General features: G+C 49.5%; 12 protein-coding genes and 1 pseudogene across 21 annotated transcripts in view; 7 read left to right on the top strand and 6 right to left on the bottom strand.

The window, feature by feature from the left end:
• The window catches only part of L1cam (L1 cell adhesion molecule), a 14,436-nt gene extending 9,993 nt beyond the window's left edge, over positions 1–4,443 (top strand). Inside the window, exons 18-26 of the mRNA XM_026412807.2 lie at positions 712–827; positions 1,034–1,235; positions 1,320–1,442; positions 1,531–1,704; positions 1,851–1,970; positions 2,077–2,232; positions 2,576–2,710; positions 2,983–3,055; positions 3,633–4,443. Coding sequence (XP_026268592.1) covers positions 712–827; positions 1,034–1,235; positions 1,320–1,442; positions 1,531–1,704; positions 1,851–1,970; positions 2,077–2,232; positions 2,576–2,710; positions 2,983–3,055; positions 3,633–3,864 — 1,331 coding nt within the window. The 3' untranslated portion in view covers positions 3,865–4,443. The remainder of the gene's footprint in view (positions 1–711; positions 828–1,033; positions 1,236–1,319; positions 1,443–1,530; positions 1,705–1,850; positions 1,971–2,076; positions 2,233–2,575; positions 2,711–2,982; positions 3,056–3,632) is intronic.
• A 33,857-nt stretch (positions 4,444–38,300) lies between these two features.
• Positions 38,301–63,990, top strand: Pdzd4 (PDZ domain containing 4). Of its 3 annotated transcripts, none has more exons than XM_026412802.2 (8): positions 38,301–38,360; positions 58,671–58,924; positions 59,895–59,985; positions 60,486–60,584; positions 61,330–61,392; positions 61,793–61,894; positions 62,170–62,280; positions 62,443–63,990. In XM_026412802.2, the coding sequence occupies exons 1-8, from the start codon at positions 38,301–38,303 to the stop codon at positions 63,988–63,990; spliced, it is 2,328 nt and encodes a 775-aa protein (XP_026268587.1). The 3 variants fall into 3 exon arrangements, with proteins under 3 accessions (XP_026268587.1, XP_026268588.1, XP_026268589.1); XM_026412803.2 differs by having other exon boundaries at positions 58,671–58,906; XM_026412804.2 differs by lacking the exons at positions 58,671–58,924; positions 59,895–59,985.
• Positions 63,991–67,388: 3,398 nt separating this feature from the next.
• On the bottom strand, positions 67,389–71,448 carry Ssr4 (signal sequence receptor subunit 4). Of its 3 annotated transcripts, none has more exons than XM_026412789.2 (6): positions 71,366–71,448; positions 69,052–69,170; positions 68,296–68,370; positions 68,059–68,148; positions 67,740–67,805; positions 67,389–67,539 (listed from the first exon to the last, which is right to left on the bottom strand). In XM_026412789.2, exons 1-6 carry the CDS (start codon positions 71,373–71,375, stop codon positions 67,435–67,437), a joined length of 465 nt encoding a protein of 154 aa, XP_026268574.1. In that variant the 5' UTR covers positions 71,376–71,448; the 3' UTR covers positions 67,389–67,434. The 3 variants fall into 3 exon arrangements, with proteins under 3 accessions (XP_026268574.1, XP_026268573.1, XP_026268575.1); XM_026412788.2 differs by lacking the exon at positions 71,366–71,448 and adding an exon at positions 70,951–71,257; XM_026412790.2 differs by lacking the exon at positions 71,366–71,448 and adding an exon at positions 70,951–71,274 and having other exon boundaries at positions 67,391–67,539; positions 67,740–67,819.
• On the top strand, positions 71,371–80,205 carry Idh3g (isocitrate dehydrogenase (NAD(+)) 3 non-catalytic subunit gamma). Of its 3 annotated transcripts, XM_026412787.2 has the most exons (13): positions 71,371–71,454; positions 75,295–75,336; positions 75,662–75,673; positions 75,938–76,035; positions 76,388–76,500; positions 77,661–77,721; positions 77,845–77,977; positions 78,393–78,526; positions 78,832–78,934; positions 79,015–79,161; positions 79,463–79,557; positions 79,645–79,705; positions 79,998–80,205. In XM_026412787.2, exons 1-13 carry the CDS (start codon positions 71,374–71,376, stop codon positions 80,097–80,099), a joined length of 1,182 nt encoding a protein of 393 aa, XP_026268572.1. In that variant the 5' UTR covers positions 71,371–71,373; the 3' UTR covers positions 80,100–80,205. The 3 variants fall into 3 exon arrangements, with proteins under 3 accessions (XP_026268572.1, XP_077650155.1, XP_077650156.1); XM_077794029.1 differs by lacking the exon at positions 75,662–75,673; XM_077794030.1 differs by lacking the exons at positions 75,662–75,673; positions 79,645–79,705.
• A 29-nt stretch (positions 80,206–80,234) lies between these two features.
• Srpk3 (SRSF protein kinase 3) lies at positions 80,235–85,023 on the bottom strand. 2 transcript variants are annotated; one of them, XM_026412784.2, is made up of 15 exons: positions 84,911–85,023; positions 84,709–84,839; positions 84,422–84,530; positions 84,226–84,313; positions 83,824–83,911; positions 83,189–83,295; positions 82,950–83,115; positions 82,823–82,848; positions 82,225–82,330; positions 81,895–82,134; positions 81,709–81,809; positions 81,187–81,294; positions 81,042–81,111; positions 80,862–80,954; positions 80,235–80,695 (listed from the first exon to the last, which is right to left on the bottom strand). In XM_026412784.2, exons 1-15 carry the CDS (start codon positions 84,967–84,969, stop codon positions 80,511–80,513), a joined length of 1,677 nt encoding a protein of 558 aa, XP_026268569.1. In that variant the 5' UTR covers positions 84,970–85,023; the 3' UTR covers positions 80,235–80,510. The 2 variants fall into 2 exon arrangements, with proteins under 2 accessions (XP_026268569.1, XP_026268568.2); XM_026412783.2 differs by having other exon boundaries at positions 82,225–82,354.
• A 1,645-nt stretch (positions 85,024–86,668) lies between these two features.
• Plxnb3 (plexin B3) lies at positions 86,669–100,954 on the bottom strand. Its single transcript, XM_026412805.1, has 35 exons — positions 100,910–100,954; positions 98,330–99,370; positions 97,795–97,974; positions 97,421–97,549; positions 97,235–97,335; positions 96,384–96,516; positions 95,857–96,013; positions 95,663–95,771; positions 95,465–95,579; positions 95,198–95,323; positions 95,002–95,118; positions 94,622–94,715; positions 94,369–94,538; positions 93,986–94,137; positions 93,644–93,749; positions 92,769–92,899; positions 92,301–92,477; positions 91,985–92,180; positions 91,598–91,837; positions 91,351–91,512; positions 91,125–91,276; positions 90,888–90,988; positions 90,589–90,812; positions 90,249–90,427; positions 90,025–90,091; positions 89,283–89,610; positions 89,058–89,161; positions 88,852–88,945; positions 88,368–88,546; positions 88,115–88,275; positions 87,649–87,796; positions 87,401–87,465; positions 87,251–87,326; positions 87,053–87,127; positions 86,669–86,773 (listed from the first exon to the last, which is right to left on the bottom strand). Exons 1-35 carry the CDS (start codon positions 100,952–100,954, stop codon positions 86,669–86,671), a joined length of 5,739 nt encoding a protein of 1,912 aa, XP_026268590.1.
• Positions 100,955–105,722: 4,768 nt separating this feature from the next.
• Positions 105,723–106,606, top strand: LOC113199764 (small ribosomal subunit protein uS5 pseudogene; annotated as a pseudogene).
• Positions 106,607–112,504: 5,898 nt separating this feature from the next.
• On the bottom strand, positions 112,505–132,536 carry Abcd1 (ATP binding cassette subfamily D member 1). The gene is made up of 10 exons (XM_077793718.1): positions 131,174–132,536; positions 128,070–128,250; positions 121,785–121,921; positions 121,546–121,714; positions 120,469–120,567; positions 117,570–117,711; positions 116,938–117,083; positions 114,272–114,356; positions 113,940–114,065; positions 112,505–113,835 (listed from the first exon to the last, which is right to left on the bottom strand). Exons 1-10 carry the CDS (start codon positions 132,071–132,073, stop codon positions 113,601–113,603), a joined length of 2,220 nt encoding a protein of 739 aa, XP_077649844.1. The 5' UTR covers positions 132,074–132,536; the 3' UTR covers positions 112,505–113,600.
• A 309-nt stretch (positions 132,537–132,845) lies between these two features.
• Bcap31 (B cell receptor associated protein 31) lies at positions 132,846–164,149 on the top strand. The gene is made up of 8 exons (XM_026412782.1): positions 132,846–132,950; positions 134,055–134,188; positions 136,063–136,163; positions 139,838–139,985; positions 160,527–160,662; positions 161,531–161,654; positions 162,590–162,690; positions 163,736–164,149. The coding sequence occupies exons 2-8, from the start codon at positions 134,097–134,099 to the stop codon at positions 163,772–163,774; spliced, it is 741 nt and encodes a 246-aa protein (XP_026268567.1). The 5' UTR covers positions 132,846–132,950; positions 134,055–134,096; the 3' UTR covers positions 163,775–164,149.
• A 2,336-nt stretch (positions 164,150–166,485) lies between these two features.
• On the bottom strand, positions 166,486–177,557 carry Slc6a8 (solute carrier family 6 member 8). The gene is made up of 13 exons (XM_077793710.1): positions 177,228–177,557; positions 175,494–175,625; positions 174,468–174,717; positions 173,925–174,057; positions 172,358–172,492; positions 172,164–172,267; positions 171,944–172,068; positions 171,236–171,348; positions 170,988–171,125; positions 170,788–170,890; positions 170,595–170,695; positions 170,350–170,520; positions 166,486–170,066 (listed from the first exon to the last, which is right to left on the bottom strand). Exons 1-13 carry the CDS (start codon positions 177,487–177,489, stop codon positions 169,926–169,928), a joined length of 1,908 nt encoding a protein of 635 aa, XP_077649836.1. The 5' UTR covers positions 177,490–177,557; the 3' UTR covers positions 166,486–169,925.
• Positions 177,558–190,130: 12,573 nt separating this feature from the next.
• Pnck (pregnancy up-regulated nonubiquitous CaM kinase) lies at positions 190,131–192,701 on the top strand. The gene is made up of 10 exons (XM_026412812.2): positions 190,131–190,204; positions 190,508–190,639; positions 191,041–191,115; positions 191,205–191,343; positions 191,528–191,651; positions 191,828–191,903; positions 191,999–192,111; positions 192,195–192,273; positions 192,352–192,439; positions 192,564–192,701. Exons 1-10 carry the CDS (start codon positions 190,137–190,139, stop codon positions 192,699–192,701), a joined length of 1,032 nt encoding a protein of 343 aa, XP_026268597.1. The 5' UTR covers positions 190,131–190,136.
• A 16,221-nt stretch (positions 192,702–208,922) lies between these two features.
• Positions 208,923–211,643, bottom strand: Dusp9 (dual specificity phosphatase 9). The gene is made up of 3 exons (XM_026412818.1): positions 211,274–211,643; positions 209,547–210,002; positions 208,923–209,248 (listed from the first exon to the last, which is right to left on the bottom strand). Exons 1-3 carry the CDS (start codon positions 211,641–211,643, stop codon positions 208,923–208,925), a joined length of 1,152 nt encoding a protein of 383 aa, XP_026268603.1.
• A 52,675-nt stretch (positions 211,644–264,318) lies between these two features.
• On the top strand, positions 264,319–275,057 carry Ccnq (cyclin Q). 3 transcript variants are annotated; one of them, XM_026412797.2, is made up of 5 exons: positions 264,319–264,524; positions 267,064–267,247; positions 268,822–268,954; positions 270,752–270,979; positions 274,546–275,057. In XM_026412797.2, exons 1-5 carry the CDS (start codon positions 264,407–264,409, stop codon positions 274,633–274,635), a joined length of 753 nt encoding a protein of 250 aa, XP_026268582.1. In that variant the 5' UTR covers positions 264,319–264,406; the 3' UTR covers positions 274,636–275,057. The 3 variants fall into 3 exon arrangements, with proteins under 3 accessions (XP_026268582.1, XP_026268583.1, XP_026268584.1); XM_026412798.2 differs by having other exon boundaries at positions 274,606–275,057; XM_026412799.2 differs by having other exon boundaries at positions 270,752–270,940; positions 274,606–275,057.
• The last annotated feature ends 3,984 nt before the right edge of the window (positions 275,058–279,041 follow it).

Here is a 279,041-nt window from a genome sequence, read left to right on the forward strand (position 1 = left end):
AGTTCAAACCAGCCTCAGCAACTTAGCAAGGCCCTAAGCAACTTAGCGAGACTGTGTCTCAAGGTAAAAAGGGTTGGGGATGTGACTCAGTGCTTAAGCACCTGTGGGTTCAATGTCTGATCCTAAGCAAGGAAAAAAAGATTTTTTTTTGAGTTCCATAAGAGGAAAAAGTGACCTCATGTGATGGATTACTCAAAACACAGACTCACTAAAAGTATTATAGAATAAAATTGCCTTCATTCTATGTGTATAAGGCAGCTCAGTGGTGGAGTGCTCATCTAACATGCACTAAGACCTCGGATTCCTTTCCCAGCACCACAAGAGAGCTTGTCCCGAAGTTATCCCATATCCCATGAGCTATATACAGATACTCCAGACTCTGAAAGGATACGAAATGCACAACACTTCTGGTCCCAGCATTTCAGATAAGGAATACTCAACCTGTACAAGTTGTCTTGCCTCTTATGTTCCCTTGAATCTGGAACTTGAGCAGAATTGAACTTTGATCACCTGGTCAATGCTTTTTTGAGTTTTTCTGTGTAACTAAACTATTTTCTCCTTGGAGCGACCTTGAGACCATGCAAACACTGCCCCTCATTGAACTGCCCCTCACATAGCATCCAAATCCATCTGCCCAGTGGGGGAAGGGCTCTAGGCTGGCCTCAGAGCCTGGGTGAGGGCCTGTGGCCTTCTCCAAGTCTCTGTTTTCAGACCCCCAGGTAAGCCCTGAGCTGGAAGGCATCAAGATCCTCAACTCAAGCACTGTGCTGGTCAGATGGTGGCCTGTGGACTTGGCCCAGGTCAAGGGTCACCTCCGGGGATACAATGTAAGGGTTCAAGGCACGGACACAGGGAGATCCCCAGGATGAAGTGACGGGATTGAGGGTGGGGTTCTGCCATCTGCCAGCAGCTCTCCTGAAAGTCCTTGGGTTGGGAGGAGAGGGTCCTGATGGAGGTGGTAGGGGGCATGCAGTGGCAGTCCCTGCCTGCCAGGTGCCTTCTGCCCTATGACGTCTCCTGTCCACCTGTGCAGGTGACATACTGGTGGGAGGGCAGCCAGAGGAAGCACAGCAAGAGGCATGTCCACAAAAGCCATGTGGTAGTACCCGCTAACACCACCAGTGCCATCCTCAGTGGCCTGCGGCCCTACAGCTCCTACCATCTAGAGGTGCAGGCCTTTAACGGGAGGGGATTGGGGCCTGCCAGTGAGATGACCTTCAGTACCCCGGAGGGAGGTGAGTCCGGCTCCTCAGACTTCCATCCTCTGCCTCTTCTCCCTGGATATGGGTGAGGATCTGCCACTCTTCTCTGCCCTATAGTACCTGGCCACCCTGAGGCACTGAACCTGGAGTGCCAGTCAGACACCAGCCTGCTGCTGCACTGGCAACCCCCGCTCAGCCACAATGGCGTGCTCACTGGCTATGTGCTCTCGTACCACCCCCGTACGTGCATTGTATCCAGCAGGGAGGCTGAGGGGACATGGGATGGGGCATATCTGGCAGCAAATCCAACCCTAATTTGTCCCTGCAGTGAATGCAGGAGACAAGGAGCAGCTGTCCTTTGACCTTCCGGACCCTGAGCTTCGGACACACAACCTGACCAACCTCAGCCCCGGCCTGCGGTACCACTTCCAGCTTCAGGCAACCACTAAAGAGGGCCCTGGCGAGGCCATCGAGCGGGAAGGAGGCACCATGACCTTGTCTGGTGAGCCAGAGGCAGGGCCTGCTGGGTGCTGGTCTTCATGGCAGCAGAGGGGTCTGATGAGGCCCTGGCTGGAAGCTGAGCCCAGAAGGGTGGACCTTTAGGCTACCTGGCAGGCTTCCCACTCTCTTCACTTTTGCACCCCACAGGGGTACCAGATTTTGGCAACATCTCGGCCACAGCAGGTGAAAACTACAGTGTCATCTCCTGGGTTCCCAAAGAAGGCCAGTGCAACTTCAGATTCCACATCCAGTTCAAAGCATTGAGAGGTAAACACAAGGACCCTTGGGTCAGGGGCAGGGGACAGGGCTCAGGGCCTAGAGGGGCCACCCAGCTCTGCTGCTTCCCCTGATGGAACGGTCTCTGTCTGTACAGAAGGAAAGGCTATCACTGATCCCCCACGGCAATATGTCAGCTACAACCAGAGCTCCTACACTCAGTGGGACTTGCAGCCTGACACCAAGTATGAGATCCACCTGCTGAAGGAGGAGGTGCTCCTGCGCCAGATGGCTGTGAAGACCAATGGCACCAGTAAGGCACCGGGTACCCACCACTGCCTGCCAGGGAGTCGCTGGTGCTGCTGCCCAGTTGGCTACATTTACCCTCTACCAGCTGGGCCCCACTCCATGGTTCCTCTTCCCTCTTCCCAGAATCCGGGTACCCTTGGGTCCATGCCCTTGTTAGTACTCTCTTCAGTGAGGGCCTCCTGCCTTCCTGCCTGCTTCCTGTCCCATCTCCTGGCCCTAGATGGCCTCCTGAAACTCCAGTGGGCCTGAGCACAAGGCCCTGGCTTGGAGGCTTGGCTTGGCCCCAGGGGCTGTACTGGCTTCCTGGAACCTCCAGCTCACCCCAGGCCTGGGCTCTGTTGTCTCAGGCCCCGTGAGATTCTCCTCCAATAACTTTGCCATGGAGGGCTGGTTCATCGGCTTCGTCTGTGCCATCATCCTCCTGCTCCTCATTTTGCTCATCCTCTGTTTCATCAAGCGCAGCAAGGGCGGCAAATACTCAGGTAATCCTGAAGCACACAGGTTGAGGGTGGGGGCGGTGAGAGGAGTCTTGGCCCACCTCGCCCCTTTGTACTTTCTACAAGCCCTCCCCGAGTCCCTGTGTCCCTCAGCTTCTGTCAGGTCAGCATGGGCATGGTGGGAGCAGGCCAGGGTGACCTTCCTCACAGGTTGGGGCTGAGAGGATCACCCTGAAGGCACTTGGCACAGAGAGGCATAGAGTCCAGGGTCAGTCTGGAGTGGGAGAGAAAGCTGGCCCCTCTCTGTGTGTCTTCAGTAAAGGACAAGGAGGACACCCAGGTGGACTCTGAGGCCCGGCCGATGAAAGATGAGACCTTTGGCGAATACAGGTGAGCCAGGGGCAGGACTGGGGCTGGCACCAACTCCATCTGCCTTTCGTATCTGATCTTCTCTCTCTCTCTTCTCTGTGCTGCTGGGTGACTTCAGGTCCCTGGAGAGGTAAGGTGGGGTGGTGAGGGTGGACTATCACACTGGAACAACAGGGAACCCTTTCCATGGACAGTGCATGCCTAGGAGTGCCATTGTCCCCTGGTAGCTTCTGATTTCCCAGCCCTCTGGCCTAGCAGTTCCCATTTCAAGGTGAGGCCAGAATGCCCAGGTGTTCCACCTCAAGCTAACATCCCAGCTGCTAGGCCTGGCTGTCACCTTCCCACCTGCCCCTCTCCTCAAGGGAGTCCCTGGCAGTGGGTACATACAAGCGAGGAACCAGGCCCTGGGAATCCCCCACCAGACTGTGTCCAGTGGCTCCTTCAGCCTCCAGGATCCTAGGAGTACCCAAGCCTGGCCCCTGGTATCGTGTATGCAACATGCCCTCCTGGGAGTGTGTCCAGCATGAGCTCCTGGAGCTGCCTGCTGGGTCAGGACCTCCCCAGCACTCTCACTTGCACCCTCCCTGCTTCCTTGCAGTGACAATGAGGAGAAGGCTTTTGGCAGCAGCCAGCCCTCTCTCAACGGAGACATCAAGCCCCTGGGCAGTGACGACAGCCTGGCTGATTATGGGGGCAGTGTGGACGTCCAGTTCAATGAGGATGGCTCCTTCATTGGCCAGTACAGTGGCAAGAAAGAGAAGGAAGCAGCCGGAGGCAATGACAGCTCAGGGGCCACCTCCCCCATCAACCCTGCTGTGGCCCTAGAATAGTGAGGCAAGGTGGGCCAGAGGTGCAGGAAAGCCAGTGGCCAAGACACCCAGCCCAATACCTGTGCTGTGCCACTGACATTGGGATCGAGGCCCCTTCCTTTCTATAGGCCTGTGGGAAGCTTGAGTTGGGGTTGAGGAACTCGCTGCCTCTAATCCCCTTCTTACCACCTGGTCCCCACTTTATTGCCAAAACTCAGCTGCACCCCTTCCTGGACACACGCTGCTTTGCTCCAGCTTGGGGGCAGATCACCCACATGTCAGGGACCTTTGGGTGCTCCCCTGCCAGCCTGTTTGGGCAGAGAGGCCATGGTTTTGGGGAGAGGAAGAAGGGGTGGCCTTGGAAAGGTCTCTGAGAAGCCATCCTTGTTGCTCCCTGATTGGGGGCAGGTGTAGTGGGGACTTCTCAAGAGCAGGGTTGGCACCTCCCCCTCCTCCAGCCATTCCCTGGCCACTTGACTGGGGACAGAACTCGGTGTCCCCACCATCTGTTCCCTTTTCTTTGCCATCTTTGCTCCAACTGGGACAGGAACTGGGCAAGCTGGCCATGGGTGCAGGGGAGGCCATCTGGAGAGCCCAGAGTCCCCGCCCCCCAATAGCACACTGGGTCCACATGCCCTCCTCCTGCCATCGCCGGCTTTCAGGAGCTCCATACACATGCTGCCTTCGGTACCCACCAGACAACATCCAAGTGGCCTCTGTCACTGCCGGGGCGGGCACACCTCCTCCCACTGCCCACCGGCCCAGCTTCTACCCCTAGCAGCCCTGCCCACCCCCAGTTCTCTTCCTCAGCCTACTCCCACCCTCCACCTTGGGAATGTACATACACCGTGACTTTGAAAGTTTGTACCCTTGCCCTCTCCCCATATGCCACTAGTGTGTAGGCAGATGTCTGAGTCTCTAGGTGGTTTCTAGGTTTTATAGCAATTAGCTTTGATGATCCCACCCCAGAAAAAATAAAAACAGACAAAAAAGAAAAAAAAGGAAAGATTGGTTCTCCTAGCACTGCTGTGCCCCTGCCCAGCAGCTACAGCCTCCCTGTATGCCTTGCTTGGTCTGTTGATGAGCCCTCTTCAAAAAAACAAAGTATATATATATATGTACATAAACATCAGAATTATAACAGGCAAATAAAACCTGGAAATGCAGAGAACCTTGTCATTTTACTGAGCACTTCCTTTCCTGTGTCTGTCTGCATCCCACACTTTGGAGGCCCCAGCAATCAGTTCAGATCTCCTGCCAGCTGGCCCATGTGGCTCAGGCATGTGACCCTGCACCTTCCAGAGACGGAAGTGCACCTAGGCTGACAGGCCTTGCTATCCACCCCTTGGGGCCCCAGAGACAAGCTTTGGTTCTTATCATGGTTGGGCCCCCATTCCCAAAGCCGGTAGACACAGGAGCAGAGTCCTAAAATTCTGGTCCCTTGACCTGCAGCTTATTGGCCAGTCAGTCTCTCTTTGCTATTCAACATGACACAGCTACCAAGGCCACCTAGAAGTATCAACCTGATTCCCTGGTTCAGGGAAGCAGCATGATGTGCCCTGGTGGAGTGACCTCCCTGAAGTGCCCAGCTCCCTAAATCAAAGCACTTTTAATGAGCCTGCAGGGAGACACAGCCTTCCCTGGGATTTTGGGGAGTCCATTTTGTCCCTGGCTCTCCAAGGTGTCACACCATTCACAACAACTCTAGTCCCTGCTCTCAGATGAGGACTTTTTCTTATCTTTAACTGAGCAGGTGGAAAGCATCAGAAGAAAATGTTTTCCATCTTGTTCCCTACTGCCCAATCTGTCTGCCCCAGCCCCAGGCCCCTCCCACTGGGCACCCCTCCAACCGCCATGACCCACTTGAGCGTTCTCTCCATCTGTATCTGATTTTCCATCCCCGCTGCATCACTCCTATTAGCCGAAAAAACTGTTGAAACAGGTTCAAACACCCCCTCCCAACACTGACTGTCCTTTAAACCCCCCAACTCTTGCCCACTTCTCTGCTCCTATTGACAGCAAAACCCCTTAGACTTGGCTACTCTTCTTTTCCCCACTTGATCTCCATGCATAATAGCCCAATAACTGCTTGCTTTTTTATAATAGTCTTTTAGCTTGGAAACATGGTGGCTCAGCCTCTTTTCCCAGACTTCTCTGTGCCTCAGTGGAATTGTGCTATGAAGTTCAGGTGGGTGGAGTGTGGAATGTGAACATGTGTGCAATCACTGGGCTCTGCCCTTACAGAAGTGGGACAGAAATGTGAGGATGGGCAAAGAGAAGCTGCTGGGAGCACCAAACAGAAATTGGACATTGAGGATGGCCGAGCCCATCACCAGGGACCCTCTGGGCCTGACGATCTGGAGCTGCCATATTGTCTCTGGTTTGCCTCCCTGGATCTTTTAAACACTTTTTTTTCCCTCTGCCCTGGAGATGGAACCCAGGTAAGCTATCTGAGCCCAACACACTCTATTTTTTTAGAACAGTTTCATGGTTTACACACCCCCTCACTCTACCCTCAATGGTTTAGTCATAAACACCTTGCGTTTGTCATAACTGATGAGCCGATAGTGACACCATTGTTAACTGAACTCCACAGCTGACGTTAGGGTTCTCTTGGGTGTGTATTTTATGGGTTTAAACAAATGCATGGCATGAATCTGCCATTACAGTACCATACACAGTAGTTTCACTGTCCTGAAAATCCACTAAGGATGTCTTTATCGAGGGCTAACATGCATCAAATAAAATACACACCTGCAGGGCACAGTAGTGCAAGCCTGTTACCCCAATGATGAAAAGAAGCTGAGGCAGGAGTATCGCAACTTGCAGGCTGACCTCAGCAACTTAGCAAGATCCTGTCTCAAAATAAAAAATTAAAAGGGCTGGGGATGTGGTTCAGTGGTAGATCACCCCTGGGTTCAATCCTCAGTACCAAAAAAAGAAAAAGAAAGAAAGAAAGAAAAAGAAACATACATGCCTGATATTTTTTACCTCTGTATCTCCCCATGAAATCACCAAAGTATAAGACTTATTTCTTTGGGTGCAGGATACTGGGGATTGAACCCAGGGGCACTTAACCACTGAGCCACATGCCCCAGCCCTTTTAATTATATATATATATATATATATATATATATATATATATATATATATATATATTTTTTTTTTTTTTTTTAATTTTGAGACAGAGTCCTACTAAGTTGCTTAGGACTCACTAAGTTGCTGAGACTGGCTTTGAACTCACAATCCTCCTGCCTCAGTCTCCCAAGCCACTAGGATTACATGCATGTGCCACCATGCCTAGCTAAATTATAGAACTTTTGAAAGCTCCTTGTGCCTCTGTCCAGCCAACACCCTGCTACAAATCAACTGTGCTCTGCTATGTCTGGTTATGGATGGAACTCATGCCACCTTCTTTCTCTTGCTGTAAGACTCATCATTGCTTTCTGTGTCCATTTTTCCCACTTTGACACTGCTGACCAGAGGCCATTGTATGGATGCAGCCCCACTTCCTCAGCCATGCTCCATCAGGATACAGTGGACATAGGCAATCCTTTCTCAGGGATCTATGCTCCAGAAGGGGAGTGGCTGGGTTGTACTGTGGCCATGCCAACTCACTTTCCTGTCCTCTGTGGTAATACCAGACCAGGGATCTTTTGTCTTCTGGCTTCGTCTTAGGCTCTGCTAGCAGGGAGTGTTCTCAGGAGACTACAAGGCTGAAGGAAGAAGGGACTTGCTCCTGTCTGCCAGGATTACCCTAGCAAGGCTTCTTCACTTGAGCAGCAAGCAGTGCATTTCCATGGCACCAGATGAATCCAATTTTCATATTTTCTAATACTTGTAAAACCAGCATCATTATCTCCTGCCTCTATGACAGCGATATCCCCCAGTGCCCTTGTTCAGAACTCTGAGCACTAGATGGCTCTTTGAACTCACAAACCCCAGTGCCACCAGCAGGCCCCTCCTCCTCAGAGATCTGGGTCCCAGCCCCAGGGGTCTCTTTTCTGAGGCAAGTGAACCCAGCTCTAGGTAGGCACCTCCCCCACATCAGACTCAGAGACTCAGCACTGGCTCTGGGACTCTTCCTCTAAGTTTCTAAATTTGAGGAGTTCCAGCTTTTTCCCCTTGATCCCCAGCCTTAGGTCTAGGTTAGTTTCCTAGAACTGTCATAAGAAAGCACCACAAACTGAGTGGCCCCAAGTCCTAGATCATAATGTTAGCAGGAGAGGGCTGGGGGTGCCATTCAGCCACTCAGTATTGGAGTGTGTGCTTAACATGCACAGGCCCTGGGCTCTATCCCCTGCACCGAAACCCCGCAAACAAAAAGATGTCAACAGGGCCCCATTCCCCTCCCCCCCAGCATGTTCCCCCAACACGCACTAGGGGAGCTGTGTCATTGTCTGTACTTCCTGGTTGGCTTCAGACTGACAAAGTGCTACCTGCACTAGCAGCAAAATGACAGTTGAATTTGCAGCCTTGCCATGAGTCTATGTGGAAGGTTGGGCAGTGGTTAGGAGGTGTAGGACCCTGAAACTTACTAGTGCTTTCAGAAGGAGATCAACAAAGCAAGCCCCAAACTCCATCTATCAGGATACAGATTCAACTCACATTGTGATTCTATAATCTGTAACACAACTAAACTTTGGGTTTGATTTTGGCACTATCAGCCCTGCAAGTACAAAGAGTAAAAAAATGTTGAAGGCTGTACCTGTACCATGGTCTCAAGGCCCACCTCAATTACCCCCATTGTCATTTGGCACACTATTAGTGTTCGATTTCAGCATGCTCCAGTGGGACAGGCACACTAAGACCCAGGAGTAAATAGCTTATACACAAACAACAACAACAAGAGTTTTGCTAATAAATATTTGTGAAAACCTTTGAGAATATGTGTGTGGGTGCATCCTAAAGACATTATACCAAAGAGAATGGAATATAACATTGGGTTGGGCACAATTTATTGAGCTGGGAGCATTTGCCACAGATTCTGTATTTCATGTTAGTCCATGCAGTTAGAAGTGGTTGATTTAAACTTGAACTCAACTGTGGCTTAATTTCAATGATACTTAAATAACAGAACAACCTTGGTCTGATAATAGAGGAAGGAAGTTGTAAGTCTTAGGGAAATGAGAGACATTAGTGCCTTGAACTTAAAAATTGCAGTTGTGCTATCTCTCCTATGCCTATTTGTCTATTTGTTCCTGTATGGAAAGTGGATGACTCAGATCATGACTGGAGATAAATCTAAATCTAATCACATGATGACTATAATTGTTCCAGACACATAGCATCACAACCTCTGCACCCGGTGTGCAGCTACTGCCCTGTCAAATACTTTTATTCCATACCATTTGCAAAGACCACCAGAATAATTTGTTGTTTTGACACCCAGGAGATTTCTACCACTGAGCTACATTCCTAACACTCTATTTTTTAATTTTGAGACAGTATCTCACCAAGTTGCCCAGGCCAACCTTGAACTTGCAATCCTGCTGTCTGGGCTAACTCAATAGTTGGGATTATAGGTGTAACCCATTGTGCTTGCCTTTGCTTTTGCTTTTTTTTGTTGTTGTTGTTTTTGATCTGGCTGGGCCACCATTACAACAGAGCCTAAGAGCTCCAATATGTCTCCTCCACTGTGACATGATATGGTACTTAGAAACTGTGTCTTGACATTCTTCACATCACACTGGTTCACTATATTGACAACATCATCTTGATTGGATCTGATAAACAAGAAGCAAAAAGCACTTTAGTTATCTTTGTGCTGGACATGGTGGTACATGCCTATAATCCCAGCACTCAGGAGACTGAGGCAGGAGGATCACAAGTTCAAGGCCAGTCTCAGCAATTTAGCAAGGCTCCATCTCAAAACATCAAAAGGACTGGGGATATAGCTCCATGGTTATTAAGTACCCCCAGCACCACAAAAAAAAAAAGCATGTAAAGACCAGGTGTGGCAGTGCACACCTATAATCCCACCTATTCATGAGGCTAAGGCAAGAGGATTGCAAATTCAAGGTCAGCCTCGGAAATTTAGTGAGACCCTATCTCAAAATCGCAAAGTTTTTTTTTTTTGACACTGGGAATTGAACTCAGGGGTACTTGACCACTGAGCCACATCTCTGGTGCTTTTTTGTATTTTATTAGAGACAGGGTCTCACTAGTTGCTTAGAGCCTCACTAAATTGCCGAGGCTGGCTTTGAACTTGTGATTCTCTTGTCTCAGCCTCCCAAGCCACTGGGATTACGTGCCTGCACCATTGCACCTGGCTCAAAATAAAAATTTTTAATACTGGGGATGTAGCTCAGTGGTAGAGCATTTGCGTAGCATCTGCAACATCTAGCATCACAAAATAATAAACAAAACAAAGAAGTGAAGATATCTTCTCAAGATGAAACAGTGCTTTACCTGGCACCACTTGCCTCTAAAAACAATCCTTGGTGGACTTTTTGGATTTTGGAATATGTATCACACCCAAGGGCTATTTTGGCCCATTTAATGTGTAATTGACAAGGCTGCCAGTCTTGCATAGGGACCAGAGCAAGAGACAGCTCTGCAGCAACCTCAGATTGGGCTTTATGGGGTTTCTAATTGGGTATTATGGGTTTTATTCTCAGCACTGAAACAAAAACAAACAACAACTATACAAAAAAAAAAAACCCTGCAATTATACAATTAGACCTTATGATCCAGCAGACTTAATAAATCTCAAAGTGGCTAGGTGTACTCCTGAAATCTGAGCTAAGGCAAGAGGATGGAAAGTTCAAAGCCAGACTCAGCAATTTAGGGAGACATTTTCTCAAACAATTTTTAAAAAGGGATTGGGGATTTGGATCAGTGGTTAAGCACCTCTGGGTTCAATCCCTGGTACCAAATAACAACAACAATAATACTCAAAGTGTCTACAGGAAATGGGGATACACGGAGCCCCTGGCACATACTAGTAGGGGAATCACTATGCAGAGCTCTAGAGTTTTGCAGAAAATCTGTGCCCTCTTCTTCCCATCACTATTCTTTTGAATAACAACAGATTTGACAAGCTGTCAGTCCTAGGTAGAGATTGTAAACTCTTTTTTTTTTCCAAGAATCAATCTTAGGACTATAGTGGCATCCTGATACTGTGGCACATGCCTATAATCCCAGTGACTTGGGAGGCTGAGGCAGGAAAATTGCAAATGGGGAGGCCAGCAACTTAGTGAGACCCAGTCTCAATGTAAATGGATATGTTTTTGTTTGTTTGTTTGTTTGTTTTCTGGTACTGGGTATCATACCCGGCCTCCTGAATGCTAGGCAAAAGCTCAACCACTGAGATACATCCCCAGTGCCATGAAGAGGCTTTGGAACAACTGAAAGTGTCTGTAGCCATTTCTTCAGTCTTGGGGATTCCAAATCTTGAAAATCTCAAATTGAATTTTCTGATATTCCTGTTCCTATTGCTTTTCCCTCCCTCCCAGTACTGGGAATTGAACCCAGGGGTGCTCTTCCACTGAGCTACACTTTTAGCCCTTGTTATTTTTTATTCTCAGACAGGGTTTTGCTAAGGTACTGAGGCTTTAAACTTGCCATCCTTCTGCTTCAGCCTCCTGAGTCTCTGGGATTATAGGCATGAGCCATCACAATTGGCCACATTGCGTATTTGATACTGTTTACCCATAGTGGTATGCTTAGATGAAAGTAGCCCACCTAAGGTTCCCTGTGCTGTGCAGAGTTATCATGAATCACCGGAAGCTTGCATTTGTATGGAGTTGAGTCTGTACAAGCAGTTTGGTTACTAGAGCTATAACTCTTGGTTCCAGATCTAACATGAATATACATGCTATTGATAACTTCGTTTGGTGCCTGTCATAGCACAGGAAAACTTTGGAAAAATTGTTGAACTCCATGGAAACTAAATTATCTAATGGGGAAATTCTCTAGCACCCTGCTCACATGTCACAACTTACTCTAGAGCATAAACGAGGCAGAAGTTTCTAGAGGCTTCTAGAGTAAGATGCTCTTCAGCTGGGATACAGCTCAATGGCAGAGCACTTTCCTACCATTCCCAAGGGCCTGGGTTCCATCCCCAGTACTGCAAAGAAAAAAAAGAAAATGGGAAAATGAATTGAAAAGGAACCTAAAAGAAACATGCATTATACCAGGCATGCTGGCACACACCTATAATCCCAGCAACTCAGGAGGCTGAGGCAGGAGGATCACAATTTCCAGGTCAGCCTCAGCAAGTCAGCAAGACCCTGCCTCAAATTTTTCAAAAAAGGGCTGGAGGTATATCTCAGTGGGAGAGCATCCCTGGGTTCAATCCATAGTATCAAAAATAAATGAAATGAAAAATCAAAAGGACTCGGCATGTGGTCCAGTGGTAGAGCATTCCTGGTTCAATCCCCAGTATCAATATAAATAAATAAATAACAAATCAAACACATTGGCTAAGACTCTGCAACCTACTATGTTAAGATAGCCTACAACTTTATCACTAGGCCTGTTACAGATAAAAGGGACCCTGAGAAGCAGGCATAGTCTAGCTCTTTGTGAACTTATGTCTGGGAGTTTCAATGTAATTTAGGTATGAGGTCAAATCCTGTTCTTGGATTAACTGAATCATTCTATAAACATACTCAATAATTAACAGGGCTTCTGTCTTCCCTAGAAACCATGAGACTTAAAGTCAGAAGGATCTGGAAAGATTCCTGCAATGATGCTAGTCATCTCAGTTGACTGCCGGGTTTCTATTCTCACAACTAAACTGGGCTAACTGGGCTGCACGAAATAACCACACAAGAGACACAAATACCTTTTTCTTTGGGGTCGCTGTAACGGCTCCTCTGACCTTAAGGGTCCGCAGAAAGAAAGAACGAGAGCACATGCTGACCCCTTTTATTGAGGAGAAGCTATTCAAATGAGGCAAGGGGTCAGGTTTCAGGGGGCTGAGTCCATCTTCATGATGGCCACTGTCAGCAGGTTGACTGACACCTGGGTAGGCCACACCCAAGGGCACAGTAAGAGGAGGGGACACACACAAGGCACTTCCGTAGGAGATTCTACCCTAAACAGGGCAAGGGGTTAGATTACAAAGGAACAGGTGAGCATAGCTCCACCCATGGGGCTGTAGCAAGACACACCCATTTCTGTGACTGAGCGCCTCAGCACCCAGCTGGGGAGTGTAACTCAGTCACCCATAGGTTGGCCTCCCACAGTTGACTGCCACAGGGCCATCAATAGACAGACCCAGCTGGATCCATGCTTCCCAAGTGAAGCCAGTCCCTTGGGGAAAAATAGACTGTGAATCTCACAGTCTATCCCAGAGTAGCTGACATTACAACTGAAGTCAATGGAGGGAGAAGGGATTGTAGTGAACTTATGACCCCATATGACTCTGCCCTTTTTATAGTGTTATTTGAATTACTGTAAGAATCACATTTTAAGTGGGGTACAATGGCACATGTCTCTACCACGCGGCCTGCGCAGTGGTTTCATTAATGAGGTTCTAGGCATAAAGTTAGTTAGACGAGATCGAAATAAAAACACAAGACTCAATTACCTTAATTCTATTGCTAGGTCCGAGACGGCTCCCCTCTCTGGTTCGCTCCTCTAGCCGCCCAGCAGGGCAGCAAGGATTACTCAGGGCTAGCAGGAGAGAGAGAGCGAGCACGCCGGGGAGTAGCCTTTTATTAGGGAACCAGAGATTCAGGGGAGAATTCCATCCAATGAAGGTTGAGGGGGGGCTGCACTCCAAGGTCAGGGTCAGCGGTCAGGCACACCCCCACACGGATGGGCTCTCTCATCAGGAGAGGGACGGGAAAAACTTCGACATTTGCCAAAGTGCCTCAGACCCTCAACGGGAGGCACCCGATCACGTGTGAGAATGGCGTCCCACATATTCCCCCTTTTTTGTCTTAAAAATGAGGCGGCGGTTCATTCTCTGGAGTTCCTGGATTCTTGATTGGAAGACTCTCCATCCTATAGTTACAATACAAAAGAGAATTAACAGCAAAGAGAATAATCCAATAATGTACCAAGCGGAGTGTTTAAGAATATTTCCAGGGTTGAATCCATTTAACTCCTTCAATATTTGGTTAGCCAAGGAAGAAGGATCTGAAAAATCAGCTTTATTATTTTGAATGTCTTGGATATGGTGATGAAGTTCCAGAATATCCAAGCTATTATTAATATTTTGCCAAATACCTAATAAATGGTTTTTAACCTTCTCCCAATCCCAGAGAGAAGCATTGTACTTGGCAGCTGTAACACATACATACTTATAATTAGCATGGCATTTAAGCCTCTCCTTAAATTTTAAGGCTGAAAGTTCATTACCTATGTCTATAACAGTCGCCTCTAAGGCATTTAATTTAGTCTCAATCCTTTCATCAATATTTATTTGATTACGCAGAGCCTTGGAAGTATTTTGAGCTAAATTATTAAGAAATTTTGCATGCTGAATATTTTGAGACAACGTTAGAGACGCAGAGACTGTTGAGGCAATAAATGAGACCAGTGCTAAGACACCAACAATTATGACTCCCATAGCACGTTTAGGTCTTGTTAGCTGAGCATGAATTTGCTGCAAGACTTGTAAACCAGCATCAGCATACCATGGCTCTGAAATATTAGCAGGTAATAAAACAAAAGAGGGCTGATGAAGTATCAGTACTCCTTTTCCTCCATTATACCTAGTAATACAATTGGTTAGGTTGCACTTATTACAAGCAATAACATATCTGTCACCCATCCATTTAACTTTTACATTTCCAATAATTAAAACATAAGGAGATTGGACACAAGCTCTTAAGCCATAGCAAGATCCCTCTTTACAGTTCTTGCCGACAAATTTTGGTAAAGGCTTATCTGTAAAATGTAAATACTCTGAGGCAGCAATTAAACGCCAAATATCTTTTTGAATACCTCCTTCACTATAAGTCAAAATATTACTGACAAATCCTGCAGGTGTCATAGCAGAATTTCTTCGTAATTGTCTTTTATCAATCTTTGGAGACCAGTCTAAAATATACCCACTATCTTTAGACACCTTATGTTGTACAGGAAAGGCATTTACACAATCCATCCATTTAGGAAAGGTGCCGATCTCAATTATAGAACTATTTGGACAGTGGGGTATCTGTGGAGGTTTTGCAGAAAAGACTGGCTTGTTATGGGAAAGTCCCATGTTAATTACTGATCTAGTATTAGGTTTTAAGTCCCCATAAATAGAATTATTTGTCAATCTAGGTTTACCAATCGCTGTCTTTTTTTTAAATGATACTTTCAGACAGCCAGCATGTTTATCATGTGACCAACACAAAGGTAATTGGGCACTGTAGCCAGAATAATTAAATCTAGTCACATGATTGGGAGTAATATGAGTATCTGTAAATCCTCCCATCATGAATGAGTCATTAGTAAATACTGGAATAGATTCTCCAGTCCACACAGCTGGGTGTACCAGGGGTGGATCTGGGAAATATGTCCAATAAGTGTCTATTTGATTCCCTTTTACCTGACAGCCCAGTAGGGCAATTACTGTCGCTACCATCAAGACTGGGGTCCTGTTCTTTCCTAGGCGTCGAAGTATTTGGGAAGCCTGGGTTGTTAGCTTCTTTATGTCTTTCCACGAAATCAGCTTTTCGACTGGTTCAATCTGGTCTTTCTTCATCCTTTTCCGAAATCTCCTCCTTCTGGGTAGTGGCTCCTCTGGGTCGATCCTCAGTCGCTTGAATCTGGGTTCTATCTCCTCCATGTCTGATAGCACGTTCAGGCACCCAAATAGGATGGAAAGAGCCTTCTGGGAAGATACAAGCATGGCCTTTTCCCCACATTATTACCGGATCTGGACCCTTCCACTGACCAGTCTGTAAGTCTTTCCACAGAACTCTGCCTAAAGGGCCTGTTACTGAAGGAGACATTTGTCTCTCAGCAGCAGTGTGACCTTCTGCATCACAGTTTAAAAAATTTAAAACAAACAAGGCATGATTAAGGCTATTTTGGGGAGTGACAATCCTATTCCCCCCTTTTAATTTTTGTAATTGAAGCTTAATAGATAAATGAGCTCGTTCCACAATGGCTTGACCTTGGGGGTTATAAGGAATTCCTGTTTTATGATTAATTTTAAATTCTTGGCAAAATTGTTGAAAAGAGCTTACGTAAGCTGGAGCATTATCTGTTTTAATCTGCATAGGGCACCCTAAAACGGAAAAAGCTGCTAAGCAATGAGAAATTACATGTTGAGCATTTTCCTTAGTACGTGCTGTGGCAAAAATAAATCTAGAATAAGTGTCCACTGTGACATGCACATAACATTGCTTACCAAATTGAGGAATATGAGTTACATCCATCTGCCATATCTGATTTGGTTTTAATCCACGGGGATTTACCCCTGATGGCAGAGATGGAGTGTGAATAACACACTTTGGGCATTGGCTTACAATCTGACGAGCTTGTTCTCTGGTAATACTAAATTTTTTACGTAAGCTAGAAGCATTTTGATGGTGCAAGGAATGGGAAGCTAGTGCACAGTCATATGAAGACATCTGTTGACAAAAAGCTACTAACTTATCAATTTTGTCATTACCTGAAACTAGAGGTCCAGGAAGATTAGTATGGGCTCGAATGTGTCCTATGAAACATGGGTACTTTCGCATTAGCACTGTCTTTTGTAAATTATGAAATAATTCAAATAACTCCTGTGATGAAGTAAACCCAATCATTGAAGTTTCAATATTTTTGGTAACTCCGACTGCATATAAGCTGTCAGAATAAATATTAATAGGCTCATTTGAAAAGTAATCTAAGGCACAGATCAGAGCTTGAAGCTCTGCTCTTTGGGCAGAAGTATAAGAAGTTTGTATCACCTCTGTGTGAACACGACTGAAAAAACCTGCCTTACCGGAGTTAGAACCATCTGTGAACACCGATAAAGCTCCCTCTATTGGATGAGCTCGTACAATTTTTGGAAAAATGAGTGATGTTAATTGTGCAAATTGTACAATCTTATCACGAGGATAATGGCTATCTATCTGTCCAGGGAAATCAGCAAAAGCTATCTGCCAATAGTTAGAAGTTTGAAAAAGCCAGTTAGTTTGTTGAGCAGAAAATGGAATAATTATGATATTAGGCTCAGATCCAATTAATTGTAAAATCCTAGTTCTACCTTTAATTACTAATTGAGCTATAGAATCATGAAAAGGAATTAATGTTTTTTGAGGAGAGTGGGATAAATAAATCCACTCAATAACTCCTAATCTTTGCCATATGGCTCCTGTTGGGGTATGTTTAGTTGGAAATATTAACAAATACACTATTTCTTTAGGATCTATTCTAGTAAGCTGTGCATTTTTAATTGCAACTTCAACCTTTTTCAAGGCTGCCTTAGCTTCCAAGGTTAGCTGACGTGGAGAGGTTGGAGAAGGATTACCTTGTAATATCTGAAATAAAGGACTTAACTCAGAAGTAGTTAGTTTTAAGGATGGCCTTAGCCAATTAATATCTCCCAATAATTTTTGAAAATCATTAAGGGTACGTAACTCCTTAACTCTTATCTGAAGATTTTGAGGACGGATTGTACGTCCTTGAATTATCTGGCCTAAATATTGAAAAGGAGACACCTTTTGAATTTTTTGAGGAGCTATACATAAACCCATTGCTGTAAGCGAAGCCTCTAACTGAGTAAAAATTTCCGAAAGTGTCTCTGGATTAGCATGAGCCAATAATATATCATCCATAAAATGAATAATATATGCATCAGGAAAGCTATTTCTTATGGGATCTATTGCCTGATCAACGTATTTTTGACACAGTGTAGGACTATTACGCATTCCCTGAGGAAGAACCTTCCAGCAATATCTCTTAACAGGTTCCTTAAAATTAATTGCTGGGACAGTGAAAGCAAACCTTTCACAATCTTCAGGATGCAACCTTATAGAGAAAAAGCAGTCTTTTAAATCTATTACCATCAAGCTATAATCTAAGGGAATGGCTGTGGGGGAGGGAAGTCCTGGCTGTAATGATCCCATAGGCTGAATTGCATGATTTATTGCCCTTAAATCCTGTAGTAATCTCCAATTTCCTGACTTTTTCCTAATAACAAAAATAGGTGTGTTCCAAGGACTAAGCGTTGGTTCAATATGACCAGCCTGAAATTGTTCCTCAACTAATCTATGAATTATTTTAAGCTTTTCCCCTGAGATGGGCCACTGAGAAATCCATATAGGCTCCTCTGTGAGCCAGGTGATTTTTTCAGCTGTCTTAGGGATTGGGGAAGTGCTCAGGGCCCCTAGTAAAAATTTTGGTTTGGAGCATTTACTAATCTTTGTCGTGGAGACTGGCTTGTAAACAGATACTCTTCCTGAAAGGTCTCCCTATCATCTCTAGGAAAATACCTCTGATTAACTTCCTCAACTGACCTTATAGAATTTGGAGTAACTAATAATAATCCCATTTTGGTTAAAATATCTCTTCCCCATAGGTTAGCTGGTAAAGACTCTAACACATAAGGCTTAAATACTCCACTGTTCCCATCAGAATCTTCCCAACGGAGATAGTTGGCACTTTGAGCAGGCTGTGAAACCTGTCCTATTCCCTCTAGGTTAGCTGGTGCTACATGCAAAGGCCAGTTTCTAGGCCAAAACCGACTAGACAATACCGAAATATCGGCTCCTGTGTCGATTATTCCTAGAAAATTTTTATTATTAATTCTAAGTTTTAATAAAGGGCGTTCTTGTCTTACTAACTGTGACCAATATACTCTGTCCGGCTGCTTAGAAACTGAATCTGCCGGCAGGTGCCTTTCAGAGACACAAGGCAATAATATTAATTGGGCAAAAGTATCCTTTGGGGTGAGTCTTAGGGGATAATTGGCTTTTACAGTAACATATAGCTGTTCTTTAAATCCTGAATCTATCACACCAGGTATTACCTCAATGGCTCCCTTCAAATTATTCCGTCCCAAAATTAAACCTACAGTATTATCAGGAAGCGGCCCGAAAATCCCAGTAGGAATTTGTTTTGGCCCCGTTTCAGGATTTAATTCAACTGTTCTTGAAGGTCCTAAGAAAACTGTCTGTGATTTTTGTCCCTGTCCCGGTAAAAATCTCGGACTGTTCTGGTCGGCGCCAGTGACGTCACACTGTGCGACCTTCCCTGGAATTCCCCATATTGTTGTTCGGCTCCCGCTAGGAGGGAATGATGGCGGCGAGAAGGCGGGCTCATCCGCGCCATCTGAATCCTCCGCATGGCGCTGCGAGTTTAAGTTCACATTTCTAACCTTTGGCTTGGTTCTTAGTGCCTTTGTTTTTAAATGGCTTAAGGGAAAGGGAATTAACTTAGCCTCAGGCTGATTCTCCATTTGAATAGACCTAACAGCTCCTTGAATGCCTTTTAAAAGGTCCTCAGGGGGCCACGAACTCTGGCCCATATATTCAAAAAGACAAACTTCTAGAGCTGTCCATGTTTTCTGTATATTTTCAATGCCTCCAGGTAATTCATTAGAAATACAAACTCTCTGTAACTTCCTTCTTAATTTCTCCCAAGTAAGTAAATTTGGAGATTCCTGTTCACAAAACCAAGGACAATATTCACCTACAATCTTTAAAAATTGTAATAACTGAGTTTTCTTAATCTGTTTCCCTTTCTGATTAATTATACTGTCTAAAATAGTCAGGTACATTTCCTTATCAGAAGAAGTTGAATTTCCCATTTTAATTAATTTAACGTCTCTTTCCTTCAATAACTCCAGGTACTTTTGTGACCCAATGTCACTTCTTCCTTTATCTTTATCTTTTTCCTTTATTTCTTTATTTCCTTTTTCCTTGTCCTTATATCTTTTTTCCTTATCTTTATAGCGCGCTCCCACTCAATCTAACTAATCTAGAATGCCCCCCTCGTGGGCGCCAAATCTACCACGCGGCCTGCGCAGTGGTTTCATTAATGAGGTTCTAGGCATAAAGTTAGTTAGACGAGATCGAAATAAAAACACAAGACTCAATTACCTTAATTCTATTGCTAGGTCCGAGACGGCTCCCCTCTCTGGTTCGCTCCTCTAGCCGCCCAGCAGGGCAGCAAGGATTACTCAGGGCTAGCAGGAGAGAGAGAGCGAGCACGCCGGGGAGTAGCCTTTTATTAGGGAACCAGAGATTCAGGGGAGAATTCCATCCAATGAAGGTTGAGGGGGGGCTGCACTCCAAGGTCAGGGTCAGCGGTCAGGCACACCCCCACACGGATGGGCTCTCTCATCAGGAGAGGGACGGGAAAAACTTCGACATATGCCAAAGTGCCTCAGACCCTCAACGGGAGGCACCCGATCACGTGTGAGAATGGCGTCCCACACATGTCTATAATCCCAGCAATTTGGGAGGTTGAGGCAGGAGGTGGCAAGTTCAAGGACAGCCCAGGCAACTTAGTAAGACCCTGTCTCAAAATGAAAAGGGCTGGGGATATAGCTCAGTGGTAGAGCAGCAGGTTCAATCTCCAGTTCCAAAACAAAGAAAACAACAACAAATAATATGCTTGAGAGTAAAATCTGATATATATATATATATATATATATATATATATATATATATATATATATATATATCTTGATACTGGGGATTGAATCTAAGGGTGCTCTTCCACTGAGCTATACCCTGTGAGAAATAGAAAGTCCAGCAGTCCATTTTCACAATGCAGTGTTTAGCCTTAAATGTAAAATTAGTGAGGATAAAAGAAAAACACTCACAGGGGCTACTCAGGTGCACAGACCTCAAATCTGCCATTTCTGCAGGTTATTGTGTGAGTTAACTGCTGGGGATTGAACCCCTTGACAAACAGGAGGTAGGGGAAGTGGTGGGTCCAAAACTTAGGTAAAGAAGTAAAAACTGTACATGCCAAAGTGCACTCACTTTGTGCCTTCCAGCCACAAGGGAACAGAGGCAAGTGGAGACAATGAAAGGTAGCTTTCTTTAAATTACTGAATAGGAGACAGTAAAAACTCTGTGACCTCCAGAAGATTGTACACCCCATAGTACTCATCCACTGACAAACCTGGGGAGGGATCTTGCACACTAGGGGATAAAATACTGATTGTAACTGCTCTGTGCCTGACCACCAGACATCAGATCTGGCAACATCACCACTGCACCCGAGTCTCCCAGTCCACTCTTTTGACTTTGGGCAGATGAGTTTATTTCTCACACACTCCCTTTTATTTTATTTTATTTTATTTTATTTGATACCGGGGATTAAACTCAGGAACACTCAACCCCTGAGCCCAGGTCCTCATCCCTATTTTGTGATTTATTTAGAGATGGGGTCTCCCTGAGTTGCTTAGGACCTTGCTAAGTTGCTGAGGCTGACTTTGAACTCATGATCCTCCTGCCTCAGCATTCTGGGCTGCTGGCATTACAGGCATGTGCCACTGTGCCTGGCTCTTGTTCTTGATTTAAAGAAAATGTTTATAACATTTCCCTGTTAATATATCAAGTTCCTTTTATTCCTGACTTATTAAGTGTTTTTGTTATGAATATGTGTTACAGTTTTATTAAATGCTTTTTCTGCACATAATGAGATAACTATTGTGTCACTCTTTAATCTGTGTTCAAAGACATTAATAGATATCCCAGTATTATGTCACCCTTGCATTACTGACATTTGCTAAACTCAGTCATTATTGGTTATTTTCCTTTATGCACTTTGTATTTGGTTTGTTACAATTTTTATTCAAGATTTTTTCTCTGTATTTAAGACTGAAATGGTTCTACAATTTTCCTTTCTTTTTCTGTCTTTGTCTAGTTAATATTATGGTTTTGTTAGCCTTATAGAATAAATAGGATAATAGTCCTTTTCAATTTTCTGGAAATGAGTAGAGTTGCTAGCGTTTGTCTATAAAATCATGCAGGCCTGGTGTTTTATCTATAAGTTCTTTTTTGGGGGGATATCAGGGATTGAAGTCAGGGGCACTGGACCACTGAGCCACATCCCCAAAATAATATTTTGTATTTTATTTAGAGACAGGGTCTTGCTGAGTTGTTTAGGGCCTAACTAAGTTGCTGAGGCTTCGAACTTGTGATCCTCCTGATTTAGCCTCCTGAGCTGCTGAAATTACAAATGTACACCACAGCTCTTGGCTATGGGAAGACTTTTAAATCATTGCTTCAACCTGTTTTAGGACTACTAGGACTTTCTTTTTTCAATCAGTTTTGGACTGGGATATAGCACACTGGTAGAGACCTTGCCTAGCATGCATGAAGACCTGGGTTCAATCCCCAATGTTGCAAAAAAAAAAAAAAAAAAAAGTTTTAATAAATAATGATTTTCATAGGAAGGCTGGGGTGTAGTTCCTCCAGCACCTCAAAACAACAAAATTGCATGGGAAGCAAGTGCTGTGATGTAATTGTGTAATCCATCAACCAGAGAGGCCAAGGCAAGAGGATTGCAAATAGGATGCCAGCCTCTCAAAATAAATTTTAAAAAATACATTAAAAGAAGGTAGGAGATGTGGTTCAGTGGGAGAGCAAATCTGAGCTCAATCCCTAGTACCTCCCCCTGAAAAAATAATTGCATGAGAATATTTCCATTTTGTCTGTTTTCTTTATTTATTTGGAGACAGGGTCTTGCTAAATTGCTTAGGGCATCGCTCAATTGCTGAGGCTTGCACCACTGTGCCCAACTGTTTCACACTTATTGTCACTAGTTGATAGTTTGTTTTTATTCCTTAAACTATAAATGTACAGTTTCTATATTTTTATGTAATTCACTCTTTTAAAATCCAAATATATGAAAAATTAACTCAATGAGTTTTTCCCTTTTTTTTTAGAGAGAGAGAACTTTAATATTTATTTATTTTTGTTTTTGGCGGACACAACATCTTTCTTTGTATGTGGTGCTGAGGATCGAACCTGCCAGGCGAGTGTGCTACCGCTTGAGCCACATCCCGAGCCACATCCCCAGCCCCATCCCTTCTTTAAATTTCAGGCTTGATTTGAAAAGAAGAGCTAGCCTGGGTGGATAAGCCAAAGCAGTAGAAGTCCCAGGGCAATGTCTGTTTTGTCCTCCTGCTGTGATCCCTGGGGGCTATGGAAAAGATACTACAGGCAAGATCAAAAAAATGTGATCCTAGAGCCAGCATGGGGCCAATCCAGCTGCAAGGAAGAGCTTCCTTTATGCAGAAAGTGGAGAGCAGTACTGCCCTTTCAGACCTGCCCAATACCAAATGGCAGGAGAAAGGGTGGATTGATCAGGAAGAAGCAGCCTCCAAGCTGCCTAGAAACTCTGGGCAGGGCTATTTGTGCTAATATCTGCATTTTTCTTTGGTCAGAAAGAAAATCTTTCATTGTTGTTGTGTTTTGCAGTGCTGGGGATCCAATCTTGAGGCTCTGGGTTGAATCCTTGGTTCAATCCTCTAATGCAAAACAATAATAAGAAAAAAAAAAAACAAGAAACCCCTAAACTATCATAAATTTTGTAGGGGATGTTCTCTGATTATAATCAGAATAATATACAAAACAAAAATATGAGATTTAGATACACAAAATAAAAAGATGATAGAAGTATCTTAATATTACTTAGAAATTAAGAGTCCTGGGATAGGGAGGTAATTCAATGGTATAGCACTTGCCTAGCATGTATGAGGCCCTGGGTTTAATCCCTAGTCCTGCAATAAATAAATAAATAAATGAATAAGGCAGGAGGATTCAAATTGTTAGAAACACCTTATAATTTTCCATTATAAAATGTATTTCCATATACAACTTTCTTTTGTCTTTTTTTGTGATGCCAGGGATTGAACCCAGGGCCTTGTGCATTTGAGGGAAGCACTCTACCAACTGAGCTATATCCCCAGCCCACAATGCTTTCTTAATTTATATTCTGAAACAATCCTTATGAATATACTCTGTGTATTTAATTTACACAACAAATTTCATCCCAGGAGGGGGTTGGACAGCATTTACAAAAACTTTGCCTTCATCTTTTTTTCTCCCAGGTTTCATTCAAGGGGTTGGAGCACAGGATGTTACTGAGTCTGATCTGTCTCCCTTATCTTTATCACAGTGCCATCTACCTTAAGTGAGTTCCCCACTGTCAATTGATCCCAGAGGCTCCTTTTGGGCCTTTTTCTTACAATAGACATATTGATATGCACCGGAGGAGGCCCTTTCCAACCTTTTCTTTAGGCTTCCTTGAAGATCCCTTTGCTGAGGCTGCCAACAAAACACAGGTTGCTTTTAGTTTCTGTGTTGTTCTTTTCTGGGTGTAGTTGTTTATCCTTCCAGTATCCCTAGGCATTTAGTTTGATGGGATACTATTACAGCAAGAATTTTGTCCTGTGATGGATATTTCCTAGCCAAATGGGGTGTTTTGTCAGATCTTAAAAGGAAGAATATTCCTGTCCCCAGATTATAAACTAACAATGCTGGAACCTACTGCCATGTCCTTCGTAGCCAGCAGCCACCCCCTGAACAAGATAGAATAGTTAATCCAGCTTTTTTGCAAATGTAAAGGCCACCCCTTGAAGTTAAACATTTCAGTCAACTTCTTTGTTCCAGAGGGGGTGGGATGGGGTGGATGGAAGTGGGGGCAGACCCAAATGGAAGTTACAGAAAAATTCAAACTCAAGGACTAACCGGGCATAGCCAGAATTTCATGGGCCAAGCCAATAACCTTGGCACCCCCCACCACAATGTCTGTACAACAGATTCCAACTATTAGCCTCAACCTTATTTTTTAAAATATCTGTTCATTGGGGTCTCTGATCAATGCCTTTATCTAGAAGCCACAAAATCTCTGTTAGGATCCCCTTGCATCACAGGAGCTCCGTCTTCTTTCACTCAAACAAATCTCACCCCTTTTTAATAAGATGAAACACTTTACTCTTGCTACAGTTAGTGACTTTAATTAAAATGCAGCTGAAACTTTTTGTACATATAGAATTACACATATTAGAATTTTAACTCTTAGTAATCTTGCTTTTAGGTTAAGACCCAGAAATGAGCAATCTTAAACCCTTTTTAATTTATCAGTTTATAAAAACACATTTAGGGGCTGGGGTTGGAACTCAGTGGTAGAGTGCTTGTCTAGCAAGTGTGAGTCACTGGGTTTGATTTCAGCAGCACATATAAATAAATAAAATAAAAGTACATTGACAATTAAAAAAATACATTGGGCTGGGGATACAGCTCAGTTGGTAGAGTGCTTGCCTTGCATGCACAAGGCCCTAGGTTCAATCCCCAGCACCACAAAACAAAACAAAACAAAACAAAAAAACCCACATTTAATAGACCCAAATATGTTACATTATGGAATTTAAAATGCCAAGAATACTTAAATTTATACTTAGTTGATATTTTAGTATTTTAATTTTGAAAATTAATAAGATGACTCCTCTAACAAAAACATTTCTGAAGATTAATCCTATTTATGTTAAAACTAATTTACTCCTGGGTGCAGTGGCACACACCTGAAATCCTAGCAGCTTGGGAGGCTGAGGCAGGAGAATTGGAAGTTCAAAGCCAGCTTCAGCAATGGTGAGGTGATAAGCAATCAGTGAGACCCTGTCTCTAAATAAAATACAAAACAGGACTGGGGATGAGGCTCAGTGGTTGAGTACCCCTGAGTTCAATCCCTAGTACCAAAAAAAAAAAAAAAACAATTTTCCCATTTCTAACTTATGTTACCCATAAAAACCAAGGTATCACACAAGTGTAGCTAATACTTTAAGTCAGTTATTCCTTCCTTAGAAGCAATGAACTTTTTTTTTTTTTGATACCAGGAATTGAACCCAGGGGCACTTAACCATTGAGTCACATCCCCAGCCTCTTTTTATATTTTATTAGAGACAGGGTGTCACTGAGTTGTTTAGGACCTAGCTAAGTTGCTGAGGCTGGCTTTGAACTTGTGATCTTCTTGCCTCAGTCTCCCAGAATCACAAAGTTGTGCAGCACAGCGTTCAGCTTGGACATTGTATTTCAAACATTTTATAAAAACCAACACTCTGATTGGTTAGCTACCTAGAAAAAATGTGTGGGTTAATAATTTCAAAGGCATCTTTATTCTTACCAATTTAGATTGACCCTTTTTGTTAAAGTTTTATTTAAATCATGGTTATTCATTTATCTAAATTTTGGTACCATGTACATGATATAGACCCAGCACATACATAGACATCCATACAATACACAGATTAAAATAGAGGCTGTCACAGATTTTTACAGTATAACCCAGACGTGAAAAGGGCCTGTGTGGTTTGGAGCATTAGGAATAATCTGTCAGCCATGGTGGATGTTGAAATCAAAGGTCCAGATGGCTACGCGTCCTCCATGGGAGCAGATTGACTCCCACCATCACCAGTTTATTTTCCCTACTTAGACTCTTCAAAGGAAAACAAAGAAGACTTGTACATATGGGATCTTTCCACTGTCCTTCCCTGACCCTGGGCCTAGTATTTTTCTTCCCCATTTTTCTTGTAGGTTTCTTTTTTTTTTTTTAAAGAAAGAGAGACAGTGAGGGAGAGGGAGAGAGAATTTTTAATATTTATTTTTTAGTTCTCGGCGGACACAACATCTTTGTATGTGGTGCTGAGGATCGAACCCGGGCTGCACGCATGCCAGGCGAGCGCGCTACCGCTTGAGCCACATCCCCAGCCCTCTTGTAGGTTTCTGTAATTAAATTTCCCCTGTTGGGCTGGGGATGTGGCTCAAGCAGTAGCATACTCGTGCGGCCCTGGTTCGATCCTCAGCACCACATACAAACAAAGATGTTGTGTCCGCCGTAAATATTTAAAAAATTCTCTCTCTCTCTCTCTCTCTCTCTCTCTTTTAAAAAAAAATTTCCCCTGTGAACTCAACCCTCCCTTTTTGGAGGTTTTCTGTACACCCCAGGGCCCCCCAATCCTGCTTTCCTGGATATGATCTCGTGTTTTTCAATAGTCTCAGTCACATTCACACAACCTCCAGGATGTCCTGACTATCAAGGAAGTACTGCTCTCAAGAGCTTGAGAATAAATTGGTTTGTGTCCAGAGTTACTTGGTCGCTGCAGTGCTTGCTTGGGTCCTTTCCGACATAATCAATCTACTTTTGATTTCGGGTCCATTGCTGACCTCAAGGATCACAGCTTCCTCCCCTGCTCCAAGGCCCCCACAACAAAGCAGTGGGACATGTCTCCTCTAAGAAGGGAGGCCCCAGAAACCCTATGTGACATATGGAACTCCATGCTGGGCATCAACCTTGTTAGAAATATGGAGGTGCTGGAAGAAATCAAACACATGGTCAGAAGTAGGATGACAAGGCAAACCTTACTTCTTCCAGAAGTGTGTGCTACCAACCACGGCTAGCAAGCACACCTGGGCAGGTAGTCCACCTGCTCTTATCCCTAATGCAGCGATGCCCTTTGCCCTGATAGGAGGAGCTCAGGGTTATAATCGACATGATTACAATGGTTACAATCTGCATAACTTTAAAATTGGGGTGGGCAAAGGGAAGGGCTATAATTAAATGGCTACAATTGGATCCAATTAAGGCTAAATACTATATTCTGAAAATGAACCACCAAACTTTCTATTTCCCGCCTGAGTTCCAGGCCAGCCTCAGCAACTTAGGGAGATCCTATCTCAAAATAAAAAGGACTGGGGATATAGCTCAGTGATATAGCACTTGAGTAGCATGTGCAAGGCACTGAGTTTAATCCCCAGTGCTACAAAAACAAAGTACAAAAGGAAACCTGTTGACAACTCTCATTTTTGAATATAAAAGCAAATATCCTAAATAAAAGATAAGCACATGGATTACAGCAATATAGCAAAAGAGTAAAATATGACATCAGACCAAGAAGCACCTCTTTCAGAAATATCAGAGTGATTCAACATTAGGAAGTCTTTCCACAGAATTCATTATTCAGCAATTGAAGGGGGGAAACTTGGATGTTCATATTAGCAGGTTAAGTGTAATACTGCTATATGAGTTCTAAGCTAGAGTCCTGACTCTGGGGATCCAACAATTCAGGTCCAGCCACTCACCCCCAAAACCAAGCAGAAAAGGTAATGATGAAAAACATGAAAGAAACCTTAATCACAGTAGATACACTGGGAAGACAGAGGGATCCTTGTCCTCAGCCCTGGGGCTGACAATGATTTGATGTTTTAGAGAAAGGGGAATGGGAGCAATGGTGCAGGTCCACATAGCCACAGGGAGATTGTGTACCTGCTAAAACAGGTGGTCTTGATCAGGTGGTGAGTCCACCATCATCTCAGATTTGATCAGGCAGGGCCGTACCCCCCCTCCCCCAGCTAAGAAAGTGACTGTTGCCTGGGGGTAGCTTCCACTCATCATGAGATGTTTATAGGATCAGACCTTGTTCCTGGAATCCAAGATGACTAGGAGCAAAGAAGAGGAATGCAAAATGGAAGCAGAGATGTCAAATTCTTTTTTTTTAAGAGAGAGAGAGAGAGAGAGAGAGAGAGAGAGAGAGAGAGAATTTTAATATTTATTTTTTAGTTCTCGGTGGACACAACATCTTTGTTTGTATGTGGTGCTGAGGATCGAACCCGGGCCGCACGCATGCCAGGCGAGCGCGCTACCGCTTGAGCCCACATCCCCAGCCCTCAAATTCTTAATCTTTCTTTTAGCCACCCACTGGACATTTATAGGCAAAAGTGAAGAGTCTAGGTCCTTGTTACTATATCAGCCACCAAGCATTGCTTGAAAGTACACTTGGAGAGAAGATGAGAAGGTAAAGCTGGGATGGCCTTTTCCCTCTTCTGCATGTTGCAAGTCGTCCCCCCCCCCACAAAGCACACACCCTAAAAGTAAACAGAAAGCAGCCCCAAACTGCCTCTCCCTGATACACCTGTGTCTGTCCTCTGTATCTGAGGAGTAGGTTTTGCATGCAATTAAGGGCAATAGGACCCGGGGAACCCCAGGAAGAGATGGAACAGAAGCAGGGTAGGAGATCCATGCAATTGAAATTCTAAAAGCATAGCAGAGTAACTGAGGGACAGCAAATCTCAGAAAACACCAGAAGCAAAGTCTACTTGGATAGGTGAGGGCTCACTCTGAAGTGCTAATCATGCATGCCTTGCATAAATCAGGAGCTTGATGTCTGGGGTCAAGTGAATGGAGACAGAGCAGAAGCCACACTGGGGCAGGGTGGGGGGAGGTGACTTGAAGACACAAAGAAGAGCAAATTGGCCAGGGGGGTGTAGGAGCTCAGAAAAGGCTAGTGAGCATTTTTTGGTCCTATTTAAGAAGTCTTAGCCCCCAAACCATGAAGACTCTCCAGGTGCCTTCTTTGAGCTTCATTGTGTCACCTGCCTTTTCCTTTAAGGTTTACAATATGCCTGGAATTGATTGTTATGCGTTGTGTCTGGTAGTTGTCAAGATTTTCCCCCCTAAAACAAAAGAGTCTTCCAGGTTGAAGGTACTCAGGAAGAATAAGTAGGGTCTTATTACTTGGTCCATGTTGGGCCTTGTTGTTTCAAAACAATGTCAGGAAGTTGCCCAAAGTACTTGTTTCCTTTTAAAGAAACAGCATATTCAGATGCAAGTCCTTCTGAGTGTGCTTTTATGTATTGGAACTTGTGGCTTATAAATTGTAAGGGAGCCATTGACAACCCTCAAAGGTGGCTCATAAATGAGAACAAGAGCCCAGTGTGGGTGGGGGAAGGGCATTGCCAATTTTGTCCCTTGCTCAATCTTAATCTTCCTCCTTTTCCTGGCATCCATCTTCTTTAGCAACTTTCAGACCCTCTTCAATTTCCCCCTCTCCAGCCATCTTTGCTGCAGCTGCACAGAGCATTGGCAAATGCACCTGAGCTTCAGGGGAACAAGTCGTCTTCTGTTTCTTCATTTCTGTTTCTTGGCTGTGTGGATACATTCACTTGTATGAGGGCTGGGATGTAGCTCTGTGGTAGAACTGGCTTAGTGTGTTCCTGGCCCTGGGTTGCATCCCCAATACTCCCACCTGCCAAATACTGATAGACCCAACCTGATCTTTTCTTAAAATTGGGAGCCATCTTGCCACAAAGCCATGAAAAGCTAATTTCGGCTTTACTATAAATTACTGCAAATTCTGAACCTGCTTGGAATGCCTGCCCATGCCTTGAACTCACCCATGCCTGGCTCTCTGACCAGACAGCAGCCCTCTCTGAAACTTTAGTGACACCTCACAAATCTTGGCCTTCCCTGGCCAGACAACGACCCTCTCTGAGGCTCTAATGGTCTTCATAAATTCTGATGTTGGGGCCAGCAAAAAAACAAAATGTAAACTACCATTAGTGTGATGCTCCTCAGAGTTCTGTTATCTGTAACCCCCCTTTGTGTAACTTTCTGGGCTATAAAGCTGGGCTTCAGGAAAACTGCAGCTGCTGTTTTGTTCCCGAGGTTTTGGGTGGGAGAGGCAGCCCGGCCGGTTGAAATAATAAGCTTGCTTTAATTTGATTTTAATTGGAGTCAGTGGTCTTTTCTTGCGTCCTGGACTAACAATACCTTGTACCTTCATGATTTGTGTTTTCCCTTTCTGATATACTTAAGTAAACTTCTACTTAAAAGACTTTTTTCTCCACATAGATATTCAATTGATATAGCTTCATGTATTGAAAAATTGTCCTTTCTCCATTGCTAGGAAGTATGCTGGGGAAATCCGATTAACAAATAAATGTCCCCCCAACCTGGAAAACCTCTCCACTAAAATAGAAGAGAAAGAAAACAGTTTCATTATTGAACAAGCATCAAGCCGGGAAGCAGTGCCACCGGAGGGACTTCCACACTCTAAGTGGCCACATGAAGGCACATTTGATACACTTGGCAATTTGGAGTCAGGTAGCAGCTGAAGTGAGGCCCAGCCCCTAGAGCTTAGACACCTTATCTTTCTGGATGGTTCTTTATTACATTTCAAGGAGCTAGTTCAAAGATCCCAGAGGACCGGAAACATTCCTGAATTGTGAGCTGCTTTGGCCATTAAAAAGATTTACATAGCTTGACAAGGACAGAGAAAGGAATTCCAAACAAAAAGGGAAGAGTGAGGAGAGCCTTGGCCTTCTCTTCAACAGAGAGAATTAAGCCTCTGCTTTTTAATTTGCATTTGCCCTTATGACACTCTCAACTATATATATATATATATATATATATATATATACACATATATATGTATATAGACAGACAGATAGATAGATTAAGCACCCCTGTGTTCAATTCCTAGTTTAAAAAAATAAAAAAAAAATAAAAAAGAAAATGGGAAGTGGCTAGGCAAGACAAAAAAAAAAAAAAAAAACTCTTCTACAGAAGTGTATACCCCCACAGGGAATCAGCAGAGCAAGCACACCTGGGCTGGCAGTCCATCTGCTTTTATCCCTAGGGAAGCACTGTCCCTTGCTCTGATAGGAAGAGTTCTGGTCCCCAATTAGCTAATTTAAAATTGTGGAAGGCATGGAAAAGGGCTACAGTTGTGATTGGATACCTGTAAGGGAATTTAAAAGTGGCTCCATTCTGACCACATTGTTCCTAACTTAAGGTGGCTCCATTATACATGTAAAATTTAAGTTACAGTACACATTTGTGTTGCATTACAGGTTTAACTTTGATAGAAAAGTAAATGTTAATCTTACACATACATGGCCATTATCTAGTAGGGAAATCTGTGATTCAAGAGTATAGACTGAACTTCCAATGTTAAGCATTCCTGGCTCTATTCCAAATTTATGGTTTCGTTATGAGGCATTTCTCAAAGACCTCATCTTAGGCAATGCAGGAATGTTCAGAAGTGAAATGAGTAGATTATGAGAGCTGTACCCTCACTAGTGGGTTAATATACTTGATGGGTTAATAATTTGAATGGACAACTGGGTGGAACTGTAGACAGGTAGGTCACTGGGGGAATGGCCTTGGACTATATCTTGTCCCTGGTTCCTCTTTCTCTCCCACAGTCTTTCCCTCTCCCTCCTGGCAGCAAAGAGCTGAGCAGATTTCCTCCGCCATACTCTTCCACCATAATATTCTGCTTCACTATGATCCCAGACCATGGAGTTGGCTGACCATGGGCTAAACCTCTGAAACTATGAGTTTAAAATAAACTTTTCTTCCTCTAAATTGTTCTTTTTTTTGGGGGAGAGCAACCAGGGATTGAACTCAGGGGTACTCAACCACTGAGCCACATCCCCACTCCTATTTCATATTTTATTAAGAGACAGAGTCTCACTGAGTTGCTTAGCACCTCACTTTTGCTGAGGCTGGCTTTGAACTCATGGTCCTCTTGTCTCAGCCTCCCAAGCCACTGGAATTACAGGCATGTGCCACCACACCTGGTTAAATTGTTCTTGTCAGGTCTTTTGGTCACAGCCACAAGAAGCTGGCTAACACATCTGCCCCCATACTACAGACTGAGTTTAGGGGTGTTTTACCACTGAGCTATATTCCTAGCCCTTTTCATTTTTTATTTTGAGACTTGGTCTTGCTAAATTGCCCAGGCTGGCCTAGAACTTGAAATCCTCCTAAGCAGTTGGGATTCCATGTGTGCACCCAGCTATATTCAGTTTTAATCTTGAAAATAAATCTACCCCACAGGCTACTCTTTATTACATCATCCCAAATTAATAGTTATATTATTACAACAGCTAATTAAACCTTCATGAATAACAAAAAATCTTTGTCTAACTACCCATGTTGGACTGGAGAGAAATTACCTCCTACAGTGAATCTGGTGACATTATATCTGTCCTCTGTGTGGGCTCTATCTGTAAATGCCATCTTTCCCTTCCTCCCTTCCTCTCTTCCTTCCTCTTCCCAGCATCTTTTGTACTGCAGATTGAGCCCAGAGGCTTCTACCACTGAGTGATAGAGTCAGGTATCTTGTTTGATCAGTCATTCATCAGTTTGGTGATCTCCCCAGCACTATGACAAGTAAATTCCTTTTCTTGTTACAAGCAGAGTCAGTTTCTTCTTGCAATCAGAAAAATCTAACAAATACAAAATCCTAGGAGAGTGTGGGGGAAGGAGAACATCAGGGATAATCAGCTGACCAAGCCCAGCAATGAGAAGGATGGTACAGGGACATCCCTGCATGGCTACCCTGGAGCACAGCATTGTGTTCAAAAGATAGATATGGCTATACCCGGCATAGCAGAGCATGCCTCTACTTCCAGACACTTGGGAGGCTGAAGCACGATGATCACAACTTGGGGATCAGCCTCAGCAATTTCGTGAGGCCCTAAGTAACTTACCCAGACCCTGTCTCAAAATAAAAATAAAAATGGTGGGGGATGTGGCTCAGTGGTTAAGGGTCCCTAGGATCAATCCCTGGTTCCCAGTAAGTAAGTAAGTAAGTAAATAAATAAATAGAGTAAAATAAAACAAAAGACATAGACATGTTCAGGCAGAGTAGCCAAGAATTGTAATCCCAGCTACTCAGCAGGCTGAAGCAGGAAAATCACAACTTGGAGGCTAGCCTGAGCAACTTAGCAAGACCCCCTTTTGAAAATTAGAAAAAAATTTAAAAGGCCTTGGGGATGTGGCTCAGTTGAACAGTGCTTCTGGGTTCAATCCCAAATACCATGGAAAGGAAAAGGAAAAAGAAGAGAGATGGCAATGTCATGACAGATCATGTCACCTCCATGATCCCCACTGCCAGTAGAGCCAGAATGCCCTGATTTTTACCTGAAGTGTCTCATCTTGATTCTGTGCTGATGAAGTTCCTATTCTCCATACCCTGAAGCTTGGAATAAGAATAGCATGACACCCCATAGAAGGATTTTGCTCTGACCTTGGCGAAAAAGCCATGGTTTACTTAGGAGCAGGATACACAGAATAGCCCATTCTTACAGTTTTTTTCCACTGGATATACAGTCCCTAGTCCTAGTCCCCACACCAGCTCTGTCAGATACATGACTGGGGACCTCTGTTTCCCAGGAATAGTTGGTGACCTTGCCTACTAGCCTCCCTTGAAAGGAACTCTCAGGAAAGCTGAGGCTATACCACCACCCAGAAATTCTGTCCAACTTCCTTCTCCAGGGAGTTTGGACCCTATAGGGACAGGGCTTCCTCTTCTTCATCATCTTCTTTTGAAATGTCATCATTTATTCTCTAAAATAATAATGAAGGGTTACCTTCAACAGACATCCTTGTTTTTTACAGATAGGCAGCAGGTATCTAGCCCTAGACACTATAGCAAGATAATATAGAAAACAATACTCAAATGTTGTCCCCAGTTCTATAAGGTCTTCAGAGCAGAAATCAGTAGTACAGTTTTATACTATAGGCAGAGTATCCCATATGCCAAGAAGGTAGGTCCCACTTGGGACCAGAAGTGTTTCAGACTTCATAGGTTTTTGAGATTTTGGAATATTTGCATAGATTTTATTGGTTAAGTATCCTTTTTTGTTTGTTTATTTTTTAGTTGTAGTTGGACACAATACTTTTATTTTTTAATATCTTTATTTTTTTTTTTTATTTTTATGTGGTGCTGAGAATGGAACCTAGCACCACACACATGCTAGGTGAGTGCTCTACTGGTGAGCCACAACCCTAGCCCAAGTATCCTTGTTTTGTTCTACCAAGTCTCTCTTTTTTTAAAATTTTATTTTTTAAATTTTTTCTAATTAAAGGCTTCCCCTTCTTTACTCAGTCATAAACTGTGTTTGCTTTTCTGTTTTTCATGGATCATGCTGTCAGTTATTTTAATATGAGAAGTCATTGCCAAATCCAAGGTCACTTAGATTCCCCTGTGTTATCTTCCAACATTTTACAGTTTTGTGTTTTACATTGAGGTCTGTGAGTTAATGTTTGTGAAGGGTCTGTATCTCAGTCTATTTAGGCAAAAATGTTTTAATGGGTAATTTATAAACAAACTTATTTCTCACAGTTCTGGGAGCTGGAAAGTCCAAAGTCATGGTGTCAGCATATTCTGTCTGTTGAGGGCCTGTTCCATTGATACTGTCATCTCATGGAGTCTCATTATGGTGGAAAAGTCAGAGAATCAAGGCAGCATTCTAGAGCATTTTTTTTTTTTTTGGTGCTCACGTGAAGCACCTTCTACTGAGCTACACCTTTCTTCATTGAATTGTCTTTGTTCCTTGCTTGTCCCAGAAACATGGCCTCATGTATGAGGACTGGACCCTTAAGGTGCTGTGAGACAGATTTAAGATTGCACAGTATGCAATTTGTTGAGGACTTACAAAAGCATTATCTTGGGCAGCAGCAAGACTAAATGGATCCCCACAATTTGGGTGGGAAGAAGTGGTGTATATCCTGGCTAGGATAGAGTGACAGAATGTACATAGTTTATCTTAAGCTAGTATCAGAGTCAGATATATTCCTGCCACCAAGGTCAGTTGTAAATCTCCACATATCAAGCTAATGATTTGATCTATTTATAGTTTTCTGGGAAACTATGCAGGAAAAACTGACTAGGGTTACTCTGGGGTAATCATGATTGTTACAACTTAAGATGGCTTCAGTCATGTCAAGATGAATCCTTACACTGGTCAAAAATCAATCTGGCACTGTGATGCATGCTTGTAAGTCCAGCAACTCACCTGTAATCTCAGCTACTGGGAGCCTGAGGCAGGATTACAAATTCTAGACCAGTCTGGGCAATTTAGATAGCCCCTGTCTCAAAATGAAATTTAAAGTGGGTGGGGGCAGGGAGGTAGATCAGTGGGAGAACATCCCTGGACTGATCAGCAGTAGAGCAATCCCCAGTACTGCTGAAAACCAAAAAAATCAATGTAGTTTATCTTCCTTCTTTCCTTGCTTTCTTCCTTTCTACTGGGGACTGAACTTGGGGGCTCTCTACCACTGGGTCACATCCCTAGCCATGTAAAAAAATCTTTTATTTTGAGACAGGATCTTGCTAAGTTACCCAGGCTGGCCTCCAACTTGTGATCCTTGTGCCTCATCCTCCAGAATCACTGGGATTACAGGTGTGTGCGGTCTTGCCTGGCATGGCCATGTGTATCTTTTGAACTCAATGCTGTGTTCCAGTGTGGCCATGCAGGAATGTCCCTGTACCATCGTCCTCATTGATGGGCTTGGTCAGCTGACTATCCCTGATGTCCTCCTTCCCCCACAGTCTCCTAGGGCTTTATATTTATTAGGATTTTCTGATTGCAGGAAGAAACTGACTCTGATTTTAGCAAGAAAGGGGATTGGGTAGATCACAGAATTGATTAATGTCTGATTAAGCAGGACTGAAGGATGTACAGGGGCAATCACTGAGGACCAGAGCAAAAATGGGCCTCGCAGAAGGTGTGGGCTGCAGTATGAGCTGCTCTGCAGCTAAGAGCCAGAGGACCAGGCCAACCTAAAATACCAATAGGATTTGTTCATGATTTGAAAGGTGCTGTGTGAAGTGCACTGTAAAGCCTCAAGAGAAGGGGGTCAATGCAGAGCCCTGAAGTCCTGAAGCAGCACTACACCTTATGTGGCACAGCTGGCCTGGGATAAGGGGTCCATGAACTCCTGGGAAGTGGCAAATGACTTGGCTGACTGGTCAGGACCCTGACTGATATGACTGGAAGGCAAGTGACAAAGTTTGGAGAAGAGGGGTACCTGATGGGGTGCTCTTGAAGTGTATGTATAAGATGGGTCTTATGCCCAGGCTATCAGGGAGCATGCGCTGCAGGAGAGAACAGGAAACCAATGGCAGAGGGAATGTCTGTCAGCAGTGGCCATTGTGGAAAGCCTGGGGCTCTGCCTGGGCCCAGCAGCAGGGGCCTCCTCTCCCCATGGCTGTTCTAGGTACTGCAGCGACTCCAAGTCCCAGACACCAGCCATAGGGACCAGTGCAGAGCTCTCAGTGAGAGACAGTCATCTAAGAGACCAACAGGACATTTGGTAGCAGGTTGCACACTGCATACCAGCTCTTTTCTCAAGTTCTGCTCTCTGGGAAACTCCTGATAAGCCGCTCACACCTGTTCTTCCTGATTCCTTTCTAAACCAGGAGTCTGGGTGGAAAGAAAGGGCCTTCAGGAAGCCTCCCCCAAGTGCTAATTAAACACCCTAGTGTCAAAGCCCAGAGATAAAGGAAATAAAGCTGCAGCAATTCAATGAAGGACTCTTCTGCAGCCAGGGGCCATGGGCTCAGACAGCTCTTCTAGTCTGGGACCCCAGGGGCACAAGTAATGGATGCAAATAGATAGGACCACAGTGTCTTCCTCTATCAATCAGGCATATATGTCTATACACCTGTGAGACCCAGCCCTCAATGTGCTGCTGCTTTGCAAAGGCCCTCTCCCTCCAGGCTTGTTCAAGAGGAGGGGTCAGGCTGTGGGGGAGAAGAAATGAAGGGATTGTTAAAGGGGGCGGGCCCGAGTGAGGGGCTGAGAAGCAGGTAGGCAACAGCCCCAGGCTCGCCAGTCCTGTGCATGCCGTAGTTCGAAGGCATCAGACGTTTCTCGGATTGCTGTCTCCACCTCCTACCGCGCTCCATGCTTTTCTTTTCTCTAAACAAAGGTGTCCATTTCAAAGACAGCAAGGGAATGGCTGAGTTGAAAGAGGAAAGCAGTTGTTAAGGCGAAGACAGAGGGAGGAGTAGAGGCATTCGGGCTGCTGAGTCCAGGACCTGGGAAAGGAGCTGAAATTGCGTGCCCCTTCCAAGGCCCATAACTCTCCCTAAGGGATCTGAGAGGCGTGTCCTCCAAACAGGACCCCTTCTCTCCCGGAGCGGCACAGCAAAGGCTACAGGTCCGCTAAGCGTTGCGGGACCGACACAGGGGTCACCAGGTGCTGGGGTGCTCCGCCTGCCTCCACCAAGGCCCCGCCCCCGGCTTCCCGCACCGACTCCGCGGCCCCCAGCCGCTCCCGCCCCCACCCAGCACCGCTCCCCTCCCCGCGCGCGTGCGCCGGGTCCCCGCACACATCCCCCGCTGCTGCTGCGGGCGCGCGCGCGTGCCCGTCGTCCCAGGCGGGAGCCAGAGACAGCCGGCCGGTTGCGGGCCAGAGAGCGGGCTCTGGGAGCGCGGAGAGCGCGGCAGGGCGAGGCGGGAGCGGGGGCGCGGGCCTGGCCGCGGGCGGGGGTCGCCTCGTGCCGCCGCCCCCCTGTCGGCGGGCCGGGCCGTGGCGCCGAGCGCGAAGGCCGGCTCCCGGGGCCGTCGGCCATGGGCAGGAGCCGGAGGCGGCAGCGGCAGCGGCAGTGGCGGGCCCCGCGGGCGGGGAGGCACTCGGCCCACGGCCCCTAACGGCCCCCGGCGGCCCGGCGCGCCCCCGCGCCTCCTGGGGGGCCGTAGCCAGGCAACGCCCGGCGCGCCCGCCCATCCCCCGCTGCCCTTTTTTTCCTGGCCGGGTGCGAAGGAGCATGCCGGCGCCTAGCCTCTGGCAGCGAAGAGTTAAGCAGAGGGGCGTGGAGCTGCCCCCTCCTTGGGGGCGTGCCCCCCTCCCCCGCTAGGTGGCCCGCCCCCCGCGCTAGGATATGGACCCCGGCCCCGGCCCGGGACCAGAGGTCCCGCGCATGGGCCAGTGAAAGGTGTGTTCCCGTTCCCGCTCTCTTCCTTCCCTCGCCTGCCAGCACCATGGGATGTAATATGTGCGTGGTTCAGAAACCGGAGGAGCAGTACAAAGTGATGCTTCAGGTAGGGCGGCTGGGCCTCAGGGGTGAGGGGCAAAGCCCCGCCAAGCGATTGAACAGACCCCGTAGGGAAGGACAGGTGGAGTCGGGGAGGCGGGCGTGGGAGGGCAGTAGGCATCGAAGAGGAAAAGGTAGGGAGCCAACCTCACCCTCAGATTCTGGGGTTGCTGGGTGTTGGCGCTCCGTGGGAACCAGCCACGGATGGGGGAGCTGGATGGGGGTGGGGGTGTGAGGCGCAAGACTTGGGTGCCTGAAGAAGATTGGAACACGAGCCCTGCGTCCAGATCAGCCCGAGATGAGAAGTTGGGTTTGCCCGGGGTAGGGTACGCTTTCGTCCCGGGACTTGTAGCCGGGAGGCACGGCTTGGCCGGCGCGGGATGGAGGTTGCATAGCAACGGGCTGGATTCCTGGCACAAGCTCTCCCAGCTGGACCCAGAGCCAAGGTAGAGGCCGGGCGCCTATCGTGCCTGGGGCTGCCGAATTCGGTCCCGACGGGCCAGGGACGCAGAAGCCCTAAGGCGCCGACGCCCGTCACTGTCCGGCCTGGTGGCTGGAAGGCCACTCCTGAGCTATTCCTGGGTTTGGCCCTGTCAGAATTGTGGGCTCCTGGGCCTTGGGCTTCTCGGGTGAGTGGGCGCCTCCAGGTTGGCTGTGCCTGGCCGACGCTCAGCACGTCGGCCCCGGCTCTGGCCTCCTGAGCCATGCAGGCTATGAACCTGGTGGTGAGCTGCGCGGAGCTGGAAACACCCGGCCGCGTGCTCACACAGCCCCGCAGCCCCGAGTGGGGCTTCTTTGCCTGTGCGTGGCGTGACTACGTGAGTGTGTGCCTGTGCCCCGTCTGTGTGTGCGCGGAGGTTCCCAGGCCCCGCGTTTGTGTACTTTCTGTGTGCACCCCGCCAGGTGTTTAGAGAAATGTATCCCTGATGGTGTGGACAGAGACTCTCTAGGGCTAAGTTCAGGGAGGTCAAGGTCAGAGGGAGTCGGGAACCAGGAACAGATGCAAGCGCAGACAGGTATGCATTTAGTAGCTCTGACCTGAACTTGTGGGTTTATTTGTCACACTGGGGAGCTAGTGCATGCAGGAGAAGGTTGACTAGAGAGAACCAGGAGGTTCCTAGACGAATAAGGGGGAACCCCAGTAGACATGGGCAGAATCGTGGTGGGAGCGTAGGGGGAGATTTGGAACGGATCAATGTATGGAGGTGGCTGCAGGGAGCTCAGCATTTGTGTTGGGAGCTTACTTAGTTCCTTTGGCCTCCAAGAATAGGAGGCGGGGGAGGGTGGAAGTAGGGGTGGCTTGCAAGCTTTGCCTCAGCCTGGTGGAGCTTCTGGTCCCCTCTCCTTGGCTCTTCCGTGGAACGTGCGTGGGGCCCTTGCTTCTCCCAATTGCTGCTTTCCACCTTCTTCCCTCTGCTACACTCCCCCCTCTGCTGTTACTCTTCTCTTGTTTCCAGTTTGGAACCCTTGCCAGGCCATTGCCATTTCCCCAGTGGGATAGGGGTCTGCAATGACCCAGATTGGGACCAAGAGGACATTCTGCAGAATCTTGTATTCCCGGACTCCAGATGGGAGGTGGGCCTGGCTGGTCGGTTGATGGGGACTTGGGATCCTCTCCTTATTGCTTCGTTTTCTGGAATCCCTCCGTTAAATGGCAAGCCATTCTAGCCCATCTGTCCTGACTTTTTTGGAGAAATTTTGGTGAAGCATTTGATGTAAGACTGGTCTCATGTAACCCCAGGCAGCACAATATTTATCAATTGATGGGCATTTGGGTTGCTTTCACCTTTTGGATGTTTTTTGGTTTTGGTCCTGAGGATTGAATCCAGGGGTGTTTTACCACAGAGCTACATTCCCACTCCTTTTATTTATTTATTTATAATTTTTTTTAAAATATAAAGGAAAAAGTAATCAATTCACCAATGATATGATCCTAATATATAGAAAATTCTAAGAAATCCACTAAAAATATTAAAACTAACGAGTTCAGCAAGGTTTCAGAATACAGGATCAGTGTACAAAAAGCAACTGTAGGAGCTGGGAGTGTGATGGCACATGCCTATAATCTCAGCAGTTCAGGAGGCTGAGATAGGAGGATCACAAGTTCAAGACCAGCCTCATCAATTTAGCAAGACCCTAAGCAACTTAGTGAGATCCTGCCTGTCTCAAAATAAAAAATAGAAAGGGCTGGGGATGTAGCTCAGTGATAAAGCACCCTTGGGTTCAGTACCCCATACCCCCTCCCCCCCCAAAATTTACAGCTTTGGCCTGGAATGTAGCTCAGTGGCATCCCCAGCACTGCAAAAAAAAAAAAAAATAATTGCAACTTTATTGATATACAATTCACATACCACACAATGCATCCTTTAAAAATGTGTAATTCAGTGTGTTTTAGTACATTCACATAGCTGTGAAACTGTCACTGCTATCTAATTCCAGAACTTTTTTGGGGGGGGATGTGGTACTGGGGATTAAACTCAGGGGCACTCAACCACTGAGCCACATCCCCAGCCCTATTTTGTATTTTATTTAGAGACATCGTCTCACTGAATTGCTTAGCACCTTGCTAAATTGCTGAGGTTGGCTTTGAACTTGCAATCCTCCTGCCTTAGCTTCCTGAGCTGCTGGGATTATAGACAAGGCATGTGCCACAACCCTGGCTTAATTCCAGAACATTTTTATCACCTTATAAAGAAATGTTGTACCCATTAGCAGTCACTGTCCCATTTCTTCCCCAAACCTCCCAGCCCCTGGCAACTATTCATCTCTTTCTCTTCCTGTGGATTTGACTATTCTGGGCATTTTATATAAATGAAACCACATAATATATGACCTTTTGGCCAGGCGCAGTGGCACATGCCTGTAATCCCAGCGGTTTGGGAGACTGAGACAGGAAGATCACAAGTTCAAAGCCAGCCTCAGCAACCACGAGGTGCTAAGCAACTCAGTGAGACCCTGTCTCTAAATAAAATACAAAATAGGGCTGGGGATGGGGCTCAGTGGTCTGGTGCACCTGGGTTCAATCCCTGGTACCCCCCCCCAAAAAAAAACCATACACACACACACATATATACACATACACACACACACACACACATACACACTTTTTGTGTCTGGCTACTTTCATTTATAATGTGTTCAAAGCTGGTACATGTTATATCACAGACCAGTGCTAAATTTCTTTTTATTGCCAAATATTTCATTGTAGAGTATGCAGCATAATAATATTTACCTCTTTATCAACTGATGAGTATTTGGGTTGTTTAAACCTTTTGGATGTTTTTTGCTTTTGGTCCTGGGGATTGAATCCAGGGGTGTTTTACCACAGAGCTACATCCCCAGTCCTTTGTATTTATTTATTTATAATTAAAAATATTTTTTTGATTATAGATAGATACAATACCTTTATTTATTTATTTATTTATTTGGTGCTGAGGATTAAACCTAGTGCTTCTCACATGCTAGGCAAATGCTCTGCCACTGAGCTACAACCCCAGACATTTATTTTTAATTTTTTTTAGTTGTGGATGGACACAATACCTTTGTTTTATTTATTTATTTTTGTGTGGTGCTGAAGATCAAACTCAGTGCTTCATACATGCTAGGTTAGGCATGCACTCTACCACTGAGCCACAACTCCAGCCCCCCTTTTTTATTTTTTATTTTGAGACAAGATAAGTTGCTGTTGCTGTCCTCAGACTTGTTATCCTCCTTCCTCAGCCTCTCAAGTCACTGGGAATATAGGAAGTATACCACCATAGCTGGTGACTTTCAGCTATTTTGAATAATGTTCCTGTGATTATTGGTGGACAAGTATCTGTATCCCTGCTTTCAATTCTTTTTTTAATATTTATTTTTTAGTTTTCAGTGGACACAACATCTTTATTTTATTTTTATGTGGTGCTAAGGATCGAACCCAATGCTCTGTGCATGCCAGCAAGCGCATTACCGCTTGAGCCACATCCCCAGCCCTCAATTCTTTTATATACCTAAAAATGGAATTGCTGGATCTTATGGTAATTCTTTGTCACTGTTTTCCACAATGACTATACCATTTTCCATTACTATCAGCAGTGCACGAGGGTTCTGATTTCTCCCGTGCTTGCCAGCCCTTGTGATTTTCTGGTTGTCTCTTGTAGCTATCCTACTGTGTGTGAAGCAGCATCTCATTGTGGATTTTTTGTTTTGCAGTCTGGTTTTTATTGTGCTGGGGATAGAACTCGGGATCTGCCCCTTGAGTGCTCTCCCTGAGCTACATCCCCAGCTCGAATTGTGGCTTTGATTTACATTTCTGGTTGGCAAAATAATGTGGAACATCTTTTCTTGTGATTATTGCTTTGGAGAAAGATCTGTCCTTATATCATTGCCACATTACTCTGGTTAGTGGAGGCTTGTGGGAAGTTTTGAAATTAGGAAGTGTGAGTAGTTCAACTTTATACTTCTTTTTTAAGATTGATTATGGTGGGTTCCTTGAGTTTTCATGTGAATTTTGGAATAATTTTGACAATTTCTGAAAATAAGCCTGAGATTTTGGTGGAGGTTATATTGAATGCAATCAATTTGGAAAGTGTTGCTCATATGAACATGGGGTGTCTATTTATTTGGGTCTTTAATTTCTTTCAGTGGTGCCTTGTACTTCCTATGTTAAATTTATTCAAGTTATTCTGGGCTGGGGATGTGGCTCAAGCGGTAGCACGCTCGCCTGGCATGCGTGCAGCCCGGGTTCGATCCTCAGCACCACATACAAACAAAGATGTTGTGTCTGCCGAGAACTAAGAAAAAAATAAATATTGAAATTCCCTCTCCCTCTCAAAAAAAAAAAAAGCTTCCTGAGAAAAATGTATTTAAAAAAATCATAATAGTTTTTGTTGTTTTTCGTAGAATTTTCTATATATTAGAATCACATCCTTGGCAAATAGAAATAGTTTTTAGTTTTTCCTTTCCCATCTGGGAGCATTTTCTTTCTTTTTTTTCTTGGTACTAGGAATTGAACTCAGAGGCTACATTGAATTCACTGAACTGCGTTCCCAGTCTTTTGTTGTTGTTGTTGTTCTGGCAAGAACCTCCAGTATAGTGTTGAAGAGAAGTGGCCAGAACAGACAGGTATCCTTGCTTTTTCCTGATCTAAAAGGGGAAAAATGTCCCTGGAAATTGAACCCAGGGGGCTGTATCCCTGAACTACACCCCAGTCCTTTTTATTCTTTATCTTTGATTTTGAGACATGTTCTTGTCAAGTTCGTGAGGCTGGCCTCAACCTTGGGATCCCCTTACCTCAGTGTCCCAAGTCACTGGGATGATAGGTGTGTGCCACTGTGACTGGCAGCTGTGGGTTTTTCATAAATGCCCTTTTTTTCAGGCTGAGGAAGTTCCCTCCTGTTCCTTGTTAAGTGTTTTTATCGTGAATGCTGCTTGATTTTGTCAGATGCTTTTTCTCTGCCTATTGAGATGATTGCATAGGTTTGTTCCAATAAGACTGTTGCCGGCCATAATGTTTTGTTTCAGAACTTAAAGGCCGTTTCTGTTATTCCAGTCATTTTCTTAGCACATTTAATCAATGGAGGCAGAACCACTTCTGAAAAGGAGGATGAGTGCATGTTGATTTAGGAAGAGGAAGTGGTTGGGTTGCCCAGGGTGGAAAGGTGGAAAACGGGGTACACCAGGCACCAAGCAATAAAGCCCTTCCCAGAGCCTTTCCTGTGCCACTGCTTGCCACCCTGTCTTTCCTCTCCCTCAGTGGATCTGACAACCTGTCTTGTTGTGAATCTAATCATGTCCCACACTCTACTGACCTTGTCTCTCTGCCTCTTTGTTGTCCCTGTCAGTTCAGTCTTCATAAACTTGGTAACCCCCTGACTCCACGACTTCAGGCATGTGAAGATACTCATGAAATAAATCCTGATGAGTGGAACCGTTCTGCAGCACATTGCGCTCATTCCTCATGGTGACTGTCCAGCAGAGCCTCGGGTGGACTGAACCAGGCCACCTGTCTTCTCCCCTCTTTCCACCTCAAGACAAGCATTGTTTTTCTTCAGCGCCTACTTGCTGAGCCCTTGCTCTGGCAGCCACCATCCCTGGTACTGGGGATCTGACAGGGGACACATTGCCCCCCCTCCCAGCGCAGATATTTGGATTTTTCTGTGCACTGCTGTATCCTTCCCTGGGGAAGTGTAGTCACTGAGGAGGGGAATGGAGAAGGGTCAGTGAATTTTGACAGCCATCTTCTGGACAGGGTCACCCTGCTTTGTACCAATGACTCAAGATTTAAAAATGCCCCTTTCCTTACTTTGGAGTTCTGAGGACTGTCTTATTCATTGAAATAAAATGCTGTGGTGACAGGAAGCACATCAGTGGTTTCAGGGACAGATAGAAGGCATATGGACACCTTTGGGAGTGATAGCAATGACCACTGTCTTGGTGGTGATGGTTTCACAGGTATATAGACAGATATACATGAAACATTTCCAATTTCGCACTCCAAATATGTGCAAAATAGGATACTTACACTGCATTGAAGTGTTAAAACCATGAACTGCATGTTCATGCGTGCACACCCCCAAAAGAGACTGATGTGTGAGCTCAGCTCAGCACTAGGGCCTGAGGGTGGCCTGGGTGGTCTTTGTTCTCACTTTCCTTCTACTTCAGTGCAGTGTGGTGATAGGAATGGAGGAGACACCCTAGGGCCAAACTGTGGCTCTGCCCCTGACTGAGCTGTGGGATCAGAAGCAAGCCAATGAATGGCCCACTGGCTTGGTGCCCCAGTTTCCTCCCCTGTTAAATGAGCATGAAGGGAGCATTTGCTTGGGGTGGTTGTGAGGAGGGAAGTGGAAGGCATTTGCCTGGCAACACCTACTACTCTGCTCTGGGTCCCCCTGGATCCCAGTGAGTAGAAGGTAGAGTTGCTGGCACCAGCACATGCAGTTGGCAATTAAGGATTGGGAATTATGTATAAACATGTCATAGTTAATTGTCCAGTGACAGAAGAATATCCAATATTATTCTGAGAGGTTGTCCAATATGAAAGAAAAGGGAGAAGTAATACAGGAAAAAGCTTCCAAGTTGTGAAGTGTAATGTGCAAGTTGGGAAAGAGACAAGTGTGACTGTGAGGCGCTATCCTCCTTGCAGTACAGGAGGATAGGATGAGAAGTCTCCAGCTCTGAGGCTTGCCAAGATGTCTTCCCTTTCCTGGTGCACTGTCTGTTCCTTAGTAAAGTACTTTGTAGATGATATCATTCTGATTATTGTTACACAGACCGCGCCCTTGGCCATTCAGGTTAGTTTGAGGTGGTATTCTCAGTGGCTGAGCCACATGTCTAGAACACCTGAGGTGCCCCTGCCCTGCCCCCAGGTGCTGAGGATTGGACCCAAGTCCTCGAACATGCTGGGCAAGCACTCTGCCACCAAAGATTGATCTCAATGATAGCTTCCGGCTTGGTTGGCCTTGTAGACGCGTACCTCGTGGGACATTCTTCCTTCCTCTATGCTACTGAGGCAAGACTGTGGAGTATAAAGAGCCAGCTGTTTCCAGGGAAGGGGGATCTCAGCTGACCCCTGGGCCACCACCATACACTCAGCACTTTGGGAAGCAGAGAGGGAGGAGAGATGCTTGGGAGCACCTGACTGGTTTCTGAGCTGCTGTGGGTGTACAAGTACGCATGTACCTAGGCTCCTCCAGGGTGCTCTCAGGACCAGGTTCCACCCTCTACCCTGAGACACATTCTGATTCAGCTGGCAGGGGGGCGCTGGAGTCCACATATCTCATAAGGTCTCAAGTGGAGTGAGGTGCATGTTGATGGCTGCTGATCCCAGACCTGGGATAGGAACTTTGGGTAAATTAGTGGAATCCCAAATTACATCAACATCACTGGGAAAGTGAATTTGTGTGTGTGTAGTGCTGGGGATTGAACCCAGAACCTTGTGCATGGGAGGCAAGCACTCTACCAACTGAGCTATATCCCTAGCCCAGAAAAGTGAATTTTTAACAAATAAGGGGCAAGGCCTCACAAGAGACCTTTTGAATCAGGAATTCAGGACTTCCAGAGGACATTGCCTAAGTGGGGCTTCAAGGGACATGACTCATTCTTCTGTACCATGTGCAGCTAACTGTCCCTCTTTTCCTACCACCCACACTCCTAGCAACACACAGGAGCTCTTTTGGGTACCCTACCCCAAATAACTAAACAGGCCTTGCAGGTACAGCCCCACCATCCTTCTCTCTCCTCTGGTCCTGGGCAGAAAGGGTGGGAACAGAGATGGATAGGGAGGAGGGTGATGATGTGGCTTGTCCAGGCAGCTGTAATTCGTGATTGGGGATGGGGAGCAGCTACACCTTTCTCTGGGCTGTCAGATGTGGGTGGAGTGTACAGCTGTGTTCCTGCTAAAATTCTTAGAAATGAAGGCATTTTGCAGCCACCAATGGAATGATTCATTCAGACAAGTATCATTGCTGAAGGTAAAACCATTAGATGTGAGGTGGGGAGAACAGGAGACTACAGACCTGACCAAATGGAATATGTATGCTCCTTGATTGGGTCCTGGATCAATAGAAAAGTTATAAGGTGTTAGTGGTATACTTGGAGAGATTTGGAAGTGGCTGTATCTGCTAAATAGCATGATAATGGTGCTGTGCCTCAAGGAGAGAGGGAGGAATGGCGTCTTAGTTTCAAATGCTTCTGCAAATGTGAGTAGAAAGCCCTAGAAGGGGCGTGCGAGAATGTGCGCTCTGGAGACATCTGGGTAAAGGGAACATGCAGATGTTCTAACATTTCTGTGGGTTGACAATTTTCAAAATGCAGAGATGGGAAAACATGAATGGGGACTTCTACTGGGCGCCACTGAAAGCGGGAGTGCCAGAGGTTGCCGTTTGCACAGGCTGCTCTTGCCTGGACTTTTCCTTCTGATGTTTGGCCGATTTGGAGATTCCCATAACAGCTGTCTGGGCTCAGGAAGCCTAGAGTCACAACCGCTTCCAGGACACTCCCTGCGCAGAGCTGAGAGCCAGCAGCTCTATTGGAGTTCATGGCTCCCCACCCGCTGCAGAGTGTAGATTCGGTTTCTTTATTCTCCAGCCTCAGTCTCCTAATCTGCAGAGTCGGGTAAGGAGAGTGGAACTGTGGCACTAGGAGGCCCCCTAGAAATGATGTAGCTTCACATGTTATCCTGTTACCAATGAGAATAAAAGAGACGGTTCTTCAGGCCACACAGGGAATCACATGCGTTGCAGGTACCTCAGAGCAGGACTCTTATTTTTTCTTGGCCTCTCCTCTCCTCTTATGTTCCAGAGGCTCAGGACCAATCCTGCCCTACAGCACTCAGCAGGAAGGTCCCTGGAGCTGGCCCTGGAATGGAACCCAGCAACGGGGCTGGGGTGGTGCTGGGGTCAGGTAGGATAGCACTCTTCCGCCACCTGTCTAACCAGACAGTACACCGGGGGACCAATGTGGTAGCTGTTCGGGCTACCGCTGCCTGGTAGCTGTTCCGGGCTACCGCTGCTTTAGCGCCATCGCTGCTGCCGCGCGCTCTTTGTCTGCGGCTCAGGGCCCAGGAGGCGGGGCCAGCGCGCCTGGGGTCCCGCCTTCCGTTTCTCACAGCGTAGTGGTGCCGCACCCCATTGGGGGTGTGCCCCACAGAGCCCCTGATCCTCAGACAGTCGCGACTCCGCCGCACCCATCTGCAGCCAGGGCCCATCTAGCCCTCATCGCTCCTGACCCAGATGGTCTCTTACCTGCCCCCATGTTCTCTTCACCTTCTCAAAGTCTTGGTGCCTACACTTTTCCCTGGCTGTCTTTGACTTTAGGGATTTTTTCCCCTCTCTACTGATCCCATCAGCATTTGGACACCATATCTCTGAGCTGTCCCCACCCCATTCTATGCACAAGCGTCCAAAAGCTCCGAAAGGCTGAGCCCCTCCAGGTCTTTCCCACCTGCTTTCATTCCCCATCCCAGGCAGCACCCCCAACACATCTAGAGGTCCATTATCCAACATCTTGCACCACCACACCCCATGCAGACTCTGTTTCTTACTGACTTCAGGCTGTGGTCTTCCCATCCTCAGGGGGCCCCAGGATCCTCCACGAACCTCTGCTTTTGCCAACACACCTTCTTTGGGTAATCTCATGATTTCAAGTCAAGAACAATTCTTAGCAGGGAGCAATGGCGCTGCCTATAATCCCACCAACTCAAGGAGGCTGAGACAGGAGGGGTACAAGTTCCAGGCCAGCTGCAACAACTTAATGAGACCCTGCCAACAAATAAATAAATAATAACAAACAATAAATAAATAAATAATACAAAATAAGGCTATGAACATAGCTCAGTAGTAGAGGGCCCCTGGGTTTGATTCCCCATACTGAAAAAAATCCTAGTTGAATTTCACAACAGTGGACACAGGATATTGGATTAGTGGCTTAGGTAGGTGGACTGGAGCACTGCACATGTCTACGGGTCTTGAGAACTTTAACCTGGACATAAAAATTTGCAATGAATAAAACATGCCCATTTCCCAATTGAGACAGAAACTTCTGACCCAATTCTGATGTTTTCCCTTCCTCAAACTTCCTCTGTCCTGTAACAACACCCCTGGTACCTGTGGACCTGGGCAGCAGGATTTTTTTTTGTGTGTGTCATTTTGCTGGTACCAGGGATGGAACCCAGGGGCCTCTGTTGCTGAGCTACATCCCATCCCTAGCCCTGGGTCTCTCTCAAGTGGCCAAGCAATTTGCAATTGTCTTGCCTCGGCCTCTGGAGCTGCTGGCATGACAGGCATGTACCACCACATCCACAGTTTATTTTATTTTATTTTATTGTGGTAAAACATGCATAATGAATTTTATTGGTGACATTTCATACATTCACAATGTTGTACAACCACTACTGTCTCCTTCCAGGACACATTCATCACTAGAAAAGGGAACCCAGACCCATTAAGCGGTCACTGCCTGCTCCCCCTTCTCCAACCCCTGGAAACCCTCATTCTGCTTTCTGTCCCTGTGGACTTGCTTGTTCTGAACATTTCATTTAAGTGGGATCATACAGCAAATGGCCCTTTGTGTCCACCTTCTTTCACTTGCATATAGATGGTTTGCAAGGTCCACCATTTGTAGCCTACATCAGAACTTCATCCCCTCTAGTGGCTGGCTGGTATTCCACTGTATGTATGGACCACATTGTGTTTATGCATTCATCTGTTGGTGGACATTTGTGTTGCTCCCAAGCCTTGGCTATTGTGGATACTGCTGCTTTGAACATTTGTGTACAATTTTCGTGTGAATGCCTGTTTTCAGTTCTTCAAGGATTGCTGGATCTCATACACACTCTGTTTAACCTTTTAAGGAACTGCCAGACCATATTCCACAGCGGGTGGCACCATTTTACCCTCCCACCAGCAATGTGTGCGGGCTCCAGTGTCTCCACATCCCCTCAGTGCTTGTTGTTTTCCTTTTGTTCATCTAACCATGCTAGTGGGTGTAAAGTGGTCTCATTTGGGTTTGGATTTGCATTTCCTCAGTGATGAATAATGGGAGCATTTTTTTCCTGTGCTTGTTTGGAGTCATTTTCTAGTCCTCTCTGTCCCTTGCCCCTAGCTAGCAACAGTCTGCTTTTTTTGGTACCAGAGGTTGAACTCAGAGGCACTTGACCACTGAGCCACATCCCCAACCCTATTTTGTATTTTATTTAGAGAAGGGTCTCACTCAGTTGCTTCATGCCTCGCTGTTGCTGAGGCTGGCTTTGAACTTATGATCCTCCTGTCTCAGCCTCCTGAGCCCCTGGGATTACAGGGGTACACCACTGTGCCTGGCAACACTCTGCTTTTAAAAGACAAACTGACTTTGACCATGTCCTGCCACCTCCATGTATCCCCCCCCCCCAGAGCCAAGCCATTATCATCTGTGCAGGATGCTACAGTCTGTTCTCCTGGGATAGTCCCTGCTTTTCCACCCTAGCAGTGCTGGCTCCTTGTCTCCATTAAGGTCTCTCTTCAGGTCTCCTCTCCCAGAGGCATCCCTGACCACCATCCACTCCAGCATTTTCCCTTTTTCTACTCCTTGAACTCTGAGCTCAGCCATCTGAAGTGCTTGCTTGTTTCTTGCTGGGTTCCACTGCAGACTGGCTTCCCCAAGTCCTGGGATGTCTGTCTTAATCATAGTTATTTCTAGTTATGCCAGTGTTTAGATGACCTTTAGCTCTGAGGTCAGGGGCCCACCATGTTCAAGAGCAGGCGCTCTCCTCCTTCTGGGATATCCCGGCTGATTAGAAACCTACGGGTCATTGTGTACCTCACTTCCTGGGCTCTCTGCCACCAGACTGAAATGCAGCTTTGCCTCTGTTCCCCTCCTACCTTCCATCTCTACTCCTGGGGATGTCTCTGTTATGTAGAGCTCAAGTTCCCTGCCCCCAGCCAGATGCATCTGTCTCCTCCCTTTAGCTGCTTTCAATTCTTTTCCTTTTAGGGGTGGAGTGGGGACAGGTTTTGTCCAGAAATCACTTGTCCTTGACTCCCTGTGGATATGGATTGTACTCTCAGAGCATGGGATTCCTAGCAGGTACCCAACTCCAGCTATAGGGGCCTAGGGCCCCACCCCTCCGCCCCTGGGGGCCTCCTGTCCCCTTATGCCCCACAGTGGGCTGAGGGAAGCCAGGGGCCACACCACCCTTGGCCACCCACAGTACCCTTTCTGCAAATCTCACAGGGACAGTGGGGGTGATGAGTAGAGGGGGGCAGGAGTGGCTCAGACCTGCTCCATGTTCAGGCCCTCCTCCAGCCTTCCAGAAAGAATGAGCTTCCCAGCCTTCTCTGGGGAAGGCATGGGGCTTGCTGGGCCACCTCTTCTGGGATAGAGTGAGAACTTTTTTGTTTTCCTTTTCTACACCTACAGCCCTTGGGGCCTCTATCCCCCACCTACCTCCCATACCTGTTCCCCAAATTGGGATCACATGGACCTAAGACAGCTCTTTGCTTAATATTATCATTGTTATCATGAGAATAGAATTTTCCTGGATGCTTTTTTTTTTAGTTTGTAAACATTTATATTTTCCTTTCTTTTTTCTTTTTGGTACTGGGGATTGAACCCAGGGACACCTAACCACTGAGCCACATCTGTAACCCTTTTAATTTTTTTCTTTTGAAACAGGGTCTCGCTAAGTTGCTGAGGCTGGCAAGTTTTTGAACTTGCCATCCTCTTGCCTCAGTCTCCCCAGCCACTGAGATTATAGGCATCTGCCACAGTGCCTGGCTAACATATTTTCAAAAATAATGTGGCCATGTTTATATAATATTTGGAAAATAGAAAAAATCTCCAATGTTTTTATTCCCCTTGCACATTGATTTAATATATCTGCTCCCAGCTTCTGTCTATACACATGTGCACTTGCACACACAGTGCTGGGAATGAACCCATGTCCTCTTAGATGCTAGACAAGTGCGCTCCCACTGAGCTACGAAACCTCATACAAGAATGTTCATAGCAACAGATGGAAAAAAACCAAATGTCCTATCATCTGATGAGTGCATAAACAGAGAGATCTGTCCATACAATGGGACTTTTTTTTTTCTTTTGGTACTAGGAATTGAACCCTGGGGCATTCTACCAGTAAGCTACATACCCAGCTTGTTTTATTTTTTTTTTTATTTTGAGACAGCGTCTCTCCAAGTTGTCAGGCTTGATGAGCATGTTTGAGGGCCTTTATAGTTACTGATGGATTACTCTCCAGAAAGTTGACTTTCTGGGGTAAGATTTTACTTTCTGGTGTAAGATTCTGACTGATAGTGTGCTGAGAAAGGGTGATGGGCTAGGCTGAAGAACACTAAGTGCCGTAGTATCTGTAGGTGACCACTTCTGTTGACCTGTGGAGACTGAGCTTGCAGAAGACCCAGGGCAATAAGGGCTCCCAGAGTGCAAACAGGAGGCAGCTGTCTGTCCCTAAGCAGAGTATGAATACCATTTGGGCCCTGATTCCTGCAGAGGATCTCTGCTGAGGATCAAGTCCCTATTCAGGGCAAGGTGATAACCAAGGACTCTGAACTGAACTGGACCCATCTGGGCAGCAAACCAGGAAGGAAACAGACCTGGATGCTGAAGAATCAATCACCAAGGTGATAACCAAGGACTCTGAACTGAACTGGACCCATCTGGGCAGCAAACCAGGAAGGAAACAGACCTGGATGCTGAAGAATCAATCACCCAGGGGAGACATGAAGTTCCCAGGCAGGATGGCGGTATGCTAACAGGTGGCCTCACTGTCTCTGCATGGTAATTGCCAGGGACTTGATCTTTGTGCTCCTCTATGTCCTTAGTGTGGTGTTTTGAGTATCATTATTTTTCGATACTGGAGACTATCAGATAGCAGGGGTGCTACTCTCCCATAGAGCTCCACCCCAAGCCCCCCCTTTTAATTTTAAGATGGTCTCACTAAGTTGCCCAGGCTTTTCCTTTTTGATTTTTTTAAATATTATTTTTTTTAGTTGTAGGTGGACACAATACCTTTATTTTTAAAATTTTGTTTATTGTTTTTATTTTTATGTGGTGGTGAGGATCGAACCCAGCACCTTTCACGTGCTAGGTGAGTGCTCTACCGCTGAGCCACAACTTCAGTACCCCCCCAGGCTATTCTTAAACTTAGGATCCTCCTTCTACCTCAGCCTCTCAAGTCACTGGGTTATAAGGGGTGCATCACTGTACCTGGCTTATTATTATTATTGTTATTTGCAGCCCTAGGAATGGAACCCAGTGCCTCACACATGCTAGGCAAGCGTAAGCACTCTACCGCTGAGAACCCCAGCCCCATCCATGAGTCTTTGGAAACATTTCTTTTCTTTTTATATATATATATATATATTTTTAGTTCTTGGCGGACACAACATCTTTGTATGTGGTGCTAAGGATTGAACCCGGGCCGCACGCATGCCAGGCAAGCACGCTACGGCTTGAGCCACATCTCCAGCCCCGGAAACATTTCTTTAATAGTTTTTTTTTTTTTTTATTGACAGTGTCCTTGATCAGCAAGTCCCACTCTCTCTGTGATAGAAAAAAAGTGGATTCCTTCTGTATTGTTCCAAAGGAGGTAGTTTTGCACTTGATGAAGGGATCCTTAGAGTTTATAGACATGAGCCACTCTCCCCACACTAGATGTGCCCCAGGGAAAGCTATGTGATTCTTTCTGCATATGAAAATAGCCAGGCTCTTGCCCTCAGGGAACCTTGGTCTTGTGACAAGGACTCCTTGGGACTTTGTCATAGGAGGCCTGGTGCTCTCCATGCTCATACCAAGCCCTTGGATGTTTACTTTGACTTAGTTTGGATACTCACAGGTCAGGAAGAGTAGTGTGGGCTGTCTATCCCTCTAGAGATGGCTCACATTCGGTCTTTTTTTTTTTTTTTTTTAAAGAAAGAGTGAGAGAGGAGAGAGAGAGATAGAGAGAGAGAATTTTTAATATTTATTTTTTAGTTCTCGGCGGACACAACATCTTTGTTGGTATGTGGTGCTGAGGATCGAACCCGGGCCGCACGCATGCCAGGCGAGCGCGCTACCGCTTGAGCCACATCCCCAGCCCTCACATTCGGTCTTGAATACCTATTCCTTGCTTTTACCCCAAAGGTGCCTCTCTTTTGAGATTGCCCCCACTCTCCCTTGAATGTGTATCTATTTAAATAAACCTCTGGCTATGCCAAAAAAAAAGCCAGTTGTGGTGGCATATACCTGTAAACCCAGTTGTCCAGGAGGCTGAGGCAAGAGGATGGCAAGTTAAAGGCTAGCCTCAGCAAGTTAGTGAGGCCCTGTCTCAAAATAAAAAGGGCTGGGGATATGGCTCAGCGATTGTATGCCCCTGGGTTCAATCGCTGGTGCCAAAAAAAAAAAAAAAAAAGCCTAGTGTGGCATGAATTGATTTGGATTTGGCCCTGTAGGCCACTTCCAGAGGGACAGAAGGTACCCATGGTGAGGTACACTGGGCACCAGGCACAGCATGGAGGGAGAAGATAGGAAAGTGACACAGGCTGTTGATGGTCTTAGCCTGGAAGCCAGGGGAAGAGGTGACATCCTGGAAGGAGAATAGCCATCCTCACTGCTGTACAGACTCACACTGTCACATGGCCCATTTATACCTAGACCTCACTCCCCACCCCCACTCACAGTCCTACCACCTATTCTTAGTCCCAGAGCTCCACAACCCATGGGGATATCCTCTTCCCACTTGTCCACAGCCCTCACTACAGTGAGGAGGGGGCTTCCCCAGTTGGCCTCTGGTAGCCTGAGATGCTGTGTCTTCATGTGGCTCATCTGTGAGACCCCTCCTGACAGAGAAGACAACTCCAACATGGGTGTCCTGAGGCCTCCTGGACTTGCTTCTGCAAGTACTGACCTCCAGACTTGTTTTGGACCCTGCTGGCCTCCTCACTGTTCTTTGAAGAAGGTGTTCAAGGTGGACCTGAAGCCCTTTGTTACACCATCCCTGCTGTTCCTCCCTCCCCTCCTGGGGGATGCCACATGGTTACTCCCATTCAGATTTTCTTCTCTTTATGCTATTACCTTAATAGTACATGTGGTTTCTCTAAACCGCATGTACAACTTTGCTGGCATGTTTTACCACTGTACTATTGAGCAGCCTTTGGGCTGCTACATCATTTGCTGTGACAGCGGAACACACATTGTTTTAGCCATGTGGCTAGTACCCAAGGATCCTGAAAGGCGCATCCCATCTCACTGCAGCACTGTAGAGCATGACTGATTTGGGATGCCTTTCACTGAATGCCTGTTGGCGTCCTTGGCCAAGGTTCCTATCAAGTTGTGTTTAATAAAACATGTTTTGTAGGAACTCTGATGAATTCTCCATAATCTGTCATCAATTCTATGCTCTGAGCCTGTGTTTCAGGTGTCTCTTCTTGTCCCAAAGTCTTAACAACTCCTCCATTATTGTTTATTTTCATCTTTGGAGTTTCTTTTCATATCCAGCCTAACACTATTCACTGTCTCCAATACAGATGTCTTGGCCTTGTCCATGAAAGTCTTTGATCCATTCGAAATTGCTAGGTGGGTCCTGCCCAGATAGCAGCAGGGGTGGTGTCCAGAATGCTTGGACATTAGCCTGTGGGGTGGCAGGAATGTCTGCGGTAAGCAGGCCTGGGTCTGGACACCTTTTTCTTTTTTACTGCTGGACACTCTACCTCTGAGCTCCACTCATGGCCTTGGATACCTTTTAGAGACCAGAGTGGTCCAGCAGACAGTCTGAAGAGCAGGAACATTTCAGAGCATGGCTTCACAACAGTTGGATCCATACAGGATAACAATACCTGCTACCATCAGCAAGTGAAGGAGCACACTGTGGCCCTCACTGCTACTGGACCCATGTGTCCTTGGTTGGTGTGGTGCATAGTCCCATCTGGTTGGTAGCCCTTCTCTTCCCCAGAGGGGCTTATTTCTTCACTGTTACAGCTTGTCTCCGCCCTACCCACCCTCATTAGCTCTTGAGGCCCACCATAACCTGAGGAGGAAGAGAGAGAGGAGGCTTCAGGCTGCCACCCCAGATCTGCCTATGCTTAGAGCCCACCTGGGCTAAGAAAAGCCTGTTGGGCTGTCACAAGCAATTCTCTCTGATGGCGCCTGATCTGAGGTGCTGAGACTGTATGTGCTCAGCCCCCTCCAGCCCGCCCTACATGCTGTTCCCAGTGCCTGGGTCCAGTTTCCATAGCAACACTGCTGCTGGGTAATGATTCCAGGGAGAAACCACATTCCTGCGGTTCTGTGTCACCTGAGCATCCCACAGTATGTTTGTTGCCCTGCCCTGGGAATTTCAGGGAGAAGCCTCCCCCGCGAAAACCCTGAGAACAGCTTTGAGCCCTTCTGCCATCATGTTTGCTTTCACTCAAGGGCAGTGATAAGCTAGCAAATGTTCCAAAACAAAAATAAAGCACCCAGTTAGGCCACTGGCCGATTTCCATGGTGTAAATGCTCCATTGTAGCCAATTTCAAGCCATCACCATGATGCCACTTAGCAGGAGTAAGAGGTGTGCAGCCGTACACACGCCATCATTTAACATTCACTTCCAGACACACTGGATGGAAATAATTCAGAGAGCAGAGATGACAGTAAGAGCAGTCAAGTAATTAGAAATTAGAAAGCCAGGAGGTCTCAGTCTTTAGTGCCTTTGTTTTTAATACCATTCATTTAGTGGTACATTTCTACAGTTGAAATGTTGCTAATGGCTCTCTTTAACAACTGGCACCAGCCACTGCTGGAGGGCTTCAAGGTCATTCCTACATCCCTGTCAAAGGCTCACTGTCCTGCATGTAGCCCCTTCTCCAGCCTGCCTGTCTACTGTAGGTCCTCCCGCAGGAACATCACGTTCTGTCCCACCTGACTTTCTGACACTTTCCCAACAAATACCTTCTTGGCTGGAAAGCTCTGTTTCTTTCCTTCACAGTCTTCAATTCAGTAATATAACTCTTCTTTTTTCTTTCTCTTTGGTTTTGGGGATTGAACCCAGGGGCACTTAACCACTAAGCTACATCCCCAGCCCTTTTCATTTTTTATTTTGAGACAGTCTTGCTAATTTGCTGAGGCTGTCCTCCAATTTATAATCTTCCTGCCTAAGCCTCTCTAATCAATGGAATTATAGGTGTAGACCACAGTGCCCAAATTTGCTAAATACTTTATAGCAAAACTAAAAAAAAATAATCCTAGTGATGTAAAGTATGGACCAAGCCAGTAGGGCTGGTGTGTAGGAGTTTTGAGAACCTGCACCTATCTAATGGTAGACATAAAGAAAAGACTAGAAAGAAGTATGTCCACAGGGCCACAGCATTTACATTCCTGAGATGATGGGCAGCTTTGGTTTTCTTCATTATGGTTTTCTTATTTTTAAAATATCTTTATATTTTTAATTTACTTTTATGTGGTACTGAGGATTGAACACTTTTCAGAACATAAATATTGGGGGGAGAAGGAAGACCTAGAAAACAAATTATCTACAAGGACATAATGAAATAGCAGAAAGATAATTGTTTGGGTTACATTGGCTCAGAAGTCAGGAGCCATCACTGAGGCTAGGAGTCCCTGGGACACCTGGGCTTCCACTAGACAGGCTACCTTCCAGGCTAGGGCTGTGATGTTGCAGCTACTAGCATGGGTGTGCACTCTGGGTAGGCATCTCTTTGAGAAAGGATAGAAGGGTTCTTGCATATAAAAGTTGCAGCACACCACCTCAGGATCCAGTGCACAGGGTTCTGCAGAAGCTGGCTGGCTGTGGCTGGCCTTCTGCCCATGGTGCTTTGCAGGCACTCCTCTTTCTCTGTTCAGCTGGGATGCCTGCCCTCCTAATGGCTTTTCTCCCTTTCTGGCTCTGCTTCCCAGTGCACCACCTTCTACCCCAGATTGCCCTGTTCTTCCTACTAAGCTGTTCCCGGTTCTACTTCTGTCTTGGGCCCCAGGCCTTGGCTTGGCATGGCCCCATCCTCCCCTATACCTCATTCTGGCTACTGACCTTCATACAAGTCCCTTCACCTGGCTGAGCCTCAGTTTCCTATCTGCAGAATGGAGGCAGTAACACTTAGGGGTCAAGACTCGGTGGGGGGAATCACATCGAGGACCCTGCCCAGAACCTGGCATGTAGCAGTTGCCTAAAAACCTGGTGGTGACTTTGTCAGGACCACTTTCTTGGCAGCTCTCTTAGGCCACCTTGCTATTCCAGGAGACTTCTAGTTTCAAAGACTTTTCTATTCAGCAAGTCAGTCACCACCATGAGGACATAGATTAAGTTCTAACATCTTCCAACTCCTCTCCCAGCAGACCCCGCCCAGCCTTAGCAAGTAGGCATCTGTTGATAAATCCCACCTATTGCCAGGGTTGTACTCCTGCCTTGATGGCTGAGGTGAACAGTGTAGCTGTTCATTAGGGTTGGCTGGTGTGCTTCTGTTGTTAAGGAGCTCTCTGGGGGTCTTCTAGGTGCTAGTTCTGGCTTCAGTGTTGCCTGAAGGAAAAGTAGGTCCGGTCCTAGTGGGAGGGAGGACAGGAGAGTTGTGGATGGCTCCTTATCAAGGAGAGACTGAAGGAGATTCTGGGGTGAGGACAGTCTACAGAACTAGTGCACAGACTCTAGGTCACCCTGGCTCTCAGCACAGCCTAGAAATCCCCAGACATCACTCATGGGGTAGAGGTTGAGAAGTGGGGTTTCCTGAGAATGAGGGCATCAAGGGTAACCAGGACCATGCATGCAGAGCACATTCCTCAGTTGAGCATATTGGGGTGCTCAGGGTCCTGCTGGTCTTCACCCCTAGAGGGGAGGAGCCAGCCCTCGAGGGTTCTCATGGAGACGTGTCTCTGCTGCAGGTAAACGGGAAGGAGCTCTCCAAGCTGTCTCAGGAGCAAACCCTGGAGGCCCTGAGAGCCTCCAAGGAGCCCCTGGTGATCCAGGTGCTGAGACGCAGCCCCCGCCTGCGGGGGGACAGCTCCTGCCACGACCTTCAACTGGTGGACAGTGGCACTCAGACCGACATCACCTTCGAACATATCATGGCGCTGGGCAAGCTGCGCCCGCCCACCCCACCTATGGGCATCCTGGAGCCGTACGTCCTCTCTGAGCTGTGAGTTGCCCTTAGGAGGGCCCTGGGCCCTGCCTCCAGAGAGGACATACCACCTGGGGCAACTGTCCCCATGATGCCCAAAGGCGTCATTGATACAGCTCTGGCAGTGGCTGGGAGACCCCCACCTCCGCCTGCCTCTCAGGCAGGAAGCAGGCTCCTTGGCTTCCAGAGCCGACTATGGCACCTGAGGGCTCAGAAACCTTCAGGCCTCTAGCTTTGGGCTCAGCAGCAGCTGGTGAAGGGGGCTGACCTGCCTGGACCTCGCTGCTCCTCCATCCTCTCTCCTCCTCTGCCGCCCCATTGTCTCTGCTCTTCACAGCATCACTCCTTGAATCTTCCTGCATCCCTTGTCTGTCCCATCCTTCTACCTGCTCTGAATTTCCTCCATCTCTTCGGCTTCTTTCTTTGGCCCGCTCAGAAGAAGGGCCTTTCATCCAGGCCTGGTGGCCCATGACCATGTGAGTGCTGACTCATTCTGCTAATCTTGGCCCAGGCTGCAGGGAGGTGGTCCTGGGATCCCTCCTCTGCAGAGAGGTAGGCCATAGGGCTGTGAGCAGCCAACCTTAGCTTTGGGGCAAGGAGGGCAGCCCTTAGAGGCAGAGGGGATGCCCATCTGCTCTGCAGGCCTCCTGGCTAACTCCTGGGGGTGCTGCATGAGTGTGGCCAGTACTGGGAGACAAATGGGGCACCTGGAGCTTTGGAGAAGTTTGTCCCTGTTCTGGGAGAAGAGGCAGGGAGAGCTAGGCATGCCTGGGTCCTCAGCATTGATCCCTGCTCACTCACAGTTGAGAAGCATTCTGATGTTTCCATGGATGCATACAGTTATAAGGAGGGGTTCTGGAGGAGGCTGTTGGGCTACCTGCCATGGAGAGTGTACCCAGCACAGGGCTCCCTGCTGGCCAGCTAGGAGCTGGGGTTAGGGTGCCAGAGGAACAGATGGCCTGCCTGACCCCCACCTTCTCCTGGGCAGCCCCCCCATCAGCCATGAGTATTATGACCCGGCGGAGTTCATGGAGGGCGGCCCACAGGAGCCAGACCGTATGGACGAGCTGGAGTATGAGGTGAGCCGGGCCGCCGGGCCAGGGCCCGCAGCCAGCCTCAGGAGGCGGCACAGGATGGCTGGCTGCAGCCCTGCTCAGACCTGGCTCCTGCTGCCCCCAGGCGGCTGGGCCTCCTGGCTCTTCCCACTGAGCCCTCCCTGGTGTGTCCTTCCTGGTGCGCGTCTGGCTGAGTCAGGGAGGGCCCGGGTGAGGTAGTAGTGCATTACGTCTGTGTTGGTGAGTCCATGTTCCACGCATGTGTGTGTCCCGTGCGTCCTGTGCATCCTGTCTGTCTTGGGCATTTCCTGGTAGGGAGACCACTGAACATGTGCACCATTTGGGATGGTAAGAGAAGGAAGCCCTCAAAGCCAGGGGCTGGACGCTCGGTTTAGGTGACTGGAGGGGAAGGCCAGGGGTGCTGGGGGAGACAGTCTGGGCTGAGGCTGTCACTGGCTGCAGGCTTCCTTGCTCACACTGTCTGGGTCTTTCTACTTCTGCTTCCTCCCGTACCCTTATGGCAGGAGGTGGAGCTGTACAAAAGCAGCCACCGGGACAAGCTGGGCTTGATGGTGTGCTACCGCACGGATGACGAGGAAGACCTAGGCATCTACGTTGGAGAGGTATGGAGGCGGGTGCCAAGGAAGTTCTGGCATAGGGAGGGCTCTGATGCCACATGATCCCTGTGGCCTCTCCACACATCCCACCCAGGGCTCAAACACTGTTCCCTGGGCATCTCAGTATGCTTCTGGGTGGTGAGGACAAGGCAGTTGATAGCTTCACTGGGCCAGTGAAGCAGTCCTCTGCAGGAGACCTGTGCCCAGGCTTTGTTCTCCCACATTGTGGGGCCAACTCCCTAGGACTTGACAGAGGACCACCTCCCTCCCTCCCTTTGCCAAGTTTCTGTGTGTCCACCAGAGGGAACATGGCTCCTCAGCTACCCTCTGTTAGCAGTATCATAATAAAGCTAGTCTTCTGGATGGAAAAGTTTCCACTGGCCATGGAGCCTCAGGGTGGATTTTTTTTTTCATTCTGAGAGTAACCAGCTGCTTTGCTTTGCCCAGCTCTTGGTAAATAAAATAACAGGCTTCCATGAAAAGGAGCACAGAGTGCTGGGGCACAGGCAAGGGTGTGGGAGTACTGGGCAGAAGCTAGGGAGCTTCTGGTCAGTGTATGCTCTCCCAGTCTGGGGAAGTGACTAACTTGGGGCCCACTGCCTCTGCCTCTGCTGCCTGGAGCTTGGAAGCTGCTGCTCTGAGCTGAAATTGGAGCTTCACTTTGCTTTGGGGACCTCCAAGGTGAGGCTGCCCCTTCTCACTGAAAAGGGCACTTTAGGCACTGAGTCCCCAAGATGCACGTGTCCTGCAGGTAAATCCCAACAGCATTGCAGCCAAAGATGGCCGGATCCGTGAGGGAGACCGCATCATCCAGGTGAGCATTTGCAGGCTTCCAGGTCTGACTGGAGGCCCTGCTGCACCCAGTGATGGCCCTGCTCCCTCTCTTTAGCCCATACCCAGCTCTCACTGAGAGCCAAGACTGAGGCCAGGCAGCCTACTGTGTTCAAAACCTGGGCTGTGCCTCCTCTCCTCTGCTCAACCTCCCTTCCAAATGCCATGGCATCTGCAGACAGCTCCCCAGCCTCCTTTCCCTACATTCTTGCTGTCTTGTCCTTGGCACACACATGTCCTCTTGCATGGGCCAGACCATTCTCTCCCTGGCACCTTCTGCTTATTTATACCCTCCCAGAACTCAAGTACGTGTCTTAGCCCAGCCAGGGCCCTGCCCCAAAGCCAGCCTTAGCATCCTTGTTGATTGTCCCCTGGCCTGCCAGATAAACGGCATGGATGTCCAGAACAGAGAAGAGGCAGTGGCTATACTGAGCCAGGAGGAGAACACCAACATCTCCCTGCTGGTTGCTCGGCCTGAGAGCCAGGTGTGTGTACCCATATTCAGGTGACCTGGGACTCTCAACATTGGGCTGGCTTTCTTGGAAGCTGCTGATCTGTGACAAGTGCACAGACATTTAACAGTCTGGAGCTGGAGGGTGGGTGGATAGAGCTGTCCCAGATCTTGTTTCCCCTTCCAGCCTCTGATAGCTGAATAGGCTGAGACTACCCCATTTCTTGGGTTATTTGACCTAGAAGGGACCTGATGGGCATCTGGGGGGAACCTTGAAGCAATGGGACTAGCTCGAGCCTGTCTCTGCAGCTAGCAAAGCGGTGGAAGGACAGTGACCGGGATGACTTCCTGGATGATTTTGGCTCTGAGAATGAGGGGGACCTGCGTGCTCGGAAGCTTAAGTCACCCCCTGCCCAACAGGTAAGGAAGAGCTATTACTGGGGAGAGCAAGAGGGAGAGAAGGAGGAAGGGACTGGGACTGGGAAGGGACTAGGGTCTTCTAGCCTGGGCCAGGAGAAGAAACAACCCTGAAGCCCCTTCAGGCCTTTGGGGCCCTGAGTGTGCTTGTCTTTTTTACTCTAGCCTGGGAATGAAGAGGAGAAGGGGGCTCCTGATGGGGGCCCAGGCCTGAGCAACAGCCAGGAGCTGGACAGTGGGGTGGGCCGGACTGATGAGAGTACCCGTAATGAAGAGAGTTCTGAGCACGACCTGCTGGGGGATGAGCCCCCCAGTACCACCAACACCCCTGGGAGCCTGCGCAAGTTTGGCCTGCAAGGGGATTCTCTGCAGAGCAGGGACTTCCACTTCAGCATGGACTCACTGCTGGCAGAGGGGGCAGGGCTTGGAGGTGGCGATGTGCCTGGCCTCACAGATGAAGAGTATGAGCGCTACCGGGAGTTACTGGAGATCAAGTGCCACCTGGAGAATGGCAACCAGCTGGGCATTGTCTTCTCCCGGGCCTCTGGTAGCAACAGTGCTCTGGATGTCAACCGCAATGAAAGCCTGGGCCACGAGATGGCCATGCTGGAGGAGGAGCTTCGCCACCTGGAGTTCAAGTGTCGCAACATCCTGCGGGCGCAGAAGATGCAACAACTGCGCGAGCGCTGCATGAAGGCCTGGCTGCTGGAGGAGGAGAGTCTCTATGACCTGGCGGCCAGTGAGCCCAAGAAGCATGAGCTGTCTGACATCTCTGAGCTGCCAGAGAAGTCTGACAAGGACAGCACCAGCGCCTACAACACCGGGGAGAGCTGCCGCAGCACCCCACTGCTCGTGGAGCCTCTTCCTGAGAGCCCTCTGAAGCGGGCCACTGCTGGCAACTCCAACTTGAACCGGACCCCTCCTGGTCCCCCTGTCGCCATCCCCTCCAAGGCTGCTCCTCTGCCTGGGAGCCCCGCCAAGTTCCGATCCCTCTCCCGGGATCCTGAGGTGGGCCGGAGACAGCATGCAGAGGAACGAGTCAGACGCAGCCCCAAGACAGGGGTGACCCTGGAGCGTGTGGGCCCTGAAGGCAGTCCTTACCTCTCTAGGCGCCACCGTAGCCAAGGCCAGGAGAGCGAGCACTACCATAGCTGTGTGCAGCTGGCCCCGACCCGTGGCCTGGAGGAGCTGGGCCACAGCCCCTTGAGTTTGGCTGGGGGCCCTCGGGTGGGTGGGGTGGTGGCTGCGGCAGCTGAAGCACCCCGCATGGAGTGGAAGGTGAAGGTACGCAGCGACGGGACACGCTACGTGGCCAAGCGGCCTGTGCGAGATCGGCTGCTGAAGGCCCGGGCCCTGAAGATCCGGGAGGAGCGCAGCGGCATGACTACTGATGACGACGCAGTGAGTGAGATGAAGATGGGCCGCTACTGGAGCAAGGAGGAGCGGAAGCAGCACCTGATCCGTGCGCGGGAGCAGAGGAAGCGGCGTGAGTTCATGATGCAGAGCCGGCTGGAGTGCTTGAGGGAGCAGCAGAATGGTGATAGCAAGCCCGAGCTCAACATCATCGCCCTGAGCCATCGCAAAACCATGAAGAAGCGGAACAAGAAGATCCTGGATAACTGGATCACTATCCAGGAGATGCTGGCCCATGGCGCACGCTCAGCTGATGGCAAGCGAATCTACAACCCTCTGCTCTCCGTCACCACTGTCTGAACCGCCTGGGCAGGAGCCCAGCCCAGGCCCCAGGGAGCCTCCCAGGCCTGGCCCTCACCCTCCCTTAGAATCTAGTGTGTGTCTGTGTGCGTGTGCACACTGTGCACGTACATACTCCTGTCTTTGTGTGTGCACAGGACTTTGTTGACAGAGAAGCCCCAAGGAGAAGGGACACTTCTTTTCTATCACCTACTTCCCTCTCCCCAAAAGACCATGTCAACAGCTGGCGTTGGGAGCATACCTATAATGGGCACCCCTTTGTGTGCATGACATATATGCAGTGCTCTTGACATGTATATTTGGAGACAGGGAAGTTAGTGCAAAGAGAAGTGAGGTAGACTGTCCTAAGCACAAGAGAATGTCCAGCTTCGCCGCTGAGCGCAGCCTCTCTCGACCCCTGGGAGCTGCAGTTATTTGTAGACAGAGGCAACCCTGATTTTTGTGGTTTTTCTCCCTTTCTGTGCTTGCCAATAGTTGTTTTTCTGTTTTGTGGACCTGCTCTGGGCGCTGGCAGCTCCTTGAGGCAGCCTGACCAAGGTGGAACCCCACCCAGTGTTGGTTGGGAAGGAGGTGGGGGGAGGAAGAGAGGGAGGGCTGGGGTGGGAAGGGAGGGGAGGGAATGGTGGGAGGAATGGGAAGCAGCTGTCCCAGTGGCCTCCACTCTGTGGTGGGGAAGAGGAGCCTCTGCTATGGCTTTTGAGGCTCACTCCTGGGGGCTGCATCCTTCCCCAGTGACTGGAGGAGAATGAGACTGCAGGGACTGAGTGGGCAGTGTCCATCCAAGAAGAATTAACTTGAGCCCACATTTGTGCCTGATGCCATCTGGAGCAGGGCCACTCTTTCTGAATGGTCTGAGGAGGGTGCTTAGATATCAAGGGGATTTTTGAAACCAAGCCCCATGAGCAACAAGTGGAAGACCCGTCTGGCCTGGAGAGGACTTGGTGGCAACCAGAAGCCTGGACCTAGTGACAGGCAGGTGGGCTGATCAGGAGAGATGCACATCTGGCCTTCACCTACTTCCAGGTGTTGCAGTTTGCAAGTAGTGCCCCTCAGGTTTGGAGAGCCCCAGATTGGAGGCAGGCAGGCTGTCCCACCCTGCCCCCACCTGCATCTCAAGAATAAAGCAAGCTGCCTTTCTACTTGGTTGAATCATGGCCTCCCTGTGTTCATTCTCATCATGCTATTTATCCTGGAGAAAGAGATAGCAGTTGGTTAAATTCTAAATGCAGAGATGCAGGCAGTAATTTGGTGATGGATATGATGCTCTGATGGGTGAGCGGGAAATCCAACGGCCCATTTCCAGAAGCCACATCCTCCTGCCAGGAAAGCAGGGACATAGGGGTGCAGCCTCATCTGTCTGCCACACTGAATGGCTCTGGGAAGGAAGGCCCAGCATGTCACATGGCAGTCCTGCCTAGGAATAACAATGAGCAGGGGAGTGGATGACAGGCTCATTGAAGCAGTGGAGGTGGGAATAGGGAAGGGGGTTAGACTAGTTCCCCCATTCCTCTTGGGCCTTCTTCAGCCAAGGGTGTGGTACACCAAAATCAGCCTCCTGCCCCTGGGAGGGAATATGTGGAAACCAAGGCCAACTGTTCCTACCTCTGGGGACTTACTTCCCCATTATTCTTATGGGGTATTCACAGGACATGGGCCAAGATGGGCCCAGAGCCTGGAGTCCTTTGGCCATCTCAAGGAGAAGTGGCGCCAGGAGGGCTGGTAGCACTTGGCTACTGATGCCCTGGAACAGTGTCTTCACATTTGGGTCCTACTACCATCAAACTGCCTGGTTGAGCCAGAACCAAGAAAAGCAACTGGGCTGCCTTCTTCCTGCATAGGCTAGGCTGCTGGCAGAACATAAAGAATAGTCATTCCTTAGCAGCCAGGGGAGCAGCTACTGCTCCCAGCACTGGGTTTTATCCCTGGACTCCAGAAAGCTCATCTGCCTGAGCTAGTATGTTCTGATCCCCTTGGGCCCAACTCTTTAGTTGTGCCCACCTCAACCCACTTTCCTATAGTCTGGAGGAGGCCCCCTAGCAGACCTGGGTAGGTGGACAAGCCCACCCTCACACCCTCCTACTCCTTCCAGCCCTCCCAGGCCTGTGGCAGAGCCTAGGCAGGGGAGGGAGCCTGGATACTGTCCTCCCAGCAGGCTCGGGGCCTTGCCTCCTTTTTCTGGAATGGCTATACCATTTTCTCTGTAATGGCCAATGGTGACTGTGTTCTCAGGTACCAGGACATTACCGACTAGTCTCAAGAATTCCCTGACACCCTGTAGTAGGCAGTCATGCAGCTGGAAAGGGTTCACAGAATTTGCACCCAGCCCCTTTGGACCCCAGGGTGCTTACTTAGTGCCACTGACCGTGCTTACTTAGTGCCACTGACCATGCAAGTGGCTGGTGCCTAGCACATTCCAAGCCTGGAAGGCTGAGCCGGAGCATTGTGCACAAGCACATGCATGGATTCCTGCCTGATGTGCTGAAGGCACTGGGTATTCATGAAGGATCACTAGGAGGAAGCAGTGGGCTTTCCAAGGTAGGGGAGTCCGTTTTCTAAATACCCATGCTAGGGGATGGGATTGTGGCTCAGTGGTAGAGCGCTTGCCTACCATGTATGAGGCACTGGGTTCGATCCTCAGCACCACATAAATGTAAAATAAAGATATTGTGTCCACCTAAAAACTAAATATATATATATATATATAATCAATAAGAAAGTGGCCAAGGTGTTGAGTTTGGAGGCAGCTTCTGCCTGGATAGCTGTGGGGTGTTGGGGTACATACCAGATTTAACTCCATCTGCAAGATGGGACCTCACTGCTCAGCAAAGCACTGCAAAGTACCTGTATGTGGCTCATGCCCCAGGCTCCAAATAGAAGCCATTGTGAAGATGACGCTGGCCATTTTACCACGAGTGTCCATGGCACACACTAAAGGATTATGGGGAAACTAGAAAAGTCTCTGCCTTCTCTGGCCAGGCTAGAGTACATGCCATTCCTAAAGGCACAGGTGCAGCAGAGCAGCACCCCATGCATGCTCCCCAGCCGGAGGCAGGATCAGAGGTCATAGGGACTTATCCCAGGCCAACCATGGGAAGAGGCCCCATTAGGAGGCCAGATGGAGGGCTGGCAGCTCTGCCACAGGGGACCAGGTAAGAACAGGAGAGAACAAAGCAGTCTTCACTGAGGGGGTCAGGTGCTGGAAAGGAAAGGGATGGATCCATGTCCAACATGCCAGCAACCAGGACAGACACAGAGAAGGTGGACATAGGACACTATGGGGAAGGTTTGACCTCTGCTGTTGAGGAGGGCAAAGGGCGCACTGGGTGCCCAGCTCTCCTAGTGTGAGGAAGGCATGGCAATGTCAGCCAGGAGCCCTGTGTTCCAAATGTACTCATGACAACCAGTGATTGTTTATTGAAAGAAGCAAAGCTGGGGGTGCCACCCTTAGGCCTGGATGTGGCTCTTCGCACTGAAGGCCAGGTAGTAGATCACTAGGCCAATTACTGCAGCCAGTACCTCGGTGGAGACCCAGGGCCCATTCCAGGCACCCTGAAAGAAAAAACACCAAAAGCTTAGCTCAGGGGAGTAGATCCAGTCACCTGCCCTCAGGGCACACAAGGCACACTGGTTAATGATGGCCCAACAGGTAGAGCTGGGGCTGCAAAGGAAGAGAACTTTCCCTCAACCCCCAACCCTCTAAAAAGAGGTGTGCCACATATTAAGTGTTCCCCTGGGAGTAGGACACTCACCCTATGGTCCACACTGACTGTGAACAGGGGTGGGATGATTGAAATGTCCTCATTATTTCTCTGAGCCTGCAAGGGAGGTACTGGGGTCAGGGAACACTTAATGGGTTGTCTAGGTGGGGTGAAGAGGGACAGGAAAGGCAGGAGCACAGAAGAACAAAGGAGAGAAAGGAGGAAGTAACAGGTGGGGCGAGTGGAGTAGGAGCACAGGAAGACACCCACCCAGCCCATCCTGCTCCACATGAGTGAGCTCCCTAGAGGGCTGAAGCTACAGGAGGGCAGGGCTTGCCCTCCCTCACTGGGGCCTCCAAGCAATACTTACCTTCCTTAGGAGGCTGTAAGACTCCTCATCGAAGAATCTGACCTCATAGGTGCCTGCATGGGCGCTCTTATGGTCTAAGCTCCAGGATACCTGGTTGAGTGTGTTTGGTAGGGGGTGGGCACAGTGGACACCTGAGGGGCCACCCTACCAATGCTGACATAGTATCAATACAAGCAGCCTTCAAGTCATGCTCGCGAGCAGGTAGCCTTCCCTGACCCTTGGCTCAGCATCCCTTACCTGATAACGGCCCACATCCTGGCCCCTGGTGACAGGGAACTGTTTTCCACTGACATCAGCATAAAGAGCCATGTTCTGGATGAGGAGACAAAGAGAGAGTCATCATCATCTTCTGTGGATGCAGGCAGAGACCCCATCGTGTTACCTACAGCAGTGTCAGGAATGTAGGCAGGGAGGCCAGGCCTGTCTGGGGGTTGCAGTGTGCTTGGTAGGGGCCACCATGTAAGAACCATAAGGACAGGCCTACCATAACCTGGAGCTGTATTAGGAACCCAACCACTGCCCTGTCACTGTCTTTTCTGTCTCTTCCTGGGGGAAAATAGGTCAGATCTGCAGTATGGCCTGGCCCAACTTGATCCCCCATAAGTCTGTTAATTGTGAACAGAAGACCCATGATGAAAACGTCCTTGTTATTTCTCAGCACCTAAAACGAAGATGCTAGGGTCAAGGAGTGCCTAAGAGGCATTTAACTCAAGGAGTGTTATAATTTAACAAAACACCCACAAGGACACACTCTTGCAAACCACCAGAAAAGAGAGGGAGGGGCCTGACCCCAGCCCTTTCTCATGTTCCAGACATTCATGTTTGAAACATGGGTATCTCTGTCCTTGCTGTGCCCTTATCTCTCCTGCACCCCCAAGAATTGGAATCCTTATTCTCCCTGTCAACATGGCCCTTGGGTCAGATTTTGTCAACTGCCAATGAGGAGAATCATTCCCACTTCACACCCTCCTGACTGAAGCCCCATTGTCTCACCTGAACCCTGTTCTTGCATGTCAGGGAGATCTCCACGATGAAGACAGTCTCGGTGGAAATGACGGCATCTGAAGTGGTATAGTAGGAAGGGGTGATCTGGGGCTCCACACAGGCCTCTGCTGCAGGGAGGAGACAAAGCTGGCTTATATGTGCTAGGCTGGTCTGCCCCAGCTCTGCCTTCCAGGTCCAGTCAGCTGAGGACACACAGGTCCTTCTGCCCCTGTCAGGTGTGGACTGGGGGACCAATCCCAGTGCTCATGCATAAGTACAGTAAGTACAGTGAAAAAGGGGAGTCTGATGGCTATGAAGGCAGGAAACAGTGGGGCAAGAAGACCTTCCTGGTCAGCCAGGTAAAGAGGCAGACCTCAATGTAATGGCAAGGGAAGAGAAAGTGCATGTATTTGAGGAGCATGAACAGGCTGGATTCACTGCACCACTCGTGTTAGTGCCTGGACCTACGAAGGGGAAGCCATATAACTAACCTACCTGGGTATGGTACACCCCAGCAGCTCAGGGAGCCAGGCTAGCCTCAATGTAGAGCCATGAACTGCCCAGACAACTTACTGAAAGCATCCTCAGCAGAGACACCAAGCAGAGTGGTGGCAAGGTACAGGAGCTTTCAAGATAAGGAAAAGAGTCTGGGTTCCCAGCTGGTTGACAGAAGGCCAAGAATAGCCTCAGTGGTTCCCAGGGTCAGCAAATGGGAGGGGCTCTGGATTCAGGCACACAACTTGTCCCTGTAAATTCAGCAGCCCAGAGAAAAAGGAGCCAACTGTAGCCATCTCCATACCCACAGACAGCCACAGGAAAAGAAGAGTGCTACCTATGTCAGAGGGCATGAAGCAAACACTACCCTAAGCGGGAAAAGTTCTCAACCAACTGCTCTCTGAATGTGATGACCTGGCAAAATGATGGCTTAAGTTAAGGAAGTCAAGAAAAGACTTTGGGTCTGGACAGCAGAAGGAAAATGCCTACAAATGGTAGTGAAGGATGGTTCTCAGGGGCCAGATACCATAGTGTTCTGTGTGCACACTGTGAAGCCTCTGAAAGGTTTTATAGTCAGGTTTATCCTTTTAAAAAATTCCTGGCTATGGCCTTGAGGAATTCCTGAGGGGTGGGTGGGAAAGGTATGGGCAGGGAGGCCAGTTAGGCTGATGCTGGCCTTGAAGTATTCAGGAAACTGTATGGTCAAAAGGCAGTTCCTGCCCAGTCTAGGCCCCCACACCTGATGCAGCTACTGCCAACAACTTCATAAATACACTGGACTCACCCCCCCACCACCACCGAGGTGTTAAGAGTCACTCACGGATGTAAATCAGTGAGACTGTGGCTCAGCTTAGCTGAGAACCCTAGGATGAACACACCAAGAGTGTCAGGGAAAGTCAACAGCTCCCTAATTTGCCTGGTGCTCTTGCTGTCCCTTGTCTGGACTGTCCTTGCTCCTTCTCACTTAGCTCTCACTTTCCTGGGGAAGCCTGGCTTGCACCGCACAGGCTCAGGTGGTTCCTCTCTGCCAGCCCTGTTTCTCACCGTTATTGCTCCGTGCTGTATAGCCTTGCTCCCGTCCCACTACCCTCTGAGACAGGGAGCAGGAGCAGGGACTTGTGTCACCTTCCCTGTTGGAACTGGTGGCCAAGAGAACGATGCTGGCATTGGGATTCTCCCATAAGCAGACGAGAAGGATGTCTGTTTCTTCCAGCAGCCCGGCTGCTAGGTAAACGTGTGTGTGGTACGTTGGTCCCTGCACCCCGAGGCCACCTGCCTCTCAGAGGAAGGCCCGGCCGGTAGCCATAAGCCTCGGGAAGGGCCAGACCCCTGCTTCTCCCATACCCCTTCACCCCCCAGCACCACCTGCCGTGGGACAGGCTCGCCAGAAACAAGCTCCGGCCAGGCCGCTACCTGAGCAGCAAGAGAGGCCGGACAGCAGGAGTAGCGCCAGGGCGCCGAGAGATGCCATCGCCGCCATCGCCTCTTCTCTGCCGAGAGAAAAAGAGAGCGAGCTCCCCTAACACGCGGGGCAGACGAGGAAGAGCGACGCGTAAGCGGCTGCGACAGCCAATCGCGCCAAGCAGGCCGGGTCGGGCCTCGTGACGTCGCTGGCGGCACTGACGTGTCCCCTCCCCGAGCCAGAGGCCCAGCCGGCCGCGCCCCCCACTCAAGATGGCGGCAGCGGTACTGAGGACACCGGAAGGGGGCGTGGGAACCGGCGCGGCCTCGCGCGTGCGCAATGCTGGACCGGTGCCCTCAGGATTCTCGCCCTGCAGATCTCTCGCGAGAACAGTGTCTTAACGTTGGAACCTGCTGCGGCTCTCACTTTCTGTCATGGCGCTGAAGGTGGCGACGGCCGCCGGTGGCGCTGCGAAGACAGTGCTCAGGCCAGCCCTCCTTTGTCGTCCTTGGGAGGTGAGTGGGGAACGGGACACCGGACAGCTGCAGCACTTGCTGGGGTCCTTGCACCCCTTTGGAGCCAGGACAGGGACAGCCGCTCTTTGAGCAGAATGGAGTTCGATTGGCTGCGGGTCTCGAGAGGGGCGGGGAAGAGCGCTGTGCGCCGGGGTTCATTGGCCACCTCTGTTGTCAGTGACGGGATTGGCCAAAGTTGGCCCTGGTCTGGCTCCGCCAGGGGTCTGTATTTCGTGGCGGGGGCTGTGGGTGGGCCGCGGCGGCTGGGTGTCACCTCCTTGGTGTGCTTGTGGGAGCCCTCCTGAGGTGGTCACGTGTCCCGGCCCCGCCTTGATCATGCCGCCTTGGCTATCCCGTTCTATACTCAATTCCTCCTCAGGTTCCCTAGTGGACCGCTTTGCCGCCTGCCCTAGTGCATGATAATTGGACTTAGCCAGTCACCCCTGATCCCTCCCACATTCTTAGAGTCCCAGACTCCTCTCTCCCCAAGCGCTAGTAATGAGAAGTCAGGGTTTCCGAAGATGCGGCAGGGGTTGGGGGTTGCTAGAGACTGCAAGGTCTTTGCTTCCTCAGTTCTGCATTTGGTATCTTGTTTATTCTGGTCCGATTCTTCCCTTCTCAAACATGTTTGAGATGAGGATAGCTTAGGTCCTGCTTAGCACTACATAGGGCTACAAGCAAATATTGCCCCTGGGGTATAAGAGGTATGACCTCCGGGCCTTGCTCCCCCACTGACCCACTGCTTGGCCTTAGGCCAGGCTCCTCCTCCTCCTTTGGGTTCCAAATTCCCTTCTGTCCAGTGAAGGGAGATGACTTCTTATTCTCAAAGGATCCTGCAAACTTTGACCTTCCAGAACTCCATGATTTTGTAAACACTTCCTGTGGATGCTTCCATTTGCCAAGGCTCTCCCCTCTGTCCTCTGGGGGAGACTGCTTATGCATTATGAAATTCTCTTTAAAATGCTGACTTCTTCCACATCACTAATGAAAGAACAGCAGCATGTAAAGGATTTCTAGAGTCCTCGATGGTACCTGCAGGCTGTTGGTGAAGACATTTCTCTCCTCCCTGACACCCCCCCCCCATGTGTAGGTGCTTATGGATGCCCTTGGGGTGGTAGTAAGGAACAGCGAACAGTTCATAGGCAGATGGAGCCTTGCCCTGAGACTGGTTGTCCTGGGCAAACCTTATAAAGGAACTCCAGATTTAGGGTCCCACTTGTTGGGACCTCCTTGGAAAACATGCAGCCACTATTGGCACTTGATCCAACAGAAAAGTGCCAAAGAGAAGCTATATAGTAAGATGTGGCATGTGGGAGCCCTTCAGCAGGAGCATGCAGCATCCTGGACCCTTGTTTCTGTGGAACTATCAAAAGATGTTGGATGATACATGCCTGTGTACATCCCAGCCTGCCTCATACTGGGCTCCTTTGGTAGTTTCATGGGGCAAGCCAGGTATGAGGCAGAACCTTTGTAACCTCCTGAAGGAAGATGCCTGCATCTATATTGAGCAAGGTCAGGGAAGTCTCTCTCTGAAGAGCTCTCTGGGACTTTGGCCAGAGCCCAGTGAAACATCTGGCATAAGAAGCAAGTGTGGGAGAGGTTCAGCCCTGGTGGCATACATAGGCAGGACTGCATAGACTTCAAGCCAGACCTGTAGGCCTTCAGGATACTGGCTCATTGCTACAGCTAAACAGGGCCCAGGAGGAATTAATTGCTGGGAGGTGCAGGGGTCAACCCTATATTCTCCAACAACAATAGCTTTGAACTCTGATCTGAGGGTCTGATAGGGTGAAGGGGCAGTTGTCCCTTAGCACAACCCCTGCTGCCCTATTGGGACCTGTGAACAGCTCATATACCTGCTTTCCAGCAGTCACATGAAATAGGGATTTCAGATGGGGCTATGAAGCCATCTTGAGAGTAGCAGATGGTGGATTTGGACTGAGATCTGCCTGGTTGCCATCTATCTCTTCATTTTCTGATGTGCTTGTTCAGTAAGGAAATGTCCCTTGTGTGACAACTCTGGATCAAGCACTTAGAGTGAGAAGAGTGACAGTGGGAGACAAGAGAGGCATGACCTCTGCTCTTAGAAGATGGGAAGAGAGCAATACATCAGTAAACTAGGGAGGTGTTCCTTAATGGTGGTTGGAAGGGAATAGGTAAAGCTTTGGGAGCCCAGCTTGGCAGCTTTTGGACATCAGGGAAAACTCTCTGGGGGTAGGCCATAAACTGCCTTCTCCAAGCTTGTATTGAGAGACTACAAATAAGATGAATCCAGATGTTGACAAGTGCTAGAAAGAAAACAAAGTCCCAAGTGTGTCTGTGGCTGCAAATTCATGTGCCACACAGATAACGAGGTGCCTTTGGGACTGTGGTCTCAGTTGGTCACCCCCTCCTAGCTTGGGCCAGTGACTGGCATACCTGCATTGCTAGCATTTGGGCAAGTGGATCCCTTGTTAATGCAAGTCAGGTGGACCCAGATGGAGAATGATTAGATTCTATGTGAGCCTTCGGGACTTCTAGTAGAAAGGCACAGCTCTTTAGAAGATGGCCACAGTGCCTCTGCCAATGGCTACAACACTCTGCTGCTGCCTAGTGGGCAAGTGGCAGGACTTCCCCAAATAACAAAGAGTACCTTGGCTCTGTACTACCTCCTTGGGTGTGTTCCCAGGTGGAGCACATCAGGGAAGGGAGGAAAGTTCTCCTGCAGCAGGGTCTGGGACACAGGCTTCTCCCTCGAAGACAGTGGGTCACTTTTCAGCACCTGGCCTGTTTGGCCTAGGCAGCTTTTGCTCTGAACTTGTCAGATGTGGCTCTGGCATGGCTAGACAGCTGTTTCCTACTTAGGGGGTTGGGGACATTCATCATCCAGGCCATGAAGCAGCTTGCAGTCCTTTACAAAAGCCTTCCTAGAAATTGGTTTCTGTCATGAGTCTTCCAGAAATGGCTGCATTTCCCTACACATTCATGTTTAAGTTTTCTTCTGAAGGGCCATTCCCTAGGGAGTGATAGTCCTTGTCACAGAGCAGCTGGTTGCTCTCTTCTCCTTATCTCCCGGTTCTGTTTTTACTGTAGTGACTGTGTGTTGCTTTTGTAATAAGGAAAAATGAGAAAATATATGATAACATTATTGTTATGGCCCTGTGATTTGTTGTAATGATTTCTGTTTTGCACCACATTTACTTTGCCAATTTTTCCTTGTTGTAGATGTCACTGGACAGCAATAATTGGCCAAAAAAGAATCAAAAGCAAAAAAGGGGGGGCAGGGGGACACAAAGCTTTTTTTTTTTTGAGAGAGAGAGAGAGATAATTTTAATATTTATTTTTTAGTTTTCGGTGGACACACATCTTTGTTTGCATGTGGTACTGAGGATCGAACCCGGGCCACACGCATGCCAGGCGAGCACGCTACCACTTGAGCCACATCCTCAGCCCACAAAGCTTTTTTTTAAAATATTTATTTTTAGTTGTAGTTGGACACAATACGTTTATTTATTTATTTTTATGTGGTGCTGAGGATCAAACCCAGGGCCTCACATGTGCTACATGAGTGCTCTACCGCTGAGCCATAATCCCAGCCTGGGACATAAAGCTTTTTAATAAACTGACCCAAGAGCCAAAGGAGGCGTGAAGCATTGGAACAATTTCGAGTGGTGCTCCAAGGGCCAGTCACTGGCAATGGGCTTTAGAGCCAACCTTCCTGGGCACATTGTGTGCTGGTGATGCACAGGTGGGGTTTGTTTGGGCACGTGGGGCTAATCCTTTCTCCCTGTCAAGAGACCTTGGCCAACTTGACTCTCAGGGCTGAACAACCAACACTTTGATTTGGGTTCTCTTTGGCAGGTTCTGGGTACCCATGAGGTCCCTCGGAGGAGTGTCTCCTCAGTAAGTACCTACCCCCCAGGGGCGTGTGTGCCTAAGTGTGAGTATAGTTGTCCATATGTTGGGGGGTGCACAAGTTTGTGTGTGCAGTTGTGTGCACATGCAGTGTGTGTATACACATATGCATGCACAAGTGCCCGTGCCTCTTTGCTCCCTGCCTTTGTGTCCTTCCCTCTGAGGCACAGTCTCCAGAGGTTACTCATACCTCACCCTTCCCTAAGTTGTGCTAGACATTGTCCCCAGAGAAAAGATCCCGGTTTCTCCGTCACAGCCTTGTTCTTCCAACCTTGGCTGATTCATGTCTTCTTCCTTTCTGTCTTTCTTCTAGCAACAAACAATTGTGAGTATTCTTCTTTTCCTCTGAGTTAGATTTGGGGGGGTGTTTTAGTTGCTTTGGGTGGGCCTGGGGGCTGCTGCTGACCAGGGACTCAGATGATCAGTCCTGTTTGGGATGGGGATACACCAAGCTAGAACCACGAGGTTGGCCAGTGTATGGAATCATTGCTGGTGGGAAGAAAGGAACTAGCTTGAGCCCCTGGGTTGCTGAGCCAGTGAGCATGTGGGAATATCCAAAGGCCGGTCTTTACCCTCTCCATCTTTCCAGCCTCCATCAGCTAAGTATGGTGGACGACACACAGTGACTATGATTCCAGGAGACGGCATTGGGCCAGAGCTCATGTTGCATGTTAAGTCTGTGTTCAGGTATGGAGACCTCAGGCCACTTTTTCTTGCCTTGACCCCTAGGGAAGGTCGTGCCCCAGCTCCAACAGAGGGCTCTGAGAACTTTGTCCCAGTAAGGGCAGTGAGCCCAGAAGCCACTAGCCAGGGCTTTTCCTGAGCATTTAGCAAGGTGGTGACAGGAAAGCTTCCATTCCCACCAGGCTGGCTTGATATGGGAGGGTGGCAGTCCTGCTCACTGCATTGTAGAGCTCAAGCATGTCCTTATCATTTGGCGTGGGTGGGCCTAGTCCCCTCTCAGCCAGAGCCTGGGCATGTTTCCTGGAAGAGGTATGGGAGGCCCTGAGCCAGCCACCCTGACCCAGCTCTGCCCCAGGCATGCATGTGTGCCAGTGGACTTTGAAGAAGTACATGTAAGCTCCAATGCTGATGAGGAGGACATTCGCAATGCCATCATGGCCATCCGTCGGAACCGTGTGGCCCTGAAGGGTAAGCTCAAGGGCCAGGTAGGGTTCTGCACTGAGTTCTTTTATGTCCAAACCTTTTTTTGGGGTGGGGGGTGTACCAGGGATTGAACCCAGAGGCACTTAACCACTAAGCCACATCCCCAACCCTTTTATTTTTTATTTTGAGACCAGGCCTTGCTAATTTGCTGAGGCTGGCCTCAAATTTGTGATCCTCCTGCCTCAGCCTCTCGAGTCACTGGGATTACAGGCCTGCACCACCATGCCCAGCCCAAGGTGACTCTTGTGGGGACCCATGGCTCCAATTTTGGGATTTTTCTGGCTAGAGAGGACTCTTGTGCTTAGAGTCTGAATAGAAACTTCTGCATGCCTGCTGATGCTGTGACTCTGATGAGGATTCTGGTAGCCCCTCCTGAGTTTGTCTTGGTTGGGCTCAGGTCCTCTGCGTTCTTCAGCTCATCATCTGCTCTGTAAGGAGATTGTGAGCAGTGATGAACCAGGTGGAGCCGTAGGTGCTGGTAGTCAAGTTGAAGAGTATACATGGCAGCTACAGAGTGCCCTAGGCACTCTGGGTGAAGGAAGTCTGGGTAGGGGCAGCTCAGAGAATCAGGTATTCCTGTTGGGCTGTCAAAAAGGCTTTTCTGCTGGTTAACCTCTGTCTACCTTCTCTTAGTGGCTGCTGGCTTCTGGGACTCACTGGGCCCCTGCTTCCATTCTCAGTGCCTGGGCCATGTGACAGAGCCTGGCGTTTTCCAGGCAGACCCTGACTGCCCCTGAGCCTAGGAGTAATCCCATTTAAAGTCACTTTGATGGTTTTGGCTTGGCCAGCCAGCCTGCTGATAAGCAGGAATGGTCACTTTCTATCAGGGCAGATCCTGGGCAGGGAGTGGTAGGGTCTCCTTGCCAGCTGCCAATTGGATTTATTCATTCATTTAGTAAATATTTACTGAATGCCTGCTATGAGCCAGATGCTTTTCTGGGTCTTCAGAATCCATTGGTAAAAAACCACACACGCATCTACCCTCATTGGAAGTTACATCCTAGTGTTCTGTGAAGTATTCTGATGCTGAAAGCCATCTTTTCCTCCAGTTGGAGCAGCCTTCAGTTCACATCCCCTGGGCCAAGCAAAGGGACTTGGGGCCAGGAGCCCCTCTCCAACTTGCCTGTCTTATTTTCGTTCTGTAGGTAACATCGAAACAAACCATAACCTGCCACCATCTCACAAATCCCGAAACAACATCCTTCGGTGAGAGCCAAGTACATGGGGTGGTGGCTCAACGAAGCCCAGGGTCGGCTGTGCCAGCAGAGTCATACCTCCAGCCAGCTGCCATTCAGGCCTAGCCTGCCTCTTTCTCTGTCCCCCTTGTAGCACAAGCCTGGACCTCTACGCTAACGTCATTCACTGTAAGAGCCTGCCAGGTGTGGTGACCCGTCACAAGGACATAGACATTCTCATTGTGCGGGAAAATACAGAGGGCGAGTACAGCAGCCTGGAGCATGAGGTGCGCAAAACCAAGTGACTGTGGCTGGGGCTGTAGCTCAGTGGTAGAGCACTTGCCTAGCATGTGTGAGCACTGGGTTCAATCCTCAGCACCACATAAAAATAGATAGATAGATAGATAGATAGATAGATAGATAGATAGATAGATAGATAAAATAAAGGGTATTGTGTCCAACTACAGCTAAAAAAAAATTTAAAAACAAAACAAAAAACAGATGACCCTGTTGGATTATGGAAATCTGGGGATATGCTCAGCCAGGGTCAGTGTTGAAGAGAGACCTTAAGGAACCAGGAAGAGGTGGTCCCCAAAGGACAAGGGTTGTACCTAAGGGAGAAACCAGAAGTACTCAGCAATAGGGCTATGTCCCATAGCACCCCCCATTGTGCTGTTCACTAATCTCCTGGCCCCTTCTCAGAGCGTGGCAGGAGTGGTGGAGAGCCTGAAGATTATCACCAAGGCCAAGTCCCTACGCATTGCCGAATATGCCTTCAAGCTAGCCCATGAGAGTGGGCGCAAGAAAGTGACAGCTGTACACAAGGCCAACATCATGTATGTAACCTGGTCCTCCTACCCACTCTTTAGTCATCCTTCAGGCAGTTGGAGTGGCCTGTTTTCAGGGACTCGGGATCTAGGACAATGTCTACCCTCCAAGGGTTCACACCCAAGAGTGTATCCTACTGTCCCTAAAGTCTTTGGCTTCACTACAGAACACACTTAGTGGGACAAAATTATGCACATTTTGCAAATGGAGGGGTAGGTTAGAATTTAACCTTCAGGCCCTCTGCATGCCCTGTTCCTCTGTCTGTGATGATGGATCAAGCTGGTGTCCTTTGTCCCTCCTCATCTCCCTCTAGGAAACTGGGTGATGGACTCTTCCTCCAGTGCTGCAGGGAGGTGGCTGCCCGCTACCCCCAGATCACCTTTGAGAACATGATTGTGGACAACACCACCATGCAGGTAGGGACCCACCTAACTCCACAACTTCCTGCCCTGGGCACCCTGAGCTTCTCACACTTAGCCCTCTCCTTGCTCCACAGCTAGTGTCCCGGCCCCAGCAGTTCGACGTTATGGTGATGCCCAATCTCTACGGCAACATTGTTAACAACGTCTGCGCAGGGCTGGTTGGAGGCCCAGGCCTGGTGGCTGGGGCCAACTATGGCCATGTGTATGCTGTATTTGAGACGGTAAGTGCCTGGATGCCACCATCTTTCTCTTACAGCAGCCTTGTTGGATTGTTAATTCACACCCCTCATGATGGTGTGTAAACATGAGCACTATTTAAATCCCAAATATTTCCAGCACCCCAAAAGAAAACACTTCATCCATGAGCAGTCTCTCCTCATTTCCTCTCCCCAGCCCCTGGCATCCCTTCATTTGCTTTCTATCTAGAGTTATGCCTCTGCTAGGCACGTCACATGAGTGTAATCATCTGTCCCTATGCCCTTGATGTTTTCCATCCACTCTACTTTGTCCTTCCTTTTCCAGGCCACAAGGAACACAGGCAAGAGTATTGCCAATAAGAATATTGCCAACCCCACAGCCACACTGCTAGCAAGTTGCATGATGCTAGACCACCTCAAGTAAGTAATGTCCCAGTACCCAGCCATGAGCCTTCTGGCCAGCCCTCTAGGCCATGACAACCAAAGTCTGGCTCTTCCCTCTCCTAGGCTTCATTCTTATGCCACCTCCATCCGCAAAGCTGTCTTAGCATCTATGGACAACGAAAATGTAAGGCTCCTCTTGTCCCTTCCTGGCCCCATGCTGTGGCCTTCCTTCCTCTAACCCATGTTGAGCTGCTGTGACCAGCCGGAGAGGCTGAAGTCAGTGACCAGCATTGACTGTGTTTCCCAAGGGGAGGGTGGTACCAGGTAGGCTTCTGGGCCTTAGCTGGTACCCCTACCCTCCTGGTGGCATTTCCAGGCCCTGCAAGCTACAGGAGACAGTGGGCAACCCTAATTCACCCTGAGATGGGGGCAGGTGTTGACATGCCTGATGTACCTAAACTTCCCATCTTCTACAGATGCACACCCCAGACATTGGGGGCCAGGGCACTACCTCCCAAGCCATCCAGGACATCATCCGCCGTATCCGCATCATCAACGGCCGGGCTGTGGAGGCCTAGGCTCTCCCTGGGGCTGTCAGCCCATTCCTAGATCTGCCTTCTCACTCCAGCACCCCCAGTCAGCTTGGTAGGCAGACCCCAAAATAAACCCACTTCTGCCCCAGAACTCAGCCAAGTGACTCCCTTACTCCAGGATACTGGTATTTCTGTTCACGCTTTATTAAGAAAGAAACACATACTTTCCCACCAGAGGATCTTCCAGGAGAATTGTGGGCAGAGAAGTTCTGAGACATGGGCCTGGCCCCAGCATTTGTCTCTCCTGCCATGGGTGGGTAAAAAAGCTGGCATTCAGCAGGGTAGGAGAGGGTAGCTCCTACAGGGTGGTGAGAGTCACCCCACTTTCCCTTAAGGCACTGAGAGCTAGGGGCAGAGCCAGGCCCAACCCCCTGCTGCCTACAGCTACAGTAGGACCTAGGGGTTGAGCCAGGGATGCTGGAGGCAGTCGGCGGCACTGGCCCGCTTTTCAGGGATGTACTCCATCATGGGCAGCAGGAAGGCGCTGAACTGTGTTGCCTGTTCCAGGGGCCATTCATACTTCTCCATGAGCACCTCATACAGACCCCAGTGCTTGAGATTGTGGATGTGTCGCAGCTCTCCTGGGGGGCCAGGCAGCATTAGGCTGCATCCCCAGGCCAGCTGGCACTTGGACTCTGCTAGGAAAGTCTCTGGCTTTCTGGGAACCAGTGTTCCTTCTATGTAAGAACCCAGGGTCCATGTCCCACCCTTTCCCCAGCCAGGTGGCCTGAGCCCACTGGTCCCCACCTCTTCGGTTGAAGAACTCTCGAGAGTAACGGCCTGACAGAGCAAAGGCTGGGGGGATGTCACCCAGAAGCTCCACGATATGAGCAATGTGGTCTGTGGGCAGAGAGGAAGTTGGCTAGTAGGCAGGTGGGCAGGAGGCCCCAAGGCCCCAAGGCTGAGCCCACAGCCTGCCTCCCCTACCCTCATCACGACTGTAGTCTTCTCCTGAATGAGGCTCAAACAGGTAGTCACCAGTGGCCAGCTCGAAGGCCTGGAATGAATGGGGAAGGTGAAGCTGCTGGCAGGTAGACTGGCCCTGGGCGTGAGGGCAGCCCAGTCAGCGTACCATGCATGCTGTGCTCCAGATGTCTGCTGGGGGCCCATACTCAGCACCGATCAGTACCTCCACAGCCCGGTACTGCCGAGTTTGGATGTCCTCAGTGAAGTGCTTGTGCTGGAGGCAAGGGGATCCCTGGGGACAGGAGCTGGGGCCCAGGATGGCCTGTCCCATAACCCCCAGTCCTGCCTTTGGTTCAGGCACCCAGGAATTCTGTGGAGCCTACTCTGATCCTTAGGGTCCCCAGGTATGCCGGAATATATATATATGTATGTACACACACACACACATCTATATTTTCATCCCCTCCTGGTGGGCTGAGGCTGGATCCCTTCCCAGTGACCTCTTGCCATGGGCCCAGTACTGCTGACTGCGCAGGACCCTGCTGGTTGGGGCCAGCAGCAGGAAGCAGCACTCAGCTCTGTTTGAGGGTACTGCTATGTGAGCCCATGGCTATACCAATGGGCCCTGTGCCCCACAGGCCCAGTTAGGGCTCCCCAAGAACAGCCTGCCTCCCCAAGGTGCTCATACCACCCAGCAGGCATTGCCCAGATCTGCAATCTTGATCTTGATCTTGTCTGCATTTTGGGGCTCCAGGGGGTTCACCAGGAGGTTTGAGGCACCAAATGGTGCTGGGAATGAAAAGGGAGAGAGAAATTGAATGGCTCAGCTCCTCCTGTCCCTGCCTGCCCACTGCCTCCTGTTCCCCACACTTACTGCTGGGTGACAAGAGTCCCCCTGTTTCACGCTGATTGGACGAGCCTGAAAGGATGGAGCAGGAGGCCGGCGAGAACAGGGAGCCTGAGAAGCCAGAGGTCTGCGAGCTGGGGCTGAGACTGCGGTCACCCCCAGGGGCAGGGGAGATGGAGGCTGGGGAGGGGCCAGCCCTGGTGCCCCCAGGATGGCAGCCTGAGGAAGAGGTAGAGCCGCTGCCCCCCTCTAGTCTCGATCCAGAATCTGGGGAGATGGGGCAGAGGTCCTCATGAGCAGACAGCCCATGGCCTGTGTACACACTTGGCAATCCAGTGCCCTCTCCAGGCCACTCACCCTCAGCCTGGGCTGCAGCCTCCATGGCCTCCAGCCTCTGCAGGTCTCGCAGCCGCTCCTCCAGCAGCCGCTTCTGCTGTTTCCGCTTGCGCCTCATCTTCTTCCTCTTATTTTTGGACAGCTTACCAGTCTGCCGCCAGAGTCAGGGTCATCCCCAGGGTTCCCATCCCCCAGCCAGTCTGACAGTGGAAGCTTCCCTGTCCAGCCCAGAACCCAGGAGTCCCCTGGATGGCAGAATATGGTGCCACTACCCTCTGCTCACCCCTCACCCATCTCCTTACCTCCCCTCCTGTCCCTGCACTTATTCCCTAAAGCTCTGTAGGTTGGAGTGGACATCATGGGCCTGCCCCTAGACTATTCTCTCTCCCCTTCCAGGCCGAGCAAGGGTGGCCTGAAGTAGCCAACAGAGGAAGATGCAGCATCTTTCCACTGAGGCAGTGTTGGGCCCAGTGGCCACAAAAGAAAGTTTGGAGTACATGACCCACCCTGTGTATCACTGGTACCTGGGCCACCCAGTGTTTTTGGCTGGCTCTGAGGAGTTGGCCTCCCCTGACATGGAGGGGAGAGGGCACAGGTAGAGAGGAGTGCCCCAACTTACCAAGACCTCCTGGGGGGCAGTGCTGACTGGGGAAGCAGGTGGGGTGGAAGGAGAAAAATAAGTGGAGATTCAGTCAGGGACTGAGTGCCTAGAGGCCTGGACCCAGCCCTGCACATGCTTGTGATACCTGTGGAGCGGGATGGGGGTGGGGCCCCTGACTGCTGCCACTCTGTGGCCTCTGCTGCCAGGCGCCTGATGTAGGCATCACCCACACACAGCAGGATGTTTTCAGGCTTGATGTCCGTGTGGATGATCTTACATTTGGTGTGGAGGTAGTCTAAGCCATGCAGCACCTGGGAAGAGCCACATCTGAACTCTAGCGTCCCCTCCCAGGCTAGGCCAGCCAGCTAGGGGGATAGCACTCACCTGCCTCACAATGCTCTTCACACAGGGCACAGGCAGACCCTGGTAGTTGGACTTGATGATCCATTTGAGGAGCTGGTGGCCCAGGACCTCCAGCACCATGCACACATCTGGGTACTGGAGTGAAGGGTGGCCAGCGAGCACACAGCTGGGGCACACGCCTTGCCCACCCTCAGCTGAGAGGGGAGAGCAACAAAGCTCAGGTTCCACAGAGGTGGAGGAGGCAGAGCTTGCCATGAGCAGTCTTGGTGGCCACCCCTGTCTTGGTGTTATTATTTATAGTGTCCCTGTCACCATTAGAAGTGTGCCAGTGGGATGGTATGTTTTATGGTCATCCTAGATATGGTACTGGAGGAGCAGATATGCAATCCTCAGGCTAACCCTACTCCTATGCAGAGTTAGGCCTTTTTGGGTAACCCCAGCTGTTTGGGGGTAATTCAACATTCACAGATCATCAGCAAGCTGGTTACCCGCTCTCGTGCCCTCCCATAGCAACACAAATGCCCAAAGGGGTGGGGCTATTTTGTAGTGTTCCTGGGAGAAATAAAGCCCTTTGGTGCAGATCAGCAACTGAGGCCCTGGTAGTTAGGAAGGCAGAAGCTGGCCCTTTGCTGCTCTGCTCATCCTACAAAGGATACGGACTCCATTCACCCCTGAGATCCTGAAGTCATCAATGAGCTGAACGATGGTTTCTCTTTTGGGGTCACTGGGGTCACTGTCCCGGACCTGGAACAAAAGCCAAGGGGCCATAGATGCCTTCAACCCCACCCCTCACCAGCTGCTCCCCTTGGCAGTCCCTGGTTAGAAGTACAGGGATAGTGTCTGGCCCCACTTTATGCCCTAGCTGGGTCCCACTGGAAGGAAGAAAAGACAACCCCTCCACCCCGTGTGATCTTCAAGGTTCTCCTACTGCAGAGCCAGCTGGAGCCTGTGCCTCTTGTTGTCCTGTCCCACTCAGCAGAGCCCCAGCAGGCCTTGCACCCACATTGCCAGGCCCAAGGCAGTTCCCAGGAAGCCAGAGCGGTAGGGAGGTGCCTCACACATTTCAGGAGCTTGATCTCATCCACAGCTGTCTCAGTGTAGTGCCCAGCACTCTTCACTACTTTCAGGGCTACGAAGCGCTTGCGCCTGCAATACCACGACCCTTGTCAGCTGCCGGCCATAGTGGTGGCCTCAACCAAGCCCAAAACAGGATCCCAGCAAGCACCGGGTCCTGGGGACGGAGGGCCCACTCACTGGATATCCCAGCAGAGCCAGACGGTAGAGAAGTGGCCCCAGCCCAGTTTTCGCACCACGTGGTACCGCCCATTGAACAGGTCACCAATCTTCACTGGGTAGTAGCCACCTGCCAAAGAGAGCCAGTAGATCATCGTGGGGGTGTCTCCCTTCCTGATCCCCAGGACAGCCATCCCTACCAGCCACCCAGCACACGTGGGCCCAGCCTTCAGGCACCCTTTTCCTTCCGGGTTGACCTGAGCTCCTGCATTGGCAATCTGGCCACATGTACCCAAGATCGGCCTCACCCTTGCAATAGTCCTTGGGGTCTTCCTGTTCCTCGTCATCAGAGCCCAGGAGTCCCTGAAGCATTGGAGGTGCTGGTGTAGCTGGGGCTAGTTCAGAGCCTGAGGACTCGGGCCCACAGGAGGCTTGTGAGCTGCGGGTGGAATGGGCGGGCAGTGAGTGCTTGAGGAGCCAGGGACCCTGGACGGCCGGGCTAAGCCATACCTGCTGCTGCTGCCGCCACTGTCGCCTCCGCCGCCACTGCCGCCCGCGCTGGCGCTCATCCCGGCCTTGTGGCCCACGGCTCCGGTGCCCTGGGCGGCTGCTCCTGTGGGGCCTGGCTCTGGCCCGTGCATTTATAACCTCGGCTGCTGATCTCACTCGCCTTTATAAATAGCCTCCCAGCTGCTCAGCTGTGGGCAAGGTATGTGGTGCAGGGAGGGGGCGGCCCGGCTGACGGTGGCCTGGAGAGCCCGGTCCCCAGGCCTGAGGCCCCCTGCTTCACCCACGCCCCAGGGGAAAAGGGGGCCGCTGTGCTGGGTACACATAGAGACTCAGTCCCTAAGCTGAGTCCCCATGCCCCAGGACCAGCTGAGGGGGGCCTTTACATGAAGACAAAGCAATCCAGAGCCCAGGCCAAGGTGCCTGCACTCCAGGGCTGGCTACTGGGGGCCCCCATGAAAGGATGTAGTTGACACGGTGACCAGGTCCTCAGGCTGAGCTCCACCCCTTCATACTGCAGGCCACCAGCAGTGCTTTTGGAACTTTTGGAGCATTCTGGGAGTCCTGGAGGTGACCTCTCCCAATCCTACTGGGAACCCATTCTCTGCCCACTCCTAGTCCTGTTTCCAGGTTTTTATTGGCCCCTAATACAGTGGGAGCCCAGATCTCCCCTGAGTGTTGTGTCTCTGGGGTCTCCCTGACCAAGGGAGTCAGGGGCGGGACCTGAGAGTGACTCATTCCTCCTCCAGAATTGTACCACTGTGGACTGCATGACCTCCCTTCCAGCTCCAGGGCTGGCTACCTGGCTTTCCTGTTTCTGCCAACATTTGTCAGGTGCCCACTGTGGGACAGCACTGACCTGTCTACCTTGGGGAACAAACAGCCCACAGCCACTGCCCAGGGGCTGGAAGGCAACAGAAGGAGTCTGTGGCCTTAAGGCTGCATCCTGAGAGACCAAGAGGAATTTGGTCCCCAGAAGTATCCAGGGCAGTACAGAGCACATCTATGGCTGAGGCCTGCAGACAGAATGTGCTGGAGACCTCCACATGCTGGCCATGCTTTAGCATGGCTAGGAGCTGGGGGGATAAGAGGCTTTGGTGGCTGAGGGGCCCTGCCTGGAATATGTGGGTGCCAGTGTAGGGTTCCAGTGAGGCTGACAAGCACTTTTGCTTTTAGAAAATGCACTGGATGCTTCTAGAAAAGAATAGAAGGGCTAGACTGGAGATAGGAGGCAAGTTTGGGACTGCTGGGGCTGTCCGCAAATGAAGTGGAGGGGGCTGGGCAGTGACAGTGCTTATTCTGAGATGAGAGACACTTGGTCCAGTGTCCTGTCAGGAAAGAACTGATATGGGCAAGACAGGCATAGATGGAGGGGGCAGCTTTCTTGTGGGCCCTGGGGAGGTTAGGAAGGGAATGGGGAAGGCAGAGCCCTCCTGGAAGGCCTAATAACTTCTTTCCCCTTGGGTAGCACTCACAGCTATAGGGCCATGGGGGTACCAGCCCAAGGAGCATGAAGTTAACTCTTGCAGCCACTGCTGGGGATTGGACTTTTTTTTTTTAAATACGTATTTCTGTTTTATTTCCAGATTCTCCAGTAAGCAAATAAATACAGTTGGAGAAGGGGTAGGGATTGTTATAAATTAGAAATAAGCCCTGTGGTGAGGCAGTGGGCACTCAACACCACCTAAGTTCTGCAGGCCCTCCTCAGTCAATGGCTCGGTTCAGGGACCATAAGGTACTGTGGTGATGTGTTCTCTAAGCTCACAGGTCAGTCACTTTATTTTCCACCAGGGCAGCAACCTGCTGCAGGCGGCAGGCTAGTTGCATCTTCTGGCCCACCGGGTCCTCCTCCAGGGCACTGATGATCTGCCAGGGCAGAGGAGGGTATCCACCTGAGGCCCCACCCCTGTGATCATTGACCCGAGGGCTGCCTAGGAGTTCAGGAAACACTGCTGGGGCCTCCCGGGAAATCCAGAGGAAAGTCAAGCCCATGACTCAACCTGGGCCCTTCCAGCCAAGGCTGGCACCCCTTCCTTCCCTCTGCCTGGATTAAGCCACCCCCAGGGACATTCTATGAGCCTCTGTCTTGGCTTCACTTCATTCCAGGTACCTGCCTCCTCCCCTCCATAGTGTTCTGGGCCTCACCTGGTCATAATACCTGTGGATGTGGTTGTAGAGTTCCTGTAGAGCCTCGAGACAGTGGGAAACAGAGGTGTAGTTCTGGGGACAGCATGTAGTGGGCAGTAAGGCCTCAGCCCTGGTCTGAAGCCCCAAGGCTCTCCCCTTGCTCTGCCAATGAATTCCCCAAGATATGGAGGGCAGTGCCCCTGGGCCATGCCTCACCCCAGAAAGCTCAGCCAGAGCAGAGTTCATCTCCTGGTAGCTCACCGGAGGGCTCTGGCGAATGTCTGCATAGTATCTGGAGAAGCGCACAGAGTTAGGGACGGGCACCTTCCAGTGCCTCCCCCCAGCCGTAACGGCTTCGACACTTACTTCTCCACCATCTGCTTATAGCGAGGGATCTCCCGGGCATAGAGCAGTTTGTTCACTGGGGAATCCTTTTCAAGACAGAGGAAGGGCTAGGAGTGAGCAGGCTTGGGGACCCAACAGCACCCCTGCCTCTGGACAGGGCTCACTGCTCCATTCCACCCGGCTCAGGCTCTGCACAGGGCACCGTGGCTTCCCCCACAGGGTTTTCCTCTGCAGTCCCTGCCAGCTGGCGCTGGCTACTGCAACCTCACCCGGCCCACTTTATGCTCCGAGAGGGTACAGGAGTCGATGAAAGTCTGTGCAATGACGGCCAGGATGGCATCCACGTTGTCCGACACCCGCACGTCAAAGAGCAGTTGTGGGTTCTTCAAGGCATTCACCCAGAACCGCAGCAGGAGGCTGGAGACACAGGCCAGGTGTGGGGATGAGACTGGGTCACTGTGGCCTCCTCCTCCATGCACTACAGCCCACCCTTTCCATGCAGATGTCACTGGAGCCATCCATGCAGGCAACCAGGGACCCCAGCCTTGCTCTTCTCTAGGAGCTGTCCTCATGGCCCAGGTGACCTTCCTGTGAGTCCATGCTGGGGGGTGAGGGGTTGTTTAAAATCTGGCTGGGTTCCTGTCTTGAACCTGCTGTCCTGTTCTGGGAATGTCCTTGTTCCTCTGGGATTCAATGGATCAGTAACAATAAGTAGGGGGTCGACAGGAAAGGCACCTATTTGTCTTCCAGATGTGCAGGGTCTCTGGGTCCTCAATGCCATGCTTTTCTGCCAGCTCATCCAGGAAGTCAAACAGGTACTTGACAGCAATGGGCACAGGCCGGTTCACGCTGAGAATGGCTTGGAAGGTGTCATCCACAAACTTCTGCAGTGTACCCTGTAAGCAGGACAAGAGGGCCCTTCTGCCTTTCTAGGACCATTCCTGCTCCCAAGCCTCCCCTATGGCCTGGCTCCCCTGGCTACACTAACCTTCATGGACAGCAGGCGGGTGAGGTAGATTTCTGGGATGGCCTTGGCCCGGGCCCGTTCCCGTTCCCGTTCCCGGAGGCTGCTACGCCGTGCCTTGGCCCCTTCTGGCTCCTCGGTGGCCTTCACTAGGTGCCAGAGGCGCACCCCGCCATCGTCACCATCCTCCAGCATGGGAATGTCTAAGGGCATGGGAACCTGGCCTCAGTCCCATGCCCCTTCCCCCATCCTGCACAGTGGCCTGGGAGGTGCCCCGTGCTCCCTGCTCAGCCTGACACCTCATGGCTCTAGAACCTCCAGGCCTTGGCTCAACCTCGAGCTTTGGCTTGCCTGCTGAGCAGGTGGAGCAGGCAACCCAGGCAAGGGAGCTGACATGACCAGGACTCCTTCCTGCCCAGCTTTGGGCTCTGTGAACCTAGCCTAGTGTGGACTCCAGTCCCCTGGTGCTTCTGGGGCAGATAGGTGTGTCTGGGCCTGAGGAACTCACCTTCTCCTGAGGGGCAATTCTGAGCCAGGCTCTGGGAAACAGCGCCACCATTGTGCAGCTGAGGGATGAGCCCCACTGTTGCTCCATCTGGAACCTGGTGGGGAACAGGGAAGCAGAGTTTGGTCCCTTTACTGCCATCTGATTCCTAAGGCAGGGACCTATCCCCTACTCCCAACCAACTTGCCCTGCCCCTGCCCACCCAGCACCTTGTAGTGCTGAAGAGTATTGAGTCTCTTCCAGTGGTTCTGAGTCACTGAGGTCAAGTCCTCGTCTGACAGGGTTAGGTGACCAGCCAGGCCTGAGCGCCACTCTGGGGAGACCCAGGGAAGCCCATCAGCCACAACATGTTTCCCATCTGTAGTAAGGCAGAGCTGAGTGGCTACATGTGGTGGAGGCAGTAGGGATGGGGGAGGTGGGGCTGTCTCTCTCACCAAGGTCTAGGGCATGCACTGAGGGCCTCTGGGAAAAGGGGGTGCCTTTGTAGACTTGGTCCAACACCTTCTCCTTGACTTGGGTGATGGTGTCTGTGTCAAGCACCCGGGCTGGCAAACGCTGCATCTCGCTGCTCCCTACTGCCGCGCCAGCCCCAGGGCCCACAAGCACCATCAGTGTCAAGGGCCGGAATTCCACATCCTCCCGCAACAGGTGGCTGTCATTCAGGGTCCGTTTCGCCTTGCCTGTCACAGCATCCACAGGGCCCTTGTCCACCTGGTACTGGATAGCGCGGAAGAGCATGTACAGTGGCTCACCAGCCACTTCCTGCAACCATCAAGGTGGACCAGCATTGGCCACAGGACCAGGATGCTCAGTGATGCCCAGCAGAGGGCATAGCAGGAATGAAAGGGGTCATCAGCACCCCAGAATAAGGATAGATGGACAGGTCGCTGCACTGGGGACCCGAGCCCTTTTCGCCTCTGCCTCTAATCTGGCCCTGGAAGGGGTTTGAGTCTTCCCCTTTCCAGAACTCCCTCTGGCTGGGCCTCACAGTAGGCCCACAGGACAGGGAGATAGCTCTCATGACCCTCATTTGATGGCCCATCCTGAGTCCTGCACAAGGCCCCTGGGGAAAGTTGGGCACTGGTCAGAGAGGCTATAGGCAGGCAGCATCCCCCAAGAGCTGGGGGGCAGGAGAGTGCCATCAGGGCTGGGGGCAGGTTGCATAGTGACCCTCACCCTCAGGAAGGCATAGAGACAGATGGACAGCCAGTTGGTGAGCAGCTTCTCCACCATGGTCTCTGTCCTGTGGGGAGAAAGCCCCAGGTCTCCTATGAGAATGTCCCTCAACTCCTCTTCTAAATCCCTCCTGGCTCCACCACCGCAGGGCAGAGCCTGCCCAGGGTGGGGACAGATCACTAGTGAGCTCCTGTCCCTGCCACTATGCCCAGGTCAAGACCCACCTGCGTAGCATGAGCTTGGGGTTCTTGTGTACATAATGAGCCGCCAGATCACCAAGCAGAGTCCTCATGATGTCGGTCAAGTATTCAAGCTTGCCATGCAGCACCAGGGACAGGAGCGAAGCTACATGGCAGCGATCCCTCTGGGAGAAGCCAGGCTGCTCCTCCAGGGTGTGGATGAGCTACGCAGGAAGCTGGTGTTCACTCTGGGAAGCCCCATGCATTCCTCCGCTTCTGTGCTCACACCCCTCTCCCAGCCTGGCCTGGACTGTCCCCAGCCCCACCTCTTTGCCCATAGAGGCCTTCTTCCCTGCCTGCCCCCAAGCACCCACGAGGCCCTCACTGTGAGGAGGAAGAGTTTGCTGTTGAGCAGGTTGGAGAGCTGCGTGAGGCCCTGGCGAACAGTGGCACGGCGGCCTTCTTCCTCAAGCCCCTCGAGTTCTGGAAGCAGTGGGCAGCCGCCATGGCCAGGAAAGAAGGCGCGCTCAGCGAATGTGTGGTAGTCCAGGAAGGGGATCCCACTGGCCTCAAGGTCGCTGCTGAGGTCTGTCATCTCAGTCATCAGGTCTGTAGGCCAGGAGTCACCAAGATGTGGGCTCAGGCCCAGTGGGCCTTCTGCCCCCCTTCCCTGCCCCCACACACCTGTGAACTCCTTGCGGCACTGGTCACCCACACCTGTCTCCAGGTTCTCCAGCTGCACCAGCACCTTCTGGTAGTCCCGCAGGGCCTGCTTGCTCTTGTGCCTGCAGCCAAGGGCCATGTGTCAACCACTGCCCTAGGCCAGGATAGCCATCTACCCAGGTCCTGCCACGGGGCATCCTTGCCATCAATGAAGAGGGAAGTTTGTGCAGGTTTGTACAGGGGGAGAGCCCTCCTCACCTGTACATGAGGGTGAGGAGGAGCACAGCAGCGATCAGCACGGCAGCACCCATGCCCAGGCCCACCTGGGCCTCCACAGGGAAGGTAGACACGGTGGGCTCTGCTTCATACTGGACGGGGCCCAGGGCCAGGCGCACGTTGCCCATCTGTACCTGAGGGTGTGGGGGCAGGGCTCCTGAGCACAGGTCTGCAGCCTGCAGCCCACCTGCCTGGGGCGCATACTCACCACAAACTGCGGCAGGGCACTGGAGCTGTTGGTGGGCTGAGGGGCGTGTGGGGGTGGCTCACAGTACAGGTGGGTGAGCGTGAGCGTCTTCACCAGGCACTCACCATCGCCAATGTGCACACGTACCTCCTCTTTGCTGATTCCCAGGTTGAGGCCCTCGCCCTGGGACACATGCCAGGAACTTGAGCTGGCTGCTTGTACTGGGGGCCCTGAGCGCCCTGGGAATGCACAGCTGGGAGACGCTCACCTCCACATCTAGGATGTGACCCGGCTTGAGGCGATAGGGGCGGGCGAGTCCCTCACGGCTGAGCGGGGCCAGGCGGGGGTTGGGCTGGTACAGAAAGCTCTGGCCCCCACTGGCACTAGCAAAGTCCACCTGCACATTGTCCAGGGTGAAGAATACCCGCTTTGGGTGGGCCCCATCTGGTACAGCAGGGCTACGGCACAGGAGGAGGCCAGACGAGTTGACAGAGCAGATGGTGGAACACTGCGCGGCAGTCAGGACCGGGAACACAGGAGGGTCAGTTAGGGTTCCCTTTTTCATTCCTATAGACATACTGTTTGGCCCTGCCCCCCCCAGCCCCCAAGCAGGCCTGGGGACAGCCCTGTCACCAGCTGGTGTGGAGGGGCTCACCTGTAGCAAGCCTCCCCCAAGCTGGATACAAGTCTGGGGTTCTGCAGCAGGGGCTTCACAGCTCCTCCTTGGGTTCAGGTCCTGGGGCTGAGCCCCCAAAGCCTTTACCTCTGCTTCAGCCTCCAACCACACGGACAGCAGGGGCTGCCACACCACGTCCAGGCCTGTGCCCCGGACATGGATCAGCCGCCCGCCCCTGGGCCAAGATGGAAGTCAGAGGGGTGGGAGGTTAGTGGGTAGCCCTGCACAGCCCCAGCTCCCCAGCTCCCCTGTGGCTCAGTCCACGGCTGCTCCATGGGCTGGCCAGGCTCCTCACCCCCGGAAGCTGACACTGGGCTCTGCTGCCACAAGCTGGGGGTTGGCAGTGTAGCGGAAGGGGCTGCTGAGTAGTTTGCGCTCAGCATGGCCAAAGACCACAAGGACCATTGCTTCTCCTGGTGTGGCCTGGGGCATGGTGCGGCACACAATGGTCTTAGGACACACCGGCTCCTGGCTGCAGGGAGTGCAGGAGGAATTGTTATCTTGGGCTCTCACTGTTACCTTTTATCCCCAGCCCTGACCCAGCTCCCAGTGATAGGCCCACTTTGCCTCGCATAACAAGGGCAGAGACCACCAAGGCAAAAATAGTACTGCTTCTCTTAGAATTTGATGGTGGCCTTGAATCCACTGCCCCCACTATATAGGAGGGGACACCCACAGGGCATATCCCCACTTGGCAGCAGCCAGGCCTGGGCCAGGAGGCAAGCAACCTCTAGACCTGGTGGGCAGCAGGGTAGATACTTACATAGGACAGGGTTGGCCACCCACAAAGGCGGTGATGTTGCCTCCTGTCTGGAGGTGCTGCCCATGGATGGTGAGCTGGGTGCCCCCTGCTTGAGGGCCCCACCGGGGACTCAGGCTCAGCAGGACAGGATCCTGGGGAACAGAGAAGACTGCAGTAGGCATGGCAGTCTGGCCTGGTGCTTCCTTACCTGGTGCCCATCCCTGAGGGCCTAGGGCTTTGTGGTACAGGCCCAATTCTTGGTTTCTCAAGTGTCAGGGGCTACAGCTAACCATGCCCTCCTTTCATAAGCACAGTTCTGGCTTCTGTAGCTCCTCATTTTCCAGATTTCCTTCAATTTGCTGCTGCCCCAAGTCTCTCTTCACCATCAGTATTTCCCCTTGGGACTAACTTGCATCCTGAGTTAAACCTCAAGATCCAATTGCCTTCTCGAGGTGCTTTGTGTGCCAAGCATAACTCCTGGTCCTGACCCACCCCTGCCTCCTACTGTTAGCATTCTGGGATACCTGACCCAGAAATGCCCTCCTAGATGCCCAGAGTTCAGGCTAGCACCTGAAGGTGTCCCCACAGTCCTCTGTCCTGTGCTCCTGCAGGGAGCCAGGCCCACAAGTTCTGATAGCTCTATGTCAACTCTGGCCCAGCTGTCCACCACACTTGCTCCAAAAGCCCAGTGCCCTCCTGGACAGCTGCCAATGGCTATGTCCTTGCTCTCTTGCCACTGTCCCCAGCTTCCTCTCCACTGAGATCATGTACTTTCCCTTCTGAACACACAGCAGTGCTTCTTGCGACCCTTGAATCCAGTTTGATGTCCCCACCTAGCTGTCTGGCCACCCTTCCCACTGTCTCCTACATTACACCACCCTGAGGTAGACACTGACCTGGTAGGTGAAGTGCTGGATTGAGATGCCTGGTGGCCGACTCTTAATGGCCACTTGGACCGGCCCAGTGGTGCCATTAGGGGCAGGAGATGTCACACACACAATCCTGATGAGCAAGGTCCAGTAGTGCCTCAGTGCCCCCCCGCGGAGCCTTGGGCAACTGCCAGCCACCTCCTGGAGCCCCCTTCTGCTCACTCTCCCTCACCCACTTGCTTTCCTTTTGTACACATACCCAGGACCCCCATTTCTTGATGGCAAGCCTCCCTTCTCTCTGGGTGGCTGGTTTCTGAGGGCCTACCCTGGGCGGCCTCCCCACCCACTTCTGCCTGCCAGGCGCCTCACCGGGTAGAGGTACGGTAGAGAGCGGGGTCGGGGCTGCAGGGCTGGCCGGCCACACTCACAGCATCTTGCACATCAGCAAAGGCCCGACCCAGGTTGGAGCCCAGAATGGTGAGGGCCAAGCCACCCTCTGTGGGGCCAGTCAGAGGCTCAATCTATATCAGGGGAGGATGGCAGATGGGGCACTCCAATCTCACAGCTCACTCTGCAGCAGGGGTGCCCAGCCAACCAGCTGGACTGTGGCTAGGCCCGGCTGTTAGGGATTGGGGGCCTGAGGCAGTCAATCTGAACTGAGGGGAGGTAGGACAGTGAGGGGCAGGGGAGAAGTGGGAGACTGGGTCATGGAGGAGGGTGGTGAGCAAGGGCCCTGATGGGGAGTGGCTCACCATATAAATGCTAGGCATGGGACACAGTAGCTCCACAGCTCCTGGTGGGCACAGGGGCCCATAACGACAAGTAGGCTGACCATCACCACACCACAGGCAGCCCAGGCTCCCGTTGGCTGCCTGGCAGTGGCTACAGTCAGGGTGGCCCACAGCACAGTCATACAGGATCACTAGGAAAGGCCAGGCATGCGCTGAGATAGCACTGTTGTGCTGCATCCCCTGCCTCCTCCTGCCCTGGTACCCCCGAGCTCACCATGAAGAGCATGGGCATTGTCCAGCCGCTGGACCTCGCCCCTAGTGACGTAGATGGGCACTGGGAGCTCCCGCTGGGACATGGAGGGGTGGAACTGTGGGTGGAGTGCAGGGTCAGAGTTGACCCCCACTTGGGGCAACCCTACCTCCCACCTCCCGTAGGGTACTCCCTAGAATGGGTGAGCCTGTTCCCTGCCTTTCCCACCAGGGTGCTCAGGGACAGACTACAAGCACTATGTTCCTGCCACATGCTCAGGGCCTGGCACAGAACAGACTGTTATGAGTGACAACAGGATGAAGAAGGACTTGGGAAACCGGGGGATGGGCAAGAGGGCTGCAAAAGGTGCCCAGCAATAGGTGAGGCTGGGGGGAGCCACCCACCTGCTGGGCCTGGCAGTGAATGAGGCCGGTGTCTGCAGCTGTCTCCTCCAGGGAGGCCGGCAGCCTCTGCAGTGCTCCAGGCAGCTCCAGCCAGCAGTGGTAGGTGGCAGATAGGCCCTGGGGGGCATGCTGTCAGCCCCCTGGACAGTGTCATAACCCCCCATAGTCTCCAGCCCCTGCCCACCTGACAACTTACTCGGAAATACTGAAGGTTCTGCACGTGCAGGGCCAAATGGCTCTCCCAGCCCACAGGTACCAAGTGGGGACCTGCCAGCCCTACCACCTGGGGGCAAGCCTCCGGTCCATGCCCCTGGATGTCCATCTGGGGAAAGGAGAACCCTCAGTCCTTCAGAGCTGCAGGAGCCCACCCCTGGGCAGCTCTGCCTCTGTTTGCAGTGCCCGCAGGGGTGGTCATAGAGGGCTGAGTATGTGAAGGGAGCCCTGGTCAGGTACACACACCCACCTCCTGGGCACTGTAGACTGTCCTCTCACCCTCTGGGCACTGTTCCCCGTGTACACAGTGGCTGCTCTGGGGGCACCAGTGGCACCGCCAAAGGCTGCTCACACAGGCGTGACACCTGCAGGGACAGGGGTCTGCTCAGGCTGGGTTCCATCTCAGGGTGCCACCCCTACCCAGCAGGAGCCAGGCCAAGGAACTCACGGGGCAGCCACCTCCAAGGCCTGGACAGCACTGCAGTCGTAGAAGGAGAAGTTGGTGGCAGCCACGGCCACATCTTCAAACATCAGGGCCAAGGGCAAGGTGATGTGGTCTAGAGGGATAGTGGTGGTAGAGCAGGGCACATGGCTCCTGTCCCCTTCAGTTCCCACTGGTCCCCTACCCAGGGGCCCCCTTACCTGTGCCTGGAGGGTTAAGAGGCACCTGGTCTTGGGGAGGGGTGACACAGGCCACATGGGGCCCTTCCACATGAGCCAAGCTATCATAGTCCCCAAAAGCACAATGGAAATATTCATCCACAGCCAGCGTGGGCAGCCGGGGGACAGACAATGTGACCTGGAACACATGAGAGGGAAACGGGGCAATGCGGCTGGCAAGGGGAGGGTGGTAAGCAGGTAAGATATGCTCTTTTTTTTTTTTTTTAAAGAGAGAGTGAGAGAGGAGAGAGAGAGAGAGAGAGAGAGAGAGAGAGAGAGAGAGAATTTTTAATATTTACTTTTTAGTTCTCGGCGGATACAACATCTTTGTTTGTATGTGGTGCTGAGGATCGAACCCGGGCCGCATGCATGCCAGGCGAGCACGCTACCGCTTGAGCCACATCCCCAGACCCAAGATATGCTCTTGAGGGCAGGAACAGAGGCTGCTAAATGGAGGCAGCCAGGGGCACCCCCTACACACAGGCAGTGGCAGTTGGTGGGAGCTTTACCTGGCCCTGCTCCTGGCGTGGGTGGTGGGCTGGCAGCAGGCTCTGGATGTGGAGGCAGTGGCTGTCCTCCTCGTAGCTCCATAGCCACTGGTTCGGCTGGGCTGCCCGACTGCACTGGCTCTTCCGGGTGCACCTGCCGGGCAGGGGCCCATCATCTCGTTGTGTGGGTTTCAGGCTCCCTGGGGGATTGGGAGGCTGGCCCAGCTGGAGCATTGTGAGCAGGGGTAGTGAGGGGACAGTGCTGAGAGGAGTGGGCCAACCTTGGAGGTTTCACAGACAAGGCGCGGGCTTTAGCTTTTTTTTGGGGGGGTGGGGATTGAACTCAGGGGCGCTTAACCACTGAGCCACATCCCCCACTTTTTTTAAATTTAGAGACAGGGTCTCACTGAGTTGCTTTGTGCCTTACTTTTGCTGAGGCAGGCTTTGAGCTCACAATCTTCCTGCCTCAGCCTCCTGAGTGGCTGGGATTAGAGGCATGTGCACCACCACACCTGTCAAGCTTTGGCTCTTGACTGTGAGAGAGGGACCTGCTGCTGGGTTGCTGTGTGAACTCGGGCTGGGGGGGGGGCTTGAAGTGGGTCAGGGGACACCATCAGCTGGGCAGGGGTCCTGGGAGTGGTGACAGATGCCTGGACCCAGGGTGGGGCTGCTAGAAGTGAGAAGTGGATAGGTTAGGCAATGTCAGGCAGCCAATGCCATGGAGATTCATAGCTTGGTGGGATGGGGCAGGATTGAGGAGCTCAGCAACAGCCAGGGTTGGTACTTGAGCAAGTAGGGCTGGACTCTTGGCACACCTAGAGCTGCTCTGCTTGTACATGTTGGTACAAGCCAGGGCACATGACCACACTCACCTGCCCTGTAGAATGCACCAGCCACATAGAGGGTCCCGGGCCTGGAGGCAGCTGGTGCAATTGGGGAACTGAGGGCAGGCTGCCACGGGTACCTTGTTAACCTAGATGAGCAGTGAGGGAGAAAAATGGTGGTTGTGGAGACGTGGGCCATGTGGACCTGGCCCCAGATCTTGCGACAGCCCTCACCTGTTGGGCGGTCAGGACATAGAGGTGGCCACCATTGCTGTCCACCAGCAGGTCTGGACTGATGGGTGAGCCAGGAGGCCCCACTTGCTGGGAGTGATACACCTGGCCTTGGGAGCTGTTGAGAAAGACCTGGGCAGGGGCACAAAGACAGGGCTGGGCCATCAGCTCTCCAGATGGCCATATGTTCACTGTTCGGGGTACATGCTCTCCTCCCAGCAGGGACTCCATTTCAGGAACATAAAGACTCAGAGGTGGAGGGTTCTGGAGGTTTCCCTGAGCCATTGGCAGAAGAGGCTCCCGGACAGGCCACAAGGCTAGACCCAGCCTGGCAGTGTGTGGGCTGCACTAGGGCACCCCCTTGGTCAGGCTCTCACCTTATGTAGCTGGCCTTGGGTGTCCCCCAGGAAGGCTATCATATGCCCATCTGCCTGGAGGGCTGCTATAGCGCTGATGGGATGTCCAAGCTGTAGCAGAGGCTGTGCCTCCAGGGGCTGGCGGCCAGCAATGGGGCTGGGGGTGTGCTCATCGCCACAGGGGTATGACTCAGGGGAGTCCTAGACAAGTAAGGAGTGGAAATCAGCTCCAAGGAGAGGCCCAGAAAGACAGTCAGCATATGATGCCCAGGCAGCCAGTGAGGGGAGCTGGGAGAGACCTGGGGACAGAGTGACCAGGGCTGGGGGGCTGGAAGGCTGAGTCACCAAGCCCGATGACATGACAAGCTTGCCCCACAGAGCCACACCCCTCCCTCTGTTGACATCCCCTCGCCAAGAGGTCAGCCAGCTGCTTCTCACTGGAGACACCCGGCCCCATGTCATGGAAGGAGGGCTGCCTGGTAGACAAGCAAGCAAGGTGCAGAGGAAGAAGGCAGGACATTCTGTCAGAATTTGGGGCCAGGCCCTGGCCACTCACAGCAGGCAGGGTGACACAGCGAGATGTGACACCATACTCCACGGTGGCTTCCTCCATGCCGCTGGGTCCTTGACCACTTGCCGTATAGCAAAGTCGCCGGGCCTGCTCCATGCTCCCATCCAGCTCAGCCAGGGGAAAGGCACACAAGGCCGCCTGGGCCCCCCTTGAGCCTGTGGCAAATGCCCCTAACAAGGTGCCCGGGGCGAGGAAGGCAGCCTGAATGAGGCCCTGGCCCCGGCATGCAAGGGGCACTTCCACGTAGGAGTAAAGGTTGGCATCCCCCAGGCAGATGCGGGCCACATAGGAGCGGTACTCGGCCTGGGCTCGGGCCCCACGGCGGCGAAAGATGAAGTAGGCAGAGTGGGTGTCAGCAAAGGCCCCCACGTAGCTGTTGTTGTAGTCAGAAAAGTCACCCACCACCAGGCGGCCCAGGCCCTCACTGGAGAAGGGCTGTGGCCCAGCCAGCTGGCGTACTGTCAGGGGTGGCACCCCGGCCGACAGTTTGCCTGCCAGGCCTCTAGCCACCAGCAGAAGGTCCCGGCCTGGCAAGGGCACCACCAGGCCCACTGTGGCCACTCCTGGAGTATTGGCAGCCACAAATTGCCCATCACCGGGGTCCTCAGCCTGGTACAGCACCTCGGTCACATCCCCAAGGCGCCGCTTCTCACATACACCCTGCCTCACCTGCCCACAGGCCACCAACTCCTGGGCCCTGCTGCTCACCAACAAGAGCTGGTTGGCATTATCAGTAAGCCGGGCCTGCGGACACTCAGCTGGGTCACGGAAAGGCACGCAGTCAGGACTGTCGATGACAGGGCCCGTGACAGCCACAGCCTCAAGCTGCAGTTCTAGGCTGAGCTGGAAGAGGCGGTTCACTGCGCCCACATAGAGCGAGCCCTGGCCAGGTGCCAGTGCCAGGTGGTTGAAGGTGGTGTTGGGTGCAGAGAAGTGATGGGCCCCTGTCAAGGGCCGTGGTGTTGGGGACAGTAGCAGCAGCAGGAGATGGAGGTAGTAGGAAGGCCAGGCAGCCATTCCAGGAACCTGGGGGAGAGCAAGGCAATATGAGAGCTGGTGGGAGGGAGTCCCTGATACCCCACTCCCCAACAGGCAAAAGCCAGGGCAGAAGGGGCAGGAGGAGATGAGGCAGAGATGGGACCAGAGAGGAAGGCAGGGTGGAAACTGGAGAAGAGAGAGGTTCACAAGCCTGGGAGCAGCCAGGAGGCAGAAAGGGACAACAGAGATAGAAAGGTGGAGAAGGGAGAGGAGAAAGAAAGAGAGACAGAGGGGGCACAGAGAAAGGAGCCAGAGAGAGGCCAGAAAGAGGGACAAAGAAAGTGTCCAAGAGCTGGAGAAAAAGACTGGGGCGGGGGCGGGGGCACATGCATGCACGTGCACATGCGCACAGGCAAGGGAAGAATTCTTTCGTCTTCTACTTTATATTCATCTATACTGTAGACTGGGGGCACATCCTGAGAAGCCACAAGAGCATGACCAGAGGGACTCTGAGTGACAGAGGGTGGAGGGGAAAAGAGGGGAGGAGCATGAGAGAAGGAAGACGGGTGGAAGCCACATAGCAGGGTGACCCTGCACCAGCCATCCAGACAAGAGAGTTGGCACAGGGACAAGAGCAGTGTCACCACATGACCAGGGGAGATACCCATGGTACAAGGAATAGGGAGTCCCTCATTAGCTGGGAGAGAGCGAGCCAGGAAAGATGGAGGAAGCCAGGCAGCCACCTGCTAAAACATGGCCAGACACGGCCCACCTGCCCCATGCCAGAGCTGTACCACAGAGGACGTTTGACCACCTCAGGGTAGTCAGAGCAGGGGTAGAGGAAAGCTTCAAGCCATCCAGGAAGGTGCAGGGTCACCAGGGTCAGGAAGAGGCAACACAGGATGGAGGGCTGGACGGAGGCCTGCCCCTGCAGTCAGGGTCTTTGTGGCCTGACAGCAGAAGGGTCCTCAGTGTGGGAGTGTTGATGAGGAAGACAGCCCCAGTGAGAAGGTGAGGCAGAAAGACAGCTGGACTGAAGGGGTGGAGGGAGAGGGAGGGGAGCCTTACCCAAGGTACCTCAGAGTCTGCCTGGAAGGGACCCTGAGTCTGAGCCCCTGAGGGCAAGGGTGGTGCCCCAACCCTCCAAAGGAGGCACTGGAGTGAAGCTCATGCCCACGAGCTTTTGGCAGCAGCCAGTGCCCAGCAGCCTCCAGCAGACTAGCCACGCCAAGCAGACCCCTGGGAAGGGGCCAGGAGCTGCCAGTAGACCCTGAATTGAACTGGGGTCTGCATGGCTGGACATGTGGGCACATGCCAGCCAGGAGCCACCCAATGCCACTCAGGCCTAGGGTCAAGCCTCAGGAAGGCCCTGGAGTCCCTTATCTCAGGAATACAGGCGGAAAGGGACAGACATTTCCTTTAGATCCTGGGTGTATCTGCGGTAACGTCTGGCGTGTGGAGGAGACACAGGACATTAGAGCCCCACGCCAAAGCTTCCCTGTGTCCTGAGCCCTGGCCTGGGCTATTTTACCTCACCCTGCGCCTTCAGGGACATCTTTGGGGATGTGGGGCCCAGGTACTTACCACCAGCAAGGAGCGAAGCAGTGGAGTCTCCTGAGCAGCGTGCCACATCTCTTCAGTTCAGCTGCCCTGGGGCATTGATGATGGGCACAAGATGGATGTGGAGGGCATTGTCCTGAGTGGGAGGGAGACAGTTGAGGCTCAGCCCCATTCATGCCGGCCCTGGGGAAGGAAGGGGGCGGGGGATGGGGGGGACCAAGGGCCTGGCGACCGGGCTCCACCACAGCTGGCAGCTTTGTCAATAGTGGCCGAGCTAAGGCAGCCCTGCCTCCACCCCAACAATGCCCCCTCTGTCCAGAGGGCCAGGCCAGGGACCCACTATCTGGTGCTTTTACCCCCACCCCGGCTGTTCTGGCCAGGGGGCTCCCTACCATTCCCCGCCTCCAGGGAGACACCCCCTTGAATCTGGGGACAAAGGGACAGGGTTTCCTCCAGCCAGCCCTTCCCATCTGACCCACAACTTTTCTGCCAGCCCAGGGTGCCCCACCTTGAGTTCCCCTGGATCCCTGTGAAGGGCATGAGGTGGACTGCAGAGCCCTCATGACAGAGTCAGAGGCACTGAACCCCTGTAAATGCCAGTCTTGGCCTCAGTAGCCTTGGTGCCTGGCTGAAGTGCCAGTCTGGGTCCTCAATGCCTGCCTTTGTTCAGGCTGGGGGCAGAGGAGACGCTGACAAAGGCATCCCATGCAGAGGACCTTCTCCCCCTCCCCCACTCAGCCCTGCCCCAGAGGCCTGGCAAAGTCGTGCCAGGTACAGCATGGTGGGGAGTACCAGCAGAGGATGCCGCATAAGAGGAGGCTGACGCAAAAAGGACCCACAGGAGGGGGCTGAGGCCCTCTGCCACAGGGAGCCAACCCTGACCTTCAGACAGGCAGCTGGCTACTGACTGCTCACTCCCCTCCAGGGAATCATCCTCTATGCATGGGGTGGGGAAGGGAGGGACAGCTGGCTCCCCTGTCACCCCAGAAGGGCACTCCAGGGCCATTAGTCTCACTGCCCATGGTGCAGGGCAGGTGCGCTTTGACTGGGGTCCCTGCCTCCTTCATAAGGCGCAGCACAGTAAGTGGCAGCAGCTTGCTGCCACCTGGCTGAACCAGTTGGGTGGCTGTGGGGGCAGGGAGCCAGGAAGGCACCTTTCTTACCCTGCGCTGTGCCCTGGGTTGGCGCCAGCTTTCCCACTTGGGGTCAACAGCCTTGGTCCCCCACCTCCTAGCTCCAGCACCCTCCATGTCCTCAGGCATCAGGAGGCGTCTTTGCTGGCTGGGCTACTGCTTAAAGGCCTTTGTCTGACCCCAGCTAGCCAGCCCTACACACTCTGGCTTCTCCCAGCCTTAGCATATCTCAAGGTGGTGTCCCTCAGCCCAGAGCCCTCTGTACCCCACACCCACCCACACCAACCCATTCTTCCCTACCTGTATAAGCCACCGGCAGGCTGAGGAGCAGCTGGCAGTACCAGGAGTGTGTCCTAGCAGAGTCCCAGCCTCCCTCCCCACAATGCAATCACACCCAGCATAACTCGTCCTGGCGGGCCCTGCCAGGCAGCCCAGCCTCTCCCTGCCCGCCCCTTTGCCTGATGGCACAGGGCAGGGCACTGCTACCCTTTGCTGGCCTCCACAGGTGCAGAGAAGGGGCCTGCTGCAGGCACCAGGCTGGAGCAGGTGAGAACAGTGGTGCTCTCCTACTGAGTCATATCCTCAGCCCTTTTTTGAATTTTTATCTTTAAACTTAGGTCTTGCTAAGATAGGGTCTTGCTAAATTGCCCAGGCTGCCTTGAACTTGTGATCTTCCTGCTTCAGCCTCCTGAGTTCTTGGGATTACAAACTTCAGCCACCATACCTGGCTTTCCTTCTTAATTTGTGGGCATTCTTCCCATATTCTAGATACCAATCCTTGAGCTGTATGTGCTGCTTCAGCCTCCTGAGCTACCGAGATTACAGGCTTTAATTCATTTAGAAGGAATATGTTTGTACATGGTGAGAGGTAGGCACGTAGCTTGATCTTTTCTCAAAGGGACAATTGTCCCACTTTGGAGTCACTTCTTTTTCTTCTCCCTTTCCTCCTCCTTGCTTGTTCTCTCTCCTTTTGTTGCCCTTCCCCATCTCTCAAAATCATCTTGCTTATTCTAGGCTTTTTAGAATGTTTTTGTTTCATTTTTTGGTTTTGTTTTGTTTTCGTACTGGGGAATCAAACCCAGAGTGTTCTATCACTGAGCTACATCCCCAGTCTTTTTATTTACTTTCATTTCAAGACAGGCCACCATTAAGTTGGTGAAGCTGGCCTCAAACTTGCCATCCTCCTGCCTCAACCTCCCAAGTAGCTGGGATTACAGGTGTGCACCACTGTGCCCACTCTGCTTTTAATCCACATTCTGACTGTATGTTGCCATATACCAGCTATTGTATAGTAGCAACTATTGTATATTCATTTCGTATTATATAGCCTTATAAACCTGTTATTAACTCTAAGAATTTTCTGGATTCCCTTTGTGGATTCTTCTTGGTTTTCTGCTTACATATCATATCATCTGCGAGGAATGACTATTTTCCTTCTTTTCCTCCAGTCCTTTTCATTTCTTTTTCTTGTCTTACTTCCTCATATAATACAATGTTGAATACAAGCAAAAAAATTATTGTCAATGTTTTATTATTCACTATGATGAGGGCTGGGGTTGTGGCTCAGCGGTAAAAGCACTCACCTAGCATGTGTGAGGCCCTGGGTTCCATCCTCAGCACCACATATAAATAAATAAAATAAAGTTAAAAAAGAATTTTTTAAAAAGTATGATGTTTGCAGGGGTGTTGGTAGATATCTTTATGAAACTTTTCATTTGATATATGTTGAATTTCTATAAACTCCTCATTTGATATATGTTGAATTTCTATAAACTCTCTTTTCTGAATACATTGAGAGGACCACAGGATTCCCCCTCTTATCTGTTAACATGATAAATTATAATAATTAATTTTCCATTTTTTGGCACTGGGGATTGAACCCAGGGGCGCTTAATTACTTCCCCAAATTAAAAACTACTTATTAATTTTGTGACAGGGTCTCACTAAGTTCTTAGGGTATTGCTAAGTGGCTGAGGCTGGCTTTGAACTTGAGATCTTCCTGCCTCAGTCTTTCTAGTGGCTGGGATTACAGGTGTGCATCACCACATCTGGCTGAGGAAAGTTTATAGCACTGAGTATCTACATAATCTGTTATACCTCAAGGCTCTAGAAAAGCAAAAACAAGCTAATTCCAAAACCTGTAGAAGACAAGAAATCAGAGCTGAATTAATAAAATTGAGGATAAAAAAGCAATACAAAGGATCAATGCAATAAAGAACCATCTTTAAAAAGATAAAAAATTGATAAATTGATAAATCTTTAGCCAAACTAGACCAAAAGAGACAGAAGGCTTAAATGAACAAAATTAGAGATGAAAAAGGGATATTTTATTTTTCCTACCATAGATTTTAAACTACTGATCTAGTTTCTTTCTTCCTCCTCTTCTTCTCCTTCTCCTTCTCCTTCTTTTTTTTCTGTCATACTGGGGATTGAAACCAAGGGCACTAAACCACTGAGCCATATCTGCATTGCTTTTATTTATTTATTTATTTATTTATTTACTTATTTATTTGAATTAGGGACTCATTAAATTGCTAAGGGCTTTGCTAAATTGCTGAGGCTGGCCTTGAACTTGCAGTCCTCCTGTTGGAACTTCCAAAGTAGCTGGGATCACTGGTGTGCGGCACCACACCCAGCCTGATGTAATTTACTTTAATAATTATGGGATAGGATAGTTCAGGTTTTCTATTCTTTATCAAGTCAAAATTTTTAATGTGGTAAAACCCACATAACATAACAATTACCATCTTCACCACTTTGAATTGTGTGGTTCAGTAATAAGTCAACTCACATTGCTGTGAAACAGATCTCCAGGACTTTTCATCAGTAAATATGTAACTCTATACCCACTAAATAATTCCCATGTTTCCCTTCCCCTCACTATTTTCCTTTCTGTCTTTATGAATCGCATCATTATATGTGCTTCATGTATGTGAAACCACACAATATTTGTCAATTTCTGTCTGACTTCTTTCCCTTAGTATAAAGTCCTCAAGTTCCAACCACGTCATAACATGTGACAGGATATTTAAGGAAGGATAACATTCAGTTGTACCTATGGACCACATTTTGTCATCCATCATCTGCCAACAGACATTTAAGTGCCTTCCACCATAATGCTGCTATGTTCGTGGATGTGCAAATATTCCTGCTTTTGGTTGTTTTGGATATCCACCCAGCAGTGGGGTTGCTGGACCATATGCTAGTTCTAGTTTTGATATTTTGAGGAAGCTCCATACTGTTTTCCATAGCAGTTGCACTACTTTCCAAACCCACCAATGGCATGCAGGTTTCAATTTCTCCCCATCCTCTCCAATACTTTTTTTTTTTTTTTTAAAGAGAGAGTGAGAGAGGAGAGAGAGAGAGAGAGAGGGAGAGAGAGAGAATTTTTAATATTTATTTTTTAGTTCTCGGCGGACACAACATCTTTGTTGGTATGTGGTGCTGAGGATCGATCCTGGGCCGCACGCATGCCAGGAGAGCGCGCTACCGCTTGAGCCACATCCCCAGCCCCCCAATACTTATTATTCGCTGTATTTTTACAACTACAAATTAGGGAAAAGACAGGTTTTTTTTTTTTTTTACAAGTGATATTGGAAAAACTGGATAGTTCCATCTAAAAGACTGAAGTTGGACCCTTACCTCACACTATAGACAAAACTTAACTCAAAATGAATAGAAGAGCTTCTTCTCTGGAAAAACACCAAATGGCGGATGACACCGGTGTAGCGAGAGGTCCCTGGGTCCCGGGGTCCCCGGAATGGGTGGCCGCGGCTTCCGCGGAGGCTTCGGCAGAGTTCTCCGAGGCCGTGGTCGAGGCCGTGGACAGGGCCGGGGCCGTGGCCGTGGCCGCGGGGCTCGTGGAGGCAAGGCGGAAGACAAGGAGTGGATCCCCGTCACCAAGCTGGGCCGCCTGGTCAAGGACATGAAGATCAAGTCCCTGGAGGAGATCTATCTCTTCTCTTTGCCCATCAAGGAGTCTGAGATCATTGACTTTTTCTTGGGGGCATCACTCAAGGATGAGGTTTTGAAGATCATGCCTGTACAGAAACAGACTCGTGCTGGCCAGCGGACCAGATTCAAGGCATTTGTAGCTATTGGGGACTACAATGGTCATATTGGAGTGGGAGTAAAATGCTCCAAGGAGGTACCAACTACTATCCGAGGGGCCATCATCCTGGCCAAGCTCTCCATCGTTCCTGTGCAGAGAGGCTATTGGGGGAACAAGATTGGCAAGCCTCACACTATCCCTTGCAAGGTGACAGGACGTTGTGGTTCTGTGCTGGTATGGCTCATCCCTGCCCCCAGAGGTACTAGCATTGTCTCAGCTCCTGTACCCAAGAAGCTACTGATGATGGCTGGTATTGATGACTGCTACACTTCTGCCAGGGGCTGCATTTCCACCTTGGATAATTTTGCCAAGGCCACCTTCGATGCCATCTCCAAGACATACAGCTATTTGACCCCTGATCTCTGGAAAGAGACTGTGTTCACCAAGTCTCCTTATCAGGAATTCACTGACCATCTTGTGAAAACCCATACCAGAGTCTCTGTACAGAGGACCCAGGCTCCAGCTGTGGCTATGACATAGGGTTTTTATACAGAAATAATAATAAAGTGAATGAACCCCCCCAAAAAATGAATAGAAGAGTTGGGTATGGTGGTGTACCCCTCTAATCTCAGCGGCTCAGGAGGCTGAGGCAGGAGGATTGCAAATTCAAGGTCAGCCTCAGCAACTTAGCAAGGCTCTCAGTAATTTAGTGAGACCCTGTCTCAAAATACATACATACATACATACACATGCACACAAAGGGACTGGGAATGTGGCTCAGTGGGAGAGCATTTCTGGATTCAGTTCCTGGTACCAAAGATAAAATAAAATAAAATACCTAAATGTAAGACCTAAAACTGTGAAATTCCTTGAAGAAAACAGGGGGACACTTTGTAACGTTGGACTTGGTAATACTTTCTTGGATGTGGTACCAAAATCATAGTTAACCAAAGCAAAAACAGATATGTGGGGCTACATCACACTTAAGAAATTTTCTGTGTCAAAGGACACATGAGAGCGAAAAGGTACAGAATAAGATATTTGCAGCTCATATATCCAAGAAGAGGTTAACATCTTAAATATATAAAGAACACCTACAACTCAACCTCAAAAACTCAAATAATTTGATTAAAGAACAAGTAAGGGACTTGGGTAGATATCCAAAGATGATATGCAAGTGGCAGACAAGCATGTGAAAAGATGTTTGACATTCTGGGAGTGGTGGTACACATCTGTAATCCAAACAATTAAGGAGGCTGAGAGAACAGTATAGCAAGTTGAGGCCAGCTCCAACAACTTAGTGATACTCTGTCTCAAAATAAAAAATAAAAAAAGGACTGGGAATGTAGCTCAATGGTAGGGTGTTTGCTAGCGTGGGTGAGGCACTGAGATCAACTTTAAAAATTATTATTAACTGTATTCACCATGCTGTCCAATAGATCTCTAGAATTTATTCAACTTGCCCCCTTTTATCTTTATCTTTTTATTCCCCAACCCACTCCAAGCCATGCCCCTAGTAACCACCATTCTACTCTACTTCTAGGAGTTTGCCTTTTTTTCAGTTCCACATGTAAGTGAGAATGTGTGGTATTGTCTTTCTGTGCCTGGCTTATTTCATTCAGTTAATGTCGTCCATGTTCTTGCAAATGGCAGGGTTTCCCCCTTTTAAGGCTAACTAGTATTCCATTGTGTATATATGCTACATTCCTCTATCCATTCATGTGTTAATGAACACTTAGGTTGATTCTATATCTTGGCTGTTGCAAATAATGCCTCATAATCTACATAGGATCATGTTATTTTTTTTTAAAGAGAGAGGAGAGAGAGAGAGAGAGAGAGAGAGAATTTTTAATATTTATTTTTTAGTTCTCGGCGGACACAACATCTTTGTTGGTATGTGGTGCTGAGGATCGAACCCGGGTCGCACGCATGCCAGGCGAGTGCGCTACCGCTTGAGCCACATCCCCAGCCCCAGGATCATGTTATCTCAAGTGGAGACAGTTGTATTTCTTTTTCTTGCTTAATTCCTCTAGGTAGAATTTCCAGAATTATGTTCAATAGACCTGGCAAGGGTGGATGTCCTTGCCTTGTTCCTGACCTTGGAGGTCACTATTTTCCCCATTGAGTATGATACTAGCATATGATGCCATATATGGCCTTTAATATGTTGAGGTATATTCTTTCTATATCCGATTTATTGAGATTTTAAATTTTTATCATGAAAGGATGTCAAATTTTATCAAAAGTCTCTTCTGCATTTATAGAGATATCATATGATTTTGGCCCTTCCTTCTGCTAATTTGACCTATCACATTTGTTGATTCACATATATTGAATCATTCTTACAATCCCAAGGATAAATTCAACTTTCAGTGTGCTGTTGAATCTGTTTTGTTAGAATTTTGTGGTGGATTTTTGCACCTATGTTCCTCAGGGATGTTGGCTTGTAATTGTTGGGAGCTGCTCTGGACGGGAGCTATGTACATACCTTTAAGTCCTGAGTAAAGAGGTACTGAACAGGTATTGCATTCTGCAATACAATTTGGACTTCGCCTCCGCTTGCATAAAGAGGTGCAGCTCCAGGAGTGGGCATCACACGATGGGGTTGGATTACACCCATTTGTTTGTTATAACCCTACCCCTTGCCTAATTTGAATGGCTTCTTCCCATTAAAACCCAGGTTCAAGGCGTGCTCCTTTTCTTTCTTGCCTGCCTTGCCCCCCTTGTGGGAGCTGTGGCTGAGGAGCAGTCACTGAACCCAAAGGAAAGGTACTTCCTGTGTCTGTGTCTTTATTTAGTCCCCAGATTCACTTGGAGTGACCTTGACTGGTTTAGTCGTGTGTTGCAACATGTAGTTTTCTTTCCTTGTTGTGTCCTATCTGGCTTTGGGTAATGCTGGTCTAATAAAATGAGTTTGGACATGTTCCCTCCTCTTCAGTTTTAAATGTCTGGCCAAGTCATGGACTTTTTTTTTTTTTTTTGCTAGGAAGTTTTGGGTTCAATCCCCTTTCTCATTATTGGTCTGTTCAGTCTGGGTGGGAATTTATCCATTTTGTCTAGGTTATTCAATTTGTGGGGGTATAATTGTTCATTGTAGTCTCTTGTGATCTTTATATTTCTGTGGTATCAGTTGTGCTGTCTCCCCTTTTATTTCCACCTTGCTTTAATTTTTTTCTGTGGGGGGGTGGGGAGATTGAACCCAGGGGCACTTAACCACTGAACCACATTCCTAGCCCCTTTTATTTTTTTATTTTGAGATAGGGTCTTGCTAAGTTGCTGAGGCTAGCTTTGAATTTGCCATCCTTCTGCCTCAGCCTCCCAAGTGGCTGAGATTATAGGCATGTGCCACTGTGCCTGGCTGCTGTGCATCTTTTCTTAGTCTAGCTAAAGGTTTTGCTGATTGTGTTTATCTTTTGGGGGGTATTTTTAATATTTATTTTTGTTTTAGTTTTCGGCGGACACAATATCTTTGTTTGTATGTGGTGCTGAGGATCGAACCCGGGCCGCATGCATGCCAGGCGAGCGCGCTACCGCTTGAGCCACATCCCCAGCCCGATTGTGTTTATCTTAAGAAAACTTTTTTAATTTTATTGATCCACTCTCTATTTCATTTACTTCTGCTCTGGTCTTTGTTCTTCTTTTTCTAGTTCCATAGATATGTTAGTTCATTTGAGTTCTTTCTTCTCCTTCTCCTTCATGCTAGGGATTGAACCCAGGGCCCCATGTGTACTAGGCCAGTTTTCTACCATTGAGTGGCATCCCCTACCCCCTTTCTTTCTGTTTTTTTCTTTTTGGTACTGGGTACTTTACCACTGACCTACATCCACAGCCCTTTTATTTTTAAATTTTGAGACAGGGTCTTGCTAAATTGCTGAGGCTGGCTTTGAACTTGTGATCCTCCTGCCTCAACTTCATGAGTCACTGGGATTAAAGACATGCACCACCAAGCCCAGCTGGTTTTATTATAATTTTTGACAGGGCCTTGCTATGTCTTCCATGTTAGCCTTGAATTCTTGGACTCTGGTGATCCTCTTGCCTCAGTCTCCCAAATAGCTGGAATTTTGCAGCTGTGCCTTCTGTGCCAAGCTCTATCTACCTTTCCTCTACCATTTATCAATCAATGATTTTTTGTATCATCTATCAATCCATTATCTTTTCTTTCTGATTTTTGGGAGGGTACTGGGGATTGAACCCAAGGGCATTTTTACCACTGAGCTACATGCTCAGCCCTTTTTATTTTTTATTTTGAGACAGGGTCTCACTAAGTTGTTTATGGCCTCACTATGAATCTGTTATCTTTTCATCAAACCATCATTACTCAATCAATTGATGTGTGTATGTGTATATCCATATATAATCCTATATCATTTTTTGTTGTTAGTTTTGGTACTGGGAATTGAATTGAGGGGCACTTAACCCTTTTTATTTATTTTGAGATAGGGTCTAAGTTGCTTAGGGCTTGCTCAATTGCTGAGACTTGTCTTGACCTTGTGATCCTCCTGCCTCAGTCTCCCAAGACTAGGATTACAGGGATATGCCACGATACCTGGCCCTAATCCTTTTCTTATTTTATATTTTGAGACAGAGTCTCACTAAGTTGTTGAGGCTGGCCTCAAACCTGGGATGCCACTGCTTCAGTCTCCTGAGTAGATGGGATTGCAACTGTGTACACTGTGCCAGGCTCTATCATTTATCTTCCCTCTCTATCATCTATTTATCAATTAATCATTTATTTTGTATCATCTATCAATCTATCACCTTCTCATAAATCCACAAGTTGACATATGCATGTATATATCTATCCACTGTAATTCCCTATCATATGTTTTTGAGGTGAAATTCACATGACATAAAATTAATTTCTTTAAAGTACACTATTTGAGATGGACATGGTGGTGTACATCTGTAATCCCAGTGGCTCAGGAGGCTGAGGCAAGAGGATTGCAAGTTCATAAACAGCCTCAGCAATTTAGCCAGGCCCTCAGCAATTTAGGAAGACCTTGTCTCAAAATAAAAAATAAAGCTGGGCGCAGTGGCATACGCCTGTAATCCCAGCAGCTTGGGAGGCTGCAGCAGGAGGATCATTAGTTCAAAGCCAGCCTCAGCAACTTAGTGAGACCCTGAGCAACCTAGCAAGATCCCGTCTCTAGATAAAAAATTTTAAAAAGGCTGAAAATATGACTCAGTGGGAAAGCATCCCTGAGTTCAATCCTCAGGACCTAAATAAATAAATAAGCAAGCAAGCAAGCAAGCAAGCTACGGATGTGCCCGAGTGGTTAAGTGCCTTTTGGTTCAATCCCCTGTACACCTCCCCAAATGGTACACCTTTGACCCATTTCCTTCCTATCCCCCCAGTTCTAACAATTACTGATCTGCTTTGTGTCTCCATGGATTTGCCTATTGTGAACATTTCATTAAAGTGGAATTATATAACACGCAGCCTTTGGTTGTCTTAGGAAGCATCACGTCTTCAAGATTCATGCTTTCAGGAGCGCACTAGCGTTTCCTTCCCTTTTATGGCTGAATGATATTGCATTGTGGATATGCCACATTTTGTCCACCCATCTGTCAGTGGACACTTGGTCTGCTATGGATATTCAGGTTTGCCTGCATGGCTGTTTTCGGTTCTCTTTGGTGCTAAGCCAGGGTGGGAGTGCTGGGCCAGCAGGAACTCTGCTCAGCTTCCACGGGCTGGCCACACTGCTCTCCTACCACCCCTTCCATTCCCAGCAACAGTGTGCTCTGGTCTTTCACTAACCCTCCAGATGAAGTCTTATGGCCTGCTTTAGGCAGAACCCCATGCTTGTTCCACCTTGGAGAGAACTCTTTGGTGGCTTCTTGCTGCCTCCAGGCAAACTCCAGGCTCCTTAGGAAGACCTACCAGTCAGCTCCTCCTTCCCCCCACAGGCCATCATATCCTGTATTTTGCCCCCATTCACTACTGCTGGGCCTTTGCACAAGAGGTGGTTCCCTCTTCCTAGAAGGTTTAGAAGCACAGCACCCCTGCCTTGTGACTCAGCCTTCCCTGCTGCTCAGGGCTGGCCAGGGTTGAGCCCTCCTGCTTCTTGGCAGCTTGCTGGCTTTCCACAGCATTCCTCTCCACAGCTCCTCCTGAGTGACTGGGGGTAATCCCCTCTCTCCAGCACCAGGCTAAGTCCTGCTTTGGCTCAGTCAATATTTTTGTGAAATGTCATTGTCAGTTCCCCTGCCCCAACACCATGTGAATGTAACCCAAGAACATTTCCATTCAGAGAGTCATTCAGAGAAAGCACTGAACCTGTCTTCAGGTTGGATACAGGTGGTGGCTAAGGCGATTTCTCCCTGAGGGGCTTGGGAAGCTAGGAACACTCCTTTCCCAAATTGTTCCACAGCCAACCTCTTGCCCTCCTCCCCCACAACAGGACACAGGCAGGGAGGCGAGACTGCATTTTCTGTAGGATATTTTTACTGAGGGGACTAAGGGGGCTGCCCCCGCCCACGGGCTGAGGGCCCAGGAAAGGCACACAGCGGTGGTGGGGTCTCTCTTGGCGAGGGCTGGCTTGGTAGAGACAGCGCCCCCTAGGACCCCTCTTTGGCACTGAGCAGGAAACACTGTGCCCTTACTCCCCCTGGCAGGCAGAGCACGCCCCCCAGTGGCGGCTGGCAGTATAGGCTGGTGGGGGGGCCAGGCTTGGCACCCGTGGGAACAGGGCCTGTGGCCTCAGAGGCTGGGCAGCTGGAGGGACTGCGCCTGGTGGCCTCCCCTGCTGGCAGGGTGCTCGCATTGGCAATTTAGATGGCTACAAACAGGGAATCCAATAAATTAGGCTGTAGAAGGAGAGAAAGCAAGGGAGTGAACCAGCCAGGCTACATTCTTGTGGCTGGGAGGAATGCTGAGCCATTCTTTCTCCCCAGGGCTCTCTTCGACCACCATGGGGGAGAAGATGCACGCATGGGACTGGCTGGCCCTGGGCCCCATCTGGTTGCTTCTATGGCAGGAAAGATGCTTCCCGGAACAGGGGCCTTGGCTGGCTACCCTGGAAGGTGGCAATAGAAGGAAGGACCAGGGGGTCTGCAAGGTATTGAAGAGGTAATAACAGGAACTTGATTTCAGGAGGCAGATGACACACAGTCACCAGGCTTGCCAGTCTCTGGCTGGTGGCAGTAAGCAGGGGCCTGAGGGGTCCCTGATTGCTTCCTGTGTATGGCTCAACCATACATAGGTGCAGGGTCAGGACTGTGGGCTCACCCCCTCCCAGAGAAAAGTAAAGGACTTGCTGCCCTGAACAGGACAGTTACTGTGGAGCAGCCCCCAGAGTGATAGACAGTTGGGAGCAGGAAGTAGGGTGCCACCCTCCATTCCTACTTGCCTGGGGGTGGTGGTATGGGGAAGAGGACAGGTTCCCTGGGGTCTTCTACAAAGGGCAGACCCACAGCAAGGAGGCCGGGAAGAGGTAAAGGCATGCAGGGACTGTGAGGACAGGGTGGGAGCTGCAGTTTCCTTCATGTGATCAGAGAGCCTGGGGAGGGGGAGGGGCAAGGGACTGGGTCCTCATCAAGTGGGGACACCAGGGCCTGGGAGGCTGGCTGCTGGGGGCTGCTGTGGTGCCATGGCCTCTCCCAGGATTTGGCAGAGCTCCTGGAGGCGCCGCTGCATCTTGGGAATGCCAGCCAGCTGCTGCTCCAGACGCTGTTTCTCCTCGGTCAGGCTCAGGCGGGCAGCTGAGTCCAGCTTCTCGAACTTCCAGCCCCCCTCCCCATCAAACTGCAGCAAATGTGTGTGGTACTTCCTGGCCGGGAGAAGGACAGGGATGTTTGCAGGTAGCTGCCCTCCCCTCCTTGGGTGGCAGCCCCATCCCCCTCCTCCAAGAGTAGACCTCTCTGAGGCACCTACCACAGGGAGGGACGGTGGGTAATGGAGAGCAGTGCGATGCCTGCATCCTTGGCCGCCTGGAAGATCTTGCCTTCCACGTCTATGCTTACAGCACTGGTGCACTCGTCCAAGAGGGCATACTTGGGCCTTGGTGGAAGACGGCCGACAGGGAGAGATTGTGACCCTCCATTGCCAACCCCTGACCAGGTTCCAACCCCACCCAGCTACGTTCAGGGTAGAATCAAGGCTCCTCCTGGAAGGTGCCTTTGTCTTGAGGAAGGCCCTAGGGAGCACCAATTTCTCTCTGTTGCTGGCTTGGACCACCCCAGATGGCCCGACCACCAGAGGCTTACCTGTGGTAGAACATGCGGGCCATGCCGATTCTTTGCTTCTCACCCCCTGACAGGACATCCTTCCAGTCACATATGGCCTCCCAACCTGGCCAGAGGGCAAGGAGCTCCACTCAATTCAATAGGACCCAGTGCATGTGTGTGAGGGGCAGGGGTGCTGGGGCTTATGCAGGGAGAGCAAGGGTAACAAGGATGATGGAAAGACAGCGCACATGTGAACTCCAAAGGAGCTTGTCCAGTTGCCTACTTCTGCTGTGTCCTTGTCTGTGATACTTCAATAACTGAAAGAGTTGGGACCAGAATTCTTCCTCCCCAAAAAGACATATTAGAGTCCTATTTCTGAGAATGCAACCTTATTCGGAAATAGGGTTAGTGCAGGTGTAATTAGTTAATATGAGACCATTAGGGTGGTTCTAATCCAATAGGACTGGTGTGTTTATGAAAAGGGGAAGTTTGGACTCAGAGACAAGCAGAGGTGGAAGACAGTATGAAGAGAAATGGAGAAGATGGCTTCCATTAGCCAAGAAGAGAGGTTTGGAGCAGATTCTTCCCTCACTGCCTCAGAAGGAATCAGCCCTGCCAACTCCTTGAACTTGGATGTCCAGCCTCCTGAACTGGGAGAAGATGCACTTCTGTTGTTGAGGCTCCCTATGTAGCCCCAGTGGAGTGCCAACGAAGAGCTTGCTAATACTTCCTTCAGTGGGCAGCAGATGCCCATGGCAGAGAGCCCCAGGGATGGACAGAGTGGTCTCCCCTGAATGGAGCTCCTTGCTGGAAGGACTAAGCTACATAGCATGATCTGGTGCCAGTGCCTTGGCAGGGCTTCCAGGTTGTCTGAGCAGGCAGATGAGTAGGGTGATTTGTCAGGATGGTTGTGCCTCCTCTCCTATCATCTATCTGTCTTCCCACAGGACTAGAAGTTTTGCCAGGGCACGTGGCAGCTCAGAATGAAAACATCAAGATTTTATTTTCCACTGGGTATGGTGGCATATGCCTGTAATCCCAGGGCCTTGGGAGGCTAAGGCAGGAAGATGACAAGTTCAAAGCCAGCCTTAGCAAAACCAAGATGCTAAGCAACTTAGTGAGACCCTGTCTCTAAATAAAATAAAAAATAGGGCTGAGGATGTGGCTCAGTGGCCAAGTGCCCTGAGTTCAATGCCCAGTACTCCTGCGTCCCCCAAAAGAGTACTTTCTAGCTTGCCCTGCAGTGAGGTATTACTGTGTGACTAAATTCTGTACAATGGGATAGGAATGTGTCACACATGTGGCAGCTGATGGAACCTTCTTTGAAAGATAGAAGGCAAGCCTCTCCCCTCTACTTCATCTCATAGCAGGGGACATGTATGTGATGGCTGCCCCAGCTGTCTTGGATCATGAAGTGACTTTGGGAATGGAGGCCATACATAATAGAATAGCCTGGATTCCCAGAGCCTGCACAGAGAGGGGCCACCCCCTCCAACTGTGGCCTACTTTTTTGGGGACTCAGCACAGTAGGCTAAACTTTTGAATCACTATGGGACAGCATAATTCTGTTATAGCTAAACTCAATCCTAATAGGTTGTGATGACTGGCCACAGGTCCTAGGCCTTCAGGGGCACCATAGAGGGCAGGAGCAGGGATGTCCATCCAGGTTGAAGGTGGCAGGAACAAAAGAAGTAAGGCCAGGCCAGGGGAAATATGGGGATGAAGCTCCGAAGTGAGCAGAGCTGCAGTGACCTCACCTCTTGTTCCCCTTTTCTGTATGGGCAGGTGACAATACCTGGGGAAAATCTTCCTGAATCCTCATACCCCCTGCCATTTTTTGAAAATGCACTAGTGCTCCTCACAGGAGTTATTGCATTTAATGCTGCAGGTGAAGAGTCAGAGAAGTGAGGTCTTTGTGCAAGGGCATCTTCTATCTAAGTGGGGGAGGCAGGAAACGGAACCCAGATGCTTAGACTTCATTAAGAAACTCAGCGATGGCCTCCATTTTGTGCTTGTAGTTGGGTAGCCCTCTCTTTCTTCCCCTGGGCACAGTGGACATTGCAGACAAGCACTGTCCCTCCATAAGCCTTTTCTTCTCTGAAACAACTTCTTTTGCCAGCTGTCCCTCCCTCCTAAGGACTCTTCCAAGAGTCCCCTCTGACTCTGCTCTCCCCATCCACATTTCAAGCCTCTGTATACACAGCCTGGCCAGGGCACTTGCCCATTGCCTGGAGGAGGGCCATCTTGTTGAAATGCAAAACTAACCTGTCACTTTCTCTGACTATACCCTTCTAAGGGCTTTTGGTGCCTCTCAGGGCAAGTCCAGGCTTCCATGGCCCACTGTTAGGCAGCATCTCCCTGCCACAGAGCCTATGCTATACTCTGCCCTGCTGTCCCTTGGTTCCCACGTTGGGTGACTTCTTAATGTTCCACAGTTCTTGGCTCAGGCCTCTCTTCTCTGAGAAAGGGTGTCCTGGGCTCCTATAGAGAGCCTTGTTGAAAGTCCCCTTGGGGTTACCTGTTTACTGCCTGTCCTTCCTGGTAGGTGGGGCTTGCAGCAAGCACTTTGGACTCTTAGTTGCTGAGATAATCCTCATCCCCCTGGGCTGGGGGTGGCAACAGGTTCCCCATCAGAGTCTTGGAACAAAGGGCAATTGATTGCTACCTGCAGTGGATGATAAACTGGATAGCAGCCCCACCCCTACCTCCTTCCCGCTGCAGGATATGGTGGAGGTGCACGATGTCCAGGATGGCTTCCAGCTGCTGTTCGGAGTAGCCCTTCCTCCGCATGTCCTCCACTGAGTCCGGGTAGATCACCTGGTCACGCAAGGAGCCCACGGACATGTAGGGCCTGTGGGAAAGCTGAGTGTTCACTGAGGGCAGCGTGGCCCTGTTTCTGTGAGGGTGTCTGTGCTTGAGTGGGCTCTATGGTGGCCCTGGCTGAACACAGAGCCTTCCAGGTGATACATGCCCACCATGCCCATACACCCACCCACACTAACATGCGCACCACACATACATTAACATGTGCAGACATACAGTGTGTGTGCACCCCCCCAACATCTGTGGGTACCCGTGCACCAACCCTCCCACCCAGATCTTAAATGGACAGAGTGGATGGGGGTGGGAAGGGAGGGCACAGGCCTCATAGCCCCTGACCAGCTCAGAGATAATGTCTTGTATATTTTCCTACGGGGCAGATTCTAACATTTCCCTGGACCTCTGTTGTAAGCCTCCAAGTGCACAGGTGGGAAAAGGTGGGGCACAGATATCTGGGAACAGGGCTCCATCTCCAGCAGCCTGCTGGGGAGGCCTCTCCTGTGGCTGGCCTCCTTACCTTTGTGGGATGTAGAACATACGCTGGGGTGGGGGCTTATAGAGTACACCATCGTACGTGGGCCAGAGCCCGCCCAAGATCCGGAAAAGAGAGCTCTTGCCACAGCCATTGGGGCCCGTGATGAGCAGGTGCATGCCTTCTTCTACCTGCAGAGGCAGCGAGGCAGCAGACTGTGACACCTAGGCATGGGCCTCCTTTACCACACCCTGTGGCTTCCTTCCTAGCCTCAGAAGGCTCCCTCTGTCCTAGGCTGGCAGACAGGCCATTCTCAATCTTTTGGTAAGGGATTTTAGGATCAGAGGGATGGGGTCCAGCATCCAGAGCCCTAAACTAACACCTGGCCCAACATGCAAGGAAATAGACAAGACCTGGTCCTGTCCCCTAAGGTCCCAGTATGCCCAGAAAGCACAGGCCAGCACAAGAGGAAGGGTGTGTTCCAAGACAGTCAATGTTACCCTCAATTCCACTTCACTGGGAGTCCAAGCACAGGATCAAGAGCCCCAATCCCTTTTAGGAGCTGCCCAGGGGGAGGCACTTTCTTTACAGTTCTCACTTACAATCCAAATCTCCACTGCCCATCTCCCTGCCCCCATAGTCCTCTTCACGTCCACAGGTGCCAGGGGGACACAAAATGCCTCTGTGGCCCGTGGGCTTAGCATCAAGCACATCAGAGTCCTCCAGGTTCCTGGTTAGCCTGCTGCGTTATCTGTGTGGACTTAGGGAAATGTGGTGCCTAGGAAGGAGGGGTCAGAGTGCAGCGAGGCTCTGTCCCAGCCTGCCAGATTCACAGTGAGCACCGGTGCTGGCCGGTGTTAGAGAGAGCCCAGGGCATGGAGTTAGGCACCGTGGAGCAGAGATTCCCTGGCCACCACCAGCACGGTCACACATTGTGTCTTCCCTCTCTCAGTGTGTGTTTCCTTATCTGTGAAAGCCACAGATAACAACACCATGCACAGGGCTTCTGAGAAGATTTAAGGTTCTAGCATTTGGTTTACTTTGGGCAGTGTAACGAGTCAAATTTTGTCCCCCAAATTCATGTGTTGGAATCCTCCCCCCCACTACCTCCGAGTGTGACCTTATTTGGAGATTGGGTTGTTGCAGATACAACTGGTTAAATTAACAGGCAGTCCTACTGGAGTTGTCTCTAATCCAACAAGGCTGGTGCCCTTACCAGAAGGGGAGATTTGCATACAGACACATGCAGAGGGAGGACGTCATGTGAAGACAGGTGGGGGTGGTGCAGCAGAAGCAAAGGAACCCCTAGGATTTGCTGCAAACCAGAAGCTGGGAGGGGCCCATGCCAGATTCTCCCACACAGCCCCCAGAGGGAACCCATCCTACCAGCACCTCAGCACCTTGATGTACACATCTGGCCTCCAGAACTGGGAAGAGTCCATTTCTGGTGTTAAAACCACCCAGTCTGTGGTAACTTTGTAGGCCAGCCCCAGAACATTCACACCATCATGTGACTCTTAACGCCAGAGGGCAAGAGGAGACAAGAGGGCTATAGGATCACTCAGGACTCTGCCCCTGCTCTTCCACCCACCACTTCCCCTTCTCCCCTGGCCTTGTTTTCTAACCAGCTGTGTCCCTTTTCACCTAGGATCTTTGCCTCCTTGGGCTTCTTCCAGGTTAGCCTGGAAACCACTCATCTTGGATCCACTAGCAACTGGCTGCTCCCCAGCCCCTAGAGTGACCAATACTAGGGGTAAAGTGGATCACATCACTGTGTTGTGCTACGTTGGGTAGTGACACATGCCTGCCTCCATCTGGCTCTCAGGGGTCTTCTCCCATCTTCGTCCCCTCCAGGCCTAGGCACTCCCCCCTCCTCTTGCCCTTCCCTGCAGGAACATGGCAGGCCCTGGTGCCTCCTCCCTCAGTCCTTTGTTCTAGTCATGCCTACCCATCCTCCTGTCTGTGACTCCTAAGTGAAGCTTCACTGGACCTCCACTCACCCCTAGGATGGTGACCATTATTTTTTCAGCCCCTGATATACTCTGGACAGCTGTCTAATTGGGGTCCTTTGTAACACTGTAGTGCCCCCCAGAGTGAGGACACCTTGAGGGCATGGGCCTCCTAATTTATCTCTGGTTTCCAGTACTCAGCCCAGAGTTCAGGGAACATTGGTCAAATGAATGAAGAAAGGAATGAATCCCTCTTTTCCTCCCCGTTCCCCTGCTCATTCTTCCTCTTACTCCATTGCTTCTTGCCCTTACCCAAAGCCCTGATTGGGCACAAAGGTGATCAGTAGATGGTTTAGCTCCCAGAAATTCCATTCCACAACCTCTCCAGGGCCTGGGAGCACTCCTCAGTGAATAGCTCTGTGCCCACCACATAGACCCTGTATAGGGAGCTTCTCAAAGCAGATGGGACAGGTACCTAGCCTGGAGAGCAGAGGGCCCCAGATGAAGAGAACAGCAATCTCCTCCCCTGCAGCTGGAGTGGAATGAGAGCCCCCAAATCTTGGCTCTTTCAGGATGTTTGGAAGCTGGCAACAATCAGACCAGAAACACTTGTGTAACTGTTGGCCAATCTTGGTGATAGGTAGTCTCTTTTATCAGCTCTGACTCTATTGCCTCAGAACACAGAGGCACGTTGGTCTCTCATCTTGACCTTGACCCATCTGCCATGTACATCTGGGGACAGTGGCTACTGCCAGCACAGTCAGATGGGAAGCCAAAGGCTTGGGCTTGCAGATGGCAGATGGCCAGGACCCAAAGCCATGTATCCTGGACCTGTCAACTAAGTCTACGTGATAAGCACTTCCTCATCAGGCACACTTTCCCTGCTCAACCTGTGATTTTTATTTATTTATTTACTTAATTATTTGTGCTGGAGATGGAACCCAGGGCCTTGCATAAGCTAGGCAAGTACTCTATCACCTTCCCAGCCCACTGACCTACCCTGATGTTGAGGCTGGCCACTACGACCTCTCCTGTGGGCGTGATGATGGGGATGTTCTCGCAGATAATCCCCTGCTCCACGTCTACTACTTTGCCTGCAGAGAGAGTGCAAGGAGGAAGGACAGGCAGCAGTGTTTTGGTGGGTTCTGTGTGCCCCTGGCTGACCTCCCTTGCTTCCCCAGTAGCAAACCAGTATATATTCAATTAGCATGGTGCAGTACTAGGTCCTTTGGTAAAACAGCCAGGCCTTCTGACAGGCAGATCTCCCCTTTCCCAGTGTCTAGTACTGTGTGTGGTCTTCTTGGAACCAGTAGCATTGAGTGTCTACTCCTGCTCTGTGGCCCTACCCTCCTGGCACCATGTCAAAGCCAACTCCAATGTCCAGGTCCCTCTTCCTATTGTATTATTATAATCTTACAGCTGGCTAAACTGTCGCTCCATTCTTACACACTGCCTTGAATTTTCTCTGGCTGCCCTTCATGGATGCATGATCTCCTACACTCAAGGACTACCTGCCTTTCTCTCCTCTCTTCTCTTCTTCTTCCTCCTCCTCCCCTTCTTCTTCTTTCCTTCCTCACTTCCTTCCTTTCTTTGATATTGGAGATTGAATCCACGGGTGCTCTACCACTAGTCATATCCCTAGCCATTTAAATTTTTAATTTCGAAATAGAATCTCTCTGAGTTGCTAAGGCTGTCCTGGAACTTGCAATCCTCCCCTGACTCAGCCTCCTGAGTACCTGGATTATGGGCATATGCCACCATGCCTGGCTACACCCCCTTGTCCCCACTTTCTTAACCAATAATTCATCCAGGGCACTCAGGAGGCTACATTAGCAGTCTGGCTGGCAGCAACGACTCTAAGAAGGCACGTTGCTGAACCAGCACCTCTCCTGGAGAAACCCTCCCTAGGGACCCCACTAAACCTGGTGAAAGTTTTCAATGACCCTGCTGGGAAGCCCTCTCTCCTGGATAGACTGGATAATCCCTGAGTGTCAGGATGGGAACAAAGCCCAGGCAGCAAGTAGTGAGGCAGGGATGAGAGAGGGTGCTCTGTGTCGGGGAGACCACCATACCTTGGATCTTCAAGGGCCCTTCCACACGAACACCAGATCGTACCATGGTCCCACACCATGCCTGACTGTCCTCTGTCTCGCCTGGTCTCTTGAAACGACAGTGCTGGACATCTTCAAATACCTGGAACATCTCATGAACCCGTGCAGTGTAGCCAGCTAGCTCTGTTACCTGGAAGAAGAGCAGCATGGACTTAGCCCTGGCCAGCTGTTTGCAGGGGTGGGGGCTGTGCTGTGGTTACCTCCTTGTAGGATGACATGATCCGCTCAGTGGCATCTGCAGCAGCTGTGAGGAGGTTGCGGGCAATAGTGAAGGCTTCTGTGCGCTCACTCACAAGCTCTTCCTTCTCCAAGGCTGCCTTCTTCATGTCTTCCGAGTCTGCCCACCAGTGGAAGAGGTGGAGGAGGAGAGACAGTGGAAAGTCAAAATGAGCCACCAGGGGAAAGAAAGCTGGATACATACATGCACATAAGAGTGATCCCTACCTCACACCAAATACCAAAACTAACTTCAAGGGGATCAGAGGTTGATGTGTATAAGAGCTAAATCTATAAAATCAGAAGAAAACAAAGATAAAACTTCATGTCTTTGGATATGGCAACAGTTCCTTAACTATGACATCAAAAGCACAAGTAACTAAAGAAAAACAGATTAATTGAACAGCACCAAAATCCAACACTTCTGGACACCAAAGAACATTGTCAAGAAAGTGAAAAGGGCCAGTATGGTGGTGAATGCCTGTAATCCCAGTGACTCAAGAGGCTGAGGCAAGAGGATTATAAGTTTGAGAGCAATCTCAACAACTTAGTGACACCCCAAAGAATTAGTGAGACCCTGACTCAAAACAAAACAAAAAAAGTTTTAAAAGGGCTGGGGTTGTGGCTCAGTGGTTAAGTGCCCCTGGGTTCAATCCCTGGTCCCCAACCCCCTTCCTCCAAAAAGGACTGAGGATGCAGCTTGGTGGTAGAGCACCCTGGGTTCAATTGTCAGTACTGCCAGGAAAAAAAAAAAAAAGAAAGAAAGAAAGAAAGAAAGAAAGAAAGAAAGAAAGAAAGAAAGAAAGAAAGAAAACATAGCACTGGGAGAAAACATTTGTAAGCCACATATCTAGTAAAGGTGTAGTATGCAGAATATATAAAGAACTTCCACAACTCAACCAAAGATAGACAACCCAATCAAACAACCAGCAAAAGATCTGAATAGATATTTGTCCAGAGAATGTATGCCAATGGCCATTAAGCTCATGAAAAAAAATGTTCAACATCATTAGTTGATGTTGCAAACGAATACTACCCAGAGATAGCACCTCATCCCCACAAGTGTGGCTATAAAATAGGGAAATAATAAGCACTTGCCAGGATGAGAGGTTGGACCCTCATCCACTGCACATGGGAGATAAAATGGTGCAGCTACTCTAGAAAACAGTATGGCACTTCCTCACAAGTTAAAACTAGAATTACCAGAGGACCCACCCAGGAATTTCATTCCTAGCTATATATCTACGAGAAACAAAACTGTATGCCCACATAAAAATGCTCACAGCAGAACTATCCAGTATAGCCAAAAGGTGCAAACAATCCAGATGTCCATTGGTGGATGAATGGATAAAGAAATTGTGGTACAAGCTGGCAATGGTGTCACATATCAGTAATCCCAGCAACTCAGGAGGCTGAAGCAGGAGGATTCCAAATTTGAGGCCAGCCTCAACAACTTAGTGAGATACTGTTTCATAATAAAATAAAATTTAAAAAGGGCTGGGGATGTAGCTTAGCAGTAGAATGCTCCTGGGTTCAATCCCCAGTACTGCAAAGAAAAACATACACACACACAATGGAATATTATTTGGCTATAAAAAGGAATGATGTACTGATTCATCTCATCACATAGATGAACCTTGAAATAATTATGCTCAGTGAAAGAAGCCAGTCACAAAAGGTCACATATCATATGATTTTATTTCTATGAAATGTTCAGAATGAGCAAATCCATAGATTGAATGTAAATTAGTGGGTGCCAGGGGCTGGGCAGGGAAGGATTAAGGAATGACTGATAGATAATGGGTCTGCAGTTTCTTTTTAGGGTGTAAAAATGTTCTGTATGTATATAGTGGTGATGGTTGCACAACTCTGTGGATATATTAAAAAAAAACACTTAATTGTCCATTTTTAAAGGCTGATTGATCCCAGTGCAGTGGTGCATGCCTGTAATCCCAGATATACAGGAGAGCAAGGCAAAAGGATCACAAGTTGGAGGCCACCTGGGCAACTTAGTGAGACCCTGTCTCAAAACAACAAATAGAAATGGCTGTGGATTAGGTCAGTGGTAGAGCACCCCTGGGTTCATTTCTCCAGTACCACAAAACAACAACAACAACAACCAACAAAAGGCTAAATTACATGGTCTGTTAATCACATCTCAATAACTTTAAGAAAATAAGTTACAGGAACATGACTTTGTTTCTTGACACAACTAGCTCCTCTCACCTGGACTGTCCCAGCCCCTCTGTACTGTACCATATCAGCCTCTGGATTTCCTCATCTAATGCCCAGGGCTGTCTTTGAAACATGAATATCTCACTTCCTGACCTCCCTGGGGCTCATTCTCCCTCATGGCCCTTTGAGCTATGATCTCTGACCTCTGTGGCAATGGCTATCTTGTTTGCTCCTAAGAACTGCTCCAGTCTGAACCTGCTTTTCTGTCTGTCTAGATCCCATTGTATGCCCTTCAACCATGCTTGACCTTGGGAGTCTCCAGAGGAGCAGGGTTTTTACACAAGGAATCTGGAAATCTGGCAGTGGGGAGTGTGGGTGGGTGAGTAGTGAGCAACTACCAGAGAAGCTCCAGGGCCCAGGGCCCCTGGGACTGAACTGGGAAGGAACACTATCCAAGGACATATGTGATCCTGAAGTGACAGCCTCAGAGATCAATGACAGGGAGGGGAGGAAAAGGGATAGTGCAAGGGGAAAAAATAGATGGACAGAGCACCTCACATTGCCTACTGGGGCCTGGCCCAGGAAACCAGGTATATAAACTGGGTGTGGGGTAAATATCAATCCTCCAAATCTAAGGTCCTGAGCCTTTCTTCCCACAGTGCCCTCTAGGAAGGGTAGGAATACAAGTCCTCTTCCTCAAGGTCCTGATAGAGTGGACAAAGGGAAGGGGTCCACAAGTCTGGCACCTTCCTGGAGACAGAACTCACACAACTAATTGCCCCCTGCAGGTCCCTTTTAGTACCTTAGGAAGCTGAAGGCCTGGCTGCAGCAGAGCAGGCCAGACCTTTGGGCTGGAGCGGGTGATAGGTTGTGTTCCTTTCCTGGGCCCTCCAGGCCTGTCACATAGGCTTATCTAAATCTTCCCTAGTAGTTAAGTGCCTGTCTTCTCCCACTGGCTCTCTTTGAAGCACCTGGAGCCCTCACTTGCCTCCAGGTACTAGGGGTACTGCAGGGATAAAACAGACAAACATCTCTACCCTTATACAGCTCTCAGTGGAAGGCGGGGAGAAAGGGAGGAATTCCACAAAGAAGTGACACATGCTGTTTGGGAGAGGGGAAAGGAAGGAGAGAGGGATGGTGGTCAAGGCAGGCCTTGCTTACCTGATACCTGAGAGCAAAGCTCTGGCAGAGAAAGGGACAGAGCCTGGGGGGGGGGGGGAGCAGAGGAAAGAACATTCCTGGCAGGGCACAGCAGGCGCAAGGACCCTGAGTCCATGAATGCGTGGTATTTAGGAAAATAACAAGGAGGCCCCTAAGACATAAGTGGGGCCAGCAAGGAGGATGGGAACATTCTTTGTATATTTTCTAAAGGTTACTAGCTATGAGGGCCAGGTGGCAGGGGAAGGAGCTCACTCTTTTTTTTTTTTTTGATACTGAGGCTTGATCCCAGGGGTGATTTACCACTTTATTTACTTACTTACTTACTTACTTTGGTGCCAGGGATTGAACTCAGGATCATTTGGCCACCGAGCTACATCCCTAGCCCTATTTTTAAAAAATTTTTTTAAATATTTATTTTTTAGTTGTTCTTGGACACAATACCTTTATTTCACTTATTTATTTTTATGTGGTGCTGAGGATCAAACCCAGGATCTTGCATGTGCAAGGTGAGCACTCTACTGCTGAGCCACAATCCCAGCCCCCTAATTTGTATTTTATTTAGAGACAAAGTCTCACTGAGTTGCTTATCACCTCACCATTACTGAGGCTGGCTTTGAACTTGCGGTTCTCCTACCTCAGCCTCCTGAGCCACTGGGATTACAGGGGTGTGCTACTGCGCCTGGCCCCTTTTATTTTTATTTGAAGACAGGGTCTTGCTAAACTACTGAGGCTGTCCTTAAACTTTCCATCCTCCTGCCTCCAATTCCTGAGTTGCTATAATTATAGATGTGTGCCACCACGCCTGGCAGTAGCTTGCCCGTCTTTGAATCTCCTACAAGCCTAGTTGGTTTCCTCATGGCTGGCTCCATGTGCCATGGGCCAGGTATGCTGGCTGTGGCAGGCACCCATGACTGAATCAAAGCGTCCCTTTGCATGTAGAACCCCCAGAGTTAGATTTCTTTTCTGGAAGGGAGGGTTGGGGGTGGTGTCACCAGTGAGGGACACAGAGCTGAAGGTATGCAAGCCCCAAAGTGAAAAAAAAAAAAAAAGAGGGAAAAAAATAAGAGAGACTTCGGTTTCTAAAACAAGTCAGGCTTAGATACATATATGTATAACTGAAAACCCTCTTATCAAACTAGCTAAACTAGAACACCTTTTAAAGCAGAACTGTGCTTGAAAGAAAGCAGATGGGAAGAAGACAGGGAGTCTCACCAACCTTGCCTGGGTTCTAGGTGCCCTGAGCAAAAGATCTTCTCTAAGAATTGGTAATTATATGTCTGGGCTTCAAATGAACATTGCCTCCAAGCCCTGGAACCACCCTCTTCCTGCCCAAGCTGAGAGCTTAACATGAACATACCTACAACTAGTTAATTACCCCTGGTGCACGTGCCCAAAAGAAAAGAAGAGAGGCACACAGGAATTACACCCTCCATGGATGCCACAGCTATTCCCACAAGGGAATGATCCACCATGAGTGAGGACCAGCAGGGAAGATGATGGTGGATTAGACCCCCAAGAACTTCAGATAATCAAGTCTTTGGATAGATACTGTGAAATAAGCATGACTAATATGATATGCAGCATAAAAAGAGCAGACAAAAGAGGAGCAAATAAGATACAAAAACAGTTTAAAATTTCAATCTGAAAAGTTCCATTTTCAAATTTCTATCTGAAGTAGAATCAAATAGAACTTATAGAAAATAGTCAATGAGAAGTAAAAAAAAATTCAACTTAGATGTGATTAAAAACTGGTGAGCTGGAGAATTAGTGAGCAGAAAGAACACTGAAAACCCTGAATTTTCGAAGGATACAGAAGTCTCCAGCAGGAGAAACAGAAATCTACACCTAAATGCAGAATGCTACAGGGAAAGAGAAAATTATAAAGGCACCCAGAGAGAAAACGCAGGTTACTAACAATTAAACCAATCACAGATTTTTTTTTTCCAACAGTAATGGAAGTGAGTCGACAATGGAATACCGACAAAGGGCTGAGAGAAATTAATTGTCCACCTAGATTTCTGTACCAACCTAAACTTAGCTCAGGAATAAAGACAATTGCAGACAACAAAATAATTGAGAATGTCCCAGGTTGAAATGCATCCTGAAAAAACTTTTTAAAAATGTCTACCTGGAAGAAGGAAATGGAACATGGAGAGGCAGACTGAGGTATAATGACTGAATGCCAAGCAGGTAAGTCTACACACACAAGGGACTTTGCTTCATTTTCCATTTAGCTGGTGGCAGCTAAAGCATAGCTAAGAACAAAAACCATGTGAAACCAAACTTCATGCCGGGCTGTGCAATGGGGATTGGTTCTCCAAGGTCCTATGTTCTAAAGTCTAGGAAGAAGGGAGATATTGATTAACCTGAGACTTAGAAACTTCTCAAGAGTAACTGCTGAAAGTCTGAAATTAAAATGAATGAGCTGCAAATCAGTAAAGGAACAAAATGGGAATAAAGACAACCTGACCAATAACAGGATGGGCTTACTGCTCCCCCAAAAGGCTTCAGGGAAGAGAGATAGATCTCTATCCTCTGAAACCTGCAAGAACTACTTTAGAGGTGGGAAAACCAAGGCTGGGCCCATGAAGGGGCTCACCCAAGGTACTCTCCAAATCCTCCCACCTCCAAGTTACAGTTGGGCTGAGGACAGGTGGGCAAGGGTGCACGTGCATGGTGGAGTGGCATGCAGTGTTCCTGGGTTGTGGTCCCAGGCTTGGTTGGGCAGTACAAGGAATGTGCTGGGTGAACGGCAACAAGGAGCTATGAAAAGAGCTTGACTTCTGGTAATCTTATGATGCCATCAGGGGCTCAACATCCCCAGTCAAATGGGGAGGCGGCCAGCTGAGCACTGGGTCCTTGCAAACCTAGCACCCAGTACTACAGGAAAAAACAGGGACCCTGTCTCATTTTCCCAGAGCCCCGGCTCTCACCTGACTCTGAGTAGCCAGTCGCAGTGATAATGGGGACGGCCACCATGAGCAGGCCCGAGGCACTCCACACATACTTCATGAGGAATTGCTCCAGCATGACGTACCACAGACGTTCCAAAAGGATGAGGTTGATCTGCGAAGCCAGGTTCTGGTAGGAGTGCTGCAGCTGTGCCAGCTCCACCTGCCAGGATGACACATACCAAGAGGCCCTGTGGCAACTCCTGTGGGGGTGATGGTGAGAATCTCCAAGTACTGCTCACACATACTTCACCGTTTAATGGCCATGACCAGGCTAAGAGCTGGGGGTTACAACTGGGGTGAGGCCATGTCCCAATGTGGGTAGTGGTGATGAGAAGGGACTGCCTGAAGTCATAGTGTAGTACCTGTCCCCTCTTCCCACTATCTCTCTAGCTAGGATACTCACCACTCCCCTCTCTGTACCCTGGGCGGCCTCTGCATGAGGGGCTCTGGACTCCCTCAGCACCACCCCCATCAGTACTAATTTTTCTTTCTTTTTTTGGTATTGGGGATTAAACTCAGGAGCACTTAACCACTGAGCCACATCCCCAGCCCTTTTTGATACATTATTTAGAGACAGGGTCTCACTGAGTTGCTTACAGCCTACCTAAGTTGCTGAGGCTGGCTTTGAACTTGAAATCTTCCTGCCTCAGCCTCCTGAGCCACTGGGATTACAGGTATGTGACACCGCACAGGCTAGCTCTAACTTTTCTACCCTAAACTAAGCAAAGAGCAGTACAAGAGAGCAAAAGGTAGTGTTCTTGGCTTTGACAACCTCCGGCTACTTTCCAGGGTTCCTCTCCATGAGAAACTTGCACTGCTTTTTCCCACCAAAACCAGGAGGGTGTGTTCCCCAGCGATCTGCATCCCAGCCTGGCTCTCCCTCCCTCAGAAATGGGTAGGCCCTTGTGCATTGGCTACTACTTCCTGCTAGGTCAGGATTGGGTAGGTGCCTCTGCAGGGAACTGAGTGCAGTCAGATAGGTAGGGGAGGACAGAGGTGTTGGAAAGTGCTCCTAGCAAGGTGGCTACTGGGTCCTATATTTTCTGGTTCAGTACAGGTACACATGCCTTGGCGCTGACTTCCATGCTTAACTGATGAGGGATGCCCAGCCTGGCACCATTTGCCAAGTGCTTTCACATCTATTTGATTTACACCCATATCACAGCACGTGTATTCTCATGTCCACTGTAGTGAGGCTCAGAGAGACAAAGTGCTCTGCCCAAGCTCACATTGCCTGAAGGAAGCAGGCAGTACAGGAATGTGGAACACACCGGCAGGGCTGTTAGGAGAACCAGATTCTTATAAATGGTGCTTTGACTTGTTAAGAAAGGTTTACTTTGTTCTCGAGCAAGAGGTTGTGTGCATGTGTGTGTATTTAAATGAGCGGCCTCATTGAAACCTTAGTAAAAGGAGAATACTCTGCTGTTCGGCCATTGGAGTAACCTTTCCCAGTCCGTCACTTCTGTCCTAACCTGTTGATCTGAACCCAGGCCCTTGTCCATGGGGACATCAGCCAGTGGGACTTGAGTGAGCCACATGCCTGAACAGCAAGGGCAATCAACCCACCTATGGGGGCCTGTCACCCCACACAGCTTTCCAGCTGAGGCCTATCCAGACTGGCCAAGAATGCACACAGGGCCCTCCACCCTGGCAAATGAATGACTTCCTGAAGCCAGGACCAGAGGAAGTCCTTCAAAGAACCTGCCCCTAGCACCTGGTGCTGCTCCCATAGCTAAGCTTTTCTCAGGCCCAATTTCCTGTTCCTGAAGTGACTGTGTCTCCTCTGAGCACCCTGATGATCCAGGCTCGTGCTGGGAGTTGGCAGGAGTGCCAGCCAAGGCTGATGATGTAGCTGCAGGTGATGTGCCAAGCACCTCACCCAAGGCCACAGCTGCCTGCCAAGGCCCTGCAGCCTGGCATGCAGGAGAAGAGGGAAGCGGGAGAGGGGATACCGAAGAAGGCCAGGCACTTTTCTCCTAATCTGAAACCTGATCCCACCTGGAATGTCTCTGAAGTTCAGAGTTTAGGGACAAGCCCTCTTTAAAAAAAAAAAAAAAAACAAAAAAACAGATGCAACCCTGTTTCTCTACTTGATGTGCAACCAATGAGACAGGGTCCAGGGGCAAGAGGCCACCTGACCTAGGGAATACACACTGGCCTTTAGGAGTTGGATGTTACTGCGCCCCTCCCCCCAAGGCATTCAGGAACCGAAAATGGAGTTGCAGAGAATAAGACCTGAGGCAGCTGCAACCCCAGGCACGAGGAAGGGGAGGGGCTGCAATGATAAAGGGAGCATTGGCCTGGAGTAACCTTTCCCAGTGCCTGCCCATCGGTGTAGGCCCACCAGGGAGCCTTGAGCCTGGGACCTAGGCGGAAGGGCGGCCACGCTGGGGGCAGGGCTGCTGCCGGGTGGGCAGGAAGTGTGTCCTGCCGCGGTGGCGGCTGGGGCTAGGCATACACAGCCCAGGGCAGCGGGGAGGAGGCTAGGTTGGTCTGTAACTCGGCAGGGCAGACCCACGGCCTTGGGCCTTGACCCTGACTGCTGCCACCGCCTACACCAAGTGGCCGCTGAGCTGGGCGATGCTCGTTAACCTCGGCTTGGGCTGAGTCATGCCCATAATGCCGGCCAGCTCTGGTGGACGCCAGCCTTCAAAGGGCCCAGGGAGAGGCTGGGCAGCAGGCTGCGTCCTACCGTCTCTGCTCCCAGATGGCAGGAGTCTCCTCCAGGCTGGCTGCAGCATTGGGGTGAGCCAGAATGCTAGCGTCTCAAACCGCTAGGATCTGCAGCTCCAAGTCCAGGGCAAGCTCACCAAGGTAGCAAAGCAAAGAAGCAGAAGTGGATCAGAGTTGCACAGGCAGCCGGCACAGGCCTGCTCCTACCTGGTTGTCCTGCTTTTCCTTTTCTGCACCTAAGACCACAGCCATCCAAGGCCTCACCCATCCCCAGGCCCCTTTCCATGGCCCACTGCACCTTTAGCATCAGCCCCAATCAGCCCTGGGCTTTCCCCACCATGCCCAGCTGCCTGCCCTGGGCCTCCCAGCTGCATGCTCTATTACATGCCCAGTGCCCCAAACTGCCCCACCTCATGGCCCCCATAGAAGGCGATTTCTTCCGAGTTGGCCACTACACGAGAGTGCATGTAGCGCAGCTCCCCCTTCCGACGTGCCTCCTCTGCCACCAACTCTCCAAACTTGGGTGAGAAGGCCCGTAGCACGTTTGCCGTGAGGAACACCACGAGGCCAGCAATGGCCGAGGGCCAAGCAGTACCAGCTCCACGCGAGCGGGCTGCACGAAGCAGCGTGTAGGAGGTCACAGCCACGTCCAGGAGTGGCTTGGTCAGGTTAGAATAGAGGTGGGCCACAGAGGCAGCGAAGGCCACCACATCCTCTGTCAGAGACTGGTCAGGATTGCGCAGCCGCCCGTCCATGTTGCTCACTCTATAGTAGGTCTGCTGGGAGAAGTAGAGGCTATAGGCGTGGGCCACCAGACGGCTGCGGAAAGACAGGGCCAGCTGACCCTCCAGGTAGCGGATGGCGCTGTTGATGAAGGTGGCAGGGAGAGCGATGAGGAGCCACTGTAGCAGCTGCCAGCTGAAGGCCCGTGGGTCCTTGCGCACAATGCAGCGGGCCAGCCGACCATCCAGGCGGGCCACATATACCGACAGGAAAGTCCGGCTCACCAGGGCAGCAGAGTGCAGTGCCAGCAGCGCCGTCTCCCGGCACAGGACTCGAGGGAACAGCAGCCGCAGAAGCACCAGGAGCCGCTGCAGAAATACTCGGTTCATGCCAGCCTTGGCCGCTGTGGCCCCCAGGGCCTCTTGCGTGGGGTCTCCAGTCGGCACCTGAGGGCCCCTGGAGGAAGCCAGGCACTGGCGCACCAGAGGGTAGATTTTGTGGACTCCGTAGGCTGTGAGGGCCAGGACCACAGCTGTGCGCCTCAGCATGGTCACCCGCGAGGGCCGTGGGGTGGAGAGCACCGGCATGTCACCTGGACTGGCAGGCACGCTTGGGGCTGGGAGTGATGCCTGAGGCAGGTGCTGGAAAGGGCTGTTGCTGACCCCTAGGTTCGCTGTCTAGGCAACTGGTAACCTTGCAGTGGTCCCTAAGACTGTCGCTTTAGGCCCTCGGGGTGGTCCTAGGGCCCCTGATGTGGGTGGGCTCAGGGCCCTCCAGGGTCGCGGCCTCTTCAGGCAGACCAGATAGAGGAACTTGGCTTCCCTCTCCTGTCAATCCCCTAGCCCCTGAGATGAGAGCCTCGAGAGATCTCGGGCAGAGGGTATCTCTTCCCCTCCTCCTCCTCCCCTGGTGGCGCCCCTTCCCGGGGCACGGGGTGCGTCCGTCCGCTTCGCAGCCTGGCTGAAGCGACAGTGACTCCGCCACCGGCCCAGAATCCCCACCCATCCAGCCCTCCCCTGGGGCGAGCCAGGGGAAGGAGAGGAGGCGGAGGAGGGGCGAGAGGCGGAGGCCAGGCGCGGGGCGCTCCACCCCGTTCTCGCTGCACGCCGGTCCCGCCCCCCACCACAGAGACGAGGGACGACCCGGCCGGCTAGAGCAGTTGCCCTTGTTTTCCCTCCAAGGCTCCGCCCCACCCCGCCCCCTGTGCATCCGGAGTGCCCAAGGCACCGCGGACAGCCGCCCGCTGCGAGGCGCCGCTTCCTCTCAAGCCCTTGGAGACAGGCCCTAAGCTGGCGAGCGAGGCGGGAAGAAGCCGTGGGCGGAGCCGCCGGGGCCTCGCGAGGGCTGGTGGGCGTGGCCCTGTAGGCAGTTCCGGTTTCCGGCCGCGGGAAAGGGGCGGGGCTGGGACTGTGGTGAGAGATTTTGGTGGTTGCGGCCCTGTGTGCGTGGATTGTGAGGAACTCGGTGAGTGGGGTCCATCCATCTGGCTGGGCTCCGGGATTGCGAAGGCTACCCCATCCCCTCGGCGAGGGAGAGGGACCAGCAGCGTGGAGACACCGAGGGGTCTGCGGAATCTAGGGATCTGGGGCCGACAAGGGAGTGTAGGAGAGGGCTGGGCTGAGAGAAATGGGACCGCGGCGACGGTTGGAGCGGGGCTTTCGGGGATTGAGGGCCAGGGGACGGTGGCGAACCCCACTCGTAGGAGCTCTGGGAGAGCCTTTGGGGAGAGTGCTGGGCCAGGGCTACTCCCAGGCCGCCTGATGCTGCGTGGGCGGCTCGTGAGCTGGGTGGCGTTGTGACCCACTAGGGCTTCGAGGAGACTCGCTTCTTCTGGAGCTTTCTTTGGATGAGGGCTTGGGATGCTCAGTCGAGACCTGAGTTTGCTCTTGGCCCTGACTCCTGCCCTCTAGGAGTCGCTGTCTTGGGCCTTTTCAAGGCACCTCGAGGCCTCCCGCCCCATGGAAGGCAGGAATAGTCGAAAGGCTTTTTTAGCTCCTGAAAATGGTTCCAGAAGGAGGCGCTGTGTTTTTATCTATGGGTCGGAAGGGTTGGGGACCGAAGGGACTCCCTGTTTCTGTGGGGGAGTAGGTGGTGGCCGCAGGGTGCAGTTATTAAAATACTGTGGTCCCGGAGCTGGCTGTAGCAGGGTTTTGAAAAATGCCCGGTCTCTGCAGCACGGTGCAGCTTGCCTGGGAAGGGAACCCAGTGGGTGCTGAGGATTTCCTCCTGCTCATGTACTGTTGTTTATGGAATACGTTTTCTTAGTTAAACAGGCCTAAGGAGTCTCTGGGACTCCCCGGGGAAAGGCATCGTCAACAAAGGTGGCTTTGGACGTGTTAACGCACATGCTGGAGGGCGGCAAGTAACTGTCCCTGTAAGCGGAAGTTTGTCAGGCGGTTGGGCGCCATTGGCCAATTGAATCCCGATTTAGCCGGTGATTTAAGGGCTCTGAAGCAGAGTGCTGGGGTCCAGGGTGATGAGTGGCAACCTTAGCCTCTCCAAATACCTAAACTCGAGGTCAGTGGTTGCCCAGTTCTCATAGCTTCTGTTCCTTCTGTTCCCTGCTAGGAAACAAGCTCACATCTCTGTTGGAAACCTGGTAACCACAGGATGAGTCTGCAGTGGACTGCAGTTGCCACCTTCCTCTATGCAGAGGTCTTTGCTGTGTTGCTTCTCTGCATTCCCTTCATTTCTCCCAAAAGGTATGGCCTGTGGAGTAAGCTGGAGGGTGCCTGCCACTGAGCCCTGTGGCTTGTGCATGTGCAGCATTGGTGGACCCTGGAATTGGGGCCAGATGAAAACAGGTAGAACCTGTCTGGGTTGGAGGTGGCATGGGTATGTTTTTTACCATTGTGCTTTGTCACATTTTGTTGAATTCCTTTCTTACGCACCCTATCTTCTGGTGTTCACAATGCTCCAAAAGGAGGATTTATCTCAAGTTTTAGAAACAAACTCCTACTGCCTACCCTTGGGCCCCAGGTTGCGGAGGAGGTTGGCTGTGTGTGGGATCCAGAATACTTGCACCACTGGGTCACGTTGTTGCTGATTTGCTGACTTTTGTCCTAACTAGCTTCACTGGCATTGCATAGTAGCCTCATGAGCATTACTCAGCCTGTGAAGGATGAAGCCATATTCCCTTTTAATGAGCAAAGGAACTGTTAAAAGTTAATTTGAAGTTAATTTTTAATTACACACAGAACACAAACACATTATCCTTGTCCACACTTGAATGTTAACAACTAAGGCTAAGTAGCCACAGATATCTTTTTTATCATTTTTTTTTAAATGAAAAATAGAGTCCTGATGTAAGGGCCTGAAGAAAAATGCAATATCACCTAAGGAATGCTTTTGTTTGCTACAAACCAAATCTGTGCACAGATTAGCAGGAAATGTAGAGCCCCTTGAAGCTGTAATCTGGGAAGCTTCCTAGGGCAAACTTCTTCCTTCCTATGCAGTGGTGATGGCAAATGCCTGAGGCAGGAGGATTACAAGTTCCAGGTTAGCCTGGCAACTTAAGACCCCTTTTCAAAATAAGAAGAGATGGGGTATAGCTCAAAGGTAGGGCTCTGCTTTGCATAGAGGAGGCCCTGACTTTAATCTCATATCAGAAACAAAAGGGGGGTGGATGGGTGGAACTTGCAGAGTAAGACAGACTTACCAGATGCCAAGTCAGAACCTTGTTGGCTCCTGATTGTAACAAAGCAACTGTTAAAACAATTGGGCTTTCAAATGCTGCCTCTGATAATGAGGGTGCCTTTCTAATTTTAACAATATGTAAACATTTCTGAAGATAATTCTCCACATCCCACAATATTCGTGGATGGACATGGTGGCAGCTCTGGAGTGTTTTTATAATCAGAGTGGGAAGAACTAGACAAACCAAAATTTATCACATAGAAAGTTTAAAGAAATACCAGTTGTGGGGCTGGGGATGTGGCTCAAGCGGTAGCGCGCTCGCCTGGCATGCGTGCGGCCCGGGTTCAATCCTCAGCACCACATACAAACAAAGATGTTGTGTCCGCCGAAAACTGAAAAATAAATATTGAAATTAAATAAAAAAGAAATACCAGTTGTATAGGGCAAACACTTAAATACTATGAAGCAGGATATGATGAAAATTGTTTCTCCTCACTAGAGAAGGTCTGTGTTTTAGATTTTTTTTTTGTATGTGGGCAGACATCTTTTTATTAACACCCTCCCCCTTCTTTTTTTTTTTTTTTTTTCGTACCAAGGATTGAACGCAGGGGCACTTAACCACTGAGACACATCCCTAGAACTTTTCTATGTTTTACTTTGAAACAGGGTCTCACTAAGTTGCTGGGGCTGGCTTTGAACTTGAGATCCTCCTGCCTGAGCCTCCCGAGCCCCTGGGATTACAGGCATGCAGCACCACTCCTGGCTTATTAAACACTCTAGAAGGGACATCATTAATTGGAGAATTACAGGCAGCTGAGGTTGACTTAGTATGGGCTGTTTGGCCACAGGAGAACAGCTGGTTTTCTGTTCTGCTTAGGGCCTACATCTCGTGTGTGTGTGTGTGTGATTTTAGTTCCTATGCTTTTTATTTCCTTTACAGATGGCAGAAGATTTTCAAGTCTCGTTTGGTGGAGTTAGTAGTGACCTATGGCAACACCTTCTTCGTAGTTCTCATTGTCATCCTTGTGCTGCTGGTTATTGGTGAGTGAGCTGGGTCTAGGGGCAACTGCCTGTCACACGCCTTGTGCCATGGCCTCTGCTGCAAAACCCTGTGCCACTTTGGACATATAGAGAACAGCTTTGGCTTCTCGGAGACAGAGACTGATATAAGTGCCCTGATCATTTGCTTGGCTCTGCTGCAGATAGCAGTCCCATTTGAGAGCTGTGACACTTGCTTAGGTACTGAGTACTTCTGTCCCTTGGTGCCCAGCATTTCTACCTTAGTGTGAGGGACATAGGTCAGAGGACTGTACAGAGCCCCACCCACTAGCTACATTATTGGGTATTTCTCTTTCCTGATGTCTTGGGGCCCATGGGATTTGTTCAGGCAAGACTGTTTCTGAACAGGCCAGGTGTGGCCTGCCAGTTCCCAGGCATATAGGGTAGGTGCCAGCTGCCCACATACCTCACTGTTCTTGAAATACTTGGCAAGCTGTCTAGAAGCAGCTCTTTTCAATCAGGGTTCTCTCCCTGAGCAGCCTCTGAGCCAGGAGTCAGTAGGGAATATTTGTGTCAATCTTGGTTCTGAGCTGCAAAGCCAGGCTACAGAGTTTTTGAATTGAGTAGACATAGACATAGACATGCTTGCTTTTAGTTTGGGGAGAGGGCAAGAACTGGAGGAAGGATGGACCATGTTGGGCTTATTCCCTCAGGGTCTTGCCCCTTCCCCAAACCAGAGCCATAGTGTCTGTTTTCTAGTGCAGCTTACCACTAGAAAAGCTAGCTTACCAGAGAGACCTTTTGGTAGTTGGCAAAGCATTCTTTTTGGGAATCATGGGTCTGCTGTGAGTTCTAGAGAGATGTATGACTATGATTTAGAGACATAATTTAGAGACATCTGCAGATCTTCTGCAGGTATAAGTGTTAATAGTAGAACTACTGAAAGATTATAGGTATAACTAGCATGAGCTACAGCGCTGGCCAGCACTATTCACCAGGAGTGGTCTATATCAGATGTGATTGGGAGAGTAGAGGTGATGAGGTAGGGTCCATCTACCTGGGCTGGGACCCAACCTGGGGATGGGGGCTGGGTTCTGCTGTGGGCCTTGGGTTGTAGTACTCAACCTCCCCCGAACTCCAGTCTCCTCTCGGCTGTTAGTCAATGTGGTCTTTAGGATGATGGCATTCTTGGATTGCAACAACAATGTGAGAATTGATATTTTTAATCTTGTTTTTCTGATTACAAAATAGTATAAAGTTATTATTAAGGATGCAGAAATTGCTGGGTATGGTGGCACTTGCCTATAAGCACAATGACTCAGGAGGATTGCAAGTTCAGGGCCAGGCTTGGCAACTTAGGGAGGCCCTAAACAACTTGGAGAGAGAACCTGTCTCAGAATAAATGAAAAGGACTATGAATGTAGCTCAGTGGTAAATTGCTCCTGGGTTAAATCTCAAGTATGCCCCCCCCCCCGAAAAGATGGAGAAATTAAAGATAGGGAAGTTGAAGTCCCCCATGATCCCATGTCCCATAGGTAACCATTATGAATATTTTGTGGTGCATTGGAATGTATACAGTGCTTGGGTCATATGCACATTGTTCTGGGTTGTGCTTTTTTTGTTTACCTTAGGAATCTTTTATAGCAATCTCATTGTTTTTAAAGATTGCATAGTGCCAGGTGTGTTATTGTGTGCCTGAAATCTTGGCACATTGAAGGCTGAGGCAGGAGGATCCCAAGTTGGAGACCAGCCTCAACAACTTAGGGAGGCCCTTAGCAACTTGGCCAGATCCTGTCTCAAAGGGGGGGGGATTCTGGGGGTGTGGCTTAGCAGTTAAGCACCCCCAGTTCATCCCCAGCATGAATCAATCAGTTGGGTTGGGGATGTAGCTCGGTGGTGAAGTGCCCCTGAGTTCAATCCTCAGTACTGCCCCCCCCCCAAAAAAAAAGTTAGATAAAAGATTGCATATTCATATGGTTGTGCTATAGTTTAATTCCCTTATAGGCATCCTTGTATTGTACATGCTTCTGTGGGATAAATTCATAAAGGTAGAGTTGCTGAACCTGAGGGTATGAACATTTTACATTTCTTAATGGATATGTTGTTGTACCAGCTTATACTCCTACTGGCAGTGTTTGAGAGTGCTTACATCATGACACAGATTTAACACACAGACACCAGGAAGGGCAGGTAGATTTTTGTAATGCAAGATCAACATGAAAACCAACCTGTCCAAACCAGAAATTACAAACCAAACAATACCTAGACATTAAAACTCCCCACCTTTTGGGGGCGGGGGTCATACTGGGGATGGTATCCATGGACTTGAACATGCAAGGCAAGCACTGTACCACTGAGCCAAACCCTCAGTACCAGATAGTGATCTCTTGCCCTCTTACATGGGGGTCTATTAAGAGTATTCTTCAGGTAGATTTTATGTACTTAAAAAGCTATCTCATGATAAGTGGGGAAAAGTAGTAGGTGTGCTCTAGTTCCATGTACATCTGAATGGAACCATAGAATTGTGCATCTGACAGTAGCTCTTTTGGAGGCAGAGTTATTCAATAATTATTTTGAATAATTTCAAAAATTATTCTTTTTGAATACTCTATACCCAGAGGTATGCTAGCTCTTGGGGGAAATGGTGGAAAAGGCTTCTGCTTCATAAATAAAGTCTACTTTGGGGAAGACAGACAAGAAACATGTTCTAATAATTTCAGAGTCAGATTTGTATTATAAAGCAGATAATAGGGTGATATGACTGATAGTGACTTTATATGAGGGGACCACATACTTATATATGTATCTTTTCATTTTTTCCTGGTACTAGATGTTGAACCCAGGGGTGCTCTATCACTGAACTACAGCCAGTTCTTATTTTGAGACAGGGTCTTGCTAAATTGCCCAGGCTGGCCCTAAGCTCGAAATCCTCCTGCCTTGGCCTCCCAAGTAGCTGGGATTACAAGAGTGCACCACCGTGTTGAACTTTTTTTGTTGTTGGGGGAGGGAGTCCTAGGGATTGAACTCGGGGACAGTTGGCCACTGAGCCACATCCCCAGCCTTATTTTGTATTTTATTTAGAGACAGGGTCTCACTGAGTTGCTTAGCACCTTGCTTTTGCTGAAGCTAGCTTTGAACTTGTGATCCTCCTGCCTCAGACTCCTGAGCTTCTGGGATTACAGACATGTGCCACTGGGTCCAGCATGTTTGAACTTTTGATGAGCATAAGTTCCTTTTCTATTCAAAATAAGACATAAATAATAAAGCCTTTTGTAAAATTTAAAAACAGAAACCCTTGATTCCAAGGCATCTCCATGCTTCTTAAGCAGGCATTTCCACAAATAGGATACCTGGCTTGCCAGTGGGGTAGTTGGCAGCCTGACTTAAAAGAAGGAGAACAAGCTGAGATTGGGGGCACAATAGGAAAGGGATGCTGCCACTGTTGTTAGCAATACCTAACCTGGGTTAGTGTCTTGAAGTATAGAGCAAGCTTGTGGTCTGGATAGAATGGAGCAGGTATTGATGTGCAAAAAGCCAGAGCAGAAAGGAGGCCTGAGGGAGGAAGCTTTTGATAAAGCCTCCCATGGGTGTGTGTGGAAGTAGAAGTAATTAGGGAGATGGATATGAGGGAAGTGAGGCCAGCCCATTTTATAGTACCTGTTTCCCTTTCCCAAGTGACAGCTAAATATTTCTGTCTTCTCGCTGCTTCACCATAGATGCCGTACGTGAAATTCGGAAGTATGATGATGTGACAGAAAAGGTGAACCTCCAGAACAATCCTGGGGCCATGGAACATTTCCACATGAAGCTTTTCCGTGCCCAGAGGAATCTCTACATTGCTGGCTTTTCGTTGCTGCTGTCCTTGTGAGTGGGGAGAGGCCAGGGGCTGTGAAGTGAACCCTAGCCTAGTCGGCGACATGGAGCTGTGTGGGCTCAGCCTCCTGTGGCTTCAACTATTCCTCAGGCTGTGGCCTGGACCCAGCGACCCTGTTTGTGTTTATGGAGCCACAAAGTTGACTCCTCATCTCCAGAGGCAGCATGGAGCATGGGAAGGGATTGACTGAATGTCAAAAGACCCTGACTCACTCTCTGGTCTCTGGGAAAAAAAAAAAAGTATTATCATCTTACAGTCTCTTTGCATGTAGATCAAAGTAAATGACAAAGCCCTTCCCTCATTTCCCTCCTCTGGAAGAAGACATGTGGAGCCCATCTCATAAGGGACTGACTGACCAAGGGCCTTTTCTGTATGGGGTGCTTGAGAAGAGTACACAAAAGTGACCCTTTCCCTAAAGCCTTTCCAGGTGTAAGTCTGTATTGGCTGCATGTTGTATTCCATGATGCCCTGAGTATTTTTGGTGTTTTGTTTGTTTTGTTTTGGACAATGCCAAGAGTCTTGGTCAGGGCCTGGGGTGGCTAATTAGGCAAGACTGGACTAGTAGGAAGTGCCAATTAGAGTCTTGGGCCCTGTTTGCTGCCTCCTGTTTCATACATGGGTTCTGATCAATGGGGCCTGGCAGGGAAGTATATAGAAGCTCAGATTAAGGGTGAATAAAGATATTAGAAAGATTTGCTGCTATGTGATTCAGGGCTAAAAAAGCCAAGTATCTCACTTATTCCATCTGTGCTGCTGTAACAGAATACCTGAGACTGGTAAGTTATAACAGAAAAATTATTTCTTACAGTTCTAGAAGCTGGGAATCTTAAGATCCAAGACACTGGCATGTTTGATGTCTGGTGAGGATTATTTTCTACTTCTAAGATGGCGCCTTATTGCTTCATCCTTTGGAAAGGAGGAAGACTGTCTTCATGTGACAACATGGCTAAAGAAAGCCTAAGCTGGTTCCCTCCAGGTCTTTTCACTACTGGAGATTGAACCCAGGGGTACTCTACCACTGAGCTACACACCCAGCCTGCCCCCCACCCCTTTTTTGAGGCAGGGTATTGCTAAGTTGCTGAGGCTTATCTTGAACTTGGGATCTTCCTGCCTCAGCCTCCCAAGTTGTTAACCTCCAGGCCTTTAAAAGGCACTAATCCATTTATGAGGACAGGGCTTTCAAGAGTCAGTCACTTCCAAATAGGCACCACCTCTTAATTCTACCACAATAGGAATTAAGTTTTTTTTTTTTTTAATATGTGGCCTTTTAAAAAAATCTTTGTTTATTTTTAATGCGGTGCTGGGAATCAAACCTAGTGCCTCACATGTGCGAGGCAAACACTGTACCATTAAGCTACAACCCTAGCTCTCTCTATTTAGTCTTTTAATGTGCTGAATCATTGTGTGTGTGTGTGTGTGTGTGTGTGTGTGTGTGTGTGTGTTTTGCTAAGGATTGAACCCAGGGCCTTGTGACTGCTAAACACATACGCTCCCATTGAGCTATACCCTCAGTTCTAACATCTTTTTAAGGTGATATATTTGATTGCAGATATAATCTTCAATTCCTCAGACTTAGGAAAGTCAGGAAATGAGAAGGCCAGGAGGAGTCAGACACATACTCTAAAGTTTTAGGAAGGTCCAAAAAAAGTATGATGTTGTGGTCTGAGAATGAAAGGGAAGCATACTCAGAGGACTGAGGCTCACAAACAAGGGTTCTGAGTATGACTATGATCTAAATGAGGAAGGAAAGAGACCAGAGAGGAAGCTGAGGGAGGATGCCTGCCAGCAGCACCTAGGTCTTTGGGGGGTTGGGGGTATAGCTTTAGATAGTGGTAGAGTACTTGCCTGATACGCAAAAGTCTGTGGGTTCCATCTCCAGCACTTGCTAGGGGAAAGGAATGGGAAGGGCAAAATCCTGCCATGGGCTCTGAATGGGGAAACAGGAAGAACTGGGGGGATAGCAGGTTGCTTTACATGATTGCTAAGTAAAGAGATGGGGGACAGAAGGAAACATGGTAAGAGAATTGAAATCCCTGGTGGACAAAGTTCTGCTAGATTGCCTAGCTTCTCCAAATGGTGTAATTTCTTAGACTTGGTGGAATTATGTACAGAAACTATTAAGGTTGGCTGCAGGTGGAATTGCTGCTGATCCTTAAAGAATTATAGGTTGGAAGAGATGCTGAAGGGCTGTAGATAGGCCAGCCTCCCAATTTTCAAAGGAAGGAGGTGGGTGAGGAAATGACCAAAATGGGAGGGTTTGATTGATCTCAAGCTGTACTCTAGAAAGAAAAGTTTATGTGCTTTTAGAAAAGATAGGGATTATTGGCAACTTCTATGAATTCCTGGAGAAGTTCATCAACCTTAGCCCTGCCTGTTGTAGATCAAGCATAGATGGAGTGTTCACTAAGCTCCAAATCTGTTCTCATAGACCAAATGCTGAGGTGTGGGCAGAGCGCCAGCCTAACATTGTACTTAGGCGTGGTCATAACTCACATGAGTGGCTGCTGTGTGGATCCATATAAACCAATTAGAGGCCTCAGGAGGTCTGCTGCCTTCTTCTGGCCTATTCCATGTTTATCTGCTTGAAGGCATGATGGGCAGATGTGAAGACAAGTGGAATGGTAGAAAGAATAGCAGGTAGGCTAGTGGCATGTCAGTGCTTCCCATCTTTCTAGCTTCTTTTCTCTTATGACTCTGTTTTGCTTCTGGAAGGACACATCCAGCTCAGGTGCCATAGGTATTGTCTGACCATGCCAGGGCATAGTGGTCACCTCTCTTCTGTACCTTTGGGTGGCCAGGCTACCAGAAGAATATGTGCCCAGTGTAGTCCTCTTTGTGCATTACTATTGGGCCAGGATATTCAGTTTACACTTATGTGCCATGTAATGACAGGACATGTTCTGAGAAATGTATTGTTAGACAATTTCTTTTTTTCGAAGGGTGCTGGGAATCAAAACCAGGGCCTCACACCTGCCAGACAAACACTCTACCTGTGAGCCACATCCCCAGCCCCCAGTAGGCAATTTCTTTGTGGTAACACAGAGCACATAAGCCTAGAGATATAGCTTATGCACCTAGACTATGTGTTCTAGCATGTTTCTTTTAAGCTAAATCCTGTACAGCATGCTACTTTCATGAGTACTGTATGTAGTTGTAACACAATAGGAAGTATTTGTGTATCTAAACTTAGAAAAGGTATAGGGCTTGGAATGTAGATCAGTGGTAGAGTGCTCACCTAGTACAAGGCCTTTGGTTCAGTCCTCAACACTGCAACTAAACAAAACCCCCAAAACAATGTTGATTAGAAAAGATACAAAAAGATGAAAGTTCGTATACCTCTGTGGGGCACATCCCATAAATGGAACAGCTGCTCTGGGTTAATTGGCTAATGAGTAGTGAGTGGATGTGAAGGCTTAGGATATTACTGTATACTGCTGTAGACTTTATAAACACTGTACACGTGGGCTACACTGTGAATTCATAATATGTTTTTCTTTAATAATAAACAAGTTTTAGCTTAATGTAAATTTTAAACTTTTTAATTTTAACTCTTGTAATACATGGGATAAACCAAAAACCTATTGTACAGTATAGCTGTACTAAAGTATTTACTTTTTTTATGTTCTTATTCCTATCTCTTTCCTCTTAAAATTTTTATTATTACTTTTCAAATGTTTTAAATAATGACAAACACAATCAGCCTAGGCCTATACAAGGTCAGGATCTTCAGGATCACTCTTCTACCTCCACATCTTGTCCTACCATTAGGTCTTCAGGGGCAATAACATGCATAGTGCTGTCACCTCCTTGATGACAATGCCACCTTCTGCATCTCTAGAATGACATAGCCTAAGGCTCTCTTTGAGGATGTGTTACTCCTTTTAGAAATATGTCCATGGTGGTTTGCTTGATTTTATTTTTTTATCATAGGTTTGCTTGTAAGCAGATTATGTGTGAAAATTCCACTCTCTTAATGAAAACTCTTAGGGATTGTGATCCATATCTTCAAACTTTTTTTAAAAAAATATAGTGTTGGAGATGGAACCCAGGGTCTTGCACATGGTAGGTAAGTGTTCTACCACTGAGCTACAACCCCAGTCCCATGTTTTCAAACTTTTCAAGGAGCTTGTTGAGGTCTACAAAAGCTTCTGCTAAATGCTTCACTGTGAATTTTCTTAGGGAGTTTTCTTCTCCTACAGTTTGCTTTTCTTTTGTCTTTTGCTATGCGTTCACTATAGGCAGCCTTTTCAATACATGTGGTCCATTGTTGCCTGAAATGTTATTATATGGCACATGACTGTGTAGCAAAATTTGCCATTTTTGACATACAGTTCTTTGAGGTTTTAGGTTTTATTTATTTATTTATTTGCCATGTTGTGTATCCATCCTTGAGCCTTGCTTATGCCAGGCAAACACTGTATCATAGAGCTATATCCCGAGCCCTGAAAGCTTTTGGACAAATATGCATTTGTCCATCACAATCATGATGCAGAACAGTTTGAGATTTTCTTTCTAACTTAAATGCTTCAAATAAAGGCAGCCCACATTTACCCCATAAAATATTCCCAAAGTGATGCATGGGGGTGGAAGAATGGAGTTCAGTTTGATTGTGCTATTCACAGTCTGTTCTTATGGTCCTAATCCTTTCTCTGTTGTGTTGGCAACCTATTCCACTCCACTGTCATCTCTTCCATTGACAAGCATCTAAGGCTTTACCTAATTTCCTTTTAAATGTGTCAGACAAGATAAATAGCTGATTTCCCTTCTTGTTCAGATTGTTCAAGCAGCCACACATCTCACCTCTCCATCTTTTTTAATATTTTTTAGTTGTCAGTGGGCTTTAATTATTTATATGTGGTGCTGAGAATCAAACCCAGTACCTCACACATGCTAGGCAAGCGCTCTACCACTGAGCCACAACCCCAGCCCTTACCTCTCTATCTTAGCTGTGGAAACTCATGTCAGCTATCTTGTTGTTCCTGCAGCACCCTTCTGTGGCTCCATTCAGTCACAAGGTGGGTCTTGTGGGACATCTACTTAGAAAAAGGCACAGTGATCTCGGGAATCACTGTGGGTTCATCAGTTGCACACAAATGATCTATTTAGTCATTTCTAGAATTTTTCCAGAAATATATACTCCCTAGTCTAAGGGTCAGAGCCTATGATGATGGCTATTGCGCATAAGGAATTTATCGTTTTTAATTTTTAATTCTTTTTAAAAAAGAGCTGGACATGGTAGCACATGCCTGTAATCCCAGTGACTCTGGAGGCTGAGGCAGGAGGATCACAAGTTCAAGATCAGCCTTAGCAACTTAGTAAGGCCCTAAGCAACTTGGTGAAACTCTGTCTTAAAATAAAAAGGGTCCACATCTTATATCTCTGCAACCTATATGTGACTTGCAGGAAACACCTAAAGATACAAAGCCATCCTCTATTATTTTGTTCCAATTACAAACATTGTACCTGGTCATAAACAGGTATAAATAAATGAAGCTCTCCTCAAATATACTACAAATAATGCAAAACTTTAAAACTATAGGTAGTAATAGTGATGTTTCTGGACTTTTAAACCATTTTTACACATGTGCAACACTTTCCTTATAAGTGCCATGTTTTTTAACTCAACCATGTCTCTTAGCGGTTTTTCCAGATGACTCACACAGACCTCCCTCATTCTTGACAGCTGTGTAGTGTTGTTTGTGAGAGGAGCATCATTGGTTTAATGAATTCCCTGCTTAGGTATGTGAGCTAGCTTGAAATTTAGGGGAAAAAAAATTCACATGCAGTGTCATGATGTTGTCCAGACTGGTCTTGTTGAACTTCTGGGCTCAAGTATCCTAAGCTTTATCTTTCTGAGTAGTTGGGACTAGGGCTGGGGATGTAGCACAGTAGTAAAGTGTTTTCCTGGCATGCATTAGGCCCTGGGTTCGATCCCCAGTACTGCAAACAACAACAAAGTTGTTGCCAAGTAGCTTGGACTACAGGTGTGTGCCACTGTATCCTGCCAACATTTTTACTACTGAAAATCCAGCATTCCATTCTGTGGTTTCCAGTTTACCCTCTGCATGTTAGGTTCCCACTTTCCTTTTTTTCTAATCATTGGAAATGGGCCACTGCCACTTGGTGCCTTAGCACCTTGCTACTGTAAGTGTGGCGTGGAGCCCAGTAGCCTTGGGAGGACCTGAACTTGCTGGGAGTGCAGCATCTTGAGCCTGCTGGTGAGCACCTATGAGTGGATGAGTTTCCTGGTTAATCAGAGCACTTCACAGCTTGTATGGTGCTGTCCTGTACCTTGTATGTCTGTGACCGGTAGGCCACCTCAGAGCTTCCTGGCTGCATTATGAAGTTTCGCTGTCTGAGGTATACTTTATCTAGGCCTGGTCTCCTTCGGATTCATCACAGTACTTACCTCCTCACACACCTGGGCTGCTCCTTTCAGAAACCCAGTTACTGGCTACTGTTTATGTGTTAAAAGCATGCCTCGCACATCTGTCAACACATGCTGTCAGCCCTGGGTAAATAGTAAATAAATAGGCTAATCCTTTGTTTTTGTTTTGTGTCCGTGTGTGTGCCTCTCCAGATTTTATACTCACTCTTTTAAAAATGATCCACTGTTATAGCTGGGTGTAGTGGCACACACCTGAAGTCCCAGGCTGAGGCAGGAGGATCACGAGTTCAAAGCCAGCCTCAGCAACAGTGAGTTGCTAAACAACTCAATGACCCTGTCTGTAAATAAAATACAAAACAGGGCTAGGGATGTGACTCAGTGGTTCAGTGCCTCTGGGTTCAATTCCTGGTCCAAAAAAAAAAAATGACCCACTGTTGGCCATCTGTGTGCCCATGTGGAAGATGGAGAGTGATCTCTGTCTTTGTTGGGGCTAGTTTGGTTGTATTATGAGAATTGTTTGGGGAGCAAACCTTCGAGCATTATAATGTATAAGATATGGCTGGTTCTCACAGAAAGGTGGGTAAGGTAGTATAGTTAGGAGACCAGCACTTGATTAGCTTTTAGCACATTGTGTTGGAATCAAGGCAGAGGGATACCCAGCTGCTTTGGGAGCACAGCTGGATAGCACACACTTCATACTGTCCAGGTGTGTGCACTTGGTAGGTCATTGGCATGGGAATCAGAAGTCAGGAAACTTGTGTTCCTGTATAAATGGTACCCCTTCAGCAGCTGTTTGGCCTTAGATAAGCAACTTACTCCTCAAAAACAAGGGCTTTTCTAGCATTGGTCTACCACAAGGCTTCACCGTGTGTGTGAGCTCTTACATGGTATGTTTTGGGTCTGGTTGAAACTAATTAGGAGGACTTTAATAACCCTTTGTATTAGGTGGGATTGTGTGTGTATTTTTGTTTGTTTTATACTAGGGATTGAACCCAAGGGTGCTTAACCATTAAACCACATCCCTAGGCCTTTTTATATTTTGAGACAGGGCCTCCCTAAGATACTTAGGGACTTGCTAAATTGTTGAGGCTGGTTTTGAACTTGTGATTCTCTTGCTTCAGCCTCCTGAGTTGCTGGGATTATAGGCATATGCCACTGTGCCCAGTATGTGTGTGTGTGTGTGTGTGTGTGTGTGTGGTACTGGGGTTGAACTCAGGGGCACTCAAGACTACTGAGCCACATCCCCAGCCCTGTTTTGTATTTTATTTGGAGACAGGCTCTCACTGAGTTGCTTAGTGCCTTGATTTTGCTGAAGTTTGCTTTGAACTCACAATCTTCCTGCCTCGGCCTCCTGAGCCACTGGGATTATAGATGTGTGCCACTGTGCCCAGCCCGTGTGTGTTTTGATTGAAACCAGAGGCCTTCTACCACCAGCCACGTCCCTAGCTCTTGTTTTTATTCTTTGTTTTAAGAAAGTATCTAAGTTGCTGAGGCTGGCCTTGAACTTGATCTTCCTGCCTCAGCCTCCTGAGTCACTGGGATTATAGATGTGAGTCACCACACCTGGCTAGATGGGACTTTGTGAACAGAGTAGGGCATCCAGGAGAGATGGTCAAACATTGTGCCCAAGAATGGATCTCAGCCAGGGTTCAGATGCCAGGTTCTTTGCATTGGTGGATGCTTTAGTTCTGAATGGGTGTTTTCAGCTCACTTCTGGCTAGATCACATAGTGGGCTGCTCTTTTTCCTGGCCTGACTTTTGGTAGGGAGATGTCTGTCTGCACAATCTGTGTGCTAAATTTGACCTCTCTGAATGTCTTCCTTTTTAGTCTTGGTTTTAAGAATGTTAATGACCGCAGTGCCTTTCATATGTTAGATGATCAGGAGGTCATCTGGTAGTACCTATTCATTGGAGAAACATGAGACTTAAATTTTTTTTTTCTCTTTTTGTTGTGCTGAGGGTAGAACCCAGGATCTTTATTTATTTATTTTTTGTTGTTGTAGGACACAATACCTTTATTTCACTTGTTTATTTTTATGTGGTGCTGAGGATTGAACCCTGGGCCCCGCATGTGCTAGGCGAGTGCTCTACTGCTATGCCACAACCCCAGCCCAGATCCTAGGATTTTGAATATGCTAAACAAGTGCTCTACCACTAGACTACATCCCCAGTCTACATGAGGCTCTAAATAAGCAAAAATAGGAAAGTAAGTTCTTCTAAGTTGCAACTATAACTGCTCTGGATATATACCTTTGCTATGTACCTTTCCAGACCTTTGTACACATAATAGCAGCTAGTACTTTTAAAGCATTTTATTTACCAAGCATATATTGAATTTATATAATTCTGCTACAAAGAAACTCGGTATCAGAGAAGTTCAGAAACTTCTCTGAGTTCCTGGAGTTAGTTATCAGCAAAGCTGAGGTTTCAATGCTCTGACCTGAGCACCTGGATTTTTCCCTATAGAATCCACATGCTTCTTAAACACAAGATCAAGGTTTAACTGTCACATGTAGTGACTTGCATTTGCCACTGAGTTTAGCATGAATATTTTTTTCCTGGACTACTGATCTGTCTCTAGCATTCTTGTTTGCTGCCTCCCGATTCCTCATTGGTGGACATTGAGCCTGTTGCTCAATGGGTTTTTTTTCCCCCCAACATACAAAGAGTTGAAAACAACCATCAATTGTCATTTTTCCTGCACTTTGGCTAGTCCCACTTTCTTTGGGCATCCTGTCCAGTTTATTCTTTCTTTGGGTGCCACCTCACTAGGAATAGCTGGCTCAGGATTTGAACATATGCAGGCCCCAGCCTGTAGAGCAGGGTAGATGGGTCAGAAGAGGTGGGGGACAGGGCAGAGGGTTTCAGAGTGAATTTGTTTGAAACTTCTATGGGTGGTAGAGAGAAAAGTGGGTTTTCCACTAGTGATGTGGCCTGGTCAGTGTCCTGGATTAAAATTTGTAAGGATGTGTGGGATAGAATGGAACAGGAGGTCATTACGAAAGATTCTGTTGTCCTCAGTCAGGGCACTCGTAGCTAGAGGGAAGGAGGGAACAGGTCTAAGAGGCACTGGTGGCTGGGAGGTTCTTTTCTCAGCACGTTGAATGTGAAAGATCTGTCACCTTCTGGAAAGGGAATTCTCCACTGGTAGCTTCATAAGTACATGGTGAGATGAAGCCACTGAGAGGGAGCTGCCCACAGACCCAGAGATGTCAAGGGAAGGAGGCCAGCAGAACCCACTAAGAGGACATGCTGGGAAGAACAGGGAAAGAAAGGTTGAACACAGGCAGGTCAAATAGATCAATAGGAAAGGGTATGTTGAGGAATGGATGAAAGGACCAGGAGTCACAAAAGGGAAATGGAGAAGAAAGATGCAAGTTGGAGTGCCCATGGTAGGGGAGAGAACCACGTAGAGGAGAAAGCCTGGGTGGCCACTGGCTCCTAGCAGGCCAGGGTCAGGACACGTGGGGATTAGCCTGTATTCCTGTCCTTGTCACAGTTGCTGCTATTGTTGGGGGTAGGGGGGGGAGTGGGAAGTTCGGACCTCAGAACCAAGGTGTTCTGAAATTTTACCTGGCTCAGCTGCCTGTTCACATGAGGCTTGGGGAAAGTACCTTGTTACCTCTTAAGTTCTTGGGTTCCTTTTCCTGCCACAAAGTTTGAGAACCACTGCTTCAGCCCTATCCCTTGACTCAGGAACTAGGAGTGCTCTGCCCCATCTCCCTGTCCCACATTACCCCCTGGTCCTGTGGGGGTTTTTAATGGGAAATACACAACCAAAGACTTCTCATGGTCACCATCTCTTAGGGTACAGTTCAGCAGCATTACAGACCTTCTATTCCTATGCAGTGGCCTCCAGAACTCTTCTCCTGCAAAACCAAAACTTTGTATCTGGTATATAGCCTATGGTTCTTGCCTTGCCCAAGCTTCTCTTCCTCTGTACCCTCGGAACCATCGCCATAGCAGGACCACCAGTACTTTTTGTAGATCCCAATAGGACCCTCCATACTAGGCTTCCTGCTACCAGCCTTGTTCCGTCTAACCTGTCCACCGTGCCCCAGCCAAGTGACCTTCCTTCCAGTGGCCTCAAGGCTCAACACACAGATCCTTGGTGATGTGACCCTAACATTCTCTGCTTTAGAGGCTTTTTCCTGTTTGGAGCCAGCAACATGGGTGTACTTGGAGAACCTTGAGTGATACACACCTTTCTCTGAGCATTTCTGACGCATTTGCCTTGCACATGCTCTGTGAGCGCTTGCACAGCCAGTGCCATCAGTTCAGGATGCTTTGAGGTTTCCCTCTGGAGGCTACTCTGAGGCCTCCCCATGCTTGCTGGCCTGTAGAACTGTCCTCAGGTCCCAGGGTAGCTGACACATTGGGCTGTGGGAGTAGTACTTGGCACATTGGTCCCACACAGGGAACCTAGACTTTTCCCCTTTGGACTGGTTAGCTTGTGCCAAGGGCCTGGCACCCAAGAGGAGCAGCCAGAACATTGTTGACTGACTGGGTTGTCATGGGTTGATGGTAACAGCTGTAGGTGCATGTCTGATTTGAACTTGTCAGGCTGCCAGGCCAGGCAGTTTCAATTTGAAGCCCAGTCTTTCATGTCTTAGGAGTGATGACTTTGTGAAGATGTGCGCATCTGGGCCCCTCCAGGGGACCACACTGGGGGATCCCACTGGCTATAGATTCGGTCTTTTTTTGGGGGGGGGTGCTGGGGATTGAACCCAGGACCTTGTGCATGCAAGGCAAGCACTCTACCAACTGAGCTGTATCCCCAGCCCCAGGTTCTGTCTTTTTTTTTTTTTAAAGAGAGAGTGAGAGAGGGAGAGAGAGAGGAGAGAGAGAGAGAATTTTAATATTTATTTATTTATTTTTTAATTTTATCGGCGGACACAACATCTTTGTTGGTATGTGGTGCTGAGGATCGAACCCGGGCTGCACGCACGCCAGGCGAGTGCGCTACCGCTTGAGCCACATCCCCAGCCCCGGTTCTGTCTTTTATATCATTGTTCCTGTTACCTTGCTGCCTGCTTTGGTACCTTGGGAACACAGGTGCCAGGGGTCCTTTTTTGTGAGAGGATCTGATTTATTCCAATTTCTGTGCTTTCCTGTGAAACAGATCTGTTTCATAGAAATAGAACAGTACTGCCAATAGAACTTTGATGATGGAAAACTCCTAGAGCTGCAGTGTCATAGGCATTGGTGGTTCAGTGGTAGAATTCTCATCGCCACGCAGGAGGCCTGGGTTCGATTCCCAGCCAATGCAAGCTTTTCCTCTTAAACCTTGTTCCAGACTCCTAGAGCTACAAGTGTCTCCTCATGTGATTGTTTGAGCACTTGAAATGTGACTATTTGATCAAGAAACCAGACTTTTTAATCTTAGTTTCAGTTTCGCCACATGCATCTATTGACTAATGTATTGAACAGTGCAGGTCTAAACCAGTGGTTCTCAGGGGTGGTTTTGCTCCCATAAGGGACATTTGTATCTGGGGACATTTTTTGGTCATCACAATTGAAAAGGGGTCTATTGGCATCTAGTAGACAGAGAGATGTTGCTAAACAAACTAATACACAGGACAGTTCCCAGAGCAAAGAATATTCTGTCCCCAGATGTCAGTAGTGCCAAAGTTGAGAATTCCTGGGCTTAACCATCTAGTACCTGCCCTGTGACTTAGTAGACCTCCAGCATAGGCCAGGAACTGGGATTGTTCACAAGACAGAGGGGCCCAGAACGCCTCAGGAAACTCCTTAAGCCCTTGCCCCCATCAGGCAAGTAACAGGCATTTACTAAGCATTGGCTTGGCACATATTGATGTGCTGAGCCATGCCTGAGTTGTAGGACAGAATGGAACTGGACCTCGTCCTCAGTGTGGGACATGGGGTGTCAGTGCAGGGAGTATCAAAGCTATTGGCTATTCCTAAGTCTGTCTGTCTTTGGCTGCTTCCTCTCACAGGAGATGACAATCCTTCATCCTCTCACAGCTTGTCACTGGCATCTGATCCATGCGGGGCTATAGCCCCTGCCAGCTCCAGGAACTAGGGAGTGAATGTGGCTGTTGAGGGAGGGGCTCAGGCTGAGTGGTCTGAATCTGAGAAAGAATTCACCTGGGATGGAACTGGCACACTTATTTGCACGCTCCTCTCAGCAGCTCCAGCTGGAGCTATGGATCAGGTCCAAAGCTCTAGGATTGTTTGGTGGCTTATAGGCAGGTTGGGGTCAGAGCTAAACTCCTTCTGTGTGTCGGAGGCGGGGGGGGGGCTACTAGTTACTAGTGATTGAATCCAGGGCTTGTGTATGCTAGGCAAGTACTGTACCACTAAGCTACATCTCCAGCCCTTTTAATTTTAGAGAGGACAGGGTCTTGCCAAACTGCTCAGGATTACCTCAAAGTTGTGATCCTCTTGCCTCAGGCATATGCCATGGCACTGGGCTTAAATCTCTTCTTCTTAACTGTGAGGCTGAAGAGTTCCCCTGTGGGGGCCTGGGTTATTTGTTGGAAGGCAGTGGAGCCTTTTTAATCCACAGGATGTAGTTCACTCAGACCCTTGAGTGAGCTGCTCTGCTTTCCTTTGGGTCAGTCCTGCTCATCAATAGCATTTTGTCCATGCAGATAATTAGCACTCCTATGATTACCAGGGCTTGTGCTCAGTGGTGAGAGGAGGTAGAGCTGCCATGTAAGCTGGCACAGCATGTGCCAGCCACGAGGGTAGAAGGCCAATATTCATTCTGGCCTTTGCTGCTGATGTGCCTTGGCCATGGGGTGCTTCCTGTTTGCCCAGGGACCATAGTGGCCCCTGGTGGCTCTGTTACGCAGGTTGACATGATGAGAGTAGAGCTTAAAATCATATCTGGGTTTGAATTCTGGTTGTTACTGGTTAGCTGTATGATTTCAGGCCAGTTACTTCCCCTCCCTGAGCCTTTTTCCTAAACCCTAAAGCAGAGATGAGGATATAGGTGATTCATGTTAACATTCTCAGCTATGCCTGCAGGTAGGAGGTGTTTGATGCCTGATAGCTGTTATCATCAGTCTCATTCCTGCTGGTGATGGAGTTTGGTGGGATATTTTTCCTTATGATTGGTAGATTGGCAGGTCCAGAGAGAGTTAAAGAGAAAGTTCATTCTTTTTTTTTAATATTTTTTATTTGTAGTTGGACACTATACCTTTATTTTATTTATTTTTATGTAGTGCTGAGGATTGAACCCAGGGCCTCACACATGCTAGGCGAATGCTCTACCACTGAGCCACAACCCGAGCCCGAGAAAGTTCATTCTTGACCTTTGGTAGGAGGCAGAGTCCAGCAGAACCATTAAGACAGGTACTGTAGCCAAAGCAAGGGCTAATGTTGTTCTGCCTACTCAAAGAGCAGAGGTTTAGGGAAAGGACCTCCTTGCAGTAGAAGTTGAAGATGAACCAGTCTACGTATCTTCAGGGAGCTCCAGACATCTAGATGGGTAATGTCCTGGTCACATTAGAACCACGCAGGGTGAGCTCCACTTTATTGACTTGGGAAAGCAGGTATGTATATAATCAGAATAGTAAGCACAGGTCCACTTTTAGCACTGGGCATCTCACATCTCCCAAATGATTCCCCACTCTGGATTATTTTGAAGCAAATCCCAGACAATATGTTGCTGACACCTTATGTACAAGATGTTTGTAATAGTTTTTTTACATAAAGTCTTTAGTGTCTATCCACATTCCCTTGATTGTCTTTACAATTTGGGTATCTAAATCCATATCTAGATAAGGTAACTAGGAATTAAAAAAAATACAGGTGCTGGGCCCACCCTAAGATGGTGATTAAATTGGTGACTTCTGCCTTGCAGCCAGAACTGAGGGCCACTGCTATTGAAGGCCAGCAGAGGAATTTTTATAACTTAAGTTCCACTTGATGTTCTCTCTCTCTCTCCCTTTGTCCATCTGTCCCTCCCTCCATCAGTCCATCCACTGGTTGTCACCTTTTCTTAACCCACTAACTTCTAAGTTTTCAATTTTGTGAACATATTTAGTATTCAAATATTTTAAGTTAGCGTAAGTGGTGTATTTCTTGCTCAGTTTAAGTTTTTATAGGTGTTCCACATCTGGAATGATGGGACAAAATGGGTTAAGAGTACAAACACTGGAATAGCATTTCCCTATATAATATGGAAGAGCCTTTTTGAGAACCCCTTGATTCCTAGTGCCTCCCCTCAAGTCAAAATCATCTAACTGTGCTGTGTCCTTTGGTGCTGGGTCTTGGGGATTCTTACAAAGAGATTCCCTATGAGTGGCCTGCAAGGGACTGCTTGACAAGCATCCAACTGAACAACCACCACCTGCTTTCAAAATAATAAATACTGTTTAGTCTCTTAAATTTAGGCCAAAGTAGTCTTTCTCTCACACACTCTTAAAAGCAAATGGTGGGAATGGGGTGGTGGCTCAGTGGTAGAGTGCTTGCCTAGTGTGTGTGAGGCACTGGATTTAATTCTCAGCATTACATAAAAATAAGTAAAATAAAGGTCCATCTGCAACTAAAAACAATTTTTTTAAAGGGTGGAACCAGGTACCATGGCACATGCCTATAATCCCAGTGTTGGAAGGCTAAGGCAGGAGGATCATGAGTTAAAAACCAGCTTTAGCAAAAAGCAAGGTGCTAAGCAACTCAGTGAGACCCTGTCTCTAAATAAAATACAGAATAGGGCTGGGGAAGTGGCTCAGTGGTTGAGATCCCAAGTTCAATCCCCAGTATTCCCTCCCACCAAAAAATTGTGAATGAACTCCTTTGGGGCAGGATGCTGAACAAGCAGGGGCCCTTCTCTGTTTGAAGGTCCTTGGAAATTTATTTTCCTAGGAGATCCCCTTTGAGTACCTCTGTGGTCTGGTCACACAAGCAGGGTGTGTGGGGGGAGGACAAGACTCAAGGTTCCTTTCAGCAGTGTCTGTAGACACATGTGTGGTTCACTGCTCCTCATTGGCAGGAAACTTGAGCTTCGTATGTCCCTTGTGTACAGAGCATTTCAACAAGAGTACCATACAGTCGAGCTCATACTTGTCCACTGTGCTGGTTCTCCCTGGGCTCTGAGCACCATCTTCAACCTACTGGAGGCCCTTAGCTGTGACAGGCACCAGTGCCAGGCACATCTGGGGGGTGACAACTTCGTGACTCACACCATCATGGAGATTACTTCTCCAGAAACAAGGCAGGCCACCAGCATCTTTTAGTTTGAGTGAACTAATTACAGAATGTCTTTATCAAAGTTGTCTGGCATTCTGCCTCCTCCCATGTCACCCCAAAGTCCTCAACTGGTTTCAAGAAAGAAGCATGAGAAAACCTCTGAAGTAGCTCATTCACATCATTTGTTCTCTTTACCTTTTTTTTTTTTTTTTTTTGATAATGGGGATTTAACTTTAACTACTGAGCCACATCCTCAGCCTGTTTTTAATTTTGAGACATGGCCTCACTAAGTAGCTGAGGCCAGAAGGGTCTTGGCAGCGCTTTGGGGTGACCTTCCTTGGATCTTTCCTAGGGAAATTCTGTTTCTTTTTTTGGTACTGGTGAATTGAACCCACGGATGCTCTACCTCTGAGCTACACCCGCCCCCAGCCCTTTTATTTACTTTTTATTTTGAGACAGTCTCATGAAGTTTCTCATGCTGGCCTCAAACTTGCCATCCTCCTGCCTCGGCCTCCCAAGTAGCTGGGATTGCAAAACTTTCCTAGTCTTAATTGACCCTCCTGTTCGAAGCTTCCTTAGTTTCAAGACTGCAGGCTCTTGAGAGAGAGAGAGTCCTGGAGCAGCAGAAGCCCTGGTATTATCACTACTGCACCGAAGCCTTTCCTGGGCGTCACCTGGTTTTGGTTCCTTGCCAGGGAGGCTGCCTCATTTTTTTCTTATAACAGCTAAGGTATGTTTCACCCAATGTCTTCTGGCCACACTGCCAGGCTCTAATGGGCTATGACAGCGTGGAGTCAGCAGGTGGCGCTGTGACACCGGGGCCACACTTGTGGGGAGCAGAGCAGAGCTTGTGTGCATAACCTATGCCTGCAGGGGTGTTGTCTCACCTGACACCCCTGGGGCCTCACTGAAGGACCTTTCATGAAGGCTTGCTCCTTTCCCACTTCCTGTTAAGCCCCTATCTTCCTCCTCCTGTTTGTTCACAGGGGAGACAGGATTGGTGAAAAGTGCCTATGAGCCATGTCTCTCCCCACTTGATATGCTTGGCCCTGTTTCTCTAGAGTCCAGAGAGAGATTGTATTTCTCCTGCCTTCTCTTGTTTACTCAACCTTTTATAAAAGCATGATAGCCCTGCTCAGCATCCAAGAACATTTTACCAAGAAAGCCAAGCCGAGTTCAGGTATTTGGGGTTGACATTTGTTTGCCAAGGACACATCTGGATTCGATTAAGTTCACTGGCTTTTCCTACTGTCATTAGATGCAGTTAATCTGGATCCTGGGTTGTTTTGTTGGTGACTACTGTATTCCTTTAGGAAATTTCTTTAGCTCTCAGGTTCTCATCTATTCTCCTTAAATGAATAGCGAAGAACAGCTATCTGGGTGACAGCTCTCAGGAGATAAAGTAGAGAGCTGGAAGAGAACGTGGCAGGAGAGAGAGGCAGTATGGTGGTCAGCAGGCTGGTGTGTCTTGGGGCCTTTGAAGCCTGGAAATTCTGAAGGTTACCCCTGCTCACTGTGCTGTACTTAGTCCCGGGGCCCTGGCAAATCTCATAGAGAACAGTGTGGAGGAGTGCCAGGGTGAGGATGTGGGAGGTGGAGGGTCATTGAGGGAACTGTTGAGTGGGATCTGGATGAATGACCCAGTGGGTGAAGGAGCAGCAAAATGTTCTAGAAGGCCGACTCCCAAGCTGGCAAATGCTGATGAGCCCGCTGGGAAGGGCCTGACATGCCTTGCTGAGTCCTCAAGGGAACAGACTGGGGACAGAAGCCAGAGCTCAGGTCTGCCCCAGCTCATGGCAAATTGCTTGTCTTATGTGCTTTCTCTGCTGCCACCGAGGCTCCAAGCCTGATTTGCTCACCAACAGGGTCTGAGCTGATACTTTCCCACTACTGTCTCTTCTGTTGTGGGACAGATTGGTGAGCACTCTCTGTGCCTTCCTTAGTGCCAGGCCTGTAGGTGGACATGGGTGTAGCAAGGTGAAAGGGCAGGCTTAGGCCTGATGAGCAGCCTCAAACATGTCCCCTCACTCATCAGGGAGTGTTTCCTATTACAGGAGTGAGTTAGGGTCACCTGGAAGGCCCCTTTTCATTGTGCCAGCTACAGGAGCATAAAGATGAAAGGAACAGTGCTGGCTCGAAGGTGTTCATAGCCTGGTAAGGCAGCCACATGAAGTGAGAAGGATGCAGAAGATTGAGAAAGAACCATTCAGCCCTGTGGATAAGTAGGGGGCCACTGGGAACACCTAAAGGGCAGGCAGTGGGCTGAGAAAAGCCTTCTCTAGTTGAGCTGGGTAGGAGACACTGCAGCCTGGAGGACTCACATGCAGAACCAGATGTGTTCTGGGGGTGGTGAAGGCTCCATATTACTCAAGCAATGGCTTGACAGGAGGAGTAGTAGGTGATCTGGGGTAGATGGGAATGCTGGACTGCTGTTGATAGGGAGATAGTACTGGTGGTAGGGATGACTGGTAGGTGACCTAAGAGTTGACAGGGAAGGCCCTGGATGGTGGCCTGGGCTGAGGAGCAAGGAGGGTGGATCCTAAGATGGCTTATGTGTCCACCACCATGGCATGGATTCATGAAATGATTGGCTCAGATTAGGTAAGGAAAGGATTGTTTTGGAAAGACTGAGTTTGGAGGTCTCTAGGGACATCCAAGAGCTGATGTTTAATGGGCAGCTGAATATGAGTCTGAGTGGTATATAAAACCTTTCAGGTATAAGATTGGTCAGAAGGAAGTTCGAGGTACAGAGCAGACCCCCAAGGAGCAGAGTACTGGGTGGTAGGAGAGGAGCTATGGAAATTGGGGGGACATCATGAGGGTGACTTGTCAGCAGTGCTATATGCTGCAGAATGTGAGTGCTGTGAGGTCTTCAGGGTGGTCACAGGATCTGGCAGTTAGGGGAACACTGGCCCTGCTGGTAGCCTTGACTGGAGTGGGGACTGGTGGGAGAGAGGGAGGAGATGGGCTTGAGCTTGATAACTGCAGGAAGGAGATTGAGGGGTAGATTCCCAGGGGGAAGACAGATCACAGCAGGGAGAATTATCCAGAATCACAGTTGAATCAATGGATATTATGGAAGAGAACTATCCTGGCTGGAGTGGACAATGGGGGTATCTGCCCTGAGGTGAACCAGGGTGCTCAGCATGTGGGGAGCGTCTGTGATAGTCTCCCAGAGGAAAGGGAACCAGGGCCTGTGGTGGGAACATTCACTGTTTACTGCTGCAAGCCGAAGGCCTTGTTGGGGCTCAGTAGAGCTGGGATTATGAGTGAATACTGCACAGGTCTTGTGCTGGATTCTGTGGGTGCTGTAGCCCAACCAGGAAACTTTCTCAATAGCTAGAGAAGGCCTGAGACAGCACAGAGAAGAGCCTGGGCCCCTGCTGCACTGCCACTGTCATCTCAGTCTGCTGGCTTCCCTGGGTAACTGAGGCAACAGCCATGGGCATTCCCAGTGGCCACCTGCACTGCCTGAGTGGGGGTTGGAGAGGTAACCCGTAGTCCTGCCTGCCTGTCTATGCTGGGTCCCCACAGGCTCCATCTCTACCACCAGGTGGCACACATGCCCCCTCCCCCCATTTCTAGCTGGGAGGAGGGGCCTCTTCCTCATTAGCACAGGGACCTGCTCAGGAGCCAGGGAGGTCTGTGCTGGGGGTTGGGGCTAGTCACACTTGCCTTTCTTTCTGGCCTCTCCATGACTTCTGGCCATGCTGCTGTGAGTCAGATGCGTGGCTTCTCCCTGGCTCCCGGGGCACTCTGTAGCTCCCTCCACCTTCAGGGCTCCAACCCAGTGGGGGGCAGGCTGGTGGGCAGCTGGGGGCTGAGGCAGGGAAACCTGAGCCCTAGGCCACGAGGTCCAGATGCTAATTTTAGAGAGCACATGTCACTGGAAACTCTCCTCTCCTGCCAGGAATCAATGGCCTGGCTCTCCCTGTGCTGCCAGGGGCCCCTGGGAGCCTCTCCCCAAACCAGGAACCATGGGCCTCTCCATCCCATTTGTGCATTCCTGAAAGGGGCTCTGCCAGGGCCCTGGAGAACCCTGGGTCAGGCCAGAGAGAGAGCTCACCTCTGCTTTCCTGTTTTTGCCCACCTGTGCTGCAGGTGGGGATTGACAGAGCATGCCAAGACCTGGCAGGGCCAGAGAGGACAGTGTAGGAGCAGACTGCTGAGGTTTTGAGCAAGAGCGTTTCGTTGGAGTGCCCTGAGGGAAGCAACTTTTCTTCCTTTTTCCCTGGGCCTCTACGCGCCTTGCCTGTGTCTGGACTTGGCCCCTTTGCATGACATGGGGAAAGCACCCCTGCCCCCATCTTTTTTCTTCCTTTCCCTGCCAGCCCATTCCTACTACTTGGAAAGGGGTCTGCCACCAGTTGCCACCTGTTTTCCTCTCTGCTTTAGATAGGCAGTGGGCACCTGTGCCCATCTTTTATGTAACAGATGCCTGGATGGTGGGTTTGCAAAAGGGGTTGAGGGGAGAAAAGTCCTTTCTGCCTCATGTCAGGACCCAAGAGTAAAGAAAGTATGGTGGTTTCGATTGCAGGCTTTGGAGTAACACAGATGTAAGCTGAAATTCCAGCCATGTCCATTTTTCACTCTTGACCCTGTGCACATTACTCTGCTGTACCTCAGTTTCCTCTTCTGTAAAGTAGGAGCAGTCGTAGTAACTACCTTATAAGGTAGATAGAGGATTGGGTGTGGTGTGTTGGCTGTTGTTCTTTTACAGAGGCAAGCCTGGCCTTGTGGGGAAGAGAACTGTGCTGAGGCTTGTCTAGCATGTCCAAGCCCTGACCTGGGACCTTGTGCTGTAGATAGGCTGTGCCCTGGATGTCCCCAGGCTCCTACTTTGAACCTCTCTGAGACACCTCTAAGAGGCCAGCCAGGTCCAGCCCGGAAGCAGGCTGGGGCGGCGGGCAGCCAAGAGGAATTCTTGCCAGCCAATTTGCTCTCTTATTTTTTCTCACTTCTCCCTTTTTGTAAACAATTGCAGCCTGCTTAGGCGCTTGGTGACACTCATCTCCCAGCAGGCCACACTGCTGGCCTCTAATGAAGCCTTTAAAAAACAGGCAGAGAGTGCAAGTGAGGCAGCAAAGAAGTATATGGAAGAAAATGACCAGCTCAAGAAGGTGAGTCCTGCCTTTGCCACCCACTGTGGGATGCCTGGGGTCATGGCCACATTCCCACTGTTAGTAGGCTGGGAATTCTGTGAGACTGCTGCTACCTGAGAAGCTGAAGAGTTGGGCAGACGCGCAAAGGAGAAGTTGTCAGTGGGGAGGGTGTGCCTGCTAGAAGGACCCGGGGTGACTCTGACATCCTCCTCTAGCTCCCAGGGATGAGGTAGAGAATGGGGCATTGCTGCCACTGTCTCCTTTCCATTCTCCAGAAGATGGCTATCAGCCATGACCCTTCAGGAACTCAGGGGCCAGTAACATTCTTCAGTGCTAGGAAAGAGGCAGGGACAGGGTTGTTGGCCAAGTCCTCGAAGGCTTGTTAGGAGGTGAGGTGTGAGCCAAGCTCAGGAGTCACCAGTGGGATGCAGCTGGATGGGCAGGGGTGAATTTGGGGTCATTGGCTATAGTGAGCTGCTAGAGCCTGGAGAAAGGAAGGGATGATAAGTGGTTAGTTGGGGGTGACTAGCAGAGATTTCCAGATGACAGCAAGTTGAGACATTGGAGGGACCAGTTAACCCCGTGAAGCTGCTGAGTCTTGCTGGTGAGGAAGGAAGCGGGGCCAGGGGCCAGGGCAGGCAGGGCATGTGGCCTGTGAGCCTGTAGCAGGTGGCTCCACTGACCCTTCTCTGTTCCTCGGCAGCCAGCCACACCCTGGCCTTTGCCTGGAAGCTGGGAGCAAGTGGTGGCCCAGTTCTGTGTTGACATTTCTGAAGGGACAAGTGCCCAGGGCAGCTTGAGGAACTGTGGCTTGGTGGGGAGGATCGAGCTGGAACCTCACCCTCCCTTCCTCCCAAGTAACCTGGGCCCTCCATACTTTTTCCAGGGAGCTGCTATGGATGTAGGCAAGTTGGATCTTGAGGATGCTGAGGCAAAGCTAAAGGAAGAAAACAAGAACCTGAAGGCTGACCTGAAGAAGCTAAAGGATGAGTTGGCCAGCACCAAGCAAAGTGAGGGTTGTCTTCTGAGTTCTCTACCCCTTAGAGGCCTGGAAGCTGTGTTGTTCGCTGCTGCCTGTTTTATACCAAAGTATTCATAACAAACCTCACATGCAACCTCAAGATCTGGGTGGAAACACACATAGCACCCTTATGTCTGCCAAACCAAATGCAGCCGAGCTTGGCCCCCAGCTAGGTGGGGCTCAGTGATTTGAGCTGGCCCTGGAGAAGCTCTGGCAGCTGCCCCACATGCCATAGCAGTATCTGCTGGGGGTTTTCCCATCAAGAAAGGCAGGCAGGGGGAACCCAAAGTTGTTTTGGAGCTGAGAACGAAAGGAATGTCAAGGAATGGACAGGAATTCATGGTGGTTTTTTTTTTTTTTTTTTTTAACTAAACTGGCTTTTTTTCTTTATTCTTTTTAGATATGCTTGACGGTAGAGTGTATTTTGATGTATTATGCATACATAGAGTATAACTGATTCTAATTTAGATCTCATTCTTGTGGTTGTACATGATTTAGACTAAGTCAGCTCTTAACTGGCATGTCCCCCTTCATACCCTCCAACTCAGTCCAGAGTGCCTGTACTTCACATGCTTTTGGCTGTGTCTTCATGCTGAGGTGTCATCATCATTAGGGGTTCTTTCTTTGAGTCTAGGATTTTTCTCACTCTCAGGTGTCCCTGAAGGTCACCCCTGCTGAGAGGCTCTGGGGTTCTCTTCTTTAAAAGAACCAAGGAGTTTCTTTGTATTTTTTTTCCCTTCATCTAGCTGTTTTCTTCATCTATGCTCTGGGGGCTGTAAAGGCAGAAAGAGGGGTTTTATTTAGAAACAGAAGTAATTGCCCAAGAGACTGTCGGCAGTGTCCTCTGTCTTCAGCAAGTAGGTTTTTCCTCCCTGGTCCCAGTCCTTAATTTCTTTCTGTCTTCCTCATTTCTATCATTTTCAGAACTAGAGAAAGCTGAAAATGAGGCTCTGGCCATGCGCAAACAGTCTGAGGGCCTTACCAAGGAGTATGACCGCCTGCTGGAGGAGCATGCCAAGCTGCAGGTCAGTGTCTGTGCCTATGCCTGCCAGATATGGGTTAGAGTTAGGGCCTTGTAGCAGAGTCCCTCTATGTATGGAGGAGTCTGTTGCCTCTGCCCAAAAAGTCCTGCTAGGAGTCTAGGGGACCAGCCAGTGGTATGCTTCCTCTTCCTGCTTCCTTTACTGCTAAGTCTGGGCCCAGAGCAGACCCAGCAGCTAGAACCCTTCATGGTGGGGTGTGGCCTGGCAGTGAATGGTGGACCTCTGTGGTAGGTTGGCTCTCTGCTGTGGGCCTTCCTCTTGAGCCCAACCTCAGGGCTCTCAAGAGGGGCTACTCCTTACCTTTCAGACCACCGCAGCCCATGATATGGGGCCCCATCCAGAATAGCTAATGCAGGTCAAACCGTGGGACCTGCTGCTGGCTACCTTTCCCTTGAGGTTGGGGAGAAAGTCTCGAAGGCCACTAATTAGGTACTAGTTGCTGCCATTGCCTGCCACTGCAGGCCTGGGCTAAGTCCTCAGGCTAGCTTGGGATCTTAGATGGTTTGGAAGTTGGACTATAGGGCCAGGTAAACACCCTAGTGTTCAAACAGCTTGCCTTGGTGCTTGGCAGTCCAAGCTTAGGCACCACAGTGGGCAAGGAAAGGGGGCTCAGCTCCATAGTGGGGATCCATACCCTCAGTGTAGGACAGGCTCTCTGGGAAGGACTTGGGTTTTGAGAGGATCTATGGAAGGTATGCAGAATTGGGAACAGCCTGAATCAGGACCTGAAACAAACAGCTTGCTGTTTGAGAGAGAGGAGATCCTGGTTCTGATCCAGCTGCTGTAAAAACCATAATGGAGGCCTCCAGCTGCTCTCCCAGCTGGAGAACCTCAGTAGTCCTGGCAGTCCTCCACCCTGGCAAGCCTTTGGGTGCTGTCAAGGGTGGGGCACCTTGCTTGCCTGGATACCTGTCATTTATGGGAGAAGGGAACCAGGCTGAGCCTCTGGGCATATGTAGGGCTAGAGGCTGAAGGGGAGGAATGGGCACTGCCAACCTACTGCTTTGGGGTTTCTGTTTCTTTTCAGGCCTCAGTAGATGGTCCCACGGATAAGAAGGAGGAGTGAGGGCCTGCCTCCTTCTCTGCCTGCAGCTGGCTTCCACCTGGCCTGTGTGCTGCTTCCTGGGAGCCCAGCCTCTCCTCTGGTACTTCGGTTCTCTCCCTCTGCTTGCCTCATTGCCTTCCACAACCAATAGCTCATTTAGGCCCCTTTCACCTTGCCAGCATACCACAGGGGCCTTGATTGTCGCTCATTCAAGATTGAGTTTCGTGTTGTCCTGCCCTGCTGGGCTGTTTCCACTCTTAGGAGTGTAGAGGGCACTTGTGTCTAGCCCAAGTTGAGCCCCTTTTGTTTTGCTATGTTTGTGTGCTCTGTAGTCCTGTAGGAGTTCTGTGAAGCAGGCCATCTAGTTCTCCTGAGGCAATAAAGGTTATTATCATGTGTGTGTGGTACTTGTGTGTAACTGGGGCTGCCGGGAGGACTGCTACCTCCCCTTGCTACTCCAGAGCTGCCAGGAAGGCATGTTATAGTCTCTGTACAGCACCCTTCATTTCCTTCAGTTGCTTCCAGCCCCAAAGGTCAGGCTCACACTTGCCCTTAAAGGTCCTGCCCTCTCTGCCCTTCCCCCTTCTCCCCCAGGCCTAGACAGGCCTCACTTTATGGCTCTTGGGGAGTGTCTGTCCTGCCAGTCTCCCTGGGGGTTGGCAGCCATCCTAGGAGCTTGGGACGCTCAGTAAACCGGCAGGACTTCCTGATGGCAAACTTGCCTGCCTTCTCTGGGTTCCTGTTCATCACAGTTGGGACAGATACAACGTGGCAGAATGCCACCAGTCACTCCCTGCCCTACCCCCTCCTGAAGGTTTGCAGCATGACCTCTGACTAATGCAGACTGGGAGAGGAGACTTGTCCTTGGTAGTGACCTAGAGCTGGCCCAGGGCAGAGTGAGGCAGTAGAGATGGGCTGTGAATGGGTTGGGGCCTCTGTGCTAACCCCAGCCTTGAGGACACGCTGGGCACAGGCTTGACACTGTGCATTGGCTTGCTGGTGGTTCCCCCATGGCTTTCCCAGAGCAGACCCTAGTGCAGGGTCAGCCTGCAGCTGAACTTCTCTCCAGGAGGGCACAAGAAAGAGCCTATGTCCAATGAGGTGCTTGTCCTCTGTCCCCAACCTCCCTCCTTTGCAGGGTGCCTGCCATGCCTGATATCTGTGAGGATTGGGTGGAGGGGTCGATGTGCAGGTTGGAGGTATGTGTCTTGGAATCAGGGTGATCCCTATAGATGTTGACACTGGCAGGATGGCTGATGGCCAGCTGTGTGTTCCCACTCCTGCCTGCCCAGTTTGGGGCCCAGGCCAGCGGCTACTTTTTCCCTCACCCTTCCCTATGCTCAGAGTGTGGCTGCCTTGGGAAGAGCCCCAGCCCTTTCTCAGCAGTCTAAGAGGTGGTAGCCATGGGGAGAGGGCATTCAAGTGACACCCTCTGATTGATATGCCAAGGCTTAGTTAGGGCTAGTCCACTTTTCCAGGAAGTGTTCCTGGACTCCTTTGGGCCTCCCCAAGCTTGCCTGTCTGTGTTTCAACAGGCTGAAGTCCAGACAGCTTCTTCCTGCTATTCCACCCTGGCCCTGGCACAGCCCCTCTCTGTCCTAGCTTCTGAGGCATGTCATCTAATGGGACAGAAGGTGCTGTAGCACTCCATTTTCCCACCCATGTCTCCCACTATACTTCAAGAGACTTGAGAACTAAGAGTTCTTGTTGATTTCCATGTCCTGACCCCTAGGGAGGGAGCAGATTCCTGAGTAAATGGCATACCTCTGTGAAATTGCCTTTTTGTGATGTCACTGTTTTCTGTGTCTTTGGCATTGTGGCATGTGGCTTGGAGGGCATTTGGCCTGAAGGCAAGAACAGCAGACCAGGATTCTTACCCAGGCAAAAAACCTGGCTGAGAGCTGTTCAGAAGTTGATGTAAGCCTGGCAGGGGTTGGGTGGGGCCCTGAGGGTGACACTGGCTGTTGGCTCCTTCTGATGGGTGGAGTTGGTTAGGCACAGTATATAGGGCCTAGGACACCCTGGGAGAGATCTAACGCACACTTAGGGCCTTTGCAGCTGTGGAAGAAAAGGTGGCAATTGGGGAGCAGTGAGCAGGCAGGGGTTCTGTGGAGAGGGAAACTGGGAAACTGCTGAAGAGAAAGATGGCAGGGAGGCTGTGCAGGCTCCCACTTGCCTACCTGAAGACTGTGCTTTCCATTCTGCACATGACAAAACGGGCTTCCTGGCATCCCTCCTGCCCATGGTGCCACACGCTCATTGAAGGCTGCCTTCTGCATGGGTTGAATGTCCCATCCCTCTGAGGACCTGTCTGAACTGATTATTCTCTGCCTCCCTTTGCTTTTTTTTTTGGCAGGGGGTGGGGGGGCGTTGTACTGGAGAGTAAACCCACGGCCTCATGCATACTAGGAAAGCACTGTGCCACTGAGCTACACCCCTATCCATTTTTAAATTTTAGTTTTGATACAGAGTCACCAAGTTGCCCAGGCTGTCCCCTGAACTTGTGATTCTCCTGCCTCAGCCTCCTGAGTCACTAGGATTATAGGTGTGTGCCACTGTGCCCAGTGGAATGTTATTCATATATAACAGAAAACATTATCATCTCCATCTTTTTGTTTTGTTTTTTATTGTTAGTTGTTCAAAACATTACAAAGCTCTTGACATATCATATTTCATACATTTGATTCAAGTGGATTATGAACTCCCATTTTTACCCCGTATACAGATTGCAGAATCACATCGGTTACACATCTACTGTTTTACATATTGCCATACTAGTGACTGTTGTATTCTGCTGCCTTTCCTATCCTCTACTATCCCCCCTCCCCTCTTCTCTCTCTACCCCATCTACTGAAATTCATTTCTCTCTTGTTTTTTTCCCCCTTTCCCCTCACTTCCTCTTATATGTAATTTTGTATAACAATGAGGGTCTCCTTCCATTTCCATGCAATTTCACTTCTCTCTCCCTTTCCCTCCCACTTGTCTTCCCTGCTTAGTGGTAATCATCTTATGCTCTTCCTCCCTGCTCTGTTCTTAGTTGCCCTCCTTATATCAAAGAAGACATTTGGCATTTGTTTTTTAGGGATTGGCTAGCTTCACTTAGCATAATCTGCTCTGATGCCATCCATTTCCCTGCAAATGCCATGATTTTGTCATTTTTTAGTGCCGAGTAATACTCCATTGTGTATAAATGCCACATTTTTTTATCCATTCATCTATTGAAGGGCATCTAGGTTGGTTCCACTATCATCTCCATTTTTAATTGTACACATAGTCCAGTGGTATTAAACACATCCACATTCTGCTTCTATTGCCACCATCTGTCTCCAGAATTGCTCATCTTCCTGCATTGAAACCTTGTCCCTGTTAGACACTAACATTACCCTCCCCCCAGCCTCTGGCACCTACCATTCTACTCTGTCTCTATGGATTTGGCTGCTGTAGGGACCTCCTATGAGAGGAATCATGCAGTGTTTGCCCTTTTGTGACTGGCTCATTTCACAGAGCATCATGTTCTCAAGGGTCATCCATGTTGAAGCATGTGTCAGAATTTTCTTTTTTGGGGGGTAGGGGGTGGGTACTGGGGAGTGAACTCAGAGGCACTCGACCTCTGAGCCACATCCCCAGCCCTATTTTGTATTTTATTTAGAGACAGGGTCTCGCTGAGTAGCTTAGCGCCTCACCATTGCTGAGGCTGGCTTTGAACTCAGGATCCTCCTGCCTCAGCCTCCCGAGCTGCTGAGATTACAGGTGCATACCATACACCCAGCCAGAATTTTCTTACTCTTTGAGGTGAAATAATATTCTATTTTATGGACATGCCAAACTTTATCCATTCATATGTCTCCGGACGCTTTGGTTCCTTCCACCCCCTTGTTAATCGCACTGCAGTCAGGCTCCTCCCCCAAACCTCTTGTCCAGGTCTCCATGATCTCACTGCCAGAACCAGCAAGTGCTTTAGCACTGTATTCCTTGACCAGGAGCAGTAGCCAGCAGAACAGGCCATTTTCTCCTCTATGACCCTTGCAGGGTGGCCTAGGACCCTGTGCTTGGGCCCTGTCTCCCTCTATACCTATCCACCTCACCCCCTACTGTGAACCCATGGATATTGAGGCAGGGCTTTCAGCACCATGTGTGGTGAGAACTTCCAAAGTTCTAGCTCCAGGCCAGACTTTCCATAACTGCACATTCTGGTGTCCAGCTGCCAACTAGACATCTCCACTTGGATGACACTTCCTGGATGACATACCCAAAGCCAACTCCCAATCATCCCCATTGCAGGACCTGGCAATGCCAGTCTTCCTGTGGCTCAGAATATCTGGTGTTCTCCTCGACTATTCAATTCTGCATCCCAGAATTGCCGGCCCTGCCTCAAAGTAGACCCTAATCTGAAGATGTTATACCCTTCCATGACTACTACCACTTGGGTCCAAGTACCACCCCTCACTTTCTTCAGATCTTAGGTCACCTGCTCTGTGACACATTCTTGGGCAACCTCTTGAATTCAAAATTCCAGTGGCATGGTTACACACCCATCCTCTACTGGATATGCTCCTGAGATGACCATTACCCTCTTCCCTTGTGTACACTGGATCCAGGGGGCTGAGGCTTTCTGCAGCTTCCTTTCTTGCTCTATTCCCAGCTCCTGGAATGGTGCTGGTTGCAAAACCTTCAGAACAGGTCCTTGCGAAAGGCAGCAGCTAGAGCTGGAGGGAAGCCCCCTATACCTCTTGCATCCCAAGCCAGACCCCTTTTCAGAGAAGCAGAGGCAGAAGCAGAAGCCAGCTTTGGAAAATGACGTGTTTTTATTGCTATGTTTGCAGTGGCTTTTTAGCACAGTAAGAACGTCCCTGCAGCCCTGTGCCCTCACTCAGCCCCACTCCTCCAGCCTAGGTCTCTGGGTGGGGTAAGCCTTTCTAGGGGCCACTAAGCCATTTTGGGCTTGACGGGACACAGAGGTGGGTTAAAGCTGCTACACGGAAGACTCAAGATGTGGAAAGTGCATCAGCCTTAAGCTTGGAGGTGGGAGCTGTGCCCGGGATCCCTTCCCTGGGCTGTGCCCATGGATGATCCCTGCAATGGAGCCCAGCCCAGGGAGCAGGGTGTGGGCAAGCCTGAGCATGCCAGGTGAGCAGCCCCAGATCCTGGGACAGGGTGCTGCAGCCTCCCCCTCCCACAGACTTGGGGACAAAGGAGCAGTGTGGGGACACCTTTGAGGCCCCCACCATGCACTTTCCCACCCCAGTGTGGGGCTGGGGGCCACACACGCACATCCACTCAACAGACTCACACGCTCAAACAGCTTGAAGCTTTTGTTTTGCCTATGAAAATTAGATCTATAAATTCACACTCCTTGGCTAGGGGCAAGAGGAAGGATGGGTTGAGAGGGAAGGGAGTGGTAAGGAGAGGGGACGGTTAGGGCTCTCTTTTTAGAAATATACAAGCAGAAATCTCACTCCTCAAGTTTTTATAAAATGTGCAAAATACAAGCCTCCGTTGCCCAGAGGCACAGTTAACATCTGGTATTCGCCTTCGCTAAGAGAGATCTACACATCCTCTACACTCACACGTGCACTCGGACCCAAGCTCACACAATTGATATTGGTGGCAATTGGCGCAGGAACCAGAAGGTTCCATTGCTGGCTGGCTCTCTAAGCTTCTAGAACAGGGATAGGGGTGGGGAGAGGGGTGCAGTCCAGCTTAAACATTCACCTAGGATCCCCTGCACACCCCTCCCCCCCATCCTGCCTCCCCCTTCCCTCCTGTTCCCCAAGCTACCACTGCTGCTTCTGGGGGTGAGGGGCCACCCAAGGATATTTAACAGAGCAGAGCCTAGGGATGGGGGCAGGATGGGCCTAGCAGGGGTAGGAGATGGGTCCTGGAGAGGAGAGTTGGGAGGCAGGGCCTGGGAGCAACGCATGGACCAGCTTGGCTAGGGCCCAGAGGTTGGGGGGAGAGGCATCTATTTTTGGTGGGTTGTGATATTTTTGGCGTTTTATTAAAAATGGAAAAAAGTTATTTTAGCACTCAAGGTGCTTCCTCCCCTCCCCCCAGGCAGACCCCAAAACTTGTCAGGGAAAGGCAAGCCCCCTGGAGGGGTGGGGTGGGGGCTAAAGCAGGGGCTGCTATGGCTACCAGAGGATGAGCTGGTGATGTGAGCTGGGGTTGCCCGTCACATGACACTCTCCACCACGACAACTTTGCTGCTCTCGGACACTGGAGTCAGGGTGGTCAGGCCCCTGACATCTGCATCCTGAGCTCTGTACTCCAAATGGTGGAGGCCCCAGATAGGCTGGGTCAGGTGCTGCCAGCGCTGTGGAGAAGAAGACATATTGAGCACCCCCAAGGGTCACTACTCCCCATGGCAATGGTTTCTGCCTCTCTCCAATTTCTACCATCTGCCACTAAATTAGGGCTGCTCCTCCAAGGGTACCCTTCAAAGCTTCAGTCCCTGCACCAGAAAACAGGGATGGGTGGGTATTTTCCTCAGAGGGAAGGAAGCTAGATGTGGGCCCTGTTCCCCTGCCACCACCCCTAGCCCAAAGTGGCCAGTCTTCAGGTTGATCACCTGGAGGGAGGGTTGGAATGGGTCTTACCTCTGCCATGGTTCCCTTGGCCCTGAGGAGGCAGCCCAGCAGGTAGAGGGGCACACACAGCATGGAGGAGAGTGCAAAGGCCCAGCCCATGGCCTCGCCCCACCACGGGTACACGTAGGTATTGTTGTAGACCAGCGGCTCATAGTACACAACATTGAAAATGAAGATACCCTGTGGACATGAACACCTGCAGTCAGCGTGGCTCTCCACACTGCCTTACCTGCCCAGCCTTTCCCAGCCCTTACCATGCAGACCAGCGGGGTAAAGAAGGACCAGCACCATTTCATCCAGGGGCAAGGTCGGTACCCAATCATACAGGCAATGTCATCCATGAAGCGATCAGCTCCTGGGGTTGGGCAAAGCAACAGGGCCCAGAGCTGGAGACCACCTGCCCCCACCTTACCTCATATCCCAGCCCGGCCCTTGGCCCAGACTTACCATACACCCAGGCTACCACCACACACTCCCAGAAGGCCTGCCAGAGCAGGGTGGTGCCACTGGCTGAGTAGTAGTCAAACAGCTGGAAGACATACATCCCACCCTGGGGGATGGAGACAGGTTAGGGAAGATGGTGGCCATTGGGAAGATGGTGGCCATTGGCTGAAGACCACTGGCAGCCCCACCTGGCCCCCACTCACATCTGTCACCATGGAGAGGTCGATGACAAAGCAGAGGGCGCAGCAGAGGGCCACGGAGATCTCCCTTTGGAAACGGAAGTAGTAGGAAGCCGGGAGGAGGTCGAGGAGGCCGGTGATGAAGCCCTCCACACCTACAAACTGTGGCCAGGGCAGCTCAGGCCCAGCCCTCTCCCTACCAGCACTTCTTGCCCAGTTTGCCAGGCCCCTGCCCACCAGCCCCAGCTCCTGTCCTGGAGCACCCCGCAAACCTGGCTGTCCAGGCCGAGCAGCAGCAGCATGAAGAAGAACAGAGCAGCCCAGAGTGGGGCCACAGGCATCAGCGTGACAGCCCGGGGGTAGGCGATGAAGGCCAGGCCTGGCCCTGAGGAGTAAAGGTGCAGGGTGAGCTGGCACCCCCCTGAGCTGTGCATACCCTGAACCTATCTTGACGTTCTTGCTTACATGGCCTTCAGAGACACCAGAGGCACAGGCAAAGCCTGGGCACCTAGGGGCCAAGAGCTACACCCTCCAATTCCATTTGTTTCTAGGCATGGCCAGGCACACTCAGGCCCCTGCAGGCACCTCACACTGTCTGAAGGCTCAGCAGGACCCCACCACCATGTAAGTGGGGCATCTGACTCATGCTTTTCCCTGGGTTCCAGCAGCCATCACTGTCACAGGTCTCTGGTTCCCCTATGTGAACCAGCAGGGCTGCAGGAGACCCTTTTTCCCTCCTGAAGCTCTGGGACTACAAAGACACACCCTATGGCCCTTTTTGAAGGGTGGAAGGGGGTTTCTTGAGCTGCCAAAACAGCTGTGCCTCACAGTGGCTCTGCCTGCTGCCCTCTGGCACAGAGCAATCTGACAAGCTCAGCTGAACTTGTCTGTCACTTTTCAGAACTGGTTTGCATGGGTTTGCATGTCATACATCAGGACAGTGTTGCCGCTCTGAAGGAGGGCAGAAGCTGAGGCTTTACCTGATTCAGCCACTTTGGAGATATGCACGCCCTGCTCTGTGGCCATAAAGCCCAGGATGGAGAAGACCACAAAGCCAGCAAAGAAGCTGGTCCCGCTGTTGATGAGTGCCAGGATGATGGCATCCCTGGGTGGTGGAGAGGGGGATGGAGTAGACTGGTTAGATCTCCTGGTGCTCCCAGGCAAGGGAGGACAGAGGTGGGCCTGGGCTGTGGTGCTTACTTGTAACAGTTGTTGTTGAAGCGGTTGTAGCTGCCCAGGGCTGTGAGGGCCCCCAGGCCGATGGCGTAAGAGAAGAAAATCTGGGTCCCAGCATCTATCCATACCTGGAGATGGGTCAGGAAAGAATGGGCATGAGGGCCCCAGCCCAGCAGCACCATCTCCCACTCCTATTGCTTCACAGGTCCTCCCCTCACCTGAGGTGACCCCAGCTTTGACCAGTCAGGCTTGAGATAATAGATGATGCCATCCAAGGCCCCAGGCAGTAGCACTCCACGCACCAGCAGCACGACGAGGACCACATAGGGGAATGTAGCAGTGAAGTACACGATCTGAAGGGGTGGGATGTTCAGAAGGGCCTGTGCCCCTACCTCCCCCTGAGCCTGGCATCTGACCAGGGGAGCCATGGTGTGCCCTTATGCTCAGAGGGAGGGCGAGCACTGGTGCCCCATTCTTCTCAGAGCTAGGGCTCCCCTGAGGGAAGATAGAGGCCTGGGCAGCTCTACAGCAAGCACAGGCCAGCTGCAGAGGGAGGGGAGAGACTAGACCGTGGCTCTTACAGAGGAGGATCCCTAGGCACATCTAATGTCTTGCAGGGAAGGGCGCTCACAGGGAGTGAGTGAGCCCATGTGAACTCAGTCCTGAGGATCAGAATTGAGGCAGCTTCTGGGGTTTGTCCATGCACGATTGGGAAGGTGTTGGGGTGTGGGGATGAAGGTGTGGGGTGTGGGGATGAATGAACAAGGACTCTAATGCTGGCAGTGTAGCATGGGGTGACAAGCCATGTCCCTCTCAGAGCCCTGTGGGGCCTCAAACTCCAGGTCATCCTCTGTACAGAGGTAGGGTCCTTACTAGTTGAGGATTCTAACTGGGCCACACAGAAAGGAAAGGGAAAGGGGAAAAGGTGTGGCTCAGAGGTAAAGCACTTGCCTATTAAATATAAAGAACCTGGGTTTCACCCCCTGTACTTTTTAGAGAAAGGGACAGCAAAGGCCTCTGCTTCCTTGCCCAGTATCCAAGCTCTGGGGACCCTACTGTGAATGCATCCAGTCCTACCCTCCAGGGACTGACCTGGCCATTTCCCACAGTGACACACTGTCCTATTATGTATCTGTTCATGCATTGGTCTCCATGACCTGACAACCCCTGAAGGAGGAAGTGTGTGAAGATTTCCCTCCGGGCCCTCAGCACTGGAAACCATAGACCAGGTCCACCCAGACCATAGAAACAGGCTGAGGCAGTGAGGAAGGAATAAAGGAACTAAAGAGGGAAAAAGTGTGAGGGTGGGGACAGAGGATGGGCACAGGGAAGGAAGGAGCAGCTACTGCATGGGTCTTTCCCCTCTGGAATGAAGGCTGCTGCTCCCTGGATTGGGAGGGTAGGATGGAATATCCTGTGATGGGGTGTGATAAAGTGGTCTGGATTTAAGGACCTCTCTATTCCTTAGTCCTTAGTTCCAGTCTGGACACCCCCCTTTTTTTTTTGGTACTGGGAATTGAACTCGGGCACTCAACCACTGAGCCACACCCCCAGCCCTATTTTGTATTTTATTTTGAGACAGCGTCTTACTGAGTTACTTAGTGCCTTGTTAAGTTGCTGAGGCTGCCTGTGAACTCACGACCCTCCTGTCTCAGCCTCCTGAGCCACTGGGATTACAGGCATTCACCACTGTGCCTGGCTGGACACCCCATTTTGTAATGTCCTTGCAGGGACACACCTCTCCCAGGGCAATGCTGGCCCCACCCTGCCCACATCCAGCTGTACCTTTCCTGTTGACTTGACTCCCTTCCACACACAGAAGTAGACCAGGACCCAGCAGGCCAGCAGACATAGGGTCACCTCCCAGTTGAGGGCCCCTGGCACCTCCAGCCCTGCAGAGAGCCTCAAGACTTTGTTCCTAGGGGGAGAGAAGGAGGACACCTGTGGGCCCTGCCAGCAGAGGGCATAGTGGATGGGATATGCCCCCAGGAATGGTGGCTCCTCTGTCCCACCTACAGACCCTGGTCCAGGTCTTGTAATGTGCCTGGAGCTTGGCAGGCCCCGGCTTGTGTGCTGCCAGCTGACCCCACCCACACCCCCTGCATACACGCAACCCCAGCTCCCTCACCAAGCGGGTCTGGTGAAAGAACAGTGACAAGTGTCACTGAAGAAGCAAGCCCCACCACCCCCCAGTAGCAGGCCTGGATACTCCTCTAGAACAGGGAGAGGCAGGACCTGGAGTGGCTGTTCCTGCATCCCTGGCTATGTTTCCTCAGGACTGGACTACCTGTGGGGGACTGTAGGGATGGGATGGGGAACCAGACTCACTCCCAGAACTCGATGACAGGGGACCGACGATCAGCAAGCTGGTCACATGTGAGATTGGCCAGGCTGGCATTGGCACAGTCTTCATGGCGAAATATCTCCACACAGTCAGGAGTGTTCCAGGTATGGCCACACGTGGCCCAGGGCAGAGTGGTGGTGAAGGACTTTACCAGGTAATAGAAGCCCCAGGCCAGCACCATGATGTAGTAGGTGTTGCAGTAGAAGACGATCACCATGGAGGCATAGCCCAGGCCTGAGGGTGAGCCAGGGCTTCCTTTACATGTGGGTTCTTTTCTGGCTACCTCCTGGCACCCCCATTCGCTCTGCTCCCCTTCCAGGGCTGCTGAGCCCCTAAGAACCGCTCCCTGTGCCCACATCCTCCCCCTCCCTTATCCTCCCAGGGCCTGTGCTATTGTGCTCCACAGACTTCTCCGAGCACCCGGAGCACCCCTGTGTGTCCCAACAGTGTGCCACCTCCCCAGTCTGTCCCCCATCAACACTCCCCCTGCTCCTTGTCCACCTTCTGTTCTTCATCTCCTCCATCCACTCCAGAGCCAAGGTGGAACCCTCCCCTCCTGCCCCATCTGGTCACTAGTCTGTCAATTCTCCAGCTTCGGGTACCTGGCCCCTCTCCTAGGTCCCACTGCCACCACTGTGGTCACTGGAGGCAAGCCTCCACCTGGCCCCCCCAGCAGCCTCCAGTACGTAGCAGCTGGGGGAGATTTTTAGTAACCTGAGGCAACATGGGAGATAGTCATCCTCCCTCAGTGGACAACCGGGCAAGTTACTTCCCCTCTCCATGCCCTGCTTCCTCAATAACAATAGTAACACCTCCCTAATAAGCCAAGCATGTTCAGCAGGTCCTATCCCCAGTCTCCCCAAGTTTGCTATATGGTCTGCACATCCTTCATATTGTCCCTTGAGACTGGGGGCCATCACCTGTCCCCAGGCCAGGACAGAACAAGATCTCAAGTGGGAAAGGGGAGTAGTCCCTGGGGGGAGGATAGGAACTGGCCCAGGGCTGCTCACCTTTGAATAAAGGACAGATGTTCCAGACGTTGATGCTGCCGGCCTTCATGAACTGGCCCAGTGAGATCTCCAGGAAGAAAATGGGGATTCCTCCGACCAGGGCAATGAGGACATAGGGAATAAGGAACACACCTGGGGAAAGAGCCATGGGAGGGGGTTCAGAAGACAGACCACAACAACACCTCTCAGTACCCCTCGAAGACCATGGGCACTGGCACAGGGTAGCCCCAAGCCAGAAACAGATCAAAATTTGTCAGCCAGCCTGTCCAGGCCCAGCTGGCTAACCCAGACTTCAGAAGCCCTAGGAGATCCAGGTGGAGCCCCAGCTCTGGCCTCTACTCTGGTCCCATAACTTCCCGCTGGGTGAATCAGTGCACGGATGGTCGCTGACTCAGAAGCCCAAAGTGAACAGTCTTTGGGGGTGGGTTCTGGATCTGTTGACAGGAGGGACTATAGCTTCCCCTGGCCATTATAGCCCAGTCCCTGTGTGGGCCATGCCCATGGAGGTTCCATCCCCCTGGACACCTAGAGTGACCTAATGGGCTCGGAGGACATGCACTCATGCATGCAGGCCATCCCTTGTGCCAGTTTTGCTTGCCGGGCAGCAGCTGGAGGAATGGCGAAGACACATGGTCAGGCCTGGGGGCTTGTCAAAAGACAAGGAGGGGGTGAGTGGGTGACGGTCCTTTGCTGTTGGGGGGTGTCTGAGTACAAGGACAGAGGAGGACAGGTGGAGGAAAGGGACCAAGTTAAGCACAGCAAGCTCCAGTGAGCCAGGCTCTGGAGGAGGCAGGCAGGATATAGTCGGAGATAGGCTATCAGTAGGCTGGGTAGGTGACAGAAGGGGAGCTGGGTACCAGCAGTCCCTGCCCACTCCCCCCTACTTCTCTCTACTACACTTGCCCCTGGCTCAGCTTTCTCCACTATTCACTGGCCAAGTTAACTACAGCCTGCCAGGCTCCTAGTCCCAGCATCCTTCTTGTGTGTGACCTTGGGCAAAGGCCTTCCCTCTGGGCCTCAGTTTCCCACCCATCACATAGTTGCTCCACTTCCCAGCGACCCAGTGCTGCTTTGCAGTCACAGGACACATGCGTGTCCATCACTGTTGCTAAGCTGGGCTTCGGCGGATGGGCATGGGGTGTGCATGCCGTGTGTCCAGCGGCGGCGCCAGGCGGGCCAGGCCGCAGGCTTCCCAAGCCTGGCTCAGGCACCCAGTGTTCCAGGCCCAGGCCAGAGGAGAGGGGAGGGAATGGAAGAGAAGAGAAGGGAGGGGAGGGGAGGACATGGGGGAGGGACAGAGTGGCCCATTGTGTGTGTGTGTTCGTGTGTGCACACGTGGGGGGCCCACACAATGTGCCATTTGTGTCTGATCCGTGGGGGCAGCCAGGACTCCTCACCTCTTGGAGCCCCTCTAGTGGGCAGGCTTCCCCTTCCCATCTCAGTGACCAATCGCTCTGGGCCTCAGCTGGGAGTCTGGGGGTCAGCTCCTCAGTTAGGCAGGAGGCTTGCCGGCCGCCTCCCCCCACAGTGCCAGGCACATGACTGGTGAGGGGGGTGGAGGCCACCGAGCTGTGCCACCCAGCGGCCCAGCCGGCGAGGGGCACCTCGGCCTCCGTGCACCCTGGGGGGCCTCCCCACCCCCTGGACTTCGCCCCTCCGCTCCGATGGGCCGGCGGCAGGCTGGGGGAGGGGCCACGGCCAGGAGCGGGGATGCAGCGGGGCGGGGGCGCTTACCTCCGCCGTTCTTGTAGCACAGGTAGGGGAAGCGCCACACGTTGCCCAGGCCCACGGCGAAGCCCACGCACGACATGATGAAGTCCATCTGGCGCGTCCAAGTCTCTCGTGGTGGTACAGCCAGGCGGCCGCCAGGCGCCCCCAGGCCGGCGGGGCCATCGCCCTTGGCCGGGGCCCCGTCGGGCCCGGGCACGATGAGGGGGCCCTTCTTCTCGTCGCCGGACACGCTGTAGATGCCGTTCTCGGCACTCTTCTTCGCCATGGCCCAGAAGGGCCGCGCTGCCGGGCCGGGGGTCGCGGCGCCTCGCGGGGGCGGGCGGGCAAGGGGCGCCGGCGGCACCCGGGGGAAGGGCCCCGAAGGCGCGGGCCCGCCCGGGGGCCTCGGGAGCTGCCGGGCCGGGGGGACGGGGCGGCGGGCGGGCGGGCGGGGTGCGGGACGGCGGGGGCGGCGCAGTCAGAAGCAGTCCACGAAGCACTTGAAAGTGAGCCTGAAGAATCTCATGTGTGTCGGGGGCCCGGGGGCGCGCGGGCGGCGGCGGGGCTCGGCCGGGCGGCGGCGGCGGCGGCGGCTCCCGAGGCTCCTGCCCGCGGCTCCGGCGGCGGCGGCGGCAGCGGCTGCTCGCCCGGCGTGAGGCTCAGCCTAGCGGGGCGCGGGCGGCATCGGGCGCCCACTGTTTGCAAGTGGCGGCCGGAGCAGGGGCCTGTGGCCCGCGCCCCCCGCCCCGGCCCTGGCCGGCAGCGGCTGCACTCCTCGTCCGCGGCTCTCGCGGCTCTGGCGGCTCCGGCGGCTCCAGCGGCCCGGGCGCGCCTCGCCCCCTCCTTCCCGGCAGCGGCTCAAGCCGCTCTCGGGGCCGCGGCGGGCTCAGCGACTCGCCACCGCACTCCCACCGTCCCTCTCTTCCCCGATGCGACCGGCCGCAGCTTAAGAACCGACTCCCGGGTGATGTCACTGTCGCCCCACCCCCACGACCGGGCTGGTCCCCCTCCCCCCTCCATCCCTCGCTCCCGCCCTCCCCGTCACTCCGCCCACCTCCTCCCGCCCTCCTCCCAGAAGAAGACGCGGCTCCAACCACGGGCCGGATGGCTGCTACCTGGGGTGCCGTCCAGCACCGCCTTTCCCTGGGGCTGAACCGCCCCTCTCCCTGGGCTCACCTGGCCCCGGCCCGGCCCACTTCTCCCCTCTGTCTTCTTACTGGCCCTTCCCAGCTCTGGGAAGACGGCTCCCCTGGCCCGCTTCCAGCCATCCTTGGCTCTCCCTCTCCCCCCTCTATGTTCCTTCCAGACTGGAGTCTTTTCCTCCTGCTCGAGATCGGTCCTGATCGCCCCATCTCCAGCCCTTTTCTGGCTCCCAGCTGGGATTTGGACAGTGTTGGATACCCAAGTCTAAAGCTCGCCAACTCCCTGCCCGAAAAGGGGTCCAGGGTGCTTTGAACTTCCGAAGGGCTGGGCTCCCAGCTGGCCTGGAGGGATAGAGTTGGAGGTGTATCTACATCCACGTGAGCTGCTGAGCGGTCAGTCCTCCCCAAGGGTATAGCTCTGGAAGCTGGAAGTGGGATCTGAACTTGGGCTAACCGATTTTTGTGAGTCTCCAAGGTGGGCAAAGAGGAACCTGTTTGACAAGTAAAGGTACACTTTGTCTCCAAGATAGGTGGACTGCATGATGATCCCTGCCACCCCACCCCTCCCTGGAGTGGGCCGCTAAGGGCGTGTGACCTGCCAGACTGGGGCAGGAATAGGATAAGGCTGCCCCCTGGTGCCTGGCCGGTGCACAGACCCTCCCCCAAAAGCCTCTGCTTGGAGGACCCAGCTCCCCATGCCTGTGCTCCTGTCCACAGGGACCTGCAGGCCTCCCCAGTAAAGGCAAGGTTGTTGTGAATTTTCCTAGGGCCAAGACTACACTGAGAGTGGGTGGGGAAGGAAGGAGTGGTTATTGTCCTGTCTGGGAAAATAAGGTGTGCCATGCTCAATCCCAGGCTCCCTGATGTGATCTCAGTCACTGGAGTCACCAGATGGCTCATCCGGTTAAGCTAAGCCTGCAGTCATCCGGTCAGCTTTACGAAGAAAAGCAATTCTGGCCTGAGCCAGATTGTGCCTGTAGGTGAGGGAGGGGCAGCATCTCCACCCCTCTAGCAGGAGGAGCCTCAAGAGGTGTGCCTTGTCCCTTGTGCTTAGGCTAGGGGGAGGGTAGAGATAGCAGGGTGACATTGCTCATCAGAGGACTCTAACTTGGGTCTTCTTTGGCTCAGCCTGGAACTGAATCCTGTCTGGAGACAAAAAGATTTTAAGGAAGTGACCCACAGATGGGATGAAAGAGTTGTGGCCAGCTGGGTATGGTGACACTTGCCTGTAATCCCAGCGACTTGGGAGGCTGAGGCAAGAGGATCACGAGTTTAAAGCCAGTCTCAGTAAAAATGAGGCACTAAGCAACTTAGTAAGACCCAGTCTCTAAAAAAAAAATACAGAATGGGCTGGGGATGTGGCTCAGTGGCCGAGTGCCCCTGAGTTCAATCCCTGGTATCCCCCCTAAAAAAAAAAAAAAAAAAAAAAAAGAGCTGAGGCCATCCAGAGATCCAGGACAGAGAACGTTTCGGAGACACAAGAAGAGGATCCCATGAAGTAGACAGCAAGAGGACAGAGTGGGGGTGTGATGTCCACAAAAGAGGACAGTGGCTGCAGCAGTGACCTGGGTGAAGCTGCTTGAAGGAAGCACTGTGGGCAGTGCCAGGAGAACCAGGTGAAGAAGTGAGAAGTGGAGGGGTGTGTGCAACTCTCAAAAACTGCTTGTCCAGAGAGCAGGGGTGGGAGGGAGAGAACATGGTGAGCTGGTGACACTTTTGGGAAATGACCACTGCTGTAGGGAGGGCAGAAGGTGAAGAGAGCAAGGCCAGGAGCCAAAGGTGGGCACATTCCTCTGCCCTATGACAGCCAGCTGGCTAGGGAGGCATGTGCTAAGGCCAGTGGCAGGAACATGAGGGAGCTGCCACTTGGGACTGCCATTGTCTCTGTGGGGGACTGGCTGAAGGTTGCTGGAAACAGAATGATTTTTGTGACCCCTGAGACTTCCACCTTCATGGGGGTGGCATGTCCAACAGGCCCCCCAGACCCGATTCAACAGGGACACACCCTTCCAGCTCTCTACCAACCTAAGAGACACCCAGGCCTCTTTGTGGGCCTGTTATAGCCAGCCCCTCTCACATTCATTGCCAACCCCCCATTGTCAATAGGGCCTGCAGAGCCCTCTCCAAACCCTTCTGCATTCCAGTCACTTCTGTGGACCCCACTGGCAGCCAATGACTAGGAGCCCCATGGCTCTCTGGAACCCTGCAGTGGCCCCCCTCCACATGGCCTAGTACAACCCCACACTACATTCTTCTCTCAGCAGCCAGAGGGACCCTGTGGAAGAATGAATCCAACCAGTCCCTCCTCAGTCTGATCTCCTTCTCTGGGCTTTTCTGGAAATAAAACTAAATTCCAGACTGGGGGTGTAGCTCAGTGGTGTGTTTGTCTAGCCTGGGCAAGGTCCTGGGTTCCATTCCCAGTGCTGCAAAGCAAAAACAAAACAAACATGCTCCCCAAAAGCCAACCAAATGCACACACAAAAGAACTAAATTTGGGCTGGAGTTGTTGGTCAGTGGTAGAGCACTTGCCTAGCACGTGTGAGGCACTGGGTTGGATCCTCAGCACCACATATAAATAAATAAAATAAAGGTCCATCGACAACTAAAAAATATTGAAAACATTGAAAAAAAAATACACAAACAACTAAATTATTCTCCAAGGCATTCAAGATCAAGTATGACCCAAACCATGGCTTCCCCAGTCTGGGGTGGCAGAGGAGCACTTAAGCTTCCCTCCAGGCTGGGCCTCAGTCCCCAGCTCCCAATTGTCTTTCTTTGCTGACCTCCTGCTGATGCTCAAGACTGGGCTCCTGGAGGACTTGGGAGCCCTCCCCCACTCCCATCAGCCACCTGTGAGCTTCCTATACCAGCGCTCTGCCTCCTCCCTCCCAGGGGACTGGCTAGGCAATTTCCCAAGAGGAGCCAAGGTGGTGCTCCGACATGAGCAGTGTGGGGTGGGGGTGTGTGAGTGTACCTTGGAGGGGTGGGGAGAGTACAGCTCCCTGAGGTGCTGACTGCCTGAGGAACAAAGGCACAGGGATTTCAAGCCGTGGGTGGATTGTCTCCAAGGTGCTTTCAGGGCTTTGCCAGGAAGGAGCAGGGTGGACTCTCCAGGATTCCAGCTGATGGCCAGAAACTGTTCCCGGCCAGCCCTGTCCAAGCCTCCCCCTGTGCTGCCAGGTGTTACTCACCAAAGGGGTCCTGAGCATGCACAGAATGGGTTGCAGGGACCTGCAACCTATGCCCAGCCCAGAGCCCCTGCTGCAGCTCCTAGGAGAAGAAGCCAACTCTACCCTAGAACAGAAGTGATAGAGGGACAGCTGTGTCCTCCCCCGGTAGTGTTGCAGGGAACTGGGCCTTGTTTAGACCCCAACTAGGGCTGGAGGTAGGGTAGGAGCTGATGATGGGGAGGGGCCCAGAGGGGTGAGGTGGAGGAAGGACCTATGGGAAAGCCTGAGAAGTGGGGCTGGAAGTTGGATTCAGTGCCCACCCAGGCCTAAGGCAGCCTTGGACTGGGAGTGAGTTGGGTTGAGGCAGTCCTGTCCCGGGGTAACTGTTTATCCCAGAGGCAGGATCTTGGCAGCTGGAGACTGGATAGGGACGCCTCCTCTTCTGGAGGCAGTGGCCAGATGAGCTTTGGAATTACAATGAGCTGGGAACAAAGAAGAAGCTGGGATCCACCTGGTGGGGCTTTATACTTCCAGTTCCTGAGCCCAGCGGGTGAGGGAGACCAATGGGGCTGGGGTCTTGGGCCCTGGGGCTGAGGGTGCAAACTGAGAGGCCTGGCCCCTCTCTAGCACAGCACCCTCTGTCCACAAGCTGTAATCATTCATGGAAACCTTCTGAAAGGATTTTTAAATGTTTTATGTAAATGTTTCATATTAGATTACTTTGGATGTACAGAAAAATCGCAGAGATCGCAGCAAGAGTTCCCACAGCACCCACAGTCAACTTCCCTGTTATTGATCTCTTAACACAAGCATAGTGGTTTGTTGCAGTTAATGAATCAATCAATCGTGGTCCATTATTATTAAGTAAAGCCTGGCTGTCCCAGGATCCCATCCAGGAATCCCACATTGCACTTCCTTGTCATATCTCTGACTGTGACTGTTTCTCAGATTACAGGTGTGTGCCACCATGCCCAACTATTGTTTGTTCTTGATGACCAAAACACTGACTTTTTTTTTTTTTTTGTACTGGGGATTGAGCCTGAGGGGCATTTGACCTCTGAGCTATATCCCCAACCCTTTTTATTATTTTATTATTTTTTTTATTTTGAGACAGGGTCTGGCTAAATTGCTGAAGCTGGCCTCCAATTTTCAATTCTCCTGCCTTAGCCTCCCAAATTACTGGACTTACAGGTGTGCACCACCATGTCCAGTGACCCTGGCTGTTTTGAGGAGAGCTGATCTTGTGTAGAATGCCTCTCTGCTGAGAATACTGATTTCCCTTAATATTAGACTAGGCTTATTCAGAGAAAGATCACTGAAGTAAACTACCATGCTTATCAGTCCTATCAGGGGGTCTGTGCTGTCCACGTGACTGATGACTATTGATGTTGACCTTGATCACCTGGCTGAGGTGTGTGTTTCAGGTGTCTCTCTACTGTAAACTGACTCTTTGTTTCACTTTCCATACTGTACTCTTTGAAGGAAATCACTATGAGCAGCCCACAGTTAAGGGGTACGGGTGATGTCCCACCTTTGAGGATGTGTTAGGCAACTGTTATTGTAACAAATATCTGGAATAATCAGTTTATAAGAAGGAAAGGTTTATTTTGGCTTGCAATTTCAGAAGTTTCAGTCCATAGTCACTTGGCCCTGTTATCTTTGGGCCTGTGGCAAGGCAGAACACCTCTCACTTTATTGTGACTGGGAAACAAAAAGAAAGGAAGGGGCTGGGGGTCCCAGGATCCTCTTAAAGGGCTGCCCCCAGTTGATACTGATAATGAAAGTCAATCAGCGCCGAGTTCTGTTTTGAAACAAGCATAGAAAGCAAGTTTTATTTAAAGGATAGAACAGAGACAGACTTCTGTGCAGAAAAGGAGCCCCAGAGCAGGATGGCAGAGGAAGTGGGGGTGTCCTGCCCCTTTTATACTTCTTAAGTTTCCTTAAGTTCTCATGTTCTCTCCTCCCCCATCCTGCCTACGTGATGTGACTTTGACTTGTGATGACTCGTGACCAAAGTGACCAAAGTGACTCGTGACCAAAAGGTGGGCCAAAGGTGGAGTGATCCTGGGCTGAGAAAGGAAGGGAGTGGCTCAGGAGACATTCATTCATTAACAATCCCTGGAGACAGGTCAGCTTGGCCACAGGTGGAGGAGGGGGAATTGGGAAGCAAAAAAAGTCGAAGGTGCTGGGGGTCTCAAGATCCTCTTCAAGGGAAGCCCCCAATGATTTAACTTCCTTCCATCAGACCCCACTGCTTGAAGGTTCTATCACCTCCTAATAGTGCCACAGGCTGGAGAATAAACCTCTAATACATGGGTCTTTGGGGGTCACCTAGCATACAAACCATGGGGGGACAGCCACATAATTTATTTGGAATTTTTCTGCACAGGAGTTTATTCTTCTACATTTATTGATTTATTAGTCATTTATGGACTCATGGATATTTCCTTTATACTTTTGGTTACAATGTAATACTATTATTTTGTTCGAATTTTCTTTATCTAACCATTGGGAACTCTTTCAGTTGGCTCCTGTGTTCCTTTTCTTTAAAAAAAAAAAATCAATACTAGGGATACAACACAGGGCCTTGCACATGTTAGGCACATACTACCACTGAGCTACTGAGCCAGCTCCTGTGTTCCCTTGACACCTCCCACCACTGTGTGTGTGTGTGTGTGTGTGTGTGTGTGTGTGTGTGGTGGGGGGGTGTACACTTCTTGACCTTCTGGCTCCAGGTTTGGCTTATGTATCTCATACTCTAGTCCTAGAATCAGCCATTTCTTCAAGGAGCCATTTATTTGAGAATAGTATAGCACTGTTGTTTCTAGGCCCAGTTGTAACAGGGGTTCACTTGATGCTTTGACTATATCCTTTGTGGCTTTGATTTGAAACTTACATTTTTTTTTTCTTTTTCCCCCGTCTTTTTCCCCCTAAACTGCTCTCTGATCTCTTTTTCCTGGATCTTCTCCTTCCTGATCCCGCCTCCCTAATCTCATTTTCTCTGAATCACCTCTATGAAAGCCCCCTTTTCCTGCAGTTGGGCAGAATGACAGCCTTCGGGACAGGAGTTCCCTGTGTTTCTCCTTTGCTAGCAAAACAATAAATCTTCTTTTTCCTTTGTCTCAAAACATGTCCTCGTTATTCGATTGGCATCTGGGACAAAGACCAAGCTTTCAACAACACTCTTAGCTGACAGAACAAGGAAATTGATGTAGGCACTCACCTGTGTAGATACTTGTGTATGAACACACAGATGCATTGAGGTGTGGATAACACTAATGTCTGCGCCAACACAGGGATCATTCTAGCCTCTTCCCTTTGCTTCTTTGTAAAGGAAACTGGGCTCCCCCCATCAGCCACCATTTGCATTGTTGTAATGTCCACCAATTCCTTAACAATTATCTTTAAATCTTTATGTATCCTTTCACTCTTCTTCTGTGACCTTCTATAGCATACCCAAGTGGCAGGGGTCTGCCATCACAATATCAGAATAGTTTCACTACCCTCAAATGTTTTTGTGGTCCCTAAGTTGAACACCATCTTCTCTGGTGACAACTGATCTGTACACTGTTTCTATGGTTTCATTCTGGAATGTCACATACATGCAATCATAAAATATGTAACTTTTCAGATTGGCTTATTTAACTTAGCATCATGAGTGGAAGGTTCATCCATTTCTCTGCAGTTTCTTAGCTCTGTCCTCTTTACCACCAAGTAGTATTTCTCATCTGGATGTGCCACTTTATCTGCCAGCCACAGAAGGACATCCTTGGTCACTTCCAGTTTTTGCCAATTATTAGTAAAGCTGCTGTAAATATTTCCGTGCTGGTTTTTGTGTGCTCATACTTTTTCAAATCTGTATGGTAAATGCCAGACTATCACTGCTGCATCATGTGGTAAGAATATGTTTAGCTTCATTAGGAACTGCCAACTGTCTTCCCCAGGGGCTACACCATTTTGTATTCCCATCAGTAATGAATAAGTGTTCCTGTTGCTTCACATTCTTGCTGGCATTAGGTATTGTCCGGTTTTTAAATTTCAGTCATTTTAATAGGGCAGGTACATAGTAGTATATTGTTGTAGTTACAGTTTGCAATTTCCTAATCAGGTATGTGTTGGTTTTTCATTGCTGTGACAAAATACTTCAGAAAATCAACCTAGAGGAGAAAAGACTGATTTGGACTCATGGATTCAGAGGTTTTAGCCCATGGTTGGCTAGTTCTATTCTTTCTGGGCCTGAGGTAAATGGACACAATATCTTTCTTTTACTTTTATGTGGTGCTGAGGATCCAACCCAGTGCCTTCCACATGTGAGGCAAGTGCTCTACTACTGAGCCCCAACCTCAGCCCCATAAAAGTTTCTATGACAGCAATTTCATACATTTATGGCTGAACTATTATTTTGCAGTACAGGGAACTGAAGCCGGAGGCACTCTTCCACACCCCTAGTCCTTTTTATGTTTGGAGACAAGGTCTCATTAAGTTGCTGAGGCTGGCTTTGAACTTATGATCCTCCTGCCTTAGCCTCCAGAATTGCTGGGATTACAGGAATGCACCGAGCACCTGGCCTTGTGCGGGCCTGCTTGCTGAGTCATGCATCACTTGGGTAAACTTTGATGCTAAGTATCTTCTTTTTTTTTTTTTTGGTGTTGATGGGCCTTTATTTACTTATGTTTATGTGGTGCTGAGGATTGAACCCAGTGCCTCACACATGCTAGGCAAGTGCTCCACCACTGAGCCCCAGCCCCAGCCCACTAAGTATCTTTCCATATGCTTATTTGCGTTTTGTATTTTCTTCTTTCATGAGGTATCTTTCAGATCTTTTGCTCATATTTAAAATCGGGTTGTTTGTTTTCTTATTGTTGAGTTCAAAGAGTTCTTTGTACATTTTGGATAACCAGTCTTTTGTCAGATAATCACATTGCAAAGATTTTTTTTCCCCCGAGCCTATGATTTGTTCCCTTATTCTTTCAATGGTGTTATTTGCAGGATACATGTGTTTAGTTTTGTTACAATGGGATTTATCATTTTTCTTTCATGGGTCATGTTTTTCAAATTGTACTTAAGGAATCATCGACAAACCTGAAGTAACCTAGATTGTCTTCTGTGTTTTCTTGTAGAAGTTTATAGTTTGGCATCTTACATTTGGGTTTATGACCCATTTTTGAGTTAAGTTTTGTATAAACCTCCTGAAAGCATTTTGAAAAGCTGTTTATCCATCACACACATGTATGTTGAAATTGACATTTATAGTATTTCAACAATTGTGTAAACAGTTGCAAATAGTGTACTTTCTGTTCCATCATGAATACTGATGTAAAACAAACTTTTTTTTTTTTTTTTTTTTTTTAGATGGATGCTTGTTATGTTGGCCAGCTGGCCTCAAACCCCTGGGCTCAAGTGATCCTCCTGCCTCATCCTCCCCACTGACTGGGATTACAGTCACCTCACCTTGCATGTGGAAGCATTTTCTGTGTGTGTGTCTGATACTAGGGATTGAATCCAGGGGTGCTGAAACACTGAGCTACATCTCCAGTCCTTTTTAAATTTTGTTTGGAGACAGGGTCTCACTAAGTTGCTGAGGCTGGCCTCAAACTCATGATCCCCCTGTGTCAGCCTCCTGAGTTACTGGGATTACAGGTGTACACCACTGTGCCTGGCTTGTGATATCATTTTTTATACAGGGTGTAAACCCTGAAGACTCCATTGGCATAGTTGAGTAATTGGGATTAGGGCCCATACTCCTGATTGGGAAACTTCTGCAGCCTTCTGAGGTGAGCTGGGAGGGAGATCTTGGGAAAGGTCAGGGTCAGAAGCTGGTAGGAGCCTTCTCAGATTTCTTTTTCTGTACTGGGGATTGAACCCAGAAGTGCTCCATCACTGAGTTACATTCCCCTGTCTTGTCTTATCTTGCCCTTGCTTTTCCCTCCCTCCCTTCCTCTCTCCCTCTTTCTTTCTCTCCTTCCCAGTTTATTTTGTTTCTTTCTTTCTTTTCTTCCTTCCTTCCTCCCTCCCTCCCTTCCTTTCTTATACTGGGGATTGAACCTAGAGGCTTGATCTGAGCTACACCTCAGCCCTTTCTGTCTCTCTTTCTTTCCTCTTTTTTTTTTTTCTTTTTTTTGTACCAGGGATTGAACCCAGAGGCACTTAACCCCTGAGCCACACCCCCAGCCCTTTTGTATTTTATTTAGAGACAGGGTCTCACTGAGGTGCTTAGGGCCTTGCTTTGAACTCACCATCTTCCTGCCTCAGCTTCCCAAGTCACTGGAATTACTGGTGTATGCCCCCACACCAGCTAGATTTCTCATTTTTTCTACAAAATACGTTTGGGAGGTGAGGTTTGGAAAGATGATGTTTTAAAAAACTTCTCCCGCTCTGAGGACACTGTTGAAGACTTCGTATTATGCTATAAACCCATGGACTGCTCTTAAGACTGGATTAAGTAAACCACTCCTGGCCCCTGTGACTTGGCAGGGTCCTTGTGACACAGGCCACTGTACATGTGCTCCTGATACAACCAGGGCACCCATCCCCCATTCCTGGTGGGGCACAGATCCCAGTGAAGCCAGATTTACAGATAGGTAGTTAGTGTAGTTAGGTAAATCTGGGTCTAATATTGAGTATGAAGAAAATGGAGACCATGATTGAGAATGGAGTCCAGGAAACCAGAGCTGCACGTGGGGAAATTGAAATGTTAATGTCCCCAAGGCCCAGGACCCATCCTAAGGAACTGTTAAGGAAGTAGCTCCCAGTAAACAGGGAGGTGCTAATCAAAAACCACCCCAGGCCCTTCCTCCCCAGATTCCTCCAACCTGCCTCATCAGCCCATGTATCCCCCACCTTTGGGGGCTTCCCACCTGCATTCTAGCACTGAACATAAAGGGAAACAAAAGACACAAATGCGGGAAAGCTGAAAGAAGACCTTAGCTGTAAAAAAGGGAAGACCTCCCCCTTCCATGGATTCTGCCTTTAGGGTCCCCTTCTTCCTTCGGGGGAGAAGTCTTTTCTGCTCTCCTTTAATAAAGCTTCCACTTTGCACTCTACACTTGTCTTGCGTGCTTCTCCGGTAAACAGTGGTAACACTGGGATTGGGGTGAGGATGGGGAGGTGTGGTGGTAACCTACTGATGAAGGGTGGACCCCCCACCTTTTGGTGAGGAAGAGTAGACAAAGAAGATGATTTTTGCAGTGATGGATTTTCTAAAGAGCCCGCAGAGTTCTGTTCCAGTTCTGGCAGGGTTGGGGGAGGGGAGGCCTTTTTAGGAGGCAGAGGAAGAACCTCCAGAGCAGACCTCAGGCCATTCAAGGGCTCATGCTTTGACTAGCAGTGACATGCCGGGGCCTGGAGAATTCCCAGCACCAGGGTGACATGATCTTAAAGAAGAGAATGCTCAGGCTGCTGGTTAAGAAAAGAAGGAGGGTGAAAGGTTAAGGGTGGAGGTAGAAAGAACCCAATGAGTGCTGATGGGGCTTCAGGCCAGGGCAGCAGAGTGGTGGTGGCAGGTCAGTAGGGAAGAAGCTTGTTATAGACCAAATGGCCTGGAGGGCCTGTCTGAGGAGAGGCCATAAAAGCAGAGACCGCAACGCAGAGAGCCATGCCACTATGTGGGTGAAGAAATTTGTGGACAGAAGACACCGGTGGTGCAAAGGCCCTGTGGCCACCTATTCAGACCAGAGCCTCAGGATACTGGAGAGCATAACTGAGGAACAAGGATCAGGGCAGTGGCAGCAGTGGAGCCCAGGGGATTGCCTTACAAGGCGCCCTGCCGCGTTGCAGCCGGCCGTACTCATCCACCGAGTGCTTGGCTGGCAGCGGCCGGCGGGGGCGCGCAGAGGGGGCGGGGCCGGCGGGGCGCGGGCGGGGGGCTCGGCGCGGCGGCCACTGCGCGAGGTGACGCTGCTGCATCCGCTCCAGGTCCGCACCTGCCAGGTCCGTTCGGGCCAGGGGCACACAGGGTCCAGGCCCGCAGCCGCTGAAGACTCTAAAAACCCTCGCACACACCTGTCACGCCCGGCGCGCCCCCTGCCCGCACACGCGGCCCACGCAGCTCGGGACTCTGAGGGCCCACGCTGCGGAGTCCCCTTACTCCGTGGCACCAAGGGCTGAGTTGTAGCAACGCGGCCGCGTGGGTGGCCGTGGTCGTGACAGGTGGTTGTGAGCGGGGTCGCAGATGCATTCGGGTGGGTGGGTGGGTGGTCTGGGTGGCGCGTGCATGTGGGCGCTGTGTCTTGGTGGTAGGTCTGGTGGGGGAGGGGTCTGGGCCCTGTAGATGGAGGTGGGCTAGAGGGGCCAGAGTAGGGGTGCACAGAGCCTTCTAGAAAGCGGCTGCTCATGTAGGTTCCAATACGTGGAAGCAGAGAGGGGATGCCTAGGGATGTTGAGGTGGGGAAGCACTGGATGTCAGCAGCGGCCCCGGGATGGGGAATTGTCCATGTGGGAGTGGGCGCGGGGGAGGGGCAAGATGTACCTCGGCTGTGGGGTGGCTCTGACGGAGGTGGGGGCGGGGGGGCGATGATGGATTGGCAGTGGGATGAAGGTGGCTATCTCTGAGGACACCGATGGCGATGGCGGGAGGAGGGAGCTGCCATGCCCAGGGTCCTTCTCCACCTCCCACTGCAGACATGCTGCTGCTCAAGAAACAGACGGAGGACATCAGCAGCGTCTATGACATCCGGGAGAAGCTTGGCTCGTGAGTGTGATGCAGTGTGAATATGTGTGTGGACATGCGTGTGCATGTGTGCGTGAACATGTGAGTGTGGGGAGCAGTATGTGGGACATGTAAGCATGTGATGCGGAATAGATGTGTGTGACTGTGTAGGTAAATTGTGACGCGTTTGCACATCTGAGTGTGTGAATACGTGTGCGTGTGTGAATACGTGTGCGTGTGTGCATAAGTGCCGGGGAGGGGGGCAAGGGCCTCCCCATCTCCCTCAGCCCTCTCCTTCCCCTCCCTTCCCCCTCATTGGTCTCCCACCGTCTGGCTCTGTGGCAGGGGTGCCTTCTCCGAGGTAGTGCTGGCCCAGGAGCGGGGCTCTGCACACCTTGTGGCCCTCAAGTGCATCCCCAAGAAGGCGCTGCGGGGCAAGGAAGCCCTGGTGGAGAATGAGATTGCGGTACTCCGCAGGTGCGCCCATGCCTGGCCTGGGACCTAGAAGTTAGTGGGGATGGTCAGAGCCCCTTGGTCTGGGACCCCTGCTGGTCTAGCCTGAGCTTTGTTGCTAACCTGCTGGAGGGCCTGGGGCAGTTCTCTTTCCCTGCCTGGGCCTGAATGTCTCCAACAAGAAAGGGTCAATATTGATCTGTGCTTTTCAGACAGGATTTAGAATTGTGTGTCCTAGGAAGGCCTGGGCTGGGGTAGGCCAGGGTGGTCCGTGGTTAGGAATGGGGAGTCCATGCGGGAGCAAGAGAGGAAGAAGGTGGCTCAGGACGAAGCTCTCCCAGACCCTGCTGTGCTCCCCAAGGAGGCTGCTGCAGCCTGGACTTGTGCAATACAAGGAATACAAGGGCTACTTCTTCCTGTTCCAGGGTCAGCCACCCCAACATTGTGGCGCTGGAGGATGTCCACGAGAGCCCTTCCCACCTGTATCTCGCTATGGAGCTGTGAGGAGGGCCAGTGGGGGCTGGATAGGCGTGGGGGCTGAAGCTTGGGCTCAGGGGCCTGGGTTGGCTGAACTCCGGACTCCCCTCAGGGTGACGGGTGGCGAGTTGTTTGACCGCATCATGGAGCGAGGCTCCTACACGGAGAAGGATGCCAGCCACCTGGTGGCTCAGGTCCTCGGCGCTGTTTCCTACCTGCACAGCCTGGGCATTGTGCACCGGGACCTCAAGGTGCCTGGCTGGGAGCCCTCACACCTTGCCCACCTGGCCCTTCGTGTGTTTCCCCAGGCGCATGACTGGGGCCTTTCCCAGCATCCCTCTCCACTGAGGGTCTGGGGAATTTGAGAGTGCTGAGGCCCACCCTGTTCCAGTGCCGGTGCCATGCCGAGCCTGACCTGGCCCCCATGTGTCACAGCCTGAAAACCTCCTCTATGCCACGCCCTTTGAGGACTCCAAGATCATGGTCTCTGACTTTGGCCTCTCCAAAATCCAGGCTGGCAACATGTTAGGCACTGCTTGTGGAACCCCGGGATATGTTGGTAAGAGGGGGGAAACTCTGGGCCTCGCAGGCTGGAAGGAGGGGGCGGGGACCCTGGGGGAGCCAAGGTGCTAGGACCTGGGGTGACTGTTGCTGCAGCTGGGTTATTCCTGGGGCTGAATCACACATGCATGTGGTGTGCGTGCACAGTAGAATGTGTCTGTTTGTGACCTCCAGCTCCAGAGCTTTTGGAGCAGAAACCGTATGGGAAAGCTGTAGATGTGTGGGCCCTGGGTGTCATCTCCTACATCTTGTGAGTGACCAGTGGGAAGCCTCAACTCCTGCCTGCCTGCCCCCTGCTGGGTTGGGGAGGGGAAAACAGCTGGGTGATTCATCTGTGGGTGCCAGGCTGTGTGGGTACCCGCCCTTCTACGACGAGAGCGACCCTGAACTCTTCAGCCAGATCCTGAGAGCCAGCTACGAGTTTGACTCTCCCTTTTGGGATGACATCTCGGAATCAGGTGAGCTTGATGCTGACCCTCTGCTTGGTAGTGACCAGGGGTAGTAGGGACTGGGCAGGCTGACCTGGTCCCCCCTGCTCCAGCCAAAGACTTCATCCGGCACCTTCTGGAGCGAGATCCCCAGAAGAGGTTCACCTGCCAGCAGGCCTTACAGCATCTTTGGTGAGTGGGACCCCTGGCAAGTTGTCCCAGGCCAGAGAGACAATCTTCCATACACCACTGACCTCAGGCTTCCTTCAGGATCTCTGGGGATGCGGCTTTGGACAAGGATATCCTGGGCTCAGTCAGTGAGCAGATTCAAAAGAATTTTGCCAGAACCCACTGGAAGGTCAGCACTATTCTCCTGCTTCAGGGCATAGCCTCCACTGCCTACAGGTCACTATAGTCCTTGCAGTCTTGGGGCTGGGGCCCAGGCATGGCCTGACACACACCACCCACACTTCTTCCCACAGAGAGCTTTCAATGCTACCTCCTTCCTGCGCCATATCCGGAAGCTGGGGCAGAGTCCAGAGGGGGAGGAGGCCTCCAGGCAGAGTATGGCCCGACACAGCCACCCAGGCCTCCCAACTGGCCAGCCCCCCAAGTGGTGACGCCCAGGTGTGTGTGCCTTTCATCCCCAGAGCTTATAGGCTGGTGGTGTTCCATTTGGCCAAGAGCTAAGGGGGTGGGCCCTACAGAGTTTGCCTGGCCCTTCCTGTCCCCATTCTGCATGGCCTAGGGCTCCATGGTCCTGCCTCACTGGTCCCCAGTCTCTCCTGGTCCCTCTCAGCCTTCCTCCTGGATTCATCAGGGAAAGACCCCCAGGACCACTCCTTGGCCCCTGAGGGCTGAGGGCACAGAGTGCAGGAGGAGGAGATGGGTAGGGGCACAGGGAGGCCAGTGTGGCTCCTGACTGCCCCCTTCCTCTGCCTCTCTCTCCTCCCCTCCACCCCAGGCAGATGCTGAGGCCAAGTGGACAGACCCTGATTTCCTTCCTTTGAGTCCTTTCAGTCCCCTTCCCCCACCCCTTATGCCCCTGGCTGGTCTCTGTGAGTCGTGCACGTGGCGCATGGCTGGGGCAGGGATGGGGCACTCCTTGTCACTGCCTCCAGAAGCCTGGGAGGTGTTGGCAGGTGGGCTCCAGGGGCCGTCCTTCCTGCACTGTTCTGTGCTTTGCTGACTGTGGGTGGTTCTGCTTGTGTTGTGGCCCTCCAGCCCCCTTGTTTTCTCCAAACCAATAAAGACAGACAGAGCAATGGGCCAGTGGTGAGCTGGGGGGAGACATGTGTGGGGTTGGGGATCGCCTGGGGGAAGGGAATGAAGAAGGAAGAATGGACCCCATTGCCGCCTGAACCCCTGCTCTCTGGGATCATGGCAGACAAGGTCCCAATTGCCCAAGAATTTCCTGTTCCTACCCTCTAAGTACCAGCAAGAGGCCACCTGGCAGCAAGAGGCCACCTCTGCTACCCTACAGATCTGACTGCCTGGGACCCTCGGTCTCTGGGCAGCAGCAGAGGCACGCTGGGCTGCCAGCAGGGGGCAATGGCGGGAAGCCAAATCCCTCTCCCCAATGCGAAGAACAGCACTGTCTCTGGGCCTCTAGTGCAGGGCTGCAGTGTCCATGCTCTGCATATGCCGGGCCTTCTCCCACCTCTTCCTACCTCCTTCCCCTTCCAGTGGGCAGCTTGTGTGAAATCCTAGGAACCTCAGTGTCAGAGGATGAAAAGGAGCCCCTCAACCAGGAGAGGGTACCACAGGGGCCTCTACCCCCTGTACTGTGCTGGGGCTTTGGAACTATGGGCATCACGCCTGAGCGGACCCAGGCTAGCAGCTGGAACACAAGGAGCTGTGATGGATGGCATGAAGAACTGTGGTCTTTGTTCTGGTGTAGCGGCTCCCAGGTCTTCCATCACCACCTATGATGGATCAGGGCTTCAATGGCTGGCCTTGCTGGTTCCATCAGGGAAGACCCCCAGGGCTACTCCTTGGCCTCAGCCAGAATTCCAGGCTAGCAGGCCACCCCTTCCCCTTGGAGAATCCTTCCCCTGAGCCCCCAGGGGATGAGCTAAATGGCCAGGGTGCATGTTAAAGAAGATTCCTCTCCTTTTCAAAGTTTGGGATCAAAAGGAGGCCATGAGGCCCAATCCGAGGCTGGACTGGTCTTGGATATGATGGGGTTTGGCGTTGTTTCCAGGGAGGAGAGCAGTCATGGCACCTGTGCTCTGGGTATATGATAGTGCAGACAGCTGCTCTTCTGTCCTAACATTCTGCCATCCCCTCCCAAGACCAGGGGGAATTCTGGAAGCTGGTGGGCAGCTCCTCCCTCCTCACATCTACCCACATGCCATCCTACACTTCAGGCTTTGAGTCACACAACTCAGAGGGGAACCTCAGCTAACCAGTATCACAGCCAGGTCTCAGCACCTTGGCCTCCTTTCCTCCAAAGGCCTCTCCTGCCACCCCTCTGCCCCTACCTGGGGCCTTGTCATTATTTGGACATCTTTACCAGCATCTTGCTGGCTGGCTTGCTGTGTTTCCCATCTTCTCACTCACTCATACAGGACACTTATTTGTTCTCCTTTGGTTTGCAAAGTATTGGTTGGGCCTGTACTGTATGCCAGATGCTGGAAATGCGGTGGGCTCCTCAGACGAGTGCAGGGGATAGTTTTACTGGGATGCTAAGAATGATCTGTGTGGGGAAAGCACCATGCTTGCCGCTCCAGGAGCCCTGAGCATGAGTACTAGAGCCAACTTTCCAGAAAGAATAAACCCTCGTTCAGAGTGGCCAGCTCTTCCAAGTCAGGCGTGGGGCCAGATCCCTTCTGCAGAGTTGGGACCCAGCCCAGCAGCCCTGTCATATGGTGCAATTTGGCCTCCTGACAGCAGGGGGCGCCACGGTTACGTCTTTAGACATCCATTAGCCACCTCTGGTTCCTTCAGTACCTGGAGCAGTGGCTCAAATCTGTATTCCCCTCCACATCTCCCAAAATCCTGCCCTGGAGAAGTCCTCATTCAACAAAGAGGTCCTGTCAATCTGGGGGCGGGTGATAGGGGAGACTCCTAAGTTAGGTAGAGTGGCACCCCTACTTCATCTCTCCCAGACTTTCTCATCTGAGTCCAGTTCCGGAGAGGAAAGTTTTGGGTCACTTGGGCAGAAGGAGAGAGGAAGGGCTCCTTTACTAGAAGGCAAAGGGTGGTGTGAGGTAGGTGGAGAGGGAGCTGGGTGGAGGTACTGGGGAACATTCCAGCTTGTGTCTGGAGGAAAGGGCCCTAGCAATCCTGGCAAGGTAAGGGGTTCAGGCCTTAGTCTATGAGCATGGGGAGCTATTGAAGGGGTTTGGACCAAAGCATGCCTTTGTCCAGTTTGGGAGAAGCTTGAACTGGCTGTAAAGCTCAGGTGCTGTGAAGCTGGTGGAGTGCAGCCCCTCAGAGCAGGTTGATCTTCCCGGGTGTCAGCAGATCTGACCAGAATTGAGCAGGGGAACCCTTGTGGAGGATACAAGAAGAAACTGTCTCCCCAGATCTGGGCCAAACAGGGTAGATGACATGCTGTGTCTTGGAGCAAAAGTGTGGGTGGCAGAGGTTTCAAGGAGGCTCAACCTGTACAGTGTCATTGGGGACAGGGAGACCCAGAGGTTATCCTAGAAGCTCTTTAGGAATTGATGGTGGATTTGGGGTGGGGAATGAAGGAGGTAGGGTGAATAGCCTGTGTGTCTCTAGGTGGACATGGAACCATTCATAAAGAAGGGTTCAACTGGGGTGATTTTGGGGGAGACATAATGACATTGGTTTGGGATATGGTGAGTTTGAGGGGCCTGAGGGACATAAAAGTAGAGAAAAATTGACTTATTCCTCATACGTCTCTTTGCAAATATGTGTCTAGCTTTATACTTATTATTTTTAAGAAATATTTATTTCTTAGTTGTAGTTGGACACAATGCATTTATTTTATTTATTTATTTTTATGTGGTGCTGAGGATCAAACCCAGGGACTTGCACGTGCTAGGTGAGTGCTCTACCACTGAGCCACAACCCCCAACCCCTATACTTATTATTAATGAAGGTTTCTTCTTTCTAATTGTTTTATTTTGTTTACTTTGTTTTTGTAGTGTTGGGGATTGAACCTAGGGCCTTGTGCATGCAAGGCAAGCACTCTACCAACTGAGCTATATCCCCAGCCCCTCGGAATCTTTCTTCTTTCTAATAAAAAAGATGCTAATACTGACTCTTGATTGCACACTTAGTCTGTGCCAGAGACTGTTCTGGAGAACTTCACATATATTGACTTGAATCTCACATGTGAATGAGGTAGCTGACATTGTTATTATCTCCCCTACTTTCCATTTGGGGAAACTGAGGCTGAGTAACTGAGCCAAAGCTATGTCACTTGTAACAGTGAGCATTGAACTCACACTCTCTTACTACGTCTTCCTACTTGCCTCCATATAAATTATGTCTTGTTTGGGTCTTAATGACTGGGGAATTGAGGTAAGCAAGAGCACTTCTTTCCACCCATCTTTTCGTGAATGCTAAGAGTGTGCTAAGGAAGAGAGAACTCTGGGAAGGGAAAACCCACTGTGGATTTCAGTTTGGTCCTTGCAGGTGGCTAGTGTTGTCTTTACTGTTCTCTGTGCCTCAGTTGCAGATCTCACTTAATGGCAACCAGGCAGGTTTTCCCTGCAGTGGCAGGGATGGGATGTGGGACCTGGGCCCTCTGAAGTTCTCTTTGGAGTTCAGTATGAGGTGTGGTCCGGAAGTGGAGCAGGGTTGGTGACTGGGAGACACATCTGGGTCTGTGAAAGGAATAAGGCAAGAGATGTAGAGGGCCTTTGCCAAAGCAGCTGAAGTGGGACTGACACTGGAAGGATGGAGCTCAGTTGAAGCGGGTTGACCAGGGCAGGCCCGGTGGGTTGTGAAGGAGAACACAGGAGAGAGGCTGAAGACAAAGGGGCCAAGCCATGTCAGGTGCTGACTGACTTGGCTCCATAAACTGTGCATTCCTCCCGGCCAGACACTGTGTTTAGGTGCATGACAATCATTCTCCACCCAACCCCAGCTTCCTCCAGGCATTCCTGTCTCCATCCCTAACCACAGGTGGGCAAGATAAAAAGTACTGGGTGTCAAGAAATAACAAACTAATTTGGTTGATTGAGGAGACTTGTGAGAGGAAGTGGCTAGGGAACAGCTTGCGAAGTGAACTTTCTGAAGAGGACACTAGGGAGCCACTGAAGGTTTAAGCAGGACAGTGACAAGATGCGAGTTTTGTTTTAAAGATGTTTTCCCAACATTTTCCAATCCTATCTGGTCCCTCTTGATAATCATGAAAACCTTACATCCATTCCTCCAGTTCTTTCCCCTCACACCTCACTGAGATTTTGATAGATCTTCGAGCCCCAGGGAGCCAAGTCTTGCCTCACATGATGCTCTGAGTAGGTCCCAACTTCTTTATGCCAATTTCTCCTTGTAGTTGTTTCATTTATTGCTTACTGAATTTTTGAAGTTATGTTATTAAGTGCATATGAATTCACATTTGCTATATATTTCAAGTAAGTTAAACATTTTATCAAAATTTAATGAAGAATACAAGCTAACACGTGTATTAGTTTCAGCATTGCTTTTTGCCTTTATTATACTTTACTTTATCTGATATTAATATAGCAGCTATGCCTTTTTATTTATATTAGCTTGCTATGTCTTTTTTAATCCTTTACTTTTCAAGCTTAAAATTTGTCTTCTTTTTTAAAAATATTTTTTAGTTGTCAATGGATTTTTATCTATCTATCTATCTATTTATATATGGTGGTGAGAATCAAACCCAGATTCTCACATATGCTAGGCAAGTGCTCTACCACTGAGCTACAACCCAGCCCTAAAATTTGTTTTCTTATTAATATATAATTCATGTACTATAAATTTCACCCTTTAAAATATATAATTTAATGAATTTTAGTATATTTAAAAAGTTTCGTAACCAACCCTATGATATAATTCCAGAAACTTTTCATTATCCCAAATGGAAATCCCATTACCCCATAACTCTTCCCTCAGCCTCTGACAACCACTAATCTACTTTCTGTCTTTGTGGATTTGTTTATTCTAATATTTCAAATAAATGTAATCATACCATATGGGAACTTTTGTGTTTGACCTCTTACCCTTAGCATATGTTTTTAGGGTTCATCACATTGTAGCATCTATGGTAAATGTACCAATTATTCCTTTTTGCAGATGAATAGTATTCCATGGTATTGATAGGCTACATATTATCTATCCATTTATGGACATTTGAATTGCTTCCACCTTTTAGCTATCCTAAATAATAGTGCTGTGAAATTTTTGTATGGATATATATTTTCAGTTTTCTTGAGTATATACCTAGAAGAGGAATTGCTGGATCCTATTGTAACTCCATGTTTACTTTTTGAAGGAAATTTCAATGATTTAGTTGCTGTTTTCCAAAGCAACTAAACCATTTTGCATTGCACAGGGTTTCCTATTTCACTACATCCTTGTTAACACATTTCTTTTGCAGTACTGAAGTTGGGACTCAGGGCCTCATACATGCTAGGCAAGTGCTCTACCGCTCAGCTACATCCCCCCTCGATAACACTTGTTATTGTCTTTTTTTGTGTGGGGGTGGTACCAGGGATTGAACTCAGGGGCACTTGACCACTGACCTCATCCTCAGCTCTACTTTGTATTTTATTTAGAGACAGGGTCTCACTGAGTTGCTTCGGGCTTCACCAAGTTGCTGAGGCTGGCTTTGAACTTGTGATTCTCCTGTCTCAGTATCCTGAGCTGCTGAGATTACAGGCATGCCACCTCACCTAGCAGATTTTTGTTTATAGCCATTCTAGGGTATTCTGTGGTTTTGATTGGCATTGCTCCAATGACCAATGATATTAAGCATCTTTTCACATAGGTATTTTAGATATTTGCATATTTTCTTTGGAGAGACATATATACAAAACTTTTTTTTTGTAGTGTTGAGGATTAAATCTAGGGCCTTATGTATGCTGGGCAAGTGCCCTACCACTGAGCTTCATGCGTAGTCCTTGTTCATGTTTTAATTGGTTAATTTTTTAGCTATTAAAGTTTAGCTATTAAAGTTTTTTATATATTTTGGTTACTAGGTCCTTATCAGATGTATGATTTGTAAATGTTTTCTCCCATTCCACAGGTTGTCTTTTTGTTCTTTCATAGAGTCCTTTGATGCACTAGATATATATATATATATTTTTTGTCTTTGTACTAAGGATTAAACCCAGGGTTGGTTGCTTTATCGCTGAACTTCATCCACAGCCCTTTTTATTCTTATTTAGAGACAGGGTCTCACTGAGTTGCTTAGGGCCTAGCTAAGTTTCTGAGGCTAGCTTTGAACTTGTGATCCTCCTGCCTCAGCCTCCCAAGCTGCTGGGATTATAGGCATGCACCACTGTGCTGGGCTGCACAAAAAGTTTTTTTTTTTTTTTTTTTTTAAGAAAATTTGCTCTAATTAGTTGTATATAACAGTAGAATACATTTTGACACATTGTACACAAATGGAGCGTAACTTCTCCTTCCTCTGGCTGTACGTGGGGCAGAGTCACTCCAGTAGTGTGATCATACATGTATATAGGGTGATAGTGTCTGTCTCTTTGCACCATCCTTTTCATCCCCACTGCACAAAAGTCTTAAAACTGTGAAATGCAATAAGTTTCTTTGGCTGCTTTTACTGTTGTAGCCAAACAAAACAAAACAAAACAAAAAAAAACAATTGTTTAATCCTGACTACAAATATTTACATCTCTATTTTCTTCTAAATTGTTGAACTCTTTCGTTTAACTTTTTGATCCATTTCAAGTTGATTTTTGTATGTGGTGTGAGGTTAGGGTCCCACTTCATTCTTGTTTTCATGGTTGTCCAAAACCATTTGAGAAGCCCATTGTTTTCCTGTGGATTTATCTTGACTCCCTTGTTGAAAATCGATTGAACATCATACTAAGTTTTTATTTTCTGCACTTTCAATTTTGTTCCATTTATCTGAATATCTATCCTTATGCCAGTACCACACTGCCTTTGTGTGTGTGTGTGTGTGGGGGGGCACTAGGCATTGACCCCAGGGGCACTTATTCCTGAGACACTCAGGAAATTGTCCATTTTATCTGAGTTTATCCAATTTTTTGGCATAAGATTCTTCAAAACATCCTCTCATAATCCTTTTAATTTCTATAGGTCAGTAGTGGTGTTCTGTTTTCTTTCTAGATCTTGGAAATTTTTTTTTTAAAGAGAGTGAGAGACAGTGAGAGAGAGGGAGAGAGAGAGAGAATTTTAATATTTATTTTTTAGTTTTTGGAGGACACAATATTTTTGTTGGTATGTGGTGCTGAGGATCGAACCCGGGCCGCACGCATGCCAGACAAGCACGCTACCGCTTGAACCACATCCCCAGCCCTAGATCTTGGAAATTTGATTCTCTTTTTTCTTGGTTAGTCTAGCTAAGATCAACTTTGTTGATTTTTGCAAAGAACCAACTTTTTCAAAATTGATTTTCTCTATTGTTTCCTGGTTTGGGTTTCATTTCTTTCTTTGCTAATATTAATTTTTTCTTCTGTTTCTTTGGATTCAGTCTGCTCATTTTTTTTTTCGTTTAAGGTAGATACTTAGGTTATTGATTTGAGACCTTTCCTTGTTATACATTTTCTTCTAAGACCTACCTTAGCTGTGCTCCATAAATTTTGATAAATCATGTTTTTATTTCCATTCTGTTAAAAGCCTTTTCTAATTTTCCTTGTTTTTTTTAAACCTGTAAGTTATTTAAAAGTATGTTGTTTACTTTTCAAAATTTTTGTAGTTTTCTAGTTTCCTCCCTTTTTTGACTTCTACTTTATTTCTGTTGTGGTCAGTGAGGATATTTTGTATTATTCAGTCTCTTTAAATGTATTGAGACTTATTTTATGACCTAAGTTATTTTTTATCCTGGAGGATGTTCCATATGTATTTGAAAATAATATGTATTCTGTGGTTGTTGAATGGTATGTTCTATAGGTATCAGTTTGGTCAATTTTGTTGATAATTTTGTTCAAATATTCTACATCCTTGCTAGTTTTCTGTGTAGTTCTATTGACTATTGAAAATGAGCATTGAAATATTCAACTACTATAGTTGAATTTTCTCTTTCTTCCTTCAGTTTCATGTGTTCTTGCTTCAGGTATTATGTATTTTGGGGTTGTGTTGTTAGAGACATATATGTTTATATCTTTCTGAAGAAATGACCTTTTATCATTAGGAAATGAATTTTTTCTTTAATTATATAGCTACTCCAGCTTGATGGTTACAGTTTGCAAGGCATTTCTTTTTCTTTTTTTCTTTTTTTTGTGTGCGTGTGTGTGGTACTGGGGATTAAACCCAGGGTGCTTTACCACTGAGCTACATTCTCAATTCCTTTTTTTTTTTTTTTTTTTTGAGATAGGGTCTCGAAAAGCTGTTGAGACTGGCCTCAGCCTCTTGAGTAGCCGGTATTACAGGCATGTACCAGCACACCCAGATTTTTTCTGATGTTTTTTTTCCTTTGAACATAAGATCTGACCCTTGGAAGCAATCTGTAGTATGCAGTTAGTTGAATCTTCCTTTTTTGAATCTTTGATTTTTTGTTGGAGGATTTAGATCACTCACACTTATTGTAATGACTGATATGGTTGGATTTACATTTGACATTTTGCTATTTATTTTCCTTGTCTCTTTGCTCTTGTCTTGGTTCTTGGCCACCTTCTTTTTATTAAAAATTTTTACTGCACTATTTTATTTTCTTTGTTGGTTCTGTATTTTAGGGTTATTTTCCTAGTGTTTTCCCTAGTGTTTATGTTATGAATCTTAACTAATCACAATGTAGTTCAGGTTAATATTACTTAATTTTGGTAAAATACACAGCCATTATTACAATATATGCTACCATTTTTCCCTTCTACTCTGTGCTAACAATGTCATATATAGTACATTTTTATAGGTTATAAGTCAGATAATACAGTGTTATAGCTATTGCTTTATGCAATCTTGTGTTTTTTAAAAGAAATGAATACAAGAAGTGAAGAAATAATGTAATAAAAGATTTTTTTGTGCAGTGCTTGAGATGGAGCCTAGGACTTCATGCATACCAGGCAAGCACTCTCCCACTGAGCTACATCCCAGTTCAAGAGAGACTTTTATATGAACTCATATGTTAACCACTTATCCTGGTCTTCATGTCTTACTTTGAATTCAAGTTGCTAGCTGATGTCATTTCCTTTCAGCCCAAAGATCCTCCTTGTGTAGTTCTTGTGAAGAGTTATGCTAATAGTGAATATTCTCTCAGCCTTTATTTATCTGGGAATGATTTTTTTAGCTTTAAACTTTTAAAGCATAGTTTTGCTACATATAGAATTTTTGTTTGGTAGCATGTTTTCCTTTTGGTTTGGAATACATTATCCCACTGCCTTCTGGCCTCAGGAGAAGGTAGGGCCTACTGAGGGGTTCATAGGTCACTGGGATATGCTCTTGGAAGGGAGTTCTTCAGTGACCCAAGAACTTTTGAGAGGGTTGTTATAAGGGGGAAAGCCTGGCCCTTCTCTTTCTCTCTGTTCTTGGTATGATATGTAATCACCTACTTGCTCCCAGATGCACTCTTTCATTGAATCCCAGATCCAAAACATTGTTTTTGTAAATTCCCTACAACTTTATAGTTGCTTTTGGGGGAGATTATTTGCTAATACATTCATTTGCCCACAGCTGGAATCCTCCCTTTAAACCTTCATTTGACACATTCTGTGGGTGACTCTTTTTTTTTTTTGGCAGAAGGTGTACCAGGGATTGCACTCAGGGGTAGTCAACCATTGAGTCATATCCCAAGCCCTTTTTATCTATCTATCTATCTATCTATCTAAATATATTTTTTAGATGTAGATGGACACAATACCTTTATTTTATTTATTTATTTATTTTTTAATATTTATTTTTTAGTTTTCAGCAGACACAACATCTTTTTTTTTTTTTTTTTTGTATGTGGTGCTGAGGATAGAACCCGGGCTGTATGCATGCCAGGTGAGCGCGCTACCGCTTGAGCCACATCCCCAGCCCCTATTTATTTATTTTTTATGTGGTGCTGAGGATTGAACCTAGTGACTCCTACATGTGAGGCAAGTGTTCCACCACTGAGCTACAGCCCCAGCCCTCTCAGCCCTTTTTAATATTTTTTTAGAGACAGGGTCTCACTGAGTTGCTTAGGACCTCAATAAATTGCTGAGGCTGGCTTTGAACTCATGATCCTCCTGTGTCAGCCTCCTGGGCCATTGAGATTACAGTCATGTAGCACCACACTGGGCTGAAAACTATTGATTCATGTTTTGCCAGTTTTCTAGTTGTTTATGGTAGGGGATGTAATCTGGACCCTGTTACTCCCTCATGGTCATATTGATATCGAATAACTTTAAGCTTTGTTAAAGTTCAATTCCTGGGCTGGGGATGTGGCTCAGTGGTAGCGCGCTCGCCTGGCATGCGTGCGGCCCGGGTTCGATCCTCAGCACCACATACCAACAAAGACGTTGTGTCCGCCGAGAACTAAAAAATAAATATTAAAAATTCTCTCTCTCTCTCTCTCCTCTCTCACTCTCTCTTTAAAAAAAAAAGTTCAATTCCTGGTATCAAAATAATAATAATAACAAAAATAACAACAACAACAATAATAACAACAACAATAGTTTTCAGCTAATGAATAGCAGTCAGTAAAGGCCTGTGGTCTGCAAGGGAGTGAAACCAAACTATGTGAGCTCTCCCAGCCAGGCTTTCTGGCCCAGGTAGAAGCAGCAACAAATGTGACCCATAATGGGAAGAAAAGTCAACCTATAAAAGTTTGGGTTTCCAGTCTGGTGTGGAAGAAGCTGACAAGTCCTCACACCGTCCTAAACAAATGAGAAGCTGAACAAACTGAAAATGAACTACCCCTCTTAGTTCCATCAGACAATTGAGGTCACAGAGCAAACTGCTGCCTCTCAGGTGAAGTGACACAGGTGCACACAGAGATGCCAGACACCCAGAGCAGAAACCCACAAGCACAAACCAATGCCAGGGCACAGAAACCTGCACTGTAATTGCTGGGTTGCTGGAGACTCAGTAAGAACAAGTCAGAGTTCTGCTGTGGGAGGGTAGTCTCAGGGCATCCCATGCTTTAGGGAGTTTTCTCTCCAGAAGTGCCATCAGATTCTCACAGGGAAGGATCTCATGCTTCTGGCAGGAGAAGGGGAGAAATAAACCATTTTGAAATATATCCTGAGCATTCTCTTCTTAATAAGGCCTGTTCTCAAGAGAAACTAGTTAATAGGAACCTGTCCTTCTAGGCTTTTACTGAAGGCTCACCGAGCTGGGGGAATGGGCAAGCTCAGCTCCAGCCTGCCATAGCCATCCTATCCTATGTACAGGGACAGAGTCTGAGAAGCATTGGTGAAGGTCATGGGTCAGGGACACAGGCTTACCCAAGGTGGAGACTTAGTCATTGAGTTGGACACTGCGTCCCCTCACCATCCCGTCACCACCACATCTCTAAAGACCCATTTACAGCAGTTCCTTTCACCCAGATCCAGCTCTCAAGAACAACAACAAACTTCAATGGCAAAAAACAGTTTGAAGAGACAAAGCGCCAGAACCAGAGTTAGATATGATAGGAATGTTGAATTGTCAGGCCGGGAATTTAAAGTGACTGTGATTAAAATGCTAAGAGTACTAGTGGAAAAAGCAGATGATGTGCAAGAACAGAGTCACCATTAGCAGTGATTTTATTTAGAAATAAAATTTCCAAAAGGGAGAAGGAGAAGATGGAGATTGGGGGACACTAAGCATCTCTTCTAGCATCTTTTCCAAAACTGATCCTTTACCACTTTTGGAAAATTCCATCTTTTAAAAGAAAAAAAATTATTCTCTCTATTCTGTCCTTTACTGATCAATAGTTGTATCTTCAATTTCTAGAAATTCTATTTGGTCTTTTTTAAGAGTACCTGGTCATTTTATAGTTATTTTTCCTTTGTCACACTTTAAATACTTCCTTTGACTTCTTTTTCACCTTTTTTTTTCTGTCATTCCTTCTCTCTCTCTCTCTCTCTCTCTCTCTCTCTCTCTCTCTCTCTCTCTCTCTCTCGTACTGGGGATTAAACCCAGGGGCAGTCTACTACTGGGATGCATCCCCAGCCCTTTTCATTTTATTTTGAGATAGGCTCTCACTAAGTTCACCAGTCTGGCCTCAAATTTGGGATCCTCTTGTCTCAGCCTCCCAAGTGGCTGATATACCACTACCTCTGGATTTTTATTTATTTAAACATATTAATCATATACTGTGACATACAAGTTTTAAATCTGTTATCTTAGAATTGATAGTTAAGTTTTCTTTTTTTTTTCTTTTTGTGATAGTTAAGTTTTTATATTTGTATGTTTCTGTCACTCATGGTAGCTTGATTCCTTACACATTTTTCATTATATATATTTAAAATTCCTGGGGCTGGGGATGTGGCTCAAGTGGTAGCGTGCTCGCCTGGCATGAGTGCGGCCCGGGTTGGATCCTCAGCACCACATACAAACAAAGATGTTGTGTCCGCCAAAAACTAAAAAATAAATATTAAAAAATTCTCTCTCTCTTTCTAAAAAAAAAAAAAAATAAAAAATAAAATTCCTATAGGAATTCTTTGTGGCCTGTGGTTAAAGGTCATCCCTTCAAAGAGTCAGTCTGCAGCCATTCTACCTCTGGACCATTTCACCTAGAACTTCCAATCTATTTTATTTTATTTTGGGTACCAGGGATTGAACCCAGGGGCACTTAACCACTGAGCCACATCCCCAGCCCTTTTTATATTTTATTTTGAGACAAGGTCTCACCGAGTTGCTGAGGCTACCTTTTAACTTGCCATCCTCCTGCTTCAGCCTCCTGAGCTGCTGGGATTACTAAACAGTGTATTTTATTAATGTTTTAAGCTTTCCTATTTTTATTAAGCTATGACAATCTAAGTGAAATCTGGGTATAAGAGAGTTAAATGCAGTTTGAAGACCAATCCTGCAGCTTCCCACTGACGCTATCACTGTGTCTCTCCAAGAGACATTCTGGAACATCCATTACTCTGAATAGGCCCCTCTAATTGAGAATTTCCACTTGTGGCAATGAATTCTCAGGAGTGTCATTTTTCTTTTATTCTACTTTCACCCAATTCCAAGGTCAAGATAAACACACATCCTCACCTCTTTTTGTGGGGGTATTTTTTCAAGGTCATCTATTGTGTTTGTTTTCTATTGCTGCTGTCACAAGTTACACAAGGTAGTAGCTTAAATTTTATCAAACAAAATTTTATCCTCTAACAGTTCTGGAGGTCAGCAAGGCTGTGTCCCTTGTGAAGGCTTCTGGCTCCTGGGCTAGGAGATGCCCTGTTGTCCCCTGGAGCAGCCCCTTTACTGGACTCCAGGATCCTCACTGTTCCTTACCTGAGAGCCTTTCTCTTATTTTCTCATCAGCTCAGCCATACAGTCACATGGTTTTAGATTTCATCCCAATTCCAGGGCCTGTGGAGCAGAAGGGCTGCCCGCATTTCTGTTCCATGTTACTCACAAGTCTTTGGCTGTGGTTGGGACCCTGAATGTCTCCAAACGGCTTGGCCCAGAGTGGTGCTATTTGGAAGTCGTGGGAACTCTGGGAGGTGGCGCTTGGTACGCAGTCCCTAGGTCCATTGGGGACATGCTCTTTTCCTTCCTGGCCATGGAGTGATCAGTTTTGCTCTGACACATTCTCTCACTGTGATGTGTGGCCTCACCATGAGTGTAAAGCAACAGCACCAAGTGATCCCAGACTGGAGTCTCAGAAACTGGGAACCAAAATAACCCCTCTCTCTCCTGAGTTGATTAGCCCAGGTATTTGTTGTAGTGACACAGAGCTGTTTTCTCAAGCTACACTTGTTCCCCACCCACCCTCCAGCTGCCCTTCCGCTCTGCCATCTCTGTGGTGCAGAATTGCAGTATTACCAGCACCTCCAGCCTGCTGTGGAGAAGGCATTGGCAGTGTTCTGATGGAGAGGCAGGCCCCATCTGTCACTTCAGATAGCCCAAAGACCCCCCCAGGGCCCTCTCTGCCCTGTCTAGGCCTTCGAAGTCCAAATTCCACATTATGTCAGCGAGAGTGCCTGTCCTCCCACTGCTTGGGCCACCCTACAGCTCCCGTCAACCTCATGATGGTGTCTAACCAGGGCTGCTGGGAGCTTGCCTTGAGGCAGGGTTTGGGTCTGATTCACATTGTGTTTTGGGGATTGGTTGCCAAACTTCATGGCTGAATCTGGGTGCTCTCTTCCCTGCTGTCTGAGGCAATGGATACATACTGTGTGACTCACTCACACTGAGTCGTCTTCCCCTCCAGGCAGCTCTAAGCAGCCAACCTCTTCTGTTTGGCTTGCTGATGGGTCCTGGTCTTTAGCAGGTGTGGCAGGGGGGAGCTCAGATGTGTGGTGAGGGGATGGGGGCTCAGAGATTGGGAAATGACATGGAGGATGTGAAGTGGCACTTGAGTCCCTGGCCAGCACAGCATGCCCTCCTAGGAGCAGGCAAAAAGGTTCTTCCCCACCTTCCCCCAGAACTCCTAAGGAGCTCATGAAGAAGCTTTCCTCTCTATTCAGTATCTTAAATAAACTGTTTATTCAGGAGGAACAATTAAAGAAAGCAATCATGATGTGGATTACAAAAACAAACAAGCATAGCCCCTCTTCCAGATTTGAGGGGGCGATGGGACTGCCAGCCCCAGGCGAGCATGTAAGTGGAGGCTAGTGTGCATGTATGAACTTGGATGTGCACGTGCGCGCACACGTACACTTCCTACAAGGGGTGCGGCCTGCAATGAATGACCGTGTGTGTCTGCAGCTTGGCCCCTTCCCCCCCCCCCACAGCGGCTGTGGGACCCGCAGCAGCAAAATCAAGGCCTTCATCCTTCCCTCCCTCCCCTCCCAGCTCTTGCTCTGAGACCCCATCTCCTCCGGTGGCAGTTTGACCACCCTCAGTCACAAAGAGCCCTAGTGATCCTGTCAAGACATCTGGGGGAGGAGGAAGGAAACAGTCAGGGTGCCAGATGTGTGGCCGGGAACCCGCCCAGTGGCTCCCAGGCGCAGTAAGAAGCCACCCAGAGAGACTGTCCCCGTGGAGGCCTCCAGAGAGACTGTCCCTGTGGAGGCCGGGCAGTTGTTGATCTCTGGGTCCACATCTCCTGGGAGGCTCTCAGCCCTAAGAGACCCAAGCCCTTGACAGACAAGCAGGGAGATGACTACCCTGGTGGTGGTGGTGGTGACTCTCTCCTCACAAGTGGCCATTTGGGACAGGGAAGGGTCTGGGAGCAGGTTCCTGTGGCAAAGGAAGTGGCACACGACTTTCCTGAAGGGGGAAATAGCAGGGAGGCCCAGGGCCTAGCAGAGCTGGCGAGCACCCAGGGCCCCAGGGAACAGGCAGCCACCTGCAATGGTTCTTCGATAGGGAACCCCACCCCACCCCCAAAAGAGTAAAGTAACAGTCGCAGAAGAGGCAGATTCTGGAGCGTGGTCCCACCCGAAAGCGCACGGGTAAGGCCGATGGCCCTGGGGCCGGCCCTTAGGCACGTTTAATAGGCTGAGAGTGGGTAGGGCAGGTCTTTGCTCTGGCCCCTGCCTTGCTCCACCGCCCCCGAGTGAGGTATTGAGCTTTCCCTCCCCCCCACCCCCACCCCCCTGCTTATGGCTGAGTCCCCTCCCCCCTTCTCCCCTACTATATGGGTGGTTAGAGCACCCACTGGGTGTGGGGTCATGGGTGGGGACCAGCCCTGCCAGCCCCACATGGTCTTATGTGGGGTCCAGCTCAAAGACCCCATCGCTGGTGGGGGTGGTAAAAAAGGAGGGGGGGTCAGAGGTGGCAGACTCCTGGCCCCCACTGCCCTGCCCCTGGGAGCGCCTCTCCTCCAAGCGCAGACTGCGCTCAAAGTCCAACAGCTGCCCCATGAAGTTGAAGTTGGGCGAGATGTTAGACTTCTTCCTCTTGACCAGGTCGTAGGCATCGTTGAGTGAGAGGTGGAGCTTCTGCATGAGGTAGGCCACGGTGACGGTGACAGAGCGGCTGACCCCTGCCAGGCAGTGGACGAGCACCCCGCAGTTCTGGGACAAGGCCTCGTCTAGGGGGGGAGTGCAGAGCCACGGTGACCCAAGGACCAGTGTGAGACCATAGCCAGGTGGCCTTCCAGAGGGGCCCTTGCAGCCCACCCCTCGCCCTCAAGAGTCCTGGAGGTTTTGCTAGCAGGCTCTGGAGCTGGCTTGAGCCCTGTCCACCCCCACCCTAGAAGGGTTATCCCCGCTCTGGGAATGGCAGGTAAGCCTGGGAAGAATTCTCTTAAGGGAGAGGGAGAAGAAATGGGAGAGGCTGGAGGTGAGGTGCAGTGGAGAGGAAGGAAGGAGAGGGCAAGGTAGACTCACCAATGAATGCAATGGCCTCTGGAAAGAACTGGGACAAGTTCTGGCTCCAGTGGTCAGAGATGGGGATCTGCTTGTAGTGAAAGTCACCATTCTTCTCAAAGAGGTTAGGGAGGTTGGGGGTGACATTGAGGATGTAGCGGATGCCCAACTTGGCCAGGCTCTCTAAGTTGGCCGAATCCCGGGCACTGCCCAGGTAGAGGTTGGGCAAGATCTGGACCGGGAAGGATGGCAGCAGCCCCACTGGGGGAGGCGTGGTGCCTTCTGAATCCAGGCCACAGCTCATAGAGTCGCGGTCAGCCTCAGATTCCGCGTCAGAGCAGTCGGAGCTCAGGCACAGGCCACCCAGTCCCACCACGGGCACTGGGCTGGGCACTGGGGCCATGCTTGAGCCAGCACCACCATTGAGGCTGGTCTCACACAGGTGAGGGCACTCGGCCTGAAATCTGGCGAAGCCACCTGTGGAGGGAGAAGCAAAGGGTCCTGCTGACCTGGCTTCCTGAGCAGCCAAGTGCCCCTGGTAGGGGTTAGGGAGCTGGCCCTATACAACCTAGGGGGTTTGCAGATCTCCCCAAACGGAACAAAAGCGCCAAGGGGCGTTTCATTTACACAGGGGGGGCCATGTGTGGTACGCTGTGGGCGCCCTAGCAATCCTCATGCAGCACTGGATGACAAGTGCCCACTGTGGCCACTGGAGATGCAAGAAGCTGAGTCCTGACAGAGCCACCCAAGAGGATCTTAGAGCTCCAGGGCTGAGAGCTAAGGCAGATGTGAGGGCTCAACTGAGGACAGCAATCATCAGTTAAAGAAGAAGAAAGGTTTGGGTGTCAGTTCTCTACCTGGGCATCTCCTGATCAGGTGTGGCCTGGAGAACGCTAAGGGATGAAATGGGACCCCAAGAAATGGGGAGCTTGGGAGAGAGTATGACATTCCATCTGAATGATTCCAAAGTCTTGAGAAGCCAGCAACTCTTTTGTCTACAGATTCGATCATTTCCCTGAGCTGGGGGTGGGGACCTGGAAATCTGACACTTTCTATATTTATATATTCTCATTACAGCCCAACTGACCTTTCTTGGTGACCAACTGATCAGGAGGTGGGGACAGCTGCCTCTATAGCTTCACAGGAACCTTGCCCCTGCACTGGGCCTCTGGGGAGGGGGTATCTGGCTTGAACAGGGCCAACAGACCTGTATCAACTTGCCTCCACTTTGTACATCCAGGGCCCTGCCCTGACTACAGGGGAGGCTGGTCCCTTGTCCTCATGCCTTCTCCTGCCTGCACACCTTCTCCAGGATTTTCCCCCACCATCTCAGGGCCTGGGATTTTCCCTCCTGCTGTCTGGCCTCTGCCCCCTTTGAGGTACAGGGGAGCAGGGAGCACCAGGAAGGTGGGGAAGCTGTTGGCCAGACACAGGGATCCCAAACGTAGGACTTTGTTCTTGAGCATCCTGTTAACTAGGTCAGTTCGGCCCAGTTCTCCCCATTTTCTAGACTAAGAACTGGGGCTTCTCAAGGGTGAAGGACCTGCCCAAGGTCATGATCAGGCTCCCCTCCCCTGAAAGCAGCCTAGCAGCTGTTGGGAGAGGGAGTCTCACCTCCACTTTAGACAAAATAGACGGGGCTTACCCAAGGTCAAATTAATTATGAATCCCCTTGGAAGGCAAGGTGTTGCTTCCCTAGGCAGGGGTCCTCCCCTGGCAGGTGCCCACCAAGTCCACTCTATACCTACCTTGCAGGTAGTATGCCAGGTAGCCTTCCTCCCGCAGCTTCTGGAGCAGGGTGCCCAGCACCGACTCAGCCTCCCACTCCTCAGCCTCGGCCTCGCCCTCGCGCCGTCGCCTGCCCCCGCCTTGGTCGTACAGGAGCACCGGGGCAGGGGGAGGCGGCTGCAGCGGCGGCCCGGGCAGGAGCGCGCGCACCGACAGGCTCCCCCTCCGCAGGCGGCGCAGCAGCAGCGCAGGCAGGGCCACGCTCAGCGCCCCGCCGATGCGCGCGGACTCGTACAGCTCGCGGCTGCGGCAGTCCAGGAGCAGCAGCCGCGGCCGCGAGGGCGACAGCTCCCGGCGAAGCCACAGGCACGAGCGACCGAGGCTCTCCATGGGCGCGCGGTTCTCTGCACGTCGGGCAGGCGCTGCGGAGACAGGGAAGGCGCGCGGTGTGAGCTCGGGTCCCCGCGGACCGCCGCTCCGGGGCTGAGATGTAAAGCTAGCCCCAAGTCCTGAAGGCGGGCGCCGAATCTCGCAGGGACACTCGTACACCTCCCGTTCCTCTCCTCGCGCCCCACCAGCAGCGAGAACACAGAAAGAGGCGCCCCCAGAAAAGCACCGCGGCAGCCACTCGGGCGCCGGGGCGCTGCTCCCTGCCCGGGTTGGGGAGGCGCGAGGGTCTCCCAGAAGACAAGCGGGTGTCTAACAGCCCCTTCCAGGCTCCTCCCGGGGCGTCCCAGCCCTAGCCACCTCCTTCACACCTCCTTTCTGGCTCCTTCGTTGGGCCTGCCCGCTATCACGCCCCAAGTTCGAGCTTACGACTTTGGGGGGTGTGTGCGTGCGAAAGAATGGGGTTCAAAGCCTCGATCTCCCCCAAGGCCAGACGCGCCCAGGGAAAAGGGGCGACGAGGTGACCGGCTTCGGCAAACCCTCTAGTAGCTGTTCCGGCCCCAGTCCTCCCCCCTAGGAGAGAACAAAAGGAGAGAGACCTGGATCTGGCGGCAGGCTGCCACGCGTGGATGTCCCGGCCAGGGTTACTGCAATGGCAGGGCGCGGGGCGCCGTCCCAGAGCAGGGAGTCCCCAGGCCCGGCGGCCAGGAGGAGGCGGGGTGGCGGAGCAGGCTCGCACGTGGAAGCCAAGCCTCGCGCGCAGCTCGCGCGCCGGCAGCTTCCTGGCAGCAAGACTGAGCTTCCACCTAGGAAGGCTCAGCCTCGGGACGTGGAGTAGCAGCTCAGAGGGGCGGGCCGGGGCGGGGCAGCGGGGCGGGCCCAGAGGGGTCGACGAGCCAACGAGTGCAAGAGAAAGGAGTCGGGTGGGACTCGCGAGTGGCAGGCTGAGCTGGGGCTTCCACCGAAGCGGGACAGGGTCAGGGCAGAGGCCAAGGGCAGGTCAGGGGCCCAGCAGGGAACCAGTTAGAGCTCCCCTGGCCGGCGCCAGCCTGGCCCCTGGAGGCAGGGGGAGGGGTGGGGACAAAAGCCCCATGCTCCTGCTCCAGAAGCTGCTTCCAACAACTCACTCAGTGGTCCTGGACCACCGTATTTCCCACCGGGACCTCAGTGGCCCCATCCGTATAATGGGCTCATCAGAGCCACCACCTTGGGCCGCTGTGGGGTTGTCCCTGAATTCATGGAGGAGAGGAAGAAGCAGGACTAGAAAACCTGCTGCTATCTTGGGTCCAAAGCTCTGCCCAAGACTCCTTGGTGGGATAGGCAGGCACAGGGAAGCTCCTCAGCACCCTATCCCCATACCACCTTCATTTGCCCAGGCCTGAGTAAAGTGCCCAGGAGCTCTGAGCACCCAGCCTTAAACTGAGGCACTACATCCATATCACACTAAGCCTAGGAGTCACCCCTGGCTCCTCCACCTGCCTCCTTTCCTTAACCTCCTGGACAGATCCATCTGGAGGGAAGTACTTTCTACCAAAATCTCTATCCACCCACATCCCTCTGTTTGCACCACTAGCTGTGGGCTCATATTCACCATCTCTTGGCCAAGTCACTGTCATAGATTCCAAAATGGTCTCCCTGCCTCCTGCATCAACTTGTCCTTCACCCTGCCTTGTCCTGTGCCAGAATGCCATTCATTCTACAAAGGCTGTCCGCCTCCATCCTTTCCATGGACACAGGTGATGAACAGGCTTGACACACAAGGTTCCTGCATGCCTGGTGCTCCCTCCCAGACCAGCAGGACAGATCAACGATAAGCTAAGAGACTGAACAAAATATCAGGGATGATAAGTGCTGAGACAATGAAAGGAGGGCTGGAAGAGGTTTCTAAAATGCCCCATCTGGCTATGTGTCCTTTCTCTGCTTAAAGCCCAACAAAAGCAAATAACAGTGTTGAAGGAAAACATACAACAGATAAGATAAAGCTCATACAAAATAATCAAAAGGTTAAGACCCTGGTAGATAAATCTATAAGGAACTTAAAAAGACTGCAAACTGCATGAAGGAAGGAATGTGATGGGGTAAAAAATATTTGGAGGATGATTTAATCTCAGTCATGGAAGGAAAGCCAATTCAAAAAACAAGGTAACAACAGCAAAACAAGGTAACACTTCCCATTTGCTACATTAGTAGAATGTTCTCAAAATGAGAACACCCAGCATTGGCAAGGCTGCAGAGAAACTGCATGCTGTTCTCTTGCTGGGTGATTTTGGTCCTTTTGGAAATTAATCTGGCAATGTACGTTAAGAGCTAGACAAAAAATCCATACCTTTGGCCACTTCTGGGAATCTACCATAAGGAACTAAATAAAAGCAAGCAGACCTATTCACACAGGATGGGTACCACAAAACATTTTTCTAAGACGTAAAAAACGCAAAGCCACCGAGAAGCCCAACACTTAGAATTACTGCATGCCTGTTGAAAAGCCTCCTTCATGAACCACATGGTAAGATGAGACATCATGTGAAGTGATGCTAAGGGAAGCAGCAGGCTATGGAAAGCTAGGTCACCTCTATGGGACCTAGGCCTGCCTTCTCCCTCCCTTCCTGCCCTGGGCTGTCAGCTTCAGACTCCTAGGCCATAGGTGGTGGGCTCATCTTTGGCCACACCCACCATGTCCCTTCCTCTACAGTACCAACACCTGCATGCAGGGGATCTGGGTGACTGGGCCATGCCCCTCTAGTCCTATGGGCAGGGGTCCCAGCCCAGGCCTCTCTCCTACATATAGGCTGCCTGCCCAGATTCTGCATTTTCTCCAGCCCCCTTCCTTGGGCCAGCCTGTAGGGTCCTTTTTTGGTGCTCCTTGGTCTCATGGGTTTAGGCTGTGGCATGGCCCATTTCCCCTTTTCACAGTGCACTCCTGGAAGAGGGACTCTGCCTTCTACCTTCTCCATCTCTCACATTGTAGCTCCACTGACAGACGCAGGCACTAGTTGCCACCTGGCCATGGGCACCCAGCCTATGTGCTGCTTCCAGACCCCACTGCAGCTGTGGGTGGGACCTTGGGATGGACAGAAGTTGAAGGCACCACGGAAGTTCTGCAATGTCCTGGCCTGGCAAGCAGGGTTGGGGTTTAGTCACATTGTGGATGGGGTAGCAGCAGCATGGGGGTCTGGAGAGGCACGTGCCCCATCCACCCTGTCATGGGGGCTCAGTGTGCTCAGAGAGAATCGCCAACCCGAAGGAAATTGACACTCCTGAGGTGCCCAGGCATTGCTGTCTGGAGAGGGCTTCCTGGAGGAGGTGACTGTAGCTGGAGGGGGAGGGAGATGAGGACGAGGAGGAAAGCAACCTCTGCAATGGCGAAGGAAAGGGAAGTCTGGACTCCAACAATCCTGCGTCTCCTAACACCTGAAGAGTGGTTGCCCTACACCTTGTTCCAGATTCCTGCTGGTGAGGCCTCCTACCGGGGAAACGGGAGGGAGTGAAGGGGGTGAGGGGCTCTCAATCACGAAAGTCAGTGCAGTGCTCTGTGCCCGGCGCCTGCAGCGCGCGCAACGCCAGCAACAGGACAAATGGGAACCTGTTGCCACCTCCGCACTGCAGGGCTGAGTGCAGCCAAGCCCCGGCCCCCTTCCCCCCCACCCTCGCCCGGCCCGCCCCTACTCAGGCCCCCTGCAGCGCCTGCTCCGGGCGCTAGCCCCGCCCCGCGACTGCTCCCCTGGCGGGCTGTGATACGGGAGACAGCCGCGCGCCCGGGCCTCGCCTAGCCCCCTCTGGCGGGCGGAGCCAGGCGGCGCGTTCGCAGCTCGCCGCAGGATGGGCGCTGCGCCCACCGCCGCCCCCGCTGGGTACCCCTGGCCTTCGCTTGGCCGAGGCCAACGCCCCCTGGAGGCCGCCCGGACGCCGTCGCCCGCAGGCCCAGCGCGTGCCGCGTGCGCTCTCGGGTCCGGGTAGCCTCCCAGGAGCAGCGCCCCGCCTCCCCCGCCCCCCCCACTCCAGCCAATTGCACCGTTCCCGCCGGGCCGAGTGGCAGGATTTCGGCTGTCGCGGCCCGGTCACATGGCTAGGAGCACAACTCCCAGCGACAGCATTCCTGCCAAATCCAGTGTCTTTTCCACCAAATCCACTTTCCGCTGGGGATGGCTTTCTGCTTTTCCTGGTCGGGTTCCTCGCGGGACTGGGAGTTCCTCCAAGGCAGGAACGGGTGTGTGCCCGGCCCCAAGCTGGCCCCAGCCCCCAGTGCAGGGCCTGGCACGCGCCCGGAGCTCACCGAAGAAATGCTCGTTAACAAAGAAGGCATGAATGAATGAAACCAATTGTTGCCTGGGGGAGCCCAGGAGGGTGCTGCTCCTGCTTTTTCCTTCTGCCGATCACACACTCCTCCCAGACACGCACAAGCACACGTGCACACACAGCCCTCCCCCCAGCACACACGCAGACAGGGACACAAACAGTGCACGAGGACTCCAGCCCTCGTGAAACCAACCCACTACGTGCGGGCCGGGCAATTGGCACTCCTTTGGGCCCAGCTGGGCCTCCTCCATTTCAGTGCCTGCCTCTCTCTACACCCCCATCCCCGCAGCCCCTCGCCTCCACATCTAAGTACCATACCTTGGGCCCCAAGTGCCTTCTTTATCTTTTAGGGAAGAGGTCGTGCCAGTCACTAGGGAGTCTCAAGGTCTGCTTAGGGAGGCACCTGGCAGGGTGAGGAGTGCCTAGGCTGGTGAGCCGCTGCTGAAGGAGAGCCAGAGGTGCCTGGCAGAGATGCCACCAAATGCTGCAGCCTCTAGAGCCCTCTGCCAGGTGTTGGGGAGGAGTGGTGGGAGGAACTCAGCGATGTGGTGGGGGAGTGTTGAGGGCTATTTGCGATGGGGGCGGGGCATGATGCTGGAGAGCATGCAATCAAGCAAGTGTGCGTGCATGTTGGGGTGTATGAGAGTGCTTGCTGGGGATGCTGGAAGTGCCTGCCTGGGGAGTGGGGAGTGTCAGCCACTGGGGTGTGGGTTTGTGTTGGGACTTCGCTCTCGGGTGGGTGGATTGCAGTGTTTCTGGGCTGGGAACGTGGGTGGGGTGTCTGTAATGGGCATATGGGGAGTTTAAGATGGTGAGGGCATGGTGGGGGGAGCTGTGTTAGTGCAGATATAGCAGGGATGTGTTGGCAGTGTCTGCGCGCCTGGGTGTGTACTGGGGCGTGGCAAGGTCTGGGATGGGTGTTGGCGTGAGTTGGGGACAGTGGGTGAGTGGTGGGCCAGGGGCTACTGGTGTGTGCACTACAGGGACTTGGGTTCATGGTGCGTGGTTTGTGCACGCGTGATTGTGCATCTGGTGGTTGAACTGGCAGGGGACATGGGAGGTGCACTGGCAAGGTACGGGGTATGTGGTGGCAGAACCGAATGGGTCTTGCAAGGGTGAATGCGTCGCCCCGGCTGGACTGTGCACTGACAGGACTTTGGGGGTGCAGGGTGGAGGAACGCACGTCGGGGGGCAGCCAGGACGGGTGGGGGTGGGGTGGGGGGCCTGGGGTGCCGCGTGCTCCGCTCACCTCCTCTAGGCTCGGATCCCTGCACCCGCTCCGTGCGTCGCGGCTGGGAAGTTTCCGAAGCTCGGGCGGCGGGAAGCGCCACTGCCACTGCTGAACGCCACCAGAGCCCCGGGCGGCGGCCTCGCCTGGAGCCTAGGGGCCGCCGCCGCCGCTGCTGCGGAGGGAAACTCCAAATCCCGCCTCCGCCTCCACCGCCTCCTCCCCTCCCGTCGCGGTCTTCTCCGCCCCCTGCCCAGGAGGGGCAATGTCGCCGCCGGCGCGCAGGGAGGGATCGGGGAGGGGCCGCGGCCTGCCCAGCGTCTCCCTCCGCCTCCCAAGCCCCCATCCGCCTTCCTCCCACCTGCAAGCCTCTGCCGGTTCCGCGCGTCCTGCCCGACGCGCCCAGCGGCCCTCAGCTCCTAGCCCCCAGCCCCCAACAGCGGTGCCGCACGGGGGCCCCCTGATCTCAGGCACCAAAGTGGGGTGGGGGTGGCCCTGACCTACGCTGGGCCTGAGTTAGGGGAGGTTGCTCTACAGAGTCTACACTGGCATCCCTGCTTCCTGCAGGAGAGGTGAAGGGGCCTGTGACAGACCGGGCATAGGTTGGTCTCCAGGGCCACCCCTGGCTTTCACAGTGGAGAGGGTGTAAGTTCTGGCCGACCGCGCTGCAAGTGCCCCCACCCCAAGTCCTGCGGTATCTTTTCTTATTCTCATGTGTCAGATTTTGGCTAATAGGAATACCATGTGAACCTCAGTGCCTGGAAGGGGTGGAGCCAGAACGTTGGGGGAGGGGAGGGGAGCTAGTGGGGAAGGGGTCCTTGGCACCAGGTCCTATTGCTTTTCTCAGCACCAATGTTCACAAACATTCTCATCAAGGACCTCATTTTATCCTTAGGTCAGTTCTGTGAGTTCAGAGCAGACTGTTCCCATGCTACACTAGGGAAACTGAGGCAGTGGTTCCATGCCGTGGTCTAGTAATGTAATGGCAGAGCCACACAGGGCTCAGGCTGAGTTCAGAAGCCTAGAGCCTCAACCCAGTGTGGGTACAGGAGACCCACAGGGTTCCAAGCCTTTGGCTCTGGCTGTAGGGGAGCAGAAGGCAGGGGCATAAGCCCAGTCTTTCCTCTGCTTTCAGGCCAGTTGTGGGTCAGCAGGGGCTCAGACCTGCACTGGGGAGATGCTGAGAACCAGTCTGTGACTCGGGGCTATCAAGGGATGGCTTCTCTGCCCGGAGATAGCAGAGTAGGGTGAGACAGGAAGGGCTGGGATGCCAGCATCTCCATGGATGAGGGGCAGCCAAGGGAGGCCTGGCTGCCTGGCTCCTGTCTGCAGCACTGCTGAATTCCCCTGAGTCATTACCCCTGGAAAAGAGAGGAAGCCAGCAGCTTTGCCTTTGGTGCTCAAGTCCCTGTTCCATCTCTGGGCCTCAGTTTCCTGGTCTGTACATTTGGGGAGAGATGGGATCCCATGATCTCAAAAGGCCCCCCTGACTTTGCTCCAGTTTCAGGCCACTATATGCAAGTCTAGGCAGAGTCTGGCCACCACCAGCTTGGCATGTCCACCCTGCCTGTGTGCCCTGACTGCCCCTCTTCACTTCTTCAGCTTCAGCAGCAGCTCCGCCCTCCCAGGTAGAGGACCGAAGCCCTACAACTTCTTTCTGCTCTGGAGCCCTAGGCCTTTGGGCCTACTCTCTGGAATATGGCCTGCCCGACTCTTCTCCCTCAACATCAGGCAGCTGAAGTGCTCAGGACTTGGGCTTGCACCTGCCAAAATGACATCACATGGGCAAGTGTCTGTGTAGGCTCCCTGCCACTGGACCCAGTATTCTTTTGACAGCCTGTACTGCCAGTTGTTCCAAAGTTATGGGACCTTTTCTAAGAAATCAACCACAGTGAGACCCTTCCCTTTTATCTGTGGACATATGATAAATATGTATATACCAAGACAAAAATGATGGGGCTGGCTAACCCCCATCCCATGCTCCTCCCATATGCAGAGGACATATGGCAGCTGTGTATATGACCTGGACACTCAGTTGGGCCCTGATGAAGGCTTGGTGAGCTGACTCAGAGGAGTTTCTAGGTAGTTTGGCTACCCCCTCCCCATATTGCACATTAGTGACTCAGGGCAGAAAGGCTGGGGGGGGGGGCATTTGGATTGAATAGTGCTGATCCCCTACCCCTGCAAAGCTCCTACCGCAGTCCTCCCACAGTGTCTCTGCTCTCCAAGCAACAAGAGCCACTACTGTTGGAGGAGAAAAAAGTCTAGGGCTGGGCTGGTCTGAAGACACTTGGGAACTTGAAAGACATTGGCCTCTTCAGTCTTGGAAAATAGGGCCCCTCTTCTCATCTACATCACCTTCTTGGCTAGAAAGCCCAAGCCTTCACCCTCTTGGGGGCTGGGAGACTTGAAGGAGACTTGAGTGAGTGCAGGTTCCTATCACTGAATCAAGGGCCTAGCTGGGTCCCCAGCTCTGAAGCAACCAGGTCTACAGCTCGGGTCCTGCATGCTCCTGAAAGAAACCTGAGAGTGAGCTGGCTGGTCAGTTCCAGTCCTCATCCTTTTTATTTAAAAAATATTTTTACTCAACTTTTTATAACTGTATTTTTATGTGGTGTGGAGGAGCAAACCCAGCTCCTCACATGTGCTAGACAAGAGCTCTACCACTGAGCCACAACACCAGCTCCAGCTCTCATCCTTTCTGTGACACTGCCCCTCAATCCATTCCATGGTCCCCTTTCCACCCTGAAGACCCAGGCACTCAGTGTTAATTCAGGGATATCAGTAGGTCACTCCCTTCCCTTCTCTTCCTTGGGGTTGGCCTTTGGAAAGGGGCCATCTCACTTCTTACTGACCCCGTACCCTCCTGAATCTCTCAGATACTCACCAAAGGCCCTGAAGTAGCCCCAGGAACTGCCAGCCCTGGGAAAGTTGAAGGGTCATGAAGGTGGGCCTTGCTTGGAGTGGAGAGGTCTTCAGTCTGGCAGTGTCACTGGTGTCTGGCCCAGTTCTGACTCTCTCTGATGTGGTGGCCCTTTGGCTGAGGCATCTGAACCTGTTAAGGCACACTTCTTTAGGTCCCAACTCTAGGCCACATTTCTGGTAAGTGAGACTTTGGAGAAAGGCAGTGGCCACCAAAGTCTTGGGCCTGGCACGTTCCCCATGTTGGTTAGCCATGAAGGCTTCTGTCTGCCCTTGGGGCTCTGCCCATTCCATTTCCCTATGGGACAAATTTACCCTCCTCCTGGTTCAATAAAGTTTCCTCAGTGCGAGGTGGTGCTGTGATCTGAACCCTGGGCCCAGTCCTCTTGCTTCCTCTGTAGAACCTTGCTCTCATCTGGGAATTTGGCACTTGGGTGCACACACACCCAAAGCTTTATTTCTGGGTAACCATTGGGTCTTACAGAGAGCAACATCTGTAGCTGAATCCATCTGCTAATCTGACAACTGCTCTTGGCTACCATTGCTCCACCATTGTGCCCAGTTCAACTCCTCCCTTGGCATCCTTTCCTGGTCTGCAGTGCTTCAGCTAGAATCTTCTAGATGTGTCTTGCTACCAGTTGCTATGCCTTCAGGAACATATTCTAGCCCTGTTAAGAAGTACTCCATCTGCCCCTGGTGGCTTGCAAAATGACCACACCTAGACATTTTAAACAAAATGGCCCTGTGGCAGCTCCCAAAGCTGCACTTGCAGATGGGGTCAAAGGCAGGCCAACCAGGCAGCTGAGCCCCAAGGGTGAAGGCACCAAGCAGGGACAGCAGGAAGGCAAGACGAGAGAAAGGAGGGGAGGGCAGGACAGAGAGAGCCAGGCTGTGCAGTGATTGCTTTCTGGGGGCCAGGACCTCAAGAGCCATTAACACCCCCATTCCAGGAGGCTCAGGTTCAGGTTCAATAACCTGGTTATAAAGCCCCTCTGGCCAGCTGCACAGCTCCCTCTCCTTGTCTTGTCCTCCCGAGACGCAGCGCGTGTGTCTGGATATACATTACAGATGATATAATCCTTTTACCAGGAGAGAGCCAGCCGCCCATGCCCATTGGCTGGACAGGCAAGGGGAGGTGAGGGAAGATGAGGAGCTTGCAGCCACACAAGGTGCAAGGAGAGGACAAGGAAGCCAGTGACTTTCTGGCTTATCCAAGAGAAGTGGAGGGCTGCATGGGGCCAGGAGAAAGGGGAACCACCAGGGGCAGAAGGACAGGGCTGGAGAGACTGGGGGCTCTGAGGGCTGCGTGGTACCCAGTCCCCCTGTTGAGATACCCCATTGCTCTGCTTGGCCCAAGAGGTAGGCCTCTGTGAGTGGCCTGCTGGCCTCTGGCCACATATCTCCATGTCCCCCACCCCCTACTCTCACCAGCAATGTGCCTCGCTGGTCAAGCTGAGGAAACAAGATAACATGAAGCAAGCAGCCAAGAGTGGGCCAGGCAGGAGCTTACTGCAAGCTCTCTTCCTGGCTGTGATGTCTATGGGGGTGGGTGGGGAAGGGGCTCCTGGGGAGGTCGTCTCATCTCCGTCCTCAAGGGCTTTTGCCTCTGAACCCTTCTGTCACAGTGCTGAGCACCTGCAAATGTCCTTCCTACTGGCTCATCTGGCTGTCTCACTGCCACTGTCCCTTCTCCTCCCAGCACTGTTTCCTGCCCCCAGACCAAGGTTGAGCTCTCAGGCTGGCTGCTCTGGGGTCAAGGAATCCCCCAGCTCCAGTCCTGCCCATCCTGAAACTTGCCCAAAACCTTGCAGCGAGCAGTGGCAAAGGGGTCAGAAGGAGGGCTTCGGGTGCCAGGAGTCCCCAGGGAGACTTGGAGTGAGGGGATACCACCTCATTGTTATGCATGCTGCCCAGCTGCCCTTTGAAGCACTACTGTCTCCAAACTTTCCAACTGGAAGCTCACAAACTTCAGGAGGAGCCCTCCTTGCATGCTGGGAAGACTCTTTTGCAGGTCCCTTGTATAATGCTGGAAGCAGGTAGCTTGGGGGATGGAAGAGAGCTTCCTGTTTTGTGGTGCTGTGACCATTGGCTAGTGGTGCACAGGGTGTCTACGCTTTCACTGAATCCTCCAGGAAGCTCCTGATGCACTTTATGGATGAGGAAACTGAGGCACAGACAGAGGTGAGGCACTCAGAGCCCCACAATTAGCAGGCAATGAGCCGAGACCAGAGCAACAGTCTCCACCAGCTGGGGCACAGCCTGTAGCCTCAGGCCATTCTTTCCCACAGATGTGGGCCCAGGCAGGAAGGGAGCTTCTGGCCCAGACCTCAAGCCCCTGGCATCCCACCCAGTCAGCTCTAGCAAGGAAGGAGGCTGCCATTGGCTGCAGGTGGGCTCTGGAGAGCTGTGAACGCAATCCAAATTGACAGAAGAGCCTGAGGGGGCCTGAGTCTCCCCGACAGGATGGAGCCCCAGGCTAAAGCTGCAGATGGACAGGGACTGGCCCCTGGAGTAGGTGCACCCCCACCCAGCAGGCCTACTCCTCTGTTACCCTGGGCCCTGCTGCCCCCTCTCCACAGGAAGGCTCAGGATATTTCTGCCAACTCTGTGGGGATTTTTCCCATCTAAATTTAGAGAGCAGCTATTACCCCTCAGTACCTGCTTCCCACATCACTAACTGATTTGCATCCCGAGAGCACCCTGCAAGGAGAGTGAGGAGAGTGCAGATGTGCCACCATATGACCTGCCTGCCCCTGGGGCCAGCTCCTAGGCAGCGAGAAGGTGGGGAGAGAGAGGCAGGTCAGGACGGGGTAGCAGTGAAACCAGGGAGATCTGTCACATCCTTGGGAGATCAGGGTCAGAGACCTGCCCTCAGCAGGGACAGCTGAAGCCCACTGCTCAGGGACAGGCCTTTCCAGTCACAGAACTCCTTCCAGGATCCTTGCTGTCCTGCCTGCAGGTCACAAGGTAACTATCTTCAGCACTCCTCCCTTCTGTCCCTGTGTACTTTGTGCCCAAATGCCATTTCATTATGGAGAGAAACAGAGGGCATGGTGGTTCTAGGAGTAGCTTGGGGGATGGAGGAGGGTCTCCATCTACTGGTTACTCTGCTGTTACCACCTGCAGAAGTGGCCTGAGACTCATTCTAGCAATGGAGGGAGGGAGGAGAGCTGCTGTGGTTGATATGGGATGGGACCATGAGGGCAACACAGGGTCCTGTTTGTCCTAGGGACACAGAGAGCTGGCCAAAGCCACAGGAACCTTGGCTTTCTCATGGCACCTGAGGCTTGAACTGCAGGTTTTTGAAGTTCCAGAGGGACTGGGGGGCCAGGGATGGGGTCTCCAAGGCTATAAGCCTAGAGGACGTGTGGATTGTCAGATGGAGCAGTGAGGGCCAGCCAGAGGAAGACGTCACAGACGGCTCAGCATTAGGGCTTGTTTCCTGGTATCTGCGCAGGAACCTGGGTCCCCGCTCAGTGCTGGGCCAGCCTAGAGTGGATGGACAAGGCACAGGGCTGTTGGCCTTCATCTGTTCTTCTGCCCCTCTCCGCCATCTAAATTGTGCTGTGATGGAAGTTTCTTCAGGAACTTGGAACACACTTCGCTTGCACGTATACAAGACAATACTTGGAAGTCAAACATGGAAGACATTGAACCTGGTGAGCTCCCCAGATGTTCTGGGGCTGGCTGGCAGGTTAGCATCCTTGTAATACACTTGGAACCTCTCCCTCACAGCCTCATTCCAGAGCCTCAAGGAATCTGCAGAAGCTATAGCAAAGACTTAGATTCCTAGGTGGTGTCTTCTAGATGTGACCTGTTCCTCTGTGGTCAAAGTGCAGGGCTCTGAAAGGTGTTCTCTTTTATCCCTGGATTTCAGGTCTACTCCTGAGGCCTTGGCCCTGGATTCCTGGCCTCCTTCCCCCAATGCTGCTGATCCCTGCAATGACTGATAGTTCAGATGGGCAAGGGGCAGGAGGTCCAAGGAGCAGGGAGCACCAGGCTGGAGCTGGACTTTGCCACCAGAATTATTGAGCACCAGTAGCAGCCAGATGCAGGGGACAGGGGGTCCTATTCCTGTCCTGAATTGGCCTTCCACTTATGCCTCCCACCCCATTCACACTGGCCTCCTCCTTTCCCCTGCCACCCTGCCGTGTTTACATCGGCGTGCAAATATGTCCATCCTGCCTGTCCTCACCAAGTCCTCCCTGGATGCTGCCTCAGCTGGTTCCCAGCTGGAAGAAATTATCTACAGGTGCAGCCCTGAGGGCTGATCTTTCCCAGCTGCTGAGGTGTCCCCAGCTAAGTCCAGAGGGCCTTCTTCAGTCTTGCACTTATTCTAACTCTCAGCAACAGTGGCCCACTCCCTCCTTCTGTAATATTCCCCTTCCTCACCTCCTACAACTTCCCATGCTCCTGCTTTTCTTTTCCTCTCTCTGGCCATTTATCCCAAGTCTCTTTCTCAGTCTCCATGATTTTTTCTTGTCTCCCTCTACATGCCACCACTGGATGACCTCAGCTCTTCTCCTGGGTGACAACTGTGACATCAGTGTCTCCTGAGTGTCCTTGCTCACAGCTCTTACTGCCATTGCCATGTGGAAGTCCATGGTGCTTAACATACAGTACATCCAAAAGTGAGCTCACTGTCTTCCCTCCACACCTCAAGCTTGAGACACCCTCAATTTCTTTCCCCATTGCCCCCTCCCATTGCCAGGTTCTGGTACTTTTTACCAGACCCTGTCCTCTTTTGCCTGGACAACTGTACCAGCTCCTCGGTGTGTCCTGCTTCCAGGCCCAGCCCCCATCCCTGCCCCCACCTGCACACCAAGGCCAGCTTGACTGACCTGAGACAGATGCCTCAGCTATTCCTCCCCTTAGGGCCCCTCAATGGCCCCTTGTGGCCTTGAGGACAAAGTCCAGCTCACAGATCCTGAATGATCCAGCTCCTACCCACCACCTGGCCTCCCCCATCCACCTCCTCTAAGCCCAGCTCTTAACTGGCCGTTACCAGAATGTACCAGGATGACTGGTGTCCCTTTGTCTTATTCTAAATAAGGTGCATTCTGAAGCTCTAGGTAGACACATATTTTGGGGGTTACTATTTAGCCTAATCAGTCCTCCTGTTGTCCTCCCAGATTCACATCCATCTCATGTGCAAAACACATTCATCCCTTCTCAACACCCCCTCAAATCATTACCTACTGTCCTTGCTGTGCACGTGGCCCTTCACATCTGTCTGGCAGGGGCATGCTCACTTTTTCAACCCCAGCCCTGCCTGCAGTGGCTCCACGAATCCTTTCTTCCCCTATGATGTTGGTATCTGGCTCCAAGAGGGGCTCTAGCAATGTGGGGAGACCCCAGGAAGGAAGGAATCTGAGAGTCTGGGACCTCTGTCTCAGCAGCTCATAGTGAGGCTGTCTGTAGGTGAGATATGGTGGTGGGTGGGTGACTCCAGGCAAGATCAGAGCTCTTGGGCCACTACCTGATGCCCTGTGCCCTTGATACCCTTCTGTGGAGGAAGAAGCAGCTGTATAGGGAAATCATTGGAGATAAGGGCAGAATTCACTCACCTCTGAGAGGCAGCACTGGGGTGAGCATACTGGAATTCCCTCTGGTGTCCAGATCCCTCGACTCCTCATGATGTTCCTCCATCCTGCTAGGGGAATGTTTTGAAGTTGACTTCCTGTGCCCACTGCTTCCTGCCCCAGCTGTCATGAAGACAAGAGGGTGAGAAACTCAGGGGAGTGGAATTGACTCTTGACAGGGCTGTGAAGCACGCTGAAGGGGAGACTCAGCATGAGCCCCCTCCCTCCAGGAAGCCCCTGGGCCTGCACCAGGCATGGTTCTTACCCTCCCTCGCCAGGTCACTTCGTGGCTCAGTGCCTGGCACATAGTATATCTCCTATCTGCAGTGCTCTCCCCACCTTCAATTTGGCCTCACAGCGCTGGGCATGACCCTCAGGTGTCACCCTGCCCTCCTCCCTGTGTTATTGGGGCTTCCGTTGTCTGCTTCCTTCTGCATTTGGCCAGCTGACCGATTCATGGATGCTACGGATGCCTTTGTGCTCCAGTGTGGCTGGCATTGGGCCTGAGCACTGCAGGCATGCTACAAATGTCTCCTGCAGGAAGGATGTGAAGTTGAGGTAGCTGTGTAACCCCCCACAGACCTCCATGACACCCAGTGTATACCTGGCCCTGAGCAAGGCTGCCAGGGCCCAGAGAGAATTGAGCGCTTGGTCAGCCTCCAGAAGCCCCCTGCCTATGGGCAGCACTCATGGCACATCCTACTGTCCCAGCATCAATTGGCATCTTTCTGGTCATCTGACTGGCTTCTATGGCTGCTGCCATTTTCAGGAGGACTCCCTGTGTAGAGGCTCCCCATTCCACACTTTTGGTGGCCTTTTCTTACCTCCAGGTAAGGACTCTGAATTCCCAGGTGGGTCCAGAAACCTGCCTTCAAATACCTGCCTCCTGTGCTCTAGTGTACCCCAAAGCCTGAGGGTGCTGTCTGGCAGTCTTGACACCTAAGATTCTGTGGCCCTGCTGCCAGGTTCCCTCCCAGCATCATCTCCCACTGCCCCTTATTTACCCTCAGGCTCCCCCACTCCCACTTCCATGTACACTGCCTGCTGGGTCCTGTTGCTGTTCCCTGTCCTAGCCTCTGTTTCTGCCATTCTCCTCCACAGAATGTACCCCCAGACCTGCCAGAAACCCCTCCAGCCTCCCTCTCACCCAGCCTCAGCATTCTCACCTTCTGCCCTCTTTGGCTGGTGCCTGGATACCTCTCATGGCCTCCTGGTGCACCAGGAGTGTGCTTTCCAAGGCCTGGCTGGCCTCACCTGTCTCCCTCGGCTGGCTATCCTCCAGGTGCTGCAAGAGAAAAGGTGGGCAAGGGCAGGAGGAGGACGAGCTGCCATATTATCCTTGGTGGTCCCTGGGACACCTCTGCTGCGGGTTCTGTGACCAGTCAGCTGCAGGCCTTGGTTACTGAGGAAACCAAAGCCTCGTGTGAATGCTTGTTGTCAGGGAGGAGGGAGACAAACAGAGCACGCCTCTGTGAGGGATGGGGTGCCTGGGTGACTCCACAGAATCCCACTGGACAGATCTACAGCTGTGCACTGAGAGCCACAGGATCCCTGGGTGGTTCGGGGCTGGATGTGGTGAGGAGGCTGGCCCTGTCTGGGGGCCTGGGCTTGCATTTACACTGAAGACCAGGACAGAAAGGCTGTACACGGACTGGAGCCAGACAATAACACTGTGTCCATATGTGGGTGTGTACACACCTTCCCAGGGACAGCAATATACCTCCATGCCATCAACTATCAAGGCAGATTGACAAGGAGGCTGACAAGGTTGAGATATATGTACATTTTATGGCTGTAGCCAACAAAAAGGACAATAATAAAGACTACAGTTCTCTAGCATAAAATTGGCAGGGAGCTTGCTATGGGTTTAATTGCATGCCCCTGTACCAAATTCATGTCGAAGTTCTAACTTCCAGTGCCTGTGAAAGTGACTTTATTTGGAAGTAAGCTCTTTGGGGGATATGATTAGTAGAATAATTACACTGAAGTAGGGTGGGCCCCTACTCCATTACGACTGATGTTATAAAAGTGGGGGATTTGGGTACAGACACAAGCAGGGACAACACCACATGGAGACGAACTAGAGATCTACTAGTCAAAGAATGCCAAAGATCACCAGCAAACGAGCAGAACTCAGGGGTGAGCCCAGGAACACATCATTCTCTCGAAGCTTCAGAAGCAGCATGGCCTTTTGAATACCTGGACCTTGGACTTTTGGCCTCCAGAATCAAGAGAGAATAAATGCCTGTTGTTTTAGGCTACCTTGTATGTGGTATTTGGTTATTGCATCTCTAGCAAACCAATCCAGAGCTTTACTATTTATGAAATACAACTCATATATACTTTCATTCCAAAATATCCTTAAGAAGTAGAATGTCTTAGTATTTCATAAATGAGGAAACTGAGATGTAGAACATTTGAATGGCTTCTTCAAAGTAACTTGATCAGTCTGAGGTAGATCCAGAGCTCAATTCAAATTAGGTTTTTGATTTTAGATTCAGTGAAATTTAAGAGATCTAAATTCTTCAGCTTCCTGATATATTCAGTTTTTAATTTTTGTACTAGGGATTGAACCCAGGGGTGCTTAACAACTAAGCCACATCCCTAGCCCATTAAATACTTTTTTTTTGGTTTTGAGACAGGGTCTCACTAAGTTGTTGAGGCTGGACTGGAATTTAAAATCCTCCCACCTCACCCTCCCAAGTTGCTGGGCTTACAGACATGTGCCACCACACCCAGCTTATATTCAGGTTTTAATGTTCTTTTAACAGTTTTTTTTTTTAGTTTCAGATAAACATAATACCTTTATTTATTCATTTATTTATTTTTATGTGGTATTGAGGATTGAACCCAGTGCCTCATGCGTGCTAGGCAAGGGCTCTACCACTGAGCCACAACCCCAGCCCCTTAATGTCATTTTAAAGTGTACATCACTCAAACTTTGGATCTGAGAGATATTTTTGATTCAGTGAGTTAGGCAAATTTATAGCCCTAATTCATGTGCCATCCTGCCTTTGAGATATTGACTTCTCTTTAGGGAGAAAAAGAATCTCTCTGTGCTATAAATGTCCCTCTCAGAACTGCTTTAGCTACATTCCATAAATTTTGCAATGTTGCGTTATTATGTTCTTTCATTTCAATGTAGTTAAAATTTTTTTCTTCAGTCTTCCTCTTTGACCAGTGGATTATTTTTTAAGTGTGTTTTTTAAATTTCTTAGTGTGTGGAGATTTTTATTTTGTTTATTGATTTCTGGTTTGATTCTATTCTGATTGGAGAACAAACTCTGTATAATGTCAGTTCTTTTAAATTTGTTGAGGTTTGCCTGAGATATGGTTTATATTGGATGTGTTCCATGGGTACTCAGAAAAAATGGGCAACATGCTGTTGTGGGGTGGATTATTCTGTAAATTTACTGATAATGTTGTTGAGTTCTTTATATCCTTACTGACTTTCTATATAGTTATTGTGTCAATTATTGAGAGAGGTATCTTGAAGTCTCCAACTATAATTGTGGATTTGTTCCTCTTCCCTTTCACTTTTTTCCATTTTTCTTCACATGTTTTTCAGCTTTGTTTTTTGGGTGCATACACATTTATGATCACTATGTCCTCTTGGGAGAATGACCCTTTTTCATGATAACATATTGCTTTTGAAATGAAGTTTTTAACATCTTTATAGAGATGATTATTATTTTCTTACCAGTCATAGTTTTCATGATGTTCAGGGCCTGGCAACAGAAAAGGATCTCAGGGGGGAAAAGGAACTTGATTCAGAGGAGATGATTATGCTTTCTTTTGCTATTCTGAACCCAGACTCATGAAAAGGAAGGATAAAAAGTTTGTGGGGCTGGGATGAAGCTCAGTGGCAAAGCACTTGCCTCACATTCACAAAGCCCTGGGTTCACGCCCCAGTTCCAATAAAAAAAAAGAAAAGAAAAAAAAGTTTGTGCTGGGTGTGGTGGTTCATGCCTGTAATCCCAGTGACTCAGGAGGCTGAAGCAGGAGAATCACAAATTCAAAGCTAGCCTCAGCAGCTTAGTGAGGCCCTAAGCAACTTAGACCTTGTCCTTAAATAAAATATGAAAAAGGGTCGGGGATATGGTTTGGTGCTTAAGTGCCCCTGGGTTCAATTCCCAGTATCATAAATAAATACATACATACATACATACATACATACATTTGTAAAATGAAGAGGTTTTGGTGAGTTGCTTGTTCTCCCTCTAAGACAGATCCAGTTTTTGTTAAAGTAACATAACAGCAGTTCATAATTGACATTGAAACAAAGTTCTTAGTTTATTCTTAGTTAATAGCATTAACATTTTTTTAGTTGTAGATGGACAAAATATCTTTATTTATTCATTTATTTTTATGTGATGCTGAGGATTGAACCCAGTGTCTCACTAAGTTGAGGCTGGTAGAGTGTGAAGCAAGCACTCTACCATTGAGCTGTATCCCCAGCCCCAAAGTCTAGCTCTTGATATAGTTACTGGGATAGTAGTTGAGGATCCAGGAGGAAGTTAAACACCCTCAACAAATAGCTCACTAAACTCACAGGTAGGGCAGGACCAGGGAAAAGTCTGAAAAGAGTGGGTCACTGAGCTGCCTGTTGAGATGGGAGTTCATAAGGTGACTCAGGGAAGAAAGACATAAGAGGCAGGAGGAATGGTATGGGCAAGAGTGTCAAGGCCTAGAAGAGTTTCTCCTGCACAGGGACCTAGAATGCATGTCCATGTGCCTGGAGTATACTGTGCCTATGTGTGTTTGCAATCATGTGTGTGCATGAGTGTGTGAATGCATGAGTGTGTGTATTTGCAGTGAAGATGAAGCTGGAGATGTAAAGACCCTGGGCTCATACTACCACATGGCTGCTGAATCAGGGGACAGAAATGTGGAAGGATCCCTTTTGTTCAGGGCTTGAAGATGCTTCTTTAATGTTTCCAGCTTGGTTCCTGGAGTCCCTTGGAAAGAAGGTACTTGTTTGTTGGCTCATACACACATGTGCGCGCGCGCACACACACATGGCTTCTTGCACTCTCCTGACTGCTATTGTATGACCCCATGCCCTTATGCACCCAGAGTGTGTGCTGGAAGACCACCTTGCTGGGTGCTGCTGCTGCCATGCATATATGCACACTGGCACACACATGTACTCACATGCACACACACAGCTCTGGGCCTGGGCTGAGTGCAGAGCTGCTGTGATGGTCCTTGCTGACATCCCCTTCATGTCCTGTCCCTCCCTCCTGGGCCCTGTTTGAATTTGCTGCCTCAAGCTTATTCCTTCTTTGTCCCCTTATACTGCTGCTTGGCCCCTTGTCCTCCAAGGGTGAGTGAGGGGAGGCTGAGGAGGTGGCAGTGGCCTGCTGTAAAAGGGAGGCTCCCACCCATACATAGCCAGGCTGTGAGTGCCTAGCACCTGTTGCTGGCCCTGCTTGCCTTGTCTTCACTGGGAAGCTCACCTCTGGGACCAGCCACCTCCCTGGACAACAGGAAGGGTACAGTCCAACTAAGTTGAGGCTGACAGGCTTCTTGAAGCTGTCATCTGCCAATACCCAGTTGTGCAGAGTCTCAGGGCTGCAGGTTCCAGTTGCTCTTCCTATATGCATTGGGGAGCAATGATTTTCACATGTATATAAAAGGTAGAGGCTGGTGTGTGTGCATGCATGTGCATAATAGTGTGGCGTATGTGGGCATGTGTATGTGCATGCAAATATGTGCGTGGAGTATGTGTGAGGAGTGTGTGTGTGTGCATGTGTGTGCTTGTGTATATGCACACGTGTCTGCATATATGTGTCTGCATATTTGTGTATGAGATATGAATGTGTATCAGTGTGTGTATGTCTCAACCCTCAGTGAGCCCCTCAGGAAGCTGCTGGAGGAAAAAGGGGCAAAACTACACAGGTCCCTACAGCAGCCTGGTGCATACTGCGTTGAGCAGGAGGCCCATGTGTGTACTCCAGAAGAGGTATGCGGATGGGAAGTGGACAGGCAGAAGCCAGGCTGAGTAGGGAGGAGTGGCAGGCAGTTGTGGAGAGCACCCCAGGCTCAGTGGCAGCCGTGTGCTGTGGGCCTCTTGGCTGCTGTGTCTCTCTTCAGCAGTCTCACCTGACCTTCATATGGTGTCGCACACATTCCACCTTTTCCAACTTCAACCTTGCTTCCCCTTAACTCTGCATCCCATGCAAGGGCAAATACCAGGATCAATTACCGCCTGGACCCTGCTTCTTGTGTGGCCCTTGCAGACCCCTCCTGTCCACACTGGTTCTGACTTGATCCAGAGGTTGGACATTAGTGCCTGATTTGGGGAGCTTGGGGAACCCCTGTGGAGTCCCCAGGTTGAGTGGGCCAGCCTCTTGCCCTCACTGGCACAAAGACCAAGGTGCTGAATCTGTGTTTGGTGCTGTGGAGGGCCTGTTCTCACTTGCAGGTGTGAGGCTGTCTATCTCAAAGGATAGATGAGCCGGGCTCAGGAGGCTGAGGCAGGATGATTTCAAGTTCAAAGCCAGCCTCAGCAGCAACTTAGTGAGGCCATAGGCAACTCAATGAGACCCTGTCTGTAAAACGAATGTAAAAAAGGCTGGGGATGTGGTTAAGTTGAGGCTCAGTGGTTAAGTGCCCCTGGGTTCAATCCCTGGTACCAAAAATAAATAAGGAGACATGAAGCAAGATGGCCACAACTGGGTCACTATTGGTACTGATTGATGGGGGGTCATTGGATGCTCATTCTCTGTAGATAGACCTGTTTTTAAAAATTCCTCCTAATAAACATTGAACAAATTCTAGAATGTAATTCATCTGTCCATGTAAGTGTGGGCTTGTCAGTGTCCCCTGCACTTTGCTTCAGGGGTCGCATGCTCTGCAGATTGACCACAGCAAAGCCTCCTCCTCCGCCAAGAGGTAACCCCAAGTGGCTGAAGACAGCCATGCACATGGGCCCCCCCCAGTCCTTCCCATTTCTACAGTTGTGTCAGATGTGCATGCTCAGTACACAGGAATGTGAGTGCACCCTCAGGAACCCCAACTTCTATGATGGTTGCCACCCACACTCCTTGTGAACTGCCCAAGGCCAAAGGGAGCAACCTTGCCTAGGTTGCCCCAGCCCCCATTCAGTTACTGGATGATGTGAATACAAAGGCCCAGCCCTCCCCTCAGCTGGCCTAGGAGGGCTCCAGGCTCAGCCTGTTCCCTCCTGGATGAGTGTACTGAGGTGGCCACAGCAAATGACCACAAACCTGGTGGCTCAAAACAACAAGAATGTACTCTCATCATCCTGGAGGTCAGAGTCTGAAACCAAGGTGTGGGCACCCTTTGGAAGCTCTAGGGCAGGGTTCTTCCTGTCTCTTGTAGCAGCTTTGGGGGCTTCAGGCATCCCTTGGCTTATGGCTGTATCAATCCAATCTCCACCTCCACCTTCACACAGCCTTCTCTCTCTGTTCTGTCTCATAAGGACACCTGCACACCTGATGTTGGACTTAGGGCCCACCTGGATGATCTAGCTTATTGTATCTTTACATCCTTAATTTAGCAACATTTGTAAAGACCCCTTTTCCATAAGGTCACATTCACAGGGTCTGGGTGTGAGGAGGTGAGCACAGCTTTGGGGGAACCACCACTCACCCCAGTACAACTCAGGAGCCCAAGCCTGGGCCTGCCCAGCCAGTGTCATAGCAAGGAACATCTGGGGAATCAGGGCCCACAGCTGAGGGTCTTGGGAGTGGGTAATGAGGACGGCTCCCTGCCTGTGATTCAGGGAAGGGGCCCAGAAGTTGTGTCCCTATGTACCCCATATGGGTGTCCCAGACCTCACTTAAGCCTCTGATTGACAGGTTTCCTCCTGGAAGCATGGGCTTGCCAAGGGCTACTTGCCATGGGCCAAGTTGTTCTGGCCGGGGCCCAGGGCCCCCTGAAGACAAGAAATCTCAGGTCAGTTTTGTAAGGAAGGGTACATACAAGTCAGAGGGCTCACCTACTACTCAATTCCTAGCAGCCACAACAGGAAAGGAAGGGCTGGGGCATGGGACAGCATTCACTCTTTGTACCTCAGCAGCTGTCCATCTATTCCTGGTAAGCAAGGACACGGGGAAATGAATCTGAGAAGCAGCAGGATAGCTGGAGCTGCAATGGCCAGCCAGGGAGGAGAGCACAACCTCCCTTATCCCTCTCCCAATCTTTTCCCTAGCTCCTCCTCACCCACTCAGCCACCCTCCTAGCCCAGCTCCCCCTCCCTTGACTCAGCAGGGGCTGCCTTCCTCCTACCCCTGTCCTTGGACTGCTGGCCTGGGCTATCATTTAGTGGTTCCCTTGCACGTGGTTTTCCATGCCTGGTAAGCATTAACTCAGGGGCCATTGCTCCAGGGACAGCCCAAGAAGTCTGACCATGAGGAGGAGATTTAAATCTAGGGGCAGTGTGGAGCTAGGCTGGACTTTGGTCAGTGGAAACCAGGTTTCAGGGTACGTGACTTTAAGCAGGAGACCCCTTGCTCCCAGGTCATCCCTCAAAGAAGGAAGGGGCACGCCAACTATGTGTTGATAACAGCGGCCCATTACAGGGGCTGACCAGGACACCCTTGCTCCCTGCTCTGTGGAGTGTTGGGCTTCTTCATTTGTTCATTCATCATTCATCCAACAAATACTGAAGCATCTATGATGTGCCATGTGCTGCGCTAAATGCTGGTGACAGAAAAGTGACCAAAACCAAGTGAACGTCCTCACAGCACTAACATTCAAGGAGAGAAGCCAGATAGTCACCAAGTTGTTTAGAGTCAGTGTGTCCCTGTGCCCAGGTCCCCTCCAAGCCCTTGGAGGCAGCATGGCACTGGCAATTCCCTAACTTGTCAATTTCCTGTCCCGTGACAGCCAGTGGCTCTGGGTGGCAGTGTCCATGCACCTGGAAGATCTGGCCATGGGGTTTGTGATGTGTCTGCCTGTCCCCAAGGGGAGGGTCTGGGGTTCAGGATAGCCTGTATTCCTCTGTGGCTCATGGAAACCCATGGTCCTTGCTCTGTCAGCTCATGTTTGCCATGGCTCTCCCCTCCCATTGTTCCTTGAACTCAGTGTACACTTGGTCTTTCCTGGCTATGCCTCTGCTCCTGCGCACAGTGTTGGCCCCTGAGGATGGGCTGCCTGTTGGAGTTTCAGCTCTTTTTTAGAAATATCCCCTTAATCAAAGTCAGGGATCAGGGGGCTGAACCTGCACCAGGCCCTGGAGGAGGGTCACAGCAGAGAGAAGGAGCAGACAAAGTTACAGGGAGTGGGGTAGGAACGAGGAGTTGGGTGACTATTGAGTAGACACTGAGGCAGTGGAGCCAGCACAGGTAGCTAGTTCTTTCCAGAAGTCTGGCTAGGCAATAGGCTTGTGAGAGAGAGGGTAACCTGGAGGGGCACCATTAGCTGTGTCTCCCCTGCATCCTCCCCCACAGCCTGGCTATTCCCTATGGTTTGGTTCTATATGTTCTGGGCTGTCTGTCCAGGACCCCCAGGACAAGTGTTCTGGAGGCTGAAGTTGAGGTGTGGGCAGGGCTGTTTCCTCCAGAGGCTCCAGGAAAGGATTCTTCCTGCCTCTTCCAGCTTCTGGGGGCTCCAGGCTTCCCTTGGCTTGTGGCCCAAATCCCTGTCGCCATCTTCACGTGGCCTTCTTTCTGTCTCCATAGGGACACCCGTCCTTGGATTTAGGTCCCACCTTGATAATCTAGAATGGTCTCATCTTACCTCCTTGATTTAAATACATCTATAAAGACCCTTTTCTTTCATAAAGTCACATTCACAGGTTCTAAGACAGAGCAGATCTTTTGCTACACCACCAGGCACTTGTTTCTGAGGACAACAGTTTGAGGACCTCTCCCTTGTCTTTGCTAGGCCACCAAAGCCACATTATGTACAGCCCTTGCCCACTCTATGAGGAGCTGAGTATCATCTTTCTCCCCGCCACTTAGCCATTGTCTGGCACAAGCTGGACAACAGTACCTGCCTCAGAGTGGCCTGGGTGGATCTGTGGCTGGGAACATGCCTAGGTTGGTGTCTGAGGTTTGAGGTGTCCCTTTGAGTTACTGAGAGGGGCTAGACAGTGGAAGAGCCAAGTCCTCAGCTTGAGTGGAAGGGTCAGGGGAGTGGGGCTGATGCCTTTTGTGAAAGACTGGCCTTAGAAGGGAGCAAGGACAGGGATCAAGGACAGACCCTCCAGAGGGACAGGAGGAAGCTGGATTGGGGGGCACAGTGGGGCCATAATCCTGTTCCCTCAGGGAAACCCAGGGCACGAGGGATGAAAGGAGAAGAATGTGCCCCACACCTTTGCTCACAGTGGCCCCACTTGGGAGGCCAGGTGTGCCTCACAGTCCCCTCCAGGGCTTCCTTTGCAAGAAAAGGGTTCTGCTCTCCTCCCCCTTCTTGTTCCCATCCTTGAAAATTATGCAGCCACGTAAATGCCATTCACAGGTGAGCCATGCAAACCACAGTGACTTCCCTTCTCTGCACAGCATTTTGTTTTCCCAGGAGTTAATAATTGTCCTTCGGGTTGCTGTTTGCTTAGCTTCCCACGCACTTATCACTAATTCAACCCTCCACTCTCCTCCGGGTGTGTAAATGTTCTTTTAAGACGTTCAAACACACCAGGCATTCTAGTGATTTCATCTTGGGGAAAATCTCTGAGAGTACAGCCTCTGACCCGCTGCAGGTGGTCTGCTGCCCCCACCCCTGGGTGCAGCTAGCAACTGGGTCTCCCTAGATGCTCTCCTGGGAAGCCTTTTCCCTTCTTGTATTGGATCCCTAGGTTAAGGGTCAATTTTTCTTTTTCTTTTTCTTTCTTTTTTTTTTTTTCTAAAATGTTCACTTGTGTAAAGTTGAAAACATGTATTTAAAAAGAGCTGGACTAGCTATCAGGAGCCTTGAGTATTCCGTGTGACCTTGAGCAGGCCCTCCCTCCAGATCCCACTTCCATTATCTATAGAAGGCCAGGTTTAGACTGCGGTTATTCATTAATCCTTCACTTATTCATTCAACAGACATTTGTTTAGCAGTGACTCTTAAGAAGACAGTTTATCACGGAAAAGGTCAAACACAAACAAAGGTAAAGAATAGTTAATGAAGTCCAGTGGGTCGATCGGCCGGTGTCAACAGTTCTCAACAATTTGTCCACATTTTTCATTTAGACCCTTCTTTTCCCCCTGAAATATTTTAAAAACTTGTTCTTTTGAATTCATCAGAGAAACCCCCAGGAGGCTGGTGGCTCCTCTCTGCAGTTCCCCGAACGTGGGCATATTGCCTGGTGGCACTGCAGCCTCAGAAGCCTGAGCGAGCTGTGCCAGGTGTCGCACATCATGCAGGTGGCTCTGCAGTTTCATAACTTGTCATAGATTCAATGTACAGAACCATTCCATCACCCCAAAGGTCCTCGTGGTACCTCTGCTTGTGTTTTTGCCACCGCTGGACACGGCCCAGGGCCAGCACACTCTAGGCAGGCACTCTGCCACGTACCCCAGCACAGAGATACGCGTGTGTGTTTTATAAGAAACTGCAAAACCGTTTTGAAGAGTGGCCATCTCATCCCATTTTATATGCTCACCAGCAATGAGTGAAAGATCCACTTTCTCAACATCCTCTCCAGCATTTGCTGCCTGATTCTTTCTTATTGTACATTCGTATGGGTTTGCAATGATGCTGCATACTGGTTTTGATTTGTACTTCCCTCATGGCTAATGATATTGAGTGTCTTTAGTCAATACGTCCCATTTTCTAAGTGGAGTTTGTCCCCCTTTTACTTATTTCCCCCCTTTCCCTGGAATATTTAAAAAAATGAACTTTAGATTGTAGAACAATTTTACTTTGAGAGAAAAGCTTCAAAGATAATACAGCAAGCTCCCATGGGCTCCTCAGTCAATGTCCCCTATTGTTAACCTCCTGCTGCATTTGTCACAACTGAGAAACGAACATTTATACAATATTAGTAATTTAATTTCAGACTCTACTCCCATTTCCCCACTTTTTCTATTTGTGTCCTTTTTCTGTTCCAGGATTTCACGGCACTTTTTGTCCAGAGTATTTTAAAGTAAACGTTAGATATCATGTCATTTCCTACATAATTCCTATGGATTTCTAACTAGAGCTAAGGATTTATAAAAACAACACCGCAACATCATTATCAAACCCAACAATATTCAGAACAATTACTTAATGTCACCTAGTTCACACTTTCCCTGATTGTTTCAAAGATGCTCTTTTGTGTCTGGTTTATTTAAAAATAAATATAGGTGGGCTAGGGCTGGGACTCAGCAGTGGAGCACTTGCCTAGCATGTGTGAGGCCTTGGGTTCGATCCTCAGCAACACATTAAAAAAAAATAAAGATTATATTGTGTCAACCTACAACTAAAAAATAAATGTTTAAAAAAATAGATGTAGGTGACTACACCTTAGCATTGGCTTGATAGTCTTCCATCTTTTAAAATCTAGAATATGTTGAGGATGTGGCTCAGTAGTACAGTGTGGGCTTAGCAAACCCAGAACCACACACGCACACACTCACATCCAGAATAAGTGGGCTTCCCCTTTTCTGTGCTTTTTATTTGTTGAAAAGTCAAGCCAGGAGTTGCCGTTGTGGCTCAGTGGTACAGCAATTGCCTACCACGTGCGAGGCCCTGGGTTTGATCCTGAGCACCACATAAAAATAAATAAATAGAATAAAGGTATTGTGTCCAACTACAACTAAAATATATGTGTGTGTATGTGTGTATTTAAAGCCAAGCCATTCCTCCTGTACCATTTCCTACAGTTGGGATGTGACTGGTGGCACCCTTGTGCTATATTATCTACCATTATCTGCTGTCTCTGGCATTCCCACTAAACTGGTCACTAGAGCAAGTGGTGTGCTCAGATTCAGGCTGTACGCTGTCGATGAGAAGTTTCCCCAGGGAGTACTGAGTACAAGTGCTTGCCACTCTGGTTGATGATGACACTTATCAGGAGATTCAGGTAGTGTAGAGCTGATCCAGTCTTATTGTATTTCCCAGAGACCTTTCACCCAGCACTTTTAGCATCTAGAGCCATTATTTAGGGTTGCAAAAGGGTAATTTTCCAATTCTTTAATTATTCTTGCATTTCCTGTTTGGAATTTTATAATGGAAGAACTTTCTTTTATTCACTATTTGGTCATCATGAAATACAAGTGATGAAAGAAAAGTCAGGTAGATACACATGCCTTCTTTCTATTCTACCCTTCAGAGTGTTGAGTTGGTACCTAAGCAATCTCTGAAAGTGGCCAGTCATTGGAAATGCATGGACTTAAGCATATGCAATAGGTTTCCTTCCATTGCTGGCATTCTTTGTCTTGGTGCTTAGCCTTTGAGTTGGCTCCCACATCTTTGTTGTGCTAGCAGGAGGTTCTGGACTCATCTTCACTCCCTGCTGCAGACTCAGATTTCCACATTGCTCCAAAGAGCCTCATTTCATTTGAGTGGGAAAGGTATTCAGAGAGATCTCATCTGGCTCTACCAAACACAGTTTTAGATTTCTTTTGGAATTCTTACTGTCCCTAAGATATATCCCATTAGGTATGTACAATCATAATTCCATTCTTTAAAGATACTTGAAGTATTTCTTCATATGGTATGGCACAAACTTTTATGTGGTATTGTTCATTTACTTCTGTTCTTTTTTGATTCTTAGGGATTGCTTTAGTCTTTTTGAGTTTTCACTTATAACCATTCCCCATTTTTTCCTCTCTTTCTCTTTCTTTCTCTCCCTTCCTTCCTTCCTCCCTCCTTTCCTTCCTTCCTCCCTCCCTCCTTCCCTCCCTCCATTCCCTTCCCTTCCCTCCCTCTCTTCCCTCCCTCCCTCCCTCCCTTCCTCCCTTCCTTCTTTCCCAGGGATTGAACCCAGGGGTGCTTAACCACTGAGCCACATCCCCAGCCCTTTTGTTCTTTATTTTGAGACAGGGTCTCACTGAGTTGCTTAGGGGCTTGCTAAATTGCTGAGGCTGGCTTTGAACTTGTGATCCTCCTGCCTCATCATCCTGAGTGGGATTACAGGTGTGTGCCACCACACTTGGCCATTCCCCCCTGTATTTTAAAAAATAGCATATCGCTCTTTGCCTGGCTTTGCATACATAAGCATGTGCTAGAGGGATCTCAGGGAGTGCACAGCCCCTCCTCACCCCTTCATCTGGGTGTATTGTGTACTCCCTTAAGCATGTCAATTCCAGCTTATTCAGCAACCTGTGACTTCATAGTACAAGTTAGTATGTCTCTTGACAGGTCTGTAAGGTTCCCTCTTTCCCTCCCTCCCTTCCTCTCTGCTTCCCTTCTTCCTTCATTATTTCAATACCACAGAGGTTTAACAGTGCAGCCGTGCTGGGCCAGGCTTTCTGGATACAGAGTATAGTGGAGACTGTTGGCTGCTGTCACATTCTCCTCTGGAGATAGAACCCCAATCCGTCATAACTGGGCCTATGACTGAACGAAGATTTCCACATTGTTCCAAGGAGCCTCATTTCCTTTGAGTGGGAAGGGTATTCAGAGAGACATTTCTGAGCTTTTTTTCCAACTAAGAGAGGCCATGTGACCTGTGAGATTTAACTGGAAGTCTGGGCCAGCATGCTTTGGGAAACACAAAGATGCTGGTACTCTCCTGTTTCTCTTCTACCCCTTCTTTCATCCACCTCCTTATCTCCATTCTGATATGAGGGCTAGCGCTCTGGTGCCATCTTGGATCAAAAGAAAGAAAACCACACCATATGGATTATGATGCAGTGATCTGGAATGATCTGGAGGACCCTTGATCCCTAACCATTTTGTGGAAATCTATACTAGCCCTGGAAGTTTTACCTCTGGAGTTCGTTAATGTGCAAAACAAATAAATGTCTACTTTGGTTAGGCCAATATTCTTATGAATTTTTTGTCATCCTAACTGATGAATGTAATCCTAACTGATGGAGGAGAAAAGAAAGTGGATATGGTCCCTGTTCTTATCTAGTGGGGGTCAGTCATTTAATGACACATCTAATAGGTAAATGTATAACTACTTTTTTCTTTTAAAAATTCTTTTATTTGTTATAATTAGTTATATTATATATATCATAATGTATAACTAGTTTTATGAAAATATCTATAAAAGAAAAATATAAAACCACTCATTGAACAAAAAACCAAGAGAGGGAGATATCCATCTTTGAACATATTTAGATTTTTGTAATCAGAAAGCCAAGAAAGAAAATGTTTTTATGTTAGTACATAAAATGCCAAATAAAATATTTAAAAATCATGTTTTTAAATGCACCAATGAGATAGCAAAAAGTAAGGAATTCTGAGTCCAAAAATTATATCAAAGCAGGAACCCAGAAAGGTAACTGGAAAACAGAGGCCAACCTTCAGCCCAAGAGCATTTGTATACCCTAGTGACCTCACAGATTTCAGGGACAGGTAATAAATCACAAGACTTGTAAAGTTAGAGGTCTGTAAGGAAGCATTCCCTCCCCACATGCATGAAGGTGGCACCCTAAGAGGTGACATCATCATCAGATGAACTGGAAATGCTGCCCACTACCTCTGCACCCCAGGGCCTCAAGGAGAATTGCTAATTCCTAAGCCTGGCACAAGGAGGAGGGGAAAAGATTTACTCTGAGTGTTTAGACGCACAAGCCAGCACCATGTGGGTTTACAACTGGGATTTACAATCCTCAGATACAATCCTCAGACTGGGAATTTCATTTAAAATTGTTCCGGGGTGGAGTGGCTGTCCCACCCTGCTGCAAAGCTGTCAGAAGGCCCACCTGCAAATAAAAAAGGAAACAGCCCCATGAGTGAGTGCCAGCAGAACCAAACTCCCACAGACTGCAAATGTTGGGATGATCAGATCTAGAGCATAAAATCAGTATGCTTAATATGTTAAGGGAAATCAAAGAGGATTGAAAATATCATTCTTTAAAATCAAGCATATACATATGAAAACGAACCAAATAATACTTGTAAAAGTGAAAAATAAGATAATTGATTTTAAAAATTCAACAAAGGACTTCCACTTCTGTTAATGACAAATTAGTTAATTCATGCTTACCTCCTAATGAGGACAATTAGAAGAGCTAAAAAATATAAAATCATCTGATTGAAGGAATCATAGAGAAAAAAGAGAATGGAGAATTTTCAGAATAGGATCTAGAAAAGAATGGGAACTATGGAGGCTAGGTCAGTGTTGGGAGCTGCTTATACCCTGGGGGTGTTTATAGATTCCAGAATGGGTGGGTTGCACACTATATAGGTTTTGGACAGTGACATGGGCCTAGCAGGACAGACAATGGAATTCAGGCCATACTAAGGCAGTACCCTGGTGAATCTCATTTTGGCTGGGACCCTGTAGGACTGCTCCATAAGAATAAAGAGTCTTCTAGAACTTTAGCTAGCTTTCTATCCTCTCCATACCCCAAACTGTGACCTTAGATTGCTAGTATCCTCAGAAACTGGCAATGCCAAGTGGAATCTTCTCTGGAGGATGATAATAATACCCTTGCCCTAAAATTGCTGTTGCAAAAAATTTCACAATTACAATGTTCAGTAAACAATAAAAATAATTAGACATGTTTTCTTTATCCATTCATCTTTTGAAGGGCATCTAGGTTGGCTCAGTAATGTTTTCTCTGATATGTAGAAGCTAACCCACAATGCGGGGAAGTGAGAATAGAAGTTCAGTGGATTAGACAGTGGGGATTGAAGGGAAGTGAGGGAAAAGGAAAGACTGTGGAATAAATCTGATATAACTTTCCTATGTACATATATGAATATACCACAGTGAATCTCCACATCGTGTACATCCACAAGAAATTAATTAAAACAATAACTATATATAAATGGCAGAAAGATCACTAGAGGGAAGGGAGCAGTGGGTAGGGGGAGGAAAGAGAAAAGAGAGGTACTGTGTCCTAGGTAAAATAAGATATATTCTATGCTTGCATAATTATGTCAAAATGAATTCTACTGTCATGTATAACTAAAAAGAAGCAATAAAAAAGCCAGCCTCAGCAATTTAGTGAGGTCTTAAGTAACTTAGGGAGACTCTGTCTCTAAATAAAATATTTTTTTAAAAGAGCTGGGGCTTTGAGCTGGGGATGTGGCTCAAGCGTTAGCGCGCTCGCCTGGCATGCGTGCGGCCCGGGTTCCATCCTCAGCACCACATACAAACAAAGATGTTGTGTCCACCAAAAAATAAAAAATAAATATTAAAAATTCTCTCTCTCTGTCTCTCTCTCTTTCAAAAAAAAAAAAAAAAAGGGCTGGGGCTGTGGCTCAGTGGTTAAGTGTCCCTCAGTTCAATCCCTGGTACCAAAAAAAAAAAAAAAAAAAAGAGCCAGGTGTGGTCATGTAGGCCTATAATCCCAGGAGGCTGAGGATAAGCATCATAGTTTTGAGGCCAGTCTCAAAATAAAAATTGAAAGGACTGGTGATGTAGATCAGTGGTAAATGCCCCTAGGTTCAATCCCCAATATTAAAAGAAAAAGGAAGGAAGGAAATAAAAATAAATAAATAAATAAACAAATCAGTAAATCAACAGATGAATGCAGTGGTAGAATATATGCAGAGGAAGAGAATGTCAATAAACTGGGAGATAAGTCAGAAGAAAGTCAGAAGAAAGCAAGATAAGAGGAGAAGAGACAGAGAGGATGCCATGAAGTCCAATGTTTGTTATTGGAATCCACATAAAAGAGAAAGAACAGGCACAAGCAATATTTAAACATGCCCGTTCAATCCTCAGTACTGCATGAAAATAAACGAATGGAATGGAGGTATTGTGTTTATCTACAACTAAAAAATTTTAAAACATGCAATGGATGAAAAATTTCCAAATCTGTGTGAAAACATCAAAACACAGATTAAAGAAGGTTTATAGACTTCACACAATGTGGGGTGCAATAGCACCCACCTGTAATCCCAGTGACTCAGGGGGCTGAGGCAGGAGGATCACAAGTTCAAAGCCAGCCTCAGCAACTTAGTGAGGCCTTAAGCAACTTAGCGAGACCCTGTCTCTATAAAAACAAAAAGGGCTGGGGATGTGGCTTCGTGGTTAAACACCCCTGGGTTCAGACCCTAGTACCAACCAACCAACCAACCAACCAACAAAAACAACAAACAACCCTCTACACAGAATGAATGAAGAGTAATGCATGCCTACAGACACCAGGGTAAAATTGATGAAGACAAAATTATTACTCAATTGTGAATGTTCAACACTTCCCTTTTGAGATCAGTTATAACGTAAGGTTAGTGCAATTCTATTTGACACTGTACTTGAGTGTGTGGTCAGTGTAGTAAGAAAAGTCGAATTAAAAAAATTAGAAATTATTTGCAGAAGGCATAATAGTTTATATTAAAAAACCTGAAGAATCTACAAATAGTTTATTCAACTTAATAAGAAAATCTAGAAAGATTTCTGGATACAGAATCAATATATAAAAATCAACAGAAGAAGGATTTGTAAATAAAAGGAAGATAAGATTTATGATAGCATAAAATATATGACTAGGAATAAATCTAATAGAGATATTCAAGAGAATTATGTAGAAATTTATAATTATTTGAAAGACATTGAAGGAAAGATCAAAACAACATAAATAAATGCTTTGCTCATGGGTTGAAAGACACAATATCTTTTTTGTGGTACTGGGGATTGAACCCAGGGGTGCTCTACCACTGAGCTTTATCCCCAGCCCTTTTTATTTTGAGAAAGTGTTACACTATAGATTGGTCTCAAGTTTGTGACCCTCTTGCCTCAGCTTCCTGAGTATCTTGATTACAGGCATGTACTACTTTTTCCAGCACTGTATAAAAACCATGTTAAAAAGCAATAAAGAAGATCTAAATAAATAGAAATCCCATGTTAATGTATCAGAAGACTTCATACTTTTAAGATGACAGAACTCTTCAAATTTATCTATGGATTCAGTTTAATCCCTATCAAAACTTTGGCTGACATTTTTGCAGAAATTGACAAGCTAATCCCAAAAATTCACATGGAAATGCAAGAAACTCAGAATAGCCAAGATAATCTTCAAAAAGAAGAACAAAGTTTGAGGACTTACACTCTCTGATTTTGAAACTTACTGTAAAGCTAGAGTAATCATGTCTATGTGGTATTGGCATAAGGATAGATTTATAGATCAATTGAAATAAATTGAGAGTTCAAAAATAAACCCATACATCTGTATTCAATTGGTTTTGACAAGAGTGCCAAGATCATTCAATGGGAGAATGAATAGTCTGCTTAACAAACAGTGCAGAGACAACTGGATATCCCCTTTCGAAAGAATGAAGTTAGACCCATACATCACACCAAACATAAAAACTAACTGTAAATGGATCAAAGACTCAAATTCAAGCAATAAAACTATAAAATCCTTTGAAAAAAGTGTATGCATAAATGTTCATGGCTTGAATCAAGCAATAGTTTCTTAGCTATGACACCAAAATCACAAGTGACCAAAGATAAAATACATAAATTGGACTTCATCAAATTTAAATAGATCTGTGTTGCAACTGTTACTCTCAGGAAAGTGAAAAGACAATCCACAGAATGAGAGAAAAGATTTTAGACACAAATAAGGGACTTGTGTCTAGAATATAAAAGGAACACTTACAACCCTATAATAAAAAGATATATGACCTGATTTTTAAATTGGCAATATATTCAAATAGATATTTCACCAAATAAGATGTAAAAGTGGCTCCTTAGCACATGAAGAAAGTGCTCCCCATCACTACCCATTAGGGGAAGGCAAATCAAAATTACCACGAGATACCATGTCATGCAAATTAATTTGCTATAATTAAAGAGATGGACAATAGCAAGTGTTGGTGAAGAGGTAGAGAATTTGAAACCCTCATACACTGTTGATGGGAATATAACATATAATGTATAATCACTTTACAAAAATTTGACAGTTTTCCAAATGTTAGAGTTACCATATGACCCAGCAATTTTATGTTTAGATATAGACCTAGTAAGTGAGTTGTATGGCATGTGAATTATGTCTCAATGCAGCTGTTAAAAGAAAAAGAATTATTCTTTACACTTCTAGATTTCCTGAATGTTGATATTTTACTATATTTGCTTTATTCTTGTCTCACCCTCTGGAATGTTGGAATGCTCCTTTATCTGTAAATCCTTCAGTGTGTATTTCCTAAAAACAAGGATCATTCTCTTATGTTAACCACAGTATAGTTATCAAAATCAGGAAGTCAATGTTGATACAACACTATAATTCGGAGTTTGTCAATTGCCCCCATTATGTCCTCTCTAGAAAAGGAGTATCTCCAATCACACATTGTTGGCCTATCTTTTTGGTCTTCTTAAATCTGGAGAACTTTTTTGGTCTTTGTGTTTTATGACATTGACGTTTTTTCAAGAACACAGATCAGTTGTTTTGTAGATGTCCCCCCACAGAGGCTTGTCTGCTATTTCTTCATGATTCGATTTAGGTTTTGCATTGTTGGGAAGAACAGAACAAAAGTGCTGCATCCTTCTCAGTGCATCATATCAGGAGGCCTACAGTGTTTGTCCCATGCATCCCGTCACTGGATGGTCACTATGGTCACTTGGTTCACTAGTGTCTGTCAGGTGTCTCCTCTGTCAAGTTTCCCCTTTGTAGGAGACATTTTTAGACAATAGTAACATCCTGTTCCTCAATAAACTTTTTAAAAAATTTTTAATATTTATTTTTTAGTTTTTGGCGGACACAACATCTTTGTTTGTATGTGGTGCTGAGGATCAAACCCAGGCCACAGGCATGCCAGGCGAGCACGCTACCGCTTGAGCCACATCCCCAGCACTCAATAAACTTTTATCCATAAGTTTTTTCATCCATGGAATCAGTCATTACTGTGATGGTTGCCAAGTGGTGACTTTCTACAGCCATCATTTCTTCTATGGTTTTCTACTGCGAGAAAGAGCTTCTCTTCTCCCTCATTTACTTATAGATTGACATCAACATGCACCTGTGGATGCCTTACTTTCTGGAAGGGCAAAATATTCTAGACTCACCTTGACTTTCCTTGTTTTGTATTCCTGGAATCAGCCATTTCTTCTAGGATCTCTAGTTCATTTTCAGTGGATAATGGCATTTAGAAACCTAATTGGAAATCAGACACACATACACACACCTAGAGTCAACAGATACATATATGTAGATGTATATATATTATTGCTATGGCTTGGAAAAGTGTCCCCCAAAAGCCCATGTATTAGAAGTTTGGTTGTCAGCCTATGGCATCTACTGAGAGTTTGTGGAGCCTTCAGAAGGTAGGGATTATCATAAAGAATTTAGGTCATAGGAGCTCTTTGAAGGAAATATTGGGGTTCCTGCCCCTTCCTGTCTCTATCTTTGCTTCCTGGCCACCAGGAGGTGAACAGGCCTCTTGTACCATGTGTGCTTGTCATAGTGAAATAAACTGCCACAGGCCCATAGCAATAGGGCCAAGTGACTATTTCTGAAAGTGAAAATTTCTGAAACCATGAGCCAAAAGAAACCTTTCTTCTTTTGAGTTAACTATTTCAGGTATTCATTATAGTAACAGAAAGCTAACGCATATATGTATGTAGACTCCCACACATATCTATCTCTATCCATCCATCCTTCCTTCCTTCTATGCATCCATCTATCACTTTGAGTTTATAATGATAGCTCTAATTTGAAATTCATCCACCAAGTTCTTTCTAGGCTTCTTTCCACTTGCTTATTTATAACTTCTCTCTCACTGAGGAAGTCGACTCCCATTAGCCAACATATATTTATGTATTTACTAAATCCTAGAGTGTTTGGAAAATAGTTTCAGATTTGTCAACTCATGTCTCTGAAGAACAGAGCTTCTCTCTGGAGTTCAAGATTTGTTTCTGGTCCTTTCTATCTTCAGCCTGAGGGTGGTTGTATTATTATTTGCTACATGGTTTGGGTCATTGTTTTCATTTGTATTTCACATGAGGATCTTCTTTGTCAGCCTTGGAACTATCTGTTTTAGGCACTTTGAAGCTCAAAGGCTGTCTGTCTTCTGGATATGCTGAGGGCATGGGTTTTGTGTGGGTTTTTTTCCTTGCTTTCTAAAAATGATTTTTGTTTGGAAGCTATGTTGAGAGCTTCAGATATACATGACTGGCTTTATCTTGGCTACTCAGAATTATATATATATATATATATATATATATAATGATCAGTGCTTTGAACATGCCAGCTCCTTCCAAGTTGATTTATAGATTGAATGTAATTGTAATCTAAATACCACTTTGTAAAATGGAGCCTGACATGGTGGTTCTTAAATGGATGTAGAACACCAAAATGTCATTGCTAAGATACTTGTAAAGAAGGAGGAGATTACCTGGGCATGTTGGTGCTTGTCGGTAATCTATCTCTGTATAGAACCACTACAGAAACTTGTGCTGGGCACTGGGACACTTTGTTTAGCTTAAAAAATGGGAACAACCCAGCCATCCACCAAGCAGTCAACACATTGGCAGTGGTAGTTGAGTCCCACAAGCAAACGAACAGATAGTGGATGAATGGATTATAGCTTCTACAGAGGGTCTCAAGTACCATGTTCAGTGAAAAAGCAGGTTGCAGACAAATAATTCTATTTATATGAAGTTCAAAGGAGGTTAAACTAAAAACCATATTGTTTGGGGATGCTTGCAAAGGTGGTGCAATTATAAAGAAATACAGGGTTCATTTTGTCATTCTCTATATCTACACATATTTTAGGAGTATTTTGCAAACGTTCCTTTCAGTCTACCCAATATCTAATGAAGACAAATTTTTTAAAGTAAAAGTTCTATTAAATTACATACGGAGGGGCACCATGATCCTATCTTGGCTGAGAAACCTCAAAATCTTCATTGAGCCTTGGTGACCACAGCCACCCCCCACTCCTGCCCCAAGTAATAGGTGAGGCGAGAAACGGGATCCTGAGGCTTGGCTCTGCCTCCTGTGGTGTCTCTAGGCCTGTGGTTAAAATGTGGAAGTACTTCAGCACCTTTTGGCAAATTACAGCTGCCCCCAAACCTCAAACCATGTCTGCTGATCATGCCTGTCTTTCCTGAGGACATACCTCCAGTTCCTTCTAATCCTGAACCCATGTCTCCTCCTGGGCACAGTAGTGGTATTTAGAGGACCTGCTCCAGGCCCTGAGCAGCTCTGTGACGGGGCCACAATGCTACTTCCTCCTCAGGGTCCCTCTCTGCATCAAAGCCCAACACCCACACTCTCAGGGGAGAGAAAACTCAAGGTTACGTGTGCCCACCGGCTCCATGTACTGCCCTGGCCACCCACAGCCAGTTTGCCTAAGAACCAGTTCAACTCATTACTAGGTCACCTCCAAGCCCAAATTTGGAATTCAAATGAAGGAGTTTATTTCCCCCTTTTATTCCAACAGTGGTTCTAGCTTAATCAGTTCTCTAATGATCAATTTGCCTGATTTAAAAAATTAAGCATTTTGAACCAATTCCCGAAAGGACCTTCTGTCTCTGTGTTAGATTTCTAAGGACTGTGTCTCAGCTGGGTTAGGGCCCATTCCCTCCTCCTCCTCTTCTTCCTTCAAAGTGTCCAGCTACAAATACATCTCCACACCACAGCATCTGCTATACAGTTGCCCATTTGCCTGTGGCTTGGCATTGCCCCCTCTGGATGGGGGCCACGCAGAGCAGCCACCACCATGTTCAATTCTGTCAGGTGAGAAGAGGAGGGAGGCACCTAGATCTAACTCACAAAAGAAAATTGTCTTAGGACACACAAAATGAAGTGCAAAATATCTTAAAGTGTACTTATTTGTAGGACACTTTAAGAACCTAGGGCAAGGTCTTTATACCAAAGGTAAAAGGTCCTTAAACATTCCAGAGTAGGAAAAAAACAGAAAAAAGACAGGGGTAAGATGTCATCAATGTGCTAAGTGTCCTCCCAGCTCATCTTGGCCTTTGAACCCAGTGGCGCCACTATCACCAGGACAAGCATCACACCCCTAGGGGAGGTGGAGAGAGCCTAGGGCTATGCTGTCTTCACTAGTACAGAAGCACAGAGGGAAGCAGGCTGCCCTCAGAGAATTGCTTTTGTAATCTGTAAAGTCTCAAAACATTTGGGGAAAATAAGGTTCCACTGAGGTAAACATAGCCTGCGGTACCTGGGGCTGCCTGTGGCCCTCTGGAAACAGGGCCCAAGCACTGCTGAGTCCACTGGGGTTCATGGCTTCCAAATGCATCTGGACTTGCTGCCTGTGGGTGACCTGTTCACACTCATCCAGGGGTGGCCTGGAGAGCTCAAAACTAAAGCCTTCTGTCTAGCACCTGGCCCTCACACCATCTCCCCTAAGGCCAGCTTCAGAGAGCAGGGGTTAGGATTAGGGTTTAAGGGTGAGCCCTGTATCGCTTATTCTGCCCTGCACTGTCCCTCTCAGAGAAGTCTTGTTAGTGGTGTAACCTCTAGATCAAGGAGGGAATGGTTCAGAGTGTCACTTGTGGAGAAGGCCTACTCCTACTGGCTCTGTCCTGGCAGGATCTGCTCACAGAGAGTGCTTGGGGAGTCCTTTACGGGAGAGCTGGTGGGTGTCCCTCTGATGGGGAGCATGCTGAGCTCCTTGCTGAGCACCTGCACCAGCTGACTTCAGTTTCTGGAGGCAGAAGGCTGGCTGGGAGGGACTAAAGGAAGGAAAGGGGGCACCCTTACCCCAGATTCCTTTCACCCTGGCAACACAAAGCATGGGGTCAGAAGCATGAGTGGGCTGGGAGGGGCAGGATACCCCACTTGGAGAGGGAGCTGCACTATAAACCCTGCTGGGGCCCAGAGAAGACAGGGATGCCCAGCCTCAAAGGGCCCTTAGCAAGGAGAGGGGTGAGTTCACCCTGGGAAAGGGGTGACCCCATCAGCAGGCATCATTAAACCCAGGCAAACATGGGGCACCCCTTACCCCCATCCCCAACCTTGACACAAGAAGAACCCTGCCTCCCCCAACTCAAGCAGGGGTTTGAGAGGGGAGGAAGGAGAGGGACAGGAGGTCAGGGCACACTCCCCTCCATTCCAGTTAATTCCAGCTCCAAGGATGGGGAGGGGAAACTTCCAATGGGATGTGAGTCTGGGCTGAATTTTAATCACTGAAAAGGACCAGAAAAGTTAATGGACACAGTGACCGGCATAAACAAAGCCTGTCATGAGTTACAGCAACAGGAAAGGTCTGGAATGACCGGCAAGCCCCAGGAAGTGCTGGAGGGGGCTGCAGGCCTACGTGTGATCCCCACTCCTGGCCTCTGGGGGTGGGGTGGCCCCTCACCTCTTCCCCTCTAGATAGGGCAGAACCAGAAGCAACCAAGCAAGGACACCTAGGGGTCCCTCTCCTTTCAAAAGAGGAGCTAGGTGGACTTGCAGCCCTCTGACCCCTGGACATATTTCCCACTGAGCCTGGGAGGAGGAGCAGGGACAGATGGGTGGACAGAAATCACTAGGCTGTGAGAGAGTCCCTCAGATGTCACAAGGGCAGCCCACGAGTTTGGAGGCCAGAGGGGCTTTGATCCTTGTCCCAGTTCCTGGGGGTGGGGGTGGGGTGGCAGGAATGGGTGGGCCTAGTGTGAGACTCTGGGCCTCTGGAGGACAGACAGGGCCCAATGTGGAAGCTGCAGCAGACTGACTTCAGACTTCTTTGTGTTCTGGTCCCCCGAGAACACGACCCTCTGCTAGGTTTCTCTGGCCAGCGCCGAAAACTCCACAATCTACACCAACACATTGTTGGTTCTGCCCATGTGTTGGCTTTAGCATTTGTCAATTTTGTCACTTTTCAAGCCCTTTTAATGTGTGCGCTCAAGAATACATGATGCCCCACTATCTCTTCCCTGGTTCTTGGATCTCTGGACCAGGGCGTTTGTCACCCTGTCTGTTTTGGTAGCTACCAGCTGTACACCCAGCCGGCACCAGCATCCCATTGCAGAAAATGGCTTCCACGCAACAGGCTGCCTGGTAGCTGAGTGGAAACCATGGCAACAGGAAGCAGGGAGGATATTCCCGTCACCCCTTAGAAAGGGCAGCCTATTTCTGGGACCTGAGCCCAGTTATTCACTAGTTGTGTATTTTGCTGTGAATTTCAATTCTGGAGAGATGGCGTTGAGGGTGCTGGGCCTGAGGGTGGGGGTAGGTGGATAAATAACCTGCTTTCTCTCTTTCTCTGAAGAAGATCCAACTCTTGCCTCCAACCTCCAAGGCCATTTGTGCTGCCACCCAATGCTCCAGAGCCCAAGTTGATCTCCTCTTCAGGCAGAACAGGGGAGGATGAGTGCTATGAGGGTGACTGAGACAGGAGTCAGGATCCTCTTGAGGCTCCCCTTCACTGTCTGCCCTCTTCTCATTCTGAGGGTCCTGCTTCCCTGTCTTTGGTAGAAAGAACTTTACAGAGTCTCCATGCCAAGGGGCTACATGGGGCTCCCCACAGTGTGTGTGCATGTGTACGTATGTGTAGGGAGCCACATACTCGTGAGTCAGCACACTTCTCCAGCCAAGTGACCAGCACGTCCCCATTGTGAGTGCACACACACATCTGCACGCGCGCGTGTGCACACACACACACACACACACACACACACAGTTGAGCTGGGTGGCTTTTGGTAGAGACAACTCTGCCCCCTAGCGGCAGGCTGCCCCAGAGATTCGCTGGGATTCCTTCCAGGGGGTCTTTGGAGATGAAGGACAGGTAAGAGGAGAGATTTCAGGAGGGGCTTGAAGCTGCCCACTGCCTCTGCAACTCTTGTTTTCACCCACCACCCTCTGCTTGGATAGCCTCAGTCCCCTTCTATCATGGCTGCCACATCTTTTCCCTCAGGGACAACCCCAGGGGAGACATTGGCTCCTCAAACTGCACATGTCTATATTAAACTCATCTTCTCCTTCCCACAGCTGCTGTTCATCTCACAAACTGGTCCCTTCACCCACCCAGTGGCCCTGCACTTGGGAGAACTTCACGATGTCCCCCTTCCTGCTCTGAAACATCTAACATGTAACCAGTACTGGGGGTTTTACACCCAAATAGTTTTGATATCATCCACTTGCGATAGAATTTTGGCTTCTACAACCTTTGTTCCCTGAGGTCATGCCTGTGAATATGCTACATTACATGGCCAAAGGGACTTTGCAGATGTGATGAAAACTACTAGTCAATTGACCTTAACATAGACAGCTGAGCTGGTACAAGAGAATTTCTCCAGCTGAGGCCAAAAGGAGAAGTCGGAAGGACACAAAGATGATGGAAGGGTTCTCCCAGTGCTGCTGGTAGGAAGAATGAAGGAAAATGGAAACCCCCGTCCTACAGCCCCAACACTTGCAGGAACTCCTTGGGCTTCTAGGTGCAGCCCAGCCCATACCATCTTTTTTATTATTATTTTGAATTGTTTTATAGATTCATGGGAAGTTCTAAAGATAGTGCAGGGGCCTCCTGTGTACCCTCCACCTAGTATCCTCCAATGGTGACATTTTACAGAACTATAGTGCAATATTGAAACCAGGCTTCTGAGTCATCTTCCTGTGCCTTCACACAGTGCCACTGAGATTTGTGTTGTGGCCTTTGCTCAGGCTAACCTCCTTTATCTTTTGAGAGAGAGTTGCCAAGGAGTAGTAATAATTCAGGGATTCCCATCAGGCTTCCATTTAAAAATGATTTTATTGATATATAATTCACATACCATACAAGTCACCCACTTAAAGTATACATTTCAATAGTTTTTTAAAAAATATTTACAGAGTTGTGCAACCATCACCACTATCTTATTCCAGAATATTTTCATCACCTGCCAAAGAAACTCTGTAACTACTAAGCACTCACTTCTCATTCTTCTCTTCTCCAAACCCTGGGAACCATTAATCTGTTTTCTGTTTCTATGGATTTAACTCTTCTGATCTTTCATAGAGATGGAATCATGCATCATGTGTTTTTTAAAATATTTATTTTTAGTTGTAGCTAAACACACAGATTATTTATTTATTTATTTTTATTTTAGTTGTAGTTGGACACAATACCTTTATTTCACTTGTTTATTTTTGTATGTGGTACTGAGGATCGAACCCGGGGTCCCGCACGTGAGAGGTGAGCGCTCTACCGCTGAGCCCCAACCCCAGACCTCTTTATTTATTTTTATGTGGTACTGAGGATCGAACCCAGTGCCTCACACATGTGAGGCAAGTGCTTTACCACTGAGCTACAGCCCCAGCCCACATCATGTGTTCATTGTGTTTGGCTTCTTTCACTTAGCATAATGTTTTGGAGGTTCATCTGTGTTGTAGCATTTGTCAGTATTTTATTGCTTTTTATGGCTAAAAGATGGTCCAGTGTATGGATAGACCACATTTTGTTTATTTATTCATCTACAGATCAATATTTGGGTTGTTTCTGCTTTTTTGACTATGATTAATAAATCTACTATGAACAAGATTTTGTGTGGGTGGGGGATGTAGGTTAGTGGTAGAGTACCTGCCTGACATGCACAATGCCTGGGTTCCACCCCCAGAACTGAAAAAAAAAAAACAAAAAAACAAACCTTTACATTATTTTGGGTATATGTACTTAGGAGTGCAATTGCTGGGTGTGAACTGGTATCACATTGTGTTTTTTCATTTATTGTAATTAGTTATACATGACAATAGAATGCACTTTGACACATCATATATAAATCAAGTATAACTTCTCATTCTTCTGATTGTACATGACACCAGTCATGTAATCATATATGCACATAGGATCATAACGTACAATTCATTCTATTATCTTTCCTGCCCCCATTCCCCCTTCCCTCCCTTCACTACCCTCTGTCTTATCCAAAGTACCTCTCTTCTTCCCTAGCTCCCCCTTGCGTTGTGGTTTTGATTTGCATTTCCCTAACTGGTGATATTGAGTGTCTTTTCATGTACTCATGAGACATTGTATACTAGTCTTTTGAGAAATACTGGTGACTATTCGGATCCTTTGTCCACTATTTTTTTCCTTTGTCCACTTTTAATTGAGCTATTTGTCTTTTGATTATTGAGTTGTAATGGTCCTTCACATATTTTAGATACAAGTCAATGATCAGCAGTATGATTTGCGTGTAGGTTGTCTTATTCTGTGGATTATCTTTTCACTTTCTTGATAATGTCCTTTGAAGCACAGAACTGCTTGATTTTGATGAAACCCAATTTATCTACTTTTTTTCTTTTGTCACTTGTGCTTTTGGTATCATATCTAAGAAATCATTGTCTCATCCAAGGTCATGAAGATTTATACCTGTTTTTTTTCTCTTACATTTAAGTCTATGATTTTGAGTGAATTTTTCACCATGGCATGAGATAAGGTAAGGGCCCAGCTTCATTCTCTTGAATGTGGGTATCCACTTGTTCCAGCACCAGTTCTTAAAGAGATTATACTTTCTTCCATTGAATGATCTTGGCACCCTTATCAAAATCAACTGACCATAGATGTATGGGTTTATTTTGGAGTCTCAGTTCTATTCCATTGATCTATATGGCTATGTTTGTGCCAATACCACAGAGTCTTGATTCCTGTAGCTTTGTGGTAAAACTTAAAATCTGGAAGTGTGAGTCCTTTAACTATTCTTTTTTTCAAGATTGTTGCAACCATTTTCTAAGATTTCTAACATTTTCATATGAATTTTAGGATAAGCTTGTAAATTTCTGCAAAAATAGTGTTATGGTTTATATGTGAGATGTCCCCCAAAAGCTCATGTGTGAGACAATAAAAGAAGGTTTAGAGTGCTCACTTGGGCAGCACATATACTAAAAGAAGGTTTAGAGGTGAATTAATGCTAATCAATGCATAATCAGATGACTTAACTGGGTGATAATTGTAGGCAGATAGGGTATTACTAGAGAAGGTGGGTCATTGAGGGGGGGCATGCCTTTGAGGTATATATATTGTACCTGGAAAGTAGCATCTCTTTCCTTCCTGGTAGCCATGTCTTGAGCCACTTTCTTACATCACACTCTTCCACCATGATGTTCTGCCTCACCTTGTGCACAGAGCAATGGAGTTGGCCATCTATGGACTGAGACCTCTGAAACTGTAAGCATTAAATAAACTTTTCCTCCTCCAAAATTGTTCTTGTCAGGTCTTCTGATCACAGCAGCAAGAAAGCTGACTAAAATAAATAGCTAGATCTGATAGGGATTGCATTGAATTTGTAGATCAATTTAGAGAATACTGTCATATTAATAGTACTGACTTGGTTCATGGACATGGGATATTTTTCTATTTGTTTTGATCTTTCATTCTTTTAATGATATAGTGGACAAGTCTTGCCCTTCTTTTAAAAATTTTGTTCCTAAATATGTTTTATTCTTTTTTATTTAAAAAATAATAAAAAATAATGGTGCTGAGGATTGAGGCAAGTGTAAGGCAAGTGCTTTACCACTTCTTATTTTCATTTTGATCTGTTCATTGGTAGTATATAGAAAAATACAATTCATTTTTACACATTGATCTTATAACCCAAAACTTGGCTGAACTTGCAATGAGGCCTTCCTGGATCAGGTTATCTTGAATAGGTGTGCGTGTGCGTGTGTGTGTGTGTGTGTGTGTGTGTGTGTGTGTGTGTTTACTCCTTGTGATTTTCTGTATACAAGGTTGTATTATCTGCAAGTAGAGATAGTTTCTCCCTTTCCAATCTGGTTGCATTTTGGTAGTACTGCAACTCTTCTGATATTTGCCTCTATATTGTTAGATAACTGATTTCCACAGCTATTTCTCAGCTATCAGCTGAGACCTTCTGTATTGACTGCTTGCCAAGAGAATCAAGAGTTTGACTTCCTAACACCAAATACAAGATATCCAACTAACTTTAACTGATCTTTTTCTCCAAGTTCCTTTCTAGATGTATGCTATGGGATGGCTCACAAAGTGAGGTGACCCACTGTACCCTTGGAGTAGCCTTGTCACATGGGTAGCCCTGGGTCTGAAATGGCAGGTAATTGTCTTCCTCTTTACACTCTCTTCCACAGGATCTTCCCTGACTCATAATTCCACTTATCTGGTTCATATGAAGGACCCTTCTCAAAGCTGATTTGTCCAAAACTGGCTTCCTGTTTCAGGGGCACATGTTAATAAACTAGGCTTATCCAATGAGATTCTATCTCTGGATTTATTATTTTTTAATTTTTTAAATAACACGTTTATTTTATTTATTTATTTTTATGTGGTGCTGAGCATTGAACCCATGGCCTTGCGCATGCTAGATGTGCACTCTACCACTGAGCCACAACCCTAGCCCCGTCTCTGGATTTAGAACCTTAGAGGCAGGATCAGTAAAATGATGATGGGTACATGAGTGACAGTTTGGGCTGTGCTGGTACTAAGGTCAAAGATACCAGTATAGGGAAGCCACAAGGAGGGACAGGGAATGGTTGGTTGGTTCTTACCCTAAGCCTAAGCAATACAAACATGATCCCAGAGGGTAGAAGTAACTGAGATGGCTGGAGGTAAGGAAGTATGATGGCACAGCATACAGGAGAGACAGACCTGGCAAGAATGGTAAAACTAGTGAGGTCTTCTCTTTCCAACCTCAATGGGTAGGGGGAATTTGAGATAACATGGAGAAGAACACTGAAGCAGGAGCCCAAATCCTTACATTTGGAGTAGCACCAACATCCTGGGAGACTTAGAAAGCCTTTGGATTTGATTTCTGCATTCTGAAATCAGGTCCTCACCCTCTGGACACTGAATGGGACCTTATTTGGAAAAGGGTCTCTGCAGATATAACTAGTGAAGGATCTTGCAATGAGGCCTTCCTGGATCAGGTTAGTTCTAAATCCAATGACAGTGTTCTTATAGGAGATAGCAAAGGAGACATAGACACAGAGGAGGATCCACGTGGAGATGGAGGCAGAGACTGCATTGATGGGGCCATAAGCCAAGGGCTGCTTGGAGCTCCAGGAGCTGGGAGAGGCAGGAAGGAACCTTCCCTGGAGCCTGAGGAAGGAGCCAGCCCTGCGTACACCTTCAGACTCAGAAATTTGTGAGAGAAAAAAAAATTTTTTTTTAAGCACCCAATTTGTATTGTTCTGTACTTTGTTGTAGCAGTTGAAAGGAACTCTCAAAGTTACTAATACATCCGTACTTCAATGCCTTCATACTTATGCCCTATGTGAAGGTAACACATTTATAGTCGTGTCAATATATGGAAATTCACAAATAGACAACCCTCCTTCCTCTCTTCTGGATATCTTCACCTCCACCCTCTCTCAGCTATTGGATCCTACAGCCTTGTCCTAGAGCTCATCACTGCGAACAGGTGCAGGCCCTGAACCTCAATTTTACAGATCTTTCTTTCCCCCTCTATCACTCCAGCTCATGGATCTGGTCATGTAGCCTCTGGTGAGGAGACAGAGGCCTCCTGGTCCCCAGGTCCTGACAGCATCCTGTCATGAGGTGGACTTGTGTGGTATCCTGGGCATACAGCAAGAGAAGAATCCATAGGAATGGCCCTGTGGCATGGAGCCCAAGAGCTGAAATGTCATAGGGAGAGCAAAGGCACACTGCTGGTGCTTGGGATAGGTGAAAGCCTCTGGATTCTCTGTTCATTGAAATGGAGCTGCAGGCCTTTTACCAGGAGCTTTCCTGATTTGCTCCAGCTAGAGGATCACAGTTGGATCAGTAGCTGTGAGTGGAGTCATCATGGATTTGTGGGATAATGGCTTCTACTGAGCCCCTGCTACTCTAGGAGTCTCTGCTTCCTGAGCCAAGGAACCACCATGAGCATGCTGCCAGCTGCTAAATAAATCTATTAGAATGATGCATTCAGGAACTAGGGACCCCATCGCAGGATGGATCAGGGGTCATCCATGAGATTTGAGTCAAGATGTGTGTATCTGTGGGCTCTGGGTGTGCGGGGTCCTCCACCAGCACCTCCCAAGCCTGGGATCCGGCACCTCCAACCTTCTAGCCCAGCTCCCTCCCTGATAAGCCCTGCACAGAGAGCCTAGTTTTGGCATTGACAGTACTTGTCTCCTTCCAGAACTTGGAGGGCACACCCTCCCACTGTCTCCCTGTACCACCTCCATCAAGCACCCCTAGGTCTTTCTGTACTACAGCGTTGCCACCCTGCTGCCGCTGGCCCCTTGACAATGCCCTATGGCTTCTGAGGTCTGAGCTTAAGTGTCTGCATAGAACCCAGGGCCTCCAGAGACCTCACACCACGTGTCCTACCTGCCTACCCCTTCCTCTGCCTTCCAACTTCCTTCACTGGCCAGTCTTCAGCTCTTCCCCATGGGAAGGTTTGCTCCTCAATGGCATAATTGAGAGTCTTTTTAAAAAACAGTTTTGTTTAGGAATAATTCATAAAATTCATCCATTTAAACCAAAATTCAGTGGTTTTTAAAATATATTGAATTGTGTGTCTGTCACCACAATCTAGTTCCAGGATATTCTCATCAGCCCTCAAAGAAACCCTGCCCCCATTAGCAGTCATCTCCTTGTACCTACACACCACCCACCCCCAGCTCCTGACAGTCATGCCTTTTTCCCAAATCTGAGGGTTCATCGCTGCTGTTCTTAGGGATCTGTTGCCGACCCTAAGTGCTCTCAGCACGTCTTGCACCCCACTCACTCACATACATCATCTTGTGTGTGTGCCTTGAGCTTGTGCTAAGATTTTCTCTATGGGACTCCTTTTACTTGAATCTGAGAAAGAAAATAATTCCAGGCACTAAATTCACCAAGAAGTGCCAATTCCACCAGTGCCTCTGCTTGTAAGGAATTGTGCACCTTCTCCTATAAAACCAACTCGGACCCACCAGGTGAATAGAGCTGTGTCGTGGCAGCTGGAATGGCTGCTGCAGGCTCACAGCAGGACGGGCCATGATCAGACTGTGGTTTGACAAAGGTCGCTCTGTCTGGAGCATAGAGATGGGGTGGGGGAGGAGGGTGAGGCTGCTGAAGGGAGACCTTGTCTGCTTGTGGTCACGGCTGTGTTCCCCAGCACCAGGCCCTGGGCCTGGCTGAGCAGGCACTCACACACTCAGTGTGGGTGGGATGAATGGGAATGGAGATGGGGATATGTGGGTCTGGGGTGCAGGTGCCAGGCTTGGCCTGTGGGCGGGTAAGTTTAGAACTCATTGTCCCTTCATGGGCATTGCAGCCACTGGGGTATATGAGGAGAGATGCATTCTCCAATGGGCAAGGTCTGGGCAGGGGGAGGTCCAGCCTGGGAAGGAGTGGCCAGGAGGGTAGAAAGGGAGCCAGGAGAGTAGGGTCCTGTAATGCATGAAGAGAAAGTGTTGGCAGGAGGGAGTGTGTTGTGGTCACTCTGCAGGAACAGGGTGGACCCTGTCTGTTTGAAATTCAACTGACTGTTGGCAGCACCCCCAACACTCCCAAGAGGATATTGAAAATATCTTCACTCCTAAGATGAGGCTCTCTGGGGTGAGCAGACAGCCTCCCAGGCTGTGAATGAGAGGGCAAGAAAAGGAGACTGGCAGAGGTCTTCTCAGCACCAGGGATGGGGCCAGGGCAAGGGCTCCCATGCGTGGCTTGAACTTTCCACTGATGTTGAGGCTTTCTTATAGGTTTTCCCAGATGCAGGGCAGAAGGGAAAGAAGGAGAGCAAGGCTCAGGAAGTTGCTAGCAGTTACACATCAAACTATGGAGCCTGGCTCTACTACACAGGCATCAATTGCAAATGAGGGCTGCTGGCAGGAGGCAGTGGGACTGTGCAGGTCCCTGCAGTGGAGAGACTGTGGTATGCAGTGTAGGCAGGGGCCACAGTGGAGGGGCTGTGGAGTCCAAAGACATGGTGGCTTCAGAGATGTGGAGTGGACAAGAGAGGAAGGACAGGAGGGAAGACAAAGAGGGGACTGCAGGGCTTGCACAGAGATGCTGGTGGAGAGGTAAAGAAGAAGCAGGGCTGTCAGGTGAAGAGAAGTTTCCAAGGATTGTGATGAGGCTCCTTGCTGAACAGCTGCCAGGAGGCAGGTGAGGCAGGACAGTGCTGCGTTTTGAAGAGCACCAAGGCTTTGTGTGTGTGTGTGGGGGGGGGGCTCTGCCTGTGCACAGTCTGCCCTGTGCTTCCTCCTTTGCGCTTCAGCCTCAGAGTCAGATTCCTTGAAATGAGTCATTCACCCATTTGATAATAGCACCATTGTGAAGAGGTGGCTGTGACTTAATCAATGTGGAGGACATGTGGTGAGGGTTAGATAAAGAAGTGCTGGCAAGGATGATATAATCTCTTCTGATTGTGACTGTCCACCCCACCTTTGTTGAGCAGCAAAAAAAGATGCTGGGCCTGGAGATGAGACCCAGGCTTCAGCCCTCAAGGAGCTCACTGTCTGAGCCAAAGATGAGGGATCTAGGGGGATTAGAGGGGAGATACCACATTTGGGATAATAGTGACAGGTGACAGGGAATTGAGGGCCCATACAGTGGGTGTGGCTTGTCAGTGGGACAGGAGGTACTGCCTAGAGGTTTGCTGACTGTGACTGGTGGCTTGTGAATTATTAATTCATCAACCACTGTGCAGAGGCTGCTTGCCAGGAGAGTGCCCTGTGACCCAGGGCTTTAAAAATTCATGTGTTCATTGAGTCATTCCCTTGAATCACATTCACAGGCCCCTCTTGCTTGCTGAACCCACACTCTTCACACCACAGAAGGCCCAGGGGAGAAGGAGGAGTTCCCACAGTGCTGTTTAACCAGCAAGCCCAGAGGCAAACCCAGCATGAGGACAGGATGGGAGGGTCAGTGGGCCCAGGACCAGAGGGAAGGGCCATATGATTTGGAGTGTGTATGTGTGTACACACATGTTGTTTGTGTGTGTGTGTGTGTGTGTGTGTGTGCGCGCGCGCGCAGGGATGCATGTTGTGTGTGTTTGTGTGCATATGTATTGCGAATAGATTTGTGGTAGAGGTGGGGTGAGAAGTGGAAAGGCCCTTTTAGGGAGCATGGACTTGAACCTGCCAAGTTTAACAGCAGTTTGCTTGTCCCAGGACACTGGTGGAACACAGGACCTGGCCTTGACCATGAGGCTGAATGGAGACAGGTGTTCTGGGCTCTTCCTGGTTTTCAGCCTCAGGCTGTGGAGAGGGTGGGATTGCTCAAAGCCTGAGAAGAGACAGATGTGACAGAATGCCCAAGGCAGTACAGATGTCAACAACACAGGGGGCTGGGAGCCCTAGAGACACTCAATTCACTCATACATGTGCCCTTCTATGCACATACACCTCAGAGCGAGTTGGGGAGAAGCATGTTGGACAGAAATCCTTTCACCAGGCAAAGACACTAAGATGGGAGATCAACTCCTTTGGGGAAGCTGCCTGAGAACCTTGTCATGTATTTCAGCCAGTTTTGCATCACTGTGACCAAAAGGACTGACAACATAGAAAAGGAAAAGTTTATTTTGGCTCATGGCTCCAGAGATTCAGTCCATGGTTACCTGACTCCATAGCTCTGGGCCCAAGATGAGGCAGAAAATCATGGCAGAAGGGTGTGGTGGAGAGAATCAGCTCAGGCATGGCAACCAGGTAGCAGAGAGCTTCACTCACCAGGGACAAAGTATTAACCCCAAAGGTCCACCCCTCATGACCTACTTCCACCAGTCACCTCCTACATACTTACAATTACCACCCAATTAAACCCACTGAAGGAATCAGTGGGTTAATCCACTGATTAGGTTACACCTTTCATGATTTAATCATTTCATCTTTAAAAATTCCTGCATTGTTTCACACATGAGCTTGAGGGGAACTTTTCATGTCTAAATCATAACATCATGAGAGAAAAAATGGTGAGACCTAAGGCTGGCCAGTCAACAGGGTGACTGTGCAAGGACTGGCATGTCAGGCTTTCCCCTAAAGTGAAGGATCCCTGGACTGTGCTAGGAAGGGCCAGGGCCCTTCTGGCCTCAAATTTTACGAAGCTTACTCTGGCAACTGGTGTCATGGGCTGAATGGCAGAACCCCCCAAATGTCCATGTCCTAATCCCTGGACCCTGTGTATGTGACTTTATTTGGCAAAGAGTCATTACAGATGTAGTGAAGATAGGAATCTTTTTTCCCCCCCAATGGATTTTTGATCTTTAATTTTAAATGTGCCTGAGCTACAGTTTCAGGAATGTGAAAAAAATGAGAAAAGGAATCATTCAGGGAGCCGGGAATGGTGGCACACACCTGCAATTCCAGCTATTTGGAAGGCTGAGGCAAACTGGAAGTTCAAGGACACCCTGGGCAACTTAGTGAGACCCTGTCTCAAATAAAAAAATTAAAAGACTGGAATGAATCTGACATTATTGACCAATGAAGATAGGGATCTTGAGAGGGGGTCATCCTGGCTAGATACCATGACAGTTGTCCATATAAGACACAGATGAGAAGACAGAGTCACACAGAGGGGAGAAGGCCAGGTGAAGATGGAGGTGGAGATTACAGTGATGCTGCCACAAGTCCAGGAACAACTCAGGCTACAAGAAGCTGGAAGAACAAGGAGGAATCCTCTGTTAAAGCCTCTGGAGCAAGCACATCCCTGCTGACCTCGATTTCAGACTTCTAGCCACCAGAATTTTCCTGTTTTTAGCCACCTGGTCATTTGTTACAGCTGCCCCAGGACACTTAGCCAGTGATATTGAGAAAAGATATAGCGGTGCCAAGGAAGGAGATTGAGGTTGGACAAGTTGGATAGGTAGGAGGTGAATATTTCAACAGTATCATGAGATAGAATCACCTAGGCAGAAGGGCCTAGGGATCAGCAGCTTCTTCTTCTCTGCATTCTCAGTGGTCTCCAATTATTGTAATTTTCTGAATGTGTCAGAATGACCCAAGTGATTGTCTCTAGCTTGGGCGTTCCTTTGGTGCTCTCTGTCCCTAACACCTGATGCACAGTTTCTTGCTTGTGGAAGACACGATTGAAATATAGGATGGTAAATATGTGAGTTTGATATTCAACATTCTTTCAATATTTATTAAGCTACTGTGTGCCAGGCTTGAAAGGTGAGCAAAAACTACATTCCCAACAGATGCGTGGTGCCTGTTAGATCCAGACAAATGCTTCCTTTAGAAAAGGTCCTCCTCACATTTTGCGACAGTCTTTCCATCAGGTCTCATCTGCATGTTTGAACACTCTTGCAAATCTGGATCTGGGTTTTACAAACACTAACATCTCCCATTAGTGGCAGCTGCCTATTCAGACACAGACGCCTCAAAAGGCACGCCCATAAACGCCCTTAGCCGTTTATGGCAGATGCTACAGCTCTCCCTGTCCTAAGCCATGCTGGGCCACTAGCCAGGGCGATGCCTTAGTCGGAACGCGGGGACTGGCCGCTAGGGTGTGTGGAGGTGCCCTCCTGCCCCAACCCTTATTCTGTGACCTCGCTGAGTCCTCGCTGAGTAGCACAGTGGGTTGCCGCTCCCTGGGACAGAACTTGAGTCTCCCACAGGCAAAGCTTGACTTTCCCAGGGGCGTGACTTGGACTCCTAAGTCCAGCAAGTGGAGTGTGGAGGAGGTGTGTCTCCAGGGGGCGGGGCGTGCTCCTCCCCCGACTGGTTGTACGGTGTCCGGAGGTGAGCAGGCGCGCAAGGAGGCCTCCAGGAGGTGTCGACCTCTGCGCCTGCGCCTGCGCTTGCGCACTTATCTGAATCGCCTTCCTTTGCGCAGCCGCGCTCACCTGAGGAGGCGTGCCGGGGCGGGGCCTACGGGGCGGGGCGGCCGCGCCCGCCGCGAGGACCCCCCCGGAGCCGGCCTCGGCGCGCCGGGGGCGCTTCTCCTTCCTCTGGGGGGTCGTGGGGCGGGGCCTCATGGAAACCGTTCGCCCCGAGAGCTGCGAAGGAGGGGCTGTGGCGCCTGGGGCCCAGGGGCGGCCGGCGCCGGAGGCAAGGGTGCACTTCCGAGTAACGAGGTTCATCATGGAGGCAGGTAACCGCCGCCAGGGAAAGGGCAGTTCCTGCATGGACGGGGCATGGAAACCGGGGTTCGCGGAGCTGTACAATCACAGCGCCCAGCCTGCAGGCCGTTGCTTCGCAGAGAAAGCGCGGCTGGGCCAAGGGAAGAGGCCAGGCCTTGCCAGCGTGACCCGCCTTAGCGGACGCTGGGAGGTCTGCTCAGGACTGAGGGCCTCTGCCTTTCCGGTCTGCCATGTGTACCAGGCATTGAGATGCGAGGGAGGCGCTGGTATCCCCCTTGCACAGAAGACCGCGCAGGCCCAAAGAGCGGATGTGGTTAGGGACTGGACTCCGGCTAGGCGGGGCAGAGTCTGAGAGCCCGCTACTCTGTAGTGTCCGGCACGCCTTCTGCCACGCCTTCCTTCACGCCTTCTGCCACGCCTATCCCTGCATGCTAGAAGATTGGCACTTGGTCTCTAGGAGCCTTTTGCAGCATGCTTTTGGGCATCCACGATGCAGCTAGAGTTCTGAGTCTTGGCTAAATCCACCATAGTGCTGGGCAGCCAGCTTCCAGAGTGATGCAACTAAGCCACAGGGATTTCTATAGAAATACTTTTTCTCTTTCAGTAGTATCTTGTTAAGCTGGCTAACAATTATTTCCTTGACACTATGTGCACTTCTTGGAGCACAGGCTTGGGCACGTGTGCTTTCAAGTCAAGGTGGTCCAGACGGTCTGAGGAAATGGCCTCAGACCTGCTAATCCCAGTGATTTGTAAATTTACAAGAGTTGTAGAGTTTATTAAGGAAGGATGTGTTGCCCACCCCCCTCCATCTGGCTACCTTCCATCTGCTCAGACGGTCAGGCTAGTAACACTACCTTATCTCGCATTTTCTGGAATGAGATCCCATGTAGGAATTATCTGATTTTTAGACCTTAACATACTTTTTAGGTGTTTTCGAAGGGCTGCTTTATAAGCATCGTATATACCATTGCCCTTTGTAGAAGCTACATACTGGTTCCCTGAAGATGTCCCTGTCCTAATCTCTGGGACATGTGAATGTCAATAGCAAAAGGGACTTCCCAGATGCAATTAAGGACCTTAAGATGGGGAGATTATCCTAGATTATTGTGGGTGGGCCTATTTTCACCACATCTGTCCATACAAAAGAGAAGCAGTGGGGGTCACAGAGGAGAAGGCCATATAGCAACCAAAGCAGTGTTAGAAGATGCTGTGTCACTAGCTTTAAATATGGAGAAAGGGGCCAGGAGCCAAGGAATGTAGGAGGCCCCTAAAGCTAGAAAAGGCAAGGAAACAGTCTTTCCTGTATCTTCTAGAAGGAACCAACCCTGATGACACCTTGACTTGCCCCCTAAGTCTCATTTTTAACTCTGATCTCCAGGATAGGGAGAGCATAAGTGTATGTTTTCTCAGCCACTGAAATTAGTGGTAATTTGTTACAGTATCCTTAGACAGTATCTGCCTTCTTAGATAGAGAATGCTGAGAGCAGTCTGATTTTTTTACTGGTTGCTCTCCACCTTCATCTATTAACTTTCTCTTGTTAATCTGGTCATTGCAAATTGGTTTTGGTTTTGGGACCCAGCACATTAATTCCCTTTGGAACTGTTTAGAGGGTGAGAGGGGAGAGGCTAAGCCCTGACCCCTCCACTCCACTCCACTCCATCTGTGATTTTTTTTAATATTTATTTTTTAGGTGTAGATGGACACAACACAATGCCTTTATTTTTATGTGGTGCTGAGGATCGAACCCGGGTCCCTCTCGTGCTAGGCGAGTGCTCTACTGCTAAGCCACAATCCCAGCCCCTTCATCTGTGATTTTTGAGTTCTGCTCACTTCTCAGTGAGTTGGACTCCTTCTCTGGTGCATGTCCATGGCCATAAATGTTGCTTTTTCTCTTCTCTGCCTGTGGTTGCTCTGATCAGTCACTCAGCTTGCTTTTCTGACCATATCTGTGGACTAGGAAACCAGTGGTGAGAGTAATGTTTAACTATAACACTGGAACATCTAGCATTTTTTGATGCCCCCCCACCCCCCCAGGGCTTTTACCTCCTGTCTTCCTAACAGGATTTTTGTTAGGTGGGTTGTGGGGTGAGTAACCTCCAGCTCAGTGCCTGCTTGGGTGAAAACAGACACACAACAGTCCTTGGTCCTTTCCAAGCTTCTGTGCAGAAGCCCATATGCCAGTTGGTAACTGAGCAATAGTCAGAACCTTTGCTTATTGGGTTGGTCCTACCCACACTATTGGTTTGCAGACCATAGTGTGGGTAGGACCTGGGGCTTTGTCAGAAGTGCACAGTCTCAGAGCCCCAGTCTTCCTGAAGGGGCATCTGCATTGCAGTCTCATCCCCAGCGTCTTTGCTAACCTTCTGGAGTCTGAGAATTCTGGGTACCCTGCAAGAGACCGAGCAGCAAGGAGTGGCAAGGCTAATCGTTCTTGGTCTTCTCTGCTTAGGGTGTGCACCCTTAGGGCCTATTCCAGCAGCTCCCTCACTTGAGCAGTGTGTGAATGAGCATTGGACTGAAGGATTCTCCTGCCTGCTTTCTCTCTGTAGGTGTCAAGCTAGGGATGCAGTCCATTCCCATTGCCACTGCTTGTACCATATACCATAAGTTCTTCTGCGAGATCAACCTGGATGCCTATGACCCTTATCTGATTGCCATGTCTTCCATTTATTTGGCTGGCAAAGTGGAGGAGCAACACCTGCGTACTCGGGACATCATCAACGTGTCCAACAGGTACTGGTGTCCTAGTTGAGGTGTTTGGGAGGGCCTCCTGCTGTTCACCTGGCAGGGGCAGAAAATGCTTTCTTGAGCCTGCTGCCCAGGTACCAGCTTTCAGGCTCAGAAGGAAGCAATTGAATGGCTTGACTCAGTGTCTGAAGCACTAGCTGCAAAGGCAGGAAGGAGCCTGGGGTCAGGAGCCCAGGGGCCTCTGGGAGGGAAGCTTGGCCACATTATGGGAAGCCTGAAAAACTAACCAGGGTGGAGGTAGGTTGAGCAGAAGGAGCTTGGAGAAGAATGTCAGAGAAGAGTTATCTGTTGTCCTGGACAGGACAGAGGGAGATGGCTGAGGGCAGAAGAGTATGGAAGAGAACCTTCCTGGTTGGATTGTGGGGCCCAGCAGACCTGAGTGGCCTGGAGGGGGGCATTATAGACCCAGCAGGGCAGTCATCATATTTAGGATATTTAGGTGGTATAAGAACCTGAGTCCCAGTTGCCCAGGGGTCATGGGGGAGGTGGGTTGCACAGCTGGGCCAAGCAGTTGTATTGCTGCTGGGAAGGACACAGGGGCCTATCCATTTAGGCTGCACCAAGGCCCAGGGGCCTGGGTGGCCAGGAGACAGACATGAAATTTATGGAAAGTTACTGACTAGCTGTGCGTCATGGGCCTTTCCAGGAACTGTAATTAATTAGGAAGAAAACTATTTTGTTCTTTTTTTAATAAACAGGTAACGGAAAAAGCACTCCCCACCCCCTAAGCCTGACAGGTTCATGCTGTACAGGGAGAGACTAAGATAAAAACAGGCACGGAGTGAGAGAGTGCGGCTGGAGTCCACCCATAATTGCATGGCCCCCAGCAGGGAGGAGCAGTAGAAGGGGAAATTGTGTGGAGCCCTAATTAGATGTGGGCACAGGGGGCCCAGGGTTCTGCAGGGATCGCGGAAAACGAGTGAGCAGTGAGGAAGGATGAGTCACTGGCAGAGAGTTCTGAGCATTTGAGTGTGAACTCTGTTCACGTACATCTTGGGGATCTTGCGTAGGTGGAAGCGTTATGGACATACAGGGTGTAAATAAGGACAGAAAGATCTGGAAGAAAGGAAGAATAATCCAAGAAATATAAAAGTGAAATATGTTGCCTTTCAGAATACATGTTTCCTAGGCTGTTTATATGCATTCCTTGGGCCCTAAGAGCAAGCCTTGGGTGCTGTATCTTAGGTGAGGAAGAGTCTCCCCAATGCTATACTACCCAAGACTAGGCATGCTAAAGCTTCTGCTTCCTTTGGAGTCGTTGCACAAACCCCGTCTTAGCTCTTGATAATCTTGCTGAATGATGGCGGATGGCCCATTGGACTAAAACTCGGAGCCAGCTTCTTTCCTCAATGCCTACAGTTGCCATTGTGTACACTAGATGTGTAGATGAAGAGTCATTTTATAAAAACAAATAAAGTGACCCCATGTTAATATACTGGAAGAAACTGTAGGTTATGCTTGGACATCATATGACTTCAGTGCTTGGAATACTGGAAGCTGCCCCATTGCTTGGGAAACATGTCTCTTGCCACTGTAAGCATTGCAATTCCTCCACACAGGTACTTTAACCCAAGCAGTGAGCCCTTGGAGCTGGACTCCCGCTTCTGGGAGCTCCGAGACAGTATTGTGCAGTGTGAGCTCCTCATGCTGAGAGTTTTGCGCTTCCAGGTCTCCTTCCAGCATCCACACAAGGTACGTGCATGCTGGTGAAACTGACAACTATTTCTAGAGACTATGAGGACTTTGTTCCATAGCCTGAAAGCATGTTTCTTCTAATGTCTGAGGGTATAGCAAGCGAAGAGCAGAAGGGAACCAGAGCTTCTGATTCCACATGCAGCAGTGGCTCAGCCAGCCTCCCTTACCCCAATTCTGGAATCTTCTGGGGCAGGTCTTATCTCAGCTGCCCCCTTTGTGCTTGCTCATCTGTGCCCACAGGCTGGGACTTGTGTGGCTCTCGGAAACCATGTTGCAGCACCCACTACCCATCTAGATGGAGTGCTCACTGAGCCTCTGAGAAGGGCTGGTTTTATAAACCTGCCAAAGTCCCTTTTCCTGTGAGTTACTATAGCATCCAGCTCAGCTGTGCTTAGAAATCCATGAGGAAAGCCAAGTTGCTGAGTCCTAGTGGTACCCTTTTAACTTCTAGGGGCAACAGAAGTCTAACAGAAGACCATTACAAACAGCAGCACAGGGGAAGGCCCACTCTTAGGAGCACTTGGATGTGCCATTGTGGTACGTCAGCTCTGTGCAGGCTGCTGGAAGGATAGCCTGCAGAGAGTGGGGCTTAGGGCTCTATACTAAGACTTCTCTTCATTTTAAATGGGATTTTTATTGATGTAATTATAGATTCCCATGCAGTTGTATGGAATAATCTAGAGCAATCCCCTGTGATCTTTGCCTAGCTACTCCAGTGGGACCCCTTCAGTGTCACAGCCAGGATGTTGATACTGATACAGTCTACTGGTTTATGAATATTTAGTTCTGTATTATTTTATCACATGACCATTACAGTCCAAAACAACTCCATCCACACAAGGATCCTTTGGTGCCCTTTTAAAATCTCATGCTACCCTTTCACTCCCCTCCCTTGCCCTGGAAACCTATGGTCTTGGATTTTTACACAGTAATTTTTCGTCATCAGAATACCTGATCAGCATCCCAGGGGAGGGTGAGAACTGTGCTGGCAGCTGTGGGGTAGGGTTGTCAAGGTGACAAGACTTAGGAACAGTGTTCTGGCCTGTGGCCCCTTCCTCTTCCTCTAGGCAGATGAGAATCTCAGTAATATAGGTCACCCCTCCAGGATGTGTCTGGGTCATATGTGTGCTCAAGCTGCCTAAGTGCTTGCCATGGGGTTTAGGCTGACCTCCCAACTGGGAGGTCATGGAGACATGGGAGTTGAGGCCAACACTGCTTTATGGTCTTGACACAAACTGGAGAAATGCAGTCTCTAGTCCCTAATCCTCCTGAAAGCGGCAGCCTCCTGAGACACTGGGCACATAAAGTGCAGAGTCCTCTAGTATGTAGGTAAAGGCACTGCTTGCTGGAGCACTGGGCCCCAGATGATTTCTCATGGTGGATTGAGCAGGGTCCTGGGATCGAGGGTGTTGCTGTGGGGATGGCATTCAAGAATGGCCTGAATAAGTTCCTCCAGAGCTATGTCTGGAGAATGAGAGTGGCCAGGCATGTGGAGACAGGGGTGGGGGTGAGTTGGTTCTTCAGCATGCCCAGTACATTCCAGCATGGTGGGAGGGTGGACTGGGAGATGAGGTCAGAGAAGGAAGCAGTGCTTGGTGACCAGCAGAAGGCTTTGGGGCTTTTCCTAAATGACATGATGTCATTGGAAAGTTTAAGCAGTGAGGTGGAATGATTTGGAATGATTATGACTGCTTATGGAGAGAGGGTGAAGGGACCACAGTGCAGCGATGAAGAGTTGGGTTATGGGGGGCCGAAGCCCTAAAGGCAGACTGGCTGATGTCTGTGTCTTTACAGTACTTGCTCCATTACCTGATTTCCCTCAAGAACTGGCTGAATCGTTACAGCTGGCAACGGACCCCTATCTCCGTCACGGCCTGGGCCCTGCTGCGTGACAGCTACCACGGGGGACTGTGTCTCCGGTTCCGGGCTCAGCACCTAGCTGTGGCAGTGCTCTACCTGGCTCTGCAGGTCTATGGAGTTGAGGTACCTGCTGAGTCTGAGGCTGAGAAGCCATGGTGGCAGGTGAGGTAGCCACTCAGTGTGTTGAACTGTGCCCCCTTTTCAGAAGTCCTTCTAACTGGGCATTCACCCATTTTCTTTCTGTTAATTGTCCTTGATGAAAGACATGGGCCACTTGGGATTTTTTTTTTTTTTTTTGATACTGGGGATTGAACTCAGGGGCACTCCACCCCTGAGCCACATCCCCAGTCCTATTTTGTATTTTTATTTAGAGACAGGGTCTCACTGAGTTGCTTAGTGCCTCACTGTTGCTGAGGCTGGCTTTGAACTCGTGATCCTTCTGCTTCAGCCTCCCGAGCTGCTGGGATTACAGGCATGTGCTGCTGCGCCCAGCCACTTGGTAATATTGAAGCTTAAAAATACCCTGTTATAATCATCTTCCCTTTGGCACTCTTGCTATTTGGTGACAGATCATTTGAATGAACATGGCCTTAGTTGCAGTCTTGGGCCAGACACACCCTTAAGATCATGTTGGGGTAAGAGCACCTGTGTGGACAAAAGTACTGCTTCACGTGTGGTCTTCTCGGGGAGTTTCATGTAACAGGGATATAGTGGCCTTGCTCCGTTGGAATCAGATGGCAGCAGATGGGGCTACCACTTCCTGGCCCTGCTCTCTGAGGACATCTGGTGGGCATGGTCATCCTGTCCCTTGACTGCTGGATCTGCAGTGCCCTCCCTTGCTTCCCATTGTGCTGGCCCTCCTCCATTTTGCTTTCTTTCTACTCTGTCTTCACTAGTTATAAACTTCACTTGATGTACCAGCACTACCTCCATATCTCATGCTCAGCCCTGCCAAGAGGAGTACCGGCTGCCCTGGCCCAGCACAGCCAGGAAGTGGCCCTATCACAAGGCTGTTTTCTGGGCATTGCACTCACCCAGTAATTGCTCAGCCTGGAAAGCAGTTGCCATTTTTGGGATGACAGACACATGTTCACCCAGCTCTTCTTAAAAGTCTGTCACACTTGACTTCACCTTTTCTGGATGGCTCAGAGCTGCATACACCAAGAGCTTCCAGAATCCACACCACTTTGGGCTGGTGAAGTGTGAGTTGCCTTGGGATGAGCTGCTCCCGGTGAGGCCCCGGCTGCATGGGTGCATGGAAGCTCACGTCTGATATTTGAAACACTTTTCCTCCTCATGTGCTCTTAGCTGCTACTTTTTTCCATGATTGCTTCTGTTACTTGTTGGCCATGGGTTCAGCACAAGAGCCTTCCCTATGGGAAGCCAGCCTGTACTGTGTGTGCCAAGGCTATGTGCCAACAAGATGAGTGAGGATGGCAGTAGGCTCAGAAATGCCTCAGGCTATCACAATGTTGCTGAAAGTTCCATAGCCAGAGCCACACCCAGGCCATCCTTGCTTAGGAAGTTGATGTCTCCCACAGGTGGAGTCAAGCCACTAGGTCTTCTTGGTTCCAGAGGCCAATAGTGTCTCACCACTGGACTTGGAGATGTGATCAGATGCTCTAGGTTTTGTCACCTACCCTTGACTGTTTTCTTAATTTGTGGTGACAAACACATAAGATAAAATGTACTATCTTCACTTTTTTTTTTTTTGAGGGTGTGGTGTACTAGGGATTGAACCCAGGGGCATGCTGCCACTGAACTATATTCCCCAGACCTTTTTATTTTTATTTTGAGACAGGGTCTTTCCGAGTTGCTGAGGCCATCCTGGAACTCGCCATCCTCCTGCCTCAGCCTCCTGATTCTCTGGGATTACAGGCATGCTCCACCATGCCCAGCCCTTTGTCATTTTTAAATGCAGTTCAGTGATATTAATCACATTAACATAGCTGTGAAACTGTCACCACTAACCACCTCCAGAACTCTTTGATGCAAAAGGGAAAACCTGTAGCCGTTAAACAGTAACTGGCACACATCATTCTACTGTCTTTAGATTTGACTGCTCTAGTGATCTCCTATGTATGGAATCGTACAATATTTGTATTGTTGTGACTGGCTCATTTCACTGAGTATCATCAGGTCCTCAAAGGTCATCCATGTTGAAGTATGTGTCAGGTTGGATAATATTCCATTGTAGGGATGGACCACATTGTATTTATCCATTCATCTACTGATGCATACTTGAGTAGCTTCCACATTTTGGCCTTGGATACTTTTTAATAGTCATCTGTCAGGAGTGCATGGGTAGCAGAGCCTAACAAGCAAGCCTGTATTTCTCAATATGGAACCCAGGGTGGCAGCTGTGCTTCCTAAGCCAGGGCCTAGAACATTTCCAGGTCACTGTCTCCCATCTGAAGTTGTAGGCCCTAGGATATGGAGGGGCCTACCTTTGGGGGTTTTGAAAAGTGTGGACTCAGGTCCAGTTTTTTCCTTGATTCAGCCTAAGGCCTTGACCTTCTTAGTATCTTGGTTCCCCAGTGCAGGATGACTGTGGCAAACTACCAGGTTGCTTTGCTTTTTAACTTCCCTTGCAGTCAGGGATCCCTCAGAGCACCCTCAGGCTTGATTTGCTGGGAGAGTGTGCACTGAGTACTGTCACCCAGGAAGCTCACTTGGTTCCTTGGGTTTAGGATTTTTACTGGGGTTGGTCTTGGAGGAACCCTTGTGGCTGACCTGGATAGTTCAGGCACGAGCCACCCCCAAGTCCATCTAGTTCCATGTGGCCCAAGGCCCCCGCCTGCATCAAGGCATCAGCATAGATTACCTGGCTTGGGTCCTAAAACCCTGGTGAACCAGACATATTCATCAGGCAGGATGTTCAAGGGCCTTAGAGGTCATCCTCTAGGAGCCAGGCAGGACCCAGACTCAACTTTGGGAAGTTCAGGCTTTGGGCTTGTAAGTTTGTTCTATACTGTATCTCCCCCTTAGTTTCGGTCCCTTAAGGATTATCCTCAGTCTTGGGAGCACTCCTGTGCATTCAATCTGGATGTCTGTTCTAGTTGTTCCTCAGGGCCTGCTTAGGCTGGGGGTAGGGTCCAAGTTACTTAGTCTACCTGTTTTTGGAAATAAGACTTCTACCCTTTCCTCTTGCCAACATCCTTGGAGACCCTTGATTTAAGAAAGACCCAGATAGGAGGGAAGAGCCTATGCTCTGGGCCCAGTTCTGTCTCCACCCCTGTGGGTGATCTCGGCCAAGTCCTTTATCATGCCCGGGTTGAATGATCTATAAGGCCTCTTCCATCTGGAATGTTCTTTGCTTTGTATAGTCTTTGATCAGCCTCAGTAAGCTGGAGCTTAACTGGTTGACAGAGAGTCACTATGGTCTGTTTTTTTTTTTGTTTTATTGTTTTCCTTTTTTGTTTGGTTTTGGTATTGAGGACTGAACCCAGGGATGCTCTATCACTGAACTTCATCTTGAGCCCTTTTATTTATTTATTTTTAAACTTTTAAACAGAGTCTTGCTAAGTTGCCCAAGCTGTAATCCTGCCTCAGCCCATGGCGGCACTAGGAGAGCATGCGCTACTGTGCCTGGCAAGCCACCATCATCTGGATAGCCAAGTCCCCATGTCCCCTGCCCTGGCTGGGAAATGCCCTTCTGTGATAGTGGATGGTGCCTTGCTTAACACAGAGGGAGTCTAATTGGAGCCTGTTTTCCTTCTCCTTTCTAGGTGTTTAGTGACGACCTTACCAAGCCAATCATTGATAATATTGTGTCTGATCTCATTCAGATTTATACCATGGACACAGAGATCCCCTAAGGCCCTGGCCCAGGCCTGCCCAAAGAGAAGCCCAGGATGGTCGGCTGCCTGGGGACGGTGCCACCACGTCGCTGTGACGGCCGGTCCCCAGAGGACCAGCTGGGAGGACTGGTTGTGCTGCTGGAGATGGGCTGGTGAAGGCGATGACATGCTGCCGCTCTGACTGTCCCCAGCAGCCGCGGTCCAGATGATGCTGGGAAGTGCACCTCCAGCGGGCAGGCTGGGAGTGCACAGTGTGCTGCTGCCCTGGGGTGGCTGCAGCTGCTTTTGTCCTTTGAGAGGACTCTTAACTGCAGTTGAGATGTGATATCACTGGCAGGAAAGTTGAAGAACAGATGAGACTGTACCCTATGGATTTTGTAAAGCCAGATTTATAGAAAGTATGAATGTGCAACATAGATGGAATTTTATTTTGTGTAATAAAAGATGATGCAAATCAACAGAGACCTTGTCTTTGCTCTGCACCTGTGCTGTCCTCAGGGGCTCATGGGGGTTGGCAGAAACTTGATTTTCCCTTGACATGCTCCCCAGACAGAGTGCCCCTTGTGCTCCAGGGTGCACTGGAACCCTGCAGCCTGGGAGCTGGCCCACTCTGGCTGAGAGCACAGCCCATCTTTGGGGAAGGTCACTGGTATTCAGGAAAACCAGACGTGATCCCAGTGTAGCGGGAAGTCCTAAGGTAATATTTATGTTGAGACAGCCAGTCTAGAAGGGGAGTCTGAAGAGATGCCAAGGCGTGGCACCCCTGTGACTCCCCACTCAAGTCCTTTCTTCAGAAAGGCTAGCTTTTGGATTTGTGAGCAACCCGCCCAGCACTTGCTCCCGCAGCCCCCCATTGGGCTGGATGCATGTTGAGCACGTGGTGGCTGCTTCCCCACATTTGCCAAGTTGTTACCATAGGGGAGTAGGATCTGGTACCCACAGGCGTCTAAGCCCTGGGAATGCCTGGAGTCATACATGGGGCTCCAGGTGAGAGCTTCCTGTTAGCTGGGCTGTACTCATCCCTGGTGGGAGGCAAAGGGAATGGTTGCATAGTAGTGGTAGGTCAGCCAAGGAACTTGCTTAGCTTTACAGAGTAACCATGTTATCTGTCCCCAGGGTGAGGAAGCTGAGCAAATGTCACAGCCCTCCCCAGTGGGCTGACCTGGCGTCTGTTTGAGACCAAGTGGTTATGCTACAACGTTTATCGAGCAGCTGCTGTGTACCATCTCAGCTAAGAAGGCAGGCGAAACTCCTTGCCCATCTTTTAGTATAGAAGAGGAAATTGCTAAGGAACAACTCTCCTGAGTGCTTTGGGGCACAGTGTAGTTGCTCACCACACAGGCTTTTGAGGCAATCTTTCTGGATTCTTCCAAATACAAATGTGGCCTCCTTTGTCACCAAGCCTTGTGCTGAGAGAGCCTCAAGAGGCATGTGTGAGAGGGTGAGGCCTCTAACTTTCCTTCGGGGTGTGCTAACAATGATGAGCCTGACAGTAGTCCTGTACTTCTGTCAGAATGGAAGAAGATCCATCTGCCACCAATTTAGAGATGTACCATTGACCTGTTTGGGAGGCACAGGCAGCTTTTCAGGTGAGCCAGAAAAGGGGAGAGGAGATGTGCACACTGAAACCCACTGCCTCTGCTGGCTGCCCAGGACTCTGGCCAGGTGTCCTGGACAGTGACCTCCAAAGTTGCATCCTCATCCCCATCTCTCCTTTTCTCATTGCACCCTGGCTTCTTAAGATGCTGGGCTCTTTGCAGTTGGCTTCCTTTGTTGCCCCTGCCCTTTGCCTTCATGTATTTTTTGTTTTTCCTTAGTCTTTAGACTTGGATGAGAGGTTGCTCCAGATGGGTCTGGTGGTACTTCCTCTGGGCTCTGCTGTCCCTAGAATACCCTTTTCCACTGTGTAATTTCTGCATCTGTCCAGTGTGACTGGAGCCCCTGGAAGGTAGCAGCAATAGCCTAGACCCAGGGCCCAGGGCAGGGGTTCTGAGCACTGAGGGGAGGAGGACAGCCCGGGTGGCAAACCTTCAAGGATAGACCAGGGCTCCAGACTGTCCTTTCTGCCTTCTATTTGCCAAGCACCTTGCCTGTCCATTGATGGTGCACTGCCCTTGGCCAATACTTATTGCTGACTTATATGGGCCTCACAGACACATCAAAAGTATAGGCCCAGGCTGCCTTGATGGAGTCCAAAACTTGAGGGGACCCCAAGGAATTAAAAGCCTCTCCGAAGGTCTAGCCCACCCCTATGGACTGAGAGGGCTGGATGATGGGGCATATCCAGACCCCTTAGAAAGCTCTCTCTACTTCTGTTCCAGTCTTTCCCCCCTCTCCTCAGTCCTTCCCCAGGGCATATCATGAGGAAGCTGATGGTTGAATTAAGCTCCTTGGAAGATGGAGGAGCATCCTCCCACCCCCAGCTGAGAGTACCACACTGCACCAGGAGTGCTCAGCCTCAAAATACTTCATATTTTCTTTCATAATAATTGAGTATTAGCAAGTTCCCCTCTCTCTGTGGAACTCACTGAATTGTGTCCCTCAAAAACACCTGTCCATGTCCCACACCTGAAATTCCCAGTTTCCATTCTGTAAATTGAGGCTGTAGAAAATAATCTGTTTCCTATTGTATTTGCTAGTTCCACCTATTGCTGGATGTGGCAGTGGACATCTGTAATCCCAGCAGCTTGGGAGGCTAAGGCAGGAGGATCTCAAGTTCAAGGCCAGCCTGAGAAATTTAACAAGACCCTAAGTAACTTAGTAAGACCCTGTGTCAAAATCTTAAAAAAGAAGCCAGGCAAGGTTGTGCACACCTGTAATCCTAGCAATTTGGGAGGCTGAGGCAGGAGGATCACAAGTTCAAGTCTGGCCTCAGCAAGTTAGTGAGACCCTGTCTCAAAAAATGCAAAGGGCTGGGGTGTAGCTCAGTGGTAGAATGCCCCTGGGTTCAATCCCCAGTATAGAAAGAAAGAAGAAGGAAGGAAGGGAGAAGGAAGGAAAGAAAGAAAATGCCTTTTCCATAGCTTGTGTGCCCATTATACTGCTCTGGGGACATGCTGGCCTTGATTGGTGCTACTGGTCACATCAGCTCAGTGCTTGTCACTTTGCCTGTCTGTTTTTCCTGAAATGATATTCAGCCAGTGTCTGTCGGTGCTGGTGGGACAGTGTGGTTCAGGCCTTTTTCTTTCTTTCTTTTTTTTTTTTGAGACAGAGTTTTGCTAAGTTGCCCAGGCTAGCCTCCAATTTGCTATCTTCCTGTCTCGGCCTCCCTAGTGGCTGGGTTTACAGGCATGCACTACCATGCCCAGTACATGAGGCCTTTTTCTATGCATGGTAAAATTAAAGTAATTGTTTGCTTATTTTTCCTATTACCAAGGCTTTTGCAAATAATAATAATAATAATAATAATAATAATAATAATAATAATAATAGAGATTAAAGATGCACAGCCTTCTATTTCCTCTATTTTGGGTTTCAAAAGGCCGGCAATGAGAGATTCAGATAAAATATTCTAGAATCTGAAGCTTCTAGGAGTTTTCTTTTTGCAGAGTGTATCTTAATTACTGTAAAGTGATCAATGGCCGAGTCTTACTTGACCTATAAATCCAGTGGAAAGAGGAGGAGGGCAACCAAGTGTTGGTAGAGACTTGGCCCATCTCTTCCTTCCTGGCTATGACTCACTGAATTGTGTCCCTCAAAAAAACCTGTCCATGTCCCACACCTGAAATTCAGGAATCTGACCTTATTTAGAAATAGGGTCTTTGCATATGTAATGAAATTAAGATGAGGTCATTAGGGTGGGCACTAATCCAAGGACTGGTATCCTTAGAAGAGATAAGTCCACATGAAGACACAGGCAGAGGTTGGAATGATGCCTCTACCAGCCAAGGAACACCAAGTATTGCTGGCAATACCAGAAGCTAGGCGAAAGGTTTGGAACAGATTGTCCCTGAGAGCCCTCAGAAGGAGCTTGGCCTTGCCAACACTTTGACCTTGGACATCAGGCTTCTAGAACTGTGACAGGATAAATTTCTATTTTTTTCCTTGCCACCCAATTTGTAGAAATTGGCTACGGCAGCCCCAAGATACTTCAGGCAGCCCTCTCCCAGACCCTCAGGGCTCCTTTGCAGTAGTGCTTTCTTGCCCCAAGCCATTTGGCTAAGTACCGAGTTTTCCCCATGGAAACCTGTGGGAAAGAGAAGTCAGACACAGATTCCCAATTCTTTGGGGAGGGGTATGGCTGTCCAGATGGTGCCAGCTGTCTTGATATGGAGTTTGGCCAATCTAGACTTTCTTATCTGCATGGTTCAATATGTACTTGCATAGCAATAAAACAAGGGTGTTCTGCTATTTGTCTTTTTGCCTGCTGTAGAAACACAGACTCTGGTGGTTGGAGGGAGCTTGGAAGCCATTTTTTCTCTTTT

The sequence above is a fragment of the Urocitellus parryii genome, chromosome X (genome assembly GCF_045843805.1).
Source record: "Urocitellus parryii isolate mUroPar1 chromosome X, mUroPar1.hap1, whole genome shotgun sequence".
NCBI lineage: Eukaryota > Metazoa > Chordata > Mammalia > Rodentia > Sciuridae > Urocitellus > Urocitellus parryii.

Bases quoted from the DNA above. Each gene is read 5' to 3' on its own strand.
- Pdzd4 (XM_026412802.2), top strand. From the start codon at position 38,301: ATGGGATGTAATATGTGCGTGGTTCAGAAACCGGAGGAGCAGTACAAA. The intron at 38,361-58,670 runs GTAGGGCGGCTG...TCTCTGCTGCAG, and splicing joins AGTACAAAGTGATGCTTCAG to GTAAACGGGAAGGAGCTCTC. The intron at 61,895-62,169 runs GTGTGTGTACCC...CTGTCTCTGCAG, and splicing joins TTGCTCGGCCTGAGAGCCAG to CTAGCAAAGCGGTGGAAGGA.
- Idh3g (XM_026412787.2), top strand. From the start codon at position 71,374: ATGGCGCTGAAGGTGGCGACGGCCGCCGGTGGCGCTGCGAAGACAGTG. The intron at 78,935-79,014 runs GTAGGGACCCAC...CTTGCTCCACAG, and splicing joins TGGACAACACCACCATGCAG to CTAGTGTCCCGGCCCCAGCA. The intron at 79,162-79,462 runs GTAAGTGCCTGG...TTCCTTTTCCAG, and splicing joins TGTATGCTGTATTTGAGACG to GCCACAAGGAACACAGGCAA.
- Plxnb3 (XM_026412805.1), bottom strand. From the start codon at position 100,954: ATGTGGCACGCTGCTCAGGAGACTCCACTGCTTCGCTCCTTGCTG. The intron at 93,750-93,985 runs GTGAGGCGCCTG...CTTGCTCATCAG, and splicing joins CTCTACCGTACCTCTACCCG to GATTGTGTGTGTGACATCTC. The intron at 91,277-91,350 runs GTGAGTATGCGC...CCACACCCTCAG, and splicing joins GTGCCCTGCCGCAGTTTGTG to GTACAGATGGGCAACGTGCG.
- Pnck (XM_026412812.2), top strand. From the start codon at position 190,137: ATGCTGCTGCTCAAGAAACAGACGGAGGACATCAGCAGCGTCTATGAC. The intron at 192,112-192,194 runs GTGAGCTTGATG...CCCCTGCTCCAG, and splicing joins GGATGACATCTCGGAATCAG to CCAAAGACTTCATCCGGCAC. The intron at 192,440-192,563 runs GTCAGCACTATT...TTCTTCCCACAG, and splicing joins TTGCCAGAACCCACTGGAAG to AGAGCTTTCAATGCTACCTC.
- Ssr4 (XM_026412788.2), bottom strand. From the start codon at position 71,017: ATGGCGGCGATGGCATCTCTCGGCGCCCTGGCGCTACTCCTGCTGTCC. The intron at 68,149-68,295 runs GTAAGGGATGCT...ACACTCAACCAG, and splicing joins AGGATGTGGGCCGTTATCAG to GTATCCTGGAGCTTAGACCA. The intron at 67,806-68,058 runs GTAAGTATTGCT...CCTCCCTTGCAG, and splicing joins CTTACAGCCTCCTAAGGAAG to GCTCAGAGAAATAATGAGGA.
- Srpk3 (XM_026412783.2), bottom strand. From the start codon at position 84,969: ATGAGCGCCAGCGCGGGCGGCAGTGGCGGCGGAGGCGACAGTGGCGGC. The intron at 82,355-82,822 runs GTAAGTTGGGGC...CTCTGGCGGCAG, and splicing joins CTGCCCCCCAGGAGGTCTTG to ACTGGTAAGCTGTCCAAAAA. The intron at 80,955-81,041 runs GTAGGGGAGGCA...CTCTGCCCACAG, and splicing joins AGACTACAGTCGTGATGAGG to ACCACATTGCTCATATCGTG.
- Slc6a8 (XM_077793710.1), bottom strand. From the start codon at position 177,489: ATGGCGAAGAAGAGTGCCGAGAACGGCATCTACAGCGTGTCCGGCGAC. The intron at 172,069-172,163 runs GTAAGCACCACA...TCCACCACCCAG, and splicing joins TTCAACAACAACTGTTACAA to GGATGCCATCATCCTGGCAC. The intron at 171,349-171,943 runs GTAAAGCCTCAG...TTTACTCCTCAG, and splicing joins CTCCAAAGTGGCTGAATCAG to GGCCAGGCCTGGCCTTCATC.
- Bcap31 (XM_026412782.1), top strand. From the start codon at position 134,097: ATGAGTCTGCAGTGGACTGCAGTTGCCACCTTCCTCTATGCAGAGGTC. The intron at 134,189-136,062 runs GTATGGCCTGTG...TTTCCTTTACAG, and splicing joins CCCTTCATTTCTCCCAAAAG to ATGGCAGAAGATTTTCAAGT. The intron at 162,691-163,735 runs GTCAGTGTCTGT...GTTTCTTTTCAG, and splicing joins AGGAGCATGCCAAGCTGCAG to GCCTCAGTAGATGGTCCCAC.
- Ccnq (XM_026412797.2), top strand. From the start codon at position 264,407: ATGGAAACCGTTCGCCCCGAGAGCTGCGAAGGAGGGGCTGTGGCGCCT. The intron at 267,248-268,821 runs GTACTGGTGTCC...TCCTCCACACAG, and splicing joins ATCATCAACGTGTCCAACAG to GTACTTTAACCCAAGCAGTG. The intron at 270,980-274,545 runs GTGAGGTAGCCA...TCTCCTTTCTAG, and splicing joins CTGAGAAGCCATGGTGGCAG to GTGTTTAGTGACGACCTTAC.
- Dusp9 (XM_026412818.1), bottom strand. From the start codon at position 211,643: ATGGAGAGCCTCGGTCGCTCGTGCCTGTGGCTTCGCCGGGAGCTGTCG. The intron at 210,003-211,273 runs GTAGGTATAGAG...CTCCCTCCACAG, and splicing joins CCTGGCATACTACCTGCAAG to GTGGCTTCGCCAGATTTCAG. The intron at 209,249-209,546 runs GTGAGTCTACCT...CTCCCCCCCTAG, and splicing joins AGAGGCCATTGCATTCATTG to ACGAGGCCTTGTCCCAGAAC.
- Abcd1 (XM_077793718.1), bottom strand. From the start codon at position 132,073: ATGCCGGTGCTCTCCACCCCACGGCCCTCGCGGGTGACCATGCTGAGG. The intron at 117,084-117,569 runs GTAAGGAGGCCA...GCTTTCCCACAG, and splicing joins ATGTTCTACATCCCACAAAG to GCCCTACATGTCCGTGGGCT. The intron at 114,357-116,937 runs GTAGGGGTGGGG...CCCTCTGGCCAG, and splicing joins TATCCTGCAGCGGGAAGGAG to GTTGGGAGGCCATATGTGAC.